The sequence below is a fragment of the Hydractinia symbiolongicarpus genome, chromosome 8, assembly GCF_029227915.1.
Source record: "Hydractinia symbiolongicarpus strain clone_291-10 chromosome 8, HSymV2.1, whole genome shotgun sequence".
Taxonomy (NCBI): Eukaryota; Metazoa; Cnidaria; class Hydrozoa; order Anthoathecata; family Hydractiniidae; genus Hydractinia; species Hydractinia symbiolongicarpus.
The window spans coordinates 21,357,169-21,645,526 of record NC_079882.1 but is presented as its reverse complement, the minus strand read 5'-3'; the positions used below and the strand labels follow the sequence as shown (position 1 = coordinate 21,645,526).

Below are 288,358 nucleotides of genomic sequence, written 5' to 3'. Positions count from 1 at the left end.
CTTGTTTCCATGAGATACTGCACATATGGTAAACCGGGGGTAAAATTAAATTATTTTAACCGTAACGGCCGAAAATAAATGACAAATGGACCCCCTGTTTTCCTATTTGATGACTTACTTATTTTTAAGGAAAATTTTAGCGTACGGCCACGTCATAAGAAAGTGACCCGTGATTTCCGTGTCGTGGACTCACAGTTTTACTCACGCAAGGGAATTAATATATAAGATACAATAAAATGCAAATGTAAAAAAACACAGCAATCAGATTAAAAATGGACCAGGCGCAGATGTTTTATAGAATTCAAAGTTGTTAAATGATTATGTAGCGTCCTATAGATCATGTCAAATGTTCTCATGTTTATAACTTGTTTCATTCGCAGAATATACATGAGGATAATCTACCCCATCATCATCATAATAATGCACAGGTGGTACACGTATTTAGGATTTTGCTTTGATCTAGAATTTTAATTTATACTGGCTGTGCGTTATGCACACACAAATGTAAATGCATTTTGTTTTGAAAAAAGAAAAGCAACAAAAACGGGAAAATGCATTGAATATGTAAAGTTCAGACTGTGTATTAACTGTGTTAACCTTATTTCGTCCACGTAGTGGTGTGTTCCTAGAATTATGCTTAAAATAAAACTATATTATATTTTAGCAGTTGAGTTGAAACTTTTCTCTATTTTTTTAAGAAAATTTGCAAACTGTGGTGCAATTTAAGAGACATGGAGACGGAGGAAAAGTTATTTACAGATGCTCAAAGGACGTTATGGCTTGTGATTAAAATGTGTACCGTGTGGCCAATCAGTCAAACAAACCAGAATATAATCAAATATATACTTGCTTCTTCTTATGTATATATGGGCATCCTATATATTGAGTATGCTCATTCTCCTGTGAACATTGGAAACAATAATTTTTTTAAGAAAGCTGCTCAATGTAATGTTGATGTAGAAAAGGTTGGTTCCTCTGCTGTTCTTTTAAATTATATGTAATTTATATTTCTGTAGGGTAGATAGATTTCCACCTAAATTTATGTTATATGGAAAATATGAAACATAATTTTTTTAAAGCAGAGCAAAATGCAATGACACAATGAAGATTGTGCAATTTGATTGCTTCCCTCCGTTAACAATGTTTCTTCTAATGACTTTTTTTTCTGATAAAATCTAAATTCCCAAGAAAAACTTTGTTTTGTTCTGTTTTATTTTCAGAACTAGTCGTTAGCTTGTCACTAATTATTTTCAAGACCTGTCTCCCTTTTGCATTTGCATACATCGACATTTCCTTGCAATGATTGAAGTTTACCATTCTGTGTTTTTTGGACAGTTACTGTTACTAAATAATAACTAAGCTTCAATGCTCCTAATTCAATAAATTTGTGCGGTCAATGTTTTCCATACTTTTAGCTTTTAGACAGTTTATTTCACTACCAAAATTTTAACATAACGTTTTAATACTTTCCGATTTTTTGTTATGAGTCAAAAGATAAAGAAACTTGTTTTTTTAAAAGTTTCATTCGCTATTTTTATAGATGCATCTAATGGTCAAAAAATATTTATTATAGAGTCCCTTGAAATACACACTAATAGCACAGTGCTTAGATGGGAAAGTCCCTGATATATCTTTATGTTTACAGGGATTATTTGAAGAATGGGATGAAAAATTCAAAAGATTCTCAAATGAGCGGAAATATGAAATTGCAGCACAATATGCCTTTAATAAGCATTGTGTTGCCAACTTGTTTTCCTATGAAAGTGATCAGAAGCGTCAAATTGCTACAAATGTGGCTCTATGTTTTTCTCGCCTGGATCGCAAAGAAAAAGCGGTAAAGTTCGTGGAATATGCATTAAAGATGGATTCCACGCCTGACATAGTAAGTATTTATTGCAGCTTTGCAACTTTTAACAAGTATATTATTGTAAGAAGTATAGATGCCCCATCATATCATTCCTTTCAAAACCGTCAACATCGTCTTGCCTCATTGCCCGGGCCATTGCCCGATCCTTGTCGGTTGAGCATAAACTGACACAAAAGTGACAATCTTATTACCTAAAGAACCGTCTAAAGAGAGTTTTTGTGAAAGTGGTGGTGGGAGGAATTGCAAGGCCCCTAAAGTTAGAGAGGCAATGGTTTATCACTGTGAGGGGAGCTCTTAGAAGACGTTTTCCAAAGAAAATGTTCTGATCGAAGTGTCAACAAGCTTATTCAGATTGGCTTCAGCAGCAACCAGAGGTAATTCTTGAAAAAGAAAAACTGAAGTTCAGTGACCATTGGATGGAAGAGTATAATGTAAGTCTCCGTAAGTCAAATAACCGTTATGCTATCAAACAGGAAGATCGCATCATCAAAATAAAAGATTATTTACAAAGTATTTTGACAATAAAAAAGTATTTTTAGACACGTACGGGATAGATCCACCCATAATTAATGGAAACCAAATGCAACTTTACAGGAATGAAAGTGTAGGCCAAAAGACACTTTCCTTAAAATCGGAATAAACATTTGTGCTTTCGAGGGAAAAAACAACTTGTTTCGCACAACTCTCCAGTGATCCAAAAATTGTCCTTAAACTGGAATTCGTATTTAAAAGAAAACGTATAAGCACACCTGAATCCACCACAAGGTGTTAACTACCAATTGGATCCTAAAGGATTACATTGTATCGAACAAATATTGGGTATGATAAAACAACTACCGAACAGGTACAACATGTTTACGGAAAAAGGGTATGTAATATATGTCTTAGTTGACTATTCCGTGCATTTGATGCCAGATGTCAGGTAAGCCCTTCTCACAAAACGGTATGTTTTGTTGTTCTTGGTGGTGGCGTCACTGGTGATATTCAAGTTAATGACACAAGCTGTCACCATTTAATAAAAACACATTACCGTAATTTTGAACTTAATGAAAAGGCCGGAAAAAAACCATCCTGCAAGTACTTTGAATGAAGTCATCCGAAAACCCATACCACCAAAAAGCGTCAGACAAAAAAATGATGAAGGGTCAGAGGTTCTCGATTGTAAAGACGAAGAGTTACCATTAGAAGAATTCAATCAGGAAAACGACAATGATGATGGAGGAGAAGCGCAAAACGACGTGTCAACTGCAATTTCATCAGCAAATTCAACTCCAACTGCAACTTCATTAGCAAGTAGAAATAATGTAACTCTGACCAATTTCACCAATGATCCAGAAAGATGCTGAATTTCTGGACAAGTTTAAACAAATTATGGAAAATAGTAAAACTTCCAAATTGTTTATTCCGTTCCTGTCACAGTTTCACGCAACGTTTCGGAAGGCTTGACATAGTATTAAGAAGAGAATCGAAACAAAACAATCAGCAAATCATGAAAGGGGTAGAACAGTAGTAGAACAATCATACAATGTAGTTGAAGTCGTCATTCAACCAACGGATAAATCAGAAATTTAAGCAGCGGAATCCACCATTCAGCCATCGGAGCCTGTCATTCAAGCAACCAAACCTGCCATTATGAATCCAGATATTGGTGAATACTGGTAAATAAGCAACGAAAAAGATTCGATGTATGCACAACATGTTGAAAGGATCCCTTAATGGTAAATTTCTTCGAACAGAACTTCAGAGGTGACGCCTATCCCTTCAATGATTTGAAGTTTAAATTTATACCAGAAGACTTTGTTCGTTAAATACATGAACCCTAAGTTATTTGTGATTGGAAGAATGCGAGTGAACTGCATTTTTGTTGGTATTTTTGAAAGAAATATTCTCATACTTTTCTCTCTTAAAACTCCCAAATTTCGTAAAAAGAATTGTCAAAAAAATCCCCCCTCCGCTTATTCCAACATCCCCGTTTAATAAATTTTAGGAGAATTTTACTGGAATCCAACATGTAAATCAGAAGAGACAGGATTCTTACTTAAGCTTTAAGAGCCCCAGGACGAGCAAAATAATTCATTTTGGCAAAAAAATTATTTTAATTAATGCACTTTTATAAATATATACATCGGGAAAAATTGATACAATATTGGTCAGGTTTTTCAGGTCAGAAAGTATCAAAATTTGCTATTATCGAAATGTGACAATATAAATGATGTACTATGACAAAATTTAAAAAGCTAATAACTTGAGGTAGAAAGAGTATTATATAATTTTTAAAGAAAGACTTGTTAAACAACTTTTTAAGCCCCATAACATAAGTTTAACATACTTGTTTTTCAATTTAGGTTCCCTTTAAAATTTCTTATAATTTAGACGATCGCCAAGCAATGGAAGTATATCGCCGAAAACTTAGAAGTTGAACAGCAAATACAAGTGCTGCAGTGGGCTTTACAATGTTCTCCACTTCATGAAAAAGCAGAAATTGCGGAATTAAATGCAAATTTATCATCAGCTTATTGTTCGATACATAACCACAGCGATGCAACGAGATGTGCAAGAAAAAGTATTGACGTTCTACCTTCATATCAGGTACAGTTTTTCAAAACTCAACAAACTACTTTCTTCTACATCCCTTTCTTTTACGCTTAGCCATACCTATCTTAGAGCTACTACGAACTAGGCTGCTGTCAGGAAGCAGATGGATGCTTTGATGAGAGCTGGAAGACATTTGAGAGGAGTTTTATGTTAACAGAAAATCTTATGTTAAAGTCTAAGTGCTTGGCACACTTGTTGAAAGTCAGAAGAAAATCAAGTTAGTTAATGTTTTTGGTTTATGTCGGGGCTAAATTTTAAACAAGGTGTTAAGGAACTAGCACTTGATTCTTGGACCTCTTTCTTCTTTGAGCAAAAACAGTTTTAACTCCTAATATTAAAATATAGGAAACATGCATTAACAAACTAAATCTTCTCCATTTTGTAGTACCACGGTATACTATAGCTGAATCTATGACAAATCCGTATTTTTAATACTCAACAAAGAGTGTTTCACCCTGATCGGATCTCCGATAATGATGGGCGAGTATAATCCGTGTAAGTCATATTGAAGAAGAACTAACTACTTTGCTCATCAAATACATACTGCCTGGCAGCAAGCAAGATTCAATTCGCAGTTAACCAGAAGCTTATGCTCCTTTTTGTAACGATAAAAAATCTTTGAAAAAATCAATCATTTTGATATAGATTTCAGGGTCTTACCACCTAAACGCGATATCTTTGTTCTCTATAGACAAATAATTACTTACCTAGTCGATGAGGCCCGTGGGAAACCCGTCATTTGAATTTTGATAACTGAAGCAATACACACACTAAATATTTTTAAAAATTTACTTGGTCATTGTTCCAATGTGTACAGCTTAAAACTCTGATCAATATAATGTATAGGAACTTGCACTCTTAACCAACGAATAGGAATATATTAGCGTTTAAAAATTTGGGAATAACTAGCCCAACTTACCCAATTTGGTCCTCGGTGGCCCTTAGTTTCCTACGCGGAAGATGACGTCAATTCTTTCCAGCCATTTTGAAGATATAAGGCCTTAAACATAAAAGTGCAATGCAACGACTTTGCTAATTAAATAAAATAGGTTTTGACGTTTGTCTAAATACATTGACGTTTGTCTAAATACATTAACGCAGCGTCAGAAAATTTAACATTTGAGACATACTTTTTCAGCGATATCAAATAATATTTCGGCGACATCAAAGGGAAATGACCACATCCACTCTTTCTGTCACACACACTTCGTATTATTATATAAGACTAGTCAATGAGGCCCGTGGAAAAAATCCACTTAAGCAGGAAAAGAGTGGAAAGAGAATCGTCACTTAAATCTCGATGACGTCAGCAAAGTCTCACAAATGTATTAAATTTTTAAAAAAAATTTGTTTAGCCGTTGCCTATCGTGTAGAGGTTTAAACGCTGATAAAGAAAATGTTTAGGATCATATACTTTTGACGAATAGTTAAAGATAATTAACTCCTATATATACGGAGGTGTGGCACTCAAGGGCTAAAATATGCTGATATCAGCAGCAAAAATCTGAAAATCATAAGGCAGAACTACATTTTTTCAAAGTTACCCAGGGTTCCTCGACGTTGTCCATCACATTGGCTAGCGCTAAAACTTGTGAACGAGACGCAGTTGGAAGCTAAGGAATCGTGGCTTCGAACTGAAGACATGCTGAGAAATGCCATGAGTGGTGCAAGGGAAAGAAGAGGAAGTCTTAAGTAATTTTATTTCATTGGATTTACAAGAATTTGAGGTACCCCACAATGAGAAGTAAAAAACAGAAACGCCTTTCTGATGTCTGATGATGAGGGATGGTCACATCTAGATAATATTTATTTTGTGATTTTAAGCTACATAGCTAATGCCATGCCAGCACTTCAGGGGCACATTTGTTATTAAGTAATTAAGTGATAAAGTACAAGAGCTAAATATATTATTTTTATGCAGTTAGCTACACAAAAGATTTTTCAAGGCATTCTGTCATTTTAAATAAAGATAGCTACCTGCTAGCAATTTGGACCTCCCATAACAGTGAACAGTCAAGACTTGAGTATATAGCTAGTTAGGCGTGCAAGGCATTGCATGTTGGTTAAATATGTTGTCACGACAAACAGAAATCTATATTTCATAAATCAATTTCTGCAAATGTCCAGGTTTCTTTTATCGAACAGAAACCTATTTTTCATAAATAAATTTTTGTAGATTTTCAGGTTTCTTTTATGAAATAACAAAATTTAGCCAGTATAGCCAGAAGTAATATTCGCTTGGAGCCGGAAGACGTAAAGTCTCTGTCCAGGTTAAGACTTAGTAAAGGGTAAACTGTGTCACACGGAGGACACTTAGTGTGATGTGTTACAAATCCAGTGGAGTGCTTATAGCATTAAAGGTATAATACATTTTTCATAAACCAACATTCACAGGACTTATGATGAAGCCTATTGTTACTTCTGCAAAGCAAATACAGTTGTTTAGCATTTTTCATTTTGCATAACAAGTTCCTGTAGATATTCAAAAATTAATTGTGAGTGGCACCAGGCTGAGTGATTAGTGCAAGTAAACATGTTGCAGATCCAGGTGGACAAAAAAATAACTTCTAACAACTTTGTATTTATATGAGCTGGATAAGGTATTTGGTCCTAAACCTGGGACACATTTTATCTGTTTGAATTATTTTAAATCCTGAGAATCACTTTGAATGTTTTCTGTACACATGGCCTGTCAAAATGATATGCTGTCAAAAACAGTTTATTGGCGTCTCCAAAAATGGCTAAATTCAGGAACCCAAGAACTATAATAGTAGCAAAAAATTTTTTGGGTTCATTTCATCAAACTGGTCTAAAAACATATAATGCTAAGTTTCAAGTCATTATTTCAAATTTTACTGAAGTAATAGGACTTTTACTTATTATGGTTTTAGCATAGTTTTTCATATCACTGACACCAAAATGGCTGCAGGGACTAATCGGTTTGAAATTAATTTATAATATTTTTATACCAACCTTTTTCTCTTTATGTGTTTTTATTTTCCTGTATAAGTTGTTCCATAGCTTATGTATATCACATTATGATAAGGACGAAGAAGTTACTGTGCGACATGGGTTTTAAACCTTAAAAATTTCCAGCAAGAAATTTGAAAACTAATAAATGACAAAATCGCAAAAGTTTATCTTAAAAATTTTCAATTTTTGTTAATGTGAAAGTAATCCACTTGAAAAGGTTTCTGAGGTTTTTTATGAAGAAATCTTCCATACTACACATATGGGGTAACTTGATGAACAATGAGTTTTCCCGCAGGTGTTCTATAGTATGTGTAATATAATTTTAAAAACTGTGATGTAATTTTCCTCTTAAGTTTTGATTTTAAACCCAGCTAAAAAGCTTGTCCTTTCATACTTAGTCTAGCTAGCTATAGCGAAAACGTTTAATATTCAAACTTGACCTATGTTACTGAGTATTAAGTAATAAATGTTAGTTTAATCCTTAATGTAGCTATATAGGGTAGCTAAGCTACCTGTAAGAACAACTTCAAACAACGTCGAGGCTGCTCTCTTTTGTAAACAAACCCAGTGGTATTTTTGTAATAAGTACCAAAATTTATGTGTGCATTTCTTGCGCTTATGAGTGTAACCAAAGTGCCCTGTACGTAAATCCTAAAAATTTATGTCATTGGCTCACTCTTTACGAATGACATCACATAAAGAAAAACTGGCTTTGCTATTTCCCCTAACCTCTACCGAGATTTGGTTGTGATATATATCAGAATTAATTGTCTTTAAAGAGATATTGGGGTTTAAAGATTTTCTGATGACGAAGCGGAATCGGAGGCCTAGGTTTGGGAAACGTATTTAATTTTGTCCCAGCTTTTCCCTAGTATCCCACGTGGTGAAAAGTGACTGATGACACCACCTTGTTTCCAAGTTATATGGCCTCAACATTTAAGTTAGCCTATTGATGATAAATTAATGTTATTGACGTCAAGCTGTAACGTCAGAAAATTTTACATTTGAGACGTGAGTTTTTCGGCGTCATCAGAGGAAAATGAATGTCAAAATTGCCCCTCACGCACACACTCACACGCCGTATTATTATAGGTGATAGTATTAATACGCCAGTTTCTTCTGTTTGTCTGACAATATAAATGGGTTGAAATTTCATTGCATGCCAATTTAATGTTACTGTTAATTGTTTTAATATAACAGAGAATTTTTAAATGCTTTGTTTGGAATGCAGGAAAGCTTTGTTATAAATTAGTTCACAAGCAAAGATTCATATGCATCTCTATTTATGAAATTAATAACAAACCTTTTTTTTAATACGAAGCACAGTGTTAGTTTCTCGAATTTGATTTCTCCACGGCTTTTTAACAACTAGAATATACCAAAACTCTATCTGTATATGTGTGTGTATGTCTGTGACAAGCAAAGAGGATGTGTTGTTTTGCCTTAAGAATTGGCCGGAGTATAATGTTACATATGCTACTTGATTATTCTTTATGTACGGTTAACTACATTTCTTGTTTATTTAATGCATTTGCCTTGATATAAATAACTGGGGTAAATAATTGTGATAATTTCGTTGTACATTTTATTTAAAAGTCATTCAAATTTCTTTTCAAATCCATAATCTTTTCCTGTGTTCTTTTAAGTAAAATTTCCCCAGCAATGCATCTATTCTTACAATTCTTATATTCCAATAATAATAAGATAATCTGCCTGCAACAGGTAAAATGAATGTGCTCTTTTTTCTTTAGAAAATATATTATATATTTAGTTCTGTTCTTGCAGAAACGTTTGTTTAATTTAAAAAATTATGTCAAAAAATCACAGGCAATAAAGTTTTATTGTTACCTTAATACATTTGCCTTGTTATAAGTGAGTTCACGGGCAAAGGTACCGGCATTTAACACTGTTATCTATTTCGCTGTCATTTCGTTTTACACAAATTAGAAGCTTGGTAAGCCTACTCGTGTCTGTCTTTAATCGTGCATATGAATAGCTATAAAAACAATTTTGGTTAATTTTTTGGCGGTTTAGACCGAATTGATGACACAATTGATCCCTTTCAGCTGAATAAACGGAATCAGCTTACACAGAAAAAGTAACGATATATGAAAAATGATAGAATAAAAACTATGATAAAAAAGTTGTTACGGTGTAAAAAATAATATTGTTACATTTAGGTGACAGACAAGAAACAATCAATTTGGTCGTAGAAAAATTTGTCTTAACTGAGACATTTCGAATACTATACCAAGATTATACTCGCGAGTCGCTTGAAGCCATTGAAGACATGTTTTTTTACTCCTCTTATGCAAGTAGTATTGTTCTTGATGAAATCTCTCTCTCTATGGTATTACAGTATGCACCATCGGATAAACTAGTGCTAGAGATTATCAAGCGAGGATGCATTATTGATAGTACATTTGGTGATCCCGTGAAATTGACTTTAGCAAAATCATGGTTTGATACAACAGCATTCCTTATTTGCTTTAAGAGCAGAGATTTAAAGCTGGAAATGAGCCCATTATTATACAGTATAAAAATAGTCGATGAAATAGGTAAATAATATAACTGTACACCACCAATTAACGCAATTGTATTTCATATTTAAAAATTTAATTTTCACCAACATCCTTAGTTGCACTACAGTAGTTCGTTGTTGTATTACATATTAAAATATTCCTTTATTACTCAAATTGGAGTGCTATCAAAATGTTTACGTCTATTTCATACATTTCTTTGTTTATTTTTTTTCATTAGCTGACCCCTTGTGATAAAACACTCTAGGAACGAGCAAATAAGTGCTCCTTACGCACATTCTGTTATTGTAGTTGTGAGAGTTCCTCCTGGTTTGTCTTAATGTTCTTATATCATATATTTTAATTTTAATTAAATAGGTGAAATGAAGCTTGTGCATGCATTGGTAAAATTGATGCACGCTTATGAAATTAAAAGCGAACTCCCCAACTGTTTTATCTACTGTTGCGATGGGTGGTGTTCAGAAATAAAATTACAACTTATTGCATATATGGTCACATTGGCACGTCAGTTAAATTACACAGTTAGAAGACACATAGTGGCTAAAAAGTTGGCAAATACGGATAAAAGATGGTCTTTGATATATCCTTCAGATGATAAACATGAGGAATATCCTGAGGAAAAAATAGTTTACAAACCAAACACCTCTAAAATTATAAAAAGAAAGAACAAAACAAAGAAGAAGAAAAACGAGTCTGAACAAGAACAAGTATGTGTGGATTTGGCAAAGGGAATTGAGTCATTAATAGACAATCGAGCGTTTAAGGAAAAAAGCACTTTTGACGAGCCTAAAGGAGAAGTTACCAAAGCCTTGGCACAGAATAGCAATCTACTCGATGAAACAAATGACCAGGATGATTTGGAAGACTTAACATTCGATGGTCTTGCTTGGGAGGTAGAGTGTACTCGAGATACGTGGAATGTATTTAGAGATAAAAAATTAAACCACACAATAAAAAGAAAGATTATTCAAAAAATAAGGAAACTAGCAAGTGACGAATGGACAAGGGATATAGCAAAACGTTTGGAGAACGTGCCACATAATATCAAATTGTACGAAGCAAAGATAAATAAGGGTAGTCGGATACTATGGGAACGTGCTGTGTCCTTTTCTGAGCGTGGAAGTATGGATGTTGCCGACACAATTGAGGCTGAGATGGGTGCGGTGTATGCTGATAAGATCCGCATTTGGAATATTGCATTGCAACACGATGATGTGCAGAAAATGATTGACAATATAGTTTTTTCCCATAAACGCGGACAAACTTGTTTGATAAAAAAAAACCTTAAAGGTTTTAAAAAACAACCTCGAAAAGTCAGAAACGAAAAATTGCCCAACATCTACATTAATGAAAATTTTGACAAAGATGTCAAAGAAATGTCAAAACACAAAGCATTTCAATCGGAAAAAAATGACAGATATGCTTTTTTCCCACCTGCCAGCCCCAATCAACAAGAATTTCACATTTTGAAATTTTACGCTTTTACATCTGCAATGGCAAGCAGAATTCTCAGTTTAAAACACTCACAATATGACTTTCCTTTTCAAGTTAGTGAACTAGAGCACACTATAATAAATCTTGAGCCTGATAATAAATGCTCTATACTGCTGCTAGGTAGAAGCGGGACGGGAAAAACGACCTGTTGTTTGTATCGCTTGTGGAGTCATTACTTAAACTACTGGAAACGAGCTCAAAATGCAGGTACATGGTTGCCAAAGTGTTCCCTACCTAATAAGGCATGTGACCAAGACAGATTTCAAGAAGAAGTAGTTTCTAACTTGACTGTTTCTTTGGCAAAAGACGAAATTAAATATATTTATCCATGTGTCTGTCTGGATGAATGTAGATGTCAGAATTCGACTTCTAAACTCTGGTATCAACACACGCACGTAACAGAAAGTGATGAAAGAATTAGGACAAACAAAACTGCGATTGATAAAGGTAAAAACAGCAAGAATGAGTTAGTTCAAGTGAATAATGGGTTGGAACATTTGCGTCAGCTGCTTATTACTAAGAATGATGTTTTATGCTCTGAAATAAAAGACAACTTCTGCCAGTTATGTCATGGAAGTGGCATTGAATTCGTGCAACAAAAGAATGAGGCGTATCAGAGCATTAGAGATATTCCCGCTGAAAAATATCCTTTATTCATTACTACAAAAGATCTGTTATTGTTACTAGATGCCTCGTTGGTTGGAGATCCATTCTTTAAAAGAGATGCAGATGGTAATATGTTGCAATTTATTCAAGACTGGGGTAAGCATAAAACCGAGTTATGTTGTTTACCTCTTGTCGATGAAGTTAAAGACGTGGAACGTGAAGAAAATGGAGAAAAAGTCAAGGATGGTCGAGAGTGTACTGATCAGATAAGAAGACGGACGGAAGTTACTTATGACGTGTTCTCGAGAGAAATTTGGCCAAGAATATCAAAAGATAAGAAAAACGACTATCATCCCTCTCTTGTTTGGATGGAAATTAAATCATTCATCAAAGGATGTGTGGAATCCTTCTTAAATGAAACTGGTATTTTATCGAAAGAAAAATATCAAGAGTTGGGACGCAAGAAGGCACCTAATTTCACAGGTGATAGGGGGAGTGTTTATGCCATGTTTGTGCAGTATGAGAAAGCAAAAAAATCCTTCGGCTATTTTGACGAGATGGATGTTCATTTTAACATTTACAAACGATTGAAAAAATCAATCATTCCAGACTGGGGCTTCCATGAGATTTATGTGGACGAAACGCAAGATTTTACTCAAGCAGAATTACTAATACTCTTGCGATGCAGTTTGAATCCTAACGCCATGTTTTTATCTGGTGACACTGCTCAGAGTATAGTAAACGGTGTCGCATTCAGGTTTTGCGACCTTCAATCTTTATTTCGCATTGCTAGACAAGAATCGGGATACAGTAACATGCCATTGGTCGCAGTACCAAAGAAAATTCATCAGTTAACACATAACTATCGATCACACAGTGGTATCTTACAACTAGCTTCTGTTATTGTTCAGTACCTGAACTTGTTATTTCCGGAGTCATTTGACCATTTGCGACCAGATGTTGGGTTGTTTCCTGGACCGAAGCCTGTGATTTTGGACACCAGTGATTTTTCAGAACTTGCTATGTTATTGGAAGGCAGTAAACGTAGAACTTCTGCCATTGAGTTTGGAGCACATCAAGTTGTTCTTGTTCAGAATGAGAAAAGCAAGAAAGAGCTACCTGACGAACTAAGATATGGTTTGGTACTAAGTATTTATGAAGCGAAAGGTTTGGAGTTCGATGATGTCCTACTGTACAACTTCTTCAAGGATTCTGAGGTACATATTGTTTTTTATATAAAATTTTAGATTTTTTTTATTTTTGTATTTAATACTTTAATGATTTCGTTGATTTATTCATTCGTTTATAGATATATGTATATATAAATATATGCTGTGTTTTAGGCCTCAGAAGAGTGGAGGGTGATAGCAACAAATATTAATAAGATCAACATCGAGCATACAGATACTAGTTTACAAGTTTTACGTGCAGACATATTAAAGAGCAAAACAACACCTTTGGAATTCAATAGAAATAGACATAAACTTTTGAATTCAGAATTGAAGAAGTTTTATACTGCCATAACCCGTGCAAGAGTTCATGTTTGGATCTTTGATGAAGATGAAACAAAAAGAGAGTCAATGTTTGAAGTGCTTATCAAGAAATCTCTGGTTGAGGTTGTTACACTAGACAACAATTTTGATGCAAAAAATCTCTTCGTTGAGAGATCTAGTCGGGCGGAGTGGAAAGAAAAGGGCTTGGATTTCTACAAAAAAAGGCGCTGGGAATTGGCTCTTAAATGTTCTGAAAGAGCTGGTGATGAAGACCTAAAGAAAAGATGCAAAGCACAACTTCAAGGGGAATATGCGTTAGAGAAGGCACGTAAATGGAATGTTAATCGCAGCCGAAAACAACTTCAGGGTGTGTACTTAGAATTTGAAAAGGCTACAAAGTTGTTTTTGGAAAGTGAGCTGGTTGAAGAAGCTAAAGAGGTACATTTTTCTGTTTTTAATATGTTTCAGCTTTATTATTTGTCTTGGCTTTTTAATATGTTTCGGCTTTTTTTTAAAAGTAAGCCTAAAACTTTCTATCTATTTTACTTTTTATTCTATTCTAAACTTGCAACATTCAAATATTCATACTGACCAAATAAATGTGCGAAAATTGACTGCAAGTGAATTAAATAGACCATCGTATAAACGCGTCTTTATTCTAAATATTATTATTCGCCTAAACAGCATCAGTTTTTTTTTTAATTTGATTTTTTTTTTTCAACACGGAATTTATTTCATTCTTCGCCCCGAGGTGAAACGATTTACTGAAACAAGCTATTAAGTTGTAGTAAAGAATTTTTGCACCACTTTCAAGTCATGTGAATCGTTTACAAAAAATAAAAATAAAAATACTAATTCGTGGATATTTTTTTATGAATTTTCGAATAAACCGCGAAGTATTCTTCTGAAAAAAATTATGACAATTAAGTCCTTCTTTTGCTTCATTTCAGTCGGGAATTTACATATTTTATTTTAGCCTTGAGTACATTCTAGTGTTTAGCAATTGGATTGCATCAATTTCATGCCATTTTGTGTACATGAACGCATAACAAAGGTTTGTCAACCTGCTTTTTTTTAGTTTGGAGAAATTGGAAAGTATAACAAAACAACTGAAAGAACCGACGACGATGCATTAAAATGTTTCAAAAAGTCAAACGATATCATGGCTAATGTAAGTTTACTGACTGCACGAGGCCGTTATATTGAATCTTTATTGCTGCTGCAGAATCACAAGCTTGATGAAACAAACTATTCTTCGCATATAATATCAGTGGCTAACAAAGCTTGTAATTATTATTATGAGAAAAATGATTTTGACGAACTTGAACAAGCCCTGGCCTATCTAGAATTTAAAGATAAGATCTCTTTTCTGTACGAAAAAGATGGCTGTGAAAAGCTTCTTCTTCAACAGTTTAAAAAGTCAAAACGGCTCGATATGGCTTTCGAGTATCTAATGCAGCAGGAAAGGTACTTGGAAGCAGCAGAGTTTGCGTGTGATGCTTTCAGTAAATCGGACTGCTTGTTACTGGCTGCCAGAAATGCTGTTGACAGTGGAAAGGAAAACCTATCACTTGCAGAAAGGTTAAATGACATGTATGAGTGTCTTGATCATTCGTCTTACATGCGCAAAGCAGCAGTGTTGTACTCTCTAATAGAATTAACTGGTAAAAAAGATGAATACAAATATGAATTACTTTATGAGGTACTCTCTCATGGTCAATTTGAAGAGCAAAGGCGCTTCCTGGAAGATAAAGATGATTGCGAAGAACTATTGCTTAAATTTTTCAAGACTCGCGGTCGTACAGATTTATCTGTAGAGTATTTGAAAGAGAGACAAAGATTCATCGAAGCCGCTGACGTAACTAGTAATGTGCCTCTTAAAACAAAATGTCTGCTGATAGCTGCTAGAAATGTACTAAAAACAGACAGGGTTGAGAAAAAGATGTTGATTACAAAGAAACTTGAAATCGCATACAGTGACTTAGATAGGTATGAGGATGTCTTAAAGGCCGATACACTTTATTACAGAATGTGCTTGCTTGACAACCTAAAATACGTTACTGATGCAGTACAATTATACAATAGTGCGAAGAATGTGTCGGTACACTTTTGTGCTTTGATCTTTGGCAAAAAAAGAAACCGGATTGCATAATGGAATACCAACCAGCACTAAAATGCTCTTGTATGAAAGCTATGGTAAATCATGTTGCAACAGTAGTCAAATTGATTTCTCATTTATTAGATAATAATAATGAGGATAAAAAATTTCTTGAGTATTATAATTACTTCGGGTTTGATGTATTAGACAACACAATTTCATCATTGACTCAATGCGACCTATCTAGCCTGACTTACTTTTCGCGATTTTCGGATCAGAAAGATATCAAGAAGTTCTCTCTTTCGAATGAAATTCCAACAGTCGATGTAAGGAAGTTTATTGCGAAAGTTTTGTTTAATCTTTTGAGGATGTTTGTTATTGATCTTCGCAAGTTGATTAAAAGTAAACTCCTTACTGTCATAATGTGCTCATTGTCCTGCACTGAAAAGAACTGTGGCAAATCACACGTTGTTCCTGATTTACAAATATTTCTGAAGGGAAAGCTACTTGTTATCAACTTTCTGAATATGCAGCATAAACTTCTACATAAGAAAAAGGTTTTTCAAACTCATTTCTCCAAACAAAACCTCTTATGGTTAGATACTGAAAACGATATGGACATACTAAACTGCGTATTTGATTATATTACTGGTTTCATTGAGTATCTGCACACTCCCAATCTAATATCATCATTCATACATAAGTTTTTTTAAATATGCTCAATACGCATCGCAACAACTTGTGTTATACATCAGACGTGCTTGGAAGGTGAGAGAAGAAAAGGAAAACATAGATGTGAACTTCTACTACAAAATACATTTCTTGTCGTTCATGATTGACAAAAGTAATCCGGTAGTTGATGAACTGATGTTTCATGCTACTGACGAAAAAAATCGTGCTGTAAAGAAAAAATATTTCTTTAATGTTCTTAAGCCACTTAGTGCTGCTATCGCACATTTGTACCGCCAACACAATGTGATTTATGCATTAGAATCTTATCTTTCAATGTTAACTGAGCCAATCTGGGAAACGTCTCTGACTAATCCAACACTCAATACATTCTGCACTATCCTTGAAGTACCTTTAGTCGTTATATTTGCATCACTCTCTGCTTTAAAAGGAAAATCCGTAATTTTTCCTGAAAGTTTACTGCTAAAGAATGCATTTTTCGACAAACTGTACAGCAAATCAGATCATTCTGGTTTTGAAATAGCTATACAAAAATTGAAACCACACAAAATAGTGTATAACAGAATATCTGAATTTTTTCTGAAGTTTTATAATCTCTTGATTGATACAAAGTCAAACTTTAATGCGTTTTTTGTGCTAAAAGATGAACTTCAAGCCTCTACTCAAAGTTTGGCAGAAGACGTAGCAAACGACTTTGTGCAGTGCAGTGAAAGACTGCTAATAATATATTTGACAGTGCTATCTAATATAATCACTTACAACAGAAAATGGGAGAGTTATCAGACAGCTCTTCCAGAAAAATGAAATTGAAAAACATGACGTAGTGTGTGAAATATTCAATGAAATAGGGAAGATGAAAAGCTCAACAGAAGCTCAAGCTTTGTTGCAACGTGTACTGGAAACTAAGAAAGATAGATTAAAAACTTTAACATGGAGTCGAAAAACTACAAAAGAGAATTGATACAGGTGAGTGAGAGCGCGTCCATTTGCGGGGTGTAAGTAATGCGCTACCCGCGTTAAATTCTTTTTGCATTTAATGTGCTTAAAAAAGCCCCTTTAAACTTTTTCCTTCTCAGCAAATTTACATTTAGCATTATATATTTTTTGATGTCATGCTGGACCAAAATAATTTTTCCATTTCTTCTATTTTATAATTTATCACCTGTGAAAGGTTACAAATTTAAACTCTACCAACACATAAAAGTTCTTCCCAATCTTAAAATGCGCGCCGTGTGAAGAACTGGCCATACCAATCTTCAAACAGTGAAAATGGGTGACCGATCTTAAGACTGGACTGCCCAATCTATGGACGTACATGTCCAATCTTAGAACAATTGTGAAGGATAAATAGAAAAAGGAACATTTTAGACTGCGCCACTTAAGAAGAACATTAATTGGAAACTTGTCTTGACAAATCAAAGGGCACATCCCTCCTTAAAAATCTAAAAAGGGTCTAAAGATAGGCCTAACATGGTCTCCTGCCCACTCTTTTGATGCTTTGCCGAGTCCAAAGATTAAGCAGTGTCCTAAGATTGGGCAGAACATAAAGATTGCACAATAACTACAAAAACGTTAGTTTACTTATATCAGACCTGTTATATTTTTGTTGAGTGTTCTATGTAACTTTGGATGAGCCTGTTGCTTTGCTATAAAATGTTGTTGTGAAACCAATTAAAATTATATTTCTACAAACCAACAAGCAAAACTAAAGTTACAGAGTAATAGACAATCAACCTAGCACCTTTTTAAAAATGTTTTAACAGTTTTATTTTTGTTTTTGGAACCGGTTTATGTTCTTAAAATCTAAACTTGTATCCTTTTCACAGGTAAAAATTATCTGACAATCTTATTGTATGTAATTTAAGTTTACCATGACAAAACCACAAGAAATGTAACGGTTTTGTTATAAAATTGCGTACTTGCTAAGTCACGGGCAATTAAACACTGTTGTTATTGTTGTCATTTTCGTTTAACGTTTTATTTGCAGCATTTTTTATTAAATTAACAACGTGATTTTTTATAATAAGAAGCATAACACATTTTAAAACGTTTCTGGAAGTTGATTTTTTCACGGGTTTAAACAACTAGTTCTATGTACTAATACGATAGTGTGTGTTTGTAGTTCTTTTGGCTAGAACAAACCATATGAAAATAAGTGATTTCATTAGCTGATTGTATTATGTGCCTTAATGAAATTAACAAAAAACTGTTTAGTGATAGAAACACAATAAATATTAAAATTAAATTATAAATATTTGAAAAAAATTGTAATTAAGAGTTTGAGTTTTTTGAGCTCTACAACAAGTTCTATATTAGTTAGCATTTTAAGTTCCCTTTAAGTGCCTTAATAGCTACCTTTTTTTAATTCTTTTAGTAAAACAACGCCTTGAAGAAGAGGATATGAATGAAATATTTTAAGAGTTTGGAGATATTGCGGAAAAGCAATCAACGAAGAAAAAAGCAAAGAAAACTGAAATGGCTAAACGAGTATCAGTTAGCAATACGTTAGAGAACACTACACCATTCACATTTGGGACTTATTAATTGCCACCTATAACTTTAATAAGATGTTAATATTTTTTAATAATTTCGCCACACACAATTTTGAAACTCGCATGTAATGATATGCATTCGCTTTTGTAATAAGTTTTTGTTTGTAATATAGAATAATTAGAATTAGATATTAGTCGTGCACTTGACGTACTAGTGTAGAGAAATTACACTATATAATTGTAGAGAAATAGATACAAAAAATCTTTTTGTGTATTTGTTTTTTTCCTTTAAGGGTAGTACAACTTTTATTAGGAAGAATAAAAATAATCCATTGTTGTTTACCTAAAACTTTTACATTTTTAACGTTTTGACTTTATTTTTGACTTCATTCTTGACTGTCGGCCAGAAGCAAGTCGTTCTAATCATGCACGAAATCTTAACGCTACAAACAACAAATGCAGTATTCTTGATCGCTTTAGGGCTCGATTTTTTGTAAATAACCAATTATCAATTATTGGAGGCCTCGACATGCTGACAGAAGAACTTAAAACGATCAGAGCTAGGATTAACACAGTGGATGCTGTGGTGCTGAGGTTTTTAGTAGGTAATATTTGTTTTGTATGTTTTTACATAATAAGATAAATGTGTCATCACGTTTTCTAGCCATGCATAAATTTTAAACAAACCAATTTTAAGGTTTCTGATTGTATTTACGCAATTGAACTTGTCAAAGTTCATATGTCAATGTTTACGAATGACTTAGCACACCAGGTTGATTAAATCTAAATTATTGCTCTTCAAATTGTTGTTGACGTCAGCATTACTCTTTTTGTGATATCTCAGCACTTCGTGGGACCTGGCGTGGATTAATCCGTAATTCCGGCATGTTTAGTGCGACTAGAGCATTCTAGATGCTGTTTAGAATACCTATGTAGATATAGAATTATCACTTTCGCAGATTACCTGATGCGTAGTATCAGCGAGTTGACGCAACTTTGAAAAATGCTTCAAAAACTACCGTTGTGCCAACTTGTCACCTATTGTAGCTAATTGTATTTATGCTATTTTATACAGTTTTGTGATTTCTTTTTCAGCAAGCATTATTTTGATTTTGTTGCGTCATCTTCTTGTTACATTCAGTTTGTAACTACTACATTCTATTTTGTAAAGTATAGCAGTTTACTGTGTCTTTATATAAACTGGTTATATTCTTGCAACTTTCAAAAAAACTAATTCCGAAAAATAAAATTAGTATTTAGCTAGACGTAGTAACGACATAGACTGTAGCCGGTGTTTGTATTGTGAGAAAAATTTTAAAAGTAATTTTGCAACTTGCAACTTTTATCCACAAAATTCTGCAAAGTAAGATTGTTTGCTGACTGTTTTAGCCCGGTGGAGTTAGAGCAGACCTGTGACTTTTTTATTTAAACCGAAGTTTAAAGAAGTTGTTTTTGAAATGTACATTTCGCGAAAGGGTGCGCTGCTGTACACCCTCCACAGAAAGTTCCTACATGGTTTCCTTGTACTAAGCATTTACGCCAGTATCCCTCATCAAAAAATTTGAACTTCGCGTAAAAGTATACGTCAAAATAATGAGGTATACTTTTACGTCAATGCTGTCTAACATTTTTTGCTTACACAGGGCAACAAAGCTGTGTTTTTCTTTCAGCTGAAGTTTCGGGAAAGTCATTTACCGAAAAATATGTTACATCCGAAACGCTGCATTTCTGTGAGCGCTGAATTTAGGACATACTGTATTTCTGTATTACTGCGCTTGACCTGGAAGTGCGGCATGATTCATATGCACTTATCGCCAAACTTAGTATTTAAATGTTACGGTGTACTTTTGAAACATTCAAGAAAACGTTTTTGTAAAATAGATAATTGCGAATGTCCTGTTGTTCTGGGTTGCGAGAAGTTGTATTCTTTGTTTTACTTGAACAGCTGCAAGAAAGTCGTTTTTTAATAATAATTCAACAGATATGGCGCAAAATGTATACCTCTACTATGCGGATTGCCCAGCTATTTCTTTGATTACTGGTGTCTTAATTCGTCGTTTTAACGCTGGATTCCCGGCTAGTATTCATATAATAACTTCAAGATCAGGAAACTCTTTTAACGTTCTTGATTTTCCACCTCCAAATTCTAAAGTGATCAACTGAGGAAATATAATTACTTTGAGAGGACCTACAAACACTTAGGATAACATGAATTTTAACCCTGAATTTATTATGCTTTCAACTCAACCTCGTCCCATGGTCTTGTGGCTCATGAGCTGTTATAACGGAATTTAAACTTATGTTTTTACAGAACCTTTAAATTTTAGCAATCTTGATATTGTTTATAGAGAACTTGTGATTATTTCACACACTGGTGTTGAATTTCTATGTTTAACTTTTTATGTTTATATCAATTCTAATTTCCAATTTGTGACTGCTCATGTTAAACTTCTACTTATATGGAAATTAATTTTCACGAGAGTTAATTTTCGTAAAAGTTCAATACTCCCCCGAGTTCAAATTTCAGCCCGGGCTGAAATTCTCGATGTACAGCCCCTTAATCAAAAAGTACAAAAAATAGTTCTTCACGCATAAAAAAACTTGTGAAACTTGAGTGTCAGCATAACATTACATTAAAGCACTTGCAAAACAGCTTTTAGTGTTGTTTATAAGAAAGTTAAGCTAATGACAGTGAGAAAAGTTCATGAGCACTGAGCACAAAATCAACTTCTGGTTTATGAAGTAGATTTTTTAAAAATAATTTATTTCTGAAAATATTTTACTTTATTTTACCAGTGGTTTTAGAAAATTTCATAATCTCAAGTTTGACAGCCAACTCGGTGGCTCAAAGGCAAAAATTGAAAAATCTGTTCCATAGGTAAGTTTCATCTTGTTTTGACCATTTTTGATTGAGTTATTTAATCTAAAAGAAGGTTTAGAAAAAGGCCCATTTTTGGCTTAAATAAGCGCATAAATTATGACGTCATCATCCAAATTTTTTAAATTTGTGATTTTTCAGAGTTTTTTATTAATAAGTATCACTATACCAAAACTTATTAGGTTATCTTCATTTATTTTCCTTAAATATGTTATTGGTGAGAATTTACGAAAAGGTTCTCTATACTTATTACCTAGGTAAAAGGGCGCAATCGATATTTTCGAAAATCGCGCAATGTGATTGGTTAGAACTTACGTCATAGCCGGGTAATATTCCACGGTATTTCCCGCTACTATATCAACAGTGGTTATAGTTTAAACATGGTAGCATTAAATGTAAATAAACACAAAAAAGTAAACAAAACGCGAAAAGAAGTGAATTTTTTTTTTTTTTTAACCAATTACACGATGTATTTTAGCTACAAGAAAAACCTGTAATGTTTACACGATATTCAATTTAAAAAAAAAATTAGTTGGAATTACGTTTCATATAGGAATTGGATCGCCTAGGAATCAATGATTGACTCGTAGATATCAACGCTTACCTTTCTTGATCCATAACATTATTTTAATGCAATGACTTCAATAATCTTAACGCTTTGACGCCCATTGCAAGTCATTGGCTAATTTTCCGCTAAGCAAAAAAAAAAAAACGAGAACACCATTATAAGCGTTATAGCGAAATGCTTCGTGGAAAAATACACTCGATTAAGGTTTGTTTCGCCGTTACCGTGTATAATATAGGCCAGACCTCGTTCCCATGGCATTTTGTTAATGAAGTTGGATAGCAGCGAAAAGTTGTTGGCCACTTCTTCATAAGGACCCTGGGAACAGGGTTAATTTAGACCTTCATCAATGTTGTTGGACGAATATATGGATATACTAAGGTTTTAAGGGTTTTTTTATGACTAGCTAGAATGAATGAAGATTGAAAGTTAAGTTCAAGCGCCGACCCCGTCTTGATTGCGCTATGCAATATTACTGGATGTACGTTGGGTATCCACTACATTGATTTTTCGCCACAGCGTATTGTTTTATTTATCATGCTTATAAATTCATAACATTGCAGAAAATATACAAGTAAAAAAAACGACAATGATTAATTTTGTTGAAAATATATTTCTGCCGTAAGCGCCATCTTCAGTTCAATAAAGGTGGTTAAAATCGTAAAAGTTGAAAAAATATGTTATACAAATACACTAATTAAAATTCTCCTGATAATATTTACTTAATATCCATGTTTAAAACTTGATTGTTAATAATTTTGTTTTGTTTTTTAACTACTTTAATTTATATATAATTTAAGTGGTAGAAGCATCGAAAAGCAAGTGAAAAGCAAAGACTGCGAATATTAAAACAGATTATAAATCGGCATTTTTTTTTCTTAATTCAACTGCAAGAACCTGCTTTCGACATGCGCACTTGCAACATAAAACAATTCGTTCATTGAGATCACAAGTTCGAACGAAGTATAGAACTGCGAGAAAAGACGCGCTTCCTGTTGTTTTGGTTGTTTTCTTCCACAAGACTTGAAAACTTAAGAATATGAGCGAGAATAAAACATTCACGAAAAGTTAAGAAATATTTATTGGTAGCAATGTGAAGAAAATACGAAATTTTTGTTAAGCAAAAAGAGTTACAAGAACTTAAAAATCATGCAGAAGTTACTATGGTGAGTCGTTTGTTGACATTTTTAAGTGAAAAAAGTTCTCGACTTTGTTTTGTTTTTATCTGCGTTTTAACAACTTGATTATTGGAATTCTTATGTTAGTATGGTAACATGCTTTTTGACACACCCAATAGCGTCGAGCAAATATTTTACTCCTTCTCACATACCTGCCACGAGAGTCAGTTTTAGCTTTATATGTCTCATTTAGTTCTTAAGGTGACAATGCGTGTTGGACTTTCAAGCATCGTGCTCACAATATTTCTCTGCGCAGTCAGCATCAATTGTGCAAAAAATGGAATGCGATATAGACTAAAAAGATCCCTTGAAAATTTTAAAAAACACAAAACTAACGAAGAGCTAGGCTTTTCAAAAGACAATGTTGAAGAGAAATTTCCGTCAGAGAGGTTTATAAAGAGCGAAGCAAATGATATCGAAAAGCGCAGCCATATTACAGATTCGATACGACATTTTACAGACGAGTCTGAAGGAGCACTGATTGTCATCGACGCTGACAAACAAGATGATGAAAGTATAAACAAAAAGTCACGTGTTAGCAGCCAACAAAAGAGTGTTGATAAAAGCCCAGGGATTTCCATTGTCCTTAATAATAACGGCATGAATGAGAATGAGGAAAAAAAGGACGAAATTTACAAAGAAATGCAAGATGGATATAATAATATGGAAGAAAGGTTTGGAAGTTTTATAACAACGCCAGCAAAACACAAACGCGTGCGCGTTATATTAATCACCCCCGTGCAAGATATACAAGCTGGAAACGAACGGGACCGCTTGCCACAACCTGATAATCTCGACCAACTAGCTGAACTGGACAAAAACAGTTTGGTGTTGAGTGAAAGCGATGGAGCCGATAATGTAAAGTTTCTGTCTGACACACCTAGAAAGAGCGAACTTGAAATTGATATAGATAAACTAAAGCATGTAAAAGAAAAATTAAAATTACTTAATGAAGATGATGACAATGTTTTTGAAGCCAAACCAACTCTAGTGTTTCGAAATTTAACAAATATAAACAATACTGATATTGAAACTAAAAATTTGTCTGCGAGTGAAAAACCAGCTGTGAGCAAAACGGAGCGGTTGCACAGTTATAACGGAGGAGAGCATCAAGAAAGTCCTATCATTATTCACACCAATCTCACGACACTTCACGAACGACTGCTTTTCCACGACAACGACGACGACAATGAAAAACATGACGATTTCATGCAGGAACAAAAAGTAAAAGCTAATGAGAAGAAAAACGATAGTTCTACGAACCACGAGGTAAATTTTGAGTCACAAAACTCTACTAATATAACGAACACTGCTAATAAAATTGCTGATGACACAGAGGACGATAATAACAGAAAACATGAAATTTCAAAATATGGAAAAAAACTTCACATAGGAAAAGACGATTCAAAAACGAACCCGTTCGACAAATTTATAATAGATGTACGTGAAAATGCACACGAAGGGAAATTAAAACCTCCCGGAAATCCAAGCCCCGAAGATTCGCAAGATTTGATGACGCAACAAAAAGGAGCGGTATATGAGAGTCCAACAAAATCTTCAAGTATACGTCATAAAGACAAGGACGAACTATCTAAAAAAGAAAAACCAGCTAAAACAAAGAACAAGGGGATAAGTGAAGTGGTTTCTGTTCTTGCCTCAGGTGCTTCTGACGGTGAAACTGGAAAAATAAAAGCAGCATCCGCATACCACCCTTCAAAAGAAACAAATGATGAGAAAATTGTTCAACACGTTTTGAAACGAAATGAAACAAAATCTAACAAAACAAACGAAGAAAAAAAGAAAACTGAGAAGAAGGTGGACGAAATAAAATTAAAAGCAGAATCTTCCGAACCTTCAAAACCTGTGAAATCTGCAGAAGTTAAAACTGTCGAAAAAATACCTGCTGCAAAAATTATTGACAGAAGAAAAGCCGAAGCGATAATTGAATTTATGAACAAGGATCCATTAGAATCATGGCGGTATCATTTCAATACATTAAAATCGTTAGATTTAAACTCCTCCATTTTGAGATCTGGTTTAGTAAATGCTGGAAATATTGAACGTCTTAAAGGCGTTATGAGGAGAGCTTTAGAAGGCAAAGACATTACTCTAAGTATTGTCGGTGGTTCAATTAGTGCTGGAGGTGGATTGTATAAAGACAGAGGTAATATTGATGGATTATATTACAAAGGAGTTGTAGACTGGTGGAATAAAATGATTAGTCCTCTCACTGGTTCAGATATGGTTGTAAATAACATTGCCATAGGTTCCATTGGCACGGACTATTTTTCCTATTGTGTCAAAAACCATATTGCCAACGAAAGTGATATTGTTTTGTGGGAGCTTTCTGCTAATGATTATAACCGTTATAAAATGCAACCAACAAAGGGTGCTCGGCCGTTAGAAAGACTTACTCGTATGATTTTAGAGCTACCTAATAAACCCGCTTTGTTATATGTGAATTTTTTTAAAGGAGTCGATTATAAAGCAACTCGTGAAAGTTGCCCAAACTTTGAAGATCAAGGCGAAGATATTATCGCGCATTATTATAAGATTCCATCCCTGAGTTGGAGAGCGATGGTTTGTGGTGGTCTCGTTCGTAGAGAGACTGGGTATAATTTAGATACATTATTTAGCCAAGACCAATATCATCCATCTTTAAGAGGGCATGCGCAGATGTCTTTACTTTTACTTCTTCATTTACGTCACGTGATGAGAGCTGTTCTACAGTGGGCCATAACCCACGAAGGCTACATTGATAGATTTGAAAATCAATTTGTAATGCCAGAACCACTGTTTATGGGGCCTAAATATCCAGAGCCATTATGTTGGACTCTTATTACTTCGGATCTTAGCGAACGAATTACAAACTCTCTACAAGTTAGAGTGGTTAGAGACAATGGCTTTAAGTTAGAGTATGCCACAAATTTTCCAATTAGGTTTGATAAAGTAATTTGCTGGAAGGCTGAAGTACCGTCAGCCGAATTATCGCTTCAATTCTATATACCAGAGACTTACGGCCAATCTAACGTTAGGAGAAAACGTTCAGAGATAGCGATAACAACCCACACAAGATGGGGCGGATCTTCAACTATATGGTTGGATGACCGAACAGACAAGCCCATAGTTATTAAAGAAGGTCGACCAAACGATCCAGGTAAAAGAACTCAAGTAGACACTATTGCTAATGATGTAGGGCCCGGAATGCATACATTAAACGTTCGCGCCCATGATGGAGGCTTTTGTCTCTCCGCCATTATGGTGGATGGCAGTTAGTAATTTCATTTTCTTAGTATTTTTTATAATTTTTTATTTGCACATTTTGTAATAATTTTATAGCTACTATTGAGATACGGTTTGATAATTGAAATATCATGACGACTGCCACTCCTGAAAATTCCACAAACTTTTGGCTATGAAATACACTTTTCTTGGTAACCTGGAATGTAGGTGGGAGGGTAGTAATTTGCTTTAAGAAGGAGGGGAAAGAGGAGAGTTTATATCATCCTCTTCATCTCTCAACAAACTCCAGTATTTTTATACTAAGTTAACAAAACAAATAGAGAACAAATAGACCGAGCTATGTTTTTCTTTCAAATAAAAGTTGCATAAATCTACCACAAATAATGCAATGGATATGAATATTGTAAACGGCCCTAAATCAATCAAGCTTCAAAATTAACGCCACCCTTTACTAAGAGTTTCAGTTTATCTATTTACCCTTTTTAACAGTTTTTTTGTTCCGTATTTCTATGTAAATCGTACCAATTATGTGTCAAAGCAATTATATAACACTAAGGAGGTGTGGATTTATAATACTATATACTCAATACAACCACTTACGATACTTTAAAAGAGGGCGGTGGAAGGGGCGCTTAATCAATAGGGGCGCATGATGTTGTTGTATGTCACTTCCATTAAAAATGAACTAAATATTAGGGGAAGACCCTTTTCCAATTGATTTTTGCCTTTTTAATATTAAAGTATTATATACTGCATTATATTCAGATCGGATGTGGCAATGAAAAATTGTGCGAGAATTGTAGAATTATAGTATTGATGGGAACAAAACTTGTCGAATTGTAAAATTGGCACACTTTGCGGAAACTTCGTTGTATATAATGAAGGGTAATTAGTTCGGTAACTTGTTCCGCAATTAAATAAAGCTTGCAAATATTTTCATTTGTGTTTAGAAAGAGATGGAAAATCAAAAAATTCGGACCTAACCTAAAGGGACATTGTGCAATTTATCAGGAAAAGAGAACCAAACTCGCGTGCTCTAAATTATGTTACTGCCTTGCTGGTGAAGTTGATGTTGGTCAGTCCGTAATAGCGGCTCAAGTGCAACAAGACCCTGGGGTTAGTACAGACCATTATCACAAAAGGCCGACTTTTGGAAATTTCTCGAAATAACTAATTTGAAATTTTTCTCAAAATCTCTGCCGTCGGACAACTAAATTTTTTTTGCATATCCCTAAACATCAGATGTGTTTTTTAAAAAGAAAACCGAAATAAAAAGATTGTTTTAAAACTCGTCCGTTGCACCTCCAAGGTTGCACCAAATTCGCTTTTATTGTACCACATAGTATCAGTAAACAAGATAGCTGTGCAGCTATGAAGCTGTGGGACCAATGGTAAAACGATGCTGGGTTTTTTTGTTACTCTAGGATAAACGAAGCCTATTTTCAATCATCGACGTGTTGCAAGCCAATAAAAAAACTCAATCCTAGCTTGCCCAGCATTTGCAACAACGTAAATAAGGTATCTGATAAAAGTTAAAAGTTGTACCAGTAAAAGCATGTTTTAATAAAACAAAATCCCTGCATAAGAGCTAGTTTATGTCAATAAAATATATACAGCATTGAGAAAACACTTTAAAGCATTGAAGATGTGAAATTCATTAAGGCAACAGAAGGTTGACTTTGCAATTTAGGTAGCATAAATAATGCTTTACAGATAAATAATGTTTTACAGAGGATAAATTTAACAGAGTTGCTAAATTGTAGAACCCTCCTGTTTAGTCACTGAGCAGCGAGCTCAATAATAATATGCATATTTTATTTAAACTGGTAGCCGAATTGTTATTTTGTGTCAAGGACGCCTGCAAAAGAATGACATGGAGATATATCATGGGCCAAAATCTGAAGATATCTGCGATAGTAAACCGTTGTTTTATGGGTTGAAGGCTAGTCCAATAGAACACCCTTTAATACATCATCTGCAGAAAATTTCTACAAATCTGAGCAACTTCAGACTAGTTCCATTGTGATGTGGTGTTGTATATATTCCCTAGATCTTTGTGCAAATCGACAGGCATAATAAGCATCATGCAGATTATAATTTATATACATTATACATCAGTGAAAAAATGCTACTAGATACTTTTTAACCATAACTAGACCTGTCAGGGTGAACTGATAATGAGCTTTTAAATTTAGTTAGCCATTACAGGATAATTATACGATACATGCAGTAATATGAGCTGCTTGTGCGGCTATTTATAAGGTAGAGATCTGATTTGCTTAAATTTCTTTACTTTTCTTCGATATCGATATTCCAATAGTCATACTACAGTCCTACTACTTTGTGGCTAGCTTCAGGTTGGTAAAAAAACAACACAAGAAGTAACAATGGCTAGCCCAAAATGTACTTATACCAAAGTAAATTGAAACTTGAGAGAAAAGCACAAAATAGCTAGCTAGCTGTCCGTATGCATATATTGTCATCCGACACTTACTACGTAGCTGGTCTGCTATATACGTCCGTGATAGCCAAAAAAATAAAAAACATTCTACTAAGATTTACATAGGTGTGATAGTATAGAAAACATACGCAGCATTTACAAGACAAAAAGAGATCTTTTTCAAACCTGAGCTATGCAGCTTTTAAAATGGCAGATTAAACGTCAATTTTACTAACCGCGTCCGAGATACGCATATCACCACTTAAATCCCAGAAGATCAGGATTTTGTTCGAGCTTTCAGCCGAAACTACAATCAGGGACATAAATTGTGGCCAAACCATTAAAAATAGTGAAAATATCAACTGTAGCCCCCCTTCCTTCCACTATCAATTTTTTGTCTTGTGGCATGCACTGAATTTCGTTGAAACATTGATATAGGGGGGAAGGGGGACAGTTTCTGCATAATGAGCTTGTATTTTGGTTGTTTGGCCACATATTTATGTTCCTGATTGTAGAAGCCGTGTGTTCCACAGCTAAAAAGTGTTAACAAAAAGTTATGATTTGCAAGAGTAACATATTTTGCAGGAAAGAGAGGAAAGAGAATCTCGATATGCAAGTAGCCAAACAAACTTCTAGCCGTTTTTTTACTTGGCATTCTGTAATAATTTTAGTATAGAAGATTGTGTAAAATAAGGTTAGAAAATAATTTCTTTGGATTTTAATGCGTTTTCCAGCAATCTAGAGGTCCTAATTTTTAAAATCTCCCTCTCGGCCAAAACCATGGAAGCTAAACTAAAGCCCCCTACTCCCTATAAAGCGACACCGGAAATGAAAGGACCATTTTAGATCCTCTCGTCAGGGAAAAACAAAGCCGGTAATTGAAATCACAATTAACAAGAAAAGGATAGCAAACGGTTGATAATTTTTAACAACTTCATTGTTGTCGAAAAGTAATGTGAATAGAAAAGTTTACTACCCCTACTCCCTTGTATGTTTTTTCATGAAACATAAAGTAGCAAATTTAGTAAAAATTGAAAACACGAAAATAAGTTTCTCACGTTACACTCTATTCTATTTTGCTGTCGGTAGCCAGTTATGGGTTGACCTGATTTAAGAGGAATTTCCGCAAGTTCGATAACCACTCAACTTGGAAATTACATTTTTGCTAGGAAGATGGAAAGAAGGAGAGTAAAATTATACCCTTAGAAATGAACCAAGCCAGCAATGGTTCTATATAACCCGATAAATATCGGATTCTGGTAGCACGAACTGTTTGTTGATTCTCCTTGAACCTTTAACGATGCTTTCTATTAAAACATCAATCGATGAAAGGCGAACTCCGATAACTCGAACATTTTTAACCTTTTTTATGAAGATGATAGTATTTCCATGTAGTATTTTTTAAGTAAATACATATAACAAACCATATAGTTTTGTAAAATGAAAAAATCTAGAAATATGGGGAAAAAGCTGTTAAAAATCTACTTTTGAAGTTGATGAGTTTTCAGGAACGTGGCAACCATGAAGAGCCGCCAATAACAACGAACTGCAAATAAAAATTCTCGATAAACTCCAAAAGTTACTATAGACGTTCTTCGCAAATTATTACTTTTTAGTTGTACCCATACCTCCAACTATTTCCCTTAACCCTAGGAGGTTCAAGTTATCTGAAATACATTATACAATAAAAATTCCACAAAAAAATGTATATTTTCGGATATATTTTTATATTTTAGTTTAGGCCATAATAGCGAAAAAAACTTCTATTATAACAAGAAAGACTAAAGATATAATTTATTTTCACCAACCACCATATGTCATTCAGAAAATTGGTAAAATTAAAATGGCGAGCTTCTGCGCAAATAAACGTTCCTGCAGAGTGAAATATTTTATACTACGTTCGAATACAGAAGATAACGTAATTTAAATTCAATATATTTTCTTTGAATACGAATAAATAAGAACAAAAAATACAATACAATATAAACACGAATAATATAATAATAAAAAACTATTTAGAATATTTTTACGAATATTTTTACGAAGTTGAAAAAAGAGATCCACAGGGTCCTTTCGAACATTATTTAGACGAACTATTTGCCGCACCTTTTTGCAATCAAGATACAGACATTCGATATTTCTACAGCGACGTACTCTTCCTTTCATTAGTTTAGTTTTTAGTAGCGAAAATTCTTTGTAACGAGCGCAAATATCAGAGTACAAAGTTTTAATATAGGAACGACCTTCTGCAACTTTGCGCGAATTCCATGTAATTCGGTTCTAAAGTTTAAAAGAAATACCACATGTTAAACATGTCATGCAGGGCCGTAGCAGGCTGAGTGGCTTTAACGGCCCTGCGATAAAACTGCAGACTAAAATAAAATGTCACAGTACGAACCTTTATCTGGATCTATGGCACCGTGCCTTATGAAGAAATCGAGTAATACGAGAGCACAGTTAGGTTTGAATTCATCAGTAGCGATAAGCTCTTTGACCTACGATAGAAGAAGTTAAAATTTATTTTAAAACAAATTCTGAAAGGGGAAAAGTAAATATATTCGGCAGAAATTTCAGTGAGTTTTACTATGCAAATATACGTCATCATACTTACTTCTTTGATAGGTAGAAGATAAAAATCAGAGACCTCATCGTCCGTGTTTGTAGGCTCGAATGATCTTGGTAATTCCAAATCAAATACGAACTGCGTTTCAGGAAATAATCCAAGCTCGTTTTCATGAAAGTAGCTAGAACATATTAAGTATATTTAGTAGACATAACATTTGTTCGCGAGCTGAAATATTTTTGACTCTTCTCGCGAAAGTTTTATATTTTTAAACATTCCACGTTTTTTCACGAAATTACAGATAATTCTCTCGCAAAAGCTTTCTTCACTGAATTTCGCGATTTCTCTAACCACGAATGTTTCTGCCCTCAAAAAAAGCAAAAAAAAAAGAATACCTCACTATACCAGCTGGTCGAGCCGTGGATGCTAATTTTTCAGGAATACCAGCTTCCTCCTTGCATTCTTTAATAACTGTTTTCAAAACACTGTCTTCGGCGGTTACGCCTCCTGCCACCTGAATGAAAAGTATATTATATTAGCATTTGAAACAATTCAGCAGTCTCTTGTTAGCATCTACCTAGTCCTTACCCGTGGAAAAATCCACAGATTCGTCGGTCTTCAAATTACACGCAATTTTGTGTGTGGTACAGATGCACGACACCTTTCTTTCGACAAAACAGACAAAATTCGGAAATTAAATAACTTCCATGAATAAAAAAAATGATTTTACTTATAACAACGAAGTTAGCCTAAAATTAATGTAACAATAACATTTTAAAGCCTCGTTTATTTTGTAAGACGAAAGTAATTTGACCTGTTGTTTTAATTTTAGGTCTTTTGCATTGCATTAAGAATATCGTTCTGCGTTCAAAGCGGTGTAATAAAAGCAACAATGGGATTGAGGCTCACACCAACCTTATCTTTTTAGCACTTTACATTTTATACATAAGTTGTACATAAATATTTATATGGAGATATACATACAGTATTGTCTAATTTCCCAGGGTATGTTGGTTTTGTTTTACTTCTGCGTGCTATCCACATGTAAACATCGCCACTGTCATTTCGAACGTATCCATTCACATGAACGCCATATGTACGAAAGCCAAAGAGACCTAAATATTAAGTTTGAATACTGAAGGTAAAGTAATAGGGTAAAAATATCAAAACAAAAAAATTGCACTTACAACAAGCTGCTCTTTCCACTTCCAGCAAAGTTTCACCTGAGCTGTTTTCTTTTATTGAATATAGCTGTAAATGAAAAACTGAAAAGATTAATAAAATAGGAAAAGAGAGAATTACTTAAGAGCATTTTATGCTGCAATTTAACCTTTTTTTTCCGCGATAGTTTCTTCCACAAAATATATATCAAAGTTGCGCAACCGCGAAAGTTTATTCCTGCAAAATATCAAAAGCTAAAGACAACACATCGTAAACTATTAGTCGAAATATATTCTAATTATCTTGTATCAAATTTCCATTTTTATTGTTAAAAACGGATACTAGGAAAATTTACTCCCGTATAAGATATACGAAACTTTTAAATCCGTGAAAAAATATTTCCAAAATTTCACAGCGATTTTAATAATGCTAAAGTTTCTTCCTTTAAATACCAGAAGAGTTTATGTGCGAATTTCCTTAAAAGCTTTATATCTTAAAGTTTCCTTTATCATTATTTTCAATTTTTGGTGGGTCTCCGCATCAAACTAGTAAAAAAAACTTGATGTCCTAATTTTAAATTTCTACCTGCTTACACATACCTCATTTCTCCAACCTTTTAATGTTGGAAACAAATTCCTATCCTTCCAGTCTCTCATGACATTAGCAAATTGTTGACTTCTTGTTTTCTTATCAGTTAACGTAGTTGCCATGGTGACATACTTAATTTTTTTACTAAGCAAATCTCGAACAACATAAAATATATCGTGATAAAATTCAAGCTTGTTTAGCACTTCAGGTGGAACCAATCCAACCTGTGTGTTGTTAATAATAAATGGTACACATTCATCTTTACTGGAACCTAAGAAAGATACAGAGAAAAATACATTATATATAGAATTGATAATATATAAATATACAAGACATTTTACAAGACCAGTCAAAACAAACACAAAAACTCAATATACATACATTTTTTTCCTTCCAAAATGTAAATATCAAGATCAACGGAAAAAGGACATGGAGAGGATTTTTCATGAGGGAAAGAATATAATGGACAGAGAAGGATATTGGGGACTACGTGGGATTACATATATCTCTACATTCTTCATCTTTATCATAGCCTAAAAATAATTACAGTAAAGCAGAAAACCAATTCATTCAAATATCTGTTGAGAGACAAAAACAACAAACACTACATGTTCAATGGTATTAAATGTTTAACCAATCAATTTGTTTTAACTTCTGCAATAAATTCCTAAGGATTTCAAATTGAAGTATGGCATTGTCAATCTTAAGAAAATCTCGTAGCTTCAAGGTAACTTTACTATAAGCTGCTTTGTTAAATTCCATATTGGTACATATAGGTATTATACTGACAAGCTAAATTCTTACCCTATTTATTAATTTACTTTTATATTCATATTTATATATATATACATATAATATATATATATTAAAACTAAAAAACAGGCTTGGTTATGCCTACTACAAAACTACTTTTATTTCGTCTTAAAATATGCTTATATATTTTTAAGAAATGATTTCACAAATATAATTTTTACTATGGAAAACATATATATATATATATATAGGTGTTTTACTATAGCTTGCCAACAATATCTATAAAAACAGGCTTGGTTATGCCTACTAATTTTTTTAAGAAATGATTTCACAAATATGATTTTTATTAACGAAAACGAAAAATTTTTAGAATAGATCCAGCAACATTACATATTTCTACAGTATTTAAAAATGGCGAAAAGGTTTGATGTGATAATAAGCTGTTTTTATATTGGTTCTCTTAAAAAAAATTGACATTGATTTTATACCTTAAAGAGTGAAACAGAATTTCAGATTACATTTATAGAAATCACATACAATTGATACTGGATCCCCCCTCCCACCTTTCTCCTGGAAAAAAATGGTAGAATATGTCCCTTGAAACTAGTGAGACTAAGCCACATAAAATATAAATCAATACTGTTGGCTCTCAGCTGATTACTTAGCTATGTAGTACATAGTTTTATGCAGGCAAAGAGGTGATCTGTCAATCAAGAATTTCTATTTGAATGAGCAATTGCAAATGAATTATTTTTTATAAAGTTTAAGAAAAAAAACTGTCAACTGTCAACTCTAGTTCAACTGCATAAAACACCATTTAAAGATGGTGTGATATTCAGACTCAACGACGCATTAAAAGAAATAATAAAATTTTTCATATCTCTAATAAAGGCCAACAGGAAGGGATATAAATATATAAAGTAAATTTTCAAAGAAACATTGTTTTTTCTATCCTCCCCACCATTCACTTCCTTTTTTGTAATATTTGATGAAAGTGTTTTTATATAGCTATAAAAAACTTTGTAAGTCTTTACTAGGCTGTTAAAACAGTATTGGGAAAGTTAATTAAAGCAACTTACCATCATTATTAAAGCAATTAACTAGTTTTACAAGCTCAGCTATCTGTTGTGACCAATTTGACTTTTTAGAACAAGAAATGCTATCTGTTTCCATTTGGGTTTGTTGGTTATCTACCATGGTTTTCTTTTTTTAAGGTTTTAATATATATAGCTGTACGCTCTTTTACATATAGTTATATAATGAATGTTACTTTAAGAAGATACGTTGCTAACAACACCATATACTTGATCTTAAACCAGTTTGTTTCTTTTCGTGTTCAGAAATAACAGGTACTTTTAAACACACTTTCACATAAAAAAATGCAGCATGTGCTGTAAATGCGGAAAATACGAAACGAACGTGAAAATGCTACTTACCACTAATGTAATTGTGTAAGACCTTTGTGAGATTGAGCACTTTTTCTGACCAAGTTAATGGAAGACTTTCCGATACACTCTTTAAATCAATACCTGTTTCCTTTTCTTCCTTCACGTTCCATGCTGTGGTAGCCATCATTGTTTTGTATTCGTGTAAAGGTTGCACTAAATTGACGCACTTTTCTTTAAATACTACGGTAGCCGAATAGTATGAAAGTAAAACTTTACAGGAACATAAGAGCAGGTCTAGTTCTGGATTTAGTATAGCTATAGGAGATTTAAATTAAACACCCACCCCATCTTAACAGTATATAGGGCTTTCCTGACTAGCTAGGTCATAACGAACTTGTGGCTAAAAGAGCACACACAGGAAACTAGCCAGCTAACTACGCACCCAAAACAAAGTAAAGTAGGTACTGACTCTTCAATCATACATAGAGTTTGACTAGTTAGCTGACTGCAACATCCCAACTTTCTTGATGATGCAGGAGATCATAGTAGTGGACTCTCAACATGTCTAAGTTTCCCTGCTTTGCAATATTCCCCTGGTTGGAATGACAAGAGTCAAACTCACAAAAAAGGCTTGAATTAAACAAGAGATGGCTACAAGTATCTAAATTAAACTAAAGCAAAACTAGTAAAATATCCCTTAAAACTACAAAATATGTCAGGTTTAAAGTCAATTTATGAGGTTGTCAGCAGAAAAAATGAGAGGCCTTGGACCTTGATGTTACAGCTTGTCACTTGACACCAATGTATATTAGACTGAACAATATTTTTGGAAATAGCGAAACCATTGCATTAAACTTTTAAGTTTAAAGCAAAATAACTCGGAAACATGAAAATAATTGACATGTCCTGCTTGGGCAACTACACTAATCCCTTTCAGAATGGACGGAAAAACCTTTATCTGCTTAACCAACATTAAAATTTTGACCAGTGTTTCAAGGACTGCAAAACAAGTAACTTTTTCTTGTCATAATGGAGGTTAAACTTACACTACAGTTTTTACTTCTGCACTCCCAATGTCTTTATTTGTATGAATTACGGTCAAAGAAATGTTGAGAGTATTTGTAAGGCAAACAAAAAAAGATTTCAGGAAAATAGCAATGAAAGCTTGAAGGTCTATTTTTGTGTCAACTCTTACTCTAATTTTTTAGATCCCCACAACCGATAAGAAGCATAAAGAAACATATTGAATTGTTTACAATGTTGTCGAATATGGACTTTATGCTCAATTCAAACTTAATTGTCTTGGTTCCTCAGTAAAAACACACAAATTAATAAAGAATATTGTAATATGAAATAACTTGCAACACACAAATTATCTTATAGTTTATCAGTAAAACACACATATTATATAATAGAGAATATTGCATTGTAAAATAACTTCTACATACAAATTATTCGCATGAAGTGCAATTTGCAAATTTGGGGATGACAGGTAAGAAAAGTTAATTGAATTTAGGCAGGACAGATAACATGTGCTACCAGTAATCCTAACATGATAATCACACCAAAATGCTTGCCCAAGGCAAAGAGGGTATTACCAAATATGTAGTATGCATGTTTTGTTGCCATTTAATTTTCTTCATTCCTCTATATTTATGAGGTTACTTTTACTTCTAATTTATGTATTAATCACAAATTTATTTATTTATTTTTATTATCTATTTCTCATGCATAAAGAATGTTTTATTTCTCTTCCTCTTCAATCATCAATTTCACTCCACTGTAACAGGGTTCAAAGTGACCCTGGAAAACCTGGAAAAGGTACCCTTTTTGGAAAACTCAGGGAACTTTTTTCTAAGTCAGGGAAAACTCAGGGAACTTTTTTTCTCCTATGTAATTAGAATTGCTTGAAGCTAAAAAGAGAAAGCTTAGAGTTAAATGACCATATGAATTTATTTTTGTTTGTTACATTTTGTTGTATTCTATTTACAACTCTCTTACTTTCTTACTTTGTAACATATCATTTTGGAAAGTTACTGCATTAAAGAGATGATATGTTTTGTAAGTTCCAGTAAAGTTTAACACTCTTTCTCAGTTCAGACAACTCTGGGAAAAATAGTATCTTTGCGTATAAACTCATGGAAAAAAGGGTCTTTTTCATGATGTCTCCCAGGGACAAACATCTATATTCATTGAAATTTCAGGAAAAAATATTCTGATAAGCCACTTTGAACCCTGTATAAACAGATAATTCACATGGTGCTTTTCAGCACACAATAAACATGTGTTATCAAATAAGCTAAAGGTGGTATACATTAGCTGGTCCATGTTTTGACTCAGTGTGTGTTACCACAAAATAATAATAGCAGGATTCATAAATAGGCAGCATTACCGTAATGATAATAAGTCATAATAATATAAAGTAATAATAGAATACACAGGCAACACACACACATCTGTCCAAATTCTTTCAACATCCCCATCTGTCACAAAGCGCATGTGGGAAAAATGTCACCATAATTAACATGAGCTAAATATTCATTTAGCTCAATCTAAACTCACAGGACTTTATATGCATCTAAAAGCAACAAACTTCACCAGTCAAAAAACAGTCCATCCCAATGATTGTATTTAAAAGAAATTGTATGAAATCATTATTGGGGTGTCTTCTCTGTGATATAACCAAGCTTTTTTAGGACACCACACTCTCAAAACGCCAGACTCCGTAAATACAGTTTGAGGGCTGGGCTGTTTTGGATTTCTGACCCACTAATTGGTTTTTATCTTATATCAGGGTTGTACATTCTATGCTGCACGATTTTATAACCTTATACAATTGCATACTACAGAATTACAAATGTGCAATAAATTCATTCGTGTTTACACAAGGGTGAAATGAGGTACCAGGTGAGACAAATTAAAAATAAATTCTAATTTTTTCACTAGATTATTTAAAAAAATGGCGGACGACAAGGAAGTGTTGAGAGAAGTTTGGGAGGGACGTCTTCCAGTTTGTTTTAACATGAGTCCTGATGAGATTACTACAGTTGAGCAGCCTGAACCATGCTATTTACTTGTACCACGGATGAGTTATTTTCCTCTTGTTACAGATAAAGTTTTTCGTCATTTTCAGAAAGCAAGTAATCAAGATGATATTAATGAAATGTGGCTAGAGTATAATGGCCAGCCGTTAAAGTGGCATTACCCAATTGGTGTACTGTATGATTTGTATGCATCTAATGTACTTCCATGGAATGTGACAATACATTTTAGAAAGTTTCCTGAATCAGAAATTATCAGGTGTTATGGACGAGAAGGTGTAGAGGCGCATTTCATGTCAACATTAAAAGAAGCTGATAGTCTAAAACATAGATCTGCAGTTATGAATGCTATGAAAAAGAATGATCATAAACAGCTCTGGATGGGCCTTTATAATGATAAGTATGATCAATTTTGGTCCATCAATAAAAGATTGATGGAAAGATTAAACAGCGAGCCGTTTCGAAATATTCCTATCCGTATATATCAAACAGATGGCCTGATGTTGCAAAAATTATATAAGACTGTATCCAATGATGGAGATTTAAACACATTTGGTGGTTTCTTAAAGCTATGTGTGCCACATGTTTTAGATGAGAATAACTCTGAAAAAGTCTCTGATGAATGGAAAGTTTTGATTCAAGGATTAAACCCACCGTTAGAAACACCTGTTCAGTGGTTAAGCGAACACTTAAGTCACCCGGATAATTTTTTGCATGTTGTTGTTTTACGTTCTTACCGAAATCCTGCACAGTCCACATTTTAAATTTACATTTTGGGGTGAACTAAAATAAAAATACAAGTACATGCAAGGCAGTTTTTTTATAAACAGTTATATCCAAGTTCAGTTCACAAATATTTAAAATTGATGTACATACAAGTGACATGTTTTCTGTTGTAATATGACTTTTTTGACTTTGTGTTCTTATTTCAATGAAGAACATTTTAGCTTTTAACATCTGCAAAAAAAAGATTTTGCCAGATATAGCGTTCGAGGAAAATAAAATTAGTAATGAAGATATTTTTTGAGAATTTTAAATTTTGAGTTCATAAAAATTGGAACTTAGAATTTGTATATCTTGAGTTGTATGTCTAATTTCGATTTTCTCAACATAGTGCATTATTTGGGTTCTAATAATGCAATGTATCGTAAATTTGCTTTTGTATTGATTATATCAGATATTATTTTTAATATTATTTTGCCTTATTTTGTTTCTGGTTTTACATAATTAGTATTATGGTCACCTATACTCTCGTTATGTATTTTTGTGTGTGCAGATAGATTTATTTTTACATTTTGAAAATAAACGGCTTCAAGCGATTTTAACAATGTGAATTGGCACTGAAGGATTTATTAACTTTATCCATACTGTCATTCCTCTATTTTAGTAGGACCGAATAAATAATTATTTTCGCAGAGTGGAACTAAAAATGTAAAAAAAAGGTAGTTTTAGTGAATCCGCAATATTAGCATACACAAAAATTACTACAAGGTTAATTATTGTTAATATTGTTTCATGTGTTATGTGCAATGACAATTGATTCTTCTCAATAGATTGATGATGTAGGTAAATTACAAGCATGAGTCGATTATATGACACCATTGAACCTGCTGTGATTGATGAGAATATTCTGAAACAATGTGTTGAAGAACAAGGTCCCAGTGGAGAAGCTGGAAAGATCTCAAAAGCAGAAGGAATTGATTTTAAAGATGTGACTAAACTATGCCTGGATTTCAAAAGTACTGTTGTTGTTGTTGTTTTTATTGTTTTACTATGTTATATATATTAATTATTATATTATTTTTTCATTATTACTGTTCTTTCTTTTATATCATGTTATGTCATAACTCTTGGTAACCTAGGAGGAAGTTAGTAATTTTTTTTAAACAATAATTAGAGAGGGTGTTGATAAATTGATGGATTTTCATTCTGAGGTCTGAAATGCAGGCAAGGTCATCAGATAGTTTTTAAAATTCATATTTAAAATATTTTATCAGACTTCCCTCGAACACAATGCCTTTGATTTATTCTGACTTCTTTGTCAATAAGTTAGGCTATATGTGTAACATGTAACCTTTTCATTGCATTTTCATTTTAGACTGGGCCGTAAATCTTTCAAATTGGGTTTTATTCCCTCTTATAAATCCGTTTTAAATTTTATTAATTATTTTATTTTTTATTTTTTCGCTTTAGACATTCTCAAAATAGACAATCTTTGGCAATTTACAAACCTTGTCAAATTACAACTTGATAATAACATCATTGAAAAAATGACTGGATTATCTTCCTTGGTGAACTTAGAATGGCTTGGTATGTTATGTTCCACTGTTATAATATGTTAATAAGATTTGTAAAAACTTATTTATTTTTAACTCATTTCAGACTTATCATTTAATAATATCGAGGTGATTGAAGGTTTAGAGTGTTTAACGAAACTACAAGATTTAACGTTATTCAATAATCGCATAAGTGAGATTAACAATATGGACAAACTTTCAAATCTTCATATTTTATCATTGGGTAACAATAAACTGCAAAACTTGGATAACGTAAGTGCGTCCGTTTTCTCTTTCTTATTGATTAATTTCTCAGATCATGTCAAGTTCTTCCATTTTAGTTGCTGTATCTGCGGAAGTTCGCTCACTTGAATACACTGAACTTAAATGGAAATCCTTTTTGTAAACAAGAGGAATACCATTCGTACACCATAGCTTATCTACCATCTTTAGTCTATTTGGATTACCGTCTAATTGATGGTGTTAAGCGTGAAGAAGCTGTTAAAAAATACAGAGATTCCATTGATGAACTTGTTCATGACGAAGCCATTGCAAAGCGAAAGTTGGTTGAAGAGGAGGAAAAGGAAGCACTTCAAATTATTGAGAAGGTATAATATACTCTTCTAATGTTAGTAATTTTTCTTTTTTTTATGTGGAGGGAGGGGGTGTCCCAAATAAACAAAGATGTTAAGTTTAATAATTTATGCATATAGGAAGCGTATGTGGAAGACCTTAATGGTAAAATGCTATTTGAAAGCATGTTTTTAGAAGACTCAGAAGCCTCAAAGTTGGCACAGTTACCAGGAATGGCTGATCTATTGGCAGTGTATGAAGAAAAATTTACTAGTATATCAGTCCAACTTTACGAGTTTGGTTTGGGTGAACGAATAAAAAGGAGGAATGAGACTGATTCTTTTCTCGCAAGCATGAAAGATGCTTTTGACAATAACAAACAAGACTGCGTGAAGCATATAGAAACATTCGAAAAACTGAAAACTAAGGTATACCATAGCATTGTATCAATAAAATAATTATAAAGATAGGCAACTAAGCATGGTGTTTTATTTTGCTACAGGTGTTGGCTGATCTCTTGACTGTGAGTGATCCAGATATTTTGGAGAAAAAGCTAGGGGAATTATCAGATGAAATAACAAGTCTTTGGGATGTTTTAATGGGGCTGGAAATGCAACTTGTGGATCAGTTAGAAGTAAGGAAAAATGTGAATTTATTTATTGATTGCATATTTCTCGTCAATCAATGTTGTTGTTGTTGTTGTTGGTCCGTTTGCGTTTTTCTTGTATTCTCTACTGTTTTTAGGAAAGTACTAAAGACTTCGAAAGAAACATGGCGGATATGGTTGGAACCTTTGTAGAGAATGTTCAAGAATTGTATCCTTATGATGTCCTTTAATCATGTGCGATTTTATCTTTTGTTTGTTTTTAAGTCTTCGTGTGTCTGTAAGAAAAGGAAGGATCACTAAACTACTTTCTAAATGAGTTCGTTTATTTTATTGATATTTTCGTTAACAATAAATTCCGCAGTGTTTCACAGTTACGAGACTTAGAGACCCACCATCATGAAAAACTGTCTGATATAGCTGTTGTGACGCTTGAGAAATTGATGAAGAATGAACTTGAAGAAGAACTCCCTGATGACGTCAGAATGGCAAGTCTTTAAAACGAATTTCTATCAACCAATTTACTTGGTCTTTTTTGGTGTCAAGTTTATTTAAATTTAGCAGTAATCGCCTTCCCTGCTAATTTTGACAAGCTTTTGTGTATGTTTAGCTGTTCGTGGATAAGGACACCATTATGAATGCTGTGTCGGCATCTCACGACGCTCACACGTTTAAAATCGACAACAAGGTTTGTATAATGTTAAAGAACGTGCACCCGCTGTTTTGTAATAGTTGCTTATTTTACGAATTGCGTTTGTAGGAAGACGATATCGTAACCCAAGCGAACACGAATGTTCAAACGTTAATCGAAAACATACACGCGGAGGAGATTCAACGAAATCGATGCCGTGTTGCAGAAATAAACAATCTGTTAGATCACTGCAGAGATGAGTTGGAGAATTTTGAAGCGAATTTTGGAATTTAGAAACACACACGCAGTATGTAGTTGCTCAACAGCTTGGTTTGTTTACGTTGTTCAATGAGAAGGACACCAACTTTATTTTGGGTAATAATAATTCAAAAAAACGTAGTAGGTGATAAAGAGGAGTTGTGAATAAGTGTTTACAAATAGGATTTTTTTATAATTTGCGCAAACAAATGCACCACAAAAAAATTGATAGGTGACCATCGAGCTGTTGTGCAGCTACAGTTAACATTGGATGTGAGTTAACTTCGATATGTCTAAACTACCTTAAGGGTACAAATTATTTTTGGATATATTTTTGCGGATGACTACATTTGCCCCAAATTTGCGGAATTAAATTTGCCGAAGATTCAGAAGGACGTATTTTGTCTATTATAGCTGTCAGAAAAAAAGGTGTTATTAAATAGCATCGAAGAATTCGTGGCTTAGGTGCTACTGGAATTCGAAGTACAAACAGATAAAAGCAATTGCGGTAGAAATTGTTATATACGTATAAGAAAAGGGAAATTGTGTGTGATTAAATTTTGCAGATGACCGAACGAAACTTGTTTTTTCTAATTTAGGCTAAATCCGCTAAAATAAAATCCGCAAAAAATTTCTTGCACAAATAATTTGTACTCAAAAATACTGTGTAAAAATGTTGTATATTTTGATTGAGTTATTTATTTTGATGATAAGTTATTTTTAGATCGTTTTACATAAATGTTAATATATTCATCTGATTTTAATTTATTTTTTTATTTTTCCCTGATCCCAATTTTAGTTTACTCTTGGTAACCTAGTTGTAGGGACGTGGGAACTTATGAAGTGGGAAACAGGGAGAAAAAATGGGGAGGGGGGAGATGAGGAGGGTTTTCATTCTGAGGTCCGAAATATGGGAATTAGCAGTATCAGGGGTTGTTGGGTTAGGAGTTTATTTTGATTTTAATTATTCTATACAAATATTGTGTTAACAGGCCTCCTTGAGAAACAATGTATTTAATTCTGACTTTGCATAAGTAAGTATACTTACATACTTCAATTTATTAGTCAGAAAGATGGTTGAAGGATTGACAGTAAAAGGAATGAGCCAAGTAAGTAACGGTATGTTTTAACGTCACAGGACCCTAATAGATAACAGTACCATTTTGTAACTGGTTAGGCCATCCTGTATAAATATTAACTAATAAATAATAAATAAATAAAGAGTTAAAATAGAATCACAAAACACTGATTTTCTAACAGTGCTCAACTTGTTTAGATTCAAAAAAGAAGATTTAAGAAACATCAAAAAATGCAGCTTAAAATCCCACTTTACTTTTAAAATTGCTATGCCTCAATATTACATTGCAATAATTTTAATCTGTAAAATACAAACTTTCAGCCGTTGTGATAATATAAAACAATATAGATTTCAGTTGAGAGAAACAAATAAACAAATAGATCACGCTAATTAAAGTAATCAACCTTTTTACAGACATGAATGGAAACAATAGACTAGACTATAAGTGTACAATGTTTGATTCAATTTAAACAAGCCCAAATGTTATGCTGTCATTTTTTTCACATAATATCCTAGGTCGTGAATAATATTCCTTGTTTCATCGTTCATTTATCTTTTTTTCCTAAATGATCTTTGCGTCGAAACTAAACAATGCTGAGTTAGAGGTTCAAATGAGCAATTGCTTCACTTATCAGTTACTGTTTGACAGTTCTCATTAGATAGATAATCGTCATCTTTGGAAATATGGACATTACTGTATCAGTGAATTAGTTATGACGCCATTATTATTTAATTAGAAATTAAAAATTTTAATAATTAAATATCTTAAGTGCTTGATGATTCTTAAATGGAACTGTTTTTAATTTTACTAACTTAATGATGTTATTTGCACAAGAGTTTGTTTTTTAATTTTTTTCATCGACGAAATGTGGGTAGTTTTTCGAATGCAAGGACGGTTGCAAATGTGGCTTAAGTTTTTAAATGCCCTTATCCTTACATTTTTACTTCTGAAAACTGTTGGGATTAACAGCTTTTTCTTGCCGTTTACGCGAAATAAGTACGCTAAAATAAGTTAAAACAGTCTTTTATAATACTATTAGATTGCTTCTGCTCAAACGGAGAGCTTCTAATGAGGATTCCATTACAACTAACGATCCATTGTTAGTGACCAACACAATTCCCCGTTCCCTCTATACGGCTAATTCGCAATGCATTATGGTAGTTGTATTCCGCGAAAACGTAAACAAACCATTCGTAGTAACAAAAATGGCCGAACAAGTACACTTCATCCTTAATTCTACTCAAAACCAAAGCGATATACAAAATTCTAATCAAGACAACAGTTTTTTTCAAAACTTGGGCTCTCCTGCAAGCATTGGCTCAAACTTTTCATCAAGTTCAAGCTTTTTATTGCAAGCTAAAAGTAAAGGAGGAGGGATAACTTGCTGTGTACCTCTCTGTCAAAACAACTCAAAGAAGAATCCAGACTTATCTTTTTATGTCATTCCTAAAGACTCAGAGCTTCGAAAGAAATGGCTTTTTATGATCAGTAGAAAGGATTTTGTACCTTCTACATCGCATAGAGTTTGCTCTGTTCATTTCACTGGTGGAAAGAAGACATATATGAACAATGTTCCCACAATAGTCCCAAAAACTATCAAACCAACAGCTAGCAAACCAAGAAAAACTCTCAACAGTACAAACTGTAAATTGCAACTATTTTCTCCTGTGAGGGCTACGACAAATGACATTGCTGCAGAATTATCTGTGGAGGAAGAGTTAAAACAAGAGTTGGAAAAATTGAGAGCCGAAATTAGTTGTATGAGAATTCATGAAAAGGAACTTGATCAAACTATTGAAAAACAACAAGCCACTATAAGTGACATAGCATTTTCAATTGACCGGTTTAAACACAATGAAGCACACTTTAAGTTTTATACCGGATTCGAATCTTATAAATTATTCAAAGCAGTTTTAGAATATTTACAACCAGCTGCAAATAAACTAATATATTGGGGTTCAAATACTAACACTGAAAATACAAAAAATATAAACTCTACAAAACGAGGCCGATCACGATCATTGAGCGCAGAAGAAGAATTCTTTATGATACTGGTTCGAATTCGATGTGGACTTTTGTTAGAAGATATGGCTGTTCGATTTAATATGTCGACAAGTCACATAAGCAGAATATTGATTACATGGACAGATTTTTTACATTCACAATTCCGTATGCTTCCAATATGGGCTTCAAAAGAAACAGTACAAAATAGAATGCCGAAATGTTTTCAAAAAAGTTACCCAAATACCCGTGTCATATTAGATTGTACAGAAGTATTTGTGGAAATGCCTACGTCATATCGCACACAGTCCAGTACCTTTTCAAATTACAAACACCATAATACAGCAAAAGGATTAGTCGGAATAGCATCTGTACGTGTACATGTCGAACGAGCAATCGAACGTATAAAAAATTACCGAATTTTACAAACAGTTTTCAAACTATCAATGGCTGCTGAACTCAATAAGATATGGGTTATTTGTTGTTATTTAGTTAATTTTTTACCACAGTTGGTACCAGATGTAAATACGAATGACTAAAAATTATAAACTTTCGTACACTATATATATATATATACTAGATCATGAAATATAAAGACAAAACAATATTGTGAGGAAACAATTTTATTTACTCACACTGTTGTTCTGTAATGTTGCTGTGCATGAAAGTGAAATAAAAGTGTGTTAGCTCAGGCAAAGTAATTCTGTTCCATTTTTCCTTTTGAAAAACTATTGTTTCCACATGTCGGTCAACTTTTGTATAAACAATAAAATCAATTTCATTGACTTGTGTTACTGCCATCACACCTTGACATTGGTGAAAATAATTATGTCTTTCTTTGAGTTTTGGCTTGCCATTCGATATTTGTAAAAAAAAATTTTTATCTTTGCATGCGTCAGAAATAGAGCAATCCTTTTTTGAATATGGGCACTTCACCTCAATCAATCGAGCATTCCCATTCAAAGTTGTTGCGCCATCAGGACTTGCACCTAACCACGGCCATTTTGGATTAATAACGAAACCACATTTTTCGACTTCAATATTTTTCTCGGTTTGATACCAGTTTAGAGCATTAACTTCATTTTCTAAGCCCCATTTGCAGGCCTCTGATGTAAAGTTTTTATTTTTATTTAGACATTTTTGTAATATGCTTTTTGGATGTATATTTTTTCTTCTATTTATAATAGATCCAAAATTGGATGATGTTATGCGTTTCTTTCTTTCTGTGTACCACATATCACATTTATACTGAGTACATGTGGATTTTTCTATGTCTCGAACTTGTTCGGCATTGACATGAATGAAATTGTTTACAAATGACTTTTGCTCATCTGATAACTCTGCTATTTCTGGTTCAAAGTCAAGAGCCTGCAAAAATAAATTAACTGTCGGACGTAATTCAACTGTTTCACTGTTTGTCTGTTCAAAATTAAATTCTTTTATAGATGTGTCATAAAATGATGATGGTTTATAGTCATTTCCTTGTAATAAATATGCCATTGAAGTTCCTTGCCCTATTTCAAATAAGTCTGTCGCTAATTTTTTGACTTTTTCGGTTGAGGGCTCATGTGCAAACAGTGGTGTAGAACAAAATTTTCTATTTCCTGTGACCAACGGTCTTTTGCGACTTTCATTTGTGTCTTTCGTAAGGTCTGCTTTCTCGAATGCCATTGCAGAAAATTTTATTGGTGCAGAATTTGCACTTTCTCCAGGTACATGCCATTTTTGTAACAAATCTGTGCATGTCTTGTCATCAGGGACAATTTTTAAGTCCAACTGTTTGTATTCAACCAATTGAAATAGAACTGCTGCGACATGCTTACAGCATCCTCCTGCTCCAGCTTTACATAAACATTTCGCATACAAAATATCACCACTTCTTTGACACAGGTGGACATAAACAGAATATTTTTCTCTTTTCATGGAAGCAGCTACAAAACATTTCACAAGAAAAGTTAATTTTTCAGCCATAACATTACTTTTAACTCTCACTTTCTTCACGTAGCTCTCCTTGAATAGTTGGTATCCAAGAATTTTATGCTTTGTAGCACCCTTCGGCTTGCTATCACAGCTATTTCCAAGAACTAAATATTGGTGAATTTTCTCCTGGGTGATCGAAGGCATAGCTGCAAGATCAGTTGACCATTGACTTATATCTTCGTGTGTTCTTTCCTCCACTTCTTCGTCCCTCTCGGCATTTGTTAATTCTTTAAAAACAGGTCTTGGTACCACACAAGAGCTTTGAGAAAAGCTAGGCCCAAGATCTGTAGAGCTTAAAATTATATCTAAATCTGTATCCTTATTTATTACTTCCATTTCGACTTCTTTCACTCCTAAAACCTCACTAACTAACAATATTTAAATGTTTACATCAATAACACGGGTTTTGGATAAGGGAGATAATGATTTTCTTGAGGAGATTTGAAAATTATCACTAACAATAACGGCTTTTTGTTATTATCGCCACAATAAAAAGAATGCTGTTATTTATTTACAAACTCTCGCTTCTGGGAGGGAAAACTGTAGAATACAACTACCATAATGCATTGCGAATTAGCCGTATAGAGGGAACGGGGAATTAATATAATTAGCAAATATTATCTTTGCCCACAACAATCCATTGCAAGAGAGTGACATGAGAGTGACATTTACATTTACATTTTTACTTCTGAAAACTGTTGGGATTAACAGCTTTTTCTTGCCGTTTACGCGAAATAAGTACGCTAAAATAAGTTAAAACAGTCTTTTATAATACTATTAGATTGCTTCTGCTCATAAGGAGAGCTTCTAATGAGGATTCCATTACAACTAACGATCCATTGTTAGTGACCAACACAATTAATATAATTAGCAAATATTATCTTTGCCCACAACAATCCATTGCAAGAGAGTGACATGAGAGTGACATGAGAGGGCACGTAAGGTAAGATGCTAACTTTTTATCATTGATACTGCTTTGTTCCGTGCAACCAAAAAACGTTGAAATGGTTATAATAGGTCACGTCTTGTTAGTAAGCATTTGTCCTGTTGTTCAATTAGGTGAAAATGCAAACTAAATATTTAAAATGTGATAAAGAAGAGATATTATGAGAAATTGAACTTAACTTTGAGGTATCCATTCTAATAGTCCCCACGCGAGTGAGTCGTACTTTCCCCAGCAAAACCTCATAGTTTCATACATGATCATGGAGTTATGATTTAGTGGCGCAAAGGTAGGCTACTGAGTGTTGTTGGTTTTTCTCTGTTTCAATCATATCAGACACTACACACCCTTTTTTATAATAATATACTTTATAAGAATATCAGGCCGGCATTTCAGGTGAAAAACAATAGATCTATTGTTTAGAACAACTGAGAAATAAGAATGATGACCAGCCTGACTAGAATTTTGATTTTCTTGTTAAAAAAAGCGTGTCTTTCTGAAGGCAAAAAAACAACTTTCAATGACATTAGTTTTGCTCCTACATAAGGACTTACTTACTTATACAGCCTCCTGTTTCAACCAGTGTTTATTATCAACATTCATCAGAACAGGTTAGATCATGGAAATATGTATTTCTATGGTTAGATCTTATCGCTAAGTAACCTTTAACATTAGATGACCTCGAAAAAATTCAAGCTAAAAAAAAGCGTGTTGATCATTTTCAGCATCAGTAAATAGGTTAATGTATAAATTTTCAACTTAATCCGACATTGGAAAGTGCTGTTTTGGTGGCATCATTGTTACGGTCAAAGCCTTCTTAATTTTCGACTTATACTAATAAGTCTCATCTTCGAGCAAAGGTTAATTAATACAAAATTAAAAAAAAACTGTTGTAGCAGCTTGTTTGTTTGATGTATGAATATGAAAATTTCACGATTTATCAACTTTTATGTGAGGATTTCGAGAATGACATTCATTTTCTATAAAAAAGTTGATAAAGAGCTGCGACACATCAAAGAAAATAAATTCGGGAAAGGTGTATTCCAAGGTTTACAGCTGGTCAAAAACTTTCTTTGTCCGATTCAATGACCGTGCGAGACCTGGAAGGGGTGTCTGCTTGAAGGAGGTGTCCGCATTTAAACTATCCGCTTTGGAGAGGTGTTATTATAAGGGCTTATTAGAAAATCGTACGGGACTAATAGCCGTCTTAAGAAGGTGTCCGCTTTAAAGGATGTTCCCTTTAAGGAGGTTGCACTGTAGTTGTTTCCGGGCGTGCTAATTTTAGAATGGAAGCTAAACGCACATTATTCGGCGCGAAGATTAAAACGCACGAAAATAAATACGATTAAGGGAATCAAAAAAAAATCAAGGATTGCAGTAAACGATTAGAAGTTAAGAGTTGTTTGCTGTAGGCGAGTGTTTCAACACAACGGATTTTGTTTTGTCTAGAACTTCCACACTTGAAACCAGTTTGCGTAATCCCTTAATAATGCTGACAAGTTTACCATCATTGATATCAGAATTTGGATAAGAAAAAAACAATTCCTAATACCGACGCTTCATTTTTCAAAGACTTAACTTGGCAGCATTTCAATACAAGTAAAACAGAGCTATAGATAAACTTTAAATTGGACTTCAAATCTCAATAGAATTGGAGTGCTAGGGTCCTGTGTGTTGATTTTCTTATACATGCTAACATTGAATGGGTTGAACTCCCCCCTGGACATTTGGCAGGACAGGACGTTTGCCGAGATGATTTTGTCCTGACTTTATATGAAAAAACGTTTGTTGGGACGTTCTTTTCTTTTAATTTAAGAATGCAGAAATTATCTCGTTAGTTAGAAGGGCGGGATCCCAGCAAACGCCCCGCCCCGGCAATCCTCACTGCTACGCCTCTCATATATAAAAACAGGCTTTTTGAAAACAAACAGTAGTGGGCGTGAAAACATAACTAATTAATATTTTCCTCTGGTCTAGCATATTTTTAACTGTCAGCATATGAACCCGTGATGTTGATATCAGTTTGCATCACGTATTGTGTGCACAAAAGTATCTCTTATTTTTTAGTTGCCCTGCCCTGTGTCGTGCTATTTTCATTCGGTGTTGGCATAGAGATATTTAATAGTATTTTTAAGTTTTTAAAGTTTTCAGATCTGTCTCCATACGAAACAATCAATAAAAAGGCATTTCTTTTTTTCTATAGTAACTATACACCCCTTTACCACGCAATAACATGTTTCTTTGATATACTATATAACCTAAGTTTTCCATGGTTGTTTTCATAAAAACAAGAGTCAAAACATGAGAGGTACGGTGATCTTTAAGGTGCAGTTTGTTTTTTATTTCTACTTTTTATTATTTACTCTTCATCGCAACGTATATTAACATCTCATACATGTGTGTTTTTTTTTATCACTATGTAAATAATTTTGATCAGGTTGCATGTTCCTAATTAGTTATACTGACTTAACAAAATGGCATCCTGTAATGTTCTTAATGGTTTTCTTATCAGAGCGCTCAGCTATAAAACTTTTAAAAATTAGCAACGTTAACGCTAGATAAATGTCTTGACAACAGTGGTAAATGAAATTGATAAAAACTATTAGATAACACCTAAAAAGCAGGATATGATAAAACAGGAAAGTTTTGACTCACAAGAACTCTGATATTTTTCCATTAATATTTTTCATGCAATTATAAGTGATTTTCATTTCTAAAGACGACCATTGAACTGACTTTTCCACTAGCAGAAATCATTTATAATTATGCTTCAATCTTTCCACGTACGAGATGAAATTTTCAAAGTAAAATGGCAGCCGCTGTGAAAAAGGGATTGCTTTCAAAATTTTAAGATTACTATATAAAAAATCGAAAGTTTAAGAAAAATGGTCAGGGGAGACTATTAAATGCACTGGTAACTTTCACAAAAATGTTTGATTGCAGGATTCCTCTTTAAGGCATTTTAAGTTAGAACTTGTTGTTTTGTTAAAATTTGTTGAAAAAGCATCAAATCTTGAGTGATGTTAGACTTACCTTCTTTAAGCAATTCTAGAATTAACTTTATTATTGGGGATTGCCCCCCTTATCCCCCGGTTGCTCCGGGCGTGGCCCACAGTGATCTTGCTAAATTGCGTACGCGCTAACTAAAAGTTTCTGAGCACTTTCGCTTCCGTGAAAAAAGCAGTTAAATTGAATCATTTGCAAAAGAAAACAACTATAACTACTACATGTCTGAGAGACCGAAGGTTTCTTCGCTGATGTTGGTGAAAATATGCCATACCAACTGTTCAATGTTGGTCAAGAATTTCACATGTCGTCATGGCGTAAGTGTTGTGTTTTACAACCAATTGCACGTTGCTATGCAACAAGTAATATACATTTACCTCGGTCAGAAGACCTAGATTTAATTAAAAATGCCATAACGACAATGAACTTACAAATATGCATTCATGCAAATGTTTCTGACAAAATTAACTTAAGGAAAGACTCTTAGTTGATAAATGCTTGCAAAGTTCCGTTTACGTGTGTGCATCCTGTCAGCCAAGAAAAGAAGGACCGCATAAACCATGTTGGCTACTTATGCAAATTTATAGATTTTTGGTAAAGATTGAAAATGCATTGGAATTGTTTTTTTCTTCTCTGTTTAGGAGCAGACTTCACGTACTTTAGCGTTAGTCTTTTTTACTTAATATCTTTGTTTGTTGTTGTCTGTTGTTTATTTTTTTGCCTGTGCATATCATACATATATCTTACTCGATAAGGCTGTTGAAAAATCCACTTAGGCAAAAAAGAAAAACAAAGTTTTGTCATTTGAATTTTGATGAAATCAGCAATGACCCGTCGATGCGTAAAGATTGTTTTCACAATTTCTTTAGCCGTTTCTGTATTGCGTGGAGCTTAAAATACTGATGAATATCATTTATATAAGATATAAGAAATTTAGCTTCCAAGGTACAAAAAATTTTTTCAGAAATTTGAATACGTGTTGCTTAGAGTTCGCATAGAGTTTGAAATGCCGATGAAGAAAATTTATAGGATCATGTACTTTTGACGAACAGTTACAGAGATATTGGGGTTTTAATGTTTCTGATAACGTCATTAAACCGTTTGTTCCGAAACAGGTAGGTTGATCCAGCAATAGAAAAGTGGTCCCATTTTGGTCTCAGGCAATCTCTAGTTACCTATGCAGGAGATGACATCAGTTATTTCCAACCGCTTCCAAGTTGTTTAGCCTCAAACTTAAGAGCGCAATGCAATAACTTCATTTTTTTATTTAACGAATTAAATGTAGTTCAAATGCATTGACGTCGTGCCGTAACGTCTAGGCAGAACAAATAAGACATACTTTTCTGGTGACTGCAAAGGAAATTTCGGCTAATTGAAAAGAAAATGAACACACCACTTTTCCTGTCGCAGTCACTTCCTATTATTATATAAGACTAGTAGATAAGGCTTATTTTATAAGGTAATTATATTACACTAGCCGTCAACTTGTGGAAAAATCCACGGGGTAGCCCGTCCTTTTTATAAAATATTTCTAATTTTCGTAAAAGACGACGGATATTAATATAAAGATTATATAAATCACAAGCTGAGACGATGCCAGGAAGTTTACCAGACAAACTGGTTAATTAAACAATATTCAATACTGTAAAATTCCGTACATAAGCCCACCCGCGTATAAGTCCACCCGCATATAAGTCCCACTCCTTTTACTTACGCATTTTTCCGCATGCGGATAAGCTCACTCGCGAATAAGCCCCATCCGTCTAACACCTATAACCTGTCTGAAGTTTTTATAATAAAAAAATAAAATGCAGTTTTATTTTTAGCATTTGCCTGTTTTCAGTTATCTTTTGCACTAGGTCCTGATTTTGCACATACTTCTACCCGCAGCTTTCAAAATCAGATAAGTTTAGGGCCTATCTGGAGAATTTTACTGCACAAACAAGAGAAAATAAAAGCATGCTAAACATGATGGTGACAACGCATCTTTGTCACCTAAATACCGTTTTAAAGCAAAATTGGTCCAAAAATTAAACAAGCTTCTTGTTTGATAAAAATTGGCATAGTAAACAAAAAAACATGCGAAAATGATCAACGTTACATTCATACTGTTTTAGGCCAAAAATCTGTCCAAATATTAAAGTAATTTGTTTTAAAAATTTTGGCATGGTTACCAAAAATGGCATAAAAAATGATAATCAAAAAACTAATTTTGTATCACGTAAAAATGCTATTTTAGGCCAAATTTATTTTTACAACATCTACAATATTTTCTCAAATCTAAGCCAGACATTAAAGTTAATCTTGTCTAATATTTAAATGTTATAAAGAAATCCTACAACTTCTTTCTTAGTCTAACTCTAATTCTCATTAATCCCAGTATTACTTAATGAATTCTCCTTATTAAAGTGTTGTTTAGGAAAATGTATAATCTGTATAATTTTTAATTTTCTTTGAAAACGTTGTTTCATTAAGGCCTCTCATCAATTTTTTTCAATAGAGAGTTTCACAGACAGAGATCTGCGTAAAAATATTTAGGCTTAACTAAATAAAAAAATCCTATCTTGTGTCTTTTTTTAAAAAAACTAAATTGTGTGTTTTTAATCTTACTATATGTATCTTTACACTTGACACGATAAGAGGTTTATGATTAATTACGGAAGGTTAAAAACCTTTTTTTTCTCTTTATAAACATCCGTACGCTTAAATTTTGGTCATTTTTTAAGCATATACTAAGCATTATATGAAGCGTAGTTTGTATGTTCTTGTTTCGTGAACTTTTTATTTTATTTTGTCTTAATTAACCAGTATGTAGTGAGATTTAAGTTGTAATTAATTAATCAAATGCAATATGTTTTTTCAAATAAACATATTTTGAGCCTGATCATGCGTTGTTCTTAAGCATATTCCAATTTGACATTAAGCATAACCTAAGCATATTTTGAACCTAAAAAAGTGCTTTTTTAAACATCCTTAAGCCTCGTTTTGAAATTTCAATATACCTTTCGCGAGTTAGTTTTCCTTGATAAACTGCTGCTATTTGTCAACTCTTTCTAACAAAATGAATGTGATATTTGAAGTCTTTACCTGAAACTTGATAAAATATAAAAACTTAAGATTCATACAGCAAATAAACAACTTGTTAATACAGTTTTTTAAATTTTGTACTAATTGACCTCTGCTTAAAACAGAAGCTTATTAGTACAAGTCAAAAATTAAGAACACTTTGACTGTAGTATTAACACCACCAAAGCAGCATTTTCACATGTCGGATTAAGTTAAAAATTTATACACACCAATTCAATGATGCTTGATACGATTTTAAAGTCAACACATCAAAATTCTAAAATTTTAAAAAGCAATTAATTTGGCATTGCTTAAAAAAACATGTACCAGCGTGCTAGCTCAGAGGGATGTTCTTCATCACTACATTGGTATATGTCTAAATACATATCTCCTGGTAGTACGTCATGCCTATAATAAGATTCTTGTTTGGTTGTTGAAACCGTAATAGCTTTGTTGAAGGTGAAGACAGTCTATAACTTATGTTGGCATTTTCGTTAATTTCAAAAATGCTTATAAAAATTCTAATTACCGGTGTTGTTTACGAAAATATTTAACCTGTCAAAGTTCCTTTGAAGAGAATTACGTCATTAAGCCCTCCATGAAAGTATCTGAATAGAGAGTTTTAGTTTTAGACACTGAGATTATAATATTTTCCAACGAAGAAAAAACTCCTAGCGACGGTCGCCGAATTACCTTCATTCGTCAATAATTATAAAACTTGACTAGTTCTTTGCCACAGGGAAAACCAAGGAAGTTAACACATTGCAGCAAAATTGCTAAAAATATATCGCATTTGTTATATTCAGCTTAAAGATTTTGTGCGTGTTAAAATGACCCGGTTTTGCCCTCCAAATAGACAACTCATATGAAATTACAAAGTTATGATGCAAAAATATATCTTTCTGAAGATACAACAGATCATGGGAACTAGCAGTTATGTAAATGTGGAGATAGGCAGAGTTTACAACGGCTTATTGTCCACCTAATAATCACTATTTTGTAAGACGCGCTTGTGATAATGCTGTCCTTTCTGAAGTTCTAACAATAAAGCATAAAATCAAGTTAGATGGATACTGACAATGGATAAAACCTCTGATTGATTTGGAATGATAATATAAATAGACGTGTTTTATGTCGCGCATTCAACATAAACATCAGGATATTAAAAACAGCTGATTTTAAATTTGTTGCCATTTTTTCTAGAACCCTGATTTTTCAGGGAATTTAAGAGCTCTCTGGTGTATTAGATTTGTTATGAAATTGGTACAAAAAAATGAGAAAAGTCTTAGAAATACTATCTAGGAAAACCAGGACACCCGAACACCAGTTTCCTATATATATAGGAAACTATTATTTTGACTTCTCTTGGCACTTGGCGATTATTTTCCCTCCAAGGGTTAAAATCAGGGTTGGGGTTAGAACCCTATTGGAGGGATAACCAACAAGTACCCTTGTGTGGATTAAGATAATTAAAACTTACCAAGCGTTTCTCGCCTATACAAGAATTCGTATGACTAAAAAGAGAAATTATACGTTTTTATAACGATATACTCTGTAAGTATGTGCAATTCTGTAATAAGTATTCTAAGTAAACTCTGCTAAAAACTCAAAATAAAATTTCAGTGACCATGATAATTCTAATATATTACTTAGTTTCCATTGCGTAATTGCTTTATTCATGATATGACGTTTTCACGATATGGGAAAAACAGTGGAATGAAACCGTACGTTACAAATGACGTTTTGCTGTGATAAAGAAAATTATTAATCCCCAATTAATAGTAATTTAGGAATATGTTTATTCTTGGCAGAATATGTTCAATAAAATGGAGACTTAAAAATTACGTAATTATACTAAATAAGATCATTTCTATAAATTAATGGATGTCCAACTAGTTCTGGCGAAGAACTCACGATACCGAAACTAGAAATCCAATGCAAAGAATATGTATTATATTAACTTTTGAGAATTATTCATCATTTTTACTTGATATGGTAAAGGTATTCTTCCGAAATGGTAACTAAATTTTTTCGGACCAAGTGGGATTGTCCAATGGACGCATGGCCGAGCGCTCTAAGGCTTCAGCCCTAGAAAAGCTTTCACTTGAAACCAGGAAGTTTGAAGTACAGGGGGTTCGAATCTCACTCTGTCTGAAACTTTAGTTAAATTTTCGGAAGAACCAAGCTTCGATAGTCAACAGAGGTTTCACTCCGACCTTCAACACTTTATCGACTTATTTGATTAAAGACGTTTTATTTTCTTTCTCTCATCCCCGTTTCTCCAATGCAACATATAATCATTTGCTGGTTCAATGTTGCTCGAGCTCTGAGGAAATATCCTCCATCACATTCCGAATGGGGATGTATTTTTTCCATCTTCTCGCTTTTGGATAACTTAAAAAGTTGTTTAAGTTGGAAGGAAAAATTTGTACAAAATACAGTTAAGTGCGACATGGCAAAAACTTTAAATGAGTTTTCGACTTTTTTTTCGTCCAAATTTTTTCCCATGTATTTCTAAAAGCAATTGATGTGTCAGACTTAACTTATCTTAAAAGAAATCCAAACTAGTTTTTATTTATATTTACCTTAAGTACTCAATAGCGGGAGGAAGGAAGTGTGGGAGGAAGAAGAAATTAGAAAACTCTGCATGGTTATTACAGCGCTCGCTTTTACCTTTGTTTGGTAGAAATGGTAAGGTTTTGTCATATCCTGCGCGGTATGTCCCTTTCATGTTTGCATCTCTTGTTATTCAAAAGAAATTGCAGATTCAAAAGAAATATCTTCTTTGCAACATCTGTGACTCATTCCACTAACAATGTGTTGTGGAAAAACCATAATTTTCCCTTTTTCTCTCCCATAATTAACCCGTTCCTGTTTCTAAAAATTCTTGACACAAAAGTGAGATATTTTCATCCAATTCAAACTGTTACGCAAGGAAAGAGGAACTAGACTATTAATTTGTGACCACGCTTGACATTTTGCTATAAACATTGAACTTATTAAAAAGTTATCACACCCAGCACGACACCGTTTTGGCACTATGCTTAAGAAACATAATCCCATAAGTGACAATGGGAGCTAAATTGAGTAACTTTGTTTAAAACAAATTTAATGCTCGGAAGTGTAATAATCTGCCTCACCCGTTCTTACGTGCTTAGTTTTAAGTCGAAATAAATCTAATTTATTACTTGAAAATAAGTCGATTATATGTCATTAGTCTAATAGAATAGAAATAAGTTTATAATTTATTTTAATGAGCACCTCACGCTATTCCTGACGACATGACTATAGATGTTTTGTTTGGGAAATGTGAGCTGAATCAAATCATTATGTGTGGATGATTATAGCACAATATTTTTCTTAAATTTTGATGTCTTTATTTTATCGAGAGCAGAAAAAACTGCGTTTAGGTCAGGGATTGTCCCCAAGTATTCTTGATCATCGAACATCTGAATTTCCCCTGGACTTCAGAAAGGGTAGTGCTTGGTAGTTCTTCAGAAAGGGTAGTGCTTGGTTAATGGCATTGGATTCACCTGAAGATATTACTGTCTGCCTTCCTACTTGACTCAATAGCTAACTTTTTTAAATTTTCCTTTAAGAACTTCACTCAATTAGAAGTTAAGAAAAGTAATCATTTTCGTTGATAAATAGTACAAAAATTTAAATTAAAAAAAGTGATTAACGTTATTTGCAAACAACACAAGTCAATACACTTTTCCTGAGTTAGTTTTCTTTGATGTACCGCTGCTATTTCTCAACTTTGTCTAACAAAATGAATGTGAATTTTGAAATCTTCACCTGAAACTTGATAAAAATGTGAAAATTTAAAATTTATACAGCAAATCAGCAACTTGTTAATACAGTTTTTTAAATTTTGTGCTAATTGACCTCTGCTTGAAACAGAAGCTTATTAGTACAAGTCAAAAAATTAAGAAGGCTATGACCGTAACACTAATAACATTTTTACATGTCGGATTAAGTTGAAAATTTATACACACGCCAATTTATTGATGCTTAATACGATTTTAAAGTCAAAACATCAAAAGTCTAAAAATTCAAAAAACATGCAATTAAAATACTTATGTTAACTTTTAAAAATAAATGCATAATATCTTATAACTTGATGTTACCGTCAAATAGCTCACTAAGTTCAGGTTTGTGGAAGAAATACTAAGTAAGATTAAATTGGACTTATTTTCTTATTCACTTTGTTTAACCGAAAATAAGAGCCTTATTGTCTACGTAATCTCTTCAAGACTATTCGACGCTATTCGAGAAATAAAACTTAGTGAGTGGAGTCTTCTTCGGTATTAGGCGCATGCGTAACTTGCCTCGATTACTAAAAATAAGTTACAGTATGTATGTCGAAAAACCAAAAAGATAATCGCAAGCAAATTTTTAGCACTGCTTAAAATGCTAAAGACAATCTACTGTAGACTACTGCGGGGCAAGACTTAAATTTACTGGTATTTATCTGTTTTGCTGTTTTGTTAGCTAAAAATGATTTCAATCAATAAATTTTTTGTATTTTGTAAGCCCTGAAAATATCTAATTGGCAATTACGCGGGAACCTTTGATCATAATCTGTTTTGAGAAGTAAAATGAGACATTAAGTTTTATTGCTCATCTTTTTTCTGTCGTGTTTTTTACCACTATGTGTTGCATTTGTTTTGATGCACCCGTCTCTCACCCACTAAAACATTGCGGAAATCAAATAACCAACAAATGTTCATTGAATATAATAGTAATTTTAGTTTTTATCCAGTCAATGGCCTTGTCTTGACCCATCCTGCCGTAGTTACAATTTGTTTACGGTGGAATATTCGTGAGGAAATAGAACACGTGTTATTAATTAGAACCAATCAGATATTGTCGTTGCATCTTACGCTACTTGCCAGTGCTTTGTTGTGCTTTTTGTTGATCGTGTAAAAATATATTTCAGAAATAGATTGATGCAAAAGCTTTGTTTTCCAATAAATCATTGTTAAGAAAATCACAAAAAGGAAATGAGCAGTGTTTAAATTATTTTGTTACCGCTTTTTTCACATCATCGTAACTCAACCCATATCTTGTTTGTTTTACATTATTTACCAACAAATCATTTCACCAGCTCCTTAATTAACGTTAATATTAATTGATCTCAAACATTAGATATCAAATTCTTTGCACTCTTATGCAAATGTGTTTTTTTTTTTACCGCCAACAAACTGTAAGTCTAAAAAAACCGCGGTGTTAAGAATACAGCTTAAATAATTAGACGGTCAAAGGAGACGCTATTGGTCATATGTTTTCAATTTGATTGTTTAACTGGTTTGGATAATCAGTTAAATATTTTGTTATTCAAAATATTTTTTTTCGCTATACTACTCATAAACGTACTTTTCAATCAAATTTTTATCTTTCTTTCTAACATAAGTAAAGTTGAATGAAGAAAAATTAATGTCGAATTATCACTGTGGTTTTGATTTGTGGTTGTTGAGTGACTCTCTGTCTCAATAGGTGTTTGTTTAATTTATTTAATTGATTAAAACAGTGACCTTATGATGAAGTATTGTTCAGTATATTAAACTAGCGTTTGTTCAGTATATTAAACTAGAGTTTGTTCAGTATATTAAACTAGTGTTTGTGTGGGGGTGATGTGTGATGCTACGCGTATTTCTAGCAGTAACGACAACATATCGCTTTTTTCAATCTTTATAAGCAAGTAAAAATTCGAAATTAGGCTGAGATATGCTAATGCAAAAAAAGCAATTAAGCTTGCCATATGCTTCCCTTATGCTTTATGAAGAGACAAATAAGAAATTTAATGGTTGCTTTGTGAGATACATGAGCTATATACGTAAAATTAAATGGTCCTGTTTAAAACTTACAGCAGCCACAAAACTAAAAGGGATAACTACATAAGGCTAACGGACAATTAAAATACACATCAGATGGATATAAGAGTAAGCAATATTCTTAGTATATGGTCAAAACATCTCCCTATCTGAGTATGCTTAAGCATTATGCTTATAAAAGAAAATCATGTAGCTGGTCTCTTTTTTCAAGAAGAGATAAATATTGGCCAAATTAAATATATTTTGTGTTGTAAGCGTATCCTTTGCTCCATTTGTATAAAAATCTAAAATTTATCAAGTGGATGCATTTATTTTTCATGCACCCCAGCAATTTGCCACATTAAGCAAGGGTTGATACTGGCTTCATAAGTTTGCTGTGCTAGCTATTAGGATGAAACCTTATGATGCATTGTTAAGACTCCATCTTCAATAAACATTGACCCACTTCCTGTTTCTCAAGTCCTTCCTACTCAAAAATGCATGATTGATCGGAATTAAAACGGTTGTGTAGCGTTACCATGGCAACACTAGCAGCCAGTATCCTCATTAGTTTCTAATTATAGTTAATTAATTTAAAAGTATTAAAGTAATCGCCATCTTATTATGATCCTAAGAATAACACATTTGCATTGATTTTTTTTCAACAATATGTAATGCATAATTACTGATTATTCATGCCGTAGCGTCGTGAGCCGCACCCAAATTTTTGAATGGACTTTTGGCTGTGGGTATAATTCATATCGCTTGGATTCTCTTATTCAATAATATCCGGCTTTGATCTTGCTTCAAGAGAGTGGACATTTCTTTGTATTGCCGAAAGCTGAATTTTTAAAAAGACTGGGGAGAGATGGCAGTAGTAAACAACATTTCTTTTCGAACTTAGGAAATGATGACGCAGTTCCGTTCTGGCAGGTATAAAACTGGCTTGCAGTTCTTGGGAGAAACAGATTCGAAGTCCAGCTTTAGAAGAGAAGAATAATAAATCCAAAACTTGAAATGGAAGTATTGAAACTCATCGTATTCATTATTACTCTTTCACAGGTAACGAAGTCTTAAATTTGTGTTACCAGTATAATTTTTACACTATTTCGTAGTAAAATATATTTACAGTTCAATAGAGAAAAACTTGATTGATTTGTACTTTTAATGGCAATGCATATTCCGCCGAGTATATAAAATTATAAAATGTAGTTGTTATGGAAGATGTTTTCGTAATGAAATAACTATGTTTCTACTTATTTAGATGTGTTCATGCTATAAGCGATGCAAAATGGTAGTCAAAGATGGCAATGCAGCTTCAACTGCATGCATTAATGGTGGAAAGGCAAATGTAGAACTCCATGACAAACCAGCTCAAAAAACATCCTTACAAATTTCTTTCAAACATTTTAATAGTGAGCACTCAGAGCCTTCATATGTCAACAGTGAAGAACTTAAGAAGATAATGTCTGCCATTCAAAGTTGTATGAATGCAAAAACATCGATGTGCAGCAGTTTCGCAAACATTCCGATGCATCAAACAGAAAGATTAGACTTGATAATTGAAGAGTCCAAAAACAAAAGCAAGTTCAATGTGATTGGTTTAGGTATTTTAACGAGAGGTAAAGCCACGATGTCAAATACACCGATGAAAGTTCGCATTCGGGTACGACGTTCTGACGGAAAAAAATCAAACGGAAAGAAACTTTTCACCATACATTGTCCCAAAGGCTGGAAATGTTTCGGAGTAAATACTGCTGCACCGGCGACCACTCCGTGTCTAATAGATATAAACAAACCAGTTACATGCATCGTTCATATGACTGCTGCCCCTGCCACGCCGCCCTCGTATCGAATGAAACGCAGTGTACGTATGGTTTCTCTTAAAGGCATTTACCAAATTAATACTTCTTCTGTCATCGCCGAAACTATTGCAGTAAAGAACACGCTAGAGTTGGTGCTTGAAAGTTTGAAAGCAGTTGCTTAAAATATAGTCTTAATTTATTTATTGATATTTATTAGTATTTATTTTGTATTTGATACTATGGAAACTTAACAGTACACATTGCGTTCACGACATCAAGTCTATTTTGCAAAGAGGACATTTTTTTACACATATCAATATTGTAGGTTATTTTGTAACATTTTCACGTGATATATTAGAAGTCGTTGTTTAACATGTTTTGTCATCACACCAAACAAACTTAATTACTTGTTTTTCTTCTTGTAAACAAAACAGACTACCGTCTTGAACTTTTGCGTTGTTTGCTTCCAAGTGAGGAAACTTCAACATCAGCCTTAATAAATATTCTGCTTTCTGTATTTATGATATTACTTTCTCTTCGTCACTGTGAATACTCCAGCAAGTGTTATTCAGAAAAAAACGTTTAAGGAGCAACACAAAATGTCAAAAATTATAAAACCGAATTCACGAAATTATTTGATTTGTTTGTGCAGGATAAGGCTTCTTTCAAATATGTTCTTATTGCAATGAAATTAGTTTTCGTTGCTATCTTTGCTAATGGATTGAATTGTGATCAAAGTAAAACAGATTTCGTAACATCAGATGGTAATCTGAGATAAATGCATAGTGGGCAAACACACGTGTTAAATAAACTCCCTATTCTGCATGCAGTAATGGATAGACAGATGTTAATATTTTACATGGCAAGCCTCACAAACATCGAAGGATATATCCTGTCTATTATTTCCAGGAGGGGCCATGACCTAGATAGGGAGTCCTAGAGTATTTAATGCTCATTCGAAGCTAAGCAGACCCAATTAGGGTCAGCGCTTCACCAGATGACTCCCTTCAGAATCCAACGGCGCATACAGTGTGTAACGCATTTAAAATTGTGAATAAATATCAAAGTTTTGTTGCATTTTTTATCTTTATATATTTTAAAGTAGATTGGTGACCTTAGTGCTTATGCTGATATAAAATAAGGTCGCATTTATTTTTTACATCAGTGCACGCGTAAGACAATACTTCAGACGTCGTAGCGTAAGTAAATCATGCAGAAACATTTCATTTTTTTCACAAACAGAAACTGACGAAAATAAATAATATAAAGCAATTGAATTCTCGTCGTACAGACATACTGGACATTAAAGAACAGTGAATCACTCTGCACTCTAATTACTATTATGATATCACAGACAGGAATTTGTCCAATTATTATTGTCTTACTGGAAATTCTTCCTTTTATTAAAATATCGTACAAGTTTACAATCTTGTAATATCAATCCAAAATTAGTTTATAGACAATGAGTTGACGCAATACCAAATGAGTAATGTTTGTAGATAATCATTACTAGTAAACTTGTCGTTAGCCCGTGGAAAAATCCATGGGTTCGCCCGTCGCAGTTAAGCTACCATTTTGCGTGACAGACAGACGGACGGACGGACAGACGTATACGGGCATTATGATATAGATACGATATTTTGTAGAAAAAATACACTCTTCGTGCTGTCTTCATTTCCTTATGAAAACAAAGTTATTTGCTAGTATATTCACCAGTATTTACCATACTTTACCATAATTTTCGACTATCAACTTTTTCTCCTGTTAGGACTCGCCGTTTCTTTCTAGCTTTTTTTCAAATGGCAATAACATTTGCCTTGTGAGATACGATAATTTAAAATCTTTCTTACAGTGTACACAGTGCTTTAGATTTCGAATCTATGTATGTTTAGAATGTTATTATTAAGAACGTTTTTATTAAGAAAAGTTTGTAGATAGCATCTAAGAATATAGATCATACAGAACTTTTTATTTTTATTAAATTTCCTGACTACCTGTTTATTTCGGACCTAAAAGTTCGCCTTAAAATATCTACAGCTGTATTTATCTATAGAAATTGTAAAAATAAGTCGAAATTTTAGTATAAACTTTTGATCACAGTAACGTAAATGTATCAAAGTTTATCAATGTACAAACTTGCGTTTTTTTACGTTCTTAACAACATTTGAAACATAGTTAGATTGAATACTGAAAGCACTTCTCACACCTTACGAAAACTTTTCAATCTTAAATCTCCTGATGAGAGGATTATTTCCCCAGGAAGAACTAGAAAATTAAGAAAATGCATGTCAATATTAGCCTGCTAATACTATTATTATTATTATTATTATTATTATTATTATTATTATTATTATTATTATTATTATTATTATTATTATTATTATTATTATTTACCCAGGATAGACTCTTCAGTTCCTAATAGAACTGTTATCAATGAGTGTCCTGCGAAGGAGGTCCTAGTGGATTTAAACCCCCCATTTGAGCTACCAGAGGCGTGAAAGAACAACAGCCGCTCATCTAGACAACCGCCTAAGATATCAATTCTGTTCTCATGCTGAACGTTAAGCAGAAGGGATAATTTGACACTGTTATAGTCTCCAGCGTGACTCGGCCGGGGTTTGAACCCAAGACCTTCCGCACTGGAGGCGAACACTTTAACACAAAGCCACCAGTCGGCTCCATAGAAATCCTAAAATCGTTTAGTTTCACTCCTAAATGTCTATCATTCAAATCGTACAAAATCTTTTATCTTTTCTGAATACAAAATTCTTGTTTGTACACCTACAGTTTAGATTATGCGAGCTCTAAACAGACAGATATGAGATCTTGGATTTTGACCCTAATTAAGATTGGCATTTTCTTCGGAGTCATATTAAGCGAATTTTAGTTTCAATTTTCGGATATGAAAAACCTATGAAAGTGTACCGGTGTTTATTCCAATTTGAAATCCATCTCAGGTCATCATGTTGTGGAAAATAAATCGTAGATACCTTTTAAAACTGTTTAATTTGTCAATACTTTTTGTGTTAACAAAATTTAATTGTATACATTGAAGAGTGCACGACAAACTGCGGCCTATTAACAAAAAATAAACAAAAAAGTAATTGTGAGGCAAAGTAGGGGAAGTTTCAAAAACAAGCATTTGAATCTCCTATCTTCCATATTCGCATTCTCGCTTTCGTTTAAGCAGTGTTTAAAACAATAGAGAACTTTTTCTTAATACAAAAAGCTGTGCCTAGTTTTTGGTTGATTTCTATTATTAAGTTGTGGAGAAGTTACACAAGATTTAAGAGGAAGGGTTGTTTTATCAAAATGTGACTGTATATATTTGCACAAAAAAGAAGACTACTGCAACTAACTTTTTTGGCACTGTTCTATATACAAATACTTTTTCAGACGCATTTAAATAATCGTAATTATTTTCCACTGTTTTTATCATGTAACCAATGTTAGCCAATTTAATTTTGTTGTTTAATTTTGCATAAAATATCCCACACACGATTACATAACAACACTGACGTTAACTGATTTGCTTTGTTTCCATAGCGACAATTATATTAGTTATTATACAGTTACAAATTAGGATATTTTTAGTGTTTGTGGATCTACATAAGTCAAATATTTTGAGTTGTTTTCCCACATGATATTAATTTCGTCACTCCTTATCTCATACCAAAAGTTTGTTTACAATTGAACAAGGACATTCTGTATTTGTTGAAAAAACACGCCTTTGTTTACAACTGTTCTTGTTCAAATAATTTAACATAGTTGCAGTTGGTGAGGGAGGAAAAACTAGCCGTTAAGATTGAATCAATCCGGCTTAAAGATTTCCGTTACTTGCTAAAATATTTTTTGCACTTGACCCCAAACAGGTACCCGAACTAAAAACATATGAAGATATTGTTGGCGGGGGCGAATTTAGTATTGTTTATAAAAAAAGAGGTAATGTTATATAATGTTATGGAGATTGTGATAAATTCTGATATTATGCATATAAACCATATGTTAAAAATATGAAAAGCCCTTACTCGAATTCTTAGCCATAATGGCCGGGAAATATGCATACTTTCTAATCGATCATCAGTATTCTCGTAGGATAATCAAGAGAACTTGAAAACTCACCCCACTTAGCGAAACTTCCTCTAACTAGGAGGTTAAATTGTCAAACTTATCGAAGTTTTTTTTGAGATTATTTCAATACCACGATTTTACAGTGATTGATTTTAAAATAATTATTTGTTTTTGTGACAACTTCTTACATCCCTGCACAGTCCCTAGCTTTCAGACAGGAACAAAAGCTTATTTTCAAATTGGTCAGAAGAGTTTTTTTGCTTCTTCTTCGTTAAAAAAATTAATCATTTCATTTATTTAGTTACATTTCTTTTTTGCTTTTTTGTTGGAAAGCCATTGCAATGATGTCCAACTTAGCTGAAGTGTTTTGCTCAAGTGACTATAAAAAGGGTGCCATTTAACGAAAGTCTTACTTTACTGGGTCTGACTTAAACGAATTATTTTTGGATTTAGTAAGGAAGTTCGAGCGACCGAGATAGTTGATCCCAATTAGCGAAATTCCTACTTAACGCGAGTGTACTGTATTTGTCGTAACATATGTATGTATGTATGTTTTCATTTTTATTACAAAACTTTTTTTTTACCTAACCGCCCTGAATTCATTGTAAGAAATATTATCAATTCAATATTATAAACCAATTGTCGGAAAGGCATTACGAGGTTAACTAAATGTGAGACTCCGAGCATACCCTACATGAGTAGTAAAAATCACGTGCCCAATTAAAATTTCAACAATTCTTTAAAACTAAAATAACATAGTATTTCTTGTTCTTCCTTGATGTGAATACATTGTTATTTTTTTTCTTTCTTCCTAAACTTTTGAAGGCTTCCCCCAAATGAATCAAACTTGGTGCAGTCCTGGTATGTTATGAGATAGCAAGACATTTATATTATATGAGCATTTATTCTGATATAAGCACTTCTGTGACATTACCAGGAATTTGTGCAAAATACGAATGTTCCTTAAAACTTTTTGCTTCACTTTTAGGACGAATTTTTACATTCTGTTAAAGTTAAAATGAAATTAAATTTACTACAATCCGGAAGCCAAAACAAGCATTTGAATAGCATGGCTTGTTAAGACTGACTGGAAAAGCGCAGTGCAGTTTACCTGTAGTGCTACATCCGACGTAAGACGCAAGGATTCGAAACTAGTTAGTTGCATAATATGTTACCAAATTTAATTTATCTTTACAGAGATAAAATTAGTTTAATTCTTCGCTTGCACCTCCTAATCTATTTTTGACATAATTGATATCGATGTTAAATGCATTGTTCTCTAGGATAACCTGCATACTTTTAAAATAGCTTCTCGATGTTTCATTTTGTTGTTTAAGAAAAGAAATGCTAATCAATAAACACTTCCTATTTCTCATCTGCTTCATATATTTTGCAAGTGTTTCCTTGTCTGGAGAGGACCAAGGCTAAATATTAATTCTAAGTAGCGCACAGCTAATTTGCTGCAACGTAAGCGAACAAAAAAGCATTCTAACTAGGGTGGTGATATAAAAATGCTATGTTTGTCACCTAAATAAAGTTTTAGCTAAAATTCTTTAAAACTAAACAAACAAAGTATTTTTGTTTTTTCTCGATGCGAATACATGGTTATGTTTTACTAAGGTTCTCTGGTAAACGGTAACTGGTTCCTTAAACCTATCTATTCTGTGGTGTTTGGAACATCCCCTTCCCCTTTCCTTCCCCATTTCTGATTGGCTTTCCCAAATAGAATCAAACTTGGCGCAGTCCTGATATGTTATGAGATAGCAGGACATTTATATTATATGAGCACTTCTGTAACGTTAACAGAAGCTCAAAAATTGGCCAAACTACGAATGGTTTCTTAAAATTTTTTTACTTCACTTTTATGACGAATTTTTACATTCTGTTTCTGATAGCCAAATGATTATTTGTGGCACCTAATAATTTGGCAGGTAGGTGTCTCCTTCGACCTGATCAAATACAGTGACATAAAAACTATCAATATCTATACCACAATCCCACTTTTCTGTATATCTGGCTGTCTTTTAGCCAAAGCAAGCATTTGAATAGCGTGAGTTATAAAGACTCACTGGAAAAGCGCAGAGCAGTTTACCTGTAGTGCTACATCCGACGTAAGACGCAAGGATTCGAAACTGTTACATAATATGTTACCAGATTTAATTTATTTTTACAAAGATAAAATTAGCTTTCGATTGCACATTTTAATCTATTTTTGACATAATTAAAAGCTTATTAATTGGTGTGAATTTCCGCCCCAGTAATCGTATCGATGTTAAATGTACTGTTTTCCAGAACAACCTACATACTTTTGAAATAACTTCTCGATGTTTCATCTTGTTGATTGAGAAAACAAAATGTTCGCCGCCAAACACTTCCTATTTATCATCTGGTTTACATATTTTCCAAGTGTTTCCTTGTCTGGAGAGGACAAAGTTAAATATTAATTCTAAGTAACATACATCCTACCGAATGGTAGCCTTATGGTAGAGCGTTTCCTTCCAGTACGGGAAGACTTGTGTTTAAACTCCGGCCGAGTCATGCCATGAACTATAAAAGTGTGAATCTATTCCTTTGTGACTTACTTTAAGTGTGCCAAATTTGATTCAATTTGGACAAGCCTATGACAAGTTATTAAAGGATAGTTACTTTAAGGATATTGCGTACTGCGAAAAATGTAATCAAATAGAAATGTGTCTTAATTCTCACCACAACAAACCACATACAAACGACCCTCCAAAAACATTCATTGAAATAATTATTAAAAATTATTAAAGCTGATACTGTTTTCAAACGGGATTTCCAAACAATGGTTTCTATATCCAAAAGGGAAGGTCGAAGTTATAGTTTCATGGTTCAAGTCGGTAGTCTTTTTGCTCAAAAAATTAAAGTCATATTAATTAAAGTCATAACCACACAGCCAAAAAAAAGAGAATAAATATTATACATTCAAACAACTGCTTTTAAACTTCCAAAAAGCATGCAGTAAAACTGGTCGTGTTAATTATTTGTCTTTTACAGGTAATGCGTGTTTGTTTTCTATTTGTTTGCACAGCTAGTTTTGTTGTTGTTGTTGTGCTGGTTGTTGTTGTGGTTGTTATCTTTATCCTCAACGAAGTAAAATGTTTTTACATATTTAGGTGTGTATGTGTGCTACCGACGATGCAAAAATGTGATTAGTGGTGACAGTGGAGCTTACATTGCATGTGTAATTAATGGAAAAGCAAGTGTACAGTTCCATGATAAACCCACCCAAAACACTTCTTTACAATCCTCGCAATTATATCTCGATAGTGATAACATTAAGATGATAATGTCCGCCATTCAACGTTGTATGACTGCAAATGCATCGATGTGCACCAGTCTCGCAGATATTTCGATGCACCAGCCAGAAAAATTAGATTTGATAATTGAAAAGTCTAAAGACAAAAGCAAGTTCAATTTGATTGGCTTAGGTATTTTTAGAAGAGGGAACGCCACGCTGTCAAATAAACCGTTGGAAGTTCGTATTCGGGTACGACGTTCTCATGGAAAGAAATCAAACAGCAAAAAGGCTTACATCATGCATTGTCCCAAAGGCTGGAAATGTTTCGGATTAAATACTGCTGCACCGGCGACAACTCCGTGTCTAATAGATATAAACAAACCAGTTACATGCATCGTTCATATTACTGCTGCCCCTGCCACCCCACCATCTCATTTACTTAAACGTAGTTTGCGGATGATCTCTATTAAAGGCATTTACGAAATTAATACTTGGTCTGTCGTCGCTGACACTATTGCATTAAAGAATATGCTGCAGTTGGTGTTTGAAAGTTTAAAAGCAGTTGTTTAAAAAGGCAATATTTATCTTTTTTATTTACTTTTTTGGCTGTGTGGTTATGACTTCAATTTCGTCATGCTATGTTGATAATTTTTCGTAGGCAATATTGTAGGATTTTGTGTAAGTTTTCGATGACATAATAATGACAAAAGAATTTCATTTAATTGTTTTCCTCTTTCTCAGAAAAAAGACCACAGTCTTTGACCTCCCCTTGTTTTTTCAGCCATAATGTTACTTGCCTTCACTCTGTGATGTAAAAAGCTCTGTTAAGAAAAACATGGCATAAACTTTAGTAATTACTTCATCTGAACGGGGGACGAGAGAATATTCATCCACAAATACGACCTAGTCGAACCTTTATTTCGTTAAATATGTAAAAAAAATATAATTATGCCTGCCCTAAATAGAGAATCCATGGTCGCATATAATTCAAGCCCTAAAATTGAGAATCCATAGTCGCAAATATTTCCACCCCTCGTTTCCCTAAGCAATGCAGGTGCCCATCGTTGGAGGAGAAAAAATTCCGGATCAGGGCATAACTTTTTCGACGAATTCCAAGTGACACGGATTAATTTGACCCTGTGGCCCATGTTCGAAACTTACGTTTGAGCAATCGCGGTAAATTTCGTGAAATCATTACACGGTAACATGAAAGAGTTATTGAAGCAAATCAAAACACAGCAACACAGCAACATGTTGCTTGATCTTTTTTAAATATTACTTTACCTTTTTTGTCTTTGTATCTTGCCTTTTGTTGTCCAATGTTGTGTTATGTGTAGTTAGAAAGGATTGTTAGGGGTCACCAGCAATTAGATTTTAGCAGTCGTGTTAGCTAGCTAAGTATAGTAGGTAGCTATAGCTAAAATAAAGATCGAGATTGTAGCAGCTATAGCTAGGTACCATAAAGAAATATTCTAGAAACCATAGCATCTATCTAGCTAACTAGATACTACCTATAGACCTTTTCAAATGTTGACATTTTCTGTGGTAACCACCTCTGGCTCTACTAACAACCGTGTGGCAGGCAGAAAAATGCGGAAGCTTGCTGAAAAAGGTCTTTTTCAGCCCATTTTTTTCATGGAGATATTTATGAGGCTTTAAAATATCAAGTGTAAATAGATAACTTCTTATTGAGATATATTCATATAAAGTCGTAATGATACCTTCGTGCCAGAGAAGAAACAAACTAAAAAGGACCTCACTTCACCTAACAGCCCGCATCTTTTTGCCTGCCACATAATTCTTAAAGTAGTAAGGGCTTATTGTGGAAAATAGAAACATTAAAAGATCTATTAGCTACCCACATGAATTTCATTTAAAAAAGTCCTTTTGTAATGGGCTCTTCCAAGTAATGCTGCTCTAGCTATATATATATTATATAACGTTAATGTAGCTAAATTGTGTCAGAAGTTGCAAAAACAACATGTCATTGAGTGACATGAGTGAAAGATTATTCTGCAACCTAATTGTTGATGCCCTTTCAACTATCTGTTTCCAAAAAATAGTTTTTTAAGAAGACCTATAATGCATTCTCTAAAACACATATATATACAAAAATATAATTATCATTCATCAATGACTATTCTTGGTTTAAAGTTAAGTCATTATGTCACAGTGGTTTGTATTTCCAGACCCCTTACACAAATCAACAGGCAAGTGGTAGGTGTACCACTGTGCTCTCATTTTGATTTCCCAGTGGAAGTATCCTTTGATTTTCAAGTTAAAATGTAGTTTTTAGCTGATTACTTTAGATTTACGACACACATTGGTAAACAGTGCTACAGTAAAAAAATGTTTATATAACCATGTTTTTCTGATTTTCTCATAAGCCTGAATCTAAAGGCAATTTACATTTCCCTAGTTAATTGTCTTTTGAGAAAAATGGATTGCGATTTTTAATTAAAAGAAATTTTAAATTAGTCAAACTCAAGGTTATTTTACGGTGAACCTCGTTAAATTTTAATTTCTCTACAACACAGCAATATTGATATTTAAACAAAATGCTTGTCATCTTTGCATTGGCATTTACTATAAGCATCTATTTTTTTCAAGTTATAAGAAAATTATTACAATTGCTAAAAAAAGTATATATATATATATACTTATATATACTTAAAGAGCATGTGACTGAAACTAATTAATCTTGTTATAAAAAAGCAATTATTTAGTGTCAGAAATGTTTATAGCTTTCTGCCTGCACAGGGAATTGATGCATCAGAGAGAGAAAATCTACACTGATAAATTGATCACATTACTTTTTATTTAGATAAAAACGAGTTCAGGGAGAAAAGGAGGAGTGCAATATGGCTGAAGTAATTTTTTGTTACTATTTATTTTTAAACACATGGATTTAATTTTCTAATTTATATGAAGATGCACATTAATGTTTTTTTAGTTGTTGTTGGTTGGTTTAATACCTCAGCCGCTGTGAATCTAGGTTGGCCCTCGGCAATGATGACCTGAAAACCGACCCTCATTAAATTGTACATGCCAACCTAGATTTGCATGCAGAGATAATAATTTATCACGTCAGCAATACCGACCTTGTTTCACAATAAGTATCAAAACTATAATAGCTTCAGCAAACTGTTACACTTTCCATAATTCGCTGGAAGCTTTACTTGCTATTACAGGATTCTTTGAGAGCACTCAGTGTAGCGTCTGTATTTTGTCAGTGCCAATCAAGTTTCCTGCATTTATCAGGCCTGGTCATAAATGGCCACACGCCTCGCCACATGCATAAAAGAAACTTGGGAGTGTGATGTCTCTTATGGACAAGGGGCTAGGCAATAGAGATTCATGTCTACATAGTTCTTTTAACTAAGTCAGGAGTCAGTGAATTAGCTAGGATGGTCAGGTTGGCTATAATAGGCTTGCTTGTGCCATCCTTGTAGATCTGTCAGATCGGTTTGGCAACCTAATTTTTGCTTTAGGTCACCAAAATCTCGACGGCCTTTGACCTCCTGAGATTGGCACGTACATACCAACTTTGAATCCTTTAGATTCACAGGGCTGATATCTACATGTTTTAGTGCATTTTTAAAATTTTTTTTAAAATACTATTTTTAGCAATAACTTTTTTGAAGATATTATTTCGGTTTGTCTGTTCAGTATTCATATTACTGTGGAAAGTTTATCATTTCTTGAACATGATAGTTTAGTAGGCGACGTTTCGGGGAAAATAAATAAATAAACCATTCAAATAGAATTTAAAGTGTTTTTAGTTGTTGCTTAGACTGTTTCTTATTAATTTTTACTTAATTTTAGAAACATCATTATAATACTGTTTGAGTAAATGCCCCCCTTATGTTAGACACCCCTTGAATAAATTTTTTCCCCTTTCAATAATGTTTTGCAATAAATACCCCCCCCCCCCCCACCCCCCCTTCCTAGTAAAAAATATGTATTCCATTAGCGAAAGGAAAAAAGAAATTACAAAAGTCTGTTAAACACGATCCTGTTTAAAGCACACACCCTTACAGCTCTTTTTTATCGCATATGACACACTTATTTATTTATCATTATTTAAAAATAACTTTTTGTGCATTTAGATTTTCAAAGCTATAGCACACAAAACAAAAAGGTTTCCTTGCCTTTTAGTAGTTAATACATTTTTGCAATTTCTATTTACTGTATATGTATATAAATATTCTTTTGAATTACTTGCAGGATGGAGAGTTTGAACAACTGAAGAAGGAGTTGGAGAACAAATCTAATGAAATTGAAGACTTAAGAACACAGATAGAACATCATAAGGTATATATCTAAATTGCTGCTATGCAAAATAAGAAAATCTTTGCCACTTACGCTACTGCATATATCTTTAAAAAAATTATTTGGTTGCTGAGCCCTGCACAATGCAACAAAATTATGCAGGGGTGAATTTAGGTTATAATAAGGCAGGGCGGCATCAGCCCTTGCAATTTACCTCTGCAATTGGCAATTCTCAAAGTAAATACCCAGGTAAAAAATGCAACCACACAAATATATTGTGCAATTAGTTATGGAATGCGAACAACTGTATTACATCATTTTTCCTCTGGTTAGGTCTTTGTTTGACTTGCATCATAAAGTCTGTAAAATGACTCTTTTTGCTGAGCGCTGATAGGGCAATTTTTGTTTACGTCATCACTTTTTAGCCTAGGTGCTTTTTGCTAAATTGTGAGAGCTAGCACATGGCAATGATTTTGCTGCTATAAGTGATTAAGAAAATAGTCTTTGTCGACTGGATAAATTGATGGGTTACAAACATTTGTTTAAAGTAGCCTGAACATCATCTTATTTTTTTTTTAGGCTATAATAAATTCACCTGATACCCATGAAGCACCAATGCAGTATGTATATTAATATCTATTTTTTCCATCAATTAGTATCAGTTTCATCTAAAGATCATTTCACAAAAAGTATAAAAGTTAGAAACACAATTCAATGAAACTCAAGTATCGCAAACAGTTTTTCTGTATACTTTCTTTTTGTCAGATTCACTACAACTGGATATTCTGGATTTTCTAAGATTTTGGAACTTTTAAGGATATTAAATTAAAGTGGGCAATCTTATAATTCATTTCGGAAATTAGTGCATCGCCAAGAACTGTCAAAAACAGCTTTGTGTATATTTAAGTTAAAAATGTTTTTTTTTTCTTTTTTGAAACATCTTATATCACTGTTTTGCTTTTGCAATGGAAAATGTAACGATTGTTGGTTGCAGATTGACCATTATTTCACATTTTGTGTTCCATTTAAATAATGACCGAATTATTTTCTTGCACATTTTTCTTGTTGTTTTAAATTAGATAATTTATGTTAAACCTTCGAGTTTTGTGTGTCTAAATGATTCTTGACTCTTCATGCTTTGACAATCAGTTTACAAACAATAGCTCAAGGTACCTTGAATCCCATTTCATGTAAAGCAATTTTTGGCAAATTTTTTTATTCAACTTTATTCAATTATACTACTAAATTTTTAATAACACTTTTCATAATGAAATACAATGAAATTTTCACTCTTAACAGGGATGCATACAATCTGAATTATGATGTGTCTGTAACGAAGACCTTTCCTCATGTCTCTCATTCAAATATGTATCAAAGTTTGCACGGTCCAGCTATGCCAACTTTCAACCACAATACACAAGCTCCAGTGAATATGATAACTACATCTCCTTCATACAATCCTATTAACAGTTATACTCCAGCAAATGCAAATGTTGAAGCTGTTGTTAAAACCTTTCACAGTCATGTTGAGGATTTACAAAGAAAATTAAAGATTACCACTGAGATGTGTGCTGAACAAGACTCTAAATACCAAAAATCTTTCAAAGAAATGGAGATGAAGCTGCGAAGGGCAATCAATTCAAGAGATGAGCTTTTGAAGTTAAGGTTAGTTATATTAGTTACTGCTGCTTCTTACTAATGATATTATTTTATAATATAACAGCCCTATTTCACAAACATAGCATCAGCATAAGACATTCTCCTTTTTTCTTCTTTTGATAATGGCATTCTATATTTAGACAAGCTGAATCGAATAACCAACAAAAATTAATTGATCACCTCCAGTTAGCATTTAATAAAATAGAAAAAGACAAAACAACAGTTGAACAAAAATTAGATGTGAATACTGACCTTCTTAACACCAAACTAAAAGAGATTAATGAGTTAAACGAAAAACTTCTTAAGTTTGAATCTCAACTTGACAATGTCCTTAGTGTTATGGTACCAGACTTAAAGAAGTTACAACTTGACTGTATCACTGATGTTAATAATGAGAATATAGTGAAGTTTTTAGAGAAGTTTGTTTCGTGTAATCAGAAAGAAAAAGATGAACTAGCAAGTCAGGTTAAAACATTGACTGCGAAAATAGAAACCAGTAAAAGTATTTATGAAGAACGCATAAAATATGAGAAAGACGTACTTGAGGCTCATTATAAAGAGGTAATCAAGGGTCATGTCACCAATCTTGAAACAAGAAATAAAAATGTTGAAGACCTTCAGGAAGAAATTAAAAATTTAAACGAAACTTTATTAAATGCTGAATCAAGTCACCGTAAAGAAGTTGAAAGGCTTTCTGAAACAGCTGATAAAGGCAAAGACAGATTTGAGGCAGAGGTAATGAAAGTCGAAAATGAAAAGGAGGAAATTAACCAGAAATATGGTCTTCTACAAAACAACTTCAATGCATTAAAAAATGAAAATGAAAATTTGTTATTGCAAATAGAAACTCTGAGAAAAGAAATACAAAAATTAAGCGACGAAAATAAAAATGTACAGAATGAAATGACTGCTTTGGTTTCTAGTAACGAACATCAAAAGACATCGATTCATGAACTGCAAGAAAAGCTAGAAATAACCAAATCCAATTTGCATGACGAAAAAATGAAACTTCAAGATGAAGTGAATCAAAAGAGCGCACAATATCAACAACTTTTACTTGAGGAAAAAAAATTAAAAGAGAAGTTGAAATTAGTTGCTGCAACCGTTGAAAAAGATGTACAACATGAAGAAAGACAAAAATACGAGAAAGAAATAAAAGATGTAAAACATGTAATGGATGACTATAAGAGTGTGTTAGAAAAAGCAAAATCTGATTTGGAACTAAAAGATGAAATAATAGCAAAAAACAATAACTCTCTCTCAGAATTAACTTATACTTTGCAAATTTCCAATAAGAAAATTGATCACCTAAACAAAGAGATCCAATCACAAGAAGAGACGCTGAATGTTAAGGAAAACAAAATTGTGACATTGTTGTTAGAGTTGGATGAATTGAAAGCGAAACTAGATACTGCGGAGAAGAATGAAACGCAACTAGCAATGCAATTGGAAAGTTTAAATAACACTGTAGGTAGCTACCAAAAGGAAATTGTTATGTTAGAAAAGAAGAATATAGAGCTACTTCGGAATGTCGATAAAAGTAATTTTAAATCAGATTTCATACAACAGGAATGGGACAAAATTGTCAGTGCAGTGAACAATAAGAACAAAGAGATTGAAACATTGCAAAAAGAGAAGAAAGCAATTGTGAGAAAATTAAAACAAAAACATGATACATTGAAAAACTCTGAAACAAGATGTAAGGAATTTGTTGAGGAATTGAACTCATTGAAAGAGGCTTATGTAAATATTGAGAAAGAACGTAGTAAGTTAATTGAAAGATGTGGTGTAGCAGAGAGAGAGCTAGAAGGTGTATATAGTGAACGAAATGAACTTGAAGCAGTTGTCGTGCAGCAAGAAGACACACAAAAAGTTGAAAGAGCAAAGTTATTGCAGCGTTTGAAAATATCAGAACAAGATCTTGTTTTGTTGAAAAGCCTGTTAGATAACCAGAAATCATCAGATCAAAAAGGTGAGAACAAAATATGTTATTCTTGAATTTCGTTAGCTTGAGTGGCAGCTTGAATGGAATTTCTGTGAAATGTGAATGTCATGTTACAATTTCCATCTTTTTTTGTTTAGCTGTAAAAGTAGCCAGTATTACTCAAAAGGTGGTCACAAAACAACGTTCAGAACTCGACTCCCTTAAAACCAAGTAGGATATGCATTAAATAACAATTTCGTCTTAACCTTAATTTCGCATATTTAATTTCTCATATTTATTGTTGTATGTGTTTTTCTTTAATCTATACTATATAAAGGTGTTTTTATTTCCTTTATGTTAACTTTTATGTTTTGGTTTTAGGGTGCAATGGATGAAAGAAGCTTTGGACGTTTCTGAAACGGTTTGACACTTTTTAATTTTAGATAAACTGAAGAAATCAGTGTTACTTCATAAGCGCCGTTTTGTTTAGATAAGAAAAGACCTGGAGCTACAAGCAGCTGATAAAGACAAATCTATTTCACTTTTGAAAAAGGATATTCTGTCTCTCTCTTCTCAAAATAAGCAGTTAAAACTGCGCGTGGAAAAATATCGAAACGAATCCGACCGCTTACACAGAGCCCTGAAACAGGTAAACTTCCCTCTTAAATTTACTTTTAATTGATTTGACATTATTTGGCCTTTTAATCTGCCAATTTTTTTATTTATTTATTTATTTATTTATTTATTTATTTATTTATTTATTTATTTATTTATTTATTTATTTATTTATTTATTTATTTATTTATTTATTTATTTATTTATTTATTTATTTATTTATTTATTTATTTATTTATTTATTTATTATGAATCTTTTAAAAGGGTACATGCATTTCAGAGATAATCTCTGCTTTCAATATGTGTCCTTTGTTAATAAAAAAATGTTTAAAAAGGTTACAGACAGTAAAATATACAATAAATATAAAGTTTTGTTAGAAAACACTGGGAACAAAGCCCCTCTCTCCACATTATTTTTGAAATTTGTTATTCAAACGAGCAAGTATTTTTCAGGCTGCAATCAAATACGAAGATGTGTACTCATTGGTTGAAAAGCAGGAGATGGTGTTAAAAACAGAACGTGAATCATACAGTGCTGAGATTGAAGTAAGTTTTCGTCTCATGTCTTCACGACGAATATTTTTTAGTTCTACCGTTGTATTAAAACTTGGATGTTTTTGTTTAGACTTTAAAGAGGCACTTATCATCGAGAACATTGCAGAAATATTTTGTTCCTCATAACGAAAGTATAAATACAGAAGCTGTAAACCATGGAGAACATTTGCGTCATTTGTTGCACAACGTAAGGGATATGCTCTCCTCCACATTGGATGAAATGAAATATACACCGGGTAGTAGAGCGGAAATTAGCGAAGAAGCTGTAAAAAAGAAATTAGAACACGACTTTTTACACGATCATTCTGATGAGAGTCGTAAAAGTATAGTTATAGTAACCCCTGCTACTGGTAGAAACACTTTGAAACTGAACGAATACATAGAAAGGCATTCAGAGGCTACGGATATGTCATCAGCTGTAGACCTGACAAAATATCGGAATAGTGAAAATGATAGGAGAGCTAAAGGAATAACAACTACATCGTCCCCTATAAACGACTTAAATTCTGTCTCAACCATCGAGGCTAACTTTGTGGCTGACTCAACTTTATCTTCTATATCGGACAATGTCCTACTTTCGGAGCCTCTGGCAGAAAAAGAAGTCACCACCAGTCTAGGTAAGTTAGGCCATAGTTTTTTTTAAAATAATTTTCAATGTGGCTGCAGTTAAGAAACCTGACCAACGCTTTACAACCTTCAGCGTTGAGCGTTTCAAAATTTCTAACTTTCAGGTAATTTAGATGCTGTTTCACGTTTGCAACAAAAACTTTCAAATCTTAAGGATATGGGTACGAATTTAACAAGTAATAACGAAGGTAACCATTTTTATATCAAGTTTTTGTCCAGCTATCTTTTTTATCCATTTATTCTGCATCTGATAAAATACGGTACCGACTATTTTCAGAGTCAAATTTAAAGTGATTTGAGGAGAATTTTTTCATTCTTTTCGATATTTTCTCTTTTATAAAGTATAATAGATGCAACTTTAAAGATAAAGCAAGCTTATTTGTTTTTGATATTATTAAACTCAAAACGAAAGATTTTCAACGACTAAAATCGTTTAATCTTACAAATTAAACTTTAGGTCATTTTAAAAGTTCCAAAAAAAAGAGGGAATTTAGAGGGAGTCTGAGAAAGTTTTAAGGAGACTTTGTGTTTGCAATTGCATTTTTTTTATTTGAAATTAGGCTGGAATATGTTGACGCAAAAAGCATATTAGGCTTAGAGTATACTTATGCTATGCTTATTTAAGAAACGGCTTAACTTCAAGGTACCTAACGAGCTATATGGATAATACGAAATTTTTCCATGTTCACCTATAAAGAACAAAATACTCACACGCAACCAAATTTAGAGTAAAGTGTTAAGTTCTTGTGTGTAAGGTATAATAGGTATCTAATTGAAATAACTGTGACACAAGAAGGAAAAATCAAAAGGAAACCTGCAGCATAGGTGATATTCGAGACGGTGAAATGTATTTTTCATTTAGAGCTGACATCCATGATGAAAAAACATTCAAACAAACTTCGGAAATTTCATGACGGAATGGCCTAACGGTTAATTTTAAATGTACATAACTGAATTTTTACATAGATTATTTATTAAATAATATAAAACACAGAATGCGTTGATTGGTTTATATTTTCTGTAGCCTGTTCTGTAAATAACTGCTTAAATGCCTTGCTGCTGTGAATTGTGAAAATAGGAAGAGATTTCTACGGTTACAAATAGAGAAGGTAAAACATATTAAGGACAGAAACCTTTGCGACCGAAAAAAACTGATTAAAGAAAAAAGAAAGGAAACTTGAATCTTTATGCACTTTTAATTTTTAGAAACAGATTCAAATAAAATAAATTTCATTAAGTATAACTTCTTTCTTTCATCGCTACTTTGTCGTGATTCACATGTTCAAGAAAGAAAAGGGAGGCAATTATCAAATTTACCACGTTACGCTATTAAAGATAAGACGTGCTTATTTAATAACAACGAAAAATATGAAAGTATTAGCAAGAAAAACGTTTGCAATCGAGAATTTCGTGTAAAAGAACTTTCGCGATATTTTTGTTTAAAAAGTTCCAAAAAGGTTAATGATAAAAAGTTTTTATGTGTATTTATATTTGCAAATAAAATTGTTAAAAGGAGTGGTAGTAAAAGGAAAATTTGTAAAGTTAAATTTCATCTTTCTGTCCGCGTTTCATTTAAAATTCAGGAGATAGAGGGCATTATCTTTTGTAGGTAGACAAAAAAGGGGCTGCCGAGAAGAGGGACCGCCAAAGAAAAGGGCGCGATGTTCCAGTGCAGCTATACGGAGTACGGCTCCGTATAGGCATGCGTATACGGAGCATAACTTCGTATAGCGACATGTTTTTCCCGTATAGACGGAAATATTTAAATATCTCAAAGCCGCGAGCGGCACAGACAGCTTTGAGAGTATAATGCCAAGACTGGTTTGGCTAGACATTAGCGAATGCAGCATGGGCGTCGAAGTCTAAACTAAGCATTCTTATTAAAAATTCACTCTGAGCTATTCCAGCTTAGAAAATTGTGCCTAAAATAAGCAAATAATTTGTGTAAGAAGAAAAACGTCTAAAATATGAGACAAGCATGCAGAGTACCAATTACCGTAGATAACAGTTCCAGCTAATAAAAGTTCGAGTTACCGGCAGTCCAACTGTATGATGTAGTTTACTATTTGCGTTTTGTATGTAGTTTATTTTTATGGCTTCCATTATATTCAATCTAAGCTTTATAACTTTGTTTTGTATGTTTCTATATGCAATAAAACATCCTCGTCCCCAGGGTCTTGTGGCCCCTGAGCCGTTATTTTGGAGTGGCCAACAATGGCCGCTATCAGCTTTATCAACAAGGCAAAATGCCCTGGGAACGAGGTTGGCAATAAAACTAACCATGCAATCAATGACTTTTTATTATGTAACTTTAAAATTGTGTACTTTTATACCAGCCATTGTAAACCTTAACTCATTAACAATACATCGAATTCTGTTCCTACCAAACATGTCACACTCCGCATACTTAGCATGTCATACTCCGTATACTAAGCATGTCACACTCCGTATACTAAGCATCTCATATACCATATACTAAGCCATTTACACTCAGTATAGCATACTTAGTATATGAAGCATGTCACAGTCCGTATAGCATACTCCGTATAGAATACTCATAGTCAATATTGCATACTCCGTATGGCATACTCCTTACAGCAAATTCTGCATACTCCCCATAGCGATTTATGCATAACATATTTTCGGAAATGTATTGCAATATTTCCATTTTAAGAACATTCCGTTGGCCGACTCCGTATAGATAAACCAAACTCCGTATATACAGCTATATATACGGAGTATTACTTTTTTTTTTTTTTAGAAATTATATATATTATATTTAGAAATTATAAAATTACATAGTATCATCCGTTTATTCGGCTTGATACCTTGAAAATTCAAACATACGTTATTTTATATAATTTTGTTTTGGTCTATTTCTATAGCGAGAGACCGCCGCTCAAAATATATAATATATATATAATACTATTTCGGCTATCGGAATTCCCTTATTTCCGATAGTGTGTTGGTCAAAGACATGTCGATATCAGATATGTTAACATCCCGCCGCAATGATCTTGATCCACGCAGGCATAGCAATGTCGATCGGAGTAACGAAAAGCAAATTTTCGTTCTGACAAACGTCGTAGCGATAGACGTTGGTATACCACGTTTATCTGCTATCTACTCAGCAAGACGTTGATAGAATCTCTTGCATTCTCTTCCTAACCCACCGTGTGTAGAAAACACCAAAGGTGTAAAAGAACCATTTTCAACCTGCAAAACCCTTTCGTTGTATAACCTTTTCTTTTCTTGCTCATTTCTTTCATAGCAACGTTTGATTTCTATGTTCCTATACCTCTGGGCGTTAAGGTCAAAGACCCTGACATCGCAGAATACCCGTTGGCCAGGAATCCAGAAACCAAGTGCGCTAACATCTAATCGAGCTTCATTGGATGTGATCGCACTTTTCTGGTCAAAGCGTTCGTTTTGTAGTGGAGCAAGCATCGGTTCAATTCGTACGTCTTTACAAACTTCTTTCAAAAGTTGAGCAGTTATATCACGAACTTCGTTATGGCGTTGTGTGACAAACCCACCCTTTTTGCAGGATAACGCATGAGCAAGATCAAACTTTGAGCCACATGCACATTCAAATGGTAACCTGGGTAATTCCCAGTTATTTCGAATTCTCAATGCGTCGATATAACTCAATGAGTATTACTCCGTATAGAAACCACACTCCGTACGTCACAGCGACGCGCTTGTCTTGTTTTGTAGTGGTAAGCGAGACAAATCAAAATAGTTGGTACGCAATGGTCCGTAATTGTTTATTTTTGTTTACGAGTCAAGCAGTTAAAATCATGTCGGTGATTGAAACCAGCAAAATCATTGAGTTATCTGAATGTAACCTTGAAACTAAAACATTGCTTACTGGAACGTTATTAAAATGGATGGATGTTATTGCTTGTCTTTCAGGTAGGTGAACCAGTTTTAGTAGTTAGCTATAGCTAGCGAATTTGCATTTCAGTATTTTTCAGACTCTTCCTGTGCTAAATATTCTGAGTGAAAGGCTTAACTGCCCACCGAGGCTTGAACTAACTTAAAATCTTGAAAAGTGTGACATTGGCACGTATTGAAGATTTTAAAATTATTTTGATTAAAATGCTGATATGTCCATATCAGCTGCAAGTACATGTATGGGTATAGATGCCCATCACAGTGGCCTGAGCCGGAATGACCTGAAGTTCAAGAATACTTACTGGTGTTTTACTAGAGAGGCAATGAAGAATAGAAAAGGTCTAGAAGCTTATAACCAATATAAGTGGTTGGGTTAGAACAGTCTTCCACTATGAAGTTGAACCCAGCAGGAAATTTGTTATCCTTAAAGCAGATGTTTTGCCCTCACAAAGATTAAATGAAGCACTGCATGTTCCATGGGTACTGTTTTTCTGTTCATATTTATCAATCTTTAAGGACTCATATTAAGGACTCACTAAGTCATCCAATAAAAGGCAGCGACTTTGTGAAAAAAGAACTTACTCAAGTAAAAACAAATACAAGAATTTTTATTGTATCAATTAATGTACTTAGGTGGCCTTTCTCTTATATTTGTCAATGACTATAGAATGGTCTCCCGCCCTATTTATATCTTATACTTTAATGAGTGAATCTGAATGTACCAGAAAGGAAATGTAAAATGCTTTCTCATCATTACAATAAAAAAGCCCAGGGCTTGATGACATTATTGTAAATATTGTAAAAAAGAGTTTATGACATTATTGAACCATATCTATTTTATGTTTTTAGTCTTTCATTAAAGTATGGCCAGTTTCCAGACCAACTAAGTAATGCTAGGGTGTTAACAGTATTTGAATTAGGAGTAAACTTTGATGACACTAATTATAGACCTATTTCAGTGTTGCTATGCTTTTTGAAAATTCTTGAACAGATAATGTATAACTGTCACTACGACCATCTAGTGCAAAGAATTATTTATATAACAAACAATTTGGTTTTCAAAAGCATCATTCAATGAACCATGCAGTCATGGAATTGATAAGTGAACTATTTTAAAATTTTTATGTTAATCCAGAAAAAAATTTAAGGTGGTGCAAATTACTTTACTAATTGGAACAATGCATAGCATACATCGATACAAAAACACGCTTAACTATAAAATGCGTTGTTTCACGAAGGATCCATTCTTGGGCCCTTACGGTGTTTTGATTTTCATAAACGACTACACCTTTTTCCATAATATTAAAATTTATTTGCTGATGATACTATTCTTTTTTTATTCTCACACGAATATTAAAAATCTCTTTAAAACAGCTGACCAAGAACTTGTGCTTTAAAGTAAATAAACTTTCACTCCATATAAGTAAAACTAAATATGTATTATTCTATAATGGTTACAAAACTGATGATATTTCACTCAAACTACATTTGCTTAAAATAAATAATGTAAGCATAATGAGAGAAGCGTAATTTTGAATAAATCATTAACATAGAATAAACACATACACACTCTTGAGAAAAGAATCTCTGAAAACGCAAGAATATTATATAAGGTTGAACGATGCTTTAATCTCCATTGCTTAAAAAACCTTTTTTTCTTTCTTTCATGCACAGTTACTTATCATATTGTAATATATGTTGGGCAAGTAATAATGTAAATAAATGTTTATAAAGTTCACAAAGGTCACAATAGTAATGCGTGATTGAATTAGATAGATTGTGTCCTTGGACACAATATTCCAGGATAAACTGCATTTTGCTACCAAATAGAGATTTATAAGAAAGATAGTAATGAGATTATTACAATTAAACAAATTGAATAACATATACTACACCATTCCTCAATGGGAAAATAACTTGTTTTTTAAAAGCTTTTGACCAATATTGCTCGACCCCTTTTCACCAGTCTTTATTGATCTGAAGAACAAAACGAGCCTATCACAAATATCCACAATGTTCATCGTTATGGTTGTAATTGAGGTTTTACTGCAAATTACAAATAACTTTTCAATCAAGGCCACCATATGCCACATCTTCCACTATTTCAACAAAAACACATTGATTGTATAATTTCTATTATTTAGCTGAAAAGCAAGCAAATGTGCCATGTGTTACAGCATCCGTAGATGACCTTCAATTGATGAAATCAATAAGGTATGTCTACATCCTCTATGCATATTTTCCTTTGTTTTCCGGGGGTGCGTTCATGGCTGGTTTAGCAACAAAATTTAGCAAATTCCCTTGAAACGATTTCCTGGAATTTTGATAAAATTAAAGACAACCTTGAAATGCCTTAAGAAGTTAATTTTGCAGAAGAAAGACCTGTCATTTTAATTTTAATCAACTATATAAAGATACTTTAGTCAAAAAACAGCTTTTTAAATTACCCAACCTCAGTAATTAAACTTAACTTAAGTCTAAAATGGCATTATAACACCAGTGTTACACTATAAGCCATCACAAATAAAAAAATGTTATTCAGGAATAAAAAGAGTTTAAATTAGATTTGTCAAAACCAAATTGTATGGACACTAAATCTTGCCTGTTTTTAACAATGAGGATGTGGATAATCAATTTCAATGACTAGAATTACCCTTTACACAGGAAGAACAAAACTGATAAGATTAAAATCAGAATCTGGCATTTAAGGTGAAATTTAAATGCGTGTGCTGAAAAAGGTATCGTGTCCCTGCTTGTACCGAAAAAGGTATTGTATTCCTGGTTAACGAGAAAAAAACATGATAATAATATCGATTTTAAAAAATCTCTGCCGGGTACCATTGTTTGAATTTGCTTTTCTTATTTTCTCTAACCATTAATTAAACCATGTTTAGTTTGGGTCAAGTATTGCTGTTGAAGGCCTGGATTAACCGGTCATTTAATACAAGCATGGAGGTATATTTTTTTATTGAGTTTGATTACTTTCGATTACTGTAACTGCAGATGTGTATAAAAAATATGTATGCTTGATGTACACATGACTTAGCATTTTTTTACTACACACTTCTTTTTTTATAATAATATCCAAGTTCTAACCAGGCCGGTCATTATTCTTATTTCTCCATTGTTTTTAATCTTAAAATCCTAGCCTGATACTCTTATGAACCTTATTTTTATTAACGAAGGGATGTACTACATTCATTTCATCTGCTACAGCAACCTCTTCAACCACTGAATTATTAATTTATTTTGTGTCCTTCAGGTTGAGGTGTCTGTTAAGACTGAAGACACAACTACAATGGAACAGAAACACATTTGCCAAGTAAGTTGAAATATAATCCCTTTAATAATGGCCATCGTCGGTCTGTGTGTCCGCGAAAGCGGCGTCCCGTAACGGAAACACAAAATTTTTAAAATGCGCACGAATATCAAATGCGATATATTTTTATCCACTTTTTTGCGACGGGTAAATTTAAAGGACAAGAGAACTCGACAGGCGACCCCATGGATTTTTTCACGGATTAACAACTAGTTTATAGTATAATACCCATATGCAACTGTCTGTCACGCAAAATGGTACCGCAAGTAGCGAGACAAATGCAATGCGATATAAAAAGAACGGGCAAACCCGTGGATATTTCCACAGGCTACCGACTAGCAAACCTTTTTTCTTAGAATAGATTTTTCTTCAAGAGTCACTTGAATCATCAATTTGATATACAAAACAATTTTAAGTGGCTGCTTATAATTTTATTATTGGTGTTTGTTATATATGTCTATATATGTTTTATATCCTGCATAATATTTTAATCCAGTGGGAGTTGTAAGAGTAGATCCAATGAGAACTGTGAGGGCAGATCCAGTGAGAACTGTAACCAACAATCATGCAAATACTACACATACCAGTTAAAAATGTTTTTGTGTTTGCTTATGTTTATTGTTCAAAATGTTCGTAGTTAAAATTAAAAAAGATTATGAATAGAGTTTTCCGCATGTACCAATGAAATATTATTGTTTTTATCCTGTACGCACTCTGTTAGGCGTTCTTCACTTTTGTGACGCAACCAGATGAAAATGGCAAAAAGGTGGGTTTTTGTTTTAAAATGTTTTATCGCTTTTATTTGTAGTTCCTTCCAACTTGTAAACAAAAAATATTACTTAAAAGCTTGTAGCAGACTTTGCTTTATTTTTAATAGCAACTTGTTAAACCAGTTTTACCAGAGAGTAAAAAAGAGAAGACACAGTTTAGATTGGCAAATGAAAGAAAGAAAATGAGGTGTGTGTGTGTGTGCTTTTAAACATAAAGTTTAAAGTACCTTGGTGTTGTCTATTCTTGTTGAATTTCAGATTGGAGTACAGAGCATCTCTTAAACGACTGGATGAATCTTTTGATGATGGAGGTAATAATACATATGCAATATGCGAAATACGAAATCCCAAATAGAAGAGTAAATTATTTATAAAAGTTATAGTATTACCTCTGAGTTCACAATACGTGAAAACGAGATGAGCCATATTTGCAAGCAATTGTCATGGGCAACACACATTCAACACTATTGCTCAACGTTTGTGGAATCAGTTTATTAGATAATAAATATGTCAGCTTTTACAATGTTCAACTTGGAGTTGGAGATATAATTCTCTTACATCTGCTTCAGTTATGCCCACTGTTGAATCTATCTTTGGTAGTGCACATGAAGTGCACATGAAACATATAGTGCACATGAAACAACAATTTTAAAAAAATATTTCTTTACTTTGATTGTATATACAAAGTAATAAAGTAGAATCCTTGTCAGTAAAAAAAGCGGTTGATTGTATAAGACTGGTCCAAATATGTCCATATCTTATGTCTACTAAAAACAAATAATGATATAGATTGTGTAGTTCTTTACAATGCAATGCTTTTATTTATTGTCAGTGATTTAAAGTTTGATTGAAACCCATATAAGCGACAATATGCAGGTGAATAAGGTATGCTATCAATATTATAGGTTTTTCGTTTGATGAAGATGTTTTTGAGGATGCTGAAAGTGTCGATGCTGCTACAACCGCTTGTACTTGTGTTGAAATTGTTTTGCCACAACATGCTAATCATCATCAAACAACCTTTGGTGGACAGGTAAGTAATGCAATGCAATGCACTTTAATGTAATGTAATGCAAAGCAATGTAATTTAATGTAATGCAAGGCAATGCAATGCGATGCAATGCACTTTAATGCAATGCAATGTAATGCAATACACTTAAATGCAATATAATGCAATTCAATCCAATGTAATTCAACGTAATCCAATGCAATATAATTCAATGAAATGCAATGCAATATAATTCAATGTAATGCAATGCAGTGCAATGCAATGTAATTCGGCATCCTCCACATTTCCACGCCTCCTCTAACCCCCCAATTCTCTGCAGTTTCAAAAATCTGTAAAAGTAGGTTTTTTGAAAACTTTGTCCTCAAATCTCCTTAGTGTTAGTTTTACAAAGTTTAATGGTAAAATGCTTGAAAATGTTATATCAGTACTGCAATAATTTGTGGCGTCGCATTTAAAATCCCCTTAGATCTTAATATAGTATAACTGAGTGTAAATTGTGTACATCAGGGGTGGATCTAGGAAATTTTCTTAGTAGATCATGATGCTGCGCATCATGACCTATTAAGAAAATTTTAATATACAGCTGTGGATCTTGGCGCTGTAAGCCCCCCCCCCCCCCCAAATGGGGTTCGGGGCAAAGCCCCGCAAGCTTTCGCTAAAACGGGCTTTGTGAACCCTGAAATAGTCTTAAACGAGGACAAAAAACAACCTCGTAAGCAGACGTTTTAGGCCTTGATAACAGAAACGAAACATTCTCATAAACGCCCCAGCACCACATAAACACTTCAAATAGAAAACAAGAAGCCCCTGCGGTTCGAAGATTTCCGTCTTAGTCTGGAAAGTTTTAAAATTTGAAGTAGACCTTGAAAACGGAGAATGGGGTAAACAAATCATTGAGTATACTAATTCTCAATTATTATTGTAACTAACCTGCAATGTTAAAATACAACTTAATAAATAAAAAATAAAATAATTTTTTTTACATATTATATATATAGTACTCTAAAGTAATAGTAAAACTTCAACTGGAAATTTTTGAAACTGATCTGGAAAATTATGGAAATTTCAGGATACAAATCTTGTTATATATGAACATGACGATTCCAATATAATAACTTCTGAACAAATTTAGTTTCAATGAATTATTATTCAATTAATTCAGCAAAAAATACATATTAGCATTTGAATATTTCAGTTTTTAGGCCTTTAAAATTCACTCTCATTGAAGATTTTTTGAAAATGCTGATGGTGCATGGTTTGATAACAGCTGATCTAAAGAAGAAAGTACAAAATGAGAAACATGAATACAATTTTACCATAATTAACACCAGGTTGTTTTATTATTGTGTCCTTTGTCTCTTTGATTTGAAGAGGGAATTTATTAAAAAGATACAAATCAATGCCATGTGATGCACATGGTATATTATATATATATATACATATATAAATATATGAGCATAAATTTCATCAAGCTTGCTTTCGATATCTTTGTTAAACAAGTAACATATTAAGCAGGTGATACATGACTTTAAAACCTGTGGACGATATACACAGGATGCATTTTGTGGAAAATGATTAATATTGAATTCAACAAATTTTATCATTTATTATCCAAATTCTGGAATTTGAATTTCTTTATGGAGAGTCGATTAGTTTCAGTTTTTCATTCTGAAGAAAATAATTGTTTTGTGTGACGAATCCAAAAAGTTGAACATCAGTTCACCCCGGACTGTTCGGTGCAAGCAACAATAAACTTTTGAAAACTTTTCTGCAGAAGATAAAAAAAAATAAAAAATCCTGTGGTAAATATCTTTTTATCTGATATAAGTTATTTTATTCCCTGTTTTCCCAAAAGAACAGGAGTTGAGTGTTCATCCCCTCATGGAAACATTTCGCAAAGCAGGACAACGGTTTTTTGTTGCTGGCGAAAAAAGGTACTCTAATCAGAGAACTATTTTGTGTAGCTTGCTACCTTGATAACTAGTGAAAGTCAGCACCAATCCAAAAGAGATCCAAATCAGCACCAAAAAGTTGGGATAGCTAGCTAGCTAGCACACTTTTTCCACTTATATATAAAATAATTCTTACCTGATAAAATACATGAATTTAAAAACATAGTATTTAGCCAGTTCCCAGCTAGCTACATCAATAAAGCTACTACGACATAGTTAGTGGTCAGAGTAACAAAAACGCATAGCTATTATAGAAACAACAAAGGATAAACAGAAACAACTCACTTCAACGTAATTGCACAACTATCCTTCCTTGATTTCACATAGGTAGGCAGGCAGGTAGTATTCTGCATAGCAATTTCTTCGGATTAAACCAAAAGTAAGTTGCTTTTGCAACACGTCAGTAGATGGCAAAACAGAATTACATTTAACCTTTTTAATTAATTCAGCGTAAATTTGAGGTAGCTCATCAAAATCCTCGTTTTTGAAAACTAACTTCACACGCTCTCTCAAGCTCTCGCAAGCCATGTTGAGAACAGAAAGAATCTTCCGCATGCCCTACTAATATTTATACCAAAACTAAACTATTTTGACAGGTTTGTTCAAAACTTTCTGACTAAAAATAGGTCAGGCCCACATAGGTTGATTCTAATTCACGGTGAAAGCCTCACGGGATAACCTAGAGCCAAGACTGGCTAACACAGGTCAGACCAAAATAGGTTGATCCAATTTGCGTTAGGAGAAAACAAGGCTTAATATTTCGATCTTCACATTCCGGGTAAATTCGACAGAATTCGATTTCGATCCTCGGCATTTTTTTACTAGGTCGCGTGACAGGGTTGACCTAGTCTAAATCCGCGCCTGTACATCTTCCTAAAATCGTCTTAAATGTGAAATTGTTACATCGTCTGTATTAGAGTGCTGTTCTAACGTGATTGCCAGTTATGTATGCTTTTTTGCCGTCGGTCGGTTTAAATCCTCAAAATTATAAAATTTACAGTGTCTTTTAATTACAGTTAATGGCTTGGATGGAATCGGCAGGAACGATCTCTGCGAGGTAATGCAAACACTAAAAGTTAGTTTGGGGGGGGGGGTGTTACATTATGATGTCCTGCGCCTCTCGCACTAACAACAAGTCATTTTTGTTTTGTTTTATTCTTTAGGAGAATGTGTCACTCACTACCACGTCTTGTTGCTGTCGATGAAGTATTTTTCAGAGCACCATCAAAAGTTGGAGATCGAATTGTTATTAAGTCTAGCGTAAATAATACATTTGATAAAAGGTACAAATTTTTTACTGACAATGTTACTGTTTCCTTGCACTTTCATTGAAAAAGCCTACACGAGGAAAATCTGTGTCACTACATATCACAAATGAGATTCGGTAAAAATAACGATCAGTTATAATTTTAATCACTGATGAACCTCACATTTTATAGTATAATGACATCATTTCCAGATCCTTCATCTTCACTATTTTTAGACATTTTGTGGTGTACTGAAAAATAAATCAATTCTATACAATTACCAGGTTAAAATTAGATGCGAAGACTCGTCATCGGATACATTTCCCTGCAGGAACACTACTTTGAGGCTCATCAGTGTGTCTTGCGGATGGGAGTGTGACTTGAAGATGGGTATTGAACTCATTACTGGCTCCTTAGGTGTTGAAAATGGTTCGACTATGCTCTGAGATATATAAAAAAGTTCACGTTATTTTCATAATATTTTTGTGGAAGTGTGGGAGGGCACTCATTGTAGGCTGTACTTAAAAGAACTTTTTCTCTCTGACCAATGAATTTGCCTTTTATCAAGACATACTAAGTACACTAAGGACACTAAGTTAAACCAGATCCAAATTATGAATTTGAAATACCAAGGGTGTGTGTGTGGGCAGGGGTAAGAGGGTGGTACAGGAGCTTAGCGTGCTTACGCAAAAGTTTGGGGCAATAATAAGCTGCGGTCCACAAAGAGCATTTAAAAAGTCCGAGAGAGAAACTTTTTCTTCTCTACATGCACGATAGAGTGCGCAGAACCTTTTTTGTTTATTAAAAAAATGTTAGTATTTTTTTACTGTAGATGTCTGGAGGTCACACCTCATATTTTTTTTCTTTTCGCATATTTTGCAGATTATCCATATAAAATATGCTTTTGTTTTACTGGCATTTTAGCATGGAAGTTGGAGTGCGTGTAGAAGCCTATGCTGTTGGAGGTGAAACCAGACACATTCAAAGTGCATACTTTACTTTTATCGCTCCTGACGGAACCGGAAACCCGATGCAGTTACCGAAAATTGCCGCTTCATCAAAGGTGCGCCTTTTTTTGATAGACACTTCCAGAATAATTCTCCTTTGATATGCCGTAACTTTTAATCTACTTCTTATGTAACAGTGTTATTTGACGTTTGCTTCGTGACGTCTGACGTCAGTCGTCATTTTTTGTTGATGTTATCTCGACACAGATAGTATCTTATGATGTTATCATTTGTATTGGAGAGGCAGAATCTACATTTAATAGAGGATTTCTAGCCGAACAAGGTTTTGCTGTTAAATTCATATGTTGGCCAAAAAAAGTGATTTTAAACTAAAAATAGCGAAAATTGTTCGTCAAATTTTATATTTCAGTTTGAGGTTCCTTTTCGGCTATGTCAAAAATCCCGAAATTCCTGTAACGATTCCGCGTGAGTTTAAGATGCGAACGTGTACTGTAGCATTTTAAAGTTTTTCTACTGGCTCCCTTTCTAAACATTTGGACCGTTTCTAAGCCTACCCTTGCACAAAATTAACCATTATTCTGCTCTGTTATTTCTATGTTCCTCGTAGAAAGGCTATTCTTATGATGTTGAGAACAAGTTTTTTTACTTTGGGAAAGGCTGTTATATTGAGTCGCGCTCGGGTTGACAACATGATATAGTCACACATTCCTACGCATTGATTTCTTACATTCATTTACTACAATACTGTCGAAATGTCCCGCCTATTTTTCATATCTACTCGACTAGATACCCTCATAATCTATACATAGGAATGAAGTCTATTTTTAATTATTCATCGGATAGGATATGATCCGGATATTATATTTCCCTCTCTTTAATTTATATTATATTATTTTATATTTTTTGAGCCAGCTAGTTTTTTTTGTTTCCTTCTTAAGCCTGCGGGCAATCATCCTGTTATTTTATTGGAGTGTTTATGAAGGAGGAGAGTTAGTCGACAATGTTTATCCAACCTTAACTTGATACTTCGCTATGGCAAATGTATGTTTTCGTTATAATAATATCACTAAGGTATCAAGTTTTCAATAAAAAATCAACGATATTATATTTCAAACATTCCTTACATTTCCGTGGCTCGGTACAAAGTGCGGGCATGTTTAGCAAGTGCCTTTTCCACAGCTACGGTTCAACCCATGCCATGTGGGGAAATTGGGTAGGCATGGCCGGTGTATACCTGATGTGTACATTCAGAACATGCGACTCACAGTAACAACAATGTTCCCAGCACTAAAGTGGATATCCTGTATAAATATTCGGAATAATGTTAGTTCCATTAATGTAAAAAAAGGAAGCTCTTCCGTTTTTCAAGATAAACTATCACATCCTCAAACATCCTAGTTGGTAATAATTGTTTTTTATAGAGAGAGAGAGTTTTAAACTCTTTTTCTCCACCTCAGGGTCGCTGATTAAAGTAGGTGCGGTCGCTGTTGAACAGAATTCTAATAGCCAACATTAAGAAATTCTATAAAGTAATACATTTCGGCTGTAGTCCGTAGTTTTGTGAAAATAGCCTGATGTTTCTTTCACATTCTTTTAAAGGCTCTTCAGCAAAAGAACTGTCAATCAATTATTACATTATTTTTTGTGAAGTGAATGTAAAGTGATTTCGAAACAAGCAGTTTTAATGATATCGTGCACCAATATTTCCAAAAGAAAAACAGTTCTGCTAAAAGTCCTTCTCGTGATTTCGGGTTCGTTAAAAGTTAATTTTGTTTGTTTGTTTTCCATGTGTGTCAATTGCCGATGCTATTATGAACGTTTTATTCTCAACAATAGAGATCATTCTAACAGTTTTTTCTCCTTCGTAAATTTTCCCACAGCCGCCTGAAGTCGTCTGGTTAATAACCTGCTGTCTCTTTTTGGTGTATTTTAAACAGCTAATCCTATTAACTGAAAAGCTGACAACAGACAGGTTATTCTGCTATGCAGTTGGCAAGCGACCGGAGAATTGTTTAATACCACTCAATAAAGACCAGGCTGAGTGTACGGAAAGAGAAAGATCTTAGCATTAACGTTTAGCATAATAAGATTTTTTATCATCTTAATCGACTTCCTAAGAAGCATACAAGAATAACCTGAGCAATAATGCCAGCATACAGTTCTTTGGTCGCCTGCTGGCACGCAGGAAATCCACTGTTATCTTGTTTATACATGTTTGTTCTTGAGAAGGATTTAACACTACATACAACCTTCTTAGCTACCTTGGTAACGCAATTTTTTTTTTTGCATCTCGTGTCAGAAAAAAAACGAGTTCAATATGCCAATGTTTTATGTAAAACACACGAAAATATTGTGTGTGGTTTTGGCTGAACTGTTTTCATTATTTCGTTTTATTGTGTTCCATCATCTTTGAACTTTTTTGTATGTTATTAAAAGTGTTGCCAGCTGTGAGGTCATCGAGTGAATGATTGTACACGTGAGAGCTACATGAAGGATGAACGCTGCGAGAATGCCAGAACGTCAGCACGCAGCAGGTGACATGAGTAACATCCAAAAGATAGAACATTGATAGCAGTTGGATGCATTTTAGAAATTTGTTTGTTTGTGAACTAAGTATACTTGACTTTAATCTTGCCATTGTGTGGAAATATGCTGTACTAGATGTGTTATCTTCCTCCGCATACAGTGAAGAAAAATTCCAATTTTTCCTGCGAATGTTTCCTTGAAAACAACCTGTGAGAAAATATTTTTCACGAAAAACGATTGATCGGAATGTTTTTCATCTTTCTTGATTACAACAATAATGCGCATTTTAATCGTGTTTTCTTGCAATTGGAATAAATTGTTCACTTGTGACATCATGTAATATTTCGGGAAACTTAGACCTGACAAAACTATCTTCGTTTTCAGACTCCTTGTTTATGAAAACGTCGTCACGGTATTCTGTAGTCCAGTTCAGCAACAAGAAACCATACATTCTCTTTTATAATTTTAGGAATAAAAACGTTTTAACAAATCAAACATTTGGTTGCCGTCTTATTTTTTATTTTATAAAACCCTGTTAGCTAACTGTATGGATAGACCTGCACTAGAGATGCAAACCCAATAGAAAGCCTGTTCACCATTTAAGATATTAAGCTCTGTGTGAAATTAGGGGCTCCCTCTATGAAGTGAAGAAGTGAAGAAAACTCGCTGTTTGCTTAATGAAGAGTTAAATGCATTTAAAAAAGCACTAGGTTGGTAATGATGTGTATACTTTTTGTATTATAAAAAGCCTTGAATAACAGACTTATGGTTAATGAAGAGTGTGTTTGAGTCTTTCTGTTGCTGTGTGTTCTTTCTGAAGACTAACTCATAGCTGCACCAGGTAACATATCGGATTCGGTAAAACAAGAATAAATTTATAAGAAAAATACAATTATACAACGAATGAAACCAATAAAATGTAAATTGGCAAGCCATTTTCATTTTTTTTCCAACTCTGCGCTCACGAAAATCACCTCAATGAATGAGCGAATGCTTTATTTTGATTGGTGGAGAAGATAACAAACACTGTGTTTTTGTTCCAACCCTCTCCGTGTGAACAGGTTGTAGGATTCCGTCTCATGCTACTGTGAAAATTAATCTCATGTTTGTAAACTTTCCAACAGTATATTTTTATATATTTATCAAGTCAACTTCCTGACACTTTTTGATGACGTAAACATAGAAGTTTGTTTTGCACGTTAGTGCAGAAAAAACGTTTGAACAAGCGAGTCTAGTTACAGTACAAGTTACAAAAAAGACACCACGTTAGATGCTTTGGAGAAAAAAAACTTTTATCAAGTTGGAGAAAAAAATAGTATTCATTCGTATTTTTAATAATTTTCGAAACCTTTCTAAAGCGGACATCAAGTAAAGCGAACACCTTCAACAACGCCATTTTCCCAGGAACGGATGGAATAAGTGTAATGGACAGTTTATCGCAGACACTTTAATATAGCGTACGTGTTTTCAAAATCACAATTTACGTTACCCCCTAAAACTGACCTCTCTATAGCGGACAAGCCTAACAACAGCTGATTTAAAACAAAATTGTTATCTTTAGGCTTCTTGTTTTTCCAAAATCATCCCATTGACATACTTTAAAAGTGAATTCACTGGACCAACCCACAGCAGATATTAAAGCAATAAATACGAATTTCAGAAGAACATCTATGTAGCGTACACCTTTCTATAAAGGACAATTTTTTAAAGTCCCCATGGTTGTCCGCTAAGGAAAGGTTTTTTTGGTCGTCAAAATTTGGTCGTTGAATTTTTAAGTGATTCCTGGGGGGTCAGACTTCCTTCGTTTTTTCAAATCCGTTAATAGATTCTGTGTGGCTTGAAATAACTCATTTATTACGTATTAGTGTGAAAAGTGGAAATACTAAAAAAAAATATCGAAGTCAGCAAAAATAATGTCTTTTGCAAAAAAAATGTTAGGAATAAGGAAAATAAAAACAAACAACAAATATTAACCACAAAACATAATTAGCCTGTACTTAATTTCAGGAAGTGAGTATTGCTTCAACTCCATACCTCAGACTTATACAACCGTTGTTGTTTTAATATAAAGGGATTTGTCACAAGCTTTGACGATTTAAAAAAGAATACAAGGTGCTTACCGCCAGCTATTATGTTTTGATAAGTAAATAAGTTTAAATAGCTCACAAATCAAAACGGAAATTCCAACGAGCCAATAGACATCGTTATCAGTTTGCTGTTTAATTCTTGTTGACAAATTAGAATCATCTGGCTCTTTGTGATGATGGTAACGGGACACAATGCCTGTATTTTAAAGCGCGATTAATAGGCTGAAGAAAAGAATTTCTTATGTTAACATGTGGTTTCGTGGTCGTATGTTAGCTTAGATGGTATTAACTTTTAAGTGCGTCTTATGAAAACCGAAGATGTAAAAAAAAGTTAGCGCCTATTTGTGAATCGGTTTGCAACGACAAACTTCGTTTTAATTTGTTTTTAAACATTTTAATCAGCTCGGCTAATTAATCCATTAAAAATAAGATTAAAACCATCAAATATTTTTTAATCCACTGATATTTGTTTGTTGTAAAGTTAATAAAAAACGCGGCCGTCCCCCCCTTACTGAACTTGTCAAATGGTTTAGCATATGCCAATCTTTTACTTCCATTCGTCAACGACCGTCCGATGCTGTGTAGTATACAACTGCTTACTCACTATAATTTTTTTCATTCGCTAGGTCAGCTTTTTTTTTTCTTCAGGGAAATGAATGAATCAAATCGAGTTGTTAAACCTTTTGCCACGAGGAAATATTTTACTCTAGACGCCCTTTCTAAAATAAGCGCCCGGGCGCTGCCTAAGTCTTTAAACAGAAAAGAGAGGTGGACGCTCAACTTATAAAAATGGTGCTTTAAAAGTAGAAGAGTTGGGACTTCTCTTTTGAACAGTGGAATGCATTCGAGTGAATATAAGTAGATATTTTTAATTTCTGTAAATTTTTAAAATGTGGTTGTGGTATCGCTACCCATACCTGCAGTCCGTCACGCAAAAAAAACTGTATTTGATAAACCGCGAAACATTTCGCAATTCTTTTTGGAATAATTTGTATGAAGAGATTATCACGTTTCATAGTCAACTACGTGAAGTAATGACCTCTTAATGATGACTGTATCGGTAATCTAAATTTTCGTTAGTGACTAATAATTTTTTCCGACCAACCATTTTTTCCGACCTTTTTTGTCTTTTTTTAGTGCATTAAGAAGCAAAACATCTCAAAAAAAGAAGATACAGAAGTTGGATATTTTCAGTTTAAAATGAAATTGTTACGTAGAATGAGAATTTTTATCACAAATAATCTTTGCTTTGAAAAAATTAAGTGGAAAAATGCAAAATGTTGATAATATTTAGTCTTTAAGAGTACAAGTGACTAAGCTAATTTTACTGACTAATAATATTTGTCAACTTTGTATTTCAATCCTGCTTTGGCTTGATAAATTTTCAATTTTTTTATTATATGTCTTGTTAGTAAGAAAAGATGGGAATAACCTTTTTTTTTTATATAAAAATTTGATCATCATGGATAGAAAAGGGTACGAAGCGGTTAGGAAAAATTTGACCCAGTTGTTTATCTCCGCTGATTTTTATTATTTTCATCTCTCCTCCCTTAAAAAAATTTTCCAGATAGGGGAGGTACTGCAGCTATAAAAGCGAATAATATTTTTGTTCATTTTTTTCGACCCGGTGAGATTCTCTGCGGGGTATGTGAAAAGTTTTAATAAGCGAGTTTACGATTTCATCTCTATTGCTAACAAATGTCTCGTTTAATTTGGTTGGATGATTGCATGAAGAATTTTTCTTCAATACAAACTTAATCCTGTTATTGAGCAAACACATGAATAATGTATAACGGTTGGTTCGTAGATTTATTCAAACAATCGCGCTCATAATTACAACTAGCTGAGCACAATACAACACTTCTCCGCCTATTTGAAAAATAAGCTCACTTTCAATCTGTGTTTCGATCTTCAATGGAAAGATCCTCGGCTAGTAGCTTTTTATAAAGACTGCCCCTCCTCTCAATCTCACCACGAATTTATCAACTTTATTAATTAACTGTTTTTACTGACTTATCTCCATTCTTATATGGTTGTTTTGCGTGTATATAAAAGACATGTGTTTTCTCATTTTGTAGAACTTACAATAACAGTGTGAAACATCCTAGCGTTTTTTTTTTCTTTTCTTGGTGCGTGTTTGTTCTCATGACTAATTGTTCATTTCTCGTAATATATCCTGCAGTTTATTATGTTGTTCATGTGCTCTCCATGTGGCAGTCTGGTTACCAGTCTTTTTTCTGTTTTAAGCTAACCAAAGCGCTCTTTTCTGCTTTTCGGGAGTTGCTTTTGTTTGTGCGATTTGTGATATTGATATGGTGCGATAACATATCATTTTTCTTCCTGTTTTCTCTATGTTTTCGAGTTTTACAACAAAATAATTTATAAATTTAAAATTGCACAAGTTTTTTCTTTTATTTTCGGTGACGTCACATCAAGATATTCGAACCAACCTTTTAAAGATATTAATCATGGCTTTCTTTAGTTAAAGGAAATAACAGTTTTAAATTTACTTTCACCATGTTTATGTTTTGTTGTTTACTATAACCTGACTCTGTTAAAGACCATGAGTTAAAGATAAAATAATTTTTCATGATATTTTCCGATGTTGTTATGGAAACAATTTATTGGTCGAAATTAAAATAGTTATGATTATTCGCAAAAATTCTGTCTCCGCCTTTTTCGCGTCGATTAAAATCTCATACCGCTGCGTTGCTTCAAATATTACCATCAGTTAACTGTACCCCATACCATTTTTTGCTGACTCATGTGGAATTTAGCGTCACGTGATACGCTCATTGGCATAATTTACGAGCCAACGTGTAGGCATGCTAACGGTCGAGTATAAAAAAAATTGCGATGGTGGAAAAGTATTTTGAAAAGCCATGGGAGCTTCCTTTTAATTGTTTTCTAAACAAAAAAAATCCGGGTTGGTTGTACTTTGTAAAAAACGTTGATCCCATCAAAGTATGCCAAACGTTTGTTTCCTGTGAGTTATATTTCACTAAACTGAATTAGCTTAAAGCAAAACAAAATCGAAAGGAAACACCTTTAAATTTTATCTCAGTATTAGTAAATTTTTAAATTCAACTTCGTGACCTTTACAACTGCAACGTTTAAAAAATGCACGTTCAAGTAAAAAATTTAAAACAATGACAACAAACTGCTAAACGGTATTAAAAAGATCAGATATGAAAAGAAAAAACTCGGTATATTCTTAACTAGTCGACCAACCCCGTGTAACACATTATTATTCGCTTGACCAACAATGTTGACATAAACTTGTCCTGGTCTAACCTGTGTGATAATAATTCGTCTAAGTTTTTCCTGTTTTCCACTTTCAAAAGTTTTTTTTTCACTTTTCATTAAAAGTATAAAAATTGATAATATTGCGTGAGTTGATAACATTAAGTGCAGAATTAGAATATATTTCCTCGTTTCCTGAAATTTATTGCTGACCCAGCTGTTTTACACAAAAAAGGTTTTATTTTGTTTGTTCATATGCGTTGTATTGTGGGTAAGGTTTTAATGTCTGCTGTATTGTGGGTAAGACTTTAGCTAATGTCGGCAGAAATTTTTGATGGAACTCGGTTAAACACTTTTTACTCGAAATACATGTCTTTAGCGGAACAAGGCTGTAAAAACACATTTCAGCTTTTTTAAAGTATCAAAACATGAACTGGTTTAGAAGAAGCTATTTTCATATGAAGGGTACATTGATAGCTTTGTGGCTTCATGCGTAAAGTGATTAAAGGCTACACCTTTGGTAGCAATAATAAATGGTAATTCTAACTTGTCTATGAATCATGTATGCACGACGTGACTTGATGTCACACCTCATGTATACATCCCAATAAATAGGTTTACCGCAATTTACCATACATCAATGAAGTATGAAACAGCCTAAACTACTAGCCTACTTCAGCCTAAAATATTCTCTCTAATATATGTATAAAAAACAACAACAAGCTTAATGTACTATAAATTTTATTCTTACAAAATCTAATTTTGGTTTCTATATTATACAAGGCAACACAATTATATACACATAAATACAGGTCGGTTGATGCACATATATATATACATAGTATATAAACACCGTCTTTAAATTACTTTCGCTTACGTAAATTTGAACTATATTAATACAAAAAATAAAATTCTCTTTTAGATTCTTATATATTTTTAAATAGGCTAACTGTCGAAGGAAAGTGCCTTCTTAATGTGTTCTATGTAACACGCCATTTGTAGCGAGCACGATGTGTTTGTTTTGAGGGAACATGTTTGTGTTTCGGAGCAAGTGGCTCTTGAAAGAACTGTCAATAATATGGAAAGTTATTTGGCATTTTGACTAAAATGCTTCCCATATCTAAAATTTAAGCGAAGAAAACTAAATTTTAACAAAAAATTAATTTCTTGGAGTTTGAAATTTGTGACTTTGACATGAGCACTCTGCCGTTGTGTGTCCATGATCGTAGGATCTGTAATTATAATGTTCTAAGTACGACGCTGGTACGACTGAAGATAACACAGGTGGAGAGTATAAACGAAACGATGAGCTCCTTCCGATATGCGGGCTTGCTTCACGAAATTTGTGGCTTGATAGGATTGGTGGTGTTGATTCTTGACGATGTTCTTTAGATAAAATATTGTCGACAGAAAATCCAGGTCGGTGAGTTGTGAGAAGGGATTTGTTGTACGCATGCGTCGTAAGATACGGATTATAATAATGAGGATAAAATCGACCGATGCCATACCCAAGTGTAAGGTCCCGATTTCTTGGACGATGGCTAGCTCTTCTTTTTCGAAAGTCACCTTTAGAGAAATTTTTAATATATCGAGGATGAATACCCCAGTAATTTCCTCTTCCATTTCTGGCGCGACCAGCTTTTATGAAACATTCACTTAACGATAAATTATGTCGCACACAGTTTCGCCACCCTTGTCCCTTTTTTAGAAACTCTGGGAAGTGTTCTGCTATATATTCGTAAATACATCCAAGAGGAAGCTTTCTATCTGAGGAGCTTAAGATGGCTTGTGCAATAATTGCTGTGTATGATGGAGTTTGTTTGTCGTTTTTATTATCCTTCTTGTCGTTTGAGATTTTTTCAATTTCGTTATTATTCTCATCTAGTTCACTAGACATTTCAATATCGGCGCCGTCAATATTAACGTCACTTTTGTCGCCGTCATAGCTGTCATCATCGTTATATTCGTTCACAAAGACTTCGTCGTCTGAACCTTCTGCGTCATGTTTGCCCAAAATTTGATCAATTGAGAAAAAGGTCGGCTTTTTACTTGGCATTACCTCACTTTTAACTGTAGGTGTCGGCGATATGCTGAATTGTCTTTGTAATGACGGACTCATCGACGACATATCAAGCTTCATCAAGATTTATTTTTCGTTAAACTTTTGCTAATTTATCAAGTCGAAGAGATAATTCCTCGATGTTATTTTGTATAAATAAAATGGCAACTGTGTTTTATTTAAAAAGTTTTGCGTGTTCAAGATTAACACTTAACCCGCGATCACGTGATAACGTCGAAACACGAGTCAACAGAAAACGTACAATTCACAAATTTCTTCTCTCTTCGGTATATAAAATTTCGTAAATCTTACTTTCAGTTGATTTCTTCTTCTGTGTATTCGTGAAAAAGTTTATTTTAATTTCTACTGCTCCGCCTTCTATCAGTGGTTAGATAGCAACTGATGGGAGAGGAAACCTCAACCGTGGAATTTATATATCTTCACGGCAGGAGACTTTTTACAATATGTTATTAATAAACTAATAGATGATTCAAAAGATGGAGTTATTTAACTATAAAACAAAGCAGATATATTTCAACCTCTGATGATTTAGTTTTGTTATAAGAAGAATTTAACGAACGAATGGCAATCAATATTCTATTCAGATTGTTCCACACGAATGAATTCAACTAATAATTTCTGTATTTACTGATTGAATTAACCTCACGTCTCATTAAGAACTTACCAACAGACAGTTCAAAAAAGTCAATTTAGAAAGGGAAAGAAAAAAGAAAACACTTTTAATACCATTTGCATAGAAATGTAAAAACAACACTAATCCGAACGGATTCAATCGGGAAATATTTGTTGTTTTCATTCATTCGTGTTAAGTAAATCATGCAGCAGTGTCGTCAGAGTATAAAGACAATTAAAACTTACAATAGGCGGTTCCGTTACATGCAGTAGCTGTCTTAATACCCTAAGCATCAGCACCAGGCATATTGATTACGCCTCCCTTAATTACTTAATAACTTGCTAATTTGACTCCTTGTATATTATCCATTTTTCTCTGATGTGAAGACACTCGAAAATCCGAGTTAATTGGATATGTTATGATAGAGAAGGCTTAGTCGACTAGAAAAGTTAAATTCAAGCTGTGTGGTGTTTTCATTTGAGTGTACTGAAGAGACAAATCTAAATTTATCCAATTTTACCCGATTCCGCCCTAGTCTAAACTAAAAAAAACGTTAAAAGATTTCTATTGTTGGTTAATCTCTTTGGTGTGTATGTATGGATGGAGTGGACATGTCCTTTTGCAAGCACAACAAACATAATATTTCCGTCAACAGCATTGCATCCCACAGTTTTGATGACAAGAGTCTTTCCAAACTTTTATTACGTCATGTTTCCTTAGAATTGCTCATGTTATATCTCTACAGAAAAAAAACGTTTGTATCGGATTCTGTATTTTACTTCAACAAAAGCGGAAGGTGAATGTCCCAGCCTTTTTGTTTTTAAAATATTTCAGGTTTTATTTATAACTAAAACACACAAAGAGGGTATTGCAAACGTATTTAGTACGAGCTAGAAGTCAACAGAAGCGAATAGAACAAGCAACACGTAATTTTTCATTTAACCAAGAACTATTTTTCAACTATACAACGCCCATAGATATAATAAATGTAAAAACGAAGATCTAATAAATAGTTTAACAAAAGTGGTGTTTGGATTGACTTCAGTGTTCTACGCTTTTTTGAGAGTAACGAACTCTACTGTAAAAAAATTTTCTATTTTTTTTTTTTTTTGTATTTTGGAGCTTTCAGGATCGAAAATTATGGCTCAAGTGTATTTTGGGTACTAAGCGGGAACATTTTAGAACTCCATTATCCGACAAAATAAACAAACACCACTGTAGATACTGCCAATGGTTAAAATGATATGGCCTACGGTGAAGGAAAAAAAAATTTACATCACCGCTTCGCCGTGAGTTCCTTCTCGGAGGAGTTTTATTCTTATCTGAGGGGAAAACCGGCGCCCAAGTATAATTTTAATCTCCTATATGTTAAAGAATCAAATTGTTGGCTCCATCGTTTCAGATTGGTGATTCGCATACATGATGCAATATTAAAAAGCTCATAGGCAAATGGAAACATTGTATATAAAAGAAATGTCACGACATGCTCCCTCGTTTTCAAGCGTTCTTTTTATGATATTTATTTATTTTTAGAGCCATCTAGGTAATATGGAGGCCATGTACCTTAGAGTCATGCATCTAGGTAATATGAAGGCCAAGTACCATCTTGAGACAGAGAAATTTCGCTTTTTTTAGGATATAGATAGAATTTATGAATTCGTATTGTTTTAAGGTATTATATTGTTTTGGTATTTTGCAGAGAAATGCTTGAAACCAAACTTTATCCCTCTGTACAGTACAAGTATTGTACCTTCATGTTTTATTATCAGGATAGCAAGAATTCAACAACATTATCAGTGTTTTTTGGGTTTATTTTGCTGTTCTACGCCGTGCATGTTTTATTTGTTTGTTATTGTTTTAAGTAGGATATGACAGCCGGAAATTTTGCAAAAAACTTTTTATTTTATCAACTATAACAAAAAATTTAAAAGCGGAATTTCTTTTTTTTGCAGCACGTCATATAATACACATGTACTACCTTTCTCGATAAATTCGTCTTTAGATAATATTCAAGCTTATCCTTTTGTGCTCTGGCTTCACTCACTGTTAATAACAGTATGTTCTAACGTGTTGTTGTTTGTAGAAAGTGAAAACATGGGTGGAGAAGAATATTAAACAATGTTTACGAATATAATATTTTCTTGCTGTTCTGTTTGTAAGAATAAGCTTAACTTCCACGTCTACAACATTTCGGGAAAATTTTTAGAAATAACAGTTGGTCGTCCTTTCCTTCCCTTTCTTTGTAAAAGAAGTACGTCGAGAAACAACATTTTTTTGGGGGGGTTGGACACGGCTCGAAGACCTATTCTAATGACCCTGATCGGTTTGATAATATCTTTTTAATTGATTTTTTTTTATTGTTGTCAGGTATTGAAAATAAAAAATAATTATAAAGCATGCCGATAAATAAAGAAGAAATATCGTTTAACAAATTTTTAATAACAAACAAAATTGCTTTTTTTTAGAGTAATTGCCCACTCGCTTCCTATGTCATGCATGGTTTCGTAAAAGAAAATTTTAATTTTCCCTTCTCATTAAGAATACTTTACTCAGATAACTTTAGTAAAGGCGGGTCATCTTTTTTCAGTTTATTGCTCATACCCTTTCCATGTTTATGTTTAAACCTTTTTTGTCGTGCTGCGGTCACATGCACCCTGCTAGTATTCCACGATTTGATTTCGATAAAGGTGGGTTTGTTTAACAAACAGAATCAATCAAATTCTGCATTATTCATTTGTTTTTAAAAAAATGTTCAATTTTTAATATACTTTAGCCAAAATTACTTTTTCTCAATTGGTTTCCTCTTATATAATATCCCTTGTTAGTGTTAATCTTTAATACCCCCTGCACAATTTTGAAATCTGGTCCGCCTTCATGGTTAGGTTTCGTTTGAACGCAAGAATTTTTCACACGTCCACAATTTGCAACCCTACTTTTCAAACACGGCAGGTCACTTCAGTTTTTTACGTTAAAGAGATCGAAATATGTTGTTGGTATGAACTTTAGTGGCTTACACGAAAATAAAGTTAATGGCGGCAGAAAAAGTTTAAGAAGACAAAGACCACATAAAAATTTAGTGATGAGGAACAAAATATTTCTTTGCCTATTTTTTGTCAGTCAACAAAAGTACATGTCTTGCATACATTTAAAAAGTCGTATACAATATATAATATAAACAAACGATACAAAAAACATCTTTAAAACATAATTATTACTTTGAGAGAAGACGGAAACTTCTTGCGGATCAGCTTCACCGCAACATGTTTGTATTTTACGGGGAAAACTTTCGCGTTTCCACCAGTTAAAATTTTTAATGGGAAATAACTGTTGCAGTTTACCAAATTTTTCATCTACTTTCGTCTAGTTTTTGTACATTTTGTCCTATAGCTGAGACTTTTTAGAAATCCTTTTTAATTGGCACATTACGAAGGAAAAACGTTTGCAAATTTTACAAAAAAAAACAAACAAAAAACGCAAAGGTTTCTTCTAAAACCATTTTTATTCCTTAAAATACTTATTAAGGAAGTAAGTAGTCCTTGTCGTGAAACAGATCTGGTTCTTCTTTCTAAACATTTAAAAAATCATTTTTATCTTCTTGACGGTGTTGTTAAAGAACCATTTATCATATTGTATCATTTCGAACAAGTTTTTATCGTCAGAATCTATTAGTTTTTTATCACAACAAGCGCTGCTTATCCGCCATCTTGAATGTTTGTTTTTTTATCCAATGATGCGTTTTAATGTATGTTTTAAAAAATTAGTTTAAATAATTCCTCTAAAATTCTCTATTATTGTCAAAACAATGCGCAGAAAGAAAATTTTGCGTTTTCTAAAAATTCGCGAAATTAAAATCATCTTTTGTTGCAAACCGCGAATATAAACTTATGAAATGTTAAACCGCGAAATTTTATTCCGCCAAAATTTAAGAAGTTTCAATCGCGAAAATAAATTCTGTGATATTCTTCAATCCTAGATTTAATTCCTTGATTTCGCGAAATTTGAATTTGATCTTTCGCGAAAATAATTTTTTCACAATCTATTAAAGGAGAGGCAAAGAAAAAATTATTTTGTGGCAGCCAGAAAATAACTTTTAAGCAAAAGAAAAAAATTATAGGTTTCTAAATCCCAAGATTTACTAAGATAACTACTATATTAGCAAATAAATAACTCTGTATTTAACAACTAACTATGTATATGTCTTCCCAGCAACAGTTTTACATACTTTTCATGGCTGTAGTGTAGAAATAAATTACATAATTCAATATATCACCTAAGTAACAGAAGTTATCAAAGTCACTGTTGTACATCAAAAAAACTTGAAAAAACTTGGTTCTTTATAATCTCACCTTTGCAACGGTTACATACAAACTGAATGTTCGCTCTTTATTAAAATTATTTACCCAGGATAGCCTCTTCAGTTCATATTGGTACTGTTATCAATGATAGTCCCGCGAAGAGGGTCCTAGTGCATTTAAAGTTCCCATTTGAACTACGAAAGTCGTGCAAGCGCAGCAATCTCTCAACTAGACAACCGCCTATGATATCAATCCTATTCTCATGCTGAGCGCTAAGCAGAAAGGATGGGATTCACACTTTTATAGTCTATGGCGTGACTCGGCCGAGGTTTAAACTTAAGACCTCCCGGACTGGAAACGAACACTCTACTACAAGGCTTCCAGTCGGTTAACCTTCTTGCAATACCACCGCACTTTTCATGTACTGAAAAAAAATTGAGTTACAACCAACCCCTTTCCTTTAAACTCCACAAGGCAACGTTTTAATTCCAAGGTCAAACATAGCTTTACTGCTGCTGAGAAAAGATGGCGAAAAAAGAAGAAATTTCAATGTGGAAGAAAAGATTGCGAATTAAAGTTAGGGAAAGAAATCTCGAGAACTGCAAAATGGGGAATAAAATATTACAAATGGGCACAGTTTAATGGAAATTGCGGAATTGAAAAATTAACCACCAATACTATTGTTTTGCTTACTTCCAATGTCGGAATTAAATTTTACACCGAACTTACAGAAAAATTGCGAGCATTCAAGAGTAAAAGCGAAATAAAAAATCGTGGAAGTTTGTCTGTAATTAAAAAATTTAAAATTTAAGTTGCGAAGCCAAACTTGCAATCATGGCTCTCGCATTATTTTCTTCCGCGTTAATTTCTTTCCCTGAGTTTGACTGTCTTCGATTGTAAAGATAAACTTTTTTTTTTAATTTAACACATAAGAAAGACAAATTTTTATAGGATAGCTAATTTGTAGCTGTTGCAACCGCGTTTTTTTTATTTAGAAACATTTGCAACGCATGATGAGAGCAGAAGAAAGAGTTCGTTTGCGAACAGAAAGGTGATGCTATTTGCAGTTTTTTTGTTTTTTAGAAAATTCGCAAACTTTGTGCCCAATAAAAGCCGTGAGATGTGCCAATTAGAAGTTTTTCCCGCCATATACAAAATTTTTGCGATAAAGCTAAGTCGCAAACGTTTCCGCAAAACATTTTTCCCCGTAAAGTACTGTTAACAAAAATAATTTTGATCCAAATAGAAATTTTATAAACGTACTAGTCGGTGGCCTGTGAAAAAATCCACGGGTTCGCCCGTCCTTTATTCACCGCAATTCGTATGTCTCGCTACTGCGGTTACCATTTTGCGTGAAAGACACGCATACGGGTATTACAATATAGACTAGTCGTTAGCCCGTGGAAAAATCCACGGGTTCGCCCTTTCTTTAAATTTACCAGTCGCAACAAAGTGGATAAAAATATATCGCATTTCATATTCGTGTTTCCGTAGCACGACTTTTTAACACAGCGGGGTCTGCAAAGAGACAAACAGACGGAATACGGCTATTATTAAAGAGATTCAAATTCTGCAAATATTTTTCCAAATTTCCACTTTCCTCTCACGTAACAGGAAGATATATTTTTTTATTTTTTTTATTTATTTTATTCGCTGACAATTATCATGCGTTGGATGTTGTTGCTTTTAGGAGAAGCATCTTACGTTCAGTTGAACCACTCGCTTCAGTCCCTCTTAATGAACATAACCAGGTATATGAACTTTTTTGTCAAGATAAAAATGTTGTTAAATTTCATCACAAACTACGAATATGTGCTTTAACATTTTTTTTTTAGAAAATTCTGAGTTATAAGAACATTTTAGCTCTGATGGAACTATACAACTCGCCTGGATTTAAGTTAAAAGTTCAAACTGATGAAGTGAGTGTAGCTACTGCATGTTTTTTTTCTTCCAAAAGCTTTTTTTGTTTAGAAGCCATATTTAGGCTGATTTTGTCCCACTGAAATAAACATATGCTGAGCATATTAGAACGGCTTATTTCAGCAGATAATCAATTTATAATCCGAAAGTCACGTGACAAAAATTGCGTAATTGTTCTTCCCAGAAGTGGATTTTGAAAATAATTAAGCGTTTTAAACCTTATTGACATTTTTTTCATACGCTTATAACACAAAACATACATTTGCTGGCATGTGCACCACCATAGTCCTAAGAGATAATACTGTTAAAGACTAACACGAAGGCGAATATTCTGTTGTCAGTAACTATAAGAAACTCATGATCAGAAAATATCTGCCGTTGTTTGATATTATGAAGTTAAATTTTGGATTCCGTTTTATGCACCAATAACGAGTGCTTCGCCGAAAATATCATTTGAAGAAAGCGGATTGCAAAGTGTCTGAATCACCGAATATGGTAAATTAGTGAAACCATTCTTTGCTGATTTCAAAGTAATATTCCGGAAGTTTTGGCATTGTACCGTCTGAGAGAAATTTCAACGAGTCAACCTTTTCCGGTTAAGCAATGATAAGCATACTTTTTTAAAAAGAAAACCAAAAATCCGATTTTTCTTTTTTTCGGAATAAATAAAATTTACGTGTCAATTTTGTTTATCGTAGGTTTATGTTTACGATCAGGTTTTCTTTGGGTCTGCGTATATATTTGTTTAATATAAGGTTTGATCATTATTTATAAACGCCGACTTCTTTTGAAATGCAAAAACAAATGAGTTGTTTCGATGTCTTCATCTTTGTCTTAGATTCGGTTATATCAATGTAAACTTGAAGGCAGGCTGTGTATTCGAATTGAATGCGAAATAGATGTCCCTCCTGCCACGGTGTATAAAGTTCTTTCCGATCACAAAAAGAGAACAATTTGGGATATGGCTGTCACGTAAGTTTTGAGTAAATACTCGATTTAGACTTCTGTTTTCTTCCAGTAAAAAAATTTAAGTCCATCAGGAAATGTAGTCTCCTCTTTCTAATGCTTATTTTAGTAAAGTTTCGATAGCGCGCATAATTCGTGAAGATGAAGACTGCGTCCTACATTACGCCATGCAAAATTTGTCACCACGAGAGAATGTAAAAGGTGATGATTTTGTTGTGCTCGCATCGACGAGAAAAGATATAAGGTACGTTTCCATGGTTACTGTTTCCATAGTTACTGTTTCCATGGTTACCGTTTCCATGGTTACTGTTTAATGCCAGAAATATAAATTCTCTTACTTGTGTTTTTCATATCCCTCTTAATAATATATTCATAGGGAATTACATACTATAGCTTACAGATCAGTAACAGTAGCAGATTTGCCTCCATTACCCGAATATAACAGAGCACAGGTATATTGTTATTGTATTGATGCAATTTTTTTCTCGTAAGACAAAACTATGATAATATGCTTAAAAATTACAAAATTGTATAAAACCCTGAAATTTAATTTTTTGCCTATTTTCTACTCCCCCCATGTAATCAGTCGTAATCATTTGTTTGACCTCCTCCCAAAGTTACGTCATCATCTACTTACCCCCCCCCCCCTCCAAAAAAAAATAAATAAATAAATAAATAAATAATACATCCAAAATATAGAATATGGCGAAAATACAGACGCTTTCGATAGTTGATATTTTTCACACTCATGATAAATATGCTGTTATGCTGTTTGATTTGCTTATGTCATCAAACCACTTTACCCCTCCCCCCTCCCTTATATTTAAGCGTAAGCAAATTCGATGACCCCCCCCCCCATCCCCCTACTTAATTACGTAACATGTGAACGCTCCCTAACTGGAGTTTTTTATAAAAGAGTATTAATGAAAGTGCAAGGTACCCAAGAAAATGGTTCGAGATAATGAAAAATCAAGCTACCGGGAGTTAACTGTATGTCCATACTGACCGTTCTTTTAAGACATTAACATGCGAATTGAAACATTATCTATTATATTTAAAATGTAATCATATTGCGATCAAAATAAGGAGTAGAATTTGAACCTTTATGCTTAATTGAGAATGAGCTTAATTTACATAATGTTTATAAAACCAAAGGTGTAGACCTTGTATGTGCAAATCCGCAATTTTGTTTTAAACAATAACGCTTCAGATCTATCGCGCGCTAAAATCTTTCCTTTATTCCTTAGACTCGATGTTCTGGCTTTGTATTGGAAGCAGTGAATAATACGATTACTACAAACGGCTGTAAGGTACACCATATCACTCTTACGTCAAAAGGAATTAATAATTCTTAATTAAATTTTGCAGAATTTTTTTTCGCAAATTATACCAGTAATCGTAAAAATAACTCCTGCAACGAAATTTTTAAAACCCAATTTGAAAAAAATTCCGCAAAATTAAAGTTCATTTTTTTATTCAAGAAATGTTTTTTTGGTTAAATAGGTATGCCAGTCAGTTTCGTATTTATGTTGTGTTTTGTTTCTAGATCATCTACTTAAACCAAGTAACGGACCACGTGTATCAGTATATTAAAAATGATTTGGAAGGTGCTACCCATACTCTTGCGAAGCGAGCAATTGCGATAAAAGAACTTGTTAAACAGTCAGTTCCTTAAACATGTTCCCCAAATTTTCAGTGAAAATTATGCAACACTTGAGATCAAAATTTGTACCAGATATCTGAGGGCGTTGTTATGAATTGTCGGACTTTATATTTGCACATATTTGAACGCTGTAATTAGAATCACCTATACGTGTAATTAATTTTTAAACACTGACTTTACTCCAGGAATATCAACAACGCCTGAGATTACTAAATACATGAAAAAGAATTTTCCTGACAATCAGGAAATACATCGTTTACGCCCCGCTTTTAGTTTCACACATGGGTTCTATCCGAGAAATTCTCACTAACAAGAATTGTAAATGCAGTAAAAAGATGCTTCCAAAGTCTTTTGTATATTTGAAGGTAATGTTTAAGATCAATTAGCAAGAATAAATACATAGCTTCTTATGAGAAAAGATTTGTGGTTTAAGCACTGAGTAAATTTGTGCGAATTTTAACATTAATTGTCAGCATTCTTGGAGTGAGGTGCATGTAGAAAGAAATGTTTAATACATCTGGCAATAATTTTATTAAGATTTTTTGTTATATTTGTACATAATTTAAATCGCATAATTTTATTAAATCAGTTTACTTTTTAGCAAAAATTATTCATTTAACAACTGTCATTGTTCAAAAAAGCTGTAAATAAAAATCGAAGATATTTTAAGTTGCGGAATTTCAAAATCACAAAACTAAATCTTGCAAAAATAGACGAAAGTTTGATTAATTGCATAAACGTCCCGATTTTTTTTAAGGAAATACTAAAAAAATATTTTAGCTTCTTGAAGACAATGAGCAAACGGTTGCGGTTTAAAGTCAAATTTACTTTTCGCATAAAACATACGATTTAAATTGAACATTTTATCGAAACATCCGCATTTTCTGTGGTGAATTTTACAAAATGGATGCAAGAATTCGAAACAGGATAGAAAGTTGTTTTTAAAATTGATATAACTAGTCGTTAGCCGTGGAAAATCCACGGGTTCGCCCGTCCTTTTTATACCGCATTGCGTGCTTCTCGCTATTGCGCAGCTAAGCTACCATTTTGCGTGACAAACAGACGTATACGGGTATTATAATATAGATTTTCTATTTTACGAGTTGCTGTTGTGTAAGAACTGCTAAACCCGTACGGCAACCAAGAACGGCTGGAACTCCTACGGATTCGTAACGTATTTAACTAAAGTTATCAGGAGGTAAAGTAGTTTAGCACAGACCGAGGTACTACCTTAACTAGAAAACGTTGCCGCTGCAAGATTTTGGTTTTAAAATATACCTTATGGGGCAGAACTTTGTCGGACAAAAAGGATGAATTTTTCTTTTGTGACAAAATAGGTTATACTCTGTTGATAGAATTTTTTTGGCAACCAACTGGTCCTTTTACAACAAAATTTATTGAAATTCATGCCCAGGACCCAAAATCTCATTTTCTGGGCATGAATTTCAAAAAGTGGAATGCTTTTTTGACCTAATAATTGCCTTTCAGAATTCGAACTTATCGAGATCCAAGCAATAAAACTCAATTTAATCACAAGACGGCATCAGAATCGTTAGAAGTCGAGATATGTAGAGAAGTGGTAAAACCAAGGAAAAAAACTTTGTATCGTATCGTATTCAACCGTAGCCTCGTAGAAAAAAAAACTAATCTTATATATTTTACGAAATTACACTTGTAAAATACCTTTGATGCTATATTTATTTAAAAAATATACTTTAATGGGATAGATTTTTGCGGGGATTAATTTTCGCGCATTTCGCGGATTTGGGTACTATCAGCGAAAATATGTCCCCTTCCGAAAATTTGGAAACAGGCTATCCGCGAAAATTTGTCCCCGCAAAAGTTTTGAATAATTGCTCGATCCGCAAATTTTTTTATTAGAAGGTCTCGAATCAGTTGATCCCTTTCAAGAATATGGATCCTTTGCTCCCAGTTTCTGATGCAAATGATCAACCGGATTTGAATTATCTTCCCAGCCTTACACTGTAAAGATGAACAATTGAAAGTTCCTTACACCCCACGAAGTGAAATAGTAGTGGTAGATAGGATAAAGAATTAGCTTTTTTTGAATTCAATTTGAATTTGTTTCGTTTTTTATCTAGCTGTGTTTATTCTACCTGATGTTATAGTTGTGTTAAAAGAGCTTTGAACTAAAATGCAAAACTACACTTCGCCTCGGTCGCTGTAGAAATGACCAGTGTGAAGAGAGTAGACGGGACAGTGCCATTCAGCCCGGAACCCTTTTGATAACTTATTTTACTGACGTTACGAAAATTTCTGGAGGTGACGAAAATTTTGTCCGACGAAAAATTGCAGTTCGGAAAACTATATAGCCCTGATTCGCAAGCATTTCTTCCGCATAATTCGCCATTTTCGGACCCTTGATTCGCAACAAAATTCTTCCCGTAAAGTAAATAGATATGTTTAAACAGGTAGAAAATACTGCTATTAAGTAGTTATAAGTGTCAGTTAAAAAAGCACGCTAGGGAGATATTCTTAATCACACACAACTATTATATCTACGTAATAACCGACATTTATCTCCAAAATTCTGAACTATCCTCGTACAAAAATGGTACTGCGGTTGCAATGCGCGATTTCGGACCATCTTAACCTGTAGTAAAAACTTAATCAAAAACATTTAAAAAGGTTATGAATGTATTTCAATCTATATTATAATGCCCGTATACGTCTGTCTGTCTGTCACGCAAAATGGTAGCTTAGCTGCGCAAGTAGCGAAAAGCACGCAATGCGGTATAAAAAGGACGAGCGAACCCGTGGATTTTTCCATGGGCTAACGACTATGTACTTAATTTTAGTAAAGGAAACTGTATAAACTCATGTAATCTAAAATTTGACGAGAATGTTAATTTTTCGAATTCCAAAAATTAAAGAGTATTGAAGTTTAAGAATTTCACGAATTTTTATTCCCGCGAAAATTTATTCCCAAGGTATTTTGTTTAAGTTTAGGATATTTCAGAAAATAGAATAAAACTCGTCTGTGCCTGTGATATTTAAACGCCGCTGTATATTCACTTCGGAGTTTTCATTTACAGTTCTCAATCTCTACTATACACTACAGGATCACTGCGCATCATTGATCTGCGCATATATGTCTTATTTTTGCGCATTAACATCTGCATATTTTCTAGGAAATTTGCTATTGCGCATGCGCACAACCAGCATTTTCATAAGTATACATCAACAGTGCACTGTTCTGCTGCCAAGCGTGAATACTTTTTTAACGTTCTATAAAAACATAAATATCAAGAACAAATGAAATATTAAAGATAATTAGAAAATTAAATACATAAGATGTATAAAATCGTGTTTCATCTCGTCTGTCTGGTTGTGGTTACGTGTAGATCCAAACCAGGAAACTTCAAGAGACATCATCATAAAAAGCTAGGTCCGACAACAACTACAGAACCTTTAGTTATAACAACTCCAGCTTTTGTCCAGAGTGAGACCAATGACACAAGAAATGCAGTTACACAACCCACACCAAGTGTTGGAAATACTCAAAATATTGCTATAACAACGACAGAATCAACAACTGAATCAATTACTTTAAAACTCGGTAATAAAACTATAAATACAAACTTAAAATCAGCACTAGATGACATAGCGCCAGGTCAAGATGGGAAAAGCGCGCTTGACGCAGCCGCATATCCGCCCAACTTGTATCATTCGTTCCAAGATAAATCACATGATAAGAACTCTTCCAACGTTGTATTCGAAGTGATAAACGTTGACCCGTGGTACAAGTCGAAAAGATACAACACTCGATTCTTAGTAGTCACGTCATTGTACTCCACACTCGGGTTGGCCTGCATACTAACAAGCTATTGCTTAGTCAAGACTATTATAACTAAAAGAAGAAGACATCACCAGTATATGCTGCTAACAAAACGTGACATGGAGTTTCCCTTGGGAGGAGGTGGAATATGATCACGTGATCATACTAATAATAGTTGTATTGGCTAGTACGACCAGCTCCACTTAAAATGTACTTGAAGATTTGTCAGTCTAGAACACGCAGAATAAAATGATGACCTCTCTTGGTGAAGTTGAAATTGCTCAATTTATGGAAAACAAACGAGGTATCAAAAATTAAAAAGGAATTGAGAGAACTCTATTTTGTAAAAGTTGAACCTGCAGATTCGCATCATCCTGCTTGACTTTCGGTGTCAAAGGTTTTGATAAACAAGAACAATGTGATGTAATATTTTTATAAAAATATGTATATAAATAAAGTTGACTATAAAATGAACAACAAAGTTGTCTAAATAATACAAACTTCCATTGCGCTAAGCAACAAACAAACAACTCGAAGGCACATTAACAAGCACTTAAGAAAAACAAATAAAATTTTAAAAATATCATAGTCCTGTTTTTTTCGTGTAAGTAGTATTAACATATCTCAGTTAAATTTTGTTACTGCTGACGTCATTAAAATGGCGGACGTCTCAACTCAGTCACACATCAAACGGCATTAACGTAAATAGTTTTCTTATATACTGAAGTAAATTTGACCGAGAGGTATTTTTTTTCGAATGAGTGCTTAAATTGATAATTAAATATTTACATAAATAAATTAATTTCTACCTAAACCTATCAAAAAATCTCCCCCCCCCCCTACTTATATAAAAAATACTGTCGAATTATTCCGCTTTCGATTTCCCTGTATCCACTGTTAAAGCGTACATCAAAATTATAGAATTCAAAATGGCAACAATTGCCATGACAATAAACACGCCATTCCAGCCATATGTGCTCGAAAGATACGTGAAAGGATAGCCAGCAAAAACACTGCCAGCTGAAAGAAAATGTAACTTTATTCCTTCCGCGTATTAATTCACAAAAAATAACGAAAACAGGAAGCATACTAACTTGTAGAAGCAGCCGAAGCTAAACTGTGTGCACTTCCGCTTAAACCTGGCGGAGCATTTTCCATCACAAGAAGACCAAACAGTGTGTAGGGACCATAACAGCAAAATCCAAGAAAGAACGAAGTAATGTTGATGAGAATCTAAAAAAAAATATTTTAAAAAAGATTAAATTGCTTCAAATTTTATCTATTCAATTTTTATTTATTCAATTTTTCTTTCCTGGAATCAATAAAAAAGGCTAATGTTTGGGTATCCTTGGATTCGCTATATTTAACGAAAAAAGTTTTTTTCCAATTTATCTGAAAAATTTCCTGATCCTCTTTTACCCGCCCACCTTGAACGGAAGAAATTTTTTTAAACTTATTTTTCCGATTGAGAAACCGGAAAATATTTTTTGTGGAACAAACTTTGGCTCTTAGAGACTTGTATTTTTTAAAAATGTTTTCATTTAGATGTCGAATGAAAGTAGTTTAATCGCCGGCAAACGAAAACCCACGATTTCCCGTAAATCCCGGGCTTGGACCGTATAGTCGAATGTATACAAAAAAAGTGCCCAGGGAGTAAACTGCCAGATGTGGAAACTATATTTGCGATTAGAAGCTCTCGAGTAAAAAAATGCAGAATTAAATTTGCGTTTTAACGTTTATTTATCTATTTATGTTTATTTATTTTTTTGATATCACAACACAGAAACAAAATCAAATAATGCGGTAAGTAATAAGTACGGTCTTTATATATTATCATTTTTGCGATTCACGATTTGAAACGTTTTTAAAAAAATTTTTCGGTGCTTGTTTCTACGATTGATCAACTATTAGCTATTTTTACGGAATTTAATATTTAATTTTTAATTCGCCAAAAATTTCTTCGCTTAGGATATTTAGCAAGGATATAATTTGGCGGGTGCACTAACTTTTTTGCAATTGATTTAACAAACTTTTCTATAAAAAAAAAATTTTTGCAGGGGACTTAATTTCGCGGATAATAACCAAGTATCTTTTTCGTTGAATTCAATTTCGCAGATGTTTGTAGTTGTGATTTAAAATATCCTGCACAATTTTATTCTCTTTTAGTATTTTTGTCCTAACAAAAAAAAATAGCGCCTGCTATGGTTTGCAAAAAACCTTCGAATTCTTCACTCTCCCTAGCTCCCATCATACAATCCGACTCACTGAATGTTATCGCATCCAATTACGAAGACAAAATTCACAGAAATATTTATGTGCAAGCCATTCCCAAATTTTCCCAAATTTCCCTAACTGCTTCGTCTATTTCTAAAGACAATGTTCAAGTCGTAACAGAATCTACTGCCCGTGTGAAATTCGCATCAATATTTTTGTGTCGCGTGTCATGACCAGTGATCATAATTCTGTTTCGTAATTGGAAAATTCGATCTCGTGTTGTTTCAAGACATGAAACTCAGCTTTTCACATCACATATAAATTTTAGTGTGAACATTGGAACTTGTCGTGCGATGAAACACCCGAAGTGGAAAAAAATACCAAAAGTGTAGTTAAAATGTTTCAAAAATAGCTGCAATCGCCCACGTGCAAGATTTGCAAAAATAAACCAGGTCTCCAGCGCTGTTAGTTTCTGTCTATAGCAAAGACAATGTACCGAGGAGAGATAAGCCTCCTGGAGGGAGAGAATACTTTAGTACTTTACACGTTGGCATGCGATTGTCAACACGGACTAAAAAATAACAATTCGCTGGAATCGATTTTTGCTATTTCACATTCTCTTTACAATTTTTTAATTACTCAGACTATAAAATCAGGGTAACTTTATAAGAATTATTTGGAATGAGAGAATATTCTATTTTTTCGAGATGTGTGAAAGCATCTCAACTATTTTTTGATTTACCTTTAATCCTTTAAACTAACAGAAAGAAGAGAAAAAAATGAGTTATAAATAGTTGTTTTGAAAGATGTCAAAAAACTGAAAAGTTAAAAAAGTCACGTGAACGAGTTGCGTAACGACATTAAGTTGCGTAACTGGTAGAGATAAAAAAACTCCACTCTTCGCTTTAAAGTATCTTTCTCTTCAAATCTTGGTCTACATTTCTTTCCTTTTCCATCCAACACGAACAGGATCACCCACGTCGTCCTAACACCCCTCACGAGAGGGGGAATATGTGTGCAATGCTATCACTAAGAAAGTTATGAACTGTGAGGACAGCATGTTTAAGAATTTCCGCTGAAAATTCCACAACAGAAAAAAAATCTACGGAATTTAATTTTGACCTAAAATCTGGAAAATAAATCAAGCAAAACAAACAATTTAATGACCAAGTTCAATGGATTTCAAGGAAATTTATTTTCGCAGTTTTTAAAAAATACGCGAAAACCCGAAATTATTTTTCTGCAAAGTTTTTCGTCATCCTAAATGTCGAATTTGACGAAAAAGTTAGAGCTGACGGTGTCTTAATTTTGATGACAACCTGCCCATATAAGGAGTGTCAGCACATTCGATTAAAATAAAATAGAATTTGTTTAATGTGTATGTATCTTATATGTATCTTACTTTTTCGGACGGAGAAATTTTATTTGTCCAAAGTAACACCATGGCAAACTAATGAAAGGTGACACTTATGATAAATTGAAGTGCAGTCATTATATTAGATTATTCCTGGTTGTATCTCGCTGAGAATTCACGCAAATTTCAGCCTTAGTTTGAGCGCAACCATGATAGCTGCCTTTAGTTCAATCTAGTGAACGTTTTGCGCATGTGAAAAAAAGCAACAGCGCATGTGTAGTTCGAACCTCACACAGAAACCTATTTAAACGCGATATGTGATTATGGTGATTATGGTTTTAAATTTCAAATCGGGTAAATCCCTTTGTGTATAGTCTACCCATGTGCTAACCGGCACAACGTGCATGTTAAAAACTCCTAAAAATATAAAAACGTTATATATTTCTCGCAAAACCTGCAAAAGAATGAAGTGAGCAAATGACCTAAAAGACATCCTTTTTCAACTATTTTTGTCCGAAAAAGGAGAAAAAATGAAAAAATTCTTTGCATGTTGTTATTGCTCGTGTCAACTTTACTTCGTATTTTTAGCGATGGACACAGATGACGTTACTAGCGAAACAGTGTATCGCCGTCACCGAACGCGTCGAAACACAGCAGGAGTTTATTTTCAAAACAAACCTTACAAATAGTTCTTCTGTTTAAACTTGAGAAAAGAAACGACCGTTATTCATTTCACATGATTCGTTGTACCGCATTAGATGAGCAAGAGAAAGCTTAAAGTGGAAAACGGAAAGAAGTAGGGAGAATTTCTAAATTGGGTACTTGTTTAAAATTTAAGCTGATAAACTTGAGGTTTGGGAACTAATGACTTTTGCAAACAATTTATTAAAAGTTTTATATTCGGAAGTTAATATTGACTTAAAGATTGACCATATTGGATATTTGATAAAAACGTTTTGTCCACAGGAATGTTTTCGATTGGTTGAGAAAAAACATTGTGATTGGTTATATGAGACACACGTCAATTGCATGTGAATTTGAAACGGTCAAAGATTCGTGAGAAGAATAAGTGTGGTCAAGACATATAAGTGTTTCTCAAGAAGAAATATTTGTATATAAAAGTTACAGAGAGTTACTTCCAGACAGTGTAAACGAGGCTTCGCGATAACAAAGACGAGATGGAAATCCCAGTGTTGGTGAAAGCGAACGGTTGCACAGGTGACATCCTGCAACGACCGATAATGACAATGGATGGTCACCTCTTGTCAGCATTTTGGAATAAGGGGGCATGCATTCCAGATAAATCAATCGAGAAAGAAGAACTTATAAACGAACTAATTGACGAGATCTTAATCTTTATGAAACTTAAAGCGGAGGTAAGGCTGGATATTATAAAGTTTTTGTTACTTAAGCAGGTTACACATTGCGTATTTTGTCGAATTCTTAAAATTTGATCGTGATCACCCTTTTCTTGATTCAATTTATCGAGTCCAACTTGTCGAGCTCAAGATTTTTAAAGTTGTTTTTTAACATTATATCGAAAATTAAAACAATAAAACAAACACTCTTTAAAGTCGACAAGTTAATTAAAAAAATGGTGATACAAAATCAATTTGACGAATTCGATAAAAAGGATTGGACATATTGATTGACAAAATGGGTCATGTATCTCCCGCTTTACAACTTCTAAAAGCCAAACACACAGTAAACGCAAGACATAATAGGAATTGATCGTACCACTTGCTATACCCACATGGCATAAAAATACCAACATTGGACAAAAACCTGTTTAACGAAAACAAAATTCTGTGGTGATCCGAATCACATGAAACTCCCTTAAACTTGATTCATCTCTGTTCTTTGAATTTCGAAATGGCGGGAAAGTTGGAATGAAATGTTGAAACTCCTAATCGAAAAATAAACAAGAAAAACTTTTGTATATCTTTGTATGTCACGAACAAATTCAAATTCGCTAATTGTAACAGAAATGAATAAAGAATATACGAACAGAGAACTTTACAAAACGAAAGTAATAATACCACAGAATATCACAAACTCTTTTAAGCTACATAAAAAAAAGTTTAAAAAAAAACATCAGGGCATTAAAAGAAACAAAAAAATTGACATCACAATGTTAAAAATATATTTTAGTAACATGAAATAGACGGGTTATTGTTCTTCCTGTACGTAGCGCAATTTGTCAGCATAAATGTGTGTTACCATATAAGGTAGTTTTATAGAATGACTAACGACATGCTATTTTTAAACCAAATATGATACAAGAAAATCCAAAATAACCAGTAAAAGTGTCTTATAAAACAATTATTTTTGCGAAGTACCAATTCTTGGAACTTTTGGAAATTAATGCCATTGTTTGTTATTGTGTTGCGCGGGAAAGTAACTTAAAGTCATTGCTGAGTATCACCTTTGATGTTTTCTACACAGAGTAAGAATAACGAACAAAGAGATTTTTTCAAAAAATAGTCGTGTTTGTTTTTTCTTGTCATACGTCACCGTCACCAGGTGGAAGTGTTTTTGTGTGTTTGAACAACAACAACAAAAAATAATATTACTGTTCTAAGCAAATACACTTTTATTTTCTAGGTCGATCATGATGAACTTTTAGATGCTTTACGTAATCATCGACGTGGAAGTACGGCGTCGTCTCGATATAACACAACTGTAAATACCGTCACAAAAGAAAAACAACGACGTAGTTGGGGACCTGACGACACTTGGTCGAGACGTTTCGTTAATACTTTCACTGGTAAGCAACAATCGACAATAGTGAAAACAAACGACAAAACCACAGAATCGCCGACGAAAGAAAAAATAACAAAAACATCAAAATCGTCCGGCAAGACGACAAAACATTCGAAAAAAACATACCAGCATGCAAACACAGAGTCAGTTTTAAGTATTCGCAGCTGCCAGCCTTTAAATCGATATCAAGACAGAGGTAACAACAAAAACAACGATGACGGCGACGGACAACAATCCGACACACGCCGGACTTTTAATAGAAGATTACGACAACGACGTAAGGAACTTATGAAAATGATGTCGTGGATGTGCGACGAAGGATACGATTATATACACACAGAGCAGGCGACAAATGTGTCAGAAGTCGAAATCTTTGTAGACGTCATGTTATCGTCACGGGTTCCCGTACAAATGACATTTAAGGTTAATTCGCCGACAGATATTAACATCACGTATCAGTTTTTGCCGACATTCAAAGAAGAATATATGATTCTCAACATTAGCAAAACACATTGTATGGTCATGAGGGCGTTTTAATGAGATTATTATCGACAAAAATAAAAATTTTCCACTGTACAAATATATTTATAACTTTAGATAAAATTTAACATTATTAATACTATGTATTATTAGGCAATTTTTTCCCGTGGGATAGCATGTATTTATAGTAACAATTGCTTTATGCATTCATGCGTGACGTTATCTGAGAAATTAATATTGTATAGAATAAATAACTTTAATAAAAAGTAGTGGGTTATTACATTGTTTGTTTGTTTGTTTGTTTGTTTGTTTATTCACTTATTTGTTTGTTTGTTTGTTTGTTCGTTCTTATATCAGAAAAAACTTTAAACTTCAAGTTTCAAATAACTTGAATATGGCGGACAAATTCAGGTGAACTTTTACTGGGTGTAAAACAAACCAAAAATCGTCGCATGTTTTTCCTTTATTGACGATTTGCGAAATGTTGACCTAACTTAATGAAGACACAAATATTGCTCTCATATTTTTTGTCATGTTGTGGTGACATTATCACGTCTCAAATGTCACGTTTATAATATTGACGATGCTTTGTGCAATACTCACAGCTAGCTTACAGAACATTATCAGCCAATCCTGATAAAACAAAAAACAAAAGATCAGTGAAAAAACCTTAGCTTATATATTTATTTTTATATACTTATTCTTTAAAGCATTGTGGGTAGTAAATGACACGTGTTGCATCATACATACCAGACTATCTTGTTTTAGGAAGTGAAGAAGATATAGCCAAACAACAATGAATGCTGAACAGAATAAAATAACTGGAAGTCTGGGACTACTCTTCATTTTGTCTCCAAACTAAAAATGACAAATATATATGTGTAGAGAGATACGAATCTTGTACGGGATTTTGTTTTGCAATAATTTTTGATACCTTCATCATTAATTTGTCTGAAACAATTCCACTGGATACACAAGCAAGTAGTCCTCCAAACTGGAAATACATGACTCCAAAACTAGCTAAAATAGGAAATATACTAGCTGTTAACCCGTTGAATCATCCACGGGGTCGCCTGTCTTTAAATAACACGCTATTTCGTGTGCCCGTTGCACTACATGTTTCTTGCGGACAGACAGACAGAATACATAAAGAAATGAAAACTTGTCATCGCCAACAATACGCTAAAACTGTTACCACAGATAAAAATAGAAACAATCACCATTGAAGTCCGTAACTTGTTGTACAACACTTGATGTGCATGTGCTATAGTTCTTTCTACATCATTTGATGTGCAACATCACTTGCGTTGTTTTTTGTGTGCAAAATGTGTTAAGTGGTAACTACGACTGTTGTACACAACTGTTGCTCAACAATTTTTATGATAATGGAAACCGAACTTTAAGTAAAATAACATATATAGTTTTATATGAGGGTGAACATTCTAGAACATTTTTATTTTCAAGACATGGACCACGGCAGCAAGCAAACAAACAAGAAGACCGTGAAATAGTAAATTTCATTATCGGTTGTTTTTCAATATTTTTAGATTAACCCAATAAATTACTTGTCAGTTAAATACAAGAACATTTCCAGGACCAGTCTTAAAAAGCTTTTTATACGTACATTTTCAGTACCAAAAATTCTCGGAACAATTTAACATATTTAAAATATTTCAGAAACGTTGTCCTTTGTAATGGCCTCAAAATATTTCGTCCAAACCTCCAATATCAGTCCACAATTAAAAGTAAAAAAAAATTCTATTAGGTTTTTTACTGCAAAAAAGGAGTCGGAAGATCACAGGCTACACTTGACATGTTACAAAAAGCAAAAAAATATTTTTGGTTCACAGCTCTGGGTATTAACATTTTTAACATAACATTGCAAATGGATTGGTGTTACATGTCAGAACATTCACTACAGTCGGAACGTGGAAAACAAAAATAAACATCCTGACACAAATACACGGTTCCGTTACTTTTAAAGTGATAAAAATTTTAGGCTTCAAAGTGAGGAGAAATAATAAAAAGTTCATTTTGTCCGAACTAAAACATTTAAAGCTAGTCGAGAAAACATTTACATGTTTTTTATAAGCAATTTTATAAGAAATTCCAAAATAAGGTTTTTTTTCAGGCTCAAAATATGCTTAGATTATGCTTAAAAAAATGACCAAATTCAAGCCTACGGATGCTTATAAATGTTATGCTTATAAAAAAAACATTATTTTTTTATTTTTAACGCCATGATGAACGATAGTAAATATTTCACAAGAATTTGAAGGACGGAATTAGAATCTTTTTTAACGTAACAACATATAATAACATTTAACGCACACTAACTATCGTTAGAAATTACAAAAAACTGAAGAAAATTTTTTAGAATCATTATTAAAATGTTTGTTTGTTAGGACTCTCTGCTGCAATAGGTATTGTGCAGATTTTTAAGGATTAAAGTAACTTTTCCAATATACCTGCATCTAATATACACGAGAAACTTTTTGTTAGTATTTTTAAAAGAAAACTGATAACTTCGTATGCGAACTTAGCGTTGTCTCTTTGAAACACTGAATGTTTTTCGAGAATGAAAGTTGACATAGAAATTTTCAATCTAAGTTTAATTTTCAGGAGAATCAAGATTTGTCAAAATGAATCAAAAACCTAGAACAATCCAGGACTTTCCTGTATGTTCTCAAACTTTTTCCTGAATTTTCCTGTACATTCTAGGGATTTCCTGTTTTTTCATTGATCACCTACATTAAAATTATAGAAGAAACTTGTAGTTATGTTACGCTTAAAAAGCAAGTGATATTGTAAAAGACAAATTTTCCAGGAGCATTTTTTAAATTGCGTTTTTCCAGGTCTTTCTTCTAAAATGGGTATTTTCTAGAAGATCCAGAAGATAACAAAAACAATAACAAAAGTTCGTGGATTTTTAAAGGTTTTAGTTACCCTGTTTAAGTTATAAAACAAAAAAATAATTTCGACACTTTCTGGAGTTTCCAAGATAAAAGCAAATTTTAAAAAATGTACCTGCACAGAAAAAACAGTTTTGTGAGCATTTATACAAGAAAACAGATACCTTGATATTTTGAGAAATGTCTTTCATTAATTAAGTACAGTTGAAGCCAATCTTCCAATCCACTCTTCACTGATGACCATATAAAGTACGACAGACTCATTAACCAAATAAATTCACTTTTAAATATTTCAATAAATGGTACTTTTGAGTTCAACGCTTTGTTATTCTTTTGTTTGATATTGATGTCAGTTTCAATACACACCTCTGAAGGGTTATCTTTGATGGAAACATACGCGATAACAGAATACAAGATTGCTGTAACACCAACTATAATAAAACTTCTGCTCCAATGCAAGTAGTCTGACAATGTGGCCATAATTAGAGGAATTACACTTGAACTTATATTCATTGTTGCGGATAATATTGCCCAAATGGTACCAAGCTGAAACAGAAACAACCTGTCAAAAGATACTCTCTTGTAAAAGAATGGAAAGATAGACTTACACATATGTTGTTTGAAACACAAGGATTTTAGATTTAGATTTTGTTGCTATCAAGGAAATCCACCAGAACAGTAAACAATTTATGTGCATGTCTCAGCAAACATGTATATTATTAAACCCAATATTTGTAAATATTGTTCGTTGTATTATCAGAATAAAGGACTTTAGAAAATAGGGACAAACCAGAGTTGCTAAAATTTCTACAATCTTGGTCAAAATATGTTGAGACAAGACAGCTATTTACGAACTTTGCCACCTCGAGGAATTGCGTAGCCTATATTTCTATATTAGATGCACACATTTTGAACTTGTCAAAGTTCACTTGTCAATGTTTAGATTGGACTTAGGCTGTTTAGTTAAGTCCAAATGTTTAAAATGTGCTAATTGTTGCTGACGTCAGCATGGCCATTTTTTTACAAATTTCAGCGCCTTGGTATAGGCCCCAACATGGATTATTTCGGTGTGCTAGTGTGCTACAGAATGTGACTAGTAACTTTTCAATGCTGTCTGCCTGGCATATGTTTGCGCAAAAGTAGCAACTTTGAAGCCTGCTGGCTGCAGCACATTGACTGTTTGACACTTTTATCCATTTTTGAGAAATGAGGAAAAAAACTGCCTCCGTCTAAATATATTTGTGCAAGATTGTAAATTGTAAAAACACAAAATACCTGCAGGGAATTAATTTTTGTGGGGAATTTTTTTGAAAGTAAAATTTAATTTTCGCGACAACTAATTTTTTGCGATAATAAGAATTTTTTTTCTAAATTTATACAGTTTTTGCATAGGAGACAAAATAAAGACTGTTGAATTGAAATTCACATATATATTGTATGTAGTTCAAGGTAAATCAGAGGAAAAGATTAGTGTAAATCGTTTTTTAAAAAGGAGAAAAATGTAAATTTCACAAGAATTAATTTTCGAGAAATTTGCGAATAGCAAGTTTTTTCAATAATTTTTGCGGGAACTAATTTTGCCAAAGTCATGAAAATTAGTTCCTGCAAAAATTAATTCCCTGAAGGTAGTTATAAAACCTTGATTGCATAGAAAAAAAACATTAGGCATAATATTTTTTGACAAAAAACCTTGGCAATAACACAGAACTGGAGACAATCTCCTTAAGTGCATTATTTATTCAATGTTTACATTCAGGACTTTCTGCTCCAATAGGGTTTATTAAATACTTAAATTAGAAATACCTCAGTTGGATGATACCATCTTTTGATTAACACAGCTATAGGTGCCCACCCACAACCTTGAAATAAACCATTCAAAGCTTGCAAAACTATAAACATTAACACTGATGTCGAAAATCCAAAAGATATGTTTATTAATCCAACCAAAACTAAACCAACTGTAAAAATAATCTTTGGTCTCGTTTTATCTGCAAGGATACCACAGATAATTTTTCCAACACTGTAAAATACCATCTGGGTACTGTTCATCAAACCAAATGCTTCGGTATTAAAAGAAAGCGCAGTATCTTGTAGCAACATGGGCATGGAATACAAACATGTTCGTCGTGTAACATAAAATAAACAATAACCAAGAAAAGCATTTACAAGTAAAATATTTCTCCATAAGTTAAACGAAGCATTATTGTAGTGATTATCCATTCTGTGAGAAATCTAAAAATCTAAAATAATTATTACAGGCTAGTTATATTCATTCACTGGAGCCTGGAAATGTGGGAAAGAGTTTAAACAGATACAAAAAAAAAACAATCTAGCTGCTTATCTTAAAATAAGTGGTGAAAAGAACATAGCAATAATGTTGTTAACAGTCTCTAGTAATAAGAACATCCTTTATTAGTTTCTACTAGACTTCACAAAAAAATTGAGAATTGCATTTACACCTTACAATAAACATATAGCAGTCTAAAAATGTGCACAAGGCAGTAAAATACATATTTAATAGATAAAATGTTAACTGTTCATTTTCCCTTAAAATGAGAAAATCTAACAAGCATATGCCACACTCTGCATCTAATGTATTAGAAACTTCCAAATTTACTGTGTGCTTGGATTTTGAACTCCTCCTATTTTTTACCTATAAGTAGATACAAATATCTAACAAGATAGATTTTGAGATTTTTAAGTTTTAGGAAAATTTGAGAGGTTTGATGACATTGGAGAATTAGGAGATTAGAAACATAAACTGGGCAAAATAAAATTTAAATTTTGGATGTCAATAAAAATATTTGACATACGACATGGACTCAGTAAAATGTAAGAGTGTAAGGGTGCTTACTTTTGAAAAGGCTCGCATTTTTATTTGTTCATTTTTAGTTGTTATTTTAAAGGAGAGGCGAACTGCGCAGGGCATGGCTACGGAATAAAAGTTCATGATGATTGTGTTGATTTTAAAGACCAGGGTTTATAATAAATCAATTTACGTGTCCCATCCATCATAACAAAAAACGTCCTAAAAAAGACTAAGAATGTTTTATATTGAAAATATTTGTAGGGTTATAAAAATTTGGTAGTTTTACATAAAAAAACGTTAAATTTTCACCTTACACTTTGCAGAATGACATCACAATATAAAACAGTCTGTTAAAAATACCAGTTTTGTTTACGTCTTTGTGAGTGCTGAAATTTTCTTATAATTCAGTATTTTACACATTTGCCAAACAGGTGTCTAAATTAAAAAACAATGGAATATATTGAAAATAATGAATCAAAAAAAGTTAAAGATCAAAATAACAAAAAATGTTGAACAACATGTTAAGAACATTTTTATTATTTTATACTACTGAGGTTACTAAACAAATTGATATTTTACTTTGTAAGTACAGTTGAAAAAAGTAAAGATTTGTGAAAAAACAAAGATGAAGCCAACATATTGCGTGTTCGATTTATTGATAAATGTTTCCGGTCAGTATATTTATTAAATTTGGCGCCATCTAATCATAACAAACTTCATCATTCGAAGCTTGTGGTGTGTTGAAGAAAAGAAACTTAAAACATGAAAAAAATATTGTTGTCAGTCATGATAGATATTTCTTAAGCTCAGAGAAGTTTAATTAAAGGTTATCATTATAGTATGTAAAATATTCTTTGTTATCTTACGTAAAAGATCTTATTTTTGATGTTTACTGGTACGTACATCCAAAACCTACCTATTTTCACCCTGTACACCCATAAAGATTTTGTAAAAATTTTGTTAGAAAGATATACAGATTACTTAGTTATGAAATATAGTTATTTATTTGTTAGTATGGTAGTTACCTTGGTAGATTTTACCTTGGTGGATTTAGAGATCTATAATATTTTTTCCCCCTGCTTAAAATTTATTTTCTGACTGCCACAAAATAGTTTTTTGTTCGCCTCTCCTTTAATACAATTAAACAACTTAGATATTGATTTAGCATGTGTAAATTCATTTAATAAAATTAAAAAATTGTACTTTTGGGAAATATTTAATTGTCTTAAACAAATTGTGTATATAAATTTTATTCAACTAACTTTTGTTAGTTTATCTAATATTATTTTGTCAATATGGATTAGCTTGTGTATAATTCATATAAAATTGTACTTTTGGGAAATATTTAAATAACTTTCGAAAAATTTTTTGTATAATGAGTGTATGCATCAACTTTTGTATAATATTCTGAAGATGACTTTGGTAAAGTCGAAACATGTTAAAAATAAAACGTGTCGTAATTTTTATGAAAATACTTTGCAATCTTGTGTTGCTACGAAGTTTTGGAAATTAAACATGGCGAACAAAACCATTTTGAAGACTCAATAATATATTTGAATAAAAATGGATGTCGTCCAAACAAAGTTACAATGGTCACATACTGAGAAAAGTATCCCACTACCAATAACATGCAAATCCTGTTACTAATAATTGAGCATGAATGAAGGTTTAAAAGGAAATAAGATACTTGCTAGAAAATTGAGAAAGTCATCATGTGTAAAAAAATGTAGCAATGTTTAAAACTGTCAACAATCCCTTCTTTCGTTTTTTAATAACATTATCAGAGGTTTTGTTTAATAGAGAGATTATTTTATTATTCTGCAATGTTAAATTTTGCTTTTATTACACAGCATGATATTCAATACCTAAACTTTTGAAAGATTTATAATAAATAGAATCCATGTAAGTGGTAAATATTGTAAAAATAAATAAAATGAACTCTGTCTGTACTACAATCCTTTAGTTTCACAGGCTACTTGGATCTGCTATTCCATGTTTTTTATCACATGTAAATGACACAGTAACAGCATATCGAGTTCCGCTCCTAACTTTTTCAACAAAGTGTTGGTTTTCTGACCCAGAGGTAAAAAATGATAATCTACCAAATCTTGGTTCCACACTTTTGTTTACATGTTTATCGGTAAATAAAAATCTTCCACCAGTAAAATCAACATCGTAATCACTTAGGTATAACAATGCAGTGTAGTAAAAGGTACCATAGGTTTCGCGATCAACGTGAGGATGCCAATACTCATCATGCAATGCAACAGCAGGCCTGTTATCAATTCTTGAAAAAAATGTCGGTTTTGTTAAATATAACCTTTCCCTTTTTATATCAAACTCGTCTGCTATTGTCTCCAAAATCCTGTTTTTAACGTTTGCATAAATTTTAAAGTCTCTCTCGGAAAATACATTTTTTTCCATTTTATATAAATTTGCAAATTTATCCTTATAGCTTAATGCACCACTGTGAAGGTCAAGTATGGTAGCACCACCACTTCCTCCACCATATTTCATTCCCTTTTTTGCTATACTTTTCATGTGTTCAAGTTGGTCTTTTTCAAATAAATTATCTCTAATAACTCTGCCACATTTCTTTGGAGTACACTGTTTAAATTGCTTGTCATAATCGTTGGAGCATGGTACTTCAACAAATAAACGTGTATACTGATCTTCCTGACTGGCTATGACACCATCATCACTGATATGATGGATGTATTCAACAAGGTACCGAGACATTGCCAAAAAAACTACAAAAGCAATGATGTATGGGATCACAGACATCTGCTCAATTCGTAAAATATTGGAATTTTCTCTCCTCTTGAAAATAACCGATCCCAAAGCAAACTGAACCTTCTTAATGATAGAAGGTTTACTCTTTTTCTCCTCTTCATTGAATTTAACATTCCTCTTACGCAAGATTGACATTGTTCTGTAAAAATAAATTTAAAAATTAACAATAAAAACCATATCATCATATTGCTGTAGCATTTTAAACTTTTGCGTCAGAAAATAATGCCAACTTATAAGAAACATTACAATAATATATGTCTATTTTTTATTCTTTAATATTATCAGAAAGATTTTCTATTGATAATGTCATATTGAGGCTAAAAAATCTGACAAAAAAGGCCCTAACTACTAATTGTATGATTAAAATTTGGCCTCGTTTTTCTTCTGAGACATTATTCTTTATAAACTGTAATCCATGTAATCTAATATGGTCTCAAAAAAATGTTAAAAAGCATAAAATTTCAAATTAGAAGCGAAAATAATTATTTTGCATAATTGTGATTGACTTATATTTAATATTATTATTATGAAACTTGTTAGTGTCACAAACAAGTGTATACACACAAAATACAAATGAGTGTTCACTTGGTTACATCTCATGCTTATAGGACAACAGGATACAATCCAGAAAAGTTTGTGGAGAATGGAAGTCATTTCTTAAGAGGCTAAATGGCATTTAAGAGTGGTGGTGTATTATGAACTGGATGCGAAGGGCAGAGGCTAAATTTCAAACTATATGTTGAATTTAACAATACTGTAAAAATTCAATTTCAAGTTGATTTCATTATTACTATCATTGGTGTTTTTGAGGTAAAATAAATGTGATTGTTGTTTCAAATTTCGTAAAATCTGAATGTCCTTTTAATATATCAGAAACTAGTATTTCTATAACCCACTGCACAAAAGGCATAATGGAAGGGTTGGCGTAAAATATATATATTCACAATATCAAGTAAAACAAGAGGTCTTATATGGGCAATGTGCAATGTTTAGAAATCACTTAAAACATATTACACTATAATAAAAGCATTAAAAATAAGTGACCATCATCAATAAAGATTACATTGTGGTGGACTTTAATGTTTAGACCAAGGTATTTCCTTGATAGATGTTTGAGCAATAGCATAAAAGCAACTTTGTATTGTAAAATATGGTGAATCTAAACACAATTACATTCTTAAGAAATGTCCAGAACTTCAGGGACATTTTTTCGCTGGAATCTTGCCTTTAGGAATTTAGGGTTGTTAATGTAATTCTTTCAGGGTTCTTTTGTTATAAAGGTAACACAAGTCATATTAGAAATGCCATAACTACATTAACTTTAGAGCTACTCCATCCTTGATAAAATGGGAATGGTATTTCGTATGGTTGATTTACCATTATATACTCTTAGTTTGGTCTCAGATGGCAACCTGACAAATTTAACCTTAGCACTATTTTTTTGTTTTGTTTTAAATACAATGGTATAATATTCTTAAATATGTCCAATTACAGTCATTAGATTTCTTTCTTTAGTTTTGCTTTCACTAATCACTATTGAAGATTCTTAATGAAGCCAAGGGAAAGTATAGGCCATATTGGAAAGTTTTGAAGCTGAGGGAAAAGACTATAGCAAGAAAATTTAGAGCAGTTGGCCAAGAATAGTCAGTGTGATGTAAAATTTTTGAAAGAACTTTGACTACTGTAAAGAATTGTCTTCTAAAAATTTTTGATGATGTAGGTGCATGAAAGGACCATCTAGACATACAGAACTGGTGGTGAAATAATTGAAATAGTTGACCTAGCTGCGTATAAAGGAAAAAAGGCAGAATCAGATGGTAGTAAATATATCTACTTAAAAGCTGAGCATCATGCTTGTACAGCACTGTAAAAGACAAATTCAGATGTTGGAGGAAGAAAGACAGAATGAGAAACAACTATTTTCTGTGTGCTTTAAATGTATTGAATTTTCCATTGTTTTCAATTTTAATAGAAGCAGAGCGTGAGGTGCTTGACAAGTCTTTTTAGGGAAATATTGATCAAGTTCTAAAATCTCCTTTAATATGGACTTTCTTGTGGAAACTAGGCTCTAAAATATCGCTATCGGGCAAAATTTGAATGGAAAATTTACTGAATATATGTTAGTAAACATTGCATGCAAAAAGTTTAACAAAAAGTTTGAAAATATTCGTAAAGCTGAAATATTAAGCTATTTTTACAACTATAAACTTCCTTTTTTTGTTTACAAAAGTGTAGACCAGGTGCTTTCATTGCTAATTATCCAGTTGTAATAACATAATTTTATATCACAATGATATTGCAAATTTACTTACAGTACGGTTTAAAATGTAATGTAGTTGTTTCTAGAGTATTTAGGTGTTTTAAGAAAAAAGTGCACACAAAAAGATTAAAAAAACTTTGAAATCTTAATGTTTGTTTTAAAAGAAACATGATCACAGTGAGGTGATATTTACAATATGCACATGTTTTATCTTTGAAATATTAACAAAGACAAAAGTTTAGGTAAAGGTAACAAAAACACTGCTTCGAAAAGTTCAGAAGAGATGGTTTTAAGGAAAAAAAAAGTAAATGGCTCGTTTAATTTTTTTTTATCATACATTTATTTAATTTTCAAAAGTAATTACTTTAAAATTTCATTAGAAATTAACTAGAAGACACTAACCAATCAAAATTTCAGATTTCACTTTACGAAAAATTTATTTACAAAACAGTCAATGTTTAAAATCAAGTTCTTATATAGACACCTGGCAGAACCTTGTGCTTTTTTTCTAAAGAATCTAAAGCGTTCTCCTTTTTTCTTTCTTGTTCCAAGGTCAGGTACAGAGAGAAGCAGATTTGCAGATGTGTTGAGAAGGGAAGACCAGCATAATGAGGTTGTTAAGATAGCAAGGCGAATGAAGAAGACTATCTAAAACGCAAAAATGTAGGTGTCTTGGCTAGTACAGGGGAGGAGAAATTGAAGTTGGTTGTCAAGTAATAAATGTTATTGAAAGAGCGATTAATAAGTTACTTAGATAAAAATTGATATATTATATATATATGATGCAATTTGGCTTTGTTTTAGAACATGGCAATAAAGATGCAATATTTTTACTCAGACAGTTTCAGGAAAGTATTAAAAAATGTCTACTTAGCATTTGTATATTTGGAGAAAACTTTTGATAGTATGCCATGTAAGGTGTGCAAAAGTCATGATCCATAGCATTTCAGCTAAGTATGACCTTGTCCTCAGAGTGACCTTGTTAAGTTAGTAGTAACTCAATTTTTTGTCACACTTGTAAGCGTTGGGTACAAAAGAAGTGCATTAGTATATATTGTATGGAGGCTAAGAACTGACATTCACTTCTTATGTAAGCATTGCAAATTGAGATTATAGACAACAATTTTTTTCAGCTTTACAGATATGCAACAATGGCTCGTTAGATTGATAAGTTACTTTCTTTGTTGGCTGGCATTGCTATAAAAGATAGGTTGTATGATGCCTGTGTAAGAAGTGTAAGTATTTGTAGCATTGGACATGTTATCCAGATAAGAAGATTCAGTTGTTTGAGACATTTAGAAAGAATGGCGGAGGATTGTGTAGACACTTAAGGGGAATCCGAGGTATAAATGATGTTTGGAAACATTTGGAAAGAATGGAGGAGAATTACTGGGTGAAAAAGTGTAGACTTATACAGTACTGGAATCAGGGCACCTAACATGAGCATATTATGCGCCACACAAATGATCCACGAACCTATCATAACCACCGCAATAGGAAAAATGTTACCGAGGAACTTCGCAATAGTCAAAATGTATAAAAAAATAACTATGCTTACGCGATCGTCACAATTATTTGTGATTGTCGTGATGGATCGTGAATAACATTAAAAATATTAAACAATAGATGGGTATAATCTTGTGTCTCCTTTTTTTTACATTTAAAAATTCTTTTGCATTTTGTTATATATTTTTATTGGAAATTGGATTTTAGAAATAAGGCGACCTTAACATAATTAGTTGTTCTACAAGTGAATTCAATAGTAAATGGTGCTAAACTAAAAGTTTAGCACATGTTAATTAGGGTTACAGAAGCAAAGGTGTGTCTATATTGACTCCTAGTATAAGGCTAACCTGGTTCACTAGTGTTTTGTCATTCTGCATTATTAATCTTAAAAATGTATTGGTGACCTATGACTAATAGTCAACACTATATTAATTTAACCAAAATAACAGAATGTGTTAAGCTTGTTACTGTGTGGCGCCGTAGATTAGTGGTTATAGCTCTCGTACTCTGTGCGGGAGACCGGGGTTCGATTCCTCTTGACGGCGATTCAACATGGGCGAGTGAATGTTACCATAGCCCCGGGTTAACCCAAGCCATGTGAGGAAAATTGGGAAGATGGCACACTGTGTGGGCCGTTGGATGTTGCCGGGAGTTGTCTAGTAGAGCACGGGCCCTAATTGGGTCTGCGTCGCTCAAAATGAGCATTAAATACTCTAGGACTCTCCATCTAAGCCATGGCCCCTCCTGGAAATAATAGACAGGGTATATCCCTGGATATTTGTGAGGCTAGCCATGTAAAATATGCGCATCTATCTATCTATCTCTTAAGGCCATAGATCCATACCACAAGCAGGGGGTATAAATATGGAGGAGAACACAGTAAGCCTCTTGCTCTTAAACAGTTCAGACGTTTGCCCTCCCACCCTCCTCGATAATGCACTAATTAGTTCTGTTTTGTTTTCTTCTTTATTTGACACACTAATAAAACATTGGAGATGGCATGACATAAATAACGATCTGGTATACGTTATCTATCACGTTTCTATCGACACGTAAATACGACGTTGGTGATAGAAAGAGGACAAGAACAACCTGACACAATTTTTACGTATTCATTGATGTGGATGGTGACTAGATGCGCGGCGCAGGCGGTCTGATGGTCAATGTTTGATTAGCTTAAAGGTTTCCTTGCAGAGGGGCTACATTTAATTTGGCTGATAGACCCCACCAAGGTTTTAGTCCAAAGGCAGAATCAACCATCTCTGTGCCATTTTCTTTCTTATAATTCATATAATTCTGGCAGGAGTTATTCTGTTTAAGCTTAGAGTTGTATGTTCTTTACAGTGATAGGGTTAAGTAAGTTTTTTGTGTAGAGCATGTCAGTTCATGTCAGTCTGTTATAGTATAGACAAATGTTTAATTGTCATTAATTGTCATGTACTGTCAAAAGTCGTTGTAAAAATTTCAAAAGAAGCTAGTGGCCATATGGTGCAGGAAAAAGAAGCCAGTGGGCCAATCGTTACGATAAAAACCTCACCATAATAGACATGTAGTGTCAAAAGTCAGTTGCCATAATGTCTAAAAGAAGCCAGTGGCCATATGGTGCCGTTAAAAGAAGCCCTATGGGCCAACCTTTGCGATAAACATTCACCATAGTAAGAAATATGTGTCGAGTGTCATGATTCCGTTTTTAAAATGTCTAGTACTTCAACCCATACCTCAAATATAACTTCAAACTATTTAAGAATACATTTTCTACCACTACATGAGTCGTTTTCACTTATGAACCATACCAATTAACTTACGGTCAGGGAGATAAAAATAATTTTATTTTATGTATGGTCGGAACAACAACAAAAAATGAAAAAAATAAGAATGGATGAGGGTCTTACGACAACCATTTATTTATGTATTTTCGCTTAATGCGGACAGTTTGTATTTTTTAGTTGCGAAGAAAAAATAATAATAATTTGTCTTACTAAAAAAATGGAACTAGCACTCAAGGTACAAAGATAACATAATAATTATCACGGATTGTCTGTACCAGCGATGTACGGAAAATTCTTTTCTAATTTTTATAGAATTTTGTTATCTATTTATATCTCAGCAATCACAGTGTGCATGATAAAATAAATTGCAGCAATGGGGAGGAGATAGTTGCATGTGTCTTATTATTGCATTTTTAATTGTATTTTTCATATTTTCAATTGTCACCTGTTGCTTAAGGTAGCACAGATAAAAAAGAAAATTATCAACTATACATTCAGCTTTACATTTTTCAATATTTTTAACAGAAATTAATAATGAAGTCTTGAGCACTAGGTTGTAAAATACATGTCTTATACTTAAATATGACATCATAATTTATACATATAGGTGAATATTTATCATAGCACATCCATATTTAATTCTCAACAGAGAATGCTTCACCCCGGTCAGACCTCTGATCATGACGGGTGAGTATAATGGGTGAAAGTCATATTGAAGAAGAACTACTTGAAATATGGATGTGCTATGATAAATATTCGCCTATATGTATACACACCATCCGGATAAACTATCTGAGTTCATCGCTAACATATTGGCAAAGGTAAGGGAATAACCAGTGAATTAACTTCATCTCAAAGATGTAGTTAATTCACGTGGAGAGAGGCTACTTTCATCTTGTTTAGCTTTGCGATCTTTTCTTAAGAGTGTTTGGGGAAGGTTCAAAGTTGCCTAATGAGTATACAAATGGCCTAGTTAGTCTGCAAGTAACTAGGTGAATCAGCTATAATTAGGCCACCGTTCGTAGCCAAATTAGGTGTTTACACCACACACCCTGACATGACTGACAGGTGCATGTTGTATCTGAACGAGACACGTATCACACTATTTCGGACGCCATTATTTATTTCCCGTCCATCATGTATACAACTCTAATATTACGGCAGACGACATACACATAAACTGGTAGACCAGCTACCGGGACAGACGATACTCACGAAACACAACATCCCTTTTCAACATAAATAAAGTTTCGTCAACATAAATAAACGTCCGTGAACATTAATAGACTTTCAGCGTTCCGTTACCGTTATTAGTCCATCACGAAATCATCAAGTCTTCGTGGTTTGTTTCGAGTTCGTTTTTTCATTTCGTTGTCAGTCTTCGCCTCGTCATCGGGCTTATCGTTGCTTCCTCTGTCGTTGTACTTTTCTGTATCGGATTCGTCGTATGCTACCGTTGCATCGCTGTCAGTATCAGCGTCGTAACTGTTATCTATAATATTTTCGTTGTGTATATCATTGTCGATTGATGGTAGCTCTAGTTCGAAGTCGCTGTCACTATCCTCAGAGCTCGTCATTTGGTTTGCACGATTTTGTATGGTGAATCGTGGTGTGTGATACGTCTTAACCTGTCCAGAGTTTCTTAGTGTATCCTTGCCATCTCGCTTTAAGAATATAGCACTCCCTTTTACCCCAGTGACGACGAAAGGTCTTGGGTCCCAGCGACTGGTGTACTTATTTTTGTGTTTCCAGCTGTTGGTGGCCAAAGCTGGTGTGCCAACCTTGATTTGGTGCGGTTTGGCACGTCTGGATTTGTCCATTAAGATCTTGGCTTGCGTCTTTTTTGTAGTATCTAGACGACGAATATCTGGTCGACTTGTTTTTCCATCGCATTCACTGGGACTGGGAAGTTTGTCCCTGAGTGTCCTATTGAACAACAGTTCGGCTGGCGTGACTCCTGTGGTGGCGTGTGGCGTGTTGCGATAATTAAGCAAAAAGTTTTGCATTACAACACGCCAGTCTTTAGCTTCTGCTATCGCCGTCTGAACGACCTTTTTCAGGTTGCGATTAAAACGCTCTACTTCGCCATTGGCCTGTGGGTGGTATGGTGTTACTCTTCTGTGGTGGATGTTGAATTCGTTCATTAGTTTTTTAAATGTGTTGCTGACAAATTGAGGTCCATTGTCGCTCACCAGTTCTTCGGGTGCCCCGTATCGGCTGAAAAGTTTTCGTAGTTTTGTGACGATGGCGGTCGATGTGATTTTATGCAGAATCTCTACTTCCGGAAATCTACTGAAGTAGTCGATACACACGAGAAGATTTTCTCCTGTCGGAAACGGGCCACACAGGTCGCAGCCTAACATTAGCCATGCTCCCCGGGGGATCGGAGTTATTTCCATTGGTGATGGAGTCTGTGCAGGACCAACCACTTGGCAAGGGTGACAATGACGTATGAAATTTTCAACGTCTGCGTTCATTGCCGGCCACCAGACCTTTGTGCGCAGACGTTGCTTAGTGCGCACTATTCCCTGGTGTCCCTCATGTGCAAGGTCGATCACGCGGTGCTTCAATTCCTCTGGCACGACAATTTTGTTGTCACACATGACAATTTCTTTCGAGACGGACAAATGCAGTCGTTGACGCTTGAAAGTGGTGACTGCTCCTTTGTCAGGAAAGTGCCCTTTGCGTAGGCACTCCTTCAGCTTCACGAGGACTGGGTCACGGTGAGTTGCTTCTTGTATGGTAGTAAGGGACAGCGCTACTGGCAGACTGGTGTTGCAAACCATGTGTATGTATCGGTCTGCCATTTTGCTGTCTTCTCTGAGTGTTTGTACGGGGTTCGATCGAGAGAGGTAATCTGCTGGGTTGTTGACTCCGGGTCGAAATTGAACAATGAAATCATACGGAAGCAGTTTCATTACCCAGCGTTCTATCCTTGGTGGTGGGTTAGATTTCTTCCCGAACAGTGCCACCAACGGTTTGTGATCGGTGTTGACGATAAACGTGATGCCGTACAGATAGATCTTGAATCGTTCAATGGCAAATAATATGGCTAGAGCTTCACGTTCAATCTGACTGTATCTTTGTTCGGCAGCAGACAGCGATCTGCTTGCATAGCTGATAGGTCGATAGGTTCCACAAGGTTGTTTCTGTGAGATAACTGCGCCTAGACCGATGGGTGATGCATCAACGGTGATCTCTGTTTCCGACCCTGGGTTGTAGTAGGCTAGACTTTCTGCTGATGTCAGCATGGATTTTAGCTTTATAAATCTTTCTTGATGTTCATTGGTCCATTCCCAAGATACGTTTTTCTTGGTGAGAACACGTAGTGGTGCTGTCAGGTCTGCTAAGTTTGGTAGGAACTTTGCACAGTAGTTGATCATGCCCAGGAATGAACGCAGTTCCTTGATGTTGGAAGGGGGTTTCAGTGTGTTCACCGCTTCGATCTTGCGGTTGTCTGGCGATAATCCTTTATCCGACAGTGTGTGTCCCATGTATGTTAGCTCTTTCTGGTTAAATTTGCATTTGTCTTTGTTGACAGTGATGTTATGTCTTCTAAGTCGTTTTAGTGCGGCTTCGGTCCGTTTTAGCAGCTCCTTTTCTGACTCTGCTCCAATGATTATATCATCGGAGATATTGCGGACGCGTTTCAATCCCTGTAGTACATGTTCAATTTCTCGTTGGTATATTTCTGCAGCTGGAGAGATGCCATATATCAACCTGGTGTACCTCAAAATCCCTTTGCTGGATGCGAATGCGGTGAGATCTCGTGATTCGTCATCCAAAGTTATTTGGTGATATCCTTGATTTAAATCCAGGGTGGTGAATATGGTACAACCATTAAATTCGTGAAGAACTTCTTCCAACGTGGGTATTTGGTAAGGTTCACGGATGATTGCAGAGTTTGCAACTCGCATGTCGATGCATAGTCGTATTCCTTTTTTTTTTGGGGACAACAATGAGAGGATTTACCCAAGTAGGTGGTGTATCTACTTTCTCTAGCACCTTTAATTTCAGCAGCTTGCTTATCTCCTGATCGACTTCTTTCTGTAGCATTATCGGTAACCGTCGTGGTTTCTGGGCAACTGGTACAACAGTATTGTCTACTTGAATTTTGATCTTGACATCTTTGAGTTGCCCAAGTCCTTTGAAGCGGTCAGAGTATTTGTTGAGGAGGGTATGTAGTTGTTCCTCTGCAGACAGGATGTTGTTGACATGGTTTGTGAGTGGTCCAAAGTGAAGCAGTTGGAGTGCCATAGCAGTTTGGTACCCCATGATGTTGGTGCGTGGATTTTCCATGATGAGCCACTTCACCTGTTTGGTTATGGTATTAGCTTTGACTGTTGTCCATATGTAGCCAGTGATTGGTATTGGTTGTCCATTATAAGCAAGTACCCTTTTTGAGTATGGGTGGATATCCGGGATGATGTGCATTTGTTTGATAATCCTGCTGTCCAGGATGTTAACAGAACTGCCGCTATCAATCATTACTTCACATTCAGCATCGTTGATGTTTATCGTTGTGATGGTTGGATTTGTGTCTTTCTCTAGTGTCGACAGGTGGAAGACAAAATCATCATTGTCGGATGAGCTTGTGTCCGGCTTGACATAACGCACCTGTTTTGACTGGGTCAAACAAACTTTACTGAAATGTCCAATTTTCCCGCACTTATTACACTTCTTTCCTTGTGTTATCTCGCATTTGTTGGCTAGATGAGTAGAGCTGCCGCACCGGTAGCATTGCTGATTTTTACGGTTGATGCCTGATTTCAGTGGCTTGTTGAACGTTCGAGTAGTTCGGCTGATGTAGTTGTTGTTCTGGGTTTCCTCTCCGTCACTGTCACTGTATTTGCTATCTAAAGTAAGAGGTGTGGCAGCTTGAGCACTGCTTTCATACTGCTTTGCTTGGTGGGATGTAACTTCACTGATTCTAGCAAGAGAAAGCAACTTTTCTAGCGTGAGATCTGGCTCCCTGAGAATTCGTTTGCGTAGTTTGTTTGAGTGGCACTTTTCAATAATCTGGTCAACTAGCTCTTCGTCGGTGTTATGAAAGACACATGTTTTGGCTAATATGCGTAAGCGGGTAACATATGCATCAATATTCTCACCATCGTTTTGTTTACAGCACCGGAACACATGTCGTTCAAAGTGTTTGTTTTGTTTTGGTTCGAAAAATATTTTTAATGCCGCAGCAGCATCAGCATATGTAGTTCCCACATTTGGTAATGTTTCAAAAACTTCTTGTACATCATCCCCTGCACAATGGAGGATTAGAGCCCTTTTCCGGACGTCATCAGTAATGCCAGCAGCTATAACGTAGATGTTGAAAGAGTTCTGCCATTTTTTCCATCTGATTCCAAGGCTTGTACTGTCCCCTTGGACGTTAAACGGTTTGGGACAAGAAATGTCAACAGATTGAGCCATTCTTGTAGTAAATAACGTCTACTGTTTGTGTCCAGCAGTAAATTAAAACGTAAGTAATTTCTTTTGACGTAGGATAAGACCAACTCGCAGCGCCAAATGTTGTATCTGAACGAGACACGTATCACACTATTTCGGACGCCATTATTTATTTCCCGTCTATCATGTATACAACTCTAATATTACGGCAGACGACATACACATAAACTGGTAGACCAGCTACCGGGACAGACGATACTCACGAAACACAACAGTGCAGTTATTCCCTTACCATATGCCCAGAACCTTTTTTATAAGTCATTCAACTTTCTAGCAAAAATAGCTAGGTATATAGCTAAAACAAATAAATTCCTTAAAAAGGAATAATTAAAAAGCTTTTAGCTACCTGTGGCTACCTGGCTTTGTGGAGGTTTTGTTTACATCCGTGGCGTTCAATGTGCGTATCCCACATGCTGGTCGCTTGTTTCTTTACGTACCTACATTGAATAGCGCCCTTAACCTTCCGCCTGTAACTTTCTTCGCGTCACTCATTGGGGAAATGAGCCACGTTAGAGCGCAATCAATAAGAACATTAAAACTTGCTATTTCTTTTATAATGTTTCAGATTCTATAAGTTGTCAAGTATGAACCTGTTAAATCTATTAATTTTTGATTTTTGGCGTCATCGATCCTGCGGGACTATACACCTCTTCTTTACAGTTTAAGTTGTTCACTCGTTTACTATAATAAAAAGGAAGTTAGCAGAGGGAATAACGGTTCACGGCATGTATGTTGTTGGAAGTAACCCTACGTAAAACATCACTTTTTCACGGTCAGAGCCTTCCTAATTCATAACACAGTTTACGGTTGGCTCTTCCTCCCCTCCGACTGTAACATGGTCACAGTCGGAGGGGAGCCAGAGCCAGAGATACGTATAGCATTGCTCTAACTTGCTTGCCTACCACACAATATACTCGTCTTAGATTTAGATTATACCGAAACTTTTAGTGTCAACTTATAAAAGTTTAACAAAAATTAAGACTCCCACCAACTACTACAGAGTCCATCGCCGTATTTTCGTGAAAGGAATATACAGTAGACTCTCGATATAACGAACCCCAAGGTCATGGAAAAAAGTTCGTTATATCGAGGGTTCGTTATATCAACAGATAAAAAAAACAGAAATTTTTCACCAATTTTCACAAAATCGCTTAAATTTTTCTCCATTAGAAGAACTTGGATGAAAAACACTCTTGATTTATATCTCACTATAGAACACCGTCAAATATATGTAGAATTAACTGAGATTAAATCACACGGAATTCGATGAAATATGTTCGTGTTTGTTTACAAAATGCAATGCGAAGACTTCTATCGTAAAATCATATTTGATTGGTTGTTGAAACAGCGTGGCTTTGCAGATTTTCTAATAACAAATAAAGGGAATTTTTCTCCGGTTGCATTTCCAGCTACTAATATCTTAACTTGCTTTGCTTACCACCACTTTAACGGTAAAAAGATTTATCATTCACTTGCTGTTTTAATTTGCCTTCTTCACCTTAAAATTTTGAATAGTTTTTTTGCGTTTTGTTTACACTTATAGTGTTTAGATTTGAACGTCGAATGTTATGGTTCGAATCACTCAATTTGGATGACATTGCATTGCCTTTTCTTTTTTCTTACCGTGCTATCTACGTGGTGTAAAAATAGTGAAAACAATGCGTGTGTTTTGGTTTTGTTTGTCGTATTTTGTAGCTTTATACTTGGAGTTCGTTAGATAGAGGTTTTATTGGTTCAGAGGGGCCGGAATATACTGTAGTATTTTAACTGGAACCACAGAAAGCTGGTTTGAGGTTTGTTGGTGATAAACATATGTAAACAATACTCGTTTTTCTTCTTCGTTGCCAAGAGCTCCGCTAGAATCTACGACATTCTCGGCCCATACCTCCTGTGGCGCAAAAAACTAGAGGTGTATATGAACCATTTGTATGCTCTTTTTTGGACTTTTTCGTTTATGCCATAAACCTTTTCCAAGGAAACCCCACCATAGCATCGAGGTTTTGGGTTAAACACCCTCTCATCTGTCTGTTGCACCAGAAATCCCTGACTGTGATATCAACACGCACGAGCTTCGTCCTGTCAGTTGTTGGAAGTTATTCTATTATCAGTTAATAGTTCGAGATCTAGTTCTGTTCCAACTTTCTCACAAACTGTAGACAACAACAGAGCAGTGATATCTCTGACTTCGTTGTGTCGTCGTGCAACGATTCCACCAGTGAATGATGAACCGTGTGTATAGCGTTTTGTCAATCTAGCGACTGGTAGGTTGCACCTCAAGCAGATAGCATCACAGAACGACCTTTTCCCTAACGCAAATCCGTGTTTTTTTTATCGATTAAAAAGTCAACCAGTTATAAGCTCCGCTTTCTGTGGAGCATTTAATTTTTTCGCATCTGAGATTGGCTCACGGTTTTTTTAACTGCTTGAACCCTTTTCTTAATCTTTCGAGATTCATCTTTGTTTTCCTAAGTGATCTCTCGTTCTTCAAACACATCAATTGAAAACGCTTTCGTTACTTGTCTGGAGTTCTATTTTGTGCAAGTGCAACATGATTAATGACACAAATACCATCATGCTTCGTAGTGACAACAACAAAAGTCCAGAATCTTTACAAGCGTGTCCTTTCTTTCAATTAAAACTGGTCAGAAATGCAATCTTCAAGTGGCCGTTTGATTTAATTTCGGGAACAGTTCTTATGACGTACGTGTATCTCCGACGAAGTCCATGTGTGAAGGCACTCAAAGCGTATTGTGGGAGAACAGGTGCAACCCGGGGTAGGATATTCTTTTTTCTTTTTACGCGATGAAATTGTTCTTGAATCCCTGCATTCCAATAGTAGCTCCGAGATGTCTTCTGACTTCTGGAGTAATTTTTATATCCGTATCCCTACAAAAATTCTATGCTGACTTTAAATGTCCATAGTGCACAATTAGCCAAGTCTTGCTTTCGTTCACAGACTAACCTATCGATGGACCAAGTATCAATAGACACCACCATTGATGTGATGCTTTCAGCTTTCCTAAACCAGTAAGATCGTCAGCGTAGGCTACATGTTTTGTTTTACTTGAAAACTTTGAAAACTTAGACTTTTTACGACGTTATTCCAAGAGCATATACAGTGATCGATATTGGAGAGCACTGCGTCGTTGCTTTTTCAGATAAGATTTTTGCACTACCAAGCATGAAAAGTGTAACAGGTCTGCTATAAAAGTTTGACATGTAACCTGCAATAACTGAGTAAATAATTTTGATGTTATGTATCTTCACACGGATCTATTGAGTGAATTGAAAAATTTAATCAAAAAGTCAACCCTCGTCCCCAGGGTTTTTTACCTTTTTTATGTGAGAGAAGATCAAAGAGGGAGGGGCGCCTAATTAAATTTTTAAGGTATTTGTTAATAACAAAAAAACAAATCATATCAACCTCGTACTCCGCCACCGTCGAAATATAAACAACCTAATAAGCTATGAAGGACGTGGTTGGAAATCATGTTAAAAAATAAGGTTCCGTTAGTCTCAAGTCAGATTAACGGAACCTTAAGTGTGTATGCTCTCAAACGTAGAAATCGCAGCAAAATCTGTGTTATTCCTAAAAACAGTTCGGAGTGTGGTACAAATCCTTGTGGCTTTAAAGCGTGCAACAAACTCTCGTAAATTCCTATAAATAACAAAACCTACAACCTCGCCCTTCTCTTTTTTTTTACGGCGGAGAAGATAATTTCTATTCCCTTCTATATTGCCAGCAAGAAAAAATAGTCCTGGGGACAAAGTTGATAGCTACTAGTTTAATACGCTCTTTTTTACGCCCTTTGTCTTTTAATGCCCTACTGGTGACATATCATTTTGTGATTGATATGCACACATGGGGAAGGGGACCAAGGTGTTGGGCTAAACTAGATGATGATGATAATGATAATGATGGCCACAGGAACTCAAAAATTAAGATTCTGGTTACAAAATTGTTTAAATAGACAAAAATTGTATGGCTTCTCACAATATGAGTTTGATTGTTCCGTTTCGAGAAAAACATAAAAGGTTAAACTAGATGGCATAAATTTTCACACAATGATAGCGCAGATCATTGATGTAACTTTTGAGTACTACTATACATACTACTAGCTAGCCATTTCGTTTGATTGTTTTGTTTTGTATTCGCATTCACCACGGTTCAGTCCTAAAACAAATTTTTTAAAAGAGATCATTTTACGTACCGGATTTTAGAGCATGCCATGCTATACGTCCTTACTTTTCTCTTACAGCAAAAACATTTTTCCTGATTATTTCGCATTAAGTATTTTTATGTTTTAAGGTGCCATTGTATTAGACAACCGTTAGATGCTTCATAAAACGTTTGTTTGTTTGTTTGGTCCCAATTAATTTACGTCTTTAATTTATACGCCACGCCAGTAAAAATTTTAGTATTGATTATTGTTGAATTTTATTTCAGGCTAGCAAGCATACTATAATCGCGATATAATGTGAAAAGAAAAACAAGTTTTATCACAAAAGCTATGAAAATACTAAATACTTCTGTCTATCATTTAAGTTGATTTAGTATTTAAAATTCTAATACTTGTTCTGTAACTTCTATAACTTTTAGGAAAACAAACATGGCTTTGCTTTCAACTTTCATCATTGCCGCTTAGTCGCCGATCGTGGCAAAAATATTTCTGACCTGTTTTGGAATCTAACTGGGGACGACGGCGCTTGCATGTGTCTGTTATGGGAAATCTTTAATCTAAATTTTTTCCATAAAAACTATGGTGAAAACTCTCTATATTGTAGTATATGGATACACTGGGCGCATCTGATGCTTTAGGGGTAAGAGAAAAGTTCTTCAAGTGCGTTTCTTTTTCTTTCCTAGAAGAAGAACGGTCCCTTACTTAGCTCTGATCTCGTTTGTTGTTGCACTGTTCAAATTACGTGGGAGGCGGCAACGTCCATCTATTTCCGCTTTTGTCTATTATTTTGCCAGCATAACAATTTAGTGATTTACTAGTATGTAGAAATTTAATTAGTATTGCTGGATTATCCACATTCTCGTGACTAAAAAAAGCATTGCTGTGATTTTTCAAAAAATATTATTTTGAACCATGTCTCCTAACTGCTGTGCATCCCAATTAAAAGACATCCGTCTACTTTATTTTAGTAACCTCCAAACAGGATCTGTCTCTTAATTGAATTGAAGACAATCCTGTACTTTCCTTAACACTAAAATTAGTTTCAATTGCAATTGAAACAAGAATAAAAGATTTCTTTGCAGTTTCCATTGTGAAGTCAGACAGAATATTTTTTAGCTTAAAGTTTAGTGCATTAAATAAAGTTTGATGTTGCATTTAAGGACAAGTTGTTTTAACCCCTTAACCAGCCAATTTGCCTTTCATAGAGGCTGAACTTAATTGAAGATGGCCCTTAACCAACTGCCTGTTTAGGGAAAACTGCTATTTATGATAGTTTAATTAGTCTACAATAAACTATTCAGGCAATTCCTCTCCTAATTAGGCTATCAACATGGTTTTTGCTGCCTATCGCTATTATACAGCATAATCACATTCTATCAAATAGACTTGCAATACCCAAAAATCAATATATTTATTTTTTATCTTTATTATTTGTGCTGTCTAGTTTGCTTTAATTTAATATCCTGTGAAAAGGCTTCTTTGTTTTACGACCAACTAAACTCCAAAAAGAGATGCGTTAGTGTTAACCCCGACAACCTAGTGTTCCTAGACATGGTGGTTGAGATAACCCTGAAAAAAGAAAAAAATCTCCTAATGTATGGAAAATCTCCTAACTAAGCTACTATTCTAATTTGATGTCATAGTCTACTTTGCAGTTGTCCCTAACTGACTGGGGTCTTCAAGCTTTGTATAAAAGCTAGAAACTTGTTCACTGAAGTATATACTACTGTTAAAATACAAAAAGTGGGAAGGCTTAGGAATGTTAAAGCCAGCCCCTTTTCTTAATGCTACAACTGTCATTATTGAAGCAACCGCTCAAACAGGAGACCAAAGACTATTTCAAATTTTGCCACAGTGAATACTACAGAACTAGTGTACACCCATGTTTCGAACCTAAATTCAGATTATAGATGACTTTTCAAAATTATGAAAGTTTGTGTTTTTTTTGTACATGCTCACACATTCTTTTAAGAAAGCAGGACCATATAGGACCATGTAGCATAAGATTAAGAGGCAATGGGACATTTTTTTAAAGCTGACTCTTTTTATTCTTTTAAAAAACATAAGTTTTCAACTTTCTCTACTTTGACTAATGTTTTTTTTAATTTTTTTACCAACTGCAGCATGTTTTAGCTAACCAAAATTTTTATCATTAAAATTATTTGTCCTCTGTAAAAGCTATCTCTACTGTGATGTAGACAGTAAAGTAACTAAGACATACCTGCTACACATTCTCAGGCCTATCAATATGGGAAGATCAATTGCTCTTGCTCACGCAAAGGCTCACCCAATTCTGAAAAATAAGAAACTACAGTACTGTGAAAAGATTTGTTAACATCGATTGCTGCAGATAAATTTAACTTTTCTAGACAAATGACATGTCGTAAAAATACAATCGCGTCCATGACGAAAAAGTATACACCTAGAAAAAACTACGAATATGCTTTTTTAAATTGATAAAACCTGAAACAAACAAATTAACTTTCATGAAAGACTTTTTTGAAAAGAAAAAAAATTAAATTATACTGGCTATAAAAATCAAGGAGCTCGTGAAAATAATCGTGGGACACACAATCCTTCATGGAGATAATAATATTAGCGTGGTGGCCACGATAAAATGTTTGAATGTTTGTTATACATAAAGACCACGATTTTATTGTGGTTCGTGTGCACCACCCTTGTTACACGAACATGATGTTAACAAACCTTTTCACAGTACTGTAGCTGAGCCTTCCATTGATCCCCAATTTCAAAAAAAGTTTTACTAGCTGAACAATATCAAATCATCTCACATGGAAATCAATGTTCTCTTTCTTATTATTTGCAGTAAAAAATAACTAAAATAAGTTAAATAAAATAAGTTAAATAAAATAAATAAAAAAGATTTTGTGATAAAATATGTGTTTATAATCCTATTCTATTTATTCAAATTGCTCGCCCAGTTTAAATTATTGTAACCTTGAGGGAGCGATTTATTGCTCTGATGTTATTTTCTTATTGATAGGCCTTCATTCTTCATTATTAACTATTTTTAATCCTGTAAGGATTTCAATAATAATAATAATAATTTTAAGGAAATGTACATTCTGAGAATAAAACTTTTGTTACAAAGAATGCTAACAAAATAAACCCTTTTATTACAAACGGAGCTGGCAATTAAGGTGCTTTTCTGTTATAATAACAAAAAACTAGACCTGTTGGAACCACTTCTGGTTTCATATTCTTTATTAAGAATTCTTATAACAAACGTATTATCACTATGCATATACTGAAATCAAATACTAGAATGATGAATTTGTGATAGTGACAGGGCCTCAAAAATTATGTACACACTCGTAAGCAACTTTGTTTAACGTGCCAGAAAACAGTGCTTGGAAAAATTGATGCTGTTAATTTTATGATATTAAATCAAAAAGTTTAATGGTAAAATTTTTTTTATATTTATGCATGATCCTTATCTTCTCTTTGTTGATAACCAGATAGCTAACTCTCGTCGAAATATGCAGCCCTTATAATTGGAATTTTTTTTACGTGAGAAACGTGACTACACTTCAACTGATTTGTGTCTGCATTACGTCGGCAATATTTTTTGTAGTGAAATTTTTCGGCTGGCAAAAACTTTTGCCATTCACCTTGTATTGAGGCTAGACTAGTGTAATTTTTCTTCAGTGGCAATGAGTGGGAGTAGCTCAAACAATACCACAATTGTTGTTTTTTTAAAGTTTCACAAAAAAATTATGTCGACAAATTTTTTGCCAACGCAACAATCTTTGTATTTTACATTGGTAATTACGTCGGCAGTACTGAATGCCAATGCAAATTTTAATGGCTAAATATGCATATTTCACATTCTCCAAAGGCACTGTAAACAATAACATTGCATAATGTGTTTTAGCAGTGAGCCGAGTGGAAGATGTCAAATTTAAAGCTATTTTCATTGTTCAAAATATTGACAATTATTTAATTCTGCCCGTGATTGAAGTATCAGTTTGCAAAAGATTTGTTTATGTGTGCATATTATGTGAAATGGTAAACAATTTTTTTAGGAATTAAGGGAAAGTAGAAGCTTGTCCAATATGATACTAAACTAGTCAACTTGTGATAAATAGAAAATACTTTATATATAAAATATTTTTTTAGCTTGACCCACCAACATCTGGAAATGTTAACCATTTGGGTAAGTCATTATGTTTATCTAATACTAAGGTTTTTCTCTATTGCATACCAGGCATGAAAAGTTACTGGAAAAGATTGTTTCTGTCTGGTGGCATATGCACTAGTATTTATATAATTAGTTAAGTGATATTTTTTAAAATGCTAGTATAATTTAGTGTTTCAATTTTTCTGGCACCATCAAGGCGGCTATTAAACAAAAAGTACAATGGGAAATTTTGTTGTCACGGCATTACAAAAATAAGGCTGGCAGTTGTGACAGTATTTTTGCAATGGACAATGTAAAAAAGCAAAAGTAAAAAAAAAATAATGGTAAATATGTTTAAGTGATGCTGCAGTTCATCCTAATACTGTTATAATTTTGTAGTTTTTCTAAAACCCAAAATGTTGTCATATCAATTTTTAGAATGTAAAGCTTAATAACACTATTTTCTTCCAAATTATAAACCTTCCCTACAAGCTAAAATAATGTAATTTGTTCTCGTAATTATATCGCTTCATTATATGGACTGAGCATTATTTGCTATTTTTAGATGATGGGTTAAGAGGTAGTTCCTTAAACTTAAACACACCAACAGACATTACAGATACCAATGTCATGGTAAGTGGTTAAAATATGCATGTGTTCTTCTTCATTTATTTGTATAACCATGGATGGATTGTAATTTAATGTTTTCTGTAGTTTCATGCTCCTTCATTGGACCTGGATCATGATATGTTTGGGTTTTACAATGCCGATGACCCACACAATGAGATTCATGATGAAATTATGCCTGAACATAATGATACTGTAGAATCATCAGAGAATGGCCAAAACATTTCAATGGTTAATGAAAAGGAGAATGTTAGTTTAGAGCCAACTGAAGAAAATGATGTGGATAACTTTGAAGAAGCAGTGAGTTTGAATTATTGTGACATTGCAAATTTATACATTTTAATATATAATCAAAATAGCAAATTTAGTATGTAACCTAATGTAATGTAAGCACAAGGCTTGATCATTGGGTTGAATCACTAATTAATTTTTTATACAGTATTTTGTTAAGAAGCAAAGTATTTATTTATTTTTTTTTTCTATTTAGGAACATCGTTTGTTTGAAGGTGGTGATGTGGAGGCTTATGAGTCAGAAGACGGCACTGGTATTTATACAATGAAATATAATAAACCCAAGCCTTCCAAATTATATAAAAGAACCCCCTTAATAACCATCAGGAATTAGTAGTTCAGTCACACTCAGCTCAGATCTATATAAATTTAACAAGGAGAAATTAAAAAAATTACCAACAACAATTTCTTATGTAAAGATGTTTTTGACAAGTTAAAAAAATTTTTGTTCGTTTAAATTTTTTTAGTATTTAAAAGGTTTATAGCCAATATTAGCTTTTCCTTAGTCTTTTTCTTATCTGAGAAATTAATTTCTTATCTAGGTATTTGAAAGAGTGGTATCCACAAAACTTTATGACATTATTTTGATATTCTGCACCACTTGTATGGCCAAGTGGTTTAAGTTGCTGTCTTTATTATTATTTGTATTTCTTTTCTCTGTTCAACTAAGTATACATATGGCAGTAATAACTAAGAGAGCCTAGACATCGAAAGCACTTGTTTACAAGATTTATTTTACATTTATACACCACAAAATTCTTTCCTCTGGCTATACTGCTTTATACAGTATTATCACTTGTTCCTCTTTCAGTAATTGTCTGTGCCAGTTTTATCCAAACCAAAAAATGTTAGTAATTTATCAAATAACAACATCAACAGCGGCAACATAATTTTGCTTTAAAATCTGGAGAACCATTACAATGTTAAAAAAAATTTAACAATTCACATTTACACATTGATAGGCCCAACATGTTATCAATCGTTAGCTAAATTTTAAATAATTTAAATGATATTGTATCATGCATAATTTTTTTTCAGGTAAATGTGAATATTGTGGTGTGGTTGGATTACAAGATAATTTTTATTCAAAAAGTAAAAGATTCTGTAAAATGGAATGTTCAAAGAAATATTCAGCACTTTTTCAGAAAAAAGGACCGGGGACAAGAGTTGCTATTTCCACATTGAATAGGCCTAACAAGAGGAAAATACAACGTCCTGCTATTAAATTTAAAAAAGTATATACCTATTTTTTTCTTTATCTTTTTTTATTTTGTTTCGGGCTTTGTAAATTGAGTGTATAGTGGACGGCCATGCACCCAACATGCATGTGACAATATCGTAGACAAAATATCATACCCTGCCTCAAATATGGTAGACAAGTATAACGTTAAGCTAAATTTATGATTTTGTGATTTAAGAAATACGGTGAAGGATTGCGTACTTTAAAATTAAAAGTTTATTTTATAAACCCTTATCAGTTATGGCAAAAATGGCACAACAACAGGTTTGCTGATACAAAAATCGTGATTAATTAACAAAGACCTGTGTTGTGGTTATGCACTGTGTTGTATTATATATTTTTTATTTTAGGTTAAGGTTGAAGCACAGCTAGATACAGGTACAATGTCAAATTTAGAATCTACTTTGCAACAAGTTTCAATAAATGAAAATAAACCGCAAACAGGTATTAATTCTTACTAATATTTAATATATATAAATGTTTAATTTAGAATATTTAAAGTACAATTTTGTACCATTATTAAATAATTTAACCTAATGCATAAAATCTTGTAAAAGACCTTCACGGTATACTATAGGCATCTCTAAATGCCTAAAAACTAAAAAGCCTATTAAAATTCTAATCACGAAAGATTGCAGAAATTTGAAGTATCTTTTAAAGCTGTGTGGATTTCGTAATTACATCGTTAGATTTTTACCCTCCTGTATAGAAGTTGATTAAATGAAGTACACTTTGGTTCATTCTACTAAAACGGTGAAGAGCAATGTAAAAGAATCCTCTCAAAAGTTAACCATTAGAGTTACAGGGTTTGTAAGAAAAAGAATAAAAAACTAATTTCGTTGGGAATTCATGCAAAGAAAAAAAGAACAAACCTTGTTTAGCTTTGTGTATACTTTTTTAGTACATTTTCCTGGAAAATTCCCTCTCTACCCTAAATTAAGAACTATAGGTCTTGACCCTTTACTTCTTTTTTTAACTAGTCTTGATCCCCTGTTTATGTTTTTAAAACTTGATACTATGAACTTTATCTATAATATGAATTAATGAGTTAATGTCATTTTGATATCATTAAGCAAAACCATTTGTCATATTCATGCACAATGTTAAAGTAACCTAAATTAGTTTCAATAACATTTTGCTCAAATCGTATTTCAATTAAAGCAGCTCATGGCATAACCCTCTTATAATTTAAAACATGCTTAATTGTTAATAGTTTCATTGTGTTTTCAGTTCTTTCGTTCAATTTTAGGTATATTTTAAGATAATATTTCTAAAAAAAACTAGTAATTTATTCACTATTTAATAATGATCATCTAAAATTTCATATATGAGGTTTGTTGTTTAGATGAATTACCATCAACCAGTGATGATTTTATAAATGAAATTACTGAGAATAGCAATACTGCGAGTTGGATAGATCAAGAATTTAATTGGAAGGAATATCTGGCACAAAATAACGACAAACCTGCTTCTGAAAGGTTGTTTAAGCATGTAAGAATCTTTTATTCACTGACAATTCTGTTTAGTGTGTTTTGTGATTTGGAAATTGTTGCATTTTGTTGAAACCATGATTTATTTTAATTAATCCTTAGATTGTGAAAGCCCCATCACTGACGGAAGCTCACGTTGGAATGAAAGTGGAAGTAACTAATGACCATTCAGATTTGACAAAAGAAACTGATGTTTCGTTTTGGCTTGGAACAGTAATAAACGCAGATCAGAACATGGTAATGTTAAGATACGCTGGTTATGATAATGATGTTTCAGATTTTTGGATTGATATTCGTTCCAAGCTTATACATCCAATTGGATGGTGTTACAAGACACGTCGACCATTAGTACCTCCACCAGGTATGTATAGTATGTCTATTCTTTGGTATGGTAAAAGTTGCGTTATTATAGTCAGTTCTTGCATTGACTATTGCTGTACATGTCATAGTCCACATCCTGTCAGAGTCAGAAATATACATTTCCAAATTTATTGTTGTGCAATGTATCTTGCAATGTATCTAGTGAGAATCTTTTTATTATTTTACCATTTTACCATCATACCACGATTATTTAGAGTTGAAAGAATCTATTGCTGAATGGCAGAAGTTTGTATTTCAACAATTGTCAGGAGCACGAACGTTATCATCTGATTTTATGGACAGAGTACGAAAAGGACATTATAATAAATTTGAAATTGGAAGCAAAGTTGAAGTTTGTGATAAGCATAATTTGATTTCAATGTGTGTTGCAACAATTATTGACATCGTTGGTGATCGATTGCGCTTACGATATGATGGTTTGGAGGACGAATCAGCTGGTGATTACTGGTCACATTTTCTTTCCAATGATATTCATCCAGTAGGTTGGTCTCAGTTAGTTGGCCATACCTTATCACCTCCTCATGGTATGTACGTTTTACGCAAAAGTTTTGATATCGAATATGTTTTTTCATGTATACATATTTATTTCATATTTGTGTAATCCAGGGTGGCAACATACATTGACTGATTGGAATGAATTTCTCGCTGAGGATCTACACGAGTCCAACGATGCATTACAAGAATGCTTTGTACCTGTATGCTTATCTTAAAATTATTTTCATTAATCTAATCAACTTTTTCAACATACCTTAAAATGATGTATTTCCATCCTAGGAATCGATGGGCACCCCTCCTTCTGATGCTGGTTCGTTTGAAGTGGGCATGAAACTTGAGGCTCTTGATCCTCGTAATCCATTGTGTTTAACAGTAGCTTCTATTGTTAAAACTCTCCAGTTCAATTATTTTATAGTTGGTTTAGACTCTCAAGAAACATTTTTTATCTGTCATTCTACAAGTACTAGCATATTTCCCGTGGGTTGGGCAAAACAACACAAAGTATTCTTAACACCACCAAGAGGTAAGCTTACGCCCTTGTTTATTTTTTTACAAACTTGAACTAGTGGGAGATTAAAATTTACTTCTATTCTATTGTTATAGATTATGCAGGGAAACCATTTGATTGGAATAAATATGTAATAAAAACAGAAAGTGTTGTAGCACCATCACATTTGTTTCTACACTTGGTAAGTTGTATAAACATTTTTAGGAGTATGTTGCATTTTACTAATTCGTTAGCGTCCTTGCCTTGTTATTGAACGATGATTTTAGGGTTTTTTTATAACTCAGCTGTTTATTTTTTTATGTTTAGAAAAGAAGAGTTGTTCCATTCGAAATAGGGACCAAAGTTGAAGCAGTTGATCTCAGAGAACCCTCATTTATTTGTCCCGCAACGATTGTAGCCACGCATGGTTGCCTTTTAAGGGTTCATTTTGACGGTTGGGATTCCACCTTTGACCAGTGGGTTAGCCACGAAACACTTGATTTATTCCCAGTTGATTGGTGTGAAAAAAACGGACATCCATTGCAACCACCTGGGTATGTGAGCATTATTAAGTGCCATGTCTAGCATTCTTTTGGGTTGAACCCCATCTCCCTCCACCCTTGAGAATTTAATGGTGGAAGGAGGTCATGATAAATTAAAAATAGTTTTAACTTATGAAAATAAATAATGCCTTGTTGACATACTATACTATATTAAGGATAGACTAAAGTTAATAGAGAGACACCTAAACTAGAATAAAAGATTGGGGTTAAAAGTGACTTCACACTATGATGCTTTATTTTGCTTTATTTTAGTTCACTGATACCAGATCCCGTCTTAGATACGTTAAGGATGAAAAAAGCGTCAAATACTATTGCCAGAAGAGGTTCAAGCCATGGTAGGGTCGGACGACCGCCTGGTTCTCTTAATAAAACGCATACACCGAGAGGTCCTGCAGGCCGAGGATTGACAGGGAAAGGCGGAAAAGGTGGTAAAGCAGGTGGCAAGCGTGGAAAGTTAAAACTAACAGCCAATACGGGAAATGTGCCTTTTGAAAGACAAAGATTTGGTAATCTGAGAGGTATATTTTGTTCATATGAAGCAGAACTTTTTCAATTTTTCTGACTTGATACTACATTTTGTTTGGTTTTTAGAGATGAGAAAGGGAAGTGATGTGCAATTTGCATTTAACCAAAAATGTGCATGTGGACCGTTTCTAAATCCAGATGAAATTCGAAAGTTACCGAACAGTATTAGCGGATATTTAAATGGACCGCCTCATCAGAACTGTATTAGAAAGAGTTTACTTGACATTGTTAATGCAGCTATAGACCCTAACCAACTGTTAGAATTGTTTAGTAGAGAATTTTACCAATCGAAAAAGCATAAAGACTTAAAATTAGACAATATTGTTTGCCTTGAAATAACAGGTAAAAATGGTAAAAGGTTTTTAAGGAGAATCAGAGGACCGAGTCGATCTGGTATTTTAGCGAAATATCTGCAGAGAATATGCGAGATGTTGCAATGCTGTCCATATTTGATTGTTGAAGACAGGTTTCCATCTGGAAAGTGTGATAACGATTGTCATTCAATATGTATGTTTACCATTTTAGTAATTTACCTTGCTTGGGGTTGTATGTGATCATTTCTGTCGATTATTTCCGTAATATATACTCTTTTTTTTTTAGTTAACGATGGCTCGTCATCAGTGCGTGGAATTTCCCAGGAGCACCACACCAAAACTCTGTTAGATGACGACAATATGATTCCTGAAGATGAAAAAGATAATAGCATGGATGAATTCTCGATTCATGTAGAACAACTGACTGCATCGAATTCAACTGTTACTAGTTCAACTACTCAATCGACGGCTCCTATAGATTCGCCTTGTGATCCTTCATCTTCCTCAATTGATCGCGGAATTGATCCATTGAATTTGTTAGATCAGGAGTTTCTTAGTTCTAAAGACCCAAGAGAATGGTCGGTGCAAGAAGTAATGGATTTTATGACTGCTATTGGTTGTCCTGCGCATGCACCTTCCTTTCAGAAACAGGTAACCATTGTTTATTCACACTTATACGTTCTTATGTTAAAATTCATCGAAGCAATTCGTGTAACCTTTCCACATAACCTATTAATATGCTTCGTTTTCTTAGGAAATTGACGGCAAAGCCCTATTCTTGTTATCTTTTGACGAATTGGAATCGTTAACGGAGAACAAACTTGGACCTATTACGAAATTAAAGGACGCATTGCAAAGTCTAAAAAAGATGTGGCAAATCCCGACGTCGTCATCTTGAGTTGTGTATTTAAAACAGTGGTTGTAATTGTGTTTCACCTTTGTTGTTTGTTTTTCTTCTGCCGTTGTTTGTCCTGATTGCTATAATTATTATATTCTCAAGATTACGAGCTTTTTTATTAGTTTTGCTTTTTAACGACATTCTTTAATGTATATATTCCTAAGTAACTATTTTCATATATCAGTAACTATCTAGACACCTAGCTCTATGCTGAATATGAATCTTTTCAGTATGTCAAAGGCGATATTGCCTTTGATATCAAAGTTGATTTCAAGAATTAGTTGTACGCTCGCTGTATGCTTTTGTGAAATATGTCTTATAGTTGTACGATGTAAATAAGGTGAGAAAAGTCCCAATAAACTGTAGTATAAATATTGGGATAATAGTGTTGTATATAATTTTGCTATATACGCCAGTATGAATTACTGAAGACGGAGCTCGTTAGCAATTATTTGCAGCTCCTGCTTTCAGTGGGTTGTATTTTTATATAAGAAAGTAAGCTCTCTAATAATTGTCCGCCTGATTGTTTTGTTAAATTTATTTTTCAATTCTCCGAAATTTACACCATTGATCAGATTCCTAAAATATTCAAACTATTGAATATATTATTTGCGATTTTATTTCTACTATAAAGATTGACGTTTATATTTTCCTCCCCTTTTTCCTGTCATTTTTTTCTGGCTTGAAATGTCCGAAGTGCTTATTGGATCCTACAAATAAATGCGAGCTTTTTACAAGAGAATTTCACAGTTAAAATCAATTTGTTCCTAGAATACTATTGTGATAATATAAGACTTGTTAAAAAACTGCTAAAGATTTCTGTTTGTACTTTTCTCAAGTAAAATACAACTCATAGGTTTATTTTTGATAAGATGTTTGTCAATAAAGAAATATAATAATTTATATCCATGTGAGCAAGGAGATTCCTCCATTCTTTTTCTCCACTCCACTTGTGTCATTTACTGGAACTTAATTCGTATTTCAAGAAGATTGACTGCTTGTAAAAATTACTGAATTTAAAATTGAATATAGGTTGATTTAGTTTTTAATGAATAAATGTGGACATATTTGTACCTGCTCTACAGAGAATACAAAACACTTTTGCTAAACACCTTCACTAGTTTTTCTTCGTTGATTTTCCTGGTACCGCAGTCGATATTTAGCTCGTGTACTGTCAAGACAATCAACATATCAGTATATATGACGCAGTTGGTCGTGACAGCCCTTATATTCTTTGGCGATGGCTCAAAAGCTTAGGATCTAAAAATTCATTAGCAATATAATTGAGTAGGTAAGCTTGCATAGGCCTCTTATGATTATTGATAAAATTTTATTGCAAACCAACGTACAGAGATCCCAATGGGTTATGAGCAAAATTTTAGGATGAATTGAAGTAAACGAGTGTTATCTTAGCATATGTTTGAATCAACAGATATCAACAGATCTAAAATTCCTAGTGACAAAAATATGAAAATTTTAAATTCCTTTAGTATAAAATATAGTTTAAATGCAAATTGAAGAATGAAGATCTATTTAAAAGATTAATTTTGGGTTTTTTGTAGTTCGAACTTCAGCTAGTGATGGGTTCCTTCATAAGAAATGTAAATGATTTCACATACACAAATCGAGATTATTTTTTTCTGGCGAGTCAAAGTAGAAAAATGACGCTAATGTTAGCGATTGGAATGTGTTTTTATGTAAAGTATTTTTGCGATCCTATAATTTTTTAAGAAAAAATGCGTAACTTATTTTTGCGATTAATTAACTTCTGCCTACTTTGCGGAATTTATCTTGGCTATTAGCTCTAAATAATGTACAGTCAACGCTCGACATCTCGATCTCTTAGGGGTCGAGATATCCGAGCGTCGAAAGCCTTTAAACTTCGAGATAGCGAAATACTTGTTTATGAAAGTTTACGTTCTTGCTTAGACTATTTATCCGAAACGAGAAATAGAAAAAAGACAAAATATATGCTATTTTTTCCATCTATGTAACCAACCGTCAAGCTTTGAAATCAGATACACCAAGCTTTTTTAAATACATTCGCTTTTTCTTTGACCATTAGCCTATCTAAAGGCACATTCTGGCTTCGTTTTAAAAGAAACCGCCTGGAAACAACACTGTCAAGTTGCTTGAATTCGCCATCCTTGATTTTTTTTTTCGTTTTCTTGATGATGGTTTAAGCGCAGCAAAAAGTTTTTCTTGCTTTTTAACCACGTGGAAAACATTCGGAAGTCTCTTTCGTGTATAAACCAAACTTTTTATAAAATAGTAAGGAAAAAATTCGAGATAAGATCTCAAAATGAGCTGAAGGAACCGGAAAAATAGTTCGACAAAGCGAAAGTTTAATATAACAGAGTTTGAGATATAGAACGTATTTTGCCTACAGGTGATTGCAATGGCTGAAGGGCCGTAAAAAATGTTCGAGACAGCGAAAGGCGGATTCCGCCCTCCCCCCCCCCTTTAATAACTTTTTATAGGCTTGTTCAAATTGAATCAAGGTAAGTCACAAAGTTTGCCAAAAATTGCCCCAAAAACCGGGGTTTTTTCGGGTTAACATCCGAAAAAATCGGGAAATCAATTAATCACGTGCCCAAAACATAAAAAGTGATTCTTCTTGATGATACAAAGTTGTGTTGTAAGTTTCAAGGTCTAAGGATAATCCTAACAGGAATTATTATATTTTCTTTATTATAAGTGTTTCATAGAGATTTTTAGGGGTAGTTTCGAGTAATGGCCATTATCAAAGACTTGAACATTTGGCATGCAGGTGTTTAGCAGACAAATATTAAAACTCTGTAGGCATCATAGCCATGCATCATAGCGTTAAGGAGTTATTAAAAAAAAACCGTCAGGGGGGGGGGGGGGTTGGCGGAATCCGAACCCTTTCCGGACCGAATAGGGTTAAATAGTGAGAACAAAAATATTAAGAACGCCATATTTCTCACTACTTCCTTGGTATCCTCGTGCCTTTTCAACTTTCTTTTGAGCAACCCAGTTACAAGACTTTATTAAAGTATCTTGGTGAGCCTGTTCACCTCACCATCGACACATTATAAATTACTCTTCCCCAGTCAATATCCCAATACGCAATTTCTGTCGGACGATACCATAAGAAATTTGACTTCTAAAATATACCTTACGTTAGCTCTTTACTATCAATATTTTCTTTGTGTAACAATACTCTCAAATGATGTAAAAACAATCGGAGAATACGAGGCCACTGACACAGCTAATTAACTTTTCGTAATAAATAGAAAAAGATGCACATTTTGCAGCATTTATTTAATACATACGCGAGCGAGATTTTCCTGGTGGTCTTAACTACAGGTATAGGAACTTTGGTAGTTTCCTAATAACTCTGCCAGCTATCTTGGAGCCTTTCAAAGCACGTCAAAGGTGCATAAACCTCTAACGGTTATAGAAGAGTTTCAAAAATAGCGAATCCCCCACTCAGAGTTCCATTTAGCCCTAAGTAAAGAATATGCTACTTACAAAGCTTCAATGATAAATTTGCTATGTGCGATACACTCGCATGGCTCCTAATGTACGGTTTTTTTCCTAAGGCAATTTGTTCTATTAAAAAAGTAAACAATAAAAATAGTTATTTATTACAATATACATATTATTATAAGTTATAAAGCATTAAAAAGAGTCAAATTTTAGACAGGGAGGAAACTAGGGAAATGATGAGAACCCCACAAAATTTCGAGTAACAAGTCCTGCCTGTATGGACATGGTAAAAAGCGGGAGAAAGTATGGTGCACATGGGAAAAAAATCCATCCGGTGGAAACAAGAAAAAGAAATACAAATATTATTAGAACAAACTCTCACACAAACAGATTCATCCAGTAAATACACTTTGACTTTTCTACAAAATATATTATACAAATCTGCAAAACAAAGATTGGTGGTAGATTGTTACAAAAAGTAGTAATGAACCGGTAACTCTACCTTTTTCCAAAACTGTTAATATGTTGCTCACAGCTTACTGAATTACTAATTTTTGCTATGCACCATCCATATATAGTTGTTCGTCTTTACTAATAATAGAGCGATATTACCTTACAACACACACAGTAATACCTCTCTGTAGCGGACACCGTCGGGACTAAAAATGTGTCCGCTAAAGTGGCTGGTTTTGTGAAAGAAAAGACCTCAGAGACAATGTATCGTAAAATGCTATCTTTTATTCAAAAATAAACAAGGCTGAAGGCTTTACAAAAAAACAACAGAGACAATTTAATGTACAAAATTGTCTAAAATAAAATATAGACAAACTTTTAACAAGAACTGTTTTATGTGACCCTTTGTCCGCAATAGTGAGGTCAGTTTTAGGACGTATGGTAAATTGGGACCTTAAAATGACATAAAGTGTCCGCTGCATTTAGGTTATGAGAGCTTAACTGTCATTTCTTCCGTATTTAAAAAAAGTGTCTGTTGTAGAGAAGTGTTCACTATAAAAGTTGTCCACTAGATCAGGAGATTTCACTGTATTTTATTTTTTTCCGTATTAGCGTATGCGTGTAGAAGTATTTAGAACTTTTGGAGCTGAAACGTATTTTTGTTCATAAGGTGTTTTTCAGTTTGAGTAACATAAGCCAAGAGCCAGGAAATTTAGCCTAAGGTGTTTCTTTTGTTTTAACATGTTCTTATTTTTGTTCTTTTTTTTATTTATTTTACATTTTTTGTATTAAAAATATGCAACAACGAACAACTGTATTTGCGAAATATTTTGTCTTGGAAGTTGTTTCTCCATGATTGTTGTGTGTGTTTTATCAGGAAAATAGATAAATTCATTGTTCTTATTTTCTTCTTATTTTTAAAGCTATTTTTAGTTCCAGTTTTCTTATAAAATTGTTCCTAACGAAATTGCGCGAAAATAAAAAAAATCACAAAAAAATTCACGGAGGTGATGTAGCAGATATGAATGGGGGTACGTCGTACCCCGATTGGCTAATTTTGGGCTTAACTTGTTTGCCGTATCACAGCGTAGTTAAAATGTTATGGAAACAAACACAGGACGAAGGGGTGATATATCCAGCGACACAGATAACTGCGTCTCCAAGGTAATTGGCTGTTACTATTGCTAGATTCCCAATCCAATAAATGTAACCTTTTGTGTTATAACTAGATATTAATTTTATTTTTTTATCCATACCAGAAGCTAGCTAATAGCCGTGCGTGTTAGCTAGCTAGCTAGCTAGAGATGTAGAGATGACATGCCAGTGTTTACAACAAAACCCTGTGGATTTTTGTACACATTCTTGTAGGGAAAAAAGCAGAACCAAATGGGGTAAATGGCTATTATCATAATTTACACATACTAGTTCAAAAAAGCACTGAGATTATTTATTTTAGGCTGGCATAGCTATAGCTGGATTTAAGGCCAATGTTTTGTTTCTCAAATTTTGACTGCTTTGTTCTGTTGCTTATACTTTTTATCTACAGGAGTAGTGCACATGTCAATTGTTCCCAACACATTAATAATGTGCAAAGAAAGTTGTCTAGCTAGCTAGCCATGTAAAATATGCACATCTATCTATCTATCTAATTAGCTATACTAAAGCTGCTGTCAGTACTCTCAACTTGCACAACAAACATCCAGCAATGTTAGCTAGCTAGCTACATTGCTGGATGTTGGATGAGTGGATTTTAAAAAGCCAAAGGCATTTTTGCATGACAAAACGATACTGCAGAGAAAGCTTTAGTTTGTGCAGATTTGTTCTGTCATTATGCAACTTTAAATATTTTTTTAAAAAACTTTGCATAACCTAATTTTGCATTTAATTATTATAGTGTCAAGGAATCCACAAATGAAGATAAGGCCAAGGAACAGGTTTTTTGATTTTATGTATATAATTAAAACAGGGATTTTCTACTATTTTTCATCATTATTCATTCATTGTTTGTCAATCTCTCCATATACTGTAATAAATTTGCCAATATTTTTTATTTGTTTCAACGTTTTAACTATAATTTGTATATAAAGTATTTAAGGCTTGTTTCTTATCCCATTTTAAAAGAAAAAAAGTTGAAAACACTTGTGTTTAATTTGAACAATTTGATTTTTTTAGTTTATCGCATAATATATATATATGTATATATATTTAAGTGGACTAAAGATTACTGTGCATTATATTTTCAAGGTTATTATGCAGAACAGATATTCAACTTTTCTTGGCCTAAAATAGTAGGACATGTTCAAAGAAATCACCCACCCGTGTCCCAAATTGAATTTTTTTTTTTGTAAATTTAGCATTTACCATCATGGAATTTAGTTTCAATTTTCTTACCCTTCTAAATAGAAGAACTAAACTTCTAAAACTAAACATGGTAATTTTTTACTGTAGTTCTTACTTTGAGGTTAAAAACCATGTATATCCCTTCATTACACCCCTAGTGATGTCATGTACAACAATTACATCTTACGATAATTCAATTGTACATGCATTCCTACGGCTCCATCATTTTACAATATCGAAAAAAAGGAGGTTTGTTTTTATAAGAGTTTGTTAGAAACGAAAGCGTGTTTACTCCGGTTTTTTAACTTTCTTTGTATCAATTTCTTTTAAATTTTCAGGAAACGTTAATAATAATAAGATGCAACTTATGTGTACTTTTCATTAAAAACAAAACGTGGCAAGAAAGGTTATCATCAAAGAACATATTTTCTCCTTATAATAGTGTGATGTTTACCTCCTCTGATCACGAAATAAGCTGCAATGAAGTGTTAGTTTCCCTGAATTATCGTAAAGGTGTATTGAGATATAACATCATTAATATACTGGAATCTGTAGGGTTTTTATTCATTTTCAAGTAAAAACTTTTTTATTGTGTTGTTATACTGATAAATGTAAAAAATTTATCTTTCTCTTTAACATGGTTATCAATGTAACACCTCATCAATAAAAATTTAATGAACATGTGTATATTTCATTATTATATTTAATACAAGATATATATGCATCACATTTAAAACGAACATTTAAAGTTGCTTTATATTGTTTTAAAATAACAAGTCTCTGTAATTCATTGACAAAATGACAAAAAGATGTTTTAAAGTAGCTTTAATTCATTCTAAAAAAGACATCCTGCCAAACCATGAAAATCACCATATATACTATGTTTCAAAATAAAAGATTCTATAATTATGATACACCTTTTTTATATAAGAATACCAAAATTCCAACCAGGGTGGTCATTATTCTTATTTATCTATTGTTCTAAACAATAGACCTATTTTTGTTAACTTAAAATCCATAAAAGCATATTCTTATAAAAAGGTATATTCAGATAAGGATATTTTGGCCTGTTTTAGAGTCATTAGGCTTTTTCAGGAAAGGTGAAATAAGGTAAGTATCATAACCATGAAGCATAGCAAAAAGAGTTGTTAAAAAAGGGGGAGGGGGGAGAGGGGGAATCCGATAAGCTTATCGCATACAATATTTCAAAATTAGGTGTCATCTTTATTTTCTATCATAGCGGGCAAGTTGGACTTCCATTGTAGGTAGCAAAGCATACATTTCCTAAAGTTGGTCCAAGCTTTCCTAACATGACTGTTTTTAATAAGATGAATTTTTATTCTTTATTTTAACTTGTGTCCCTAATTAATTATGGAAAGGCTGTAGTAGATAAACACAGATTGTGTAAGTAACTTCTGGTGTCAAAAAGTGTTTGCTGGAGAGGAGGTGATTGTTCTATTCTTCTTATTTAGCTTCTAAGTTTTTTCTTTTTTTAATTTAGTAATGTGCTTGTACAGTAACACATTCATGAGATCTATAAAAAAATCTATATGATGAATGATTATGGACAAGTGAAATGGTTATTGGATGAAAATTTATCTGCAGGTGGTAATGATGAGAAAGCAACTGCTCCAAAGTATTCTGCATTTGGGGAACGTATTCGACATGTTGCACCCAGTAGTCTTACTTGTTCCATGTTTTGTGGAGGGAGACAATGTAAATATTGCTACCCATTAAAGTTCAAGGAGGAGGAATCTGCTATTGCAGGACTCTATTCGTCATGGTAAGATTCCACTCACCATTTTCATACTCATGTGGTGTAATTTTAAATGGTGTAATTTTTATGCTTTAAATGCTACAGAAGTTCAGATGTGAGAGACGGCAAGTCAAAAAAGGTGTTCAATAATTTTTTACGCCTTCCCAGTTTATTATTTTATGACAAAAATGACACTATTCGATAAGAAATTTATCTGGCTTTTAGAAAATAATCTTTATATAATTTATTTCGCAGTTCAGGAAATATAGCTAGTATTCTCAACTTGGTTAATAGATGTTTCATGTATCCTGATTTAAAATGCTGACAGAGAGAATTTTAATTGTAAACTGTTTATGGTTTTCTGTATAGGATTACTTCTGAAATATTAGCCACTTCTAGACCATCTACAAATGCCATTAAAGAGTTTAATATCATCAAACAATTTCAAAGGTATTTTACATGCTCCATTAATATTTTTTATGTATTCCAACCACTATTCTTTCTTGTAAATTTCTATACATATACATTTTATACAAATATTCTCATTTTTGCAGTGCTGGTATTTCTTCTATCATCAATCTACAACTCCCTGGAGAACATTCAGCTTGTGGCTATGGTTTGGAATCAAGTGGATTTTCTTATAATCCTCAAGACTTTATGGACAATAATGGTATGAGGCATGATTATATGTACTGGATTGTTTTTGTGACGAGAAACAAAGGCTGTTCTTCTATAAATAAATTGTTTTTTTTTAGTATTCTTCTACAACTTTGTGTGGTAAGTTTTGTTTATTATATATATAATATATTTTTACAGTTAATTATTGGTTTCAAAATGTTTCGGATTATTATTTTTTCAAAGATTCAGTTTAAATGTATTTATTTACTGTTTTTTTGTTTGTTTTTTATAACAATATGTATTATACATTCACCCATATTATAGGAATGACTATGGTGTCCGTTCACTGCAATCTATTCTAGACATGGTGAAAGTGATGGATTTTGCTATCAGCAATGGCAAGGTGTGTAGGGAAACATGAACATGAAAATAAACAAATATTTTGTCTTTTCTGAAAACTATAATTGCTTGTAACTCAGCAACATAATTTGCGCTCAGATAGAGTCATGGAATTAAGGCATTCTGTCATCTGTTCACGATAATAAGAATTTGTTTTGAAAGGTATAAGGAAAATACCTTGTAAGTGTATTATCATTTTCTCTCTTAAAGGTAGCTGTACATTGTCATGCAGGTTTAGGCCGTACAGGTGTTTTGATAGCTTGCTACCTAATATACTCGCATCGCAGCACAGCCCAAGAGGTAATATTTCTTTTCAATTATATTTCTTATTAAGAAAATTATAGATGATTGGAATAAACAACCTTTATAAAAAAATGTTCATGCTTAGAAGTACAAATATTAAGTAAAAGTGCTGAATTTCCTCTTTTGTAAGAAGTTCAAATAAGAGAAAGGCTGAATGGATACTTATTAAGAAAAGAGCCTAAAAGAAACGAACTATTATGAATGTTCATTTGTCATATTTTTTTAATAAAATATCCGTGAACAATTACTTTGTGTTTTTTACATACATTTTTACCTTTTCTTTATTTAGGCCATTTTGAAAGTAAGAAGGACCAGGTACGCTACTTGTTATATAATCTCCCTTTACTAAAACCACAATTGAACATAAACCATTTAAAAGTCAATCAAGATATCAAATCTTACCACAATATCAGGAAAATTTCCATAATATCATCAATTTCTTTAATATGTCAGGAGAATATCTGTATTTTTGGGTTCAAATAGTCAATCAGAATTATTTACTTTTTTTTAAATACTGAAAAGATTTTCTTTTTGTGCTATTATACATATTCGTTTATTTTTCGGGGTAATTTAAGTTTCCAAAAGTGTGAAATTTTGCCGCAATAGACAGACAGGAAAATGTCAGAAATTTTATTTTGAACAGCCAGAAAAATGTTAAGAATGTCAGGGAAAGAGTCAATATTGAGTGGACAACCAGTCAATGGTTTTGGCATTTTATTTAAAATATATTTTTGCAGACCGAAGGCAATTCAAACCAGAGGTCAAATCAATTGTGTGAAGGATTTTGAATTGTATGTGAAGCCAATGTGGGTCGTCTTCTCACTGAGGTAGCTATATAACTCTAATTATTTCAGAATGTTCCATTTTGTGTTGTAGAAATATTTCTTTTAATTGGAATGTTTTTATTTCAGTGGAAAAACGTTTTCCTATAAGCATTTCATGAATCGCCAAAGACATTTATTGCATGGAGAAGAAGCTCGAACTTTAAAATATATACCTAAGGTAGATCCATATCATTACTATACATTTTCTTTCCCTTCACGTTAACATGTCGTGAAATGTGGAATTTTTGATTGGCCAACTATGAAGAGAAAGTTCAAACAAAATATCTTTCTCATTATCAATCCCGCGCACATTTATCTTTCTATTAACTAGAGCTCGGCCATCGTTTTTTCCAAAGCGCATTGAAAAACTTGCTACTCAAAAAATGCTTCTACTAACATAAAATTTACAATGGTTCTTTTTTTGATTACCCTAACTAGATTTTCCTTTCTTTAGACTGTTTGCCTTCTTGTTTTTGTGCGTCGTTTACACAAGTTCAAAAGCGTTAAATTTTCTCCAATAATAGATTTGATTTTCACTTTTGGGCACTTGCTACTTAATAATAACATGATTTTGATTTCTTTTTAGATTGTGTTTAAGATATGTGAAAGCTTTCTTCGATACATTGGTTGCGACTATGATCTAAGTTCATGTGCAAGGATAACTCATTATAGTTTCATGAGAAATAGCTACCTTAATACAAACAAGCAGGAGGAGAACATTAACGTTGAGAATTTCTTGGAGGTAGAAAAGTCAAATTTGTACAAGGTTCGTAGTACTGGTCAGCTGAATAACTCGCATTTATATCAGCCAGAAAATATCAATAAACAAATAAAAGCTGAGTCGTCGCCTAATGTTGCGTTTGTGTCTGCAGCACAAGAAGAGAATAACAAATCAATATTCACGAAAAAAACGTTGGAACCAATAAACTTGAGAAAAAAGAAAAGCAAAGGACTGAAGGAAAGGTTAATCAGCTCGAAGCTATATGAAAACGCAGAAGACGAAAGCTCTAATCTTGGTAAATCGTTTGATTCTGCTGTAAACAGAAAATTAAGCCATAGCATTTCACTCAATGCTTCGATCGATTCAAGTTTGAGTTTCCAGCTGAGAAGAAATTCCGATGCAGTCTCTGTTTCAAGCTTCAATAATACTTCAGATTTGACGCCTTCCGAGTTGGTTTTGAAACATTTAGCATTTCGTTGTAGCGATGTCAATGTCTCGAATAAAATCGAAAGATTCAAGGTAGTTGCAATTTATGTCTTTTAATTCTTACAAGATAATGTGCAAAAGTATAACTGTTATTTTTTTTCTTGCGTAGCATAAACTTAACAAGAGTGATGACGAGTGGGAAAATTTATCTAAGGAAAGAAATTTAGCTGTTCTGTCTGGACTGTTTTGGGCGTGGTTATCACAGTTGGAGGTAGTATCATAAAAAAAATATTAGCAACATTTCTTTTTTTATCGCGAAACGAATTGTATAAAAACATAAATCACTCGATCACCATAGGGACAAATTGTGAATATGGATACCATTGCAATAATGAGTGAAAACATGGACACGCCTAAAGAAGCTTTTCAAAATTTAGACAGAGTATGTATGCTGTTTAATTTTTTTTTCTGCTGTTGTATTTTTATGGAATATTATAATGTGTATGATATTTTTTCAGGATATTTGGAAGTTAATGGAATGCTTTCTCACCACTATTTCCAAAGTGAGTTGATTATCGTAACGATTTTCTCCCGTATTCTATTTTATGGGTGGCCAGAATGAGTTTTGTAGTGTACGAGAGTCGTACATCGCTCGCATCCATTTACATCATTTAATTTAGCAGGTCATATCATTAACATTATTTTTTTAGTTCAACGAAAACAACAGAAATGTTTCTCGGATTCTTCGTCGCTTTGCCATCGTTTTAACCGGGGAAGATTCAATACCAAGAGATATTTCAGAAAACACTGTGATGGAGAACACAGAGTGCAATCCTGGTGTGACAGTTTTTCGTTTCTCTGCGAACTGGTTAAATTTATTGAAGTCGAATTGATTTTCTTGAAGAGTGGTTTCCAAACACTTATTTAAAATTGCTTTAAATTGAGAAAATGCATGAACGCACATTAAATGACGGTGGAACAGTCATGATTGGGTGACTTCCCACAAAGACGTATAATAATTGATCGTGATGTTGTTAAGTGCAAAATTTAGACGATTATTTAATTCCTCACTTCAATGACTTTCAACGCTGTTGTTTTTTATATTGTTTATATTTATTTATTTACATTTTATTAAGTTATTTATATAAACAACTAAAAATTGTTGTAAATTATTTAAAAGTGTAGCAAAATTGTTTTTGTTTTTTTTGTGAAAAAAAGAAAGATTAAATAAAGACTAATAAATTATATATTTTTTTTGTCGTCGTCGCCGTCGCTGTCTTCATTGTCGTCGACTTCATCGTTGTTGTCTTTGTTGTTTTTATTGTTGCTTTTGTTTCTGTTTGTTTATTGTTGTTGTTGCTTTTGTCGCCATTGCCATCTTCGTCGTCGTCTTTGTTGTTGTTTTATTGTTTTTATTGTTGCTTTTGTGTCCTTTTATTGTTTTTGTAGCTTTTGTCGCCGTCATGTCGTCGTCGTTGTAGTTGCGGTTGCCATCATTCTTTTTTCTCGACTTTTTGATGTGTAATCTAGTCATGATAACGTTACGATTATGTTGCTATAGTTTATTTTAAACTGCAAGTTAAGTTTCTTTCATGAATTTACAATATATATTAAAATATATGATTGATACATTATTGTTTTCTATAAATATTTAATTCAATATGTACAATTTATCCAAAGTCGAAATCTTGCGGTATAATTTTCAACAGGTTAAAAATGTTTTTTGCGATGAATTGGATGTGGAGAGCCATCTTCCTGATTTTGGGAGTCAAAATAGCGTTGTAGGTTTTCTGTTTGTTATTCGTTCAATGTTTACATGGCATAATCTATGCTTCGCGCTACCGTTTGAAACAGGGAGAAAGTCTTTACTTTCTTGAGATCGGTTTTGCCAGACACCACGAAAAGTTTTGCAAATATCAAAAACGAACGTTGCAAAACAAATGAACACAATAAAAGTAAAACAAATGAATACAATAAAGGTAAGTAGACGGGGCGCCATAGTGACAATAACCATTTAGAGTAAAGGACGGCTCAGGTGCCACAAGACCCTGGGGACAAGGTTGGGAATTTATGTCCACTAAAAATTGAAAATATTTGAGCATTAAGATTAGAACTCATCAACCCCTTCAAAACGACTTTGGATTTTTTCCTCGACAAAAACGATGTTTAGTAAACAAAGTGGATATTGTGTTGAATGCTGTGTTGTCGCCAATTTTTGTGCTATTTTTTAAAAATTAGATGGACAACTTCAATTCATGCTTAAAATCCTATTTTAGCCAATCACTTGAGTAAATTTACTCCAAATTCTCTTAACTGTATTTAGTAGGATGAAATACAGTATTCTCTCCAATTAGATGACACCGTCGGTGCAAGATCAAAGTGTACGTTAATTGGAGGTGTCCGCTTTTTGGAATATTTTGAAATTTAAAAATAAAGCTGAGTTTTGTACGTGAAAGGGGTAATTTGGGTGATAATGCGTACAGGGTTGAACTTAGACACTCTCCATACCATAATCACTTAAGGTGACTATGGTAGGGGAATTCTGTAGCTTTCATGGACAAGAAAAGTTAATAAACTGAATCGAAGATTGAAGCTATAAAAAGGGAGCTAGATTGTAAAGTTTTAAAGTGTTTGAAATAAATATTCGAAAAACTATTCATTTTTCTTTATTTTTGTTTGCTAGGTCCTAATTTTTTTGGACTGCCTGGTAATTGGTAAGATCAAAAAGCAATATTTACTATTTTGTGCAAAAAATATTGTCTGCTAATTGAAATGTCCGCTAATTAACTGTCCGTTATTTAGAAAGCTTTTTTGTTTAAAAAACGGCCAGTGAAAAAAATTGTCTGCTAATCAGATGTATCCGCCTTGAACGTTTATTGAATTTTGAAATTTAGAAAATGTCTGATTTTTCGGTATTTTGCCAGTGCTTATTGGTAAAAAATGTGATTTTATTTATGCTTATCAGTGGCGTGTTTCATCGACCAACCATTTCTCATTGAATTTTTTTGGCAAGTCCTAGGGACAATCAAATTGTCAAATCGATCAAAAGAAGAACTCGCTAAATCAGGCCCGGCGCCCCGTTGGCCCCAACAATGGTCAGGCCAACTTTGATATTGAATAATTTAGCCCCTCCACTTTCAAAATTGCTCCGCCGGGCCTGTAAATACCTTTGCATACAAGTGTATACTTTATCAGTGAAACTAAAATTAAATATTTTTATCGACTGAAGATTTAGCAACTTTTTGTATTTGTTGGCGAAAACCTGGAAACAGAATGGCAAAAAATGCTATTCAGACAAGTAATGGTATTTTTCTGATTATAGAATCGCTGATAACGTGCAAGTAATTCAAGTTAATAAATGCTAAAACATGACCTTTAATCCTTTGTGAGAGTTTTCAAAATTGCTATGCAGTGAAATTTTGCCAAACTCTGATTTAAAGATTTTTTATTTATAAGACAAAAACTGATTCTCGTCAACAAGTTTTTTAATATAAATCTCGAGGTTTATCTCAAAGAGTTTTGGGGAACGAAAATGCGAAAATGCAATTTTTCCAAATTTCTTTCTTTGAAAATTTAGCATCAGGTTTTATCTCATATCAAGACTCCTATCGAGACGTTTATTCGCATCATTAATAATTTCACAAAAAATTTGAAGGTTTCACAGAGCCCTCATATAGCCCTCAAGAAATTAAATTCCCGCAAAATTAATTTTCGTTGTTTTAGCGAAATGTGAAAATTTATTTCAACTCCACAAAAAAAACACGTTATTTTTAGCTGTCTGCAACACACAGCTCAAGAAGTAACCAACATCTTACGCAGTTTAAATCAATCGAAATACTCCAGACATGTTCCGCCACCAAAAGAAGGTACATCAACATCTTTAAGTCTTACTTACCAAGAAATTCCTTGTCATGGTTTTTTATTATTATCAATAATTGCTTTTTAATATTTTTATTATTCCAGGTTTGAAGCCACTTAATGTTGGATTGGGAGTCTATCTAATCGAAATGGTTCCAATAAAACACAGAGTAGGTTTACAATAGTATTTCTCCGCATATAGTCGGAAGACTTTTTTTAAAGAGCTTATCCGTGGGGAAAGGGTCATATCCGCGGGAAAAGGGTATTTATCCGCGGGGAGAGGGGCTTATCGCACAACATAGTAGCTTTGGACACACATGTTTTCTTGTCGTAAAACAGTTCTGTAGTTTCTTCTACAATGGAATCTTCAGTTCATTGGGCTTGACTCAATTATACCCCCTGCGTTTAAGCACTTTGTGCCAAGTGTACGCTTTATCCAGGTTGGGTATTTTGTTGAAAATGTTTTTTCAGTCACTATAGTAATTGTTTATGAAGGCATAGCCGACGCCGAAAGTATTGCTCCTAAAATCTAGGAAAGCATTAGTTACAAGAGTCGATTGGTAGGTCGTATTTTTTTTTATCATGTCGCACTTGCACTTTTCGCGTGGGGAGGAAAACATATTGTAACGGAAGCAGAGGATCAACACGAAATTAATACCGACTGGAAATATTCCATCTATAAAAAAGATAAGCTTTTTGACACGAGTGAGTACAACGTCTAAATTCCTGAGAACAATAAAACCTTTTAATTTATTAGGTATATTTTAGGTATAGGCATTAGGTATATTGTTTTATTATATTTATCTCATAAAAACGAAACGAAGCATTGCGAAACAAAGTCAGTGACTGTTATGCATATCTTCCTAAATCCGAAAACAATAGTGTTTTAAAATAGAACCTTTTCCAACTGTTAAAGGTAAAATGTTGCGTTGCCGAAGAAAATCTACAACGGTTGAATTATTTTTGCTCCTGTAGAATGTCATACTGCAGAAATAATAACAATGAAGACAAGGATATAGTGGAATGCAACAAATGTCTGGAATGGTTCTACAGAAAATGCGAAGGCATGCCTCACTATGTTTTTGAAAGGAGTTATTGCAAAACTGGTTTTGTTCCATTTGCAATTGACTTCAACCTCACATTTATACTAACTGTTATTATTTGTTTATTTAATTTTAAAAACTAACTAATTATGTTAAGAAAAAAACAAAATTAATTTGCGTTTTTTTTCTATATCCCATATGACGCACGGGGCCGTATTAAGCAAAGAAAGCCTGAAATGTTAACGTATTTTCGAGTATTTTTGGCTGATTTGGATAACTGCTTTGCAGTGACCTTGATTTATTATTTTTTAGCACAATTTTGAACCTACCAATCGACTCTTGTAGCTAATGTTTTCCTAAAATCTATACTAAGTTACGTCGAAATTTTGTTGTTGTCATGTTATTATTTTTTGTTTAGTACTACGATCTTGTGGTGGATATACTTCTGGAATGGAAAGATTCACGTATGATGTTCAACTCTTCCATGACCACACCCATGGCACTTTCAGTGGAGACTGATGAATTCTTTTGGCAGCCTGACCTCTGGATTCTAGATGAAAGTAGTGGAAAATCAGCTTACCTGATTGATCAATATGTACGATTGTTTACTAACGGAAAAATACAGCTGATCAAAAGGTTGAAAAATATTTTTTGCTTTCTAGGAGTAAATTTTATATAGCAAAAGACAAATATCAAAAGATTTATAACATTCTGAAGACTTCATTTAGACTTAACTTGGTAATGTTTTGTCCGATGCGGTACTGGTACTTCCCATTTGACCATCAGAAATGTTTCGTGCGATTTGAATCATGTAAGTTCATACTTGCAAGTACTTACGGTACTTGCAAGTATAAAGTTATCAACCCACCAGAATGCTGAATTCGGTGTATCAGATTTATTTGCATTGTCGAATTAACCTGTTTAGCCGATCTAGCGCTTTTTTGAGATGAGGATGAAACGCGTACCCTGGGTCGACGTTGGGAAGGCCCGGAATTATTAAATTGTTGCTACTACCTTTAAAAAAAAATTCGTGCCAACTCAATTTGACTATTTTCAGTTAAATGGAAACATTGCCTTCAGAGTAATTGCGTGTAATCGCGATTCCTTCCTGTGTGAAAGTGAGCTACAAGCGCGTCAGTCCCTTTCTATACTTAGCTTTATAAAAATATTTAATTTGTTCTTTTAGACGCTTTTAATAACAAAATCATGTCTCTTAATTGGTTACCAATGGGCGTGGATCGTGATTTGTACGGCGTTCATACCACTGAATTCCATATCACTCTTAATAATCTAACAAAGAACTACATCAATGGAGGTCCAACGGGTAAGCAACTGAAGCTGAATAATAGATGTGACCGGATTCTAATTGCATCAGAGAACTATATGTACGACACAATATTTAGTCAATGTTTTGATATACAAATCTTACTTCGCTAACTAACCTCGTATTCAGTGTATTTTACCTTTTTGATCTGCTAACCTTCAATGTCAAAAAGGCAACGGCCTTAAAATTTGTTAATCAAGATTGTCATATTATTTTTTCATCATAGGCATATTTGACCAACTCATTTTCGCACTGGAGATAAAGAGACATTTTGGGTACTACTTAAGTCAAAGTTTTTTTCCTTTCAATCTCGTTGTGATACTAAGCATGACATCTTTCTGGATTGACCACAACTGTGTGCCGGCTCGAGTGTCTATTCCGTTAATTGTCGTGCTCACACTCTCCAAGCTGACAATCGACATTAAAGGTTTATTGCCGTTCTCGCGTTCCACTTTATTTGTCGAATATTACCTCAACTTTTCAGTCCTGTTTGTGTTAACTGTTCTCTTCGAATACTGCATTGTAGGATTGTCGAAAACGAAAGAGAAAGAGGTACGTTGCAAGCATTCGATTGAAGTATAATCGAAATTGTAATATTAAATAACTTTAAAAAAAACTTATTTTAGAACGAAATTGAAGAACGTGAAGAAGAAAAATCATTGTCCTCATTTATCGTCGTCGAAAAGGGAGGTTATTTAAAGACAGATTTTCTCGACATACCGACAATTTATGACGTTGCCCAACAAGAAAACCATGTTGTCCATCCGATCGATCAGAAATGTCGGCTTATCTATCCACTGATGTACGTGCTGTATAACGCGGCGTATTTTGTCACGTGTGCTATTTCGTACAGTGATGACTGATGTGACGTTAGCAAATACATGTTTTTTATAAGCATATCGGCATTTCAGGCTCAGATAGGAGAATTTTTTAACTATACGCTAAACATATTGCTCAGCCATGACTCCTTCTCATGTGTGCTTTTTTATTGGTATTTTAACTAGAAAGTCTTAGTTACACCACTACAATGACTTGTTTTTTGTGAACACCAAAACTTGTAGTATCTACAGTACTTATATTTATTATTATTAAGTATAAAATTTAATAAATACAATTTACAATTATAAAAGCTAGCTACTAATTGTTATAATGGCGGAATTTTCGGAAAAGGTTCGTGATCGTTGTAACACGCGTAAAAAACGCGCTCAACAGTCTCTCTGGCGATGTCTTCAGGTATATCTTTTATACACATCATGTGTTTTACTGCTCTTTCTCGAACGCATTCCTATGAAAAAAAACACAGAAATAAAAATTAATTAATGTTTGTTTAGAAATATATATAGAGAGATTTTGTTGACTAAGTTTAACCTGTTTCTGCGCTTTCCATCCAAATCTGAAACGTAAAAAGTTTTCTTTCCAGAAGAAACAATCTCCCGATAAATTCGCGACACGTATCTAAACACACAAATGTTTGCATCCATTATGACTATGTAATTATAAAATCGTAATTTCCCGCCCAATTTTGTGTCGTCACACCCCTTGAATTTATGAAAAAATGAAATTCACCTGACAAGATTTGAAGTGGATGAATAAAACAAGTTTTAGAAATTCGCTTTAATTTTTCTGAATTGATTTTTAAGTAGTCTTTTACACGGATTTATCCGAAATAAGACTTCAAACCGCACAGAAATTTCGTTTGAAGGCTATCTTAGAACATTGCTGTTTTCTTCAGTAAGCCACTTCAGGCTCCCTGTTGCCTACAAGTTGCTTCATTTGTTGAAAAATTCAAGTCTCATGTTGTTTACAAGATGTTACTTATAAAAAAGCGTAAAAAGTGTAATTCATATTTTCATTAACATAAGATTCTAACATAAGAATCTCAAACAAACTTTTGTTGTTAACTGAAAGTAAACGAAGCAAATCTTACAGAAGTACATGCCAAATGATCAAGATTGTCTTTATCAAACTTCACTCGGCAAACATCGTAAGCATGTATCAGCTCATGTGTTAAAACATCGTCCATAAATTTTTGGTTTAGCAAATTATTTTCGCATACAACCACCTGAAAATAAAAACACACTTTATTAGTCAATAAAGCGTCTTGTAAAAAACTTCAAAATGGTGTAGTCTGAAATACAAAGAGATGAAAAAAACAAACAAAGACTTTATTCTGGTTATTTTTCAAATTGCGAAATAAGATTACATAAAAGTACGTATTTTCTAAAAAATAAATAAAATAATAAACTTAAAAGACGCAAAAAATTACCAAACACCTTTTCCGAGTTGAAGGTACAGATGTTTAAGCCTAACGCATAAAAATCGCACTATTCAAACCTACCACTTGAGTACGAAACAGGGTGCGTCCGTTTTGTTTTTCCGAATCTATATCGAAAATTTGCTTTTCGTGTTTTTTCATTGTACCTTTTTAAACTTTCCACTTTAATAATATCTTAACAATTTATTTGTTTTGTTTTTTTTTAAAAAAAAATAAGGCACCATGAAATAGGCGGTGTTTTTAAATTTACTGGCTTACACGAAAACCGATTAAAGTGACGAAAATAAGCTATGACAGAACGGAGGAGTGCGCACACACAAGAAAAGCAACCGAAACATTTCGTATTTCTTTTTCATCAAAAATATATATTGGGTTACTTCAAACTGTGAAATTAAATAGCTGCTTAATAATTTATAAAAATTCTGACAGTGAAAGATTGTTACCGAAATATCGAGGTATTCATTGATGTATTATTTATCCCTCATTCATGCGTGTATGTATTTATGTGTATTTTCGAACATTTGACATACAACAACGAAACATAAAATACGTGACTTTACGAACATGCAAAGAAAATGTGCGATAATCTACTACTCTATCATATTTTTTAGCTTGCTGTCAATGCAAGTGTTACTGCTGTATTTCCAATTTTCAAAACCTACAAACAAAAACACGCGACATATTATGCAACCTCATCTACGGTGCGTTGATAGAAAAGCTTCACAGAAGATGAAGAGAAAGGTTCCCGATACATGCATCAACAAAGCAGGCCAGAAACGAAATGCCTTTGTATTTTATATAACTAAATCCGTCCCTGGATACGAGTGTTATTTATATGTACTTCTTCATCAACTACAAGCAGTTTACCCTCGAGAATGCAACGTTGATTTTGTGATCCTTCACGAAGCTGGATATCAATTTAAAAACGCTATCAAAGAATTTAAAAACATCAAACTTCGAGCAGTGAAAAGTTTACATTATTCCAAAGCTGACTGGTACTATACCAATTGTTACATCAAACTAGAAGCATTTTCACTCTACCATACCTACGACCGCATAGTTTTTTTCGATGTTGATGGCCTATTCATGAAAAACCCGTATCCTTTATTTCAGTTAGACCTTTCTCCATTTGAAGTGGGCGCATCATACTGCAATTGGTTTTACCCAGAGAAATGGCTAACATCCAGCATATTCGTAGCTGATCTTAGTATTAAATTATATAAAAAGATAAGCAAAGTTTACTCGATGGACTTAAACACTTTATACCCGAACCGTAAAAGGATATTAGACATGGAAATTTTTAACTGGATTTTTCAAGAAGGTAAGAAATTAAAGACATACTCAGACTTGATAAATATGGACAGTCATTACATTGACCCCGACTACAACAAGTTTTACAATGCCAGCAAAGTTCCATACTATGTACATTTTAGTCACATTAAACCTCACTACAACAAGAGAAGTTCGGCTTGCATTGACAGAACAAAAGTGAAAGCTAAGCCTGAATTTTATCAAATACACAGAGATTTCTGGATATATTATTACATGTATTGCTAGCGAAAGTAGCCTATTAAAAAAGACACATATTTAAAAAAATAGCATATTGTCCTTCTTTTTTCCGCCTCGTTATATTATTACTAGTCGATAAAGCCCGTGGAGAAATCCACTTAGGCAAAAGGTCAATAAAAAAAGTTGTTTTAAAAGTTTTGCTGACGTCAGCAGTGCAGTGCAGATATAAAAAATTCACAAAATTGGATTATTCTTTGTCTGTAATGTGTAGAAGTTGAAACGCTGATCAAAATAATGTACAGGATCATATGTTCTCGACAAGCGCCTAAGGAGATATAGCTTATTAAGAGGCAGCAATTGGAGTTTCTATTGCGTACAGTGGCGCATGGCTTTGTGGTTACGGATTTCGCTTCGTAATCACAAGGTCCGTGGTTTGGTCCACAGCGCGGGTATGTTTAGCAAGTACTAAAGCATAAGTTTCAAGAAGAATTTAGAATGAAAATTTCATAAAATTTCAAATAAAAACGTACTCAAAAAAGATATATCTTAAATTCTATAAAAACATGAATTGGAAATAATACATAGTGTTTTTAATTTGATTTTAAAGTTACACGGTCTCCTAAGGTTTTTAATTATAAATAATAAGGAAACTCACCACTTTTTTGTCGATATCAAATGCTGCGTATAATTTCGGATTACATGGTTCGCACACAATATTTTTCTCCTCAAATCCCATATCACTAAAAAACATTAAAAAAACATTACAATACTGTTTACCCATGGTAAAAATCCTCATATACAGTTGTTGTTTTTTTTACAATACAATTTATAAATTGTTCTTCTACGACTTACCAACCAAGTTTTTTTAAGCCATCTAACAACACTTTAACGTATTTCCCTAAAATAACGAACAACAAACTTCAATCAAATGTATCACCTGGATCATCCTAAGCAGCTTTGATTATTCTGCAAGACTAAATAAAGAACAATTTATTTGCACCAACATAATTGGCAACTTGGTTAAAATTTGTATTTCATAAAGTATACCTTATACATATATATTATACAGCGTTTTATGTTAATCTCAGCTAGATTAATGGGCACAAAAGTAACTGTTAGCTTTTGTTCATGCCATGGTTTCAAAAAGGCAGATGGTAAAAGCAAATTGGAAAACATTTAAAGTTTTTATGGACCCTGTAAAACTGTCAGGGCCAACTGTAGATTAACCCATTTTAACAAAAATAAGCTATACAGCTAACTCCAAGTAACTCAAACATCCAAGGAAGCAAGGAAAATAGTTTGACATAACGAATGTTCATGTTAAATGAAGCTCCGGTTAAGTCGAATTTAGTCTAAATTGAAATTATAATTTGAGTTAAAGCACGTTAGTTACCAGAAAAAAGGTGCAATCTTGGCAATGAAAAAGGCATGCAAGTCCCTTGTAAATTGAATTTTCTTTGTCAAACAACATTATTTATATTACATCAGAAGTTATTAAAAACTAAAAAAAAAAAAAAAATCTGACATTTCTGGTATTCAATTTCCTTTTTCCCAATTAAAAAGTTCAATTTATTCGAAGAAACCCAAATGGAGCTAAATGAATATGGTAATTGTGGTGACTTCAGTAAACCTTCTAGCTGGCCTGTAGAATGATAGGTACCACTGACTCTGGCCTAGTAATGTACCTTAAATAAGGTCTGAGAATAAGGCACTTTTGATCCAGTAAACAGGTAGCCATGTTGGATGGTATTTGCTTAGAGTATTGTCTCAGTTGTCCCATGTCAACATGCCTTGCTTTGTCTCACTTATTGAAACAAGGTAAAAAATTCAGACACACGAGTCAGTCTAATGTTAGCCATAAAGAACTGAGGTTGTTGGAGACTGAAGCTCCTCAGATTTTAAGCTATTGATCAACAAGTATGTATCTATCGCCCAGTAAATAACCATGCTGCTCATCCACACCACAGTCTGTTAAGCAATTATTTGACACGCATGTATTCTTAACAGAGCCTCGTATGCGCACAGCTGAGCAGTGGGTCTCTATGGGCAAGGAAGCATTTCTCCTATTAGCAAACTCATTCAACATTCACACTAGAGGGAAATCTCTTTTGAATATTGTTGAGCATTTGATGGCTTATTTTAATAGTGAAATGCGAATTAAAGATGGTGGCCTTCCCCAGCAACACGTGGTAACGAATTATCCTCGGATGATGCCGACATCAGCAATGCTTCTGGTGAGGAAAATCCTTTGCTGCACAAAACCATACCTTCAAAAGTTCAGAAAGCCTCGAATAAACGAGTCGTGTTGAAACGCAACAATAAAACTTTTGACAATTTAAAAACGGACTATTTGATTTTGTCCACACAGAAATTTGTAGCCAAGTAGAGGTTAACCAAGTTAATAATTTGAATTTACTTGAACCAAACTACATCATTGGGGAACGCCATCTTTGTTTCCACACTCTTGTGTTCGGCCTGCCAGCTTTTTGGACCCAGTTATTGATCAAGATGGCGCGAATGTTGCTGCAGGTGTTCAGCCTACAGATGAAACTGTGCGCATTGAGGCCCCTTTGTTGTCTTCCCACATCCTACTGGCCCAATATTCTGTAACTTCGCTCCCTGCAGTACCTAAGACTGTTTTGGATAAAATCAAGCGTTTGGAGTATGTTAATTTAAAACAACTCCTCCCACCATCCTTAAATTTGTTGTTCGTCCCAATGTACAAACTACAGATGGCGTCCCATGACTCTTGTTAAGTAGGAATGTCTGGGGTAGGTCGAAGATTAGGGACTTTGCCTCTTGGTGCCTGGCATGGAGTAACTATTTATCTCTTTTATTTTTGTCCTCATCTTGCCACACAGTTGGTCACCTATCACACTCTAGTCACCCAGTTTGGGAACCAATACGTCTTCTCTGCTGTGTGCCTTTGATAAATTGCATAGGCTGCAGTTAGCTAATGATTCTTTGTGCCGGCTCCCTTGTTACCCAAGTCGTGTGCTTCTTTCAACCCTGCATCAAAATATACTTTGTATGCATGTTTTAATTGTGGTCAGCGAGGACATTTTGCTGGTTTCCCAGTATAGGTGGTTTTGGCCCAGAGTCTTAGAGTGCTTCCCAGTTGCTAGACTAGGTCGTGTGGTTACGTACACACTTTGTCATAATATGGATTTTATATATGTCAAATATTTGACCTTGTGTTTATTTTGGCTATAGTCTCTTATTTGCTTTTTATAGCTATCATAAATTAGTTTGTACATGTATCTAGGCTTCTTTGTATGTATGGATGTTGGTGACACATATAAGCCGGTACTCCTAATGACTGACTTTTTCCTACAAAATATGCACACTAATTTGGGAATGTCAGGCTTCTTACGTCAGCTATAAAAAATTTGGACAGATGCGTGTGTGAGGCTTGTGTATCTTATTATTACTTGATATTATTATCACTTATTATCATTACGGTGAGGCACACACTTTTATAAATCCTCATAATAATATTATGTGGTAACACATGCTGGACCAATACTGATAAGTTAATAATTAGTAGTAATAGATTAATGAATGTATTAGTAGTGCAATGTACCTCATGAATGGAGAAAATGATGCATGAAGAGATTGGATTAATGCCTTGGAAACCATTCACAATATAGGACATGAGGACATAATATTGTGAAGGGCAACCATAACCATGCCTACTTCCATTATTTTATTACCCGGCATCCTGATCCATTCCCCAAATTTACAAATTGCGTTCCATGCGAATGATGTTATATGCATGTGTTGCATGTGAATGATGTTGTATGCATAAAATTGTGTTATAATACAATATTCTCTATTAATGAATGTGTTTTTACTGAGTTACCAAGACAATAATGGGTCGTAATAATGAAAGTTCGAGTAATTCGAGGTTTGAGTTAACCCAATTTTTTTATCAGAAAGTATTAACGAAAGTTCAAGGAATCCAAGAAAATGAAACAAGATAACAAAAGTTTGAGTTATCCAGTGTTCGAGTAAACTGTAGTTTAATTATAACTGTAGTTTTTCATATACAGACCATGGGTGTAAAATTGCAGACCAGATTTTAAATACATTTGGATAAATACTGAGGTGTCTCCAACCGAAAAATTTGCTGTTTTGCTGAGTACATCCGATAATTATTAATTGGAACACTCTCCATCTGTTTTAATATTACTAGCCCGTGAAACAATCAATGGGTTTGCCCGTTCTCTTTATATTGCATTGCGTGCGTCTCGCTACTTGCGGTACCATTTTGCATGACAGGCAGACGCATACAGGTATTATAAAATAGATGGTCTCTCTCCGTCTTAGTTTTTGAATTATTAATGTGTGCACTCTAGTGCAGTCAAATTGTTTATTCAAGTCTCAAACCCAATCAAAAACACTACTCTGGTGTATTTTAGGTTGCCTCAGTAATAAAATTTTTGTCTCAAAAAATATCTATCTCTTTAATAATAGCCGTATTTTGTCTTTATGTCCGCAAGAGCCGCGTTCCGTAGCGGAACCATGAAACTTTTATAATGCGCACCAATACCAAATGCGATATATTTGTCCACTTTGTTGCGACAGGTGAATTTAAAGGATGGGCAAACCCGTTGATTTTTCCACAGGCTAACGACTAGTTGTTATATATCATTGGAAAGAGCACAAAAAATGCAACAAATTTCATGTAGGAATATATGTCTGACAAAATATTGGTAACAATATACTTACAAGCTTTTGAAGAATTTTGTAATACAGGGGTTCACTTTTTTTTTCAAGTTTTAGTTACTTTATGACTTGATTAATGAATGTTAAGTCTCATTTAAAAACCATACGATTTCACTGATACAGTTTTTTATTCTAACTTTTTTTCATGTGAAAGAATGAAACTGCTTGAAAAGATTAAGGAGCACAAAATAGTTTCTTCTTCATTGTCGCTCATTATATTACATCGTTTATGTATACAAAAATATCAATTTAAGAATTGAATAATTATTGACCTAAAATTTTTGCATGTATATTTTTTCCACAATATTCCACAACATTGTCTAATACGTATTAGGCAATGTTGACAATGCTGAATAGAGAATGTATAAAAGAAGAATGAAGTTTTGAAATTACGATCAACTAGTAAATTTTATTTCATATATAACAACATCGAAATTCACAAATGATACCGGGTTTTCGTTTTGCAATACAAAATACAAGTAAAACACACATTCAGCACATTATTTGTCTTTGAAATTAACTTTGAATTCCCGCACATATTGTATCAATCAAGTGATCCTGGTTAGAATATAAGGGATTCTGACAATTTTTAGTCAGAGACAACTTAACATAATCCAAATGTTTTTAAATTTGGTTGCAAAGAGAAAGTTAGGAGCCACATGCACAGAAGTGTTAAGAGCCAATTTCTGTAAGAACCAGGCAATTTTGGGGAGTTTTGATGGTAATTAATTTTGTTTTCCTTTATTTTTCTATATTTCATAGTATCCATAAAGTAAAGCATATTCCCAAAATTTTGGGATCCAAAAATTTATAATGGCGGATTTACAGCTATTTAAAGTTTTTGGTAGTTTTTGCACAAGTAGAATATAAATATTTCATGTTGGAAATAAGATCACATGGGTTTCTTTTTATTATCTTAAAGTATTTTATTGAAAGCTTCAAAAATTATAGAAAAACCAATGTGACCTTAATTGCGGTTTCTATAATGGCTGCCAGATTTCTATTGGACTTCCGAAGTTGTATTCCGAAGAGACATAGACATCCGACATGTTCACATAGACATCCGACAGGCTCCACCGTTGTTTGGTATCATAGCGCATATGCATGCAACCTTGTTAGTTTAGAAAAGATGGTGTCTTACAATACACATGCGTTTTGATTTTCCCAAGATTTCCATGCTTAATTAGGGATATGACAGGACTTTAGCCTTTCAAACTATATAATTTTTATTTTTTTACTTGTAGATCACATGGGTTTTATTATAGTTTCTTAAAGTACACATTGTGGGCTATCAGAAGCAATTTTAAAAAAATTTAAAAGGGCAGAAGAAAAGTGCCAAACTGCAAAGGAGAAGTGTGAGAATACAGTAGGGAACTGCTTGGATCATAGAGGAGAAGTGTTTTTAATTTGGAAGTTCGTTGTATTTTTGAGCAATACAAAACCTTCGTTCAAAAGTAGCTCACCCAACAACAATGAAATGAGTCGACTAGATAGGAATTTCTTTTCTATCTCTTCACTTGATGCCTGCAATAGAGTTTCTGAAAGCCAGCTCACTCTCCAATTAAAATTAATGGCTTTATCAAAACTTAAGCCAAGCAGGCACAAGTATTTCTATTTTTTAATCCTCTTGTCAGGGGACATCTGCCTCAACCCAGGTCCTGTTAAGTATCCCTGTTCTTCATGCTTAAAACCTGTGGCAAAAACACACAAAGCACTTTCTTGTGACAAGTGTGGATTATGGGCTCATAAAAAATGTGAGCGTATTTCTGATAAAAAATATCAACAATTTATGAAGACTCCTGAAGATAAACTGTTTTTCGTTTGCAGTCCCTGTCTTTCTCGTAATTTGCCCTTTGCTAATGAGGAGTCATTTGGTGACGAAATTCCGGACAACATCAATATTACTATTGATGAAAACTTTGATTTTGAGGCAATCAGAAATGGGAAGGGCTTAAAAATGGCCCATCTCAACATTAATGGTCTGTCATCCAAACTAGACTATGTTAAACTTCTGCTACATCAAACAAAACTTGATGTATTCTCCATCTGTGAAACCAAAATTGATGACACCATCACTGACAATGACGTTAAAATTGATGGCTATGTTTGTTATAGGAATGATCGGAATAGACGAGGTGGGGGTGTTCTAATTTTTGTTAATGAAAACTTGGATAGCCACCTTTTGAAACACCTTTACTTCGAAAATGTTGAATCACTATGGGTGAAAGTGTGCCTGAAAAAAACTAAACCTATTTACGTGTGTGGGGTTTACAGGCCACCTGGAGGTAGTGATTTGCAGAGTACCGAAAACCTGTGTACTCATTTTAAACAGTGTTTTAACAAGCTCCCAGAAGAGAAAGAAGTTTTTATCTTGGGAGATTTTAACTGTAACATGCTTTCAAAATATGCTCTTTCCTCCAAAATAAAGGAATTATGCTCCACTCTTTTCCTAAAACAACATATTACGGAGCCAACTCGTGTTACTGAAAATAGTAGCACTCTTATAGACTTGATACTTTCTAACAGTTCTTGTATTTCTAAAACTGGTGTCATGGATTTAGGCATCAGTGATCACAATTTAGTTTATGTGATCAGAAAATTCAAAAGGCCAAAATTTGAACCTAAAACATGCAAGGTTCGTAGCTACAAGAACTTCAGTGAAGAGGCTTTTCTGAAGGACCTCAGGAATTTAGACTGGTCATATTTTAATAATTATGATGACCTTGATAAAGCATGTGAGAAACTGAATAAAAATGTTAAAACAGTGGCTGACAAACATGCCCCTTTCAAAACACATAGATTTTCTGGCCGTGTTGAGGCATGGGTCACTGATGAATTAATAATAGCCATCAAAGAAAGAGACTTCTTGAAACGGAAAGCATCAAAAACAAAATCCATCATAGACTGGGAAGCTTTCAAACAAAAAAGGAACCAGGTAATAGGTCTCAAAAATCGACTCAAAAACGAGTACTATAATGACGTTTTGCAGGACTTTCAAAAACGGCCAAAACAACTTTGGAAAACCCTAAAAAAACTGGTTCCTGATAAGTCAGGCAATACTACCTCGATAAAACGAGTAGTCCAAAACGATGGTACAGAAACTTCTCACCCAAAAGAAATTTCCAACACATTCAATTCATTTTTTGTCAGTGTTGGTGCCAAACTAGCCTCTAAATTTTCTTCTGACACTACTAATGTTAATCCACCTGTTAGCGGACACGACTTTCGGTGGGCTCGTATTGAGACCAAAAGTGTCGAAAAAATAATTAGATCACTAAAACTTAATAAAGCTACAGGCTTGGACGGAATTGGTTCACGACTGCTAAAAGCAGGTTCGTCAGTTTTAAGTATTTATTTATCAAGTCTTTTCAACAAATCTTTATTTACTGGTTATGTACCTAAATGTTGGAAGACTAAAAGGGTCTCGCCTATTTTTAAAAGTAACAATAAAACAGATCCTACTAATTATCGGCCTATCTCCATTTTGCCAATTCCTATGAAAATTTTTGAAAAGTTAGTGCATGAGCAAATGACTCATTTTATTTCTGAGCACAACTTCCTGAATGACAGACAGTCCGGATTTCGAAAACTCTTTTCCACAGAAACTGCAGTAGTCGATGTCTCTGATTTTATTCTTACTGAGCTCGACCAACATAACTTTGTTTGTGCTGTGCTCATTGACCTTAAAAAAGCTTTTGACACTGTTGATCATAAAATTTTGTTAAAAAAACTATGGTGTTTTGGCATCAGAGATGCTGCCTTTGACTGGTTCGAGTCCTACTTAACGGACCGAATGCAGCTGACTCTTGTAAACGACACAGGATCAGATCTGCTTCATGAAGACGCTTTTGGGGTGCCGCAGGGATCTGTGTTGGGGCCCCTGCTCTTTCTTTTGTATATTGATGACTTAAAATCTGTCATCAATTCAAACTACCACCATCTATATGCGGATGATACAATAATTATTTCGTCTCATAAAAACTTGGATACCCTTGTCTCCCAGGTCGAGTTAGAACTTTCGCAAGTCGACCTCTGGCTGAATAATAACAAAATGACTATTAATACGGACAAAACTGAAACAATCTTTTTCGGCAACCACAGCCAGTTAAAAAAAGTTGAGAACAAAACTATCAACTATATGGGTATTCCTTTGAAGAGGAGCGAAAAAGTTAAATATCTTGGGGTAACATTTGACCAAAAAATGCAATGGGAAAAGCACATTAATGACATAAATAGAAAAATACTAATTAAATATTCTAAAATTAGAACCATTGCATCCTGTTTAACACCTCACACAAAAAACCTTTTAATTAATGCACTTGTCATGCCATATTTCAACTACTGCTCCTCGGCATGGGCTTGTGCCACCCAAGGTAGATTGGGAAAACTAGAAAAACGATTAAAATGTGTCCGTACTTTTCTTGGGAAAGAGAGGGAATATTCAATGAATAATTTACTCATCAAAAACGATGCCATATTAGTTTTCAAAGCCATGAATCACATTGCTCCTGATTACATGCGCTCAAAATTCCTTTTGACAAAAAACTGTCATAATCATCAAACAAGAGGAGCTTCAAAAAACAGGTTCACACTTCCCTTGGTCAACACGGAATTTGGCAAAAAAGCCTTCCCATTTAGAGCTGCAAAAGTGTGGAATAATCTTCCAGACCAAGTGACCTGTGATGGAAGTCTGCTTTTGTTTAAGACTTCCATCTCTAATGTATTTGGCAAATTCTAATGGAGATCACTTTTGAATTTTTTAATTTTTGTTTTTTATTCTTTTTCTTTTCAATTTTCACAGATTATAAATGTTACTATGTTTGATTGAGCTGAGGCAGTCTAAGGTTTATCATTTTTTGTTTCTTTTTTGTTCTAGTGGCCCCCAGTGGAAACAATCCACTAACTATAGGTTTTTGTGATTTTCTGGGCTAGCCACTTTAAATATTTATTATTATTATTATTATTATTATTAAGAGAAGTTAGCCATAGGGGCCATTAAAAAACGTGACCACGCTAGTATTTTTTGCTGATTGGATTGTAATTCGCAGTTTGCTATGAGTTGGATTTGGATTTTAGGGAATTGCTCTGACGTTGGAGAGAAACTGAATTTGATAACCTTGAAGAAAGTTTAGTTAACTAGGCTACTACGAGATTTATCGTCAAATGAAAAAAAAAGAAACGTTAAACCTAAAACCCACCTTTAGAGCTACCCACAAACGTTAGCTAAATTTATTGACGTTTCTCAAGGCCCCTTACCTTTACAGCATGATCTTTCCAACATCTTTTCACATTTTGCGTGAGAACGTAATGTTTGGGTATTTTGTGTTGAACGGTGCAATAAGCCATTTTCGTCAAAATGAGTAACGGTTGGGTTCTCTGGCGCACATGTGGACTCGGCCATTTCGAAAACGAAAGCCGACTTTGGAAAGAACCAATATGGCGCGGTATATTTTTAAACAGAAAGTTTAAACAGAAAGTATTAAAAAGCGGTTCCGCGCGCCATAAACCTAACTACACGGGCCGTTTATTTACAAACTGGCCGTCAAAGGAACATGTCGAATTAATCTACTACATCCTGAAAGGAAAGGAAAATGTTTGATGCCTAGTCTAGCTAACGAATTTATGAATCGCTAGTAGGATTACCCATGTATTTACTATCTTTTAAGATTAGGGAATTGACGGATCTGCAAATTAGGACTAATTTGTGGATTAAATCACCCAGCGCCTATTAGGACGAATTAGTTTTTGGAAAGGTGATTATAGCTATGTAGTTCAACCTCTTTAGATCAAAACCGAGCTGCCAAATTTATTAATTTGCCATTCAGTCTGTAATTATGCAATTTAGAAGATAGTTCAGAAGCTCCCTCAATTTTTCAGTCTATAAAGTTTCTTTAACACCTATTTTAGCTATTTTTTACATCAGTGATGCAAGCTACGCAAAGATGGCAAAAAAAAAAATGACTTAATTCACCAAAATTATGAATCCCTTTGGCTAAGTTTAGATGCATTACAAAATTTTTGTTTATTGATGTCAACTCTGCAGAGTTTTTTATTTTTGAAACAAAATGCCTCCAATCCATTTCTCTTATCATCAAAAGCGTTTAGTTTTGACTTTGATCAGAGTTTTATATTTTAATAGGTGGTTATGTTTTTATGAAGCTTAAGGAGATGTTTATTACCCAAATAAATCTTCAATATTTTGTTAATTAAGGCAGTAGATGCTTACTTAGCAGCTTTCCTGATTGTATAGCTAGGTGCTTTTTTAATGTGGCAGGTTTGGTCTCACTGGAAATGACAAGCTTTTTTATTTAATGACTTTTGGTGTTTGATGTGGTTGCTGTACCAGCTTCCTAAATCTTTTCCATGTCCATTGTTCTCGATACAAAATCAAAATATTACGTCACACTAAAACTCATTGAGCAAAAAACAGCCTATACTTTAAATCAGAAAAAATTCTGGGAAAAAAGTTCACTCCAAAAGTATCAACAAAAATTTCCCGAACTTAACCTCTGGGTGCCATATCTTTATTTTGTTTTAAAGGCACGTAATCACCACTCATGTTGGCAAACTTCCCTATAGGAGATCCCTATTTTGTTAAAGATATAAATGATAAAACAAAATCCTGAAAATTTTAGATCAGAACATATTTAATTGTTTTACTAGAATCACAAGCTCACCCTAATTTCTCTTTGCCTACATAGCCACCATTGCAATTTATTTCACGATTCACACTATCATAAACGCACAGCAAAATTGGCCATGTGCGAAATTTAATCAATGAGGGAGAACATGGGTAGCTCCATTTTCATCAAAATGCTTTTTATTAATATATCAACAAAGTTCCGACTATGATAAATCGATCAAGATTTCTGTGCTATTCTATATGAATTAAATGTTTTAACTTACTCAAATCAGGCTTCTTTTTAACACCATGTTTTTAAAGACAGCTTTTCCTCCCTTTTTCCTTGATTTTTGATGCTTTTTTTTTGTTCAAACAATTAGTCGCTTTCTTTATGTAAAGTATTGTCTGTACATTTGTTTTGGGAATTTCCCTTTTTATATATGCTTTAAAATTATCTATCTCCGTTCTTTAACTATTTTTAAAGTCTCACTTTGGGTACTTTTTCCTGTTCAAAAAAATGGCAAAAATTTTGCAATAATCCTGACCATACATTTAAATAAATTCTTTTTGTTGTTTTGTTTTGCCGCTGATTTATTGTTTAAAAAAAGCAATGTAGCAAACTCTGCCTCTGTGCTTATAAAAGAAAAGGCCGTCTGTTTACCTATGACTGCAAAGGATTATTTTGCGACAACTCTCTTTTTAGCTGGGATTTTGTGATCAAGGAAATCGTGAAATATGGCAACTGGAAAAAACAACAAGAAATATATAAAATTAAAGTACATTATTTCTAGTTCATTATCTAATACTTATATATTTAATTTTATTAAATTATTTAGGAGAAATAAAAAATTCTAGGTACAGGACAACGAGACAAGAAAATGTAAGTTTCATTTATACAGCTTATTTGTACGAGGCCCTAATTTTATCTATGAATAAGGCAGTGAATTAAAAAAAAGCAGTATTTAGTATAAAAAACTCTGACTTTTTAGGTTTAAACTTAACTCTGTTAATGGAAAATTTGACATTGTTTTTGCTGGAGGTAAGAAAGTTCTTAATATATTAAAAGTATATCCTTTTTTTCTTTTTATTCACCTTTTATATTTATCATAGATTTGGATACTGAAGATAAAGCAAAAATTGTAAGTTTGAATAAAATTGTGGAAATGCAGGTCGTTTTTTGATGTAACAGAACTTCATGTACAAAAAACTGTATAGCCAGATACAGACCTAACTTAAAAATATAAATAACAATAAAACAAAAGTTATTCAGTAGGAATACATTATTTAGTTATAATTTAGATTTTGTGTGGTTAGCATAAAGGATAATCCTGCCACTAGTTGCTGGCAGAGATAGCAAAGGCAGTTAAACTGTCTAAAGTTCTTGTTACAGAAACTTTTTAAATTTCTGCTCAACTAGACAGCAGCTATGTAGGTTCCAACAATGATCTATTGGACATGATTCAAGTGCTTATTTAAAGAATTATTACCTGAATATAGTATACTACACAAAAAGCATCATTTATAGTTATGATAAACCTATATTTTGTTAACTGTTGTTCTTAAGGAAGCATGTTACATACTTATCACTTGCTTTTTTGCCCAAATTATTTTGACTGAAAATGCCTAAAATATTTTGGCTGTATACTTGGTTTGATTAAAAAATGTATGATTTGCTTATAGAAATGCATCCGTGGCACCAGTGCAGGTCGACGGAAAAATGCAGAATGGAAGTCACATTTATTTGATAAAAAGAAGCGGGGACAAACAGATGTATCAAAAATTAAATCAAATAAAACTTCAAAACTAAGACTAGAAAAAGATAGAGAAAGAAAACTTGCACCAAATGTAACTCCAAGAACTGACGAAGAACTTGAAGAAGTACTTGTGTCAGATATTTCAAATGACAGAAAACAATCTGGAACTAAAAAAGATGCAGAAACTGAAAACAGTAGTAATGTTTCTATAATTAGAAGAGATACTTATTCAAAACAGTGTAAAAATGACGATTCATCTTACATTTCACAAGAACAATTAAATACATTATTCACTGAACTTTTTAATGAAGCAGAACCTGAAAAAGTCGAGAAACCACCTTCCATACAAAGTATGGTAATTTTTATATTGTTCAGCACACCTATAAAACTTGTGTTGACTTTAAAAACAAGAAAAATATTTTGATATATTCTTGAAGCAACTATTATCATTTGAAGCAAACACAACCTAATGTTTTCTTGTGTTTTTTGCAGGTCCAGACAATGAAACAAAAGATATTCCCATTGAAGGTTGGTAACTATATTTTGAAAATATAATTTATTTGTGTTCCATGATAGAAAATGATATGTTTAAAGTGTAACTTTATTTTTTAGAATCGACTTTAATGAACAGTTCAAGACAGGAGGAGATCAGAAAAAAACAAGCCACACCTGATTGTGAATATTACCCATGGGGGAGACCAGGTGGTGGTGCACCAATCAAAGCCGAGGACCCAGGAAATATAAGAGCAGAGCTACGGAGAAGTGTAATTTACAATGTTTTCAACTTTTCCATTTTCTTGCAATGTCGAAACGAAAGATCAAACTTATAAATTATAACGTATTATTTTTTTTAGATAAAACTTCAAGATGAAAGACAGGAGGCAGAAAAACTAAACGAATCTTTGAACTCTTCTAGTAACGCTGGAAATAATCTCAATAAATCTATGTCAAAGAAAAAGTAAGGATTCTTCAGTACGATTGAAAACTTGTATTTGTTTTTTCGTGGCATTTCTTCTATCTGTGAGCATTTTTAATTTTTGACAACTGTGATTCTTTCTTGTAGTCGATCATTTGCCAGAGGTCAAGTTAAACAGCAGCACGAACTCGATGACTTAGAAAAACGGAGATTAAAGCATCTTGAACACGAGGTTGGTATGGCTAAATACCGAAATTTTGTTTGGCATAACGAAATCGGTCAACTAGTCGTTTAGCGGTAAAAAACGCAGGTTCGCCTGTCGTACATGTTCCGACCATTAAATTTTCGCTTGTGGTGCATATTCCGGTCATCGCTATTTTGCGCATCTTTAGCTCAAAGTCGTGTTTTGGCTACCATTTTGAATAAAATACGTCTATTATTATGGAGGTTTATTTTTATTAGAGAGAAATTGCAAAACAAGTTGAGGAGAAAAGACTTGCAAAGAAATTGGCTAGAGAAGCACAACTAAGAGAAGAACAAGAATCAGAAGCAAGGTTTCAAAGAGAACGTGAAATGCTGCAAAAAAGAATGGAAGAAGAAAAGAAGAAGCAAAAAGAAAAAGAGGTATTTTCTTAAGAACTGACCTATTTTGTTGCTGTAAGGAGAGTGTTAAGCCTTTTTAGTCCAATTTCTTTCACATTGGCAAAAATAACCAACGTGGCATGTCGTTTGTCTGTCTGCTTTGTTAATTCACGTAAGCTGTTGCTGAGTGCCGACGTGAATTTATGTTAGTTATGTTTTTTTATTCAGGAGGAGAAGAGGAAACAGCAGGAACTAATCGAAGCAAGTATAAAGAAGGCGTATGATGAGGCTGTTCAAGTAAATACTATAACTTTTTTTCATAAAATCCATAATTTTTTTTTGAAGTTTCACTCCTAGTTGTAATCGATTATTCTGTTCTGTTTCAGGCGAAAAAGCAGACTCGTTTAGCTCGTACAATGAATGCAGGTAATATTGTTTCTATTAGAAGAATTTAACTTTGTAAAACTAATTTTAAGATCTACTCGTATAAGTAACGTGTAATGTGTGAAATTGAGCATTTTTTGAGCCTTCTAACTATTAGTTTTTACCGAAACTATTGTAGGTCTTTTTTGAAACCCTTTAAATCAACCTGTTCTACTTATGGGAAACATTTTAATTTGTAAGTTATGAAGATAGGTGAAAGTAAATCTGGGCAATTCTCGAAGCGAATCTGGGGAATCCTCCCTGCTGGGGCAGACCCCGTTCACCTTTATTGCAGCAACTGACAAAAACATTTACAATCGTGACGATCAAGCTAGAAAATGATGATATAAAAAAATGAATAACAATCTTATCTGGTTCTCGATGTACCACTATTGAGTTTGTTTGTTTTGCTCGTGTAGAAAAAACAGATAATGAAACACAATCGAGACAAGCTAAAAATGAGAGCGAGGCTACCCAAATAAACCATCAAACTTATCGAAAGCAGTACTCTAATGAAAGTAAAAAGATTACCTCTCAACGGTTGAAAGAAGAGACTTCATATCTGCCAGTGTCTGGAGATGAAAACGAATTGACGAATAATTCTATACGAAGTAGCCACGAATACGAAACTGAAAAAAAGACAATAACGAAAGCATCGAAAATTCCAAAACCCAAAAAAACAAAAAATGCTGAAAATGATCAGCCGCAAGAATCTCGAAAAGTTAAAAAGAAAATTAAGAAACGGTCATCCGAGTTAACAGAAAATAACTACGTGGAACACTCTCAAGCTGAAACAAAAGATAAAACAAGAAAGTTAAGCAGGAAAAAAGAGGAGAAGAATGCAGAGGAAACTTTGAACAATCTGGTCGATGATTACCTTGTCCCGTTTCATCGGACTAAAACGGAAGTGCTACAACACGACGGCATTGAAGACTGGTCAAAAGAATCTGTCAGAAGAAACGATGATCCCTTTGATATAGAGGTATGTTATATTTATGCATTAACTGTGCGTTGAGAAAATTTGTCTTTTTGAAAGTATAGTATTTTTTCAGCGTTTTTCTTCACCCGAAACACCGTCACGACGTCAACAACAAATCATCAAGCAGTTGCATGCTTTAAGACAAGTAAGATTTTGTCGTGCGTTCTGCAGTTATTTATTATTTAGCGTTGGTTATCTTCACTTTTTCAATCTTTGAGGCATAATTTAAAATTTTAGTTAAAATGAATTTGTGTCGAAAGAATTAATTTTTGCTCTTCGTCTTTGCTATAACTGCAACTTTTAACCGGATATCACAGTTTGAGAAGTGGAAGAAAGGACTAGAAGAGAAAGGGCTAAGGGTGAACACAGCAAAGTCTAAAGTCATGATTAGTAGCATTGCAGGCAAGTGTGACCTTGTAGTTGGAAAGTGGTCTTGTGGAGTTTGCAGAAAAGGGGTTGGTAGTAACTCAATTTTTTGTCAGATTTGTAAGCACATTGGGTACATAAGAAGTGCAGTAGTATTAAGAGCTGACATTCAGTTTGTATGCAAGCGTTGCAAAGGTGAGATTATAGAGAATGAAGTATTTCCAGCTTCAATGATGTACAACAGTGGCTCGTTAGAGATAGTTGAGAACTTCTGTTACTTAAGTCATATGTTGGGCAGTGAAGGGGGTGTTGGAAGAAGTGTTACTTCCAGGATAGGTTCTGCTTGGAAAAAGTTCAGAGAGTTACTTCCTTTGTTGACTAAGAGAGTCTTGTCAATTGAGTTAAAAGGTAGGTTGTATGAGGCCTGTGTAAGAAGTGTTATGTTGTAGTGAGACATGGGCAGTGAAGCAGGAAGATCTTAACCGTTTAGAAAGGAATGATATGAGAATGTTTAGGTGGATGTGTAACGCCAGTCTGAGAGACAGAAAGAGTTCAGATGAGCTAAGAAGCAGGCTAAGTATCCGTAGAATTAAAGATGTTATCAAGATAAGAAGATTGGCTGGGGCACTTGGAAGAATGGAGGGGGATAATTTACTACGACTTGATAGTTCCTGGGGCAAAGCCAAGAGGCCGACAAAGACTTGGCAGGAGGTTATGAGGACAGATTTGATACATAGGAAGTTGAGTTTGGATCTAACACACTCTAGATCAGATTGGAAGAGGGTCATTAAAATACCCCGTCCAACCCATGCTAGCATGGAAAACGGACGTTAAGCCGAGAATGAATGAATGATGATGATGAATGAACAGGAAGATATTTGTTTTTGTGTATAATTTTTCTAACGAGGTAACTTTTCTTTTCTAGGGATTGATGGAAAAACAAAGAGAACATATTTTACCGGAACACCACTACGCCTATTGATCGTCCATAAAATATAAATAAATAAAAAGTTTCCGTTCGTCCAAATATGGTAAAATCCATAGTATAATTTTTACTACCACAATACGAATTATTAACTTTTACTCTGCCCTGTTTACAAGGAACTGAGTATCACTCCTCAATGAAATCTCATTGCTCTGGCAAACCAAGGAGTATATTATATAACTCGCTTCAAGAGTCGATATAAAAACGGGATCTCCACTTTACTCGCCTAACTGAATTACTCGGTTCCATATAAACAGCGCATTGGTTTCGTTTTATTTATCACATGTATATAAATTTTAAATGAATTTTGTAGATATTTATTTCAGAACTTTTTTATTTGGAGCAGGAGTTATGCACAGTTAATTTGTACATATGTGAATTTGAATAAGAAAAATAAATTTTATAGGCACATTCTTCTTTGTTTTTAATAATGCCTTTGTGTGGCGACCCAGCATAAGATTTATCCCTGATTGAAAAGATGTTTAAATTCAAACATAGAACTCTGCCCTCACTTTTTGTGTTTTGACATTTCGCCCATCACACAGGAAAAACTATTTTTGTGATTGATGAGTGGAAATTAAAAAATACACTTTAATTGAGTTTCTTTTCCAACAAGATTTCTTAAAAGTTCCAGTGTTTTTTGGCTTGGAATAATTTAACAAAGCAGAAAAACTCGTAGAAAAATTATATAGTTACTTAATTTCTACGCTTAAGGCATCATTACAGATGCATTTTTGTGTTTTAATGTTTACGTTTTTACAGGATTCTTGAGCATGTGCGGAAAAAATCAGAAAAATCGACAAGCAAAAAAATGCAGACCGTAGGGGAAGAAAGTCAAATTATGGTAAAAAACTTTTGTACTGTGGCTACTAGCACCTTTTTACTGATATATGAATCTAAACTACATGCAAGCTATATTCTAATTTCAAGGTTAAAGATGTCTCCAACTGAAAATAAAGTTTAGAATGGACTGGTCCACGACTTACCGCCCGAATTATTTTGCCTGTCGATTTGCGTAAGAGGTTTAGGGATTACAAACAACACGAGTCACAATGAAATTGTCTATAGAAAAATGATGTTTAAGACATCATTCTGTAGTCATTTCTGTTTCTTCAAAAAATTTATATTTTCGCGCCAAAAGTTTTTCGCGTAATTACTGTACTAAATTTCGCAGCCTAAAGAATTTTTGCTCAAAAAATAGTATGAATAAGGCATTAAATTTTATTTCAAGTCTGCGGACTTGTTTTATTCGTATATTTATCGATGTCTTTGTAAAAACCCTTGCTAAAATTTTAGATTTACTCGGATAATTCAAGTGCTGTATGTATAAGGGGGGAAAATTATTTTTATGACATACTAATACAAAAAATTAACAAGATTTTAGTTTATTTTTGCTTTCTGTTACATGACAGTCTGAACTGGTCAGCACAGTATAACGTTTTTATAAATATTTTGTACGGTTTGACTTTTGCGAATAGAAGGGTTTCATGTTGCACCAAAGAAGTTTCCATCTCTATCGCACGACAAGATTATCTAAAAAATCATAAACGCTATAGGGAACGAAGTTGTGTTCTTTCCAGGACCTGTTGTCTCTGTTTGGCGAAGCGCAGCACCAGCGAGAGGCAAAACCCTGGGTATGGGGTTGATTGTAACCGCTCGAGAAGGTCAGCACACGCGAAGTACGGTTTTTACTCTCAAAAATAAAATATCTGAAAAATAATTGCACCTCCAAAATATATTTACTTTGAAATATGTAAATGTAGTATACAAATTAATCCCTGAAAAATCGAGTTTAACACGACGGATATGTAAGAAACGACATCATTTTGTTGCCATATCAACCGCTCGAGTGCGAGCAGTAGCGTGCACGACACAAAAGATATCGATAGTAACACACCTGGAAATAAAAACTGTATTTTTCCATCGTTACAGAATGGAACTGTATAATGTTCCGTTTCATACTCCTCCATCCCTTTGAACATAAGTATCGTGCGCCGGCAGATTTCGGCGTATGCAACGACAAGAAACACGTCAAATATAATGAAAATAACGCATAAAATTGTCGACACTTCGTCATTCGCTTCAACAAATACGAATAGTAACGCGCCAAGCGATGTCGATACCCACATCAACATGACATAAAACACGTTTTCTTCAGGTAGAGCATTGTGGGAGCTTATATACTTAAAGTCATTGATCAAAAGACTCAAAACGTGCAGCATAACACAAAAGACTGCAGTCATCATTATGTTGATTTTGATGCTTCCTATCACTGGAAATAAACCACGATAAAACATTAGGTTGTAAATTCCCGAGGATAGCAAACACACTCCGCTTAAGATATGAGCGCAAGAAAGACTCAACCCCAATCTTCTCCAATGATGTTCACAACATCGGCCATGATTCTGCTTTATTGGAGACAGAAAATAAAAAAGACAGCAATGAAGCAGAATAACAATGAGACTAAGTATAACTTGCAAGGTCGTCCAGTTTTGTGTGAACATTTTTGCGAAGTTTGCAGACAACGAAACTTCTCACTTGTATAATCCGCTTTACTTCGAAATTCTTTGGTTAGTTTGCAAGCAGTCTATCGTTGATACTCACGTTATCTTTGTATTTTAAAAGAAAAAATACTTATGTAAAAAGATGACATGTGTTTTTGAATGTAAATGCTTTTGGTGTTGAAAGCGAACATCTGGTGGAAGTTAATTCCTACAGAAGATGTCTATATTTATTTTTTTAATGTTGTTTTTACTATCTTTACTTTTGATGTTTTATCCCATTTGTATTTCTTATATAAAAGCAAAAAAAAGAAAAGCACTGTTAAGAAAAAAAAATAAGAAAAATCTACAAGTTTTGCGTATCTTTTCAACGACAGATCAACCAAAAAAGTGTTTACTCTCTGCAAACAGTACACAAAATGGATGGAAGAAGACACAGCGTAGTCGAAATTTTAATTGTCAAATATAAACCTTACATTTCAGCAAAATGTGTTAAATTGTTTTTACGAAAATAGATTTGTCATCATATCTTGACGCTAATTTTTCATCGATAGTTGGTCTGTCGTGGTCAGAACCTTCGGGACGCATCATTCATCGAAACACGCCTAATCATTGAAACCCGTGCAAACTTCGATATACGCGTATTATTGTCGTCACGTCATTTCTGCCAGGTGAAACTCCGGAGTGTCGAAAACGAGAGGACGTGTTCGGACTTCTACTTCTTCAGCATGCTTATGTATTTGTCAAAGAAAATATTTCTGTCAATATTTAAAACAAAACGATGGAAGAAGAAAATGTTCGGTAGTAAAGCTGACTTTTACAAAATAACATTTTGTTAGGCAACGTGAAGGTGCAATGAAAACTGGGAAAAATCATAATTCAAAACAAAACAAATCTAAAGTCTAGATATAATTTACAACTGTTAAAAATCATTTTAAAGGGAAATGTAATTTCACGAATTTGAAATTTTTGGGAATTACAGACCGTCTTATAACAGAAACAAAACAAAAATTTCGATAAAACTGAATTAGTTGATTTTAGGCCTAAAGACTTAGCACACACACTCAGCACACACACTCAGCACAGTATTTATGAATTTATGTGGTTTTTAGACTAACTCAGTTGCCGTGTACTATATTCAAAACAACTTTCTAACAACGTCAAATGCTCCTTATCATTTAGCAAAACCAGTTTAACAAACAATTAACAATTTCAGGACTTTTCAGAACCTTGTTCGACCCTATGTAACGAAACTACAGGTAAATATTTAATTTTGAAAAGATATCTTTGTAAAAGCTTAAACATTCCTGTACCAAGGTTCATTGGAATCCCCATTATAATACATTCACTAACACCTAACAAGAAAAGCAAACGCAAATATTAATCATTACATTTGAACGCATCATTAAACAGCATGCCGAATAAGTTTTAGTGTTGTTGTTTGGAATTTATACAGCTTAAAATCACTGGAGCGTAAAAATATCTTAAAATCATTGACTTGAGAAAACTAACGACAGTAGCGGCTCAATGGTCTAGTGGTATGATTCTCGCTTTGGGTGCGAGAGGCCCCGGGTTCAAATCCCGGTTGAGCCCAAACTTTTAAATTTTCTTTTAAAAAATATTTACCGTTAATGGCGTCTCGTTTTCCAAAAAACGAAGCATCGAATAAATGATCAGCTGTTCGTTCAAACTAAAAAAATACCAAAAGAAATAACATGATTGAAAATATTCGTTCACTCTTAATGATACTTAATCACAAATTTTAATTACACAGCAGAATCGAGCAAAAAGCTGACTCAGCAAAAGTTTCTTCAGCATGACTCACTATTTCAAATTTAAAATGGATTTCTTTGCCATGTAATTTTTTCACACGTTAGTTCAAGCCTCCTCACTTTTGACATCTGGGGCTCCTTCACTGGTCGATTGACATAATCTAAAACCTGACGTTGTCAAGCGCTTAATTATGCATTACGGTAGTGTTCAAATCTAGCGCTTAATTATGCATTACAGTAGTGTTCAAAACTTTTAATTAACTCACTGAAGCTAACATCAGAACACTTTCTTTCATTTTAGCTAGTCCATGTCGAGTTATTCCCAGCACTTCACCCTAGAAATAAAAACAAAATGCCAGTCCACTAATTTCAACAAGTCGCTAAATCGCAAAATACGCAGCAATATAGAAGAAAATTTCAAATCAGTTTTAGGGTATGCTTACACAAGCTTGTATATAAAAACACAATAAAACTCTGTCTAATTAAAATACATATAAAATACGAAAAACACACATCGGAAGAATTCACCAGGGCTGAGCAATCTGCTTAGCACATTTTCCTGAGCCGGAATATGATAAGTTTCTGTGATCGAGTTCTGCTTAAACTAAAGTCCATACCCTGAATGTCATCAAGTCAGCAAGTAACATGACATGTCTGCTGTCAATACTCATACCATGACTTTTCATTGTGTACGTAATTTCGTGCATAATCGTCACCCTGAACGAGAAAGAGAGAGAGAGAGGGAATGATCCAATTTTTTTAATATGAGATTCTTTTGACGTGTTTATCTGTCCAGCGGTAGTTGTATAAGTTGATAACTGCGAACTCGTGTCGCCAGAGTTACACACACTTTTATTTTTATATTTTCTTGTCACCTATAACAATCCAATCGATTCGATCTGCAGTAAAACCTTTCTACAGGGGACAGTGTAAGACCTTACAAAAAAATGCCCGCTACAGATTTTCCTCAAATTGCTTTTTATTGCTTCAAAAACCTGCTCTGTGTTAGGGTATAGTGAAATCAAGCGGAAATTGTGTTTAGAGACAGGTTGTGGAAAAAGAAAGGGAGCGTCGTAAGACAATATATTGCAGATATGCAATCTCTTATTCAAAGAAGTAAAACGAACTCAAAAAACTCCGCCACCTTTTTTTTTTCAAGCAAAAGAAATAATAAAATCAAAGATGAAAGTGTTATGTTTTTATGTCAGTTCTAGAAAGTAGTATACATTGAAACTTTTAAAATGACTTTAACTTAGGAAGTTTTCTGCTACATATGTTTTTATTATGATTAGCAGTTAAAATAGTTTAAATCGTTTGCGTGGCCACAGATGATTTTAAAGTAAATATAATGAAACGTAGCAAAGATTTAAAGATTTTCTAATTTTTAACCGGGAGCTTATGATCACGGTATCTTCTAAAGCTAATTTCACGGCTGATTAGTTTCCATAACAACCAAATTTCATTTTATGAATGAAAGAATTCGACACGCTTCAGTAAACAATGAGTTAGGCGATACACTAGGTGGTATTTTTAAAAAGCTAGAAGTTACTTTATTTATACAGTGGCTCAATGGTCTAGTGGTATGATTCTCGCTTTGGGTGCGAGAGGCCCCGGGTTCAAATCCCGGTTGAGCCCGAACTTTTTTATTTGGGACCAGTCAAAAAGCCTGGTGTCCGACGCTGGTAGTAAAAAAGAATATAAGAAAATTAAAAAAAAGGTAAAAAACAAAACTTGCTTTAGACTTTCAATCCTATTTTTAATTTCCAGTGGCACTATTTGGACAGAAACACTAGCGCTTTTGATAAAAAACACAAAAAAAAAACACCGAATAGTTAGACAAAACGCTAATGTTAAAATGTTTAAGCGTTGTGTATAAAAAATAATAGTTTTATACAAAAAACATCGTATTTGTGGTCGCACATTGCGGATCACAGACAGACGGGCAATAAAATATAGATCGAACTAATTTTTAAAGAAACAATTCACAACATACCTTGCCGCTTCAATACCAAGCGTCTTTTCTACTTCGATTGTGTTGTTAGACGTGCAGCCAGTCCCTCGTACACCTGCAACAATCGAATAATTATTGACACGCCACTATTGTAGACATTATCACTGAGAAGCAAGACAAAATATTCACCTCGTGTAGCCATGACAGCTCTCAAATCGTCTCCTTCCACAAGTAACTTAAACCTTTCTTTTCCACCATTTTTTTTATTCTCCTCATCAACATGTATAATTGCTCGACTGACTGTCGGAAAACCCTAACAATCCACAGAGGAGGTTTTACATTCTTGTATGTCACTACAACGCCAAAATTTTTTAAGTTCTTACCTTTATCAGAACAGCAGGTAAAGCACCTTTCAACATCTGCATGACGTAATACATGGAGCTTTTAGTTGTTTCTTGTGGGTGCACTGTTAGCAAAGATTTGCCATGGATCGAGACACGCTATACGCATATAAACAAAACAAGCTTTCTAAATAATAGCATTACTGTAACTTTAAACATAAAGTTTTTTGATAAAATTTTACTTTAGGGTTTTCAACAATGTGTTTATTAGTATACTAGTCAAAATAGGCCCGTGGAAAAATCCACTTAGTTAGGCAGAAGAGAACCACCACTTAATTTTTGATGACGTCTGCAAGGGACTCGTCAATACATAAAAATATCCCGTATTATATATATAGATAATGTTTTTACCAATATTCTCATGGATGTGTTTATTTCTCATAAATTAATTGAACTGTACACACTGAACCATATGTTAACCGTAAGTGATATTTTTACTTGGTCAGCGAAAAAAATGTGAGGGCGTTGTAAAAATTAGTGCGGACTGGATTTTACAGATCACAACAATTTTTTACCTGTGGTTTTATCTTCAGCTTTGGTGCAATACATAACGCATATTTAATAGAGGATGCATCAACTTCTAACTAAAAGAAAATATAAAGCTTATACATCGCAATCGTGCAAGGAACATAATTTGAGCTATGGTCACACATACCTTCAACAAACGAATTCTGTTGATATCAATCTTTATCAAGAGGTAGCAATCATCCGGAGTAAATACTTCTTCTATGTACTCACACACCTTAATAAATAGTGTAAAAATGAATGACAATCAGTGAAGCTCAAAAAACAGTGCAAGTGAATTTCGGGTAAACAATTTACTTCTCCCAGTGTTGTTTTTTCGACACGACCTTTAACTCGTCTCGCATACTCGATATCTGTATCGTTTTGTAAAGGCGCAGATACAATTGGTGTACTGATAGCTTTAGATGCATTGATAATTTCCTTAATGCGAGGAACACCAAGCGTAATATCTTTAATATAGTTAAAGAAATTCTCCCAGAAGCTATACGTCGAGGTTTCGTTAACACATCCTCTACATAAGGCCTTTGACCTATTTTGGAAAATACATTATTTGGTCAAGAATAGTAGGCTTTTTAAAACCTGAGTTGCAATTGATGGCTAAGGAAAAAAACCCAGATGGTTCAGGCTTGGTATCGTTGGTTAGCCTAATTTATCCTCTTTCTAAAACTTCCGAAGCACCAATCTGGTTCTCTGGACGGTCCGACAGCGAGGCGGTTTTTGCCGATTTTTTTAGCGTAGACGCGATCCGTTGTTTAAGGGTTAATATACCGTCTTAAAATTTAATATACCTCATTGTTTTTAACAAAAACAAAGAAACAATTTCAAATTGAAAAGATACTCATTGTTGCAACACCAGCAAAATGAAACGTTTTCAGCGTCATCTGTGTACCAGGTTCACCAATACTTTGCGCGCACAGTGCTCCAACAGCAGTCCCTGGCTCACATTTCGCTCTTAAATATTTCTGCACACAAATAGATATGGTATGTTCCAAAAGAGACTTCGTCACGTGCAGAGAAGGATTTATGACTGAAAGAGATCAGGTCAATACGTTTACACGTGTCGAATCAACAGAAGCCGTTAGAAGTGATAAAAATCAATTACCTCTAACTCGAGAAAGTTGCTCTCTATAAAAACCAGATGAAGAAATTATTAACACAAATTTTATTTTACAAAGGGTAGTATTAGGCAAAAAATTGACTCACTTATTCAGCTTTTTTATGTAGGATGATACTTTCTGCGAGAGCTTGTTAAAGAAATCTCTAGAAAAATAAATATCGAATTGCATTTCTTTGGAATGTACATTTTCCCTGAACACTTAACAATAATGCTCACTTGAGTTCATCCGACAATAAATCTCCACAACGGGAAATATCAGCAGATACTTTTATAATATGTTCTACAACTTCTCCAATCTGATTGCCATTTAGAGATGATTCAGTGAGACCGGGGTCTAAATTATAAATGGTTGTCAGAAAAGGTTTCTACATTAAAATTAAAAAAAACAAAACATGTACGCAATCAGATGTTTCATACCTTGCAATGTTGAAATATTCTCTCAACATCAATTGGTTTATCTTTGCCTTCCATGCAAGCTGGATCAAGTCCATCTTCGCCATATATAAACTGCACAATATCACCCATGGAGGAGCGCACTGTGTAATCGTATTGCAACGAAAGATCTTCGAGAGACTAGAAAGAAACATTTCATCTTCCTTTGCGAACGAAAAAATTAAATTTATAAAAACAAAAATTTTTTTCCCAGAATAACCACGCAAATTGCAGAGTTATTTTTGTTTTGCTTCGTTTTCACTTGAAGTATAACTCCAGATGAAGGTGCTAGCTAGCCCTCTTTTTGTACGAAATCCATTTCATTGATTATCAACCCAAAAAACACTGGAAAGGACGGGGGGGGGGGGGGGGAGGGGCCAATCAACGTGAAGCTAGTGTAGAAATTTCCTGGCATTCAAAAAATAAAACTTTATATACGATATAATTTAGACCCTCATGTTTTATAAAATTTATTTTTGGACTAGTATTCTTTAGGACTCCACCTTTACTAATCTTCTCTGCATGTAACCAGTTTCTGCAGTTTTGACAGCAGTATCAACTAAACCTTCTCTACCAGCCATCGTGTGAAAGAAAAACTCCGTTGGAGTTATACCAGAGAAAAAACTGTTTGCAACAAAACCTTTAGCAGCTGGGATTTTAGCTGAAAAAAATATAAATAGTTGTTTAATAAAATAAAGACAGAGAGATGTAAATAAAAATTGTAATTAAAATATGATTTACAATGTTTTCTGAAGTGAGGTAATGACCTTCCTTCAAATCCATCAGGGGTACGATGACCAGATATAGCTTGTTGACCCACGCACGCTATCATTTGTGATATGTTGATGAAAGAACCTGATAAAAATAAAAAGTTTAGACTAAAAAGCACCTACTTGATTTACAACTGAATAAAAAAAAAACAAGATACCTTTAGAACCACAAACCGCCATAGTTAATGGACTGTTACTACGATGTAATTCTTGCCAGCAGGCTTTACCACAATGTTCACGAATAACGGAAAGCTCTCTCAGGATAATAGCCTGAAGAAACAGTCAATATAAGTATTTGAACAGCAAAAAATGTTGCAAGATGTTTAACTTTTACCAACCTCTAATGTTTCTTCCGCTGAACAGCCTGGCTGTGTTTGCAACATTCCGTTTGAATAATCCTCAATGAATTTATCACACTTCGCGTAGCTATAAATGAACATAACACAGATTAGCTCTACCTTCCATCCAACAACTTTGTAAAATTAAATCTGGTGCAAGAAAAGGCATCACACGTAGCACAGATTTCAAAGAATGTTTTCGAAGATTGCACTAATTATTAGGAAAATGATTGGATGATAACATTACCCTTCTGCTAACAATTTTTCTTTTGCTTTTATCAACCCAGGGCCAGGTGTGACATCACCGATACCAATGGAAAAACCACGATTACCTAAACATGGCAAAATAGGTTACTGAAACAAAAAAAACATCGATCAAGTATGAATAAATACAACATCAATCCAGGGAACATACTCAAAAACCATGGTGCCACTCTTGCTAGCCTCCACATCCCATCAGCAGCAGCCTGAACATAAAATGAAAATTAATAATTAAATGAGAAATAAAAATGAAGTAATTAACACTGTCATAATCATCTCACCTGTTCCCCGTAATCTCGCAACAAAATGTAAAATATGCTACTCTTCGATCCCGAACCAATTACACTTTTATCCAAAGCTCCAGCCAACAATTCACTATTTTGGACCACAATGTCTAAATTATTACATGCAGCAAAAAATAATCAATCAAAACAACAAAGGCAGACTTTTTTGTAGCATATAATCTTCACTAAGAGGTTTATTTAAAATGTATTGGATGTTTCTCACTTGTTTTAAATCAAGTCTCAAAAAGTCCAATGTTAGTGAGGTAACAAGACATGCTACGAAACAATAAAAAAAATTGAAAATTTATCTTTTTAAACATTCTTGAAACATAAATATGACATAAAAAAATAATTTAGAAGATTTCATCTATCATTATTTCTTTTTTCTATTTAATGGCCACAACATAAAGTTCTGTCAGTAAAAATATCATCAAGTAAATATTTTTTTGAGATAATAGTCTAAAAAATGCAGATTATAATCCAGTATTAAACAGCATTTCTTAATTGAAATTAACCCTAATATTACACAAAATTTAAACAAATTTTAAATACAATCACGCAGTATGGATACTTATCAAACTCTTATTTATATGTAGGAAATCTGGAAAGACTATTAGTCGTAATGACCTTGAAAAAGAGCATGCAAAATATCACGTTTGATCAAACAGCCACTGAAGAAATAGACTTACAGGAATCGTTTATGCACAATTCTTCGTTGCTAGTGTAAGACTTCCCTTTTGTTCTCAAATTGATCTTTACGGGGGAGGATTTATTGGGACGAAGCATGACACTGACAACTTGTTTTCCAGTCCACAAAGCAATTGGCTATAAATGCATTGCATTTTAACAACAAATATTTTTACAATCCAAAGTAGGTAACAGTAATCTCTCCAAACAGAATGTATGATACCTTCACAATAGCAGGTGGAGGAAGATCAATTTTCATTGTAACATCTTTCCCTGCTAATATCATCGATGTAATTTGACAAAACTGTGGTCGGGTGAAGAATAGATCTTTTTGCGTCACCAAATATCCACCAGTTATAAAATCTTGAGTGGCAGCAATAATTGGTTCGCCTAGAATAACATTAAAAATTTATCAACTTCTAAAATCCTGTTAATCGCACAACAAGCGTAATGTTTAGCAAGATAATAAACAAATCAAACCATTTTTAGGAGTAATCAAATTTGATTTAACACCCATTAAGGTAAGAGCTTCGGCTTTAGCTTCTTCTGTTTGTGGAAGATGCAAGTTCATTTCATCTCCATCAAAATCTGCATTATAAGGTGTGCAGACACATTCATTGAATCGAAAAGTACGATGTGGGCGTACTGTTGCCTAAAAAAATAAAGATTGTTACGAGCAAACAAGATAAAATGAATCTTTTTCCACAACACATAAAAGAAGTACTTTTTCATTTATTTATTTTAGTGTTTACTTACATAATGCGCCATTATACTTAATTTATGCAATGATGGTTGACGGTTAAACAGCACAATGTCATTATCAAGCAAGTGCCTTTCAACGACATCTCCATGTTTGAGTTGGTTTGCAACATTCGAACGATTACCATATCTCAAAAATCTTTTCATCCCTGTTTAATAAAATTTAACAAGACATACTGTTCTCAAAATGCATAGAAAAAATTTACAAAACTCTTTTAAGGTTACTTGTGAAACTAAATTAGTGTGAAGTCCAAAAGTGAGGAAGTATATACCTGTAGATTTATTCTCAACAAAATTTGCACCAGGATGTGTGTCAGGTCCATTAACTACAAGCTGTCGCATAAATTTTATGTTTTCTTTCGTAACTCTTTCAGGATATGTTAAAATCTTTGCTACGTGTATAGGGACAGCAACCTGATCAATTCTTAAATTTGGGTCAGGTGATATGACTGTTCTTCCAGAAAAATCTACACGTTTTCCTGATAAATTTCCACGAAATCGACCCTGTTTTCCCTTCAATCTCTGAACAAATCCTCTAGTAGCTTTTTTAGGTTGCATGTTCATTGGAATACCAGACATTTCGCTATTGATATACAATGCACATTGTAGTTGCAAAAAATCCCAATCTTCCATGATGATTTGCACTTTGGCGCCAGTGGACTGATGTTTGCGAATAACATCATTTAGAAATATTATTTCTGTTAATTTCATTGTGACATCATCTTCATTACTTCCAGATTGTAATTCCGATAAAACTGAAGGTCTGATGCATGCTGGCGGCACAGCGATACGTGTCATAATTAAATCTTCTGGTCGACCAGTTTGTGGGAGCATACCCAGTAAAGGGCAGTCCTATAAATCAGATATTTTCAAAAAATTAATCTTAAACATACTAGGAATATACACTTGTATTTGCACTGAACTAATTCCATGCATATCAAATTTTACAAAGGAACAAAGAACACAAGATGTGACATTCAATTGCCTGTAATTGACACAAATTCCGCATCGCAATAATAGAATTACAAAAATTTCTTTGACCTCTGTTTTCTTTACCCCCTTTTAAGGGATTTTAAAGGAATAAAAACATTATATGCACATACCTCATTGGGAACATTTTCAAATAACTGAAGTACTTTAAGAGGGTTTAGTAACTCCTGCGCTTTATTAACAAGACTACCAAGCTCTTTATTACTTTCTGTGGCTGCCTGAAATGAGTTCTTGAAATCTGTTATTAATGGATCTTCCTGTTTTTTTGTATTTTTATATTTTTCATGAACAATCTTCATCATACTTAACTTCTTTACAGTTCCTAAAAAAATAAGAATAGCACATTATTTTTTGTTAATGTAGCAAAATTGATCATGAAAATACGTCATGTTTAAATATGATAACTTTGAACGCAAACAAAAAATGAAGCAAAGAATAAGTTTAGGGACAAGACTCACTTTCTTAATGATATATAAAAAATTCCATGTTTAACAACAAAAAAACAACAAAATATTATAAATTTTTCATTTCACAACACATCAGAAGTATGTTTAACTTTTGTGCTGATGTTTTTCTGACATATATTTGGGATTCTGGTTGTTGTTTTTCGCAATCCTACTGAATTCGATGTAAACTATTTTTCTATGAAAAAATTTGCAAGAATTGAAATATAGTTCAATTAATTTTGTTTCTTCCTTTTGCAATTGCACTAGCTCAGAAGAAAAGTAATAGGAAATTGATGGATTTATGTTTACTTTTCTAAACTATTGAGTTTAGATTTATTTAAACGAGTTGTTAAACGTTTACGAGCACTGAGCATTGCTGCAAAACGGCTCTTACTTTAAAAATGTATGTTAGTTTCTCTTGAAATTTGGCCTCTTCTGAGACATTATTTTTAAAAAAATTTCAAAATTTAGGTTCTATAAAAATCATTGTGGCCCATGTCATACAAAATACTCAAAAAATCGTTGAAATATTTTTCTAAAGTATAATTTAATAGGACCCAAGTCGATTTCATTATCACTTCCATTGCTGTCTTTGAGAAGAAATTTGTTAATGTTGTTAAATCTCAGGAACAAAATCTTATTTAAAAAAATATTGTTTCCCTGAATTGCCATTAGAAGAAAATTATTTTGACTTGCATTCACATTATCGCCCAACTTTAGGAGATCAGTATCCTCCAGTCGTTACCTCATAAACAATTGGTATAATATTAATCATATCTTACCATTTTTATCAAGGCAGTATGGACATGTGGAAGTCTTTTTACATTTCTCCAAAATCTTTTTGTGGATATTTTTACGTTGTAATGTTGTAATTCCAACTCTTCGTAAAGAAATTATGAATGTTTCCTTGACTGCGTCTGGAATTATAACTCTACTGCAAGTCTAAAAACATTAAAAATGCTAAAAATAAAAAAAAATAAAAAAAATAAATAAAAAACATTAACTGGAAAAATAGAGAAAATAAGATTTTCTCTGGTATGCTGGTCAATAAAAGATAAAAATTATTTCAAAATAAAATTTTTTCCCATACTTTGCATATTTGCTGGAGAATTGAAATTGTTGAACGAAAGTACCCAATATGAAATACTGGCAATTCAAGATCAATGAAACCAAAATGGCCAACACACTCCACGAGATTTTTCCCGCAAGTATCACATACTTTATCCTTTCCACTTGTACCCTATTGTATGATATGAGAAAAAGAACATAACATAAAAAAGCTGAGCGTAACACAAAAATGAAAGTAATATACACACCAGTTTTTTATCGAGAACACCGTAGGGTACAGGTGTTCGAGTAGCATCAGGTGTATATAAAGATTTTGCCACACATTGTACAGTTGCTAATTGCTGTATCTGATCTGCAGAAAATACCCCAAAATTGATGCTAGATCTAAAATATATAAAGAAGAATAACAGATTATAAAAATTTATTTTTTTAAAAAATGATGCAACAACGTGTTTGTTTATATTGATCGCTTTTTGATGATTTCAGAACAAAATATGAGGTTGTTTAAGCCATTTATCATTGTGTATTGATGATTTTAAAACAAAATACAGTGTTGTTTAAGCTTTATACGACCGTGTCTTGATAGTTTTAGAATAAACAACTGCGTTTTTGAGCTTCTTATGATCAAGCTTTCAGATGATTTAGAATAGAATATGACATTGTTTAAGCTTAAATTGTCTTGTTTAACAAGGTTAGCATTAAATTTGTATGACAATTTGTAATGCCTAATTAATTTAGAACAAGTGGTTAGCCCATGGAGAATCCACATTGCAATGGCTTGAAAATTTCGAGCTTTTGTCCAACAGACAAAACATGGGTATTATTGCACAGATTCATGTAAAAAATTTGTGTGACATTTCGTAAAAGTTCCTATAAAGATTGTAGATAAAATTTGTAGATTTAAAAAATGTATAAATGAGTTCAGTTGTACCAATTACATAATTATTTTACGAATTTTATGCAATAAAATTGCTATTAATTGTATAAAATTCAACATAAAAATTGTAGAAGTTTCCTTAATTACTACAACATCTCTGAAGAGGTATCCTAGTACTGTAGTTGTTTTGAGAAAAAAAGTGTTTCATAAATAAAATCACAATCATTGTTAAAAAAAATTTTCTACTATGTTGCTGAGTTTATGAAAACCATAGCTGAGCACACACAAAAACTTCAAACAAACGACAACTCACATTTTTTTCCCCACAGCAGCTTCTCTAAATTGTTCTTTTACCATATTGTATACATTGATAATTGATTTATATGTCTTAAAATAAACATAAACTAATAAGACTAAAAAGTTGAGGTAAGTTTTGACTGTAATTTAGGGAAATTTCATCACTGTGGAAAGTTCTGAAGTCTACTATTTCCAATAGTTTAGAGTAGGGCAAACACTACCAGGGTTCGATTAGCAGTTCACAATTCGCCAATCGAAATTTGCAAATCACTTTAAAAAAATGATAAAATTGCGAATCTAATATTTTTAAGTGACGATAGAAATTTTTTTTAGGTCACATTGTAAAAGTTAAAAATGCTTTTTTAGATTGCGTTTTAAAAACTTAAGGAGAAAGAATGGCGATAGAAAAGCCTTTTCAGATCGCATTTTAAAAGTTTAGGAACAAAAAACGGCGATAGAAAGAAAATCAGCGACAAAATGCTTTTGTAGATCGCATTTTAAAAACTTAATATTGTGTTTCATCATTCATCATCATTCTCGGCTTAACGTCCGTTTTCCATGCTAGCATGGGTTGGACGGGGCTCTTCCAATCTGATTTAGACTGTGTTAGATCTAAACTCAACTTCCTCTCTATCAAGTCTGTCCTTATAACCTCCTGCCAAGTCTTTCTTGGTCTGCCTCTGGGCTTTGCCCCAGGAACTATCAAGTCTCTACACTTTCTTACTCAATTATCCTCCTCCATTCTTTCCAAGTGCCCCAGCCAATTCAATCTTCTTATCTGGATAACATCTTTAATTCTACGGAGACTTAGCCTGCTTCTTAGCTCTTCTGAACTCTTTCTGTCTCTCAGACTGGCATTACACATCCACCTAACCATTCTCATATCATTCCTTTCTAAACGATCAAGATCTTCCTGCTTCACTGCCCATGTCTCACTACCGTACAACATAACACTTCTTACACAGGCCTCATACAACCTACCTTTTACCTCAATTGACAGGACTCTGCTAGGCAATAAAGGAAGTAACTCTCTAAACTTTTTCCAAGCAGAACCTATCCTGCAAGTAACACTTCTTCCAACACCCCCTTCACTGCCCAACATATCACCTAAGTAACAGAAGTTCTTAACTATCTCTAACGAGCCACTGTTGTACATCATTAAAGCTGGAAATACTTCATTCTCTATAATCTCACCTTTGCAATGCTTGCATACAAACTGTATGCCAGCTCTTAACCTTCCACTAATACTACTGCACTTCTTATGTACCCAATGCTTGCAAATCTGACAAAAAATTGAGTTACTACCAACCCCTTTCCTGCAAACTCCACAAGGCCACTTTCCAACTACAAGGTCACACTTAGCTGTAATGCTACTTATCATGACTTTAGACTTTGCTGTGTTTACCTTCAGCCCTTTCTCTTCTAGTCCTTTCTTCCACTTCTCAAACTTTTCAACTAATTCTTCCATCGACTCTGCTATGAGAACCAAATCATCTGCATACAATAACTCCCATGGACAACCTGTTCTGAACTCCATCGACAGCGCTTCTAAGACTAGAATAAACAACAAAGGACTAAGTACAGAACCCTGATGTACACCAACATTTACACTAAATTCATCACTAAGTGAATCGTTAATCCTGACACGACTTCTAGCATTGCTGTACATAGACTGAACCATCGTAACTAGCCACTCATCCACACCTAATTTTCTCATAGCCCACCAAATAACTTTACGTGGCACTCTATCAAAAGCTTTCTCTAAATCTACAAAGGCAAAATAGAGATTCTTTCTCTTTCCTAAATACTTTTCCTGAAGCTGTCTGAGTAAAAATATTGCATCTGTAGTGCAACGCCCTGGAACAAAACCAAATTGCATCTTATCTATATCAATTCTTTCTCTAAGTAACTTATCAATCACCCTTTCAATAACTTTCATTACTTGATCAACCAATTAGCCGGATGATCAGAAGACTGGACATACTTTCTTACCCGATGGAGGGAATACAAAACAACTACAAAGATCACAGGCAGGGACGCTGTCTTGCAGTTATTAGAATGCTGTGATGAACAGTTACGCAGGGATTTGACACGATCAACTGCTGGTATGCTGGCAGATAAAAGTGAAGATGTTATCCTCTCGTCAATGAAATCCCTCGCTGTTCGAGAAGAAAACGTAATGGTCGCTCGCGTAGCCCTCAACAACATGTGTCAAGAACCTGAAGAATCGATACGATCCTTTGGTGCGAGATTAAAAGGACAGGCTGGCGTTTGCAAATACACCGTATCGTGCCCTGAGTGTAACTATGACGTTGACTATACAGAGCATATTCTGCGAGACGTACTTAGTCGAGGCATTGCAGATCCAGATATCCAGCTGGAACTCCTCGGCCACACCAACCAGGAGATGCCCCTGGAGCAGGTTATGAAATTCGTCGAAACAAAAGAAGCTGGTAAGCGATCTGCCACGCGTTTACTTGACAGTCATCAGGCTAGTGTCATACACAGTCAATACCGAAAGGAAAAGCGAGACTCGTTTACCAAGCCCAAAAATGATGTCGACTCCAAACGAGACACTTCGTCACAGAAATGCGGATATTGCGGAACACATTGTCATAGTGGTAATTCATTACAGTCCAGAAAATCTTCCTGCCCCGCATTTAGTCACTCATGTGGACACTGTCAGCGCCTACATCATTTCGATCATGTGTGTCGCAACAAGGACAAGAAAAACAAGGATAAGAAAGCTGATCAGACTGCTCTTGTTGAAGAATCCGTTAACACCTTCAACTCACTCTGTTCTATGAATCTCAAGCAGAGTAGAACCAACCCAGCAGACCATCACTGTCACGACAAGCGTAAGAACATGTGGAAGAAAACTCCATCTCAATCGCAGCCATTCCTTAACCTAGCTGTCCGAATCGCTGATACTGATTACGAGGAATTGGGGTTTACAATCCCTCACGGAACTAGAGAATCGCCCATATCCATCCCAGCAATGGCAGACACTGGATGTCAGAGTTGCCTCATCGGTTTCAAATGGGTGCAACGTTTTCACCTTAATATAGAAGATCTTATTCCAGTCCGCATGAAAATGGATGCAGCTAATGGACAAGCCATCAAGATACTAGGTGCTATCATTCTCCGCATCTCTGGCATTAGTCAGGACAGTTCTCTTCAGGAGACCAAGCAGTTTACCTATGTCACCAATGATTCAGATAAGTTCTACCTTAGTCGGAGTGCATGTGTTGACCTTGGCATTATACCTGCAGAGTTTCCATCTATCGGTGCCAATACTATCACTGGTCCACTACAACACAACGAATGTGCCTGTCCAAAACGAACGGTACCACCTCCCATTCCCAAGGAGTTGCCATTTCCACCCACAGAACAGAATCGTGAAAAGTTTGAACAGTGGATTCTAAATTATTACAAAGACAGCACTTTCAACACATGTGAGCACCAACCGTTACCGTTGATGTCTGGACCACCTGTTAGACTGATGATCGACCAGGATGCTGAACCGACTGCACATCATTCTCCCATACCGGTTCCAATCCACTGGCAGGAGCAGGTCAAAGCCGATTTGGACCGGGACGTCAACCTCGGAGTTATTGAGCCTGTACCCATTGGTGAACCTGTGACCTGGTGTCACAGAATGGTCGTGTGCCCCAAGAAGAATGGAAAACCTAGACGTTGTGTTGATTTTCAAGCACTCAACAAACATGCTACACGGGAAACACATCACACACCATCCCCGTTTCATCAGGTGCGTACAGTTCCTCAGCACACAAAGAAAACAGTATCGGATGCCTGGAACGGTTATCATAGCGTCCCACTGCGCGAAGAGGATCGCCATTTAACAACGTACATCACGCGATGTACAAGGTTACATCACCTCAGGCGACGGATATTCAAGGCGATTCGATGCTATAGTATCCGATTTTCCGAACAAAATTAAGGTGACTGATGACTCTTTATTATGGGCAAGTGACATTGGTGAATGTTTTTTCCATACCTGTCGTTGGTTAGATACATGTGGGCGAAACGGCATTATCCAGAACCCATCTAAATTCAAATTTGCCCACGATACTGTTGAATTTGCTGGTTTTGAGATCACCCCGACCAATGTCCGTCCATCATCCACCACCCTACGCGCTATCACCGATTTTCCGGTTCCCAAGAACATAACAGATGTGCGATCTTGGTTTGGCTTAGTCAACCAGGTGTCATATACGTTCAGCATGGCCGACAACATGGCACCCTTCCGTGACCTACTAAAGCCACAATCCGAATTTTATTGGGACGATCGATTAGATGAACTCTTTGCTACGTCTAAGGCGAAAATCGTCGATGAAATAGAAGAGGGAGTAACAATTTTTGATGGATCCAGACGCACTTGTATTGCGACCGACTGGTCTAAAACCGGGGTGGGCTTTTGGCTGTACCAGAAACATTGTTCCTGCATGGCCGAAACCCTGTTTTGTTGTCATACGGGGTGGAAAGTTGTTCTCGTGGGTAGCCGATTTACCCACCCAGCTGAATCACGTTACTCGCCAATTGAAGGTGAAGCGTTAGCTGTAGCGTACGCCTTGGATAAATGTAGACATTTTGTTTTAGGATGCCAGGACCTGATCATCGCTGTGGACCACAAGCCCTTGCTTGGACTGTTCACCAACCGGTCTCTCGACAATATCCCTAACAATCGATTGCGGAATTTGAAGGAACGTACACTACGTTATCGATTCTCCATGCAACACATCTCAGGATTGAAAAATCGAGTTCCAGACGCACTGTCACGCCACCCGGCAGGTGATCCGACTCCTGAAAAGTTAGTACTGCCTGATGATATATCCTGTATTGCTGCATCCACTGCATTGTCTTCATTGAAATCTACAACTTGGGAGGACGTCCGTTCAGCAACCACCGCGGACGAGGAAATGAGGATACTGGTAGATCTAATTGAATCTGGCATTACCGGAAATCGGGAAGACTTACCACCTCATCTTCAGATTTACCACCAGTATCGTGACCATCTCTCAACAGTTGACGGTGTCGCTCTCTACAAGGACAGGGTTATTGTTCCGAAATGCCTACGCTCCAATATTTTATCAAGCCTGCATGCTGCACATCACGGAGTCACATCCATGACCTTGAGAGCAGAATCTTCCGTCTTCTGGCCTGGCCTTACTTCTGACATCATCAAACTACGACAAGGGTGTAAAAGCTGCGACCACATCGCACCATCACAACAATCAGCTCCACCGACCCCTCTCAATTATCCTGATTATCCATTTCAACAACTATGTGGTGACTTCTTCCACTATGCCGGTCACAATTATCTTGTTTGTGTTGATAGGTATTCGAATTTGCCTATCGTGGAAGAAGCCAGGAATGGGGCCAGTGCCCTGATTGATTGTCTACGCCGCACCTTTGTCACGTATGGCATACCCGACGAATTCGCATCGGATGGGGGGCCAGAGTTATGTGCATCATCTACATCAACCTTCCTTCGAAACTGGGGTGTCCACCATCGTGTTTCATCGGTTGCGTACCCACATAGCAACTGCAGAGCTGAAGTTGGTGTTAAGACTGTTAAACGGATGCTAATGGATAATGTCGGCCCCAGTGGCAACCTCGATACAGACTCATTCCAACGTGCCATGCTGCAATATCGCAACACACCCAACCAAACCACAAAACTGTCACCTGCCATTTGTTTATTCGGACGCCCCATCAAGGACTTTATCCCGATTCTTCCTGGTAAATACCTTCCCCATCCGACATGGGTGAGCATGCTTGAGGATCGTGAGAAGGCCCTTAGACGCCGGCACATGGCCATCGCTGAGAGGTTATCTCGATACTCAAAGCGATTGACACCCCTCTGTGTTGGAGACAATGTTCGAGTTCAAAACCAAACTGGCCCATACCCGCGTAGGTGGGATAGAACCGGATCGGTGATTGAAGTTCATCAACACGATCAGTACGTTGTACGCATTGATGGATCTCGGAGAGTGACATTACGCAATCGTCAGTTTCTTCGGAAATTTACACCCATCCAGCCTAACATACCATTTGAGCGGCTTGCAGATGCTTGGCGCACCATATCACCGACTACCTCGCCAATGATACCAGCCAAACCGTCGGATCGCGATATAGATGACAGCAGCCACTCTGCAGACCAGCCTCGATTGTCAAAATCTCCGCCTCCACCAGCTGAACATGTTGCAACCCGGAAACCCGTATTTGAGGAGGGCACTTCTACCGCACTCCAGTCCGATAAAAGTCCTCGCATTGATTCACCTTTGCCAACGTCACCACTACCTTCGATTCGTCGCTCTACGAGAGAGCACCGTCAACCAGCATATCTTCAGGACTTTATCATGAATTAGTTGTCGTAAATCACATCTCTATCGTCATTTGATCCCCAATGACTGGGGGGAGATAGGGAATAATAGACAATAACCATGGACAATAACATTGTATATATTATTTATGTTTCAGATCAACATTGCATAATTATGACGCAAATGGTTTGATTCCTATCTAGTATCCACTTAAAAAAAGTAATCAAAAATCTAGTAATTACAAAAACAATATTTGTTTTGATTTGTTAGCAGGATATTCCCTGTTTAAGTTGCAAAATATTAGCTGGGGAAAAAAACCTTCTTGCTGGTCACCATATCTTGTCTCACACAAATGTAAATAAATTCCTTTGTGGGAGAGATGTGCCCCAAAACTATATTTGGAAAATGGTTTCCCATATGGGAAACTGACTGCGTTATGGGAAACCGTTTCCCAGGGTAGTAGTTTCCTTTTTTGTGTCAACTCCCAAACTGAAAAAGTGTTTCGCACTTTGGAAGAGAAGTGTTTCAAATGGAATAGAAGATTTCGAGAAATAAAGAGAACCGAAGAAGAAAAGTGCTTATACTAAAAAGAGAAATGAGCCCATAGGGGCCATCGTAATAATATACGTGAAATATAAAAGCAAGCATGGAGTTGGCCATACGGTTTCGGTTTTATAGAAGCTTCGTTTACCATGTTATAATGATAAAAACGGTACCGAAAAGTATATAATCACGTGCCAAACCTTCATGTACACCATCATATCTTCTTTTTAAAGTCAGCATAGTCCCTCTCTAATCTCCACCCCAGGATGTCTATTTTTTGTATAGTAGGGCCTTTTCACGCGCGTGCGCAAGAGAGAAACATTTTAATAATTGCCATGTTATGTTTCGTTTTAATTTTACGTATTTTTTGCTGGATTCTCAATTCTCAAACATTTAAAAACATAATTTTAATATTTATTTTATATCTTTATCAAACAAAAAATACTTGTTCTTATTAATAAAAAAAAGAAAAAAGATTATACTTCAAGAGGTTGTGTATATATTATAACGAATACACGAGTTCACTCACAGTTTCAGTTAACCATTAATTATATAAATATTTCTTTTGTTGCTACAGCGCCCTTAATGAGAACTAAGAAATTGAAATAAAATGTTATGAATTAAGAAGGCCCTGACCATGAAGAAAAGTGAAATATTTTTTTTGTGAAATATTTTGTTACAAACATATGACTTCAGGTTACTACCAATAACATTTTATTAAATTTTCATGCCGGGTGACTAATTATTTCATCAAAAATGAGAAATATTAATAGTACTCATGGTGTCAAAACCTTATTATTAAATTCACTTTGTTTACTTCATATTTTCAATACAGGAGAAAATGAACGAACACTTAAACTGTTTTAAGCGCGCTTCCTGACTTACTTCTGAATAATTAAAAGAAGGAAAAATCTCAGCCAATCATTCAAAATTTCCTGCGTTTATACCTCTTTCCATTCATATTATGAAAGGAAAGCACTCTTCTCCTCCAAGATCTCTTGCTCCAAGAGAGAAAGTCCTTGTTATGGAGCCTGGGGAATGAGAGGTTGGAAAAATGACGTGTAAAACGAGCCCCTGGGGATGGACACATAGCGAAGCTGTACAATACATAGGGGACGAGCACAAACAAACAAACGGAATCGAAAAGGGTAAACAAACTCTGAGCCTGTTTTGCCCGTTCCTGTTTCTAGTTTTGAAACTGAAATTGGAAAGAAAATCGACAGATGCATAAGATAGGTACATCATTTCGTTATATTTTAGCTATCACAAATTTAATTATTAAGTCGTGTGACTTTCATAAACAATCCTTAATCGCACAACGCTAGGATAATTACAGCTATAGCTAGCTAGCCATTCAACAAGTTGCAAGTTGACCTTTTTTTAATAGTTAGCTAGAGCTTGGAGGAAAGAATACGGAAGGAGAAACAACTCTTTTAATTCTATTGAAACACTGCGTGAGGTTCTAGCAGGTGTCTGTATAGAAACTTAATTTGAAATTTTGGCGGTTGTGTGACTAAATTATTTGTGAATAACAATTCGCAACTATGATTGGTTATAAAAACAATTAGATAATTTGATGATGAATTTGATGATAATACCAATACAAGAAGCCACATTGAAATCAGTAAAATTTCTTTTGTTCTTATGTTAACATAATTAGCGAAGAAGCACATGCTCGACACTTTTGTAAACAAAAAGAAAAAGTTTATATCTCGTTTTAAAACGACGTTCTGTTATAAGAAGTTATTTCTTTAGTTAGAATAAACATTAATCCAGCACACATTTTGTCGGCACACGTCCGGCGCATATCTGTCTATATTGTTTTTCATGATCAAAGTGGTATACTCAAGCCTGCAAAAATAGGTTAATATCATGGTTAAACGCTTATTTCCAAACGTATTGTTGAAGTTTTTAACAGCAATGTTTACCGACTTATATTAAGCACACTTTCCATATAAATATCACGTGCCTGCAGCGTGTTACAGTCAGATTTCAATAGAAAAAAGTTAGCCCCTATTAAAGGAGAACATGGAATTTGATCATTTTTTTGCGTAAAAGACTCGGTCGAGCACCTCACGCACTGATTCTTTTGAAATTAAAAACAATAGAAAATTCAATACATTTAAAGCGTACAGAAATGAAGTTGTTTCTCCTTCCGTATTCTTTCCTCCAAGGCTAGAGCTAGCTAGCCACAACCTCGGACAAATATATTGAGAAAAAGTGCGGAATTTCAAGGATCGCAGCCACAAGCAATGAAGAACGGCGTTTCTATTTAAGTGACATGCACTGCGAACTTGGTAAGTTCACTTCTCAATGTCACAGCAGACTGCACTCTCAGGCAGATTGTTTACAATGGACTTTATGATCTTAGGTTGTTTGGCAAGGACCTAATTGCACCATATTTCGAACATTTTTCAGATAGTGGAGTGGATTGTTCCATATTTGAACAAAGATACTAGCTAAGAAAAATGCAGGCACTTTTTATAAAGAGGTAAATGATGTGTTATACCTTAAATCATAATAGCTACTTTCAAAAATACGGACATGTACCACGTGACATTTGCCCACTGGAAGAATAACAGTGCTGATATCTGTCTTCAATTCCATTTAAAAATAGTTGGGGTAATTAAGCAGGTACTATGCCAATACATTTCCCAGCTACTACATCTAGAATTTTTTTATTATTTAAAAAAATCTACAAAACTTGGTGGAAAATGGGGAATGCGGAACAATATTTCCTAGAGATTTACCTATATCTTAAATTGTGGTATTTATGTGCATGTGACACAAATAAAGTGCAGCATTGTACCTAGGGATTGTTATCTTCTCTTACATATTTACAGCATCTTCTAAAACCCTGTGAATGTGTTTTTTTATAACAATGTTGTAAATATAAGTTCTGGTTACAAAGTAATGTTACTTGACATGCAGCATGTAGAGAAGAATGTATGCCTTAGAAAATCATTAATTAATAAACAAAGATTTGCTGCATAGTTTTAAAAAGTTCTGCTGATAAGAAACTCACATGTGACTAAAGTAGAAAAAACACCAATCTTTGTCTATAAACAAGCATGCCTCTAGTGGCAGGTGTGGTCATTAACGGTACAATAAAGCAAACTATTGAAACAATGATTATGCCCCATATAAGTGTTTTAGGAAATGCACACACCTCGCAAACACACCTGTGGGGCAGTAGTTTAGTTGATGGAGCAATAATTTAGTTTATGGCACCTTAGTTTAGTGGCTATAACTTTCGCACTTTGTGCAGGAGATTTGACTTCCCTTGGCGGCGATTATATATGGGGGAGTGAATGATACCATAGACCCGGGTTAACCCAAACCATGTGAGGGAAATTGAGAGAAGAGCTGTTGGATGTGGCAGGGAGTTGTCTGGTAGAGCGCAGACCCTAATTAGGTCCGCGTAGCTCAAAATGAGCATTAAATATTCTAGGACTCCTGATCTTAGCCATGGCCCCTCCTGGAAATAATAGACAGGGTATATTCCTCAATATTTGTGAGGCTAGCCATATAAAATGTGCACATCTATCTACTCTCCTGTGTAGTTCCCTATGTCTAGGAAGCAGATGATCATGAAAGAAGTCAGTTCAGATTTAAAATCACCAATACAATTGACATTCACTTAAAACGAGAAACATCTTTCCTAATATTCTTCTGTTAAATAGTTTGACTTCATATTTTTTTATTTTTTTATTATTTATTTAAAGTTGGTTTTACATAGTTTGAAATAAAGTGACTAATTCACACCAACCATTAAACTTAAACTAAAAGATAAAAAGATAAAAAAATAATGAAACCAGAAGACAAGATTTATTAGAGGTTTACCTACACAGCTTTCAAGAACATATCTTCTTATTTCTTTATATAATCTGACAGTGCATTCCATAAAAAGTAGCATCTAAATATAAATTAACATGTTCCACAACTACTTGTGGTGGTTGGTCTTTTGTAAAGACAAAGACACCCTTGTGATTTGAAAAAGTCATTTAATGAAGGTAGGACTTTACAAAATATGCAAATGTGAAATGAGCAGAAGCAATTTGTATTTGATACTATAAATCGTCCAGCTCCTTATCAAAGATGCAACCTATGGATTGCGGCACATTTATAAATGGAAATAACGGAGTTAATGGAGGGTTTACTACAAGGCATTTGTATAATTGGAGCATACCTAAACACACGGGATATAAACGCGTTTAATATTAATGGTTGATTAAACTCCATATAATTTATAACCCTTTAAAGACACCCAAGGCTGTAGTTTGCTCTGTGTACAACGTGAGAATATGCAAATAAAATGAGAGCATGTTATCTATGTTAATACCTGAGGAAATCACAGAATTAGAAGAAAATATGGTTATATTATAATCACCGGAGTTTAATAGTATTGTGTTCCTAAATCAAGAAACGTCATCTGAAATTTTGCTGGATTCGGAACAAGCTAATTGATGAAAAACATGTAAAAACCTTGGATAAGCCATAGACAACTTACAACTTCAGCATGAAAGCATAACAGGCAAAAATAGCATGATGCTATTTGCAAAGTTGCAGATATTTGTTTTCTCAACTATAAATAACAAATCATTGATAAAAATAATGAAAAGCAGAGGACCAAGGATGGAACACCCACAACTATTTACTGAGTGAGGCTCCAATTATGGGCCTGTACTATCTTTTGTCAAGATAGCTTTTTAATGTACGTAATAATATCTACCTAATAGGCTGCGATTTTCCGCAGTAGCAAATCATGATCAAGGGTATTGAATGCTAGGTCCATCATTATGGTTCCCAACCTAGATTTATCTAGGCACTCATACCAAAGACCTGACATTCTAAGTAAAGCATACTGTATGATGTGTCTGTGTCTGTGACGAAAGCTGCATAATTGACAGAGAACACTTTTTTAAATATTCAAAGTATTCTCTTATAGACTTGAACAATAAGAGTTAAAATACTAGCAAGGCGAAAATCTTTCTTGAGAAACTTGTCCTCCTTTCGAAAGACTAGAAACACTTCTGCTAGCCTAACATCTGGAAAGGCGCCATTGCTTATAGAAGTGTTATATACAGTCTGTAAGTGGAGTGCAAATGACCTCAGCAGCAAGCTGCAAGACTTTAACGGGGTTGTTTCACTGGGAGATTTTTGTGAGTTTAGACTTCCTGGTGAAGTCTCCATAGACATCACCAGGTTCAACATGAATAAACCAAAATTGTCTTATGATCTAGTGTCTCCAACACTGGGATGATCAGTATACTTTCTTAATAGTAAGGTGATATCATCGAGTTCAATCAAATCTATATTGAGACCAACTGGCACAATTCTCAAGATTTAATAGGCAAATCGTTAGAAATATTAAAAGTGTTAATAATTTTTTTTCATCAGTTATGTAAGTTTTATAGTCGTCAAGAAAATTGGTGTTCTTTCCCTGGCTAGAAATTTAGTTGAGAAAAAGGGCTTAAGAGAAGTCCGAACTTAAATTGGACCCCTTACCCTAAAAAAAAGAACCCAAATTAACAATATAATTTCTCTGCTTTTTATGTAAATTCATCAAAGAATGGTAAAAGCTATAGCATGATTGAAAAAAATTTGAAGAATTATACGACACCATAGTCCCCTTTCGGCCTAAGTGTATAAAAGGCGGTATTTGCTTGGTAATAAGGACAATAAGAATTAGTGTTGGGCCTTTAATCGCAGTACTTTTAAATGTGTGACGTAACCACACACAAGGGTCAACTTTACACAAGTCGGCACAAAATCTACAAAATTTTGTTTTTGATCAGTTTCATTTTTGTGTTCCATCAGGTGCAGCTCGATGTTTTTCAAATGAGTAGATATGCAACCATTAATCCATCCATTCAACCATTAATGACTGAATTACTGATGTATTTGGGACTATGTCCTTCCTTATTACTTTACTGCGCTTTTATGATCAACAATTTTAAAAAGGTATGAATCGGGATCTAACTTTTATTTGTAAAGTAAGTTATCTGTTTTAGATTGTCTACTTCCAAATAAGTAGCAATGTTCTTCTATTAAAGCAGATTAAAGTACCTTGTTGATTTTTTTATGTCATATTTAAAACAATGCATTTCACAGAGATAAATTTTCGCAAATCAGTTATTTGGAGATATTTAGAGAAGAAAAATAATTTTCGCTAATTATTAGTTTTTTTGGCCTTTTTTTGCTAAAATTTGTCTCGCTAAACTTTTTAAAATGACCATTCGCGGAAGTTATAGTAATATTTTTATTCCTTGATTCGCAAATGTTTATCCACTAGAGGTTTAAAAGAGAATTTTCGTTTTCCCTTGTTCGATCTTCGAATTGCTAAATAATACATTATAGAATTGCTCAACGAGCAATTCTATAATGTATAAAAAACGAATCGCAAAATATCTTTGGAAATCTTTCCAGTTTTAGAAATTTGTTTGTTTGTTTGTTTGTTTGTTTATTTAATATTTATTTTTGAATTTGCTCATATCACAGAGGCTGGCATTAAATTTTGTAAACTACAAAAACGAAACGAATCAATTGACAGACGCCTAGAAGGTACTCGGTTTCCATTTCTTTTTTCATCATTTAACATTAAAAACAAACAAACAAACAACCATAAATTACAAGGCTTAAACGTCATCAAGAAGCTAATAAATGATCAGTAATTTATTAAGAAAAAGAGAAGAAGAAAAACGAAAAATTCCTTTTGTATTTTAAAAAAAAACGCGAAGATAAATTTCAGTCATTGTTAGTAATTTTGCAAAGAATTATTTTGCTAATTGATTTTTCCGGGAATTTGTGGAAATTAATCTAAGGGAAATTTTATGGGAATTGATTCAAAGATACTTTTTGGCAACAAGCTAGATGGTAGTGAGAATCACTTGATCGAAACTTGAAGTCTGGATGGATAGAGATTGCCATAAGAGAGACTTTCACCTTTACAATACTGATGAAGAAGAAGATATAAGAAGCTAAACAAGAAAGTGAATAAAGGATGCAAGTAAACATTCTGCGAGAAGATCTTTATCCGAAACTGAATCTTGCAAAAACTTTTTATTGCGTTTGTTTTGCTCTTCTAGGTTAATAAAATGCAGTTTTATTTATGTATTTCTCGTGGTCATACATGGATATTGTACCCAATCAACAGTATTGATTATTGTTTTTTGTGCGTAATATTTTAATTTTTTAAACACACTCGAATTTTATACAATTAAAAAATACACAAAGAGTAAATATGTTGCTCTGAAGAATGACATAGAAACAAGTTGACATTACAAACTCTTTCACGTACTCTGAGTGATTGTAATAACACTTCTACGTGACAATAATCGTTGAAGATTAATTGGCTACCATTAATGCACATACCAATCAATCGATATAAGCCGAACGATATTTATCGTTTAATAAAGAATGTCGGACACTCTTGGCCCATTCCACCAGTTTTAAGAAAACTTAAAGAAGTAAAACTTCCCTGGTCTATCTTCAACACTCATTGTACCTTAAGGCAAGAAATTATTTGCGGTAGAAATTTGTGCGGAACTTTTTTTTTGCGGAAGTAATTTTTAACTACAAGTCCAACATAGAACTTCTTCTGTTAGATGAAGATGATGATACAGATGAAGTTAACATTGTGTGTTAATTTGAAAATTAGATATTGTGTTTAAAATTCTATTTATTTAGCCCCCCTTTTTTTTAGCCCCCATTTTTTTTAGCCCCCATTTTTTTTATAAAGTCCCCCTTCTATAAAGTCCCCTGTCTAAAACCTCCAGAATTTAATAGGCCCCCGGGGGCTAAAAAGAGGAATTACGGTAATCCTACATCGGAAAAAAAAGAGGTAAAGCCTTAAAAGGTTAAGCCTCCTGTTGATGTTGGAATGAACTCTACATATATGACGTTGTCAAGCCGGTATAACTGATCGCGAATGTCAGGTACAGATTTCATACTAAAGAAAAATTTGTGCTTAAATTCTAAAACGAATTTACTGTAAACGTGGTTTCTATGTGGTTTAACAAATGCAATCTAGCTCAGCAGTTGAATTTGCTTGAACCATTCCCTGAAACTTACTATACGATGTCTTGACAATGACAGCGCCAAGATGACGTTGGTCGTTAGGTGTCATCTTGTTTTTTTTTAGGATTTCTTCTTCTTTCTCTGTTAGCTTGTCTTTTGTGATAAACCAGTTGATTGCGTTGAGGTAGTAACCATATTTAGGCCCAAGTGCGCACAATTTTTCCACCATTTTTTCACCATTTTTTCAAATCACCAAGCTTTTCAGCAGCAGCAAAATCGTCGGCATAGCCAGCTGTCTTTGTGAAGTGTTCATTTGTAACAGAACAGTCTACTAGCGTAAGCACAAGTGGGATAACTGCGATCGAATATACAGCCATTGCGATTGGATCACCTTGTGTTTTTCCTTCACTTGATTTTAACACCCCTCCACACATAATATATGAAAATTCAGTATAGCATTTGCGAAAAATGATAGTACTGTTATGAAGTAATGTCTGACGATCGAGTTGAAAGCATTAGTTTCATCTAAAAGAAATAATCGACCAACTGCATCGCGTGTACAGTCGAATTACAACCTGTTCAGTAACCATCGCAAACTAATACCGGGCCTACAGAATCCACGAGGTCATCTGTAGCAAATCCAATTCCAATTGGGTGTAGACCAGGGTTTTTGTCCAGTGGGATGCAAGTAAAGCTTCAAACCTCTCTAATATTTCTTTGTCGATACATAATTTTTTGATCATGTTCGAAATTCCACCACACGGTTCATTTAAACTGTCTTCAAAATCTCTTGATATCAGAATTTGACGCCACCCCTTTCTACGTCCAATCCAAATCGACCTGATCCTACTCTTGTTCGTGCAAGCTGTTTTTTTACAACGTCGCCGTTAATAGAATCAAACTTTACAGGGTGCAAACATTTTCGTTTATCTACAAGTAAAATAGGCAAAATTAAGTACAGAAATTACGAGCGAAAATTTGCTATTGGAATTGGTAACCTTGAAATTTTCTTAACTGATAGTTGGGTAGAGTGTTAATAAATTGAAGTGGATGGAGATTTCTCTGAGTTTTAAAATACAGATGGTCATTAATACTTGGCTCTTCGCTCACCAATAAACTGTACATAACGCCTTAAGTTATCTTCATCCCCTCGGTCAAGTTTTACTTTCGTATATACTACTACCTCACCATATAGCATTTACTGTCAGAAGTGTCACTCGCATGTAAAATTACGCTGGCATATTATCGCACGTGTTGTTTGTTTGTATGATAAACAGAACAATCGTCACATACAAGTAATAGAACCGAGGTAATAGACCGAGGGACATGTAGTTTTTAATTGTTTCATTCAATATGTGTTATTAGACCTCTATCTTTGTTTATTTGGATTTCTTCTTTCGATTTTTATTATGTTTTTTAAAGACTGAAAAATTCACAGTGTATCTTTTTTATATGCAAATTCTAGTTTGAATATCTACCTAAGAAAGTCAACATCACTTCGCACCAAAACCCTTTTGAATTTTTTTTATATCAGAATATCAAGCTAAGCTGATTATAATCAAAAAGTCTCTTTTTCAGAAAAATAAAGGTGTTCTTATACAAAAAAGCGTGTAGATGAACAAAATTTGGAAGTTTAAAACTTTTTTCAAGAAGGGGTTTTATGAGGAAAAGGAGCCTTCTATTTTCCTGTTAAATCCTGTCGAGTGGACAGCTTCGGACACTCTCCTTCGTTGATGATTTTGTTTTTAAACTTAAATCTAAAGAGATACGTCTATTTTTATATAAAAATATAACTTCTATTCTTTAGAGTCTCCTTATCTATTTTGATTCGTAATTAGTTTAACTAATTTGCTATTATACGCGAGCTATACATCACGTTAAAATAAAAAATCGTCACATAAAAACATTTTGCGTGTTTAACTGATCGTCTTCTGATTTATACGATCATTTCTGACATTTTTTTGGTATAAAGTCAACTAAATAATATATTTATTTTATTTTCATTTTATTTAAATTTGCTCATATAACTTATTTTTATATTATTTTTTGTTTGTTTGTTTACTTTGGACAGAATATAAACAACTTTATTTGCCTTGGGAAAACATTTTCCTGACTGATGTCATATATTTCTGGCGTGGTCAGCTGACGTCCCATGTTTAGCTAAGTGAAATTCCCACACTCTGAGTTAAGCCACCACAATATCTGTCGAAAACAATAACATCCCTTTCATTGTGTGTTTACGTTGACATGAAATCTATTCGCAGAAAAGCACATAATCGTTTTCTATGTTTTAGACGCATGACCTATTTATATTATATATTTAATAACTAAATTATTTATACTCTTGTGAAACTTTATTGCTTATTGAAAGTGGGTTCAAAAGTGGGTTCAACTGTGTGTAAAAATGGAACTTGATAACGAAGGATTCAAAGCAGAAGAAATAGCAGTGGTACGTCCTTTTGACACGGTTTTTTTTTCATGAGCAAACAAACGCAAAAGTTTGACAGCCCTAAATATAACAAGAGACTTCGGAACATCTTATGTATCGAAGTATATTATATGAAGGATCGTGTTTGATTCACATTTCAGTAATATAAATTTTCATTTTCTTTTTCATTTAATTTTATATAATAGCTTTGTTTATTAACGTCGCCGATTAAAAAAAGATATATTTCAAATATAACTTGATCAATTATGTACTAAAAGGCCAATTACTTGGTTTCATTGCTAATGTTTTGTTTGTTTGTTTGTTTGTTTGTTTGTTTGTTTGTTTGTTTTTTGTAAACCTTAAGCATTCGCTTTTTAGTTAATTCTTAATTTAACAAAGATTTTTAGGGTGGCTTTTTATTTCGTTGTTTAGCTTCAAAAATCATTAAATTAAAAATAATTTTTTTGCGGTCATAACTTTCGTTAGAGATAACAAAGTATTTCTAATTACACATGACATGTTGGCACGAGCGATATATTTCATGTGCGTTCTGTTACAAGTCCGTTCTGTAAATTATGATTGAAACTAAAGGGAATGCCCCCTTTTACAATAAAACTAAAAAAAAATCAACTTTCACTATGCTTTTTAAGTACTTCTACTTTTGTTTTCAAGTGGAAACTTGCCTGGTTTAGCGACATGAGTTTCTCGGTTATGCATGTTTTTCTTTCATTGAGTATCAAGAATTGAAAATTTACAAGTGATTTTGCGTATGTATTTTGCGTTGCTTTGGCTTGATTTTCAGTTGTCGCGAGAACTTTTTCGCCATAACATCATGTGACGAAACGTCTCTATTGTATTAACGAGTAAACAGATAAAATATGGTAACTGTACTCAGGGCTCTTTCTAGTCAAATGAAACTTTTTTGTTTTTATTGATTCACAACTAAGCACTACTGTTTATGGTTTCCTACTGCTTGTTTGTTTTGTTTGTTGTTTGACTGGGACATGAAGAAGAAAATATCGCGCAATTCCAACTAGACTGATCATTATTCTTATTTCTGTATTGTTCTAAACAATAGATCTATATTCTATTTTTAACCTGAAATTGTAGACTTACATTTTTATGCACTATTTTTTTATAAAAAACCTTGACTTTGTGAAAATAAAACTTGATGATAAATTTAAAGTGGAATATACATTTCCGAAGGGTATACTTACTGCGTAATAAATTGAGAAAAAAAATAAAATTTGACTACAAAGCTATGAACATCTTCCTCATATAACATACCCTTATTATATATCCTCTGTATTATTTTTCTAGATGGTAATACGACATGTTTAAATATAAATTTAATAATTTTTAAAAACGAAGCTTTTCGTCAGTACACTTACATCATCGAGCATTAAACCACTCAATATTAATCTTTTGTATTATTTATTTTGTGTATTTGTTCACCAACATATCGATTTGTTTTCTTAAGAGTTAGAGTTACAACAGCCTCCAAGTTTTATAAGTGGATAAAAATTATAGTTTTCTTTGCAGATTTTTTAAATCACGTTATTGTATTTACTTAAAATAAATTTTGTTTTTATTTTTTTATTTGTATGGCATCACATCTTCCATTCAGTTAGTAAGTATATTAATCCAGTCTTCGTCATCTTAATAGTTGTTAAAACTACACAAAGTGTTTTCCAGGCTAATGGCACTATTTTTGCAAATATTAATTTTCGCTCTTCGTTGTCGGTTAGTGTGAGATACATTGGGCGTTTTCACATGCTTAGATATTTCTGTATACGAAATGGTGCTTGAACAGCAGAAACGTAAGTTCGCACTGCTCGTTTTTTTTTTTCTTTCCTTTGTATTTAACTTTTACTAAAAAAGAGAATTTTTACATCTTGTCGATACAGCGTCTTCTTCCAACAAACATTTGTATCTTTTCGAAAAGGTAAAACATGCAGGAAATGTATTTTACAATGCAGCCCGTCTCTTCAACATGCACAACTCCAGATCAATACGTTGTGACAACGCGTCATAAGCCACTAAGTTTGTGTTTATAGCAAACAAAGCTTATATAACTTTTCAAAAATCAGCTCAACATATTCTTGGTCTTAAGTCTTAACGTATGAAAATCATGTTTTGTTTGAGATCATCACAAGTCTGTCATTGGTGCGCATTTTGCTTGACTTCAGGCAGCGTTGAGTGTAGGATCTTCACTTTAGAGAAACAGTCAGGCTGACTAACGGTTAAAGGGGATTGAATTTCGAGACCATGCACTTTGATTTAAAAGAATCTGTTTATCAATACATTGCTAATTATCTCCTCAGTAATATATTACTATGCATCTCCCTAAAAAGGGCTATGTCATACATTATCTTGAATAATGCATTAGATACTACTTATCTCCCTAATAATGCATCAATGTTTATCTTCTTGTATTGCCATGTATCTTTAGACACTATTACGTTGCCATTCGCATCTCTCGAATAACACGTTGCCATTTATCTTCAGCATTGAATTCTTTTTATCTCCCTTATAATTCATTCCCCACAGTGCAATATTCGCAAAAAAAAACTGTTCAAATTACCGACTCCCAAAGGAATAGTTTAATAGGAACAATTTACATAGAGTATGCACTTGTGAAAATAACGATTTCATGTAAAAAACGATTGATTCGCGAAAAAAAGTCAGCGAACTGCACTAAAAATTTATAGGCACGAATACTTGCGATATATCTAAAAACGGCTTGTTACAGAAAATTTGTGCTGAGTAAAAAACTAATGTACTTTAATAGTGTAAACAGGACTTTATATCGATTTTTTTTTTAAATCGTGTCACGAGACCTAGACTATTACCTATAAATTTATTTCTGTATATATGCAATTTTTTGATTTTTAGCTTTTTTAATTTTAGATTACAAAAGATGAACCGGCAATGAAACTTGACTTAATTCGACAATCAGTTCGTCGCTCTGGCAAAAGACATGTGCGCATCGAAAGGCCAGTTTACACGGAGGAAGAAGTATCGCGTTTATACGGACAAAACATTGAGGATGAATCGCTTATCAAACAGTTATCAACAAGGATCAAACAAAACTGCACATGTGCAGATATTTTGCAACGTTTTCTCTCCTTCTTTCCTGTTATATCATGGCTGCCAAAGTATCAAAGACATTATCTCCTGCGGGACATATCTGCGGGGATAACGCTGGGTATAATGCAGATACCTCAAGGTAATTACCCCCCGTTGCACAAACATTCTTCGCGCGATCAGCCATTAGGTTGGATTTGCTATTAAGCACTTAATCGTTTTTTTAAACGATTTTTTTGTTGCATTAACAATTAATATTTGATACATGGTGTTAACCTTCCCTTTTATTAAATTTTCGATCTTTATCTTCGCCCTCTTTTTAACAGGTATGGCGTACGGTATGTTAACAACTCTTCCGCCAATCTATGGATTGTATGCATCGCTTATCCCTGTGCTCGTTTACTTTTTAATGGGCTCTTCAAAACACCTTAGCATTGGTAAGATTTTTTTCATTTTGTAAAAAGAAACCGATCTATATGCAACTTCTGAATTGGAACAATCCGATAATTTTATGAAATACAGTTTAGTTTTGCACACTGTTAGGCCTCGAATTCGTGTCTATTTAAATTTGATTGCAGCAGAATTTAGCGCTAAATTTCAAATGAATAATTTTTAGGAACATTCGCCATTATATCGCTAATGGTTGGCGAGGTCGTGCAAAAAAATATGAATGTTAACTTTCCATCACGTTCAAATGGGACAACAGACTCGCAGTATGATCAACTGCTGGTAGAAAGTCGAATCGAATACGCTGTCACCGTCTCTTTTCTTGTTGGTGCGATCCAGGTGTTGATTTTATTATCTTCAAGTTCCTTTATGAAGCGAGTTTCTTTTTCAAGTATATGTTAATCTTGATTATTTTTTTCTGATTTAGTTCGTCCTTGGATTTTTTCGTGTCGGTTTTATCACAATCTTTCTCTCCGACCCTCTCATCAGCGGATTCACGACAGGAGCCGCTTTTCACGTTTTTAGCAGTCAAGTGAAACACTTCGTTGGTATAAGAATACCACGGGATAAAACAAGTGGTTACTTTAGCTTGTTCAAGGTATTGTTTAAAAGCATGTAGAAATTCCGTATTCGTGTTCCGTGCCTTTAATCTCTCAAGTTTCCAGTTGTGTGACGTCACTAATCCAGCATTCCTACTGACTAGGAGCAAACAACTTAGTCACCTTCGTTTTTTTATTACCCTTCCATGGGTTATTGATTCATTATATTGCATTAGTATTAAATTTTTTATTGAATACCTAAATCTTTAAATCTACTTTTCTGCTACTACTACAACTTTTTTTTCCATCAATATATATCTCTTTTTTTTTAGTTGTATGGATACATCTTCAGTCACATCAAGGAGACAAACATTGGTGCATTGACCATTGGCGTAGTAGCTACAATAATTTTATTCGTTGTGAAATATTTTACGCAAAAGTATAAGGAGAAAATAAAGTTTCCAATACCAGCCGAACTTATAGTAGTAAGTTTTTGTTTATTTTTTGTTGTTTGTTTGCTTATTTGTTTTCTTTCGTTTAAGGTTAATTTTCATCTTGTTAAATTCTTTGTAGGTCATTTTAGGGACTGGATTGTCGTACGGATTCAAATTCAAAGAAACATATTCAATCCCTATTTTAGAAAATGTTCCAAAAGGGTAAGAATCACATTTTAAGTTGTCAACTAGCAAATCCCGTTAGTAGAAACATGAATTCTTTTTCTGTAGACTGCCACCTCTTTCTTCACCAAAGTTTTCCTACATGCAAGACATGATCATTGATTGCGTCAGCATCGCGGTTGTTTCATATGCTATCAGTGTGTCTGTAGCCAAATCCTTTGCGAAGAAAAACAACTATAAAGTTGATGCAAATCAGGTCAGTGTACATGTACCTTTACTGGTTAAGCCAAAGGTTATTGTTTAAATTTAAAAACTTGAAAAATTTTGATGTGTACCTTTACATTTTAGGAGTTATACGCATACGGTGCAGTAAATATGGTTGGAAGTTTTCTTTCATGCTTCGTTGCGTCAGCATCATTGTCTCGCTCACTCATACAAGAAAATTTGGGTAGCACACAGGTAGAGTCTATTTATAATTTCTCATTTTTTTATTTAACGTGTGACATGTGGAACGATGTTAACCTCGATATGTGGCGGGCAAAAAATTTCACGAATCAAAAAAGATATATTTCGCTAGCATTAGTTTTCGCGAATAGACTTTTCCTAAATATTTAATTCTCGCGTACGTTAATCTACTTACCGACTGCTATATATGTGTTTTGCGATTAGTTCTGTTATTTTATAAACTTTATGGTTATTTTCTTATGGCTATTTTACAAATACAAATATTTTACAAATAATTATTTTAGCTTGCTGGAATTTTTGCAAGTGCTCTGATTGTCCTTACACTAACTGTGCTAGCTCCACTGTTTGTGTATTTGCCCAGGGTAAGAATTTTTGCTTACTTCTATTGTTTGTTTTTAAAATACATGTTTCATTAGGAGCGACAAACCTCAAAACTCATCTTTTCTTTCCTTATTCTTGAAATCGCAATAAAATTGATTTCCATAGGCAATTCTGGCTGCTATTGTTTTGGTTGCTTTAAAAGGACTATTCAAGCAATTTTCAAGGTTGAAGGTATTATGGAAGGCTTCTGTGATTGACATGGTAAGAAGTCTTATCAATCGTCTTTTCACTGCTGTATGATTTACTGACAATTTAAATATATACGAATACATACTTACATCTAGTCTTTCTCCAGGGTATTTGGATTGTGAGTTTTATAGCAGTTATTATATTTGGAGTTGATGTCGGTCTTGCGACTGGGTTGTTTGCCAATCTGCTGGTGTCTGTTGTGAGAAACTCCAGGTACATCCACTCTATCGATATTTTTAAATCCGAATTACTTCCATTTACTTAACGAGACATAATGAGTATGTTTATTAATCTACAGACCATCAACAACATTAATGGGGCAAGTGAAAGGAACAGAAATTTATATGGATAAATTTCAAAACTCTGTAGGTATATTTCGTGGTTTTTGTTAATAATACGAGCTTTTTTTGCGTTCTTTAAAACAGTCGTTTATGTTGGCTGAATATTCATTATGTCAACAATCTCTATTATACATCGAGTAACAATTTGTTAGCTAATTTAAGGGAAGAAAGGTTTGCAAGCTTTTCTTGCGCAATCTTTGCTGGCGTAATATTTTCTAGCACAATAATGTCTTTCCTTAATTAGCTGCACTACGAACTAAACATTTATTCATTGATTGATTGATAGCCCCTTCACATTTTTTTAGTTATATGAAACCCCGGGTGTTAAAATTTTCCAATTTCACGCACCTCTGTTCTTTGCAAATGTGGAATTCTTTCAAGAAAAACTGTATGAGTCTACCGTTAATCCAAGTACTTGCATCCAAATGGCAGTACCAAGTTGTTTTCAAGCACCCACAGCGAGGAGTGATCCCGATAGCTCCAGTGATAAGTTCTTTATGGAGAATAATTCCTACGCCCCACCCTTAAAACAGAGAAGCTTTTCACAGGTAAATTTTTACTCTTTCCATTCTCTCTCATACTTTCTACTAGATGATGGTTTTTTTAACTGAATGATGGTAGTTTTTAACTGAATGATGGTAGTTTTTAACTGAATGATATTCATTTTTAACTAAATGATGGTCGTTTCTACTTGAATGATGGTCGTTTTTAACCGAATGATGGTCATTTTTAACTGAATTACTGTCATTTTTTAAGTGAATGACCGTCATTTTTATCCATTTCATTTTTAGTGTACTGAGAAGCGTAACGTACCTTTTATCCAAAGAAGTGGCTCGTTCGATTCTCCAAATAATCTTTCTACGAAAGTAGTTTATCAAGACGAATCGTGCCGACTTTTTTGTCCCACGCATACTATTATACTTGAATGTTCACAAATATGTTACGCCGACACGATGGGCGTGGCTATGATATCAACAGTAAGTTGTGTTTTCGTTGCTGGCATGCATCATTTCTAATAAAAATTGACATTTTTTGCAATCTCGTCCCAAGGACTCTTTTTCACTTCTTAATACTGGGATGGCTTAATTTGTTTTTGTTATGTATTTTTAGGTTTGTAGCGAATTTAAAAAAGTTGACGTAAATGTTTATTTAGCAAATTGTCCAGGTAAATAATGTCTTAATTGCTAAGCTTGTCTAGTCAAATATGTTGTAAGGAAACGAGGATTGTTTACCAATTCAAAATCACAGGTTAAAGCAGCAGCATAGCATTTTTCATATATATCTATGAAATGCTTTTTTTAGAATGAGACTTTTTTAAGCCAAATGAGCATAATGATGATCTTTTAAACGTGTTTTTCTCTTTAAAATTCCTCTTTTTTTAATTTTAGAAGACAAAAAAGCTAGTATTTAATGTGTTATATTTATATCGCGTTTTTGTGTACGTAAAGTAAAAAACAATTCAATGATGATCATTAAACAATTAATTGATTTTATTTAAGCGAAACTGCTAATCTCACTTGAGGCCAGTGGTTTTACAAGTACACATGGTTCCCAACATATCTTTGTGTCTACCCATGATGCAGTGCAGTTTTCTCTTTCAAAAGAACACGTAAGTCATTATTTCGTTGATCCAATCCCTCTTTTATCTTCTTTATGTCTCGCAGAGAACTACTTTACGTTTACAATTTGTTTTCAGTTAAAAGGGATTTGTGAACCTCTGTTGAAGAATGTAAACAATGACGCGTCATATAATCTGATCGTTAGGGACGACAGCAGTTGCTCTTCTGCGCAGGTATTGAAACAAAGGTGGTGTTGCGCCTAAAAAATCTTTTTCAACTCATTTCAAACCAGCTTTTTTCACTTTATATATCTTATAGCACAGGTTATTATTAAGCGTGTTTTTTTTTCATAGGCAACCAAAGAAGACGATGCTGAAAGTTTCAACCAATCAACGTCTGAGAAAGAAGTTGTGTAAAAGAAAAGGCACGTGTATAATGTGAAGATGTGATACCATCTACATAAAGCATACACTGAAAGTAATTTCCGGACTGAAACGCGTGCTTATTTCCTTAATTATTTTATTGTTTTTGCTAACTCATCATTTTGGATTACCCCTTTAAAACCGATAATAAACGCTGTGGGGTAACATAGCGTTCCCTGTTGGAACTGCAACAAAATTTCTTAAAAAATATTTAAAAGTAAAATATAACGTAATCTTAGCCGGCGTTTACAAGGGTCTCTAAGGTGGCTGCACCTAGAACCTCTTAACTACCCTAAAATTGAGACCCAAGATTCCTTTTAAACTCTCTAAAATTTTTCATCCTGACATCAATCTTTCACATTTTTATAAAAGATTAACTAGTATGTTAGGAAAAGGTTTGGTTATTAGAACTTTCCATTTTCTCCTAAAATTTGTAATGATTGTTATGCGTTTTATTATTTTCTTCTAGCTTGACCTAAAAACCTAAATTCTCTCGAAATCTTTTAAAATTCATACCAGGTAGATTTATCCAATACAGTGTTTATGTAAACAGGATTGACGCAACATAACTTGCGCGTGTGTAGGAACCCGTTGCACATGCGCAGAAACTAACTACAAGTGTTTGCTCGTTTCCAATATAAAAGTTTCATGTAAACACAGTGTGGTTAATGGCAATCAGGATCGTCTGGGAATCATGTAAACGCCTCACGAATTTGTTAGGATATAAGATTTTGAATGTTATTAAAACTGATAATTTGTTATGTATATATTGTTTTATAAGCAAATATTTTTTACTGGTTTAAAATTACTACAAGAATATAATTTCATGAATATCTGAATGATTTTTAAGCAATTTTTTTGGTCATGATATGTCTGCAAAGGTAACCGGACTGTAACCTGTTTTAATTGATATTGTTGTTGTTTGTAAATCCGCGAACAAAGATCTGACGTACATTCCTGCTATACATGTACCCTTCGTAGTAAAAGAAGGCTAAACATGCACTTTTTCAGGGACTAAGTCGAAAATTGGCCATTGCCTAAAAACTTGCTTAACAACCTTTAGGCCTTACATCCGTCCCCTGAACACTTTGTCTCACTTAGCATCCTTCCTAGTTGAACTGTGGGAAAAATTATGTCGGAAGCAACTCTATCAGTAAACAGCACTATAGTGACTTTTGGAAAGTGTTTTTGGCTGTTTTGAAACAAACGCGTTTGGTAGGGTTGAAGTAAAGTTCACGTTGTCAGTGTCTAGGTAAAAGGGTGCAAAGCAAGCAACTAAGTAACTTGACGGCTAAAAAGTTCCTTTTACGTGTATTGGCTATCTTTTGGTGAATTAGTTTTAAAATGACAATTTTTAGAGAATTTTTGTAAGTGGGTACTTCAACAATTAGTTGATTAATTTTGAACTTTTGACTTATTTTTGAGAGGGTCAATAAACAAGCTCGTCCCCAGCGCCTTTTGTCTCTTTTTTTTTACTGAACAAAAAAAAGAGACAAAAGGCGCTGGGGACGAGTTTGGGTCAATAAATACAAAGAATTGTGAAAAGTTAATTTTATGAACTTAGCATTTTTTCGCAATTTTAATTTATATCAGGCCTATTTATTGAGATAAGGTAGGCTTTAATTGAACTTGTTCACAGAGGGTGATCATTATCATTTTTAACAACTCTAAAAAAAGAATATTTCTCAAGAAAAACTACTTTTTCCAGTTTCACGAAGTTAATTTTAGCGAAAAAGTCATTTCTAGATTTATTTTCGCGAATTGATCTTTCCGGGAATTTTTTCGCGCAGACAGATTTTCGCGAATAGGGATAAAATTCTCAAAATTTAACTTTAAATGTTGGTTACAGAAATAAATAAATAAGATGCATTAAAAAAGCATATGTCTGTTGTCAATTAATTTGAAAAATGTCGAAACAAAACGATATTCATCAAAATGTGCTTATTCTAGACAATTTTCATAAAGGAGGTTTTCTTTTTAAACCTTCTTGATTCAAGTAATTTTAAACTTTTCATTTATTTCGATCTAATATTATAGAAAGCATTATCACATGTTCCAATTCCCCCAAAACAACAAGCCTTGCTGTTGACTTCTTATTTCTTTATTGTTCTACTATACAGACGAATTGGAGACTTATTATCTATATGACAGGCGAATACTTACCATTACTTATCTTCACAACAATTATGTCAGTCATGATAAAAAGAAGTAACACTCGCGTCTTGTTACTTCATCACATTGAAATGCGAACGTCTTAAAAGAGCTGCTTGAAATTTTCAATCATCGCCTTTATGGCTATTCTTTCTCCTTTTCTCACTACGGAGTATCGAGATAGTTTGGCGTTTGTGTTAAATATTTTTGGAATACATATCCTGCCAATGGCAAAACATGATATTAAAAACCATAATGTTTCTCAAATTTTTTGCCACCCTCAATCAATTATGGCATCTATTTTTTGTAAAATTTAGCACAAAAAGCCTCACATCAAAATAAATGTTTTTGACATTTAAGTGATTGAGCATTTGTAATTTATCTCACACTACATTTTTGCGACTTAAAATCTAAGATTTAAAAATAAAAAACCGAAAACTTTTAGGATTTAAATACGTCCTTTAGGTATGTTTCAGTTTCGTTTTGCGACATGTTTACCTTTCATCCGCCATCTTGAACTGGTATAGAGCATCCGCGAGGGAGAAGTTTAAAGAAGCACGGTTTACTGATGAAGCGCAATGTAATAAATCAACAAACATCGTAATCAAAACATTTCGACCGTGGAGTAGCCAGTAGTAGTAAAGTAATACAGTAGTACAAAGTAATTTTACTTCTTCTGGTGCAAAAATGTCTTTTTCAGATAATTCAAATGATAAAGTAGTGATAAAAGTAGAAGTAACCGCGGATATCATATGACCTTGGTAAGAATAATAAGTTTTTGTTATTTAATCTCAAGAATTAAAAGCAAAAATACTAGGTAGTTGAATGGCTTATTGTTTCCATTGTGGTTGTTATCATGCATTTCTACTCATTTACTTGCGCATCATAGTAGGGTAGATAATGGTTAATGAAAAATTAAGTAAATTAAAGGCCCTTTAACACTGAAACCATTATCTAGATTTTCTTATCTAAATTACAAATTAACTGTCTAACATATAGTTGATGGCCAAGCTTCTCTTTATTTTTAAATGTATGTAATTCAAGTGAGGAATAAATGAAGGGATAGGAAGCTTGTGAATGCCACCTAGCTAGCCTGTTTTCTTTTTGTGTGTGTCCATAGCATGACTATGTAATCACACAGAAATAGACAACAGCTGTTGTCTATATAGTCCTTGTGAGAACTGTCACCTGTAAGTTATTCTAGGACTCTAAATCTAATCCATGCCCCCCTCCTGGAAATATAGACACAGTATATCCCTCGATATTTGTGAACCTAGCCATGTAAAATAATATATAGATTATATATATATAATACTTATAATATTCATAGAAATTATACTTTTGCCTTTCAGGTGTTATATAGGTAGACGCCAACTTGAAGCAGCTATCAATGCAGTTGAGAATAAGGCTTCAGTTGTTGTGTCCTGGAAACCATTTTTGTTGGATGCACATATGTTACCAGAAGGGATTCCGTTACAGGTCTATCTAGCCAACAAATTTGGAGAGAAAGTGGCTAAGCAAGAATTAAAAGGTCAAGGACCCCTTGCTAAAGCTGCTAAAAGTGTGGTAGGTCTTTGAACTTTTTTCTTCTTAATTAAAATTGATTATTAAATTTCTTCCCACAAAACACAGTTTTATGTAATCAAGTCTTCCTATGTGTTTGTTTTTTTGCTAATTTTTTGTTTATACAGGAATTAGTGTCATCTAATAAGGGTTAATATTCTGTTTTATTGCGTTTTATTTTGTTAATGAGTTAAGTAATTAACAGATATTTTTGTAAAAATGCTCTAAATTTTCCCTTCATAAGTATTTTATTAGTGAACCATATAATTGTCTTTTTTAACTATATTATTCGATATTCATAGGGCATAAAATTTGATCCTGACCGCTACGTTGTAAACTCTATCAAAAGTCATCTGCTGTTACAGTTTGTTTTTGAAAATTATGGTCCAGAAAAGGAATCAGAAGTTCGCAATTTACTGTGTCAACAGTATTTTGAAGAGGCTGTCAATTTGCATTCCGATAAAGTTTTGCAAATGTTAGCTGAACGTTGTGGCGTAGATAAGGTGAAAGCTTTGGAATTTTTTACATCACCAACAAGTGTTAAACGATTACACAGTGAAATTCAAAAAACAAAGAAGAAAGGAATTTTAGGAGTGCCACACTTTGTTATTTATATTGATGGGTACAACGACAAACGACCTGTAACTTTTTCTGGTGGGCAAAACAAATCTGGTTTTGTTGATACATTTAACAAATTATTAAAAGAATATCACAAAGCCAATAAAACAAAGCATTAAAATTTTACAAATAATGATATGATTCAATTGATGCAATTAGCACATATATATGTAATATAAAACATACACACTCTTTTTACGCTATTTAGATGAGATAGAAAATTTTTATTTCAATTTTTAATTTAAATCACAGTTTTTTTATTATAAAATTTAGTTTAAGATATTTTTTTAAATTTTTCCAGGTTATAATTGTGTTTGGATTTCTTATTACATTACATTGAGAAACCATAGTTTTATGATTTTCAAAATTGTAAAGTTAAATAATGGTGAAATCTGAAGCAGATTTATGTGCAATTTTACACTTTAAATTTCCAGATGTTCAGGATAATAGTCATGTTTTCTTATTAAACCAATTTAGTGTTTTGCTCAGTAAGTTTTATTTTGCCTGAACATAAAGTTTATTATACTTTCAATGGTTAATATATTACAATCATAAAAGAATTTCCTATTAGCTTCTGCCATTATAGTGATTAATAGTTATAGCTATGAAAAATGCAAAGTTCACTTTAAAATAAAGACAACTTGAATCCTAAAAGAATTTGATAAGTTTCGTTACTCGTGACGAATTTGTTTTTTTAGTTTTAGATAACAAATCTTATTATTTATAAAATTATTTATTATTGTGTGATTATTTGGTAATGGGTGGAGGATTGCTACCAATGATGAATATCATGAAATTGAATAGTTGATATTTTGATGTACTGCAGTAGCTTTATTCTCAAAAATGAAATAAATATTTGTTTTTCCTCCGATGTTTAACTTTACTTGTTAAAGTAATATGTGTTGTTTTGTTTACTTATCACCTTACATAGCACAAGCACATGCTGGAGAGGTAGTAACTTACACTGGAAATGGAATCCCCAATGACTTTAAAACTTCCTATTACTTACTTGTTTTCGTAACCACTAGTTTGCACATAGATATGTAACAGCAGCAATAGAATCGATCAAAACTTCAAACCTTTCTCCATCCTATCATTTTGTAAAATGAAGTAATAGTAATATCGTGTATAGTTGACGAGACCTAATGACTTCTATTGTTTACGACTTTCATTTTTACGGATGCGCATTAAAAGAAATTCGCTCTGCTCAGCATGAATGACATCTGAAAATCCGAGACATCAAAGCATCTTTATTTTGAAATTAAAATTTCGTGGAAAATTTTCAAGCTAACTGAACAGCACGGAAGAGAAAAAAATTTCTTATATTTAAGAATATATTTAAGTTTAAGATATCTCCCATTTGCAAAACCATAACCATCTGTAATATAATAATAGTATAATAAAACCAATTTTAGTCCTTGCAGAATTTAGTCCTTGCAGAATTTAATCCTTGCATTTCTTTAAGTATGCCAGCAGAAGCATGGCACTTACTGTGTCGTATCAGACACTGTATTTTTGTTCGATGTTATTTACTTTAAAGAGTAAATAAAAACATTTTAAAAGTTTAATTCCCAAAGATCACGAATTTGGGTGCGAACAAGTGCTGAACGTGTTTTGTTTTTTTCGTTTTTTGTTGTTGGAGAAACAGGCTTTATAGATAAAATAGGAGTCAAACTACAAGAACACGAAAAGTTGAGTTGGTTTGACCATCTCCCCAACATATCTTGACTTATATCAAAAAGTTTCTAACTGCATGGAATGCTCTTATACATTTGTGGCAAACCACTAACTTTCGACTCATAGGTTACCTAAATCATAGCCTATAGAATGCCTAAATTGATGTAATAAAAACCATCTTTATTAACCACATGTAGAAGTGCTATAGCGTTGGTAAAAAAAACAACTATATTGACCTCGGCCCTGATGAGGCTTGTCAAAAAATCTAACAATCCCTCAGAACAAGGCTGTAAAAAGCACGTGATATTTGCAGATTACGATTAAAAAAAATATTTTGGAAATTGGTAAAGGTTATGTGAAAGGTATATTTAAAAATGTAATACCGCACTTTTAAAACTTGGGTCTTGGCAATGCTTTATTCCGTATTTTATCATAATACCTTAACTAAGTTTTTCAATCTGCAATTTTGTTTTGTTTTAAATCAACGCAAAGTCGAAGAAAAAACAGAACAGAAACTAATGTGTACTAAAATGTTTATATTGATATTATGTCAAAAACGGTTCATATCCGAAAACGGTTAAATTCAGAAACTCAAAAACTATGATTATAATGAAAAAATCTTGACTCAATCACATAACAAGGTCATTGTTTTAATTTATACTGATTTCATAGGACTTCTTTTAGCTTGTATAAAAAAATGTTTTTTGGGAACTGGTTACACGCGAATACCTATATGGGACTAAACAAAAGCAGTTTGCAATTATTTTGTCAAGTCCTGATATGTTTAAATAAAGTATGCAACAGATATGAATAACATCTCAGTGTAAAGATAGACACAACATTTCGAAATTGAATGTGATGTTGTGGATGATTTGAAGCACAAAGTTTCACAGTTTTTAATTGCATTTAGTGCGCACAAATGTTTTCCAAAAAACGCCTGGATAACACTGTTCACTAGCCTAGGTCCAACGCACTCCTCAAAAGATTTTTTTAAATAATTCTAATAAATGCATTAATTGAATCATTTGAAAATTAAACTCCAGTGAAAAATTGGTCATTCAGGTTGAAAGCTTATCATCAGGGCAACTAATTAAGTCGTTCGTTAACTTTAGATGATCAATTATGGAACTATAAACAAAATACAAGCTTCAATAGGGTTCCTACTCGTTTTGCTAACTTTTAAGGATACTTGAGGATTTTAGCTGTTTTTTAGGAGATTATCTTGATTAGCAGGGAAAACACACAAAAATTTAGGAGATTTTTAGGTGAATTTGAATTACTTTACAGCCAGAAACTTTCGCGTTTGGTGATTTTTTGGACATATTTTGCAAAAAAACTTTCTCGAATTCAAAATAAGATTCGTTTCCGCATGAAAATTTTTTCACGAATGTCAAATTTCCAAAAAATGATTTATTAAATCGCATATGGTATTTACCATAATCACAAGACTGTTCTAAGAAATCGGGATATCAGAGAAATGTTCGCAGCACCCAAAAATAAGAAAACACCAAATGTTATTGTAATTAATGCTTAAAGAAGAAATAAATCACTAAATTTGAGATTTTCCCGTTTTAGGATTTGTTAATGCTGAAAAAGCCCTTGAGTTTTACCGACTTAAAATTTCCAAAGGCATAAACTTTCGCGAAAATGACCAAAAGTAATTTCGAATCACAAGAAACAAGGTATCAAAGGAATTGAACAAGGAAGATTCGATTGATCAGATTTCAGCTCCGATGCAGAATATAAATATATCGGACATATATTTGACAAAAGAAAATACATTAGACTACCATATAAATGGAAAATCTTCAATTCCCCAAAATCCCGTCCAGAATAAGGTTAAGTGGACAAGTGTAGGAAGCAAACTTTTACATTTTTTACACCCTTACACCTACTGTGGTTTGTTCACACTGCTGCTATTACCTTAGATTTCAAAGTACACCACCCTGGTGTTTCAGCAAGGTCGACATACCAACATATAGTTTAGTAGTCCTAACTCACAGCCACTCAACTTTGGGTTATTAAGATGAGCTAGTCGTTGCCCGTGGAAAAATCCACGGGTTCGCCCGTCCATTATATTTTCCCGTCGCAACAAAGTGGAAAAAATATATCGTATTTGATATTGGTGTTTCCGCAACATCATTTTCTAACTCAGCGGGGGTCTGCGCAGAGACAGACAGATGACGGCTATTATTATAGAGAAGAGAATTGAATTTCCCATCCGGGAGTGCTCAGGTTCACTAACCTTGAGGAAGGAGGTGGTCAGAGTTCAAAGTTAACAGATGTCAGCAACAACAATGGAAATTCGGCTTCTTCGAAAAATTGGTGTGGAATCTAAGGATCAATCAGATTTAATTTCCTAGGAGTAAAAAACTACGCGGACCTACGTTTGTCGGTGCACTTTCTATCGCTTAATTTGCGTCCAAATAACCTTTAAAGGACCATTTGTTGGTGTATTTTAAACCATTTTTGCAGTCTCCACAAAATTCCGTGTGGCATTCGAATTAGATTTAAAACCCTTTGCGAAATACTAGGTTATTTTATTTCTTTGAAGATCCTTGCTACATCAGTAGCACTGTTTCTAAAGGTGTCAGTATAGGAAGGAGAAGAAAATAAATCATTTAGAGAATTGTAATGAGGAAATTTACCAAAAATTCACACGTTTGTGTGCATTTAAAAACACTTTGTATGATAACTATAAATTAAATATGTCGGAATCAAGAGTTTTGATTAAAAGATTTGAATTATACCATTTCAACTAGATGTGAATGTATCTTAAAAAAAACGAGATTGAACACCATTTTAATAAAAAAAGGCTAGTCGAGCAGTGAAATAATAAACCAGAGACTTATATACATTTTTATAAAAAAACTTGTGTACTTCGAATTGAAAAGAAAATGTTTGGTGAATTATAAAAAATCGTATTATAACCAAATAAATATTTTGTCTAAGAAGTGCCATTTTAATACCAATTCGAGTGCTCTTTTATACATTAACTAAAATAAAATCCTGGAAAATATTTAATGCTTAAAAGAAGTTTGTATGTTTTGTTGTTGTTGTTTTTTATATATTAACAAACAGAACCTTCATGCATTGAAACAAACTGTGTTGTATTTCTTTTTTTAGCCGCAATGACGATGAAAATAATTGTTAACTAAATCCTTGAGAATTAAAAATATATTAAAATTGTAATAAATACGCAGTCTACACGACAATATGATGTTCGTGTAATTGCTCGTCATACACGTGTCCGTTTATTTCATCTTAATATGTCGGAACTTTAAAACGAATACACACAAGCTTGAAGAATGTCTTTGTCCACCATTTCATTCGATCGAAAACCAGTCAAATTATTCTATCGCAACACTAAAAAAACAATTGAATCTTCAGACACCCTTTCCTTAGATAGATAAAAGCAGAGAAAGTTCAGGATGTTTCACGATTACGATTTACGATGGTTTATTACGTTTTACGAAATAATTTACCAAAAACGTTCAGTAAAACGGACTGACCTTTTTCTCTTCAGGTGATCTCTTCCTCACTTGTGGTCGGTGGGTTAGGCTTGCGATCGACGAGAAGATAAGTCGACACGTCACCCTTTCCTTTGACAGGAATCGTGCCACGATATTCGAACGTATAAAAATCTGTTAATTTTTTGACGCATTCCTCATCAACTTGTATTTTATCTTGAACACCAGTCGTATCCATTCTACTCGCAAGATTAACCGTGTCACCCCAAATATCGTACTGAGGTTTCATTGTCCCAATTACGCCTGCTGTGACAGGACCTGCATTTAACCCGCATCGCAAGCGATAGCGGAAACCCAACATATTTTGGTTAAATTCATTAAGAGTGTCTTGTAAGCCTAAAGCGAAATCGACAAGTGCTTTTAAATGCAAATACTTATGTGTCTTCTTTGCAATTTGATTGCTACTTGAGATTGGCTTGTAGTTCAAGCCAGACGCAGCCATGAATGTTGTTCCGTAAACAGTTTTGATTTTTTCTATGTCTTCATATTTTGCTAGTTCCTTATCAAAATCGGCAACAAGCTCGTGCAATATTCGAATGCATTCAATTCCACCTTCGTAATTCTCTTCGTAAAACTCTCCGAAATTTACAATGGTGGCAAACAGTACACCAACTATATCAAAATTATTCGAACAATTCTTCGTATACTTCAGCCGCTCTGACACGTGCCGTGGAAACATATCTTGAATCAACCAATCAGCTACTTGTTTCTGCTCAATGGCGACGTTCTTCTGTTCTGCAGCTTCCTTGTCTCCATAGAAATTAGCACGAACACCTTGCTCGTGAATTCGATTTAATACTGTCACCAAAACTATTTGTAGAATAACTGTCATTACTATATTACGAGTTAACTTCGTCTCATGCAAGCAATCGTTTAAAAATAGAAGAAGGATAAACGCTAAACACCAAATGTAGGCTATCCCTGTCTTCATGAGGTAGGACAACTGAGTAAAACTACTGAAGTGCAGTAGAGCAACAAACACCAACATTGTAAAATATTCTTTATCGTTTTCTAACGAGTTCGAGTCAAAGCAATCATGAAAGGAAGCAAATGCGACTATTATTGGTAAGCACATTATCAATCCACCAGTTAAATGAGCAGTCACCCATGAGGATAGCAAAGTTCTTTTGAACGTTTGACAGCTATTCGCAGCATCATCAGAACTTTTTCTATTATGGTTTCGTACATCGTGAAGTTCGGTACTGCTCGGAACATCTGTGCTTCCTGAATCAAATAGCATAAAAAGTGACAGAACTATTATAAACTATTATTTTTATTAAATCTTACAATAAAACATGGCGAAGTAAAAATACTTTTTTACTTCATAAATTGGATTGGTTCGATAATTGCGAATTGATTATCAAAATGAATAATATTTCACATTGATCAAATCGGCCAACAACACCAAAGACTTCCACAACCAAACTTTTCTCTAACATTCACTGTCTTTCCTTCTCAGATATACCTTTTCCCTGATTTTCAAAAGGTTATCAACCCTACCTTAATAAACTAGAAACTATTTAATAATGATACCAATTATCATTGATACCAACAACAACAATTTTTTTAACTGATTTCTTAAGTCACAAATATTGTTTTTTCTTAGAAACTTAAAAATTCCTAAATGCAAAAACTTCCGACATTTAATAATTCCTAAATGCAAAAACTTCCGACATTTAGATACGTGAAAAATAAATCACGAACCTGTCTCGCTATTTTCTTTATCCACTGGTACTGTACATTGACTTATGTTCTTTGGAAAATTTGAAGGTGAGAATTTGATGCATTTTAATATTAGCATACACAACATAGCAAGAATACACACTGGTATCACTGCCATTAAGCTAACAGGAAATTCATCATAAAAGAAGCAAATACATGAGATCGTCAGAACAATTAAAGTGAAAGCACATGTGATGACATCAAATAAGAAATGGACTTTAGGAGATGCAAACGTAGTTACTTTTGGATTTAACTTGAAACCTTTAAAGCCCTCATCTCTGTATTTTGCTTCTGTAGATATTTGCAAATCTTTTTTGCGATTTTCAGCATAGTCGTCCATTTCGATCTCCGTTTTGTTTTTCTTTCGATCATCCTCATCAATGAAATTAAGAGAACACCAATGCAAAGGTGGGTTGAAGAAGTACTCTCTCTGGATTTTTTTCTCGTGCATAAGTTTCACCAACTGATTATCATTCGAAGCTCTCATTGCATCTCTCATTAAGGCTTCATTTAAAGTCATACCATATGTGAAATTAAAGGTGGCACTTAATCGGGGATAAGGCAGTGGTGTTTTTGCAAATTGTTTTTGTAGTTTACCTCCAGTAGGTGACGTGGTTGGTGATGATTGTGATAAATATTCTTTCTCAATGTTATCACCGCCATCTTGGTCAACAGTGAATGAATTTGTTTTAGTCTGAAGAGCAAAGTGTACATCTTTGTGATCTATATCACCCTTTGCTGCGATCTTTTGTTTTGTTTCAGGGCTTAGACCAACTAGTACATTAGCAATGCTGTCAGAGTGTTTCATGACAACATCATTTAAGCTTGTGATTGAATGCTTACTACCATTGTCGCCTTCCTTCTGCCATGGTTTATATCCAGATAATCCATTCTTACGACCAGTTATAAAATACGATTTCAGAAAGGCTCCGTCGTCAAAACGGGTTATTCCTTCTCCTTCCTCAACTTCATATTGACCTCGAAGAAATTCATATGTTTTTGCTGTGAAATGAACTCTGCCAGGTTTTCCTAAAAAACATTTAAAAAATAAATTTACATTTGCCAGATACACAACTGGCTGGCCTCCACGCTAGTAAATTTCTGCCCTTAATTGTGTTCCAAAACGTTTGCCTCATTAGTTCAATTCTTTGTAATAAATAAATTGATGGTATTATATCCACCTTTTTATTAACTCCAATTATGACATAAATACATCATTAAACTGCATAATACTATTAAGACAAATAGTGGATACGTTGACTTGGATATAAGTACTGTTCCTAAGGGATGTTTTATATATTTGAGCAATAAATGGAATGAAGTTGAGATTTGATTTTTTTGTGTTCATCAGTCAACTAATCCTTTATGAGGTTTATTCAGGTAGGGACTTAAAAGTTAATTTAAGAACAATCACATTTGCTCAATAGTTAATTTACAATATTTATTCTTTACATCGACCATTTTTCAGGTTATAAAGTAAAAATTTTTACAGCCAATATTCTAAAAATGAAAACTCGAGGAGGGTTTGATAACATTAGATGCTTCTAGAAAAGTGTTAGCCACATCAAATAAGACATTTTCCGACTCATTATACAGTTTAATTTGACTCTATAGAAACCATAGTTTTGCTCATTTTTAACAAAATGTATATTTCTTACAAAATACAGATTGACAATGGGAAACACAAGTATTCAAAAAAACTGCCACTTAAAACCAGAAAGTTTAAAGTGGGTGGGTTCGAATCCCACTAATGTCTGAAAATTTAATAAACATTTCGAAGTTAGCCGCGCAAAATTTTCATTTTTTGCGGCCACAGAAAAAAAAATCAACATAATCAAAAAAATATTGTTTGCGAATTAGGTTCATATTTGTGAACTTAAGTTCTGCATAAACAAGGACGAACATCCACAATTTTTTATTATACACTTCACCTAATCTCTATAAATTGTTTGAAATTCCGTAGGTTCAGTTTGCACTTCCTTTTGGAAACATTTTTTATTTCAAGTTAATTTTAATGCAAAATTGTAAGGTTTACAAGATCAACATCACTACTCAAGCAGAAAGGGGTACAATAAACACCGCATGGGAGTTTTATAAAGTCCTGGTTCTTTTAGGAATCTTCCTACCAACATAATATTTTCTATCATACCATACTCTGAATCCTCACAGTATAAATCAGTTTCAAAAATAAGGGAGGTTTGGTGACATTTCTGCATGTCATCATTTATCATTCTCTACAAAGTGTAATTTTGAGCTTACTGTTAACAAAAGGTAGGTACATTTGGTGTATAAAAATGGGCAACTTTTAAAAAAGAAAGCACATTTTGAGGTTATCTAGTTTTCAAGATATACTTACTCGAAAATGTGATGTGGTAAATTTGAGGTTACCAAAGTGAGGTTACCCTCTTTAAAGCCTTATATCTAAGGATTCCTTGGGGTTACTTTAATGAAACTTGGTACAGTGGTGACTAAATTGGTAAGCAACCCAACTAAATCTTTGAATAATTGAATTTGTAAATTGTGTGACTATATTGAGGTTACTAAATTTAATGATTTCTTCTCATTCCTCAATGAGGTAATGTAGAGCATAGAGAATAAGATTTTATTGCTTTTAAAGGTATTATGTCTATATGTATGGAAAATTGTGAAAAAAAATTAAGAGATGCATTTTAGTTGATATTTTGAGGTTTCTGTTATATGTAGAAATGTTTCTACGAGATATACTACTATTTTGCGAAATTATTATTATAATATTTCCAGGTATAACTTTTATGTAATATAACATTTTAATGTATCAAACTCATATTCACTAGTTCCAAGAAATATCAGTTTCTAAACATGAGGTTACCATTTGATCAAAATGGGTTTTTGAGGAATGCGGTAATAACACTGTTAGCATCAGTGACAATAAGTACTGTGAAATAATTGCTCATTGGGAGTATTATAGTGCACGATAGTGATATTGCTTGTATTTTGAAACTTGTGATTTTTAGTAGTTGAATAACCTCACTTGTTACAAATTTTTTGTTCCGGTTAATTTTTTCATCATCATGTTCAAAGTAACTTTATTTTACTTTATGTTTTTAGTGGTTGTTTAAATTTATTTCTTTTCTTAAACCTTTATTATCTCAATTTTATGCCTTTGTTTGCATGAGCTGATAAGAAACCCAAACTTTGATAGTAACCTCATAAATACCACACTTATCTTAATTTTCAAATTACTGAACAATGTCATTAATTTTATACAACGTGTAGTGAAGCAATGTTTCAAGATTACACATAGTTCACAGATTCTTCTGTTTTATCTTATTTAAACACAGAATTGTACCTTGGGTAACCTCAAAATCAACACATTTCCTTCAACAACACCTACTGAAATGCTCCAAAATATATTTTAAGTAGATGTTTTGTACATATTTATGAGGAAAATATCTTGAATCACTTATATGAAAATAACTTAAAATAACATTTTTTCAGTACATTGTAACCTCGAAAACAGCACATATATGGTAAAATTTCTTGCACCTTTTTGGATAATGTAGGACTTCGGGCTATCTAGTTTACATGAAAAAAAATTCATGTTGGTAGCCCAACTATTTCTCAAGTATTTCCTATCACAAGGAAGACCTATATTATTGATGGTAACCTCAAAATTACCATGTTTTTTGGAAATCAAAATGTAATTTGAGGGTGGTAATCACCATAAGACCAACATACTAAAATTTCAAGTAAATAGGGCAAGATGTGTTCCATTTGATGCTGAAATTCTAAAAATACTCATTGTGGCACTTTCAGAAAACATCACACTATTTTTAAAACTGATCCATGGTATGATTTAGGATTTCTGAAATTGTCATCCCATTAGCCTCACTAAGACCTTTTCTGAACACGGTCTTTTGTTCACAGATGTACAGCAATTAATATAGATTTTAGTGTATTGCCAGATTTTTAAAGCAAATTGCGTGTTTAAAGGATTTGCAGGGTCCTTTTACAATATTGAGTGAAAAAATTTTGATTTTCAGAAAATATGGCAAATTAAAAGTTCACTATTTTCTATTTCTATATATATTTTTTTTCATCCTGAGTACTAAGTTTTTAGTAAACTAGTTTCATATGAAAACCAGTAGAACAGAGTGAGTGTTCATATATTATATAACTTTAAACATAGTAAAGACCTAAATTATATCCTTGAAAAATAAAGGGAATATTTTGTATACTTTTCAGGGTACAATAATCATGTGAACCAGATCACAATCATGTTCGTACACAATTAGCAGACATTTGGGCCAGTTCTTCATATTCAGCCTGGGGGCCTATTGTGCGAGGACAATGGAAATTAAAAGTACTGGTTTAGCCTATTAGATTTTTATTTTGTGGAAAGGTGTGTTTTTATACATAAATTAACCCATTTATTTTTTTCTTTCATTCTTCTACTGACAAAAGAAAAAACTTCACAAAAAATTTAGATTCATTTTCCTATCAATTTTAACCCTGTAGTTGAAGTGTTTGTTTTCTTTATTCTTATTGGGCGAAGGCAACTTAATTAGTTCATCTATCGGCAACAACAATAATTTTTGGGGTCAGTTGGCATAATAAAAATAATTATAAAAAAAACATAAAAGGTAAAAGGTGCAGCAAAGATTGTTAAATAAAAAACAAGTAGTTTTCAACAAGTCCTATTTATTTACAAAATTTTCGGTTCGATCCCAAGTTATGAGTTCGTCAGCATGAAATTAAGAGGCCTGGGACGAGCAAGTGAGTGTCATTTTGGCAAAATAATTTATGTTAATCATTTAACCTTCATAGTATCTATGCATTGATAAAGTTTGAATGCATACCCCTTAACAGGTCTATATTTACTGATAAAAGAAAATGTCCAAATTTGCTATTACTGAAATATGACATCATAAATTATGCAGCATAATTAAATCTGAAATTCTTTAAATGTGAACATCTTGAGAACGAAAAAAGCTTTTCAAAAAATTTAAAAAGACTTGTTAGCTAACTTTTTAAGCTCTATTATATAAGTCCAACATCATTCTATACCTTGGGTTCCCTTAAGGACTTGTTGTAGATTCTTAAACTTATATATTGCTGTTTTCAAAAAAATACAAAGCACAAATATAGTCATACTTTTTTCAGAAAAGCATCATCAAGTAAACATATAAAAGCTTAAACATTTATCAAAAATCATATAAAAGCACTACTGAATAAAGTTTATATATTGCCATTTAGCAGCATCTACTGAAAAGCATTATGGAATTATTACTGCATTTCCAGAGCCAAAAACTTAAAAAGAGGTAAAGATAATTGATAACTCCACCATAACTTTAATATGGCCAATTCACCAAAAATGGTCCAACCCACCTCTTTCGAAATTGACAGGTAAGTTAATGATTCATCAAAACTTATAAGGCGTTTGCCCAAAAGCACATGACTATAATACATTATTTTAATCAGTGTATCAAGCTCTATATAATAAAGGCAATGCCAGAGAAAAAAATAAGTTTTTGCTTGGCAGATGATTAATGTTGTCATCAAAATGATACCTCTGTGACTGTCTGCCTTCCTAATCAAGTGATTTTTCATAGGCTATGTATTCAACAAGTTCTTGTGCGTCATGTTTTGCAGCTGTTTTAGTTCATTCTTGTTTGTGTTAAACTTTGGTTCCTGGGTATAACACTTAATTGTATGTTCTTATAAAATTGTTAATACTTTCTAACAAAGGCTAAATAACTGTCGCTTAAAGTTTTATAAAATAGTTTTATAACATAAAAGCTTTATGCCATATCTCTATTGTGATCTATAAATTTCATGTTTACTACTGCAGGTAAATTCAATTTCTCACAGTAAATTTACTCACAAATTGCAAGTTACAATTTACAAATTTAACCTTTGAACTACATACCAGGTCATTTCCAGAAAAATCCCTTAGTAACTAAAATATCTTCATTGGGAATCATCAGTGCATGTTCAAAATAGTCTGCTAATAATGGCCAAACTTCTACTTAACACAAAACTTACCAGCAGATTCCATTTTATTTGCTAATGTTACATCATTCGACCAGACATCAAATCTTCTCCTTCTATCACCAAGAATACCACAGAGCACATTTCCAGTGTGAATACCAACTCTCATGTCAACATCTTCACCAGTGTCTTGCCGAAACTTCTTTATTTCTTCCACAATGTCTAAGCCCATCTCTACACAAGACATAGCATGATATTCAGATTCTTCTGGACAACCAGCCACACAATAGTAGCAATCACCAAGGGTGCTAATTTTTTCACATTTATTAATTTCTGTCAACTCGTCAAACTTTCCAAAGAGCAAATTCAATAAGTGAACCAGATGATCTGCTTCCTTTTTCGCTGACATTTTTGTGAAGCCAACAATGTCGGCAAATAAAATGCTCACATTCTGCATTTTGTACATAGTAAATGGTCTGAATGCAACTCGCTTCTGTCTGCTACTCCCAACTCGTTTTTGTTTTAGTCCATTGAATATTAAAAAATCTGCAACTTTTTTAGGCATAACAGATCTGATCATTCTGTTTTTAACACGTTGCTCAATATCTAAATCTTGTTTTGCAACAACACTCTGTCCTACTCTCCAGAATGTACTTCTTCTGCGAACTTGGGCCATAAACACGATTGCTATACCAAGTGTATGGATACAAATATGTAGCAAGATTATAGCTGCAATTTCGGCAGCCTTTCTATCAGTTTCCATTGATGATACTACTTCATGGGCAATAGAAAATAACACAGCTAGTATTAAACTTCCATATAACGGCAAAGCTGGCATCATTGTGTATATAACAATGATAAGGCATGTAGCTAAACCAAACCTTGCACTGAAAGTGAAATCTGTATTTGGCACAACAATTAAAAATACTACTTCAGCCACTGCGTATAAAATAGAAACTGAAATTGATAAAACTCTTGCTTCATTTGGCTTGCTATAAAGTTTGACAGATTTGGTAACAACAAACACTATTAAAGATATGGCACCAGCACATGCACTACCCACTGAAATCATTACATGCTTGTCTTCACCATGAAGAGTTATTCCAAAGAAAATTGAAAGGGCAAAACAGGTAAATGCTATGTATAAAAGTGCTAATTGAAATCGCATTTTGTCAACACTGACACTAAATCTTTGAAATTCTGACTCCAATGTTTCAGAATCAAAGCATGGATTAAAAAAGTTTCCAGATGCTCTTTCAAAAAATAAAGGTATAAGACCCTTTCTATCGCGTCTATCAACAATGTTACTAAAAGAGGGTTTGTCTTCTGATGAGCGATCAGGATGATCTGACAGGTGACTGTTATGGGATTCTCGCCTTAAACAAGTTGTATCAGCATTAATAGATTCATCTGACGAGTCTGTGGTAGGAGGCGATGTTACATTTCCATTAGTTGTTCTGTTATCCATGATTTCGCTTTGTCTGTTTATTGTGTGTAACGACAGTGTAAATATAACTTCGGCATAATATTATTTGGAGATTTGCTGCTGTGAAAATGCTTCTACAAATGAATCGTAAAAATTGTAACAACTGCAGCGAAATTTTACCCTAAAAATGTTGTCAAATCTCTGGTTATTATTGCTAATATATGGTAACTTCACAAGTAATAAAAACTCATCCCATAATGGAGATTTAAACAGTGCACTGAATAAATTTTTGCTGTGGCACGCAGCTATCGTTTCTCTGGTTCCCGAAAACTAAATAAAATCACAAGGTTTTGCCTATAAACGTTAATAAACACACATTGTCACGTGATAAGTATATTATTTCGCAGTACAGCTTTCGTGAAAATCCTCGGGAATTAAATTCGTTTCGGTACAGGTGCGATGTCTCATTCCATTGTTTGCTATTTTGCCGTACAATGCGAACTAAAATAGAACATTGTTTATGTGCTAAAAATAGACGAAATCTGAATTGCAAGGGAATATTTTGTTAATAGATATAGTCTTGCCTTTTATATCTTTTTAAGATAAAAAACTGCAATTCTATATTTCTAATTGCGTAATTTCAACTAAATTAGGCTGCACAGAATCCCAAACAAGAAATCGAAACTAAATAGATGTTCCTTATTTATTGATTTATTTATTTGCTGGGCCTCGGGACAGGAGAGCGAAAGCAAAGCTAAGGACAACCAAGTCGGAAAGAGGTTTGCTGTGTTTATGTTTGACGCATAAAAATGTAATTAATTAAAATATTGGTACGTATAAATCATGTTTGATCGGTAAATGTTCCAAGGAGATGGTTGTAGAATTAGTGAGGCCAAATTACAGACAAATTGTCTAAGAAAAGAGGTCTTAATTCTGGGCCTCTTAACGTTACAAAAATCGGGGGAATAGGAGTTTTTATGGTCAAACGCACAGAAAAACGTAAAATCTTGGTATCTATTCTAGATGAATATTCCTGAAAGCTTGGAAAAAGGGGACATGCTAATCTTAGCAAAAATTAGTATTGATTAAGATTTCAAACTAATCAAAACCTAAATTCCTAAGAACCATGTCTGTTTGCTATTATTGTGTGGGAGTTGCAAATATTTAGGGGGCAGCGTCCAAGCTCAAGTAACCACGAGAAAAAACAATTTGACGTTTGTTGGTGTGGGTCATTGGCAATTTGATTTATATAACCGTATATACAATAAAATTAAAAAGCAATCCTTGTGCTTATTTTTTCAGTTGCAAATTTCATCTTCATTGTATATTTTTTTGTTGTTGTTTGAAGACCACTTAGTGGCACTCATGCACAGAAACAGGGTTTTGTATAAATTTAAGTGATAATAGATACTGTTTCATTTGTCACACATCAGTGTTTTTGTTTAAAAAAAATGCAAATAAGAGACCACTGCTAAGACAGAGAGGTAACAGCTATCCTAAATTCTGTTGTATATCTGTACTTCCAAACCTCAAAACTATGTGGTTTGCAGTTGCCATGCATTAATGTCTGGCTTGAATGGGGGGGGGGGGGGGGGGGTTAAGAGACGTTTCTTTCATGGCAACTTAAGTATGAATATTACATATTTTTGTAAACAGGCAATAAAAAGGACCTCATAAGGCAAACTTGGCATTCACCTTATTAATTTCTGGATTTCAAGGAATAAAAAAGGAAAAAGAATCAGGATTGATTTTCCTATCATCTTCTCTCTTAAAAGCATGTTTTAATTATTTTGGCACTTACAAACCTTTGTCTTTTTCTCAGAAAATTTGGGATCATAAGTCATCATGCTTGCATCTGATGTTTTGGGCTGCTCAAAAAGCTTATTTAGAGAATTAAACTTGTCCGTAAACAATTTCTTATCTCCATCCGACCTCACAAGTGCTTCTAACTCACTTATCTGGAGTCTAATGGACTTCTCCTGGCTTTTTCTCTTTTCCTGGAGTAAGCCAATCTCATACTGTCTACCCTTTTCGGTTAACTTTCGAGACCTTTTGGGAGTCAGAACTTCATATGACATGCTTGCACAAACTATGTCTCCATTGTCTGGCTAAATATAGTGGTTTACTATTAGTGTCGCACACACACAAGTCAACACTATTTGTTAGGGTTCAAACGGATACGAATTTAATGCCACAAACGATAGGTTTTAATCCATAAACGCTAAATAAAATACAAAAACTTTAGTTTAAAAAATACAAAAAGAGCAAATAATAAAAGAAAGCAAACAAGAACGCACAAACAAAATAGATATAGAAACATAAAAACAAAACAAAATATCTTACTAAACCACTTTCACTAAACCACCACCAAACAACATCACACGCAAGCAATACACACATACTAAGTAAAAATACACACATGAATCCACTACATGCTAAAAATGTAAAACGCAACAAACTAATAATACAAAAAACAAAAGAAATTTACGAGTAACACAATGGGCTGTTAACAGACATAAGAACAGAGGAACAAGACAGCAATAACGTACATTAAAATACTAACATGTAACATAAAGTTAATGACGTGAAACATTTAACATAAAACTATACACACACTTCAATATAAACACGATCTTAAGGGATGCCTAGACGCTGGCATTGCTGTGCCTCAGCAGCAGCAACAATAGTTTCTATTTGAAACATTGGTTAAAGATTGTTGATTGCATGTCTTCTGGTTTCTGTATCATTTTCTTTGATTCAAAGTCAGTTTTATATAAAGTTGGTTTTCTTTTATTCAAAGTCAGATATAAAGTTAGTTTTCTTTGATTTGACACCTTTTTATTTTCTCTTGGACATTAGAAAAGCCATGGCTGGGGTTCCAAAAATGACGAAGGAGACATTGTATTACCACAAAATTCGAAGTAAATGTTTGTTAGCACATTGGATATCTATTGGGATAAAAATCATTTGATGTAAAATGTATTACTTGATAAAAAGGCTGAAATATGGCTTTAAAGTTGTTAATAAAGATGTTTATTTTTGTTCCATGTGTCTTTTTAATCGTCTTTTTAATTTAATTTAATTTTTTTCACATTTTTTGTAGCCACCTGTGGTTTGAAAGTAGCGAATATAAAAAAGAAAAGAAAGAATGAATATCATTCAAACTAAATTGTTACACTTTTTACTTATTTTTAACAGCATTTATCAATTTAATCCTAGGCACTAGCTTGTGAAATTCATGTCAATAACAAAATAGCATTCAACAAAAAAGAAAATTATTCTCTAAGATTGTGTTATTAAGGAAGACTGGAAATTGGAATTGAGGAGGGAAAAATCAAATCTTGTAAGAGAAGTAAGGTACTTACATGATCGTGTACACAGTTGTGGTAATGTACTATTTTAACCAGCGGACACCATTTCTTTATTAACAATAAAAACATTTAAAAAGACTGGATTTCAAACCTTGCATGTACGCAAAAGTAGTTTAACAATAACAACAAGCTTTTGTTGTTATTGTTAAACTATTGTTAAATACATAGCTACTTTTGGAAAGGGACACTCATTTGATCATTTAGTTTACCGCGTTTTATGAATTTTTGATGTGATGACAAATTTTTAAATAGTATTTTCTATTTTAAAAAATAATGATTAAATTTACAGTTATATCAATCATATTTGAGTATGATTGCTATAACTGACATTGTATTCAGCCCCAATCCTAGTTTACTTGGGTGGTTAAGGATTATTGTATTTTTAACTTGTTTCTTCTAACTAAATTGTAAATAAATCCTCATAGCACTATGCTTTGTTGCATATAGACCTTGTTTTTCAATCTTAGGTCCTACACTATTACACAATGGTGAACTGGAGAAAAACTGATACAGTCAAATATGGTGTTGGTATGTTTAATTTTACCTATAACCTGGATACCATGCTGTCACTTATACAAACATCTCTTGTTAACGTTGTTATTGATGTTCTTAAACCAAAAATGTATGTAAGGAAAGCATTTATGAAAAGACAGATATTGTTTAAGTTTAGTACGGTATATATTGTATCGAAATAATGTGTAAAACAAGGACTAAGTTTTCTGTGTTCACTTACTACACAGAATTTAAGCCAATGCACTTTATAAAACCAGCTTTTTTATTGATGGTAAAATTGAGATGATAAAATTAAAATTTGAGATTGTCGAATTGAGAGCCTTTAAGGTGTAAAAAATAGGAATATGCAAACATTAGCCCATGGTGTCCTGTGATAAATTGTTTTTCTTAACAATGGGTTATAGGTGTTTCACAATCCCATCATCGTAGTCTATTGTGAAACTTTATGTCCAAAATTTAGTATGCTATCAAAACCCGTGATCTAGATACCATATATAGTCATACATAATCTGGTATTTTCAACTTTTATTTTAGCGATAGGGGAGTTCAATGGCACCAGTCCATTTCTTTTACATTTAAATATTGGCGATGCTGTTCTCGTATATGAAGAAACAGAAGATTCGGGTATGCTACTTAACTGGAAAGACATATTTCAGGTCTATCAATAAGAAAAAAGCACCCGCACCAAAAAAATCCTTTGCCCCTGTACACTGCACGGGGGTTGCTATTTTAGTTTGGGGAACGTAGTACAACTCAAATATCAAAAAGTAGTAAGTCGAGTCATTTAGGGATCGTTTCCACAATTGTTTCAAAAATAATCGTTTCAATTCGTATAATTTCTTTTTTTTTGAAACGATATCTATACGAATTTGAAATGATTTTAAAATATTTTTTTGCCAAAAAAATTGTTTCAAATTCGTTTCAAAATATTTTAAAATCATTTTGTTGAAACGCATTCGTATCATAATCGTCTCATAATATCAACATCAATTTGTTTCAACAGTTTGTTAAATTCGTTTCAGTTCAAAGCGTTTTAAAATCGCTTCAAATTTAACACCATTATTATTATTATGTTTATCACACGCACCGATTTGTAAAGAAATTTTATTATCAAATTTTTTAAAATATCTATATACATCTCTCTCAGGCGATGTTTTAGCTTCCTACAATCCTGTTTTTATAATTTGTAAATGATCTACAGCGATGTTTTAGGTTCCAACGATCGAATTTTGATAATATTTAAACAATTTACAGCGATGTTTCAGCTCCTTATCATCTTATTTTTATGGTTTTTAAACGATCTACTGTGATGTTTTAGCTTCCTCAATCCCGTTTTTATAGTTTTAAACAATCTATGGCCATGTTTTAGCTTCATACGACCAAAAGTCAAAGTCAACCATACCAGTGCTACAAATATTGTTTCAAACATTGGAAGATTGTTACTTTCAATATCCCACAATTATACTTTCCCAAGAAACGTAGTGTCACACACCCTAGGAATAATATTTTTTTTTCTATTGTCAAGAAATTAACCTACCTATATATTTAAAGACAACCTGTACATCCTAGTTAGTCCACTGACTCCTGACGTAAGTATAGATTTACGTACACTAAGATATGATAAACACAGCCCCATCATAGTTGGTAACAACTTATGTTTATGGCTTATCTATTATCCCATTTCTTAGAATTAAGCGTGTCTTTGCATGCATGCAGTCGCTTTTTCCTTATTGATGAGCCTGATATTCACTAATCTTATCCCTTTAAACATCTCAGATTGATTTTTTTTTCAGAATGGTATAGAGGTTGTTCATTACTAAACAGGACACTAAAGGTAATTGCATTATTTTTCTTATACTGGGTTAGCTATTACAATTCTAATCCGAAGTATCAATTTAGTTTCTTTACTATGGCACCTTTAGAATACCCTCTGACTATACTGACTCTGTTAAGGTGAATATATTGTTAAAGAAGATAGCAATTTATAAACCTTTTTCAGCAGTGTTTTTATGATTTATAATGAATGTTAGAGCTTCATATGTTCACTTTTCATGTATAATTTTGTGAGAAAGTATGGTTGTATTTAAACTTTGTGCTTACCATTCTGAAGGTTGTACAAAAATATCAAAATATTTACAAAATAAATATAGCATTGTTTAGCTTAAATAGCTTAAATAAAATAAAATATTTAAAAAAATCTTTGACAACAGAATATTCCTTTACGTAATGATTTCAATGTCCCATTATTTTCATTGTAAAAAGAAGGTTAATATTCACATGTGGCAGTGGTGTTATTATTAAAATTCCCTATCATAACATGGATATTGTATTGCTCTATAGCGCTTAAAAGACTGCCAAAATTTGACATTTGAACTTAAGGATACTAAAACGAACAGTAAAATTATCTGGCAACTAATTAAAGTGAGAAGATGCTCCTGAAATTTACACAATGAGAAAAAACATGTTGTTTATGATATCAACCAAAGAATAAAATGTCACATTTCATAAAGAAAATGAAACTTTAGATGTGTAAAATTGTCTACAAACAATATACTTCTTAAGTTTATTAGAAAAGGAGAAATGAAACAGGGAATTCCACGAAGAAAACAACACGCGTGCTACACATCGCACGTGTAAATCTATTTTAGAAAATTTGCGCGTGCGTTTTTTCGATTTTTTTCCTGGTTTATTTCACTCTTATCAATCCCATGAGTGTTCTTTAAGTGGTGTCAAAGTGCTAAATATATTAACAAAACACCTTGGTTCGGTTGACACTATAATTAAGGAGTTACCATATAGCAGTATAGGTCAACAGAATTTTATATAAACAGATAAACCTAAATAGTAATATTATTAATAAATATGAATAACTAGTCGATACGGCCTGTGAAAAAATCACTTTGGCAAAAGAACAATGGGAATATATAGGTTGCTTTAGGAACTTGATGATATCAGCAGTGCATAGACAAAAAAATTATTTGAGAAAGTTGTTTAGTCATTCTATTGTGTACAGCTTGAAACGCTGATCAAGAAAATGTGTATGTTTGTGTGCTTTTGATGAACGGTTGAAGAGATATTGTGCTTTAAAGGTATTTTGATGGCGTCATTAATCCGTATGCTCTGAAATATGACTCAGCTTTGGGGAAATTTCCTTATTTAGTCCCCAGTGGCCCCTAGTTACCTATGCAGGAAATGACGTCAGCTATTTCCAGCTGTTTAAAGATATAACGCTTGAACATAAATGCAATGGTTTTTCTAATTTTAAAAATGCTATTGTTGTAATTCTAATGCATTGTGTCACTATGCAGTTTACAAAAAAGGAACAACTTTTTCGCCAACTTCAAAGAAATATGAACACATCCAGTTTGCCTGTTACAGACAGACACAATCTTTGTATTAATATGAGATAAACTTTTGTTGAGTTTAGGGTATATTTCCAGTTTCCTACATCCACATCAAATGGAGCATTGACAGCGAAAGGTATTTTTGCTATGTTTTTTTTAATTACATATTTAAATTTAATTTTTTGTGGAAAAAATATACTTCTTTTTTTCTAGCACAACAGATGTTGATATTGCCAGAAGTAAAGAGTTGTCTGTTGTACTTGAAATAACTTCAGTTCTTAAGGAATGGGGAGCAATTTGGAAACAGTTGTTTGTGGTAATGTAAACTCATTTATGCGAAAACATTTTTTTCTTTTGTTTATTGTTCTAATATTTTATGTTGCATATATTCTTTAGAAAAAATCAGAAAAGTGTGAAAAATTACGTGAATTGTTGTTAGAGTTAATGAGCTGGCGAAGACAGGTTATGTCGGGTGCATTGACAGCGGTATTATTTTATTTTTTGGTTACTGTAAAAAAAATGCATAAAAAAATTTAATTTATAAAAGGTCAAAAGGAGAATAAGAATAAATAAGATTCTGGAACAAATTAATATTGGTATAGCTAAACAATTAACAATTGGCATAGAAGGGGGGAGAGGGGGAGGAAAAAGTGGCTGCAGCCTTTTTGACTTGGCATAACTTTTGTTTGGCACTTTTCCTAAATATTATTGGGGCTTGTGATAAAAAAAAAATTTTGAATTTTTTTTAATTTTTATATGTGGGGGTATTGCATTTTTTGGAAGGGTGCAATTTTGGAAAGTGTTATACAAGTGTTTTATTGGTTATAAAATTATTTATTACATGTATGTTAGGTTAATAAAATGTTGCTATGGAGATAAATGGGTCCTAGGGATAAAATACAGACAAAATATAAAGAAAATATTGATCAAGATAAATAAACTTAATTTCTGATCCCATTGACGTCCTTGTATTGTTTTCTTTGCGTGGAAAATCTATAAATACCATATTTTAAACTTGTGCTAAATTTAATGACATAAATGTCAATATTTCAATCTGACGTCACTTTTTAATTCTAATGGTTCCATTAAAATTAATTTTTGTTATATGAAATTAATTTTTTTTATTTAGTGACTACCAATAATTTAAGCCTTATATTAAGGAGATATTCCAAAATTGGAATAATGGCCTTTTTTATGCATTATTTCAAATAATGTCATTGAATTTTTTACAAGTATGCCAAACATTACCACCTGAACATATGTAGTTCCTCATTTATGGCCAGCAACAGTGCTACAGAGCCTAAAAAAGGAATGGAACGATTATACATATAAACAAAATGTTTTTTTTTAAATTATGTTCTACTTTATGGCAAGGCTGTTTTTTCCATAAAAGATTTTTTTCCTAGAGAGGGGTTGTTGTCTATCTTCTGGTGTAACTCTGAAATGATGGAATAAGGATACTATTTTTTCCCTCCTGGGGTACTTATTATTCAGTAGATTCATCCCAGAAGTTTTTTCATCAGTTTATCTCTGTTTGCAATAAATCACAAGCATTTTCAAAACAAACAAGTGAAGTAGCAAAAAACATTTCTGCAAATATTGCTGTTTTATTTTGTTTTTTTTATTTTCACTTTTAATAGCCAGGCGCCTCTTAATTTTCAGGACCAGTTAAAGCAAGTGAAGTCAGAAATAGCTAATAAAATTGATTATGGGAATGAGTAAGAACAACTATTTTTGAAATATAATAAAATAACTTAAAAGAACAAAAATAAATTACAAATGTACTTTTTTTTCTTCTTTTAGTTTTCTTGAACTTGATATGGTTGTTAGAGATAAAGATGGAAGTGTTACAGATGTTGATTTAACTGGTGTAATTGATTTGTATAAAAGGGTTAGTAATCTATATTGTTAACTTTTATGGATTTTGCGAGCTGGAAAAACTTGTTTTCAGACATTCTGATTGGCTTAGCGCTCTTGATGATGGGCTGATATGGAGTGGTATTGCTCATCGTCAAGAAAAATGATAGCTGCAAATTGTAAACAAGTACAAATATTCCATACAACAATGTAAAATTTTCCTGTTAAAGTACTTAGATACAGCGTCAATATTCTGTCTGGAAGCTTTCTAAACATAGCTTGTTAACTACCTAGCTAGTTACATTGTCTATGAAAAACGATGATGAAGTATCAAGTTTTTTAAGAAAATGCTAAAAGCAGAACCGCAAATTTATGACGCAAATGAATTCTTTCTTATTTCAAATTCAGTCATTCTCATTTTGATTACTCAGTCAATATAAGAATCATTGAAGATCATGTCATTCTTGGCTAGCTGGCTAAAAAAAAGCAATAAATTATATATTTACAGTATTAAAACACAAAACTTTTTTATTTTTTTTTATTTTACATAGACTGTTAACAAATGCAATAATAACCGATTACCCCATGCTATACCAAAAATATCGCCCTCGGTCATTACACCAACCTCGCAAGTTCAGTAAGCACTTAGACCCAGCCAATATTTTGCAGTACAGCAAATCAGTTAATATTGTATTAGTAATCTATAAACATTAAAAAGCATGTGCAAACCTTCTTTTGTAGCACAATATGTATTTATTTTTAGCATTTAGATTCAGCACAAAGATTAGATACGGTATGTTTTTATTGATTTGTAACAACACAGTACTCAAACTTGCTGTGTATGCTGCACATTACGCAATATTTTAAAAGCATAAACTTTATTTCTTAAACTTTGTTTATCATAAATAAATTACATATGCAAAATTATATTTTGTTGATACTCCCTGCATCCCTGTTTACCATGTGATTTTTAATTAAATAAAGATTTATAATTGATTTTATTTTCATTGGCAATCAGAAGTCACTTTGTGTTTTTTTGAGTGCATTTAGTCTAGTGTATTTAGTCTGCTATTTCGTACATATTTTGTGCGGAAAAAGGGGTGTCACTATGGTTGGTTGTCAATAATGCCATGGATAGTTGACTTAATTTTATACTTCCATGATTTATTTGTTTGTTTTTAAAGCTTCGTGATTCAAATAATGGTGGTGGTGGAAATTTAACATCAAATACAAACTTGCTCCAATTTAATGGTCATAACTTGTATGTGTGTATAAAAAATGTTGTTTGTCGAATTGATGATGATGCTGAAGTATTTATCACTCTGTACGATGGGAGGGAAAATGCTTTTATTAGGTAAATACATTTAGGATTTATTTAAACTTTTAAAGTATTTTAAAGGGCTACAAACCAGTAAGAATGCTCACATTCTGTATATCCTGCGCACATATCAAAAATCCGCCAAACGCGTTTTGCGCAATGAACAAACCAGCGCACTTTGCTCGCTGGTTCAATATTTTTTTTCGAAAAGTATATTACAAAGAAATATTCCAGCATGACTTATTTTGGATGAAAACATGACCAAGGCTGGAGAATATAAAAATTCTAGATATGTCTATATGTTGGAGTCTGTAAATTACATACATGCTGGAAAAATAGCCATTTTTGTTTTTCGTCGCCATCAGCTCGACTTACGTGTAAGTCACTAAAGTCGAAAACCAACAGCTGTTCCCTAGCCCCTTTAAACAATTTCTTTTATTCATAACTTATGTAGCTTGGTTTTCTTATTAAACTCAAGTTGTTAGGCAAACAGCGCTTTTAACTTACTTAATTGTTCAAAAGCTTTGTAGGAAAAAAAATTTACTATTTAAAAAAATCAAAATTTTCATTTAAATTTAAATCAAATTTAAATCAAATCCAAAAGAAGTTACCAAAGCAAAGCTCAAGAAAGGAGACTCTCTAAGCAGAAGCAGAAATAGTATCACTGTGTCAATGTTACCAAATGGAAAGACAAGATGTTGTTACGATCAGCAACATGCTCACATATGAGATAATAGAGGTGTCCAACAAAAGAGGTGAGAAGAAGATGAAACCAATCATCATCCCAGATTAAAATGCAGGCATGTCAGGTATTGATAGGATTGACCAGATGATCTTCTATTATGACTGCCTGAGAAAACATGGTGATACAAAAACTGCATATTTCTGTCTTCAACGCATACTCCCTCAACATGAAATAGGGTACAGATGAGTCCATGACATTATTAAAGGTCAGAGAAGCTGTTATAGCAATTTCATCTGAGACAGTAAAAACAAGGCCTTCTAGAAGAACCAACATGATGCCCAATCTTCATTATATAAATGCAATACCTCTGATTCGATTTTCAATAAAACCATGCTGAGTTTGATCCAAAGAAAAACGAATAGAAACACAATATAATTGCACTGATGCAGCAAGAAGCTTTTTTTATAAGTGTTTTAAAGTTTACTATAAAAAGGAATAGTTTCTTTTCTATGTTTTTATGAAAAATCATGAAAACTTTGAGCAAACATAACTTTTTTCTGTTTTAGTAGGTAGTGACTTTTCCCACTAATAAGATGAATGGCGCTGGTTTTTGTAAAGTTAAATATTTGGCATACTTTGACAAACCCTTTTCTGTGTAATACAAAAGAAAAATATTGTTTTGATTAGTCAATCACCCTAAAAAAATGTGAAGAGCCCCTGTGAAATTACGAGTATACTTGTAATTTGCAAAAAGTTAGTGCCAATGTACTATTAGTATATTTTTAGATGGCAGCAAACATGTTAAAGAAAGAAAGTTATTACCTTATAAGTTTTACATACAAATTCATGTTTAGTGAAAATTATTTGGTTTCATGGGATAAACAAGGAATGCCTAAGGATTTGGATAAGCTACACAATTTATCCTGTTTATTTACGGTATGTTTTATTTTTTTCTGTTTTGTTTTCTTTGAGCACAAGGTGTTACAGAGGTTGCATATGACACTATAATTTATGACTTTAAAAATACATATCTGGTACTCTTGAGTGCCAAATAAACAGGGTGGCGGGGCCTTAATCGTTGGGGAGTTGGAAAAATACCAGAATTTTATTAAGCAGAGGGGGGATCCTAATTAAAGGGGTGGGAAGGGGGGGGGGTGTTATTTGGCACTTGAGAGTAAATCTTTAGATCTGTATTTAGTATTAAATCATGGCTTTATGAAGTAGAATTGATTTGCTGTAAGTTCACAAATCTGATTTTTCTTTTCAGGATTTAGGCTCTCAAGATTTGCAACGAGACAAGCTATATATTGTTTGCCAGATCATAAGACATGGTAAGTCCCACAATGCAGTTGTACTATTCAGCAGTATAATTCTAAGATAACGTTCTCCTGTGATTTTGTTATTAGGGCGTATGGATATCAAGGATCATGATAGACGAAAATTAACACAGAACCTAAGAAGACCATTTGGGATATCCGGTAAGCAGTTTTGTCAGGGGCTGATACAAGTCCGTTTAGACATTGGTATAGTAATATTGGGTTATCTAGTTTAAATGACTATAGACAGATGGTTACCATACCGTCAGCCAGGCTTCTCACTGACATTAAAAGTAAATTTCTGGAGCAGGCCTGTTTGCATAAATTATTAATTCAGATTACCATCCCATATTTGATGCAAAAATTTTGTGCTATTTTTTGGTGCATATCTTGATTTTACAGAAAGTTTTTAGAAAATATTGCTTACAAGACAAAAACTCAAAGATGATTCATACAAGGGCACAAAAATTTTAAAAAAGTGGGCCGCCAAATCATAGCTGCATCATAATTGTTATTATCATAACCAGTATTAAATACATTAATAGTTTTGTGTCTTAGTATATATAAGTAAAAAGTTTTAAATGTATTGGAAACATAACTTGTGTTTTAACTTAATAAAATATACTTTTGAGATTTTTAATATAATTTTTCTGCATGCATTTTTTGTAACAATACCACACTACTAATTCTGTTGTTCTAAATCATAGACCTATCATTTTTAACCTAAAATTTCAGCCTGATATTCTTATAAAACACATTTTTTTTAAAATAGCAGTGTAAAGCACAAGTTTAGAATCATACATTAATAGTTAAAGGCTTTGTCATGCATCAACTTCAAAGTCTATGTCTCAATCAAGATTTATCAGAGGAATCATCATCTCTGTTATTGACGTAAAAGGTTCTCAGAGCCTGAGTAGTGACTATTGATGATCACTGATTGATAACTCATCATTAACCCAGCTTACACAATGTCAATAAAAAGAAAAACATATTTCTGTTTTTAAAAACGTTACGTTAAGAAAAATTGTTCTTTAATTGTTTTTAGTTTTGTATATAAGTGACATTGTGCAAGGCAAAGTCACTGACGATGAAGATAAAGAGTACTTTCTACAACTTCAACTGTAAGTATATGCCTAAGCCATACTTACCGGAAGAACATGTTTGCTGTTTTTGTGGCTTTTAGGTTTTTTTAAAATTTGCAAATGTTTTTCCTGCAAAATGTTCTAGTTTATCCAAACTGCAAAAAAAGAGAATTTTACTGCTTAAGACAATGCATACAAACTATTTGAAATTAGATGAAGAAGTAATTGCGTATTACACTTCTGTAAGGACCGTATTTGACCTTTAAAAAAGAACAGACATATCCTTTAGTATCTAGGAGAATTGAAAAATATTAATTGTGATCAACTGCAAAGTTTTTTTACTGCAAAAATTCCTAATTTTTTTAGAACTACTTATATGAACTTCTTATTTTGTATAACTGCGAAGGTTTTTCTTCTTTTTTAAACTGTGTTAATCAGGAAATGGTTTTCTGTCAAAGGTAATTTCTTGTTAATTCACTCTTTTCAGTATGAGTAATGAGGATGTTGATTCGGTAATCAGAAGATCAATACAAAGATATCAAGCACCTGGTCAACGGACTGGACAAGGTGATGAGATAAATCCCTATTATTAGCACATAAACATCTTGTGATAGCATATAAATATCAGAAGTCGAAAAATATAAACCAAATTGTGCTCTGTAATGTGTGATAACAAGTACAATTTTTTTTATATACAATATACAATTTATTTATAGTTCCAAAAATTAGGTATGTCTGTCAACCTGTTTATACTGTGATATTTTTATTTTTATTCAGGTATTTGGTTGTCAGTAAAGATGTTGCATGGAGATTTACAGCAGGTAATGGAGAATTAAACTTGATATTTGTTTTAAAAAGATTCTTTTAACATTTATGGCTGTTAAAAATGCTTAGCTGTATAATTCTAAATACTGATAATAAAATTTGTAAACAAAGGTGTAAGAAGGACATGCAAGCAGGAGTCAACATGCAGATATTTTGTTCCGAATTATGTACTAAAAGTTTCTTTTTGAGCAATATACGGTAATTCCTCTTTTTAGCCTCCTCCCTTTATTGAGCCTCTAATAAGCCTTTACTTTAGAGACTCTCAACATTATTTCCCTCTTTGAGAATTAAAAAAAAATCACAGTAGACCATTTTGTAAGGTTGTAGGTAGGCATGCAATGAATCGCATGCCCAAATAATTCCGCGCGTGGGAACTTAAAAAATTGAATTTTCAAGAAGCTAAAGTGAGAACAATTTATTTAAACCAATGGTACGAAAAATTCCGAGTAAAGTCATTAATTGAACTCGGTAACTACTTGAAGGACAAACAATATTTAATGTAAATTAAATTACAGAAAGTTAAAGCGTGGTAATAATGAGGTGTGGCATTAAAAATTACTTTGACAGTATTTCTTGAAACATTTCTCATTAGGTGAAAGAAGAACATCCTGTTTTAATCAACCAATTTACTGCTATTGCTCGCAAGCAAGGCTTTCCAGATGTTATTATGCCTGGTTTGTCATTATGTTATTTTGATGAAAACAAAGTACCATAATAATAATAGTCGAAATATTTTTTGCTAAAATGTATATGTTGTTAACGGAGCAGTTAGGTAAGTTATATCAAAGCCAAATTTCGCAAAGTTTCTTTATTATTTTAGGTGATATCAGAAACGATATGTATTTAACCTTGATATCTGGAAATTTCGACAGAGGTAACAGCAAATTTAAGAATTATTTTTTAATTTGAAATATTATCACAGTGCAGATAATACAATTTTTTTATACTTTTGACAGGTAATAAATCAGCAAACAAAAATCTACAAGTTATTATTGCTGTTTATGATTCTGATGGGAAGTTATTACAGGTATGCTATGTGTTCTAAAGCGGTTGTTTATAATGTGAAGGTTAAGAATTCTAAATCATGCTCATTGCTTAGCTACCATAGTTTGAAAAGTCTAAGATATTAGGAATGGCACAATATCAGTTTTTAACCCTCTTATAGTTGGTCAAATTTTTACTTTACATTAGTAAAGGAACATAAAAAAAAAAATAATTAGAAAGTAACTATTTACCTTAAAACAAGAGCCTTATGTAAGCAAAACCTTAAATCATCAGGTAAAATATAAAATGATAAGACAAAAACAACTTATAAGCTAGGAAATTTGAAAATATTTAAAGACTTGGAGTAAGATTGAATAGAGTAAACTGTATAAAATGATATCATAGAACTTTACATCACACTGTTATGAAACAATTCAACCTGTTAATTCAGAACAGGTTGTAATATTTTCATATAAAATGCCTCAAATATTTTTGAAACATTTATATTAAGAGTAAAAACCTCCAAAACATATAGTGGCTCCCAAATGGTTTGGATGATCCAAGACTGTTTCAAAGCAGTTTTGGTAATCTTGGAATTTAAATCAAATATGGGGAAAATGGAATACCCTGGAATCTGGTTAGTTACATGAAGGACATTTCACGAGTATGCATATTTTAGGGTTCTCGTTCACATACAGTATTCTATAGAAAAAAAATTCCCAAATAATTGAAAGAAGAACCTGATTCTGATATCCTTTGTGCACTTTATACTATGCTGATATTCTTCACAAATTTAAAATTGTACCTTGATGGTCACTTAAAGTGTTTATGTCTGTTTGTAATATGAATATAATATACTAGTCGTTAGCCCGTGGAAACATCCACGGTCTCACCCGTCCTTTTTGTACCGCATTGCGCGGTCTCGCTACCTGCGCAGCTAAGCTATTTGGACGGACGGACAGACAAACAGACGTATATGGCTATTATAACATTGATTCATACATATAATATATTCAATGAACACCCTGGGTTCGTAGTTAATTATTCTGCTTATATTTGTGTTGAATACTATTGCTATAGTTTGTGATACAAGTTAGTACAAGTACTAAAATTTAGCTCTTACCAGTCAAACTTATAAAAACTAAACTTTCTAAAAAATTTTGTTTCCAGTTAAATATTTTAATTATTTACCCTCCCCTCCCCCCAAAAAAATCATTATTTAAAATTCTATCTTGTTTTCAGGATGTTATTAGTCCAGGCGCAGGAGAGCCCTTAGTCAGTGAATTCTATTCTACAGTGTATTATCACAATGCAGCACCAAAATGGAACGAAGTGATAAAGGTAGATTTCTGTTTAGAGTACTATAATATATAGTTTACTCCCAAATTTTCTACAAAAAAACATTTTTGACTATTTAGATTTCTATTCCAACGGAGAAAGTAAATGGCTCTCATATTAGGTTTTCTTTCAAACACAGAGCTACTATCGATGGTGAGTCATCATCTGTTATCAGAATGTTTGTTACACCTAAAAAACCTTAATTTTAGACAAAATGTCCTTGAAAACGTTAAAATATAAATAATTCTAAAAACGTTTGGTTATGAAACATTGCTTCGTAGTAAGATTTTGTGTTTGTACTTATTGAAATATTTAGTTGAACAAATTTAGTTGAAATATATAGTTTGTTTTCTACATTACCTTTCATGTCCGTAAATATATATTTATAGGTATTTTTGTTGTGTTTGTGTGAAATATTGCAAGTAAAACTTGACGACCTGGAATTTTTTTAAAAAGAAAAAATGACAGACACCGTGTTGAGATTAAAAAATTGGACTCATATAAAAGATCTTTGAAAGTTGTTTAGGAATCTTTTTTTTGAAATTTGCGCTAATTATGCAAAGTATGACGTCATGAAATAGCTCTAAAACATGTATTGGCTGTTATTGCGCATAATTATAGGTACAAAATATTGATGTAAAATGTTCAAAACACCAAAGTGAACAGCCAAAGAACATTTTAACCCAATATTGACTTGTGAAAACAACACCCATGCAGAGCTAGTTCATGATGTCACGCATAATTAGTAAAATTTCTAATTCCAAATTCTAAAATCAATCAAAAATTTTGAATAACTTGATTTTTCGTAGGAGGTAAGCTTTAACATTTTAATTGCTAATTTTTTTTTCGACGTTCATTTTTAGAGAAAGATCGTTCGCAAAAGATATTTTCTCTGGCATATGTAAACCTTCTTAGTGCTGATGGAACCTGTTTACAAGATTCAAAACACGAACTGGCTGTGTATAAGGTTTTTTTTTAGATGTTTCACTATTTTTTGGTAAATACAAGAAATACCTAGAGGGAGTCTGAGTTACACACAAAATTTGTAATAATTAAGTTGGGTTTCTCTGATGTGAAGGTTGCAGACAGTTACCTGTACTCCTGAGATGAGAGTGTGAACTATGGGAGATTATTTTTTGATGCTAACCCTTGAACACATGGACCACTACTTATTGTGCCAAACAAGTTCTGTTTTGTCAGAATATGTCCTGATGTTTGAATTAAATTTTATTCTTGTAGCAATGTTTAGTTGAGTAAAAATAAGAAATCAATTGTCTTTGGTGTATGTTGTTATGGTGATCTTAGAAGGCCTGACTTAAAGTTATCAGAAAAAATTCACAATGAAGTGCAAGAGCACCTCACTGGGGATACATAAAGCAGGTCCTTGTGGCTTGTCTTGCAGGTACAAGATTAAGTATGGTTTGCGGGATTACAAATAATTTTAATTTTATTTCTTTAGTGCGATGCAAAAAAGATAGAGGATTGTAATGCATATTTAAAACTTCCATCAAACAAGATAGAGGCTGGCCTTCATTCAAAAAAATCAATTAGTGGTGGAGGCCTTACATTCAGCAAAACTGAATCTTTTAAAATAGGATTTCAATTATGTTCAACAAAGCTTGCTCAAAATGGTGAGTCATTGTGATCAGATTTTGAAAATGAAATTTCATGCCATCTAAGGTTATGGCAAAAAACCCTGATTGGTACATATGTAAAATATGCACCTAAAAATGTTTAAAATTTTTAGTTGACTTACTTGGACTATTAAAATGGAGAACGCAGAAAGAAAAATTGACAACTATATTACCTGCTCTTCATAAAGTCAGTGGTCAGGAAATTATGAAGGTAAGTGGTGATATTGATCAACTTTATCCATATATGTAGAATACATCTAACATTTAACAATCTGTTTTAGTTTCTGCAAGATACCTTTGATGCTCTTTTTGCAATACTAACGGAAGATTCTGTAAAGTATGGTGAAATGGTGTCTGATGCTGTGGTATGTGAGTCTTATATTTTAGGCAATTCAAACAAAGCATATGCACATTTCTCAAACAGGAAGAACTAACAACAGGGTGTAATCCAAAAATGTAAAGTAAGCACTGCTAAATCCCAAATGGGAATTTCATCAAGGTGGTTTAGGTATTATTAAAATCCTATTTCTCACATCTTGTATAAAATGGGCCATAAGTTCCTATATTTTGTAGCGAATATAAATAGCTCCTCTAATAAATTGATAAATTTGGGAAATAGCTATTTACGACTACTGAGAAAGCTGAATTACCCCCTGTACAATATTACTGTCCCTCATGAGTATTGTAAATTTATAACAAATATAAATTAATAAATTGAAAATATGACTAGTTGTTAGACCATATGCGTATTTTTAACACAAAGTACTGATTTGACAGCGATTTTAAACTGAATATAGATGTTAATATAAGCAAAACAGAAAGAATGTGCTTCATATCATTTCTGATGTTTTTACTTCGTCTCTTTTTGTAGGTGTTTTGTATTGGTCTTCTAGCTGACAAGAAATATCATCGTTTTCGATCAATCTTAGATAAATATATTATAAAATTATTTAGTTCAACTAAAGCATATATGTGAGTTTTTATAGTTAGGTCCTTTTTTATGTTATTGGCCTTCTTCACAGTATTTTTCATTTTAGTAGTAATATAAGGCGATTTAGAGAAAAAAGTGGCTAAGTTCAAATTTTAGTAGGCATTTTGGATATGGCATGCGTGACATATCAGATGGTTGTTCTTTGAATAGTCAGCATTTTTGTCAAAATTTCTTGTATAACCAACTTGTACATCAATTATTTAACTTCTGACTCATTTTTTGTCAAATAGCTCTATCGTTGTTTTGATTTGATTAATTTCATTAAAGTTAAAGTTTTCACTGTATATGTTATTACAAATGATTACATGAGATTTCATTCAATTTTGAGGTGAAATATAGGACTGTTTTCACTTAATTTGTAACATCCCTTTTTTTTATAGAACATTGATTGATGTACTACAGCAAAATATTGAAAATGCTCAATCACCTGATCTTGGGGCAGATAAAAGAGAACATACAATTAAATACTACAAGGTGACATACTAAGCATGCGACCATAATACTGATTTAGTTCTCTCTCTCATCCTGAAATTTTAAGTTGTGATCTCTTACTAATGTTATAGGCGTTGGAATACTTGATAAAATTTGTTGTCCGCTCAAGATCACTATCTGAAAGGTATGGAATATCCATAATACTATAGAATGATTAAAACTGGCATGCATTTTCTATTCATAATAGAGTATTAAGTACATTGCATCATCTTGAATCTTTTTTAGAGCTGCACCTGGGAAAGCAAGGCTTGAGTTTGAAGGCTCGATTAATAGTTTGTTCTCAAGTATTATGAATATGATGAAACTCAGTAGCAGCCAGGTTTTACCTTTACAGGTGAGAAAAGTCCTAAATAATTACATGCTAACGAAAAACAGAAACATTGCTTGAGAAAATATATCAACGTCAAATGCGGATTGTTTTTTTATTTATAATACACAATTAAAATGACACTAAAATGTTGATATATTATGGTAATGTCTCCTAGGGATGTGCTTTGAAATATGTTCCTGCAGTATTTGGAGACCTTCTTGAAGCTTATGACGCGTCACAGTTAGGGTATGTTTACACGGGTTTTTTTTAAATAAGTTGATTTTAGTTAGAAGATCTTTTGCATAACAAACTGTGTTGTTTTAATGTTTTTTAGATATTTTGCACGAGACCTTGTAGAAAGAATTCCTCCAGGAAGGTTACAAACACAGAAGTTGACGTGCATTCACCAGTTGGTCAAATCACCTTTATTTTCTAATCTAGGTATTGTTAACCCTCTTCCCGACTCTCTATTATCCACACTTGTAATGTGGTACGAACCTTACATAAGCCTTATATTTATAGCGAGCCGGGAAGTTATTCGTCCCATGGTTGTTGGGCAGCTTAGAGCGAATATGGAAAAGTTTGAGGAGTTAAAGATTTGTGCTGATATTATGAATGAAATGCTATCTAGTTTTGATAGAGGGCCCGACATGGTAAGACCAGAGCTCGTTACATTCTACAAATCTTTAATTTGAATCAATCAATTTTTTCTTGTATTTTCTTTCTTTGTAGGGTGACACAACTAATGATATATCATATTTGGTTTCTAATTTATTTCGCTGTATCGTACAAACAGTCATCAGAATGAATCTAGCAAGTCAGCTAGTGGTAAGTTTCAAAATAATTAAAAAACTGAATACCTTCCAGCCTTGTATTCTTCAGATCTTCGTTTTTTTCACATGAAATTTTCAGTTATTGCATATTAAAGAGAATAAGTTTATTTTGTTTTCAGTATCAAAATAAGCATCAGTAAAATAAAAATAAGTTTACGGAGCTGCTAATCATTTAGTACAAATTTAATTTTGTGTTTTATGTTCATTTATTTTTTGATACTTATTTATTTTTGTTTCAGGGCAACTATGTGGCTTTCATTGTTGGTATATTGGATTTAATGAAGGATGATCATTACAAATTATATATTGAATCCTATCTGAATGATTACGAACTACTTGATGGTTTAATGGAGCTCTTCTTAGTCTTTAGGGAGTTTGTTAAAGACAATGTCTACCCTAAAGCCTGGATTTCAATGACCATGATACAAAACAAGTAAATATGGCTTGTCTGCTATAGGCAATTAATATACTAAAAATGATTAAGTATTAAGCCTTCATAATGCTTGTCTACTGTTTTTGTTTATACCAACTTTCTTTTATATGTACTTGCAACAGGCATTTTCTTAACCCTAAAACATTTTTGCTCACATCAATTGTTAAGTTTTTCATTCCTTTACTTGAAGATGATAACAAATAAATAAAACTTTTTAAATTGGTGTGAAAGTTAAATATGTTAGGTTGTATAGCTATTTTTTTCAAATTAGAGTTAGGGTAGGGGATTTAAATCTTAATGCATTCTTTGTGGTCATTAATATATTTTCAAATCATTTCTAGCATAATTCTGCGAGCACTCCAATACTTTTCTGAAGCATTATATGACAGGTTTCTTATTGGCGAAGCTTTTCAATACCAGGTAATTATCGTATTTTTTACCATGTCATCTCATAGTGTATAGGGAGGGTGTAAACACCCATTCACCCTACGCCACGATTTTCTAGAAGGTTTCCATCTCCAATTGTCGTGTTCTGAATGCATTTAAAATTCTGTTTGCAATGATGTACCGTTATTGTATTTTTAGCTGTGGGATAACTTCTTTCAACTGGCTGTTGCATTCATAACTCAAGATTCTCTTCAACTTGAGCAGTTTTCAGACAGCAAACGAAACAAGATCTTAGAAAAGTAAACAACTTTATATTCTGCCTCTAGATTTGAAAAATAACAGTCCATTCTAAACCTTTCACGTATCCTTTTTTTTTAATTTTCAGATATTCTGATATGAGGATGGTGATTGGATTAAAAATTGTGGATATGTGGCAGTTCCTAGGTATACAAAACGGGACCTAATTAAGAACATAGAAGAATATGTCTTGATTGTTGTAAGTTTCTATATGACTACGTTTTACTTAGGTATAAATAAGATAAAACTCATTCAAGACATGGTGCGGCCATTTCTGGAAATGACATTGATTCCTGAAACAGGTAAGTTTCTCTTTTTTTCAGTCACAATGCTCGAAATGTAAAAGAAATTGCGTTGTTGATATTTTTGATTTCTTTTTTAGAGTTGCGCAAAGGTACAATACCAGTTTTTTTCGACATGATTGAATGTGAATTCAGAAATAGGCAACACTTCAAACAGGTACACTTACCTCTTTAAAAATAATAATAATAACAATACATTAATTTTTGTGCCTTCTTCGTGAATGCGAGGATGCGTTTACGCTTTCACCTATATTTAGGTGGAGTCTGAAGTTATCATCCACTTGGATCATTTGATTGAGACTGGAATGAAGGGTGACGAGGAATATAAAGAATTATTTAGTCAAATGTATGTTGTTGTTTTTTACCCTTCACTGTGGTTATTTTCATTTTGCCATACATTAGCACAGTTTTTTGTTATACAAAACCGTCTGCCGGCAACGTTGACACACGAAACAATTCTCAAAATATATATCTCTTATTTAGGTTAACTCAGAAATTTGTACAAGAAAAGAAAAACAATCCCCGGTTATGTGAAGTTGGTCTTCTGTTTGTTGAAACGATCTCAAAGTTGTTGTCAAGACTTTTGGACTATCGATCAGTAATACTGTCGGAAGATAATATCAACAACAGAATGAGTTGCACTGTTAATATATTAGTATGTAATTACTCTACTTTATTTTGTTCTATATACTCTTCCAGGAAGTTATTTAAAAGCTGGTTAGTTAGTTTAGTTAGTTATTAGTTATTTAGCAAATTGATTGCTTTTTAGAATTTTTACCAAGATATAAGAAGAGAGGAAATGAAAGAAAGGTACGAGAACTTTTTTGTTTACATTCACGACTGGGAACCTGGAAAATTTAGGGCAAATTGCCCAGATTTGCATTCAGATTACCCAATAACTTTTCATTGGAAACTTTATCATAGGAACAGCCACTGCGACTCACCCTAGAGTGTGCATTTAAACTGGGAATAAATTTGTATGAAACATACGCCGTGCCTTATTTTGTGCATAATCTTTCAGTGTAGTTATAATTAAATTAGTATTAAATTTTGCTCGTCACGAAATTTCGCCAATCAAAAAGTGTATTATTGTTTGTTCATTTAATTTCGCATTGGCATAATCAAAAGTCATATTTTTGTTATTTAATTTCGCAAAAAGAAATAACTTCAAATTAAAGTTTAAATTCTTGAATTTCGTTAAAAAAAATTGTACCGGCTAATTGATATCAGATCTATATTAACGATCTACTTCACTGCATGCGACTTTAAATAAGCGTAAACATCTGCTAGCTGTTTCTAGATTGATATTACTCCTGTCTTAGGTTGTAGTACTTGGGGGTTTTGACCTTTTTACGTTTTGTCAATGTGTTTTTTGTCGTTGTCAGCGTGTGTTGTCAATGTGATAGCCATGTTATTACGAACTTTATCGCGCAAATAACGTCATTTTTATATGGAAGATCTAGATGCATTTCGACCATTTACGGTGCTTTATGAACTAAGGTATCTCCTAAAAACTCAAAAATAAGACCCAAAGAGAAGAATGTTGAAGTTACATATCGATTCACAAGACCTACATATCCAGATTGTCATTTGAGCGTGGCACATTAAGGTGAATATTCGAGAAAACTTGCGAAACAGTTTTTGTGCCAATTACATGACATTTTGGCTGTAGAAGGAAACATCATCTGACTGCATTTTCCACATGTGCTTCTCATAGTCTACGATTGTGAGATACAAACATTTGCTTATTATAATTTTAGATATTTATACAAACTATGCGATTTGCATATCAGTGTTGGCAGTTACACAGAAGCTGCTTTTACATTGCTACAACATGCAGAGTTACTAAAGGTAATACTTTGTAACCTGTAATTTGTCGCACTGCATAGTCTGCACCTTTATCACAAATTTTCTTAAATATTTCAGTGGTCTGATGAACCTTTAAACAATACCAATACAAATATCACATCCAATCGATATCAAGCAAAAACGCAACGAGAATTAAAAGAAAGACTTTATAAAGATATCATTGATTATTTTGACAAGGGAAAGGTAACAAGAAAATAAATTCGCATATTTTATTCCTTGTAGCGATCAGGACTTGTAAGGTATTACTATCTTGACGATACTGTCCAAGTGTAGTTTGATTTATTTATTATTTGATAACAGATGTGGGAGTATGGTATCAGTCGATGCAAAGAATTGGCTGTGCAATACGAAACAGAGACATACGATTACATCCAATTGAGTGAAATACTGGTAGGTATTATATTTCATAGTTCGACGAACTATGAGTGAGGAGAAAATGATGTAATAATAATGAATTTTTCTTTGTGTTTAGGAGAAGCAAGCACGCTTCTTTGAAAACATCATAAAAGCTGTTGTCCGACCTGAACCTACATATTTTCGTGTGGGCTATTTTGGGAGAGGCTTTCCGACATTTTTAAGGGTATGTTTGATTACAATCTCTCCATCTTGTTTGTTTGTTTGTTGTTATGTGTAAATATTTATTGTTTGGTTTTGTTTTAGAATAAACTTTTTGTATACCGAGGTGACGAATTTGAAAAGTTGAGTGATTTTTCACTGAGGCTACAAGTTCAATTTCCTGGTGCTAAGGTAACAAACTTTCCATTCATATTTTTCTATCATAAGTACGCATATTTATTTTAATGTTTAATCATATTTGGTATAGTTTCTTGGCACATTGGTACCTCCTGGTGCGGATATAACAGATTCGATTGGTCAATGTATCTTTTTGCTAGAAATATGTTTGAAACAAATAATTTTAGTAACCTACTTCATTATTCCATGTGTTTGCATTGAACAAACATTAACAATTTCGCGGAACCTCGTGAAGGAATTTTTGAGTTTTCTGTTTTAAAGCCGTATTTTTTTTGCCTGAAAGGTGTATAATTTGTTCTAAATTATGACCTGATTTTCTTATAAAATATTCTGTTGCACAACATGTGTTTCTCTGCATCCATACTTACTGGAAAGTTAAAAACAAAACGACTATTCTTCAGGGGAATATTAATCAATGAAAACAAAAGAAGTGGTTGGCTTGGTACTTTAGAAATATATTTTTTAGAAAACTTTATACTATTTTCCCGCTTTTATTTGATAAGTACAAGTAAAATCTGAATTGTTTTTACTTGTGAGTCTTTTTCAGACTGATTTTTTTTCTTCTTTTTTTTGTTTTTAATAGTCGAGAATATTATTTATGAATAATTATTTATGAAATTTCTTTAAATTTTTGGGTTAATATGAGAAAATGGATATTTGATCAAGTTCTATAAATGTGTTCATTAACAATATGAATATTACTTCGTGGATATTGTGGTTGAGAACAGAAGCAATCACAAGTAAAAACAATTATTGGTAGCTTGAGGGAGAATTGTGAGGGGATTCTTTTCTGTTTTTTCCTTTTTTATGAGAAAATTCAGGCTTGAACCTTTAGCTGTTCTTATTTTGTTCGTAAAAAACAAAAAACGTGCCACACGGAAGTGCATACAAATGCGATTCCTGTGGTGTATTTTGCAAGTCACAAGTCACCGGTCATTTTTTATAGCCAACTAAATTTTAAGAAAACGTATTTTATTTTATTTCACTAAACGCAGTACTGGTCAAACGTTTTCCTTGACAAAATCGTAATAGGGATTCAAGTTTGCAAAGTAGACCCGAAGCCAGTTGAAAGAAGAAAGTTTCGCGGGAAAAACGTGGCTATACAAATCAAAAAGTGAGTAGACGCTTTCTTTTACGAGAATACTTCAATTCTAACGAGGCTGGTCATTATTCTATTTCTCTATTATTATAGACCTATATCATATTCTTGTCTTGTGTTTTAACTCGTATCTTGAACCGTCTCCTATGAAACATTGGCTGTAACCAATTATTTTTTAACAATGATTTTTTGAGCTTCTGCTTATAAGATTTTGTTGTTGTCAAGTCGTGACTTGGTTTTTTTAAGATTCTACGAAGTTAACGACGTTAGCGAATTTGCATTAAATCGTCCGTTTCATCGAGGCAAGAAAGACAAGGATAGCGAGTTCGCGGTATGTTTTTATTCTTTTAATGTCTAGACTTTGATCATGCCTAAAATGAAGGTCTGATTTAATTTAATTATTAATAAAGGAAGGAAGGTCTACTGTATTTATTTTTTGTTTGTTTCAGACACTATGCATTGAGCGTATTACGATGAATACCGAATACACATTTCCGGGTAAACTTCGATGGTTTGAAATTAAATCATGTAATACTGTAAGTAGTGACGTCATTTGCTTCCTCTTTTTAATATTGGATTTCTTTGTGTTTTCTACATACATTTGTTTTTTTTCTTCCACATTCATTCATTCATTCATTTATATATTCATTCATTTGTTCATTCATCCATTCATTCAGTTATACATTTATGTTCTTTAAAACAAGTTGTTCTGGAACACTCATATAACATTTTGAGAATAATATTTTTTTGGTTTATAATAAATCGCAAATATTCTGTTGAATTTTAAGATGTATATTAATTTTTGTAACAGCAAGTAAGAGAATACTAAGAAGTTACGTTCATACAAAATCAATTCAGTTAATTTGTCATCCGCTCACTTGTAAAGCGACAAACATCAAAGTATTTTTGACGTCATTGGGGTGCTTGCCGAAAAAATGATTGAAATTTTTTATAGGAGAAAGTTTTGATAGAAGAAAGTTTTGCGTATACATCAATAACGTATTTACCCGTTTGATTTGTTGCCCTTCGAAGGTTATATTTATGGTTGTTGCGATAGGGTTAAATAAAAACATTTTGAGGGTATTGACTGGGCTAGCTAATTCTGTTATTCGAAGCATATATTTTGTAAATATACATAATAGATTCAATTTTACTGCAAAATTTGACATAAGAATCTTGCCAGGGAAAGCCTCCTCCCCATGTTTTTTACATTTGAAGCTAATGGCTAGCCTCGTTTCCATGTTATTTGGTCATTAACAAGAGAACATAACTAGAAAATTTGCTGTAAGAACCTTGCACGGAGAAGCTTTGTTTTCGAGTTATTAGCGTCTTTACGAAACAAGAACAGGGCTATCTGCGATGGAGAAAATACTATCATTTTTTTAACGCGCATGTACAGCTTAGGGTAAATCCTCCAAAACAAAGTTGCTGTTCTTCCTTTAACTCGTTTTTAGGTTGTGGGAAGAACGTCAAATATTTTAACGAAGTAAAAATGTTATATGGAAAATTAAATTAGGTTTTCTAAATTTTGTGAGTTTCGCATTTTTTGCAATTTTGACAGTATAGCCATATTTGTTTTGGTTGTTTTTCACGTTGTCGCTTTTGCTTAAACTTTCATAAACAATTTTTGCATGTTTTTTATATGACAGACAAGTTGTTGACAACGTCGTTGCAGATAGTCCCTGTAACTGTCTCTCGTAAAAGTTCCTAAGTATTACATTTGAAAATAACAATGCGAACTTATGGGACAGTTTACATCTGCAAAACTAGTCAGCGACACAGAAGAGCACATAATTATCTGGTCTGTAGAATAAAACTACCACCCGAAACACTACCCCATGTTTTTAATTAACCCGTTACGATATGTATCTGGGAAACGAATGCTGATTTGTTCAATATTAATATGCTATGAAGATTTTGAGGTTAATTTATTTGCGAGTGAGAGGTAAGCTTTAAAAACCGAAATCGACTAGTCTGAGTTTGCTAATTTGTATTAAATTTTGTCGAAATCGAAGTCGATTAATCGAATCGTGTGTTACTGACCTAAGATTAAAGTTCCAGTTTTCACGATACGTATTTGTGAAACGAATGCTGTTCTGTTTACTACTAATATGTTAAGGTTTTGAGATTTAATTGTTCATTTATTAACAGATTGAATTGTCTCCTATCGAAAATGCAGTTGACACTGTCCAGACGAAAAACAAGGATTTATTGACATTGATCAATCAATACCAAGCTGATGACAGTTTAAGTCTGAATCCGTTAAGCATGTTGCTAAATGGAGTGATCGACGCTGCTGTTATGGGAGGAATATCGAACTACGAAAAGGTAGCTTGCATTATAAGAAGAACTCTACTTGATTAGAAATTCAACATATTCACTTTCTATTGACATTAAATTATCCCATTCTTTAGATCTTTTTCACAAAAAAGTACATTACGGAAAATCCAGATCATACAATCTATATCGACATTTTAAAAGAAGCAATAGTTGAACAGGTAACTAATAATTTTAAAGCACAAATTTTTGCGAGATATGTTGCACAACTACATGTGGAAAAGCAAATTTTCGCGAAACATCACATTTTAATAACTGCGTATATTATTTGGCTGGTTTAATTTCGGTGAAGGTCATTTCCTACTATTGTTAAATTCAAATTAGGGCGTAGCCTAGTTAACTAAGTGTCAACAGCTTAGACGCAAACGCACGTGTCAAAGCAAATTACTACTTTTATTATTCCAAATACTTATACATGATATAGCCACTTTAGTGTTTGAAACACTGTTATTTATGTGGGTCCTGTCTTCGGAATGTATACGTAAGTTTACACCGGCATACCCTACACAATTTCCCTCACATGGCATTGCTTGACCCGTAGCTGTGGTAGAGGCACTTGCTAAACATGCCCGCGCTGTGGACCGAACCTCGCGCCATTTAAATCCACCAATGAAGAAAAAATGATCTTTCAGAGCAAACCCTGAATTAATATCAACCATTGAGCATAGAGTCTGCGTGCCCACATCTTACCCTCCTGAATGTTAGCGGAATTAATCATTTCTATTTGGGTGAGTGGGACCATTTCTGCTAAGAGTTTCCTGATCCCGTGATAAAAGAACAATAGATGTAACCAATCAAAAAGCTTGGTCAGCATTCTAACCGCAAAAAATTCGTTTGCGACCCAGCGTAATTCTTCCAACCATAATTATTCCGATTTCCAGATGGTTTGGGTTGTTTATTAATTTTAAAAGATGAGTGTGGAATAAAAGCATATTTTTCTGTGGTTCCTCAGTTAGACAAACGAATCTCCGACAAATTTGCCGCCCTTATTCATTGGTCACTTGGAATTCTTTTCTTTCATTCGCTCTTAACTTAGTTAAGAGCGAATGGTTTCACTCACTCAAACAAACATAGATAACACGCCGACTGTTTATACTAGCGCAAGATGTAGCCACGCTATAAACACGCTTTTTTCAAGTACCTTTGCGCTCAATGGTCTGCGTAAGTCCGAGTTTGCTCTCAGAACTTTTCGTGTCTTAATTTTCCTTATGAAAGAAACTTGATATCAGCGAAACAATTTAAGCTAAGTTCACGCACGTGTTGATAAATTCGCTAAATTCTGAGCTATAATACTTTACCTTTTTAACATCCCAACGTTTTTCTCTCTCATTTAGACAGATATTTGCGAGAAAGGCTTGCACATACACAAGCAGCTTGTTTCGGAAGAATTAAAACCTTTCCACGAGAAAATGGAAACAGTTTTTAAAGACACTCAAAAGAAAGCAGCCCCCTATCGAAAAAGCCAGGTCAGTACTACTGCTATGAAGTACCATTACTCTACATCTGTTTCGTTGAACATGCTTGTCAATAAACATCTTTATATTAGCCTGCGAAAAATAATCAACTCGGCGGAAGTCGCGAGATTCGTCCGACCAGTGTTGTTCATTCCAGTAGAAGACCAAGAGTACAATCAGAATTTGGTATACTTGGAAGGTAAAGTAATTTTCCATTCTACCTGTCAGTTTGTTTTTGGTTTTTTTTTATCTACTTTTGTTTTTATTTCAGCGGAAGTAACAAACCGGTTTCCAGCGGTCCACCGTTACCACATCGCTACACTACGTCCCTGCAACAACCAGCAGATGCACCTCCAGTTCCTGATAAACCTAATCGACACACCACTATTATTGGTCCTAGTTCTCCTGTCCATTCAGCTATTTCTTCTGTAAATGATCTGATAGCTCCAGCCTTACCAAGAAAACCAACTAGAACCTTCTCAACATCAGTAAATCAAATTTACTAATTATCATTTTCATTTTCATTTGAATATTATGTCTGCTTAAAAAAGCAATTTTTATATGTAATTGAATTATGAATTATTCATTTATTTTCCATTTCAGCCTAACTCATGTGCTGTACCTTCTCACTCTACAGTATCTCATTCCTACTCACATGTCACAATCCACTCTGATGAAATCCGACCAACAGTACCGGAAATACCCTCGAATTTACCGCCTCCATATAGTCCAAATGGATCACCAAAACCTCCACCGAAACCGTCGTTAAAATCGTCTCTTAGTAATACACCGCCCATTGAAGAGGGAGCGGTGGAAAATGACGAAGATGATGAAGATGATCCTCCTCCTCCTCCTCCTCCAAAAAAAAATGCGCAACCAGTGGTAGAAGAGAATGAAAAGCCTGAATCGGTTAGTCAAATATAGTCAACAGTAGAGATCATTTTTCGCGTTTAACATTACCCTTTGTACTACTTCTTTTTTCCTTTCTTCAGGTTTTACCGCCACCGCCAGTACCGCCAAGACAAAAGCCAAGCTAATTTTCTTTAACTTTTAAAACTCGATTAATCGTCTTAGGCGCTTATTTAAATTTGGACTTTAAGGGTGGGCTTTTATTCAAGAGGGATAGTAAATCAAGAGTAACAGGTATAAATAAACACTTATGTGAGCGCAAATGTTTATGATTTAATTTTTTCTACGCCAATAAAATAATAGCGAACTGCTTAAACCTAAATTTGACTTGAAGTTTTTGTGCCGTAGATGATTTTAAGCTGTTTTTGAGTAAAAGGCCGTTTTTTCCAATTTCTAAAAAATTCGAACTGTACTAATAAATTTAAATAACCGCCCCTGGGCGCTTATTTGAGAGGGGCGCTTAGAAAATACGAAAAAGGGAAGGCGCTTATATCAGAGTGGGCGCTTAATCGAGAATTTACCGTACATGAATTTAATTCTTTCTACTGTCATGCGCATTTTTGAAACTGCGTAACAATTTTTTGAATGCTCTTCGTTGCTTCCCTGTGTTGTATTTAATTGTAAAAATATTTTTTATACATTAGTAACTTAATATTTTAGTATTCCACAGTTCTTCTGTTTGTTTGTTTGTTTGTTTATTTTTATATTTGTTTTAACACGTTTTATATCCACCTTTTGAACTTTTGTAATTTTGTACAAATTCTTTAAGTATAGCGTTGCACTTTTGTTTATAAGAAAAAAGCCTTATAAAAAGACGAAGTTGTTCCAAAAATTTACAGCGAGTTAAGAACATTTTAAGTCTTCGATGATTCGTAATTAAGAACATGAACAAACTGAAAATACTTGCATAATCGCTCATTTTTCAAAAAACGTTTTAAAAAGATCTTTAGCCTTTAAAATGCGAAAAATTGATAGCATTTTGAAGCTTTCGGGAAACACGATGTTCTTATAATACAACATGTATTTTTTCTACCGTTCAATTGTATTCACATTTTTGTTCACATTAGTGGTTGCTTTTTCGGACTCTAATACCTTGTATATTGACCATCAGACTAACGAAGTAAAAGTGACTGTCAATCAATGTGATAACATTTAATTTGCATGTTTTGTAAACAGGATTGTTTTGTATGTTATATCCTAGTGCGAATGTTTTAATTAATTTAATTAACTTTTCTGTTTTTTTTTTGTTTGTTTTTTTATTTCACTGAAACACACATATTTTGTATAATTACGTCATATACAAGACACGTACAAATCATATAAAGCCTTGAAACACAAACCTATGTAACTGATCACTATTGCAGCACCTTTATTACAAGTTGGTCCTAACGAAATTAAAACGTTTTTATTACCGTAAGTAGCCAGGAGACCCAATATTTTTCTTACCACCAGGAAATCGGAATAGTGAAGGTGGA

The 288,358-nt window shown here is 33.5% G+C and overlaps 23 protein-coding genes and 2 non-coding genes across 37 annotated transcripts; 16 read left to right on the top strand and 9 right to left on the bottom strand.

Annotated features, from left to right (window-relative positions):
* Positions 1-14,658: 14,658 nt before the first annotated feature.
* LOC130655436 (uncharacterized) lies at positions 14,659-19,435 on the top strand. Its single transcript, XM_057458192.1, has 2 exons — positions 14,659-17,322; positions 18,731-19,435. The coding sequence occupies exon 1, from the start codon at positions 14,731-14,733 to the stop codon at positions 15,718-15,720; it is 990 nt and encodes a 329-aa protein (XP_057314175.1). The 5' UTR covers positions 14,659-14,730; the 3' UTR covers positions 15,721-17,322; positions 18,731-19,435.
* A 3,657-nt stretch (positions 19,436-23,092) lies between these two features.
* LOC130654203 (uncharacterized) lies at positions 23,093-26,866 on the top strand. Its single transcript, XM_057456746.1, has 2 exons — positions 23,093-23,457; positions 23,663-26,866. The coding sequence occupies exon 2, from the start codon at positions 23,677-23,679 to the stop codon at positions 26,743-26,745; it is 3,069 nt and encodes a 1,022-aa protein (XP_057312729.1). The 5' UTR covers positions 23,093-23,457; positions 23,663-23,676; the 3' UTR covers positions 26,746-26,866.
* A 4,208-nt stretch (positions 26,867-31,074) lies between these two features.
* On the bottom strand, positions 31,075-35,812 carry LOC130654201 (uncharacterized). Of its 2 annotated transcripts, none has more exons than XM_057456743.1 (8): positions 35,654-35,812; positions 33,476-33,735; positions 32,903-32,966; positions 32,700-32,830; positions 32,111-32,229; positions 31,764-31,896; positions 31,551-31,647; positions 31,075-31,432 (listed from the first exon to the last, which is right to left on the bottom strand). In XM_057456743.1, exons 1-8 carry the CDS (start codon positions 35,790-35,792, stop codon positions 31,380-31,382), a joined length of 996 nt encoding a protein of 331 aa, XP_057312726.1. In that variant the 5' UTR covers positions 35,793-35,812; the 3' UTR covers positions 31,075-31,379. The 2 variants fall into 2 exon arrangements, with proteins under 2 accessions (XP_057312726.1, XP_057312727.1); XM_057456744.1 differs by lacking the exon at positions 35,654-35,812 and adding an exon at positions 35,297-35,539.
* Positions 35,813-35,925: 113 nt separating this feature from the next.
* On the top strand, positions 35,926-39,841 carry LOC130654202 (autophagy protein 5-like). The gene is made up of 3 exons (XM_057456745.1): positions 35,926-36,066; positions 36,814-37,097; positions 38,552-39,841. The coding sequence occupies exon 3, from the start codon at positions 38,565-38,567 to the stop codon at positions 39,408-39,410; it is 846 nt and encodes a 281-aa protein (XP_057312728.1). The 5' UTR covers positions 35,926-36,066; positions 36,814-37,097; positions 38,552-38,564; the 3' UTR covers positions 39,411-39,841.
* A 306-nt stretch (positions 39,842-40,147) lies between these two features.
* LOC130654200 (dynein regulatory complex subunit 3-like) lies at positions 40,148-43,752 on the top strand. The gene is made up of 10 exons (XM_057456742.1): positions 40,148-40,385; positions 40,840-40,956; positions 41,029-41,195; positions 41,264-41,530; positions 41,636-41,923; positions 41,998-42,129; positions 42,240-42,310; positions 42,464-42,587; positions 42,710-42,787; positions 42,860-43,752. Exons 1-10 carry the CDS (start codon positions 40,226-40,228, stop codon positions 43,022-43,024), a joined length of 1,569 nt encoding a protein of 522 aa, XP_057312725.1. The 5' UTR covers positions 40,148-40,225; the 3' UTR covers positions 43,025-43,752.
* Positions 43,753-72,836: 29,084 nt separating this feature from the next.
* Positions 72,837-80,673, top strand: LOC130654980 (myosin heavy chain, fast skeletal muscle-like). 2 transcript variants are annotated; one of them, XM_057457682.1, is made up of 12 exons: positions 72,837-72,887; positions 74,245-74,331; positions 74,869-74,909; positions 75,589-75,954; positions 76,089-77,920; positions 78,031-78,103; positions 78,254-78,293; positions 78,363-78,521; positions 78,941-79,033; positions 79,113-79,659; positions 79,783-79,857; positions 80,532-80,673. In XM_057457682.1, the coding sequence occupies exons 1-12, from the start codon at positions 72,879-72,881 to the stop codon at positions 80,594-80,596; spliced, it is 3,387 nt and encodes a 1,128-aa protein (XP_057313665.1). In that variant the 5' UTR covers positions 72,837-72,878; the 3' UTR covers positions 80,597-80,673. The 2 variants fall into 2 exon arrangements, with proteins under 2 accessions (XP_057313665.1, XP_057313664.1); XM_057457681.1 differs by having other exon boundaries at positions 79,774-79,857.
* A 2,744-nt stretch (positions 80,674-83,417) lies between these two features.
* Positions 83,418-113,090, top strand: LOC130655632 (acyl-coenzyme A thioesterase 11-like). The gene is made up of 19 exons (XM_057458405.1): positions 83,418-83,584; positions 85,711-85,780; positions 86,461-86,521; positions 86,829-86,888; positions 87,607-87,651; positions 87,763-87,842; positions 87,914-87,966; positions 88,561-88,688; positions 91,633-91,673; positions 91,780-91,899; positions 92,788-92,926; positions 108,671-108,726; positions 109,366-109,426; positions 109,511-109,594; positions 110,434-110,567; positions 110,671-110,805; positions 110,938-111,013; positions 111,809-111,871; positions 112,108-113,090. The coding sequence occupies exons 1-19, from the start codon at positions 83,422-83,424 to the stop codon at positions 112,234-112,236; spliced, it is 1,698 nt and encodes a 565-aa protein (XP_057314388.1). The 5' UTR covers positions 83,418-83,421; the 3' UTR covers positions 112,237-113,090.
* LOC130655634 (forkhead box protein fkh-2-like) lies at positions 101,412-103,510 on the bottom strand. The gene has a single exon (XM_057458408.1). The coding sequence runs from the start codon at positions 102,825-102,827 to the stop codon at positions 101,847-101,849; it is 981 nt and encodes a 326-aa protein (XP_057314391.1). The 5' UTR covers positions 102,828-103,510; the 3' UTR covers positions 101,412-101,846.
* Positions 113,091-116,447: 3,357 nt separating the features above from the next.
* LOC130655633 (glucose-6-phosphate exchanger SLC37A4-like) lies at positions 116,448-128,013 on the bottom strand. Of its 2 annotated transcripts, XM_057458406.1 has the most exons (6): positions 127,550-128,012; positions 125,911-126,292; positions 123,769-123,854; positions 123,585-123,692; positions 117,118-117,256; positions 116,448-117,043 (listed from the first exon to the last, which is right to left on the bottom strand). In XM_057458406.1, exons 1-6 carry the CDS (start codon positions 127,964-127,966, stop codon positions 116,889-116,891), a joined length of 1,287 nt encoding a protein of 428 aa, XP_057314389.1. In that variant the 5' UTR covers positions 127,967-128,012; the 3' UTR covers positions 116,448-116,888. The 2 variants fall into 2 exon arrangements, with proteins under 2 accessions (XP_057314389.1, XP_057314390.1); XM_057458407.1 differs by lacking the exons at positions 123,585-123,692; positions 123,769-123,854 and having other exon boundaries at positions 127,550-128,013.
* Positions 120,351-123,114, top strand: LOC130655637 (uncharacterized). The gene is made up of 2 exons (XM_057458410.1): positions 120,351-120,967; positions 122,196-123,114. Exons 1-2 carry the CDS (start codon positions 120,770-120,772, stop codon positions 122,889-122,891), a joined length of 894 nt encoding a protein of 297 aa, XP_057314393.1. The 5' UTR covers positions 120,351-120,769; the 3' UTR covers positions 122,892-123,114.
* Positions 128,014-129,872: 1,859 nt separating the features above from the next.
* Positions 129,873-143,015, bottom strand: LOC130655635 (2-oxoglutarate and iron-dependent oxygenase domain-containing protein 3-like). Its single transcript, XM_057458409.1, has 2 exons — positions 142,690-143,015; positions 129,873-131,487 (listed from the first exon to the last, which is right to left on the bottom strand). Exon 2 carries the CDS (start codon positions 131,481-131,483, stop codon positions 130,521-130,523), a length of 963 nt encoding a protein of 320 aa, XP_057314392.1. The 5' UTR covers positions 131,484-131,487; positions 142,690-143,015; the 3' UTR covers positions 129,873-130,520.
* On the bottom strand, positions 138,194-142,307 carry LOC130653841 (uncharacterized protein K02A2.6-like). Its single transcript, XM_057456343.1, has 2 exons — positions 140,909-142,307; positions 138,194-140,820 (listed from the first exon to the last, which is right to left on the bottom strand). The coding sequence occupies exons 1-2, from the start codon at positions 142,305-142,307 to the stop codon at positions 138,194-138,196; spliced, it is 4,026 nt and encodes a 1,341-aa protein (XP_057312326.1).
* A 3,923-nt stretch (positions 143,016-146,938) lies between the features above and the next one.
* On the top strand, positions 146,939-159,087 carry LOC130654448 (MBT domain-containing protein 1-like). 2 transcript variants are annotated; one of them, XM_057457032.1, is made up of 18 exons: positions 146,939-147,164; positions 150,665-150,701; positions 151,231-151,298; positions 151,380-151,592; positions 151,780-151,837; positions 152,622-152,818; positions 153,174-153,201; positions 154,169-154,314; positions 154,416-154,674; positions 154,889-155,218; positions 155,301-155,389; positions 155,469-155,712; positions 155,793-155,878; positions 156,004-156,230; positions 156,492-156,757; positions 156,831-157,271; positions 157,365-157,729; positions 157,833-159,087. In XM_057457032.1, the coding sequence occupies exons 1-18, from the start codon at positions 147,132-147,134 to the stop codon at positions 157,974-157,976; spliced, it is 3,231 nt and encodes a 1,076-aa protein (XP_057313015.1). In that variant the 5' UTR covers positions 146,939-147,131; the 3' UTR covers positions 157,977-159,087. The 2 variants fall into 2 exon arrangements, with proteins under 2 accessions (XP_057313015.1, XP_057313014.1); XM_057457031.1 differs by having other exon boundaries at positions 153,174-153,267.
* A 3,724-nt stretch (positions 159,088-162,811) lies between these two features.
* Positions 162,812-170,514, top strand: LOC130655448 (uncharacterized). 2 transcript variants are annotated; one of them, XM_057458204.1, is made up of 15 exons: positions 162,812-163,046; positions 165,724-166,005; positions 166,348-166,428; positions 166,533-166,648; positions 166,734-166,755; positions 166,921-166,999; positions 167,206-167,295; positions 167,588-167,613; positions 168,036-168,125; positions 168,210-168,300; positions 168,709-169,362; positions 169,439-169,540; positions 169,628-169,711; positions 169,788-169,832; positions 169,980-170,514. In XM_057458204.1, the coding sequence occupies exons 2-15, from the start codon at positions 165,773-165,775 to the stop codon at positions 170,160-170,162; spliced, it is 1,896 nt and encodes a 631-aa protein (XP_057314187.1). In that variant the 5' UTR covers positions 162,812-163,046; positions 165,724-165,772; the 3' UTR covers positions 170,163-170,514. The 2 variants fall into 2 exon arrangements, with proteins under 2 accessions (XP_057314187.1, XP_057314188.1); XM_057458205.1 differs by lacking the exon at positions 162,812-163,046 and having other exon boundaries at positions 165,387-166,005.
* A 458-nt stretch (positions 170,515-170,972) lies between these two features.
* Positions 170,973-176,611, top strand: LOC130655451 (gamma-aminobutyric acid receptor subunit beta-like). Its single transcript, XM_057458209.1, has 8 exons — positions 170,973-171,050; positions 173,044-173,135; positions 173,233-173,297; positions 174,589-174,806; positions 174,899-174,981; positions 175,357-175,494; positions 175,721-176,046; positions 176,121-176,611. Exons 1-8 carry the CDS (start codon positions 170,986-170,988, stop codon positions 176,355-176,357), a joined length of 1,224 nt encoding a protein of 407 aa, XP_057314192.1. The 5' UTR covers positions 170,973-170,985; the 3' UTR covers positions 176,358-176,611.
* On the bottom strand, positions 176,560-189,457 carry LOC130655452 (mitochondrial inner membrane protease ATP23 homolog). The gene is made up of 6 exons (XM_057458210.1): positions 189,263-189,457; positions 180,131-180,176; positions 179,934-180,018; positions 177,422-177,556; positions 176,863-176,949; positions 176,560-176,779 (listed from the first exon to the last, which is right to left on the bottom strand). The coding sequence occupies exons 1-6, from the start codon at positions 189,405-189,407 to the stop codon at positions 176,639-176,641; spliced, it is 639 nt and encodes a 212-aa protein (XP_057314193.1). The 5' UTR covers positions 189,408-189,457; the 3' UTR covers positions 176,560-176,638.
* A 1,935-nt stretch (positions 189,458-191,392) lies between these two features.
* Positions 191,393-197,044, top strand: LOC130655449 (trichohyalin-like). Of its 2 annotated transcripts, XM_057458206.1 has the most exons (14): positions 191,393-191,508; positions 191,618-191,667; positions 191,739-191,767; positions 192,309-192,732; positions 192,875-192,910; positions 192,995-193,146; positions 193,237-193,340; positions 193,446-193,530; positions 193,761-193,922; positions 194,109-194,177; positions 194,267-194,306; positions 194,723-195,285; positions 195,356-195,427; positions 196,574-197,044. In XM_057458206.1, coding segments are annotated over exons 1-14 (1,845 nt in total). In that variant the 5' UTR covers positions 191,393-191,506; the 3' UTR covers positions 196,631-197,044. The 2 variants fall into 2 exon arrangements, with proteins under 2 accessions (XP_057314189.1, XP_057314190.1); XM_057458207.1 differs by lacking the exon at positions 191,739-191,767.
* LOC130655450 (uncharacterized) lies at positions 194,916-214,079 on the bottom strand. The gene is made up of 2 exons (XM_057458208.1): positions 212,979-214,079; positions 194,916-196,221 (listed from the first exon to the last, which is right to left on the bottom strand). The coding sequence occupies exons 1-2, from the start codon at positions 214,046-214,048 to the stop codon at positions 196,050-196,052; spliced, it is 1,242 nt and encodes a 413-aa protein (XP_057314191.1). The 5' UTR covers positions 214,049-214,079; the 3' UTR covers positions 194,916-196,049.
* On the bottom strand, positions 199,576-212,235 carry LOC130655447 (DNA-directed RNA polymerase III subunit RPC1-like). Its single transcript, XM_057458203.1, has 33 exons — positions 212,126-212,235; positions 211,184-211,319; positions 210,958-211,107; positions 210,650-210,809; positions 209,535-209,743; positions 208,704-209,283; positions 208,429-208,580; positions 208,153-208,324; positions 207,896-208,062; positions 207,675-207,810; positions 206,983-207,095; positions 206,856-206,907; positions 206,688-206,772; positions 206,441-206,528; positions 206,261-206,372; positions 206,074-206,187; positions 205,836-205,993; positions 205,318-205,473; positions 205,117-205,241; positions 204,987-205,043; positions 204,886-204,908; positions 204,622-204,810; positions 204,081-204,232; positions 203,914-204,000; positions 203,774-203,842; positions 203,241-203,357; positions 203,047-203,170; positions 202,900-202,972; positions 201,524-201,623; positions 201,173-201,241; positions 200,761-200,824; positions 200,420-200,489; positions 199,576-199,866 (listed from the first exon to the last, which is right to left on the bottom strand). Exons 1-33 carry the CDS (start codon positions 212,167-212,169, stop codon positions 199,788-199,790), a joined length of 4,182 nt encoding a protein of 1,393 aa, XP_057314186.1. The 5' UTR covers positions 212,170-212,235; the 3' UTR covers positions 199,576-199,787.
* On the top strand, positions 200,656-200,727 carry Trnap-ugg (transfer RNA proline (anticodon UGG)). The gene has a single exon. It is a non-coding gene; the product is annotated as a tRNA-Pro (tRNA).
* On the top strand, positions 202,470-202,541 carry Trnap-ugg (transfer RNA proline (anticodon UGG)). The gene has a single exon. It is a non-coding gene; the product is annotated as a tRNA-Pro (tRNA).
* A 6,007-nt stretch (positions 214,080-220,086) lies between the features above and the next one.
* Positions 220,087-238,332, top strand: LOC130655323 (prestin-like). Of its 5 annotated transcripts, none has more exons than XM_057458062.1 (19): positions 220,087-220,235; positions 232,357-232,675; positions 232,860-232,970; positions 233,150-233,319; positions 233,408-233,578; positions 233,852-234,004; positions 234,093-234,175; positions 234,245-234,392; positions 234,485-234,595; positions 234,886-234,963; positions 235,088-235,183; positions 235,278-235,384; positions 235,470-235,536; positions 235,818-236,060; positions 236,304-236,489; positions 236,623-236,677; positions 237,012-237,121; positions 237,209-237,304; positions 237,425-238,332. In XM_057458062.1, exons 2-19 carry the CDS (start codon positions 232,378-232,380, stop codon positions 237,485-237,487), a joined length of 2,346 nt encoding a protein of 781 aa, XP_057314045.1. In that variant the 5' UTR covers positions 220,087-220,235; positions 232,357-232,377; the 3' UTR covers positions 237,488-238,332. The 5 variants fall into 5 exon arrangements, with proteins under 5 accessions (XP_057314045.1, XP_057314047.1, XP_057314044.1 ...); XM_057458064.1 differs by lacking the exon at positions 220,087-220,235 and adding an exon at positions 221,419-221,490; XM_057458061.1 differs by lacking the exon at positions 220,087-220,235 and adding an exon at positions 229,302-229,467.
* A 1,915-nt stretch (positions 238,333-240,247) lies between these two features.
* Positions 240,248-242,696, top strand: LOC130655324 (uncharacterized). Its single transcript, XM_057458066.1, has 3 exons — positions 240,248-240,405; positions 240,997-241,210; positions 241,510-242,696. Exons 2-3 carry the CDS (start codon positions 241,097-241,099, stop codon positions 241,942-241,944), a joined length of 549 nt encoding a protein of 182 aa, XP_057314049.1. The 5' UTR covers positions 240,248-240,405; positions 240,997-241,096; the 3' UTR covers positions 241,945-242,696.
* A 3,899-nt stretch (positions 242,697-246,595) lies between these two features.
* Positions 246,596-256,485, bottom strand: LOC130655321 (adenylate cyclase type 9-like). The gene is made up of 4 exons (XM_057458060.1): positions 254,779-256,485; positions 248,737-249,783; positions 247,015-248,256; positions 246,596-246,868 (listed from the first exon to the last, which is right to left on the bottom strand). Exons 1-3 carry the CDS (start codon positions 256,190-256,192, stop codon positions 247,025-247,027), a joined length of 3,693 nt encoding a protein of 1,230 aa, XP_057314043.1. The 5' UTR covers positions 256,193-256,485; the 3' UTR covers positions 246,596-246,868; positions 247,015-247,024.
* A 310-nt stretch (positions 256,486-256,795) lies between these two features.
* Positions 256,796-288,111, top strand: LOC130655320 (dedicator of cytokinesis protein 1-like). 3 transcript variants are annotated; one of them, XM_057458058.1, is made up of 59 exons: positions 256,796-256,929; positions 259,989-260,049; positions 260,569-260,658; positions 261,828-261,868; positions 263,462-263,514; positions 263,592-263,694; positions 263,775-263,864; positions 265,041-265,096; positions 265,182-265,269; positions 265,999-266,028; positions 266,420-266,589; positions 268,093-268,174; positions 268,506-268,569; positions 268,645-268,716; positions 269,600-269,675; positions 270,124-270,203; positions 270,414-270,457; positions 271,054-271,135; positions 271,282-271,335; positions 271,418-271,488; positions 272,688-272,786; positions 272,864-272,936; positions 273,647-273,750; positions 274,243-274,414; positions 274,531-274,628; positions 274,699-274,782; positions 275,289-275,389; positions 275,789-275,882; positions 275,972-276,024; positions 276,126-276,234; positions 276,386-276,456; positions 276,545-276,651; positions 276,733-276,863; positions 276,943-277,038; positions 277,283-277,476; positions 277,818-277,896; positions 278,062-278,162; positions 278,249-278,307; positions 278,391-278,462; positions 278,543-278,619; positions 278,720-278,808; positions 278,946-279,117; positions 279,232-279,272; positions 280,223-280,313; positions 280,389-280,514; positions 280,632-280,721; positions 280,804-280,911; positions 280,992-281,078; positions 281,155-281,209; positions 282,117-282,198; positions 282,430-282,514; positions 282,633-282,719; positions 284,335-284,511; positions 284,598-284,681; positions 285,855-285,986; positions 286,067-286,173; positions 286,246-286,462; positions 286,578-286,883; positions 286,967-288,111. In XM_057458058.1, exons 2-59 carry the CDS (start codon positions 260,007-260,009, stop codon positions 287,009-287,011), a joined length of 5,544 nt encoding a protein of 1,847 aa, XP_057314041.1. In that variant the 5' UTR covers positions 256,796-256,929; positions 259,989-260,006; the 3' UTR covers positions 287,012-288,111. The 3 variants fall into 3 exon arrangements, with proteins under 3 accessions (XP_057314041.1, XP_057314040.1, XP_057314042.1); XM_057458057.1 differs by having other exon boundaries at positions 256,845-256,980; XM_057458059.1 differs by lacking the exon at positions 256,796-256,929 and adding an exon at positions 259,337-259,502.
* The last annotated feature ends 247 nt before the right edge of the window (positions 288,112-288,358 follow it).

Coding starts and splice junctions, on each gene's coding strand:
- LOC130655449 (XM_057458206.1), top strand. Junction 191,768..192,308: donor CTGAAGATAAAGCAAAAATT/GTAAGTTTGAAT, acceptor ATTTGCTTATAG/AAATGCATCCGTGGCACCAG. Junction 193,147..193,236: donor GAGCAGAGCTACGGAGAAGT/GTAATTTACAAT, acceptor TATTTTTTTTAG/ATAAAACTTCAAGATGAAAG.
- LOC130654200 (XM_057456742.1), top strand. CDS start 40,226: ATGAGTCGATTATATGACACCATTGAACCTGCTGTGATTGATGAGAAT. Junction 40,957..41,028: donor GGTGAACTTAGAATGGCTTG/GTATGTTATGTT, acceptor AACTCATTTCAG/ACTTATCATTTAATAATATC. Junction 41,924..41,997: donor TCGAAAAACTGAAAACTAAG/GTATACCATAGC, acceptor ATTTTGCTACAG/GTGTTGGCTGATCTCTTGAC.
- LOC130655632 (XM_057458405.1), top strand. CDS start 83,422: ATGGTCCGTAATTGTTTATTTTTGTTTACGAGTCAAGCAGTTAAAATC. Junction 110,568..110,670: donor ATTTGGGATATGGCTGTCAC/GTAAGTTTTGAG, acceptor TGCTTATTTTAG/TAAAGTTTCGATAGCGCGCA. Junction 110,806..110,937: donor TCGACGAGAAAAGATATAAG/GTACGTTTCCAT, acceptor ATATATTCATAG/GGAATTACATACTATAGCTT.
- LOC130655635 (XM_057458409.1), bottom strand. CDS start 131,483: ATGTCAATCTTGCGTAAGAGGAATGTTAAATTCAATGAAGAGGAGAAA.
- LOC130655324 (XM_057458066.1), top strand. CDS start 241,097: ATGTTACCAGAAGGGATTCCGTTACAGGTCTATCTAGCCAACAAATTT. Junction 241,211..241,509: donor CTAAAGCTGCTAAAAGTGTG/GTAGGTCTTTGA, acceptor CGATATTCATAG/GGCATAAAATTTGATCCTGA.
- LOC130655436 (XM_057458192.1), top strand. CDS start 14,731: ATGGCTAATGTAAGTTTACTGACTGCACGAGGCCGTTATATTGAATCT.
- LOC130654202 (XM_057456745.1), top strand. CDS start 38,565: ATGGCGGACGACAAGGAAGTGTTGAGAGAAGTTTGGGAGGGACGTCTT.
- LOC130654201 (XM_057456743.1), bottom strand. CDS start 35,792: ATGATGGCTACCACAGCATGGAACGTGAAGGAAGAAAAGGAAACAGGT. Junction 32,230..32,699: donor CTGGGAAATTAGACAATACT/GTATGTATATCT, acceptor CTTTTCATTCAG/GTGGCAGGAGGCGTAACCGC. Junction 31,648..31,763: donor ATCTTCTACCTATCAAAGAA/GTAAGTATGATG, acceptor CTTCTATCGTAG/GTCAAAGAGCTTATCGCTAC.
- LOC130655634 (XM_057458408.1), bottom strand. CDS start 102,827: ATGAAGCTTGATATGTCGTCGATGAGTCCGTCATTACAAAGACAATTC.
- LOC130655320 (XM_057458058.1), top strand. CDS start 260,007: ATGGTGAACTGGAGAAAAACTGATACAGTCAAATATGGTGTTG. Junction 265,097..265,181: donor AAAATTGATTATGGGAATGA/GTAAGAACAACT, acceptor TTCTTCTTTTAG/TTTTCTTGAACTTGATATGG. Junction 282,199..282,429: donor GTGGCTATACAAATCAAAAA/GTGAGTAGACGC, acceptor GGTTTTTTTAAG/ATTCTACGAAGTTAACGACG.
- LOC130655321 (XM_057458060.1), bottom strand. CDS start 256,192: ATGGATAACAGAACAACTAATGGAAATGTAACATCGCCTCCTACCACA. Junction 249,784..254,778: donor AAATAAAATGGAATCTGCTG/GTAAGTTTTGTG, acceptor AATGTTTTTTAG/GAAAACCTGGCAGAGTTCAT. Junction 248,257..248,736: donor TAAAGAAAATAGCGAGACAG/GTTCGTGATTTA, acceptor TATTTGATTCAG/GAAGCACAGATGTTCCGAGC.
- LOC130653841 (XM_057456343.1), bottom strand. CDS start 142,307: ATGGCTCAATCTGTTGACATTTCTTGTCCCAAACCGTTTAACGTCCAA. Junction 140,821..140,908: donor AGAAGTCGATCAGGAGATAA/GCAAGCTGCTGA, acceptor CAAAAAAAAAAG/GAATACGACTATGCATCGAC.
- LOC130654203 (XM_057456746.1), top strand. CDS start 23,677: ATGCGTGTTGGACTTTCAAGCATCGTGCTCACAATATTTCTCTGCGCA.
- LOC130655637 (XM_057458410.1), top strand. CDS start 120,770: ATGGAAATCCCAGTGTTGGTGAAAGCGAACGGTTGCACAGGTGACATC. Junction 120,968..122,195: donor TTATGAAACTTAAAGCGGAG/GTAAGGCTGGAT, acceptor TTTATTTTCTAG/GTCGATCATGATGAACTTTT.
- LOC130655633 (XM_057458406.1), bottom strand. CDS start 127,966: ATGGATAATCACTACAATAATGCTTCGTTTAACTTATGGAGAAATATT. Junction 126,293..127,549: donor GATGGTATCATCCAACTGAG/GTATTTCTAATT, acceptor TTTCTGTTTCAG/CTTGGTACCATTTGGGCAAT. Junction 117,257..123,584: donor TCCTAAAACAAGATAGTCTG/GTATGTATGATG, acceptor ATTTTTTTTTAG/ATTCTCATCAACATTACTTC.
- LOC130654448 (XM_057457031.1), top strand. CDS start 147,132: ATGGATACACTGGGCGCATCTGATGCTTTAGGG. Junction 151,838..152,621: donor TGAGTCAGAAGACGGCACTG/GTATTTATACAA, acceptor ATTTTTTTTCAG/GTAAATGTGAATATTGTGGT. Junction 152,819..153,173: donor CTGCTATTAAATTTAAAAAA/GTATATACCTAT, acceptor TTTTTATTTTAG/GTTAAGGTTGAAGCACAGCT.
- LOC130655447 (XM_057458203.1), bottom strand. CDS start 212,169: ATGGTAAAAGAACAATTTAGAGAAGCTGCTGTGGGGAAAAAAAT. Junction 211,108..211,183: donor GTGTTCTCGATAAAAAACTG/GTGTGTATATTA, acceptor ATCATACAATAG/GGTACAAGTGGAAAGGATAA. Junction 200,825..201,172: donor GTGTTCTGATGTTAGCTTCA/GTGAGTTAATTA, acceptor GTATTTTTTTAG/TTTGAACGAACAGCTGATCA.
- LOC130655323 (XM_057458061.1), top strand. CDS start 229,423: ATGGAACTTGATAACGAAGGATTCAAAGCAGAAGAAATAGCAGTG. Junction 229,468..232,356: donor AAGCAGAAGAAATAGCAGTG/GTACGTCCTTTT, acceptor TTTTAATTTTAG/ATTACAAAAGATGAACCGGC. Junction 234,393..234,484: donor ATAAAGTTGATGCAAATCAG/GTCAGTGTACAT, acceptor TTTACATTTTAG/GAGTTATACGCATACGGTGC.
- LOC130655451 (XM_057458209.1), top strand. CDS start 170,986: ATGTTTTTTGCGATGAATTGGATGTGGAGAGCCATCTTCCTGATTTTG. Junction 171,051..173,043: donor TTGGGAGTCAAAATAGCGTT/GTAGGTTTTCTG, acceptor CGTTATTTTTAG/CTGTCTGCAACACACAGCTC. Junction 173,298..174,588: donor TGGTTCCAATAAAACACAGA/GTAGGTTTACAA, acceptor TTTTTTGTTTAG/TACTACGATCTTGTGGTGGA.
- LOC130655448 (XM_057458204.1), top strand. CDS start 165,773: ATGATGAATGATTATGGACAAGTGAAATGGTTATTGGATGAAAATTTA. Junction 166,756..166,920: donor TTCTTCTACAACTTTGTGTG/GTAAGTTTTGTT, acceptor CCCATATTATAG/GAATGACTATGGTGTCCGTT. Junction 167,296..167,587: donor ATCGCAGCACAGCCCAAGAG/GTAATATTTCTT, acceptor TTCTTTATTTAG/GCCATTTTGAAAGTAAGAAG.
- LOC130655450 (XM_057458208.1), bottom strand. CDS start 214,048: ATGAAAGTTATTGAAAGGGTGATTGATAAGTTACTTAGAGAAAGAATT. Junction 196,222..212,978: donor AATGATATGAGAATGGTTAG/GTGGATGTGTAA, acceptor ACGGATACTTAG/CCTGCTTCTTAGCTCATCTG.
- LOC130655452 (XM_057458210.1), bottom strand. CDS start 189,407: ATGGCCGAGTCCACATGTGCGCCAGAGAACCCAACCGTTACTCATTTT. Junction 180,177..189,262: donor GGAAAGATCATGCTGTAAAG/GTAAGGGGCCTT, acceptor TCGTTATTTTAG/GGAAATACGTTAAAGTGTTG. Junction 177,557..179,933: donor TTGATATCGACAAAAAAGTG/GTGAGTTTCCTT, acceptor TTTTATTTTCAG/GTGGTTGTATGCGAAAATAA.
- LOC130654980 (XM_057457681.1), top strand. Junction 77,921..78,030: donor GAAATCATCAGATCAAAAAG/GTGAGAACAAAA, acceptor TTTTTTGTTTAG/CTGTAAAAGTAGCCAGTATT. Junction 78,522..78,940: donor TACACAGAGCCCTGAAACAG/GTAAACTTCCCT, acceptor AGTATTTTTCAG/GCTGCAATCAAATACGAAGA.